Below are 288,358 nucleotides of genomic sequence, written 5' to 3'. Positions count from 1 at the left end.
TTAGGAGAAATGCAAACCAGGCACCAAACTTGAAAGATTATAACAAAGTTTATTAACAGACCTAAAAGAGGAAAAAAAAAAATTTTACCACCTTCAGAGCTCTCCTCCTCCCCCCACCTTCCTCCCTTCTCCCACTGACAATGTAAAAAGACAACCCTTAAGATGTTCAGTCTGTTCACCACTTCCATAATAACCTTGTTCAGTCCATTTAGAAAGAGAAGTCTCTTCTTGCTCATGCTATGAAAACATTATCACAACGAGACAGCCGCCCACTTCCAAATATTGTTCAGTCCATTTAGGAAGAGGAGTCTCTCTGCCTGCGTGTGAGTCCCTTCCCCCGACTTGCAGCTTTTCCCGCAACTGCTTTCGAGGGTGCACTCTTGAAGTTTTTGGGGTACAATTTTAAGCTTGAGCCATTCAGAAACAAAAAACAGAGGCCCTTCTCCTTCCCTGGGAGCTAAGGGTCTTCCTCATCTTCATCGTTAGGACTATCTCTGGGAGCCTCTCTAGGAACTGAGGTTTTCTCCTTTCCCATTTGGAGCAAAAGTCCTCATCTGGTCCATCTCTCCCTGTCCAAACTTCTCATGAAATTACAGCTGCGGCAGCATCTGCCGATCTCAGCGCAGGTGCTTTTGCTCACGAGTTGAACACTCCACCCCCCAGATCTTCATGGAATTACAACGGGATACTCTGATAGATCATAGCTTCACAACAGAATTTCAGCTTTAAGCATCTCCTCTTTCTCTTCCCTCAGGTTTTCAGCTCTTCACAGCAATAAAAGGGTTAATCTCACCCCAGCCTTGCAGCTGGAATGTGGCTTATCGAAGTGGAGAGGGGGGAGAGCCGAGCCGCTCCGGCTGCCCACGGCAAGGCAGTGGGGGGGGGTTCCACGGCTGGAACAGGCCCATGGCTCCAGGATGGCCGTGGCCCGGCCTGACCTGGCCCAAGCAGGGCCTGGCCGGGCCCGCTGGCCCCCACACGGGGCCTGCAGCCACCTGTGCCAGCGCCGGAAACGAGAGAGAGCTTGGGGGGGAGTTTGCCTATTCTTAAGTGTGGATCACAGAGGCGGTCACAACTTTAAGTGGCTCAGAGAATTGTCCATATTCAAACTGGCTGCTGATAGATTCTGTCAGGTCCCAGAGGAAGCTGTAAGCACCCCTTAGCAAGGACGTCCCTTCCAGGACTATGCTTGCTAACCTATGACAGTTTGCTGCCAAACTCTTGCCTTCTGGAAGGCATAAAAAGAAAACAAAAAGAATAACACTGTTAAATGCCATTAAAGCACTCAGGATTATGGATTATTGGGCTATTCGGGATGAATCAATGAATCTTTTGCATTTTTAATGATTATCCATCATAGTCAACGTAAGTCTTCTGTTGAATTCAAATAACGTTGGTATCCTGCCAAAATCTATGTGAAATTAAAATTAAAGGCTTGAGCTAAGAGCATATCCATCTTGAATAAATAATGTTAACATATATATGTATAAAAGTATAACATATATATATGCATATCTCATCTGCCACTGAACAACACTTAATTTTAGTCACTCAATATGGTAAGAACTTGAAGGGCTGTTACAGTTCTTGTAAACATTTCCTAATGCAAATCAATGTGACACAGCAATCCATGACAATGAAATGTTTTGAACTTCAGTGGGGCAAGTTCAGTCAGAGACCTTTGAAAGGTTGGGTTATATGAGGAGATGGAAGTTGAATGGCAGTCCAGGAAGTGAAACACTGGTTCTGAAAAAGAATAAACAAGGTACAGATTAGCCTTAACTCTGTAAGAATCAGCAAATCAGAGAAACGCGGAGTGATTTGGGTGGGAAGAGACCTTAAGTATTAGCTTGTTCCACCCCTGCCATGGGCAAGGAATTTTCCATGAGAGACCATGTAGCTGTGGAAAATTACGCTCACCTACGGCTTTCTGCAGTCTTAATGATTCCCTATATTTAAATTAAAACCCCATGACATTTGGTAGCTGCCAAATTGAAATACTAACTCCAAAAGTACTATTTAGGGGTGTAAGCTGTGGTGGGGAGTTGCAGTAATTGGATTGGGATTGGCTTTATATCAGAAGGGAACAGCATAAAGGACTTCCCAGAAAAGTGCAAGCTGAAAGAATCTCAAAGAACCTTTGGTTTGCTTGTTTGGGGTTTATTTTAATATCTGAGCTTACTTTCATACATTTCATATGCTGTTTTATAGAGAAAATTTCATAGACAATTGGAGGTCTTTTAAACTGTGAGTTTACTTAATGCTGAAAAACATCATCTATGTTCCAGAACCTTAGAAGAGCTGAGTTCGACGGTACCTCTGGATACCATCTGGACCAACCCTCCCACTGATTCCACAACCTTTCTGGATAGCCTGTTTGTATATTCTAATGCTCTCACAAATTCAAAGGAAAAAACAAACCAACCTGAAATTTTCCATACGTTTAAGTGGAATTTTCTGTGTTTTGGCTTGTGCTGATTTGCCTCTTGTCATGACACTGGGAACCACTGAGAAGAAAGAGTTTGGCTACTTCTATGCCACTGCCCTCCCATCCTAAACCCAGGGATAGGATCCCCCTGAGCATTCTCTTCTCCAGGCTGCTTGGCCCAGCTTTCTCAGCCTCTCCTTGCATGGCACATCCTCCAAATCCTAAACATTTTGTGGACCTTTACCAGACTCTCTCCAGTGTGTTGATGGCCACCCATACTGGGAACCCAAGGGCTGGATACACTATTGCACTGCCCATTTCAGGCTTGGACAGTCTCTTGGCAAGGATGGTTTTGCTCCACCTAGAAAGGTGGATTGTGTCTCATCCTTGGTTTCCCTGTGGGCGTCATCCATCAATACAATACTTACATTTCTAAAAAATAAGCTGAAATATCGTAGACCCCCGTAGTAGGAGCCAGGAGTAACTCATAAATCAAAAGGCCTTATCTGTTATCTTAGAAGGATTTTAAACCCCAGCAAATTTCTAAAAGAAGAACACGGCTTGGAACCTACACTAGTGTTTTCTAGTAAAAACAATGAGAACGAATGCAAGGAAACAGTGTGTGAAATTGCTTATGGTGTTTCATCGTTCACATATATCATGTGAAATGATGAGCTCCAAGCAGGAGGGAGAGTTCAATGCTAAAGGAGGCAGGGAGGAGAGAAGTTGTGGGAATGATCACTAACTAAAGTTGTGGATATTTTACTTCTATTTTTCAGTATTGAAGCAGCAGTTAGACTTGCCCTACTGAAGAGACCATGGATTACAGTACCATGAAAGATGTTAATCTAAATCTAGGAATAGGTGGTAGGTGTGGACACAGACAGCTGTCTTAAGTGTAGTGAGAAAATGTCTGAGTTTGAATAAAATGTGGCCCTGGTGCTTGAAAACAGAGCAAAGCTCTAAAGCTTGAAGGTTATTAGTTGCTGTATGGTCATAGGTTATTAACTGCTATATAGACAAATTCCATTGAGTTATGACCTTTCCTAGAGAAGTGCTGACAATGAGCACCTCCCACTGAGGGAAATGAGAAAGCAAAGTTGTTTTCTCTCCCTACAATCAAAAGAATTACTCATACAATAATTCCCAGGTACTGATTTTTGCTACGAGATAATAAAACATAGACCATTCTCCCTTTAATTATTTTACCTATAACATTTCATGGACAAAAGCACCTTGTAGAAACAGTTGGTACCTTGAGCAGATTTTTCTTTTTCTTTGTTTATCATTGTAACTATTAATCGGTGAGACCATTCTCTCTCCCAGATCTTCTCTGACACATAATTTTATTTCTTCTTCTGATGGAGCAAGGTGCTGAAAATAGACAGAAGAAGAAAGGGAAAAGTATATTTTTGTATAGTAGTAAATAGAAAACTGCATAGAGTTGTACTTAGTCATCAAAGGGGGAAGTTGTCAAATCTTTCAGAATTAAAGTGAAAGAAAAAAAAGCAGCAGAAATATATCACTAAGTCAAAAGGAAAAAATCAGTAACAAAATCCTGGAGGTTATCTGTGATCAGCTTCTTCTTTTAATGCTTTATTCCATCCAGATCTGTTCCAAAAACTTTGGGTAAAAAATATTGGAGCCATTCCAAATGTACTCTGCAGGATAGAAAATAAACCCGTAATTTTTATGCTGGAAAATGACCAAATCCTATTTCTTTTTCCTGTTTCTTTCCTTAAACATATTATCGGAAAAAAAGGTAATACAAATTACTTATCATTATATCAAGCAGTTTATCTTTTAAACATAGAGGTTTTGTCATTAATAACCCTTGTGAAACACTGAGAAAAGCACTTTTTCAAGTGTATACAGTTTTCCTCTTTCTACTGTGTGTATTATTTTGGTTCTGGACATTTCAATCCCTGTCGTAAAAGCTACAGACAACCAAACCTGACATCCACACTGTGTTACAAAATGGAATCATTCAGATAATCAGATAAAACCTACAGAAAGTATTTTCCCAATGTTGCACTTAGTTTAAAAGAGTAAAATTAGAAAGAGAAAAACAATAAACAATAAATAAGTTACTTAAAAGTTGTTTAATCAGATAAATGCTATGCAGTCAGTACTGATGGCTATTGTGTAAATCATTTATCTTTTGATAAACACAGCAATTGTTTCCTAAAATGTCCAGTGATGGAATTGTCATTTTACTAGACAAATGGACCTGGGTAGAAGACTATCAGTTTTAGCAAGCCATAATATGGACTGGCAGAACACAAAATTCATCACTATATTCCCATGATTGTCTGATAAAATTTGTATTATGCCTCATTATAAATATCCATAATTGCATTCTCATTTCCATTTAGGCAAATAAAAGACTTTTACCATCAAGGAAAGGTATTGTGAACTGATAACGGAAACAATCTGATGTTTATTGAGAGATGGCAATCAGGAGGTGGGCAAAAACAAACCCCTTTTTGAATATGCATGAATGTGGCTTGAGTATCAGAAATTATCACTTCAACTGCAAAAGTTTAATTATCAAAACAGTTGTTCTGTCAGCCACGGACATGCTGGGATGGTAAAAAATGCTATGAGAGCTGATTTTTTAGTGAGACAATTTGTTCTGCTTTGTCCAGGTTCACAAAGAAGTGTGGAAGTGCAAGACATCCCCAAAGCCCCCTCTGGCTGTGTAAAGTCCTTGTGGCAACGAGTGGATCTGGAAAGAGCTTGACCCACCTGCTGTAAGTGCAGCTCTTCCAAAAACCACTCAGTGAAAATTCCACTCACTATTCCAATGGCTTCAATCATTCCCGAGTGAAAAAACTTCAGAAAGACAACCTAATTAAGTTTAATTAAGGAAGAAGAAGCCTCGGGCTTATCTGGTTCTTGGTAAATGTTGTCTTGAGACATGATGTGTCAATGCCATGCATTGATGCTGGTTTCTGATAGGATTTTATTGTATCTCCAACTGTTTCGAGATAACTCGCTGACATCAAAGTCTCTTTTCCTTTGGGGGAAGCAATCTTTATAATTGGAAGCACTTTGAGAGTAATCATCCCAATACAACATCTCCAGAGTATCCAAAGGCTATGTTCTTCCACTTGACTGCATGACCCACTTTGCAAACTCAGGAACCTGTTGGAGGCCTTTCCACACGTGGTACCAACCACGTAACAGGAGGCAGTGTCCTTAAAGGGGTTAGAGCACATTAGAGTCAGAGGTTGGGGCAGTTTCCCAGTCAGGAATAAAATCTGTAGGGCAACACGGTTCATTTTTTAAAGTTGCTTTGAGTAGGGAAATTCAGACTAAGAAATTTTTGTGCATACGTAGACACAAACATATTTCTTTATATATCTGTATTTATTTATATATCAGAAACTCCTCTTGGGACCAAAATGTCTACAGTGTAGAAAGGACTGTCCTCAGGAAAGCTTTAGTTTTTTATGGAAAACTGATTGAGGCAACCTGGGAGACTGCAGAATGACAACAACTGGAAAGGAAAGAGCTAAAAAAGGCATTGATAAACCCATGTGGAGCAAACATCAAGTCTGACAGATCTGAGCCTAAAAGGTTGTGCTTTGAGAGAAGCACATGGCATTGAGAAAGGCAACAGAATACAGAACACTGCTAAAATGGCACTAAACAAGCTTTAAAAAAATGTTATGTGTAGTTTTGGTCTTGTACTGAACAACTATTTGTATTTAATTAACTGTTACTGAAGTAACTCTGACTTCTTACCTCCTAAAGTTTGCCCGTTGGTGAGTTTAACACCATATAATTTATCTCCATTGTCATTATGGGATCAACAAAGACACTGAGGACCACTATCCATCTTCATCTCTCCTGAGTTTCAAGGCCACATATCAGCTGATCATTCTTCAACTCCATTGCTTATTTCCTAAAATCATGGGGGCTTTACTAAACTAAAGGAGGCTCAGGTCAAACACTGAGATCAAAGTCAGATAAAATAAATTCTTTCCCAAGTAACAGTTCAAGTGGTTTAGCAATTCCTATCAGCACAAGTGAAAGACCTTGGAAGGAATTAAATAAGCTATTAAGTAAGCAGCTCCTCAAAGTGAGTAAAATCATATCCTAGAAAAGAATAGGGAGTTCTGGAGAATTCACAGGGAAAATGGAAAATTTATAAAAATTCATTTACCAAAAAAATAATCCAAGGACCTGTAAAGAATCTGCTTTAGATATTTAGATGTCATCAACTACCTCTGCTTTCTAAACCAGCTGATTTCTAAGTGGAATAATTCCTGAACATGGACCAGCACCTTGGAATCCTTCTGACAGCCAGCCATATACACCTCAGAAATCCTCTTGCAGGTGATTTCTAGCAAGTGCTGGAGGTGCTGGATGCTGTACAGCTCAAGTGTGTACAACAAACAGCTCGGGGAAGCCTGCAAACAATGAATTATGGCATTCCAGCCTCGCTGTGGTGGGCCATAAATCAAGAGCCGTGGATCCTGCTGAACCAGCAATGTCCTTAACCTTGCTAAATTCCTGATGTGTAAATATGAGGACTTAACAATGTGGCCTCAGAACAAATTTCAGGGTCAAATATAACACCAAAATTATTCAGTGAGGAGGCAATTTTCTATTTCCAACCAGTGGTAGCGTAAATGAGGTGCTGCTATTTAGCAGGCAGCAGGCCAAATAAAATCAATTCTGGTTTAAGCACCAAATGTTAGCAGACACTCCACACTTAGCATCTCGTAAGTATCTTTCCAGACTAGAGACAGATTTATCTAAGTCATCAGGAGCTGTTTGATGCACCTATTATATTTGGGTGTCATCAGCATAAAGACAGTAATTAAGATCGTGCTTGTAGAACCAACGACCCTGCTGGGAGTGCACGCCCTGCATGTTAAACAGGAAAGCCTGGACTGGGATTTCCAAGCCTTGTCACTACCCCAACACTTGTAACCCAGAATTTTAAGAAGCAAAGAAAAATGACTGAATGAAATTAACCAAAAATTCATTTTTCTTGTTTCCTATAAAAATAAGTAATGTGGAACAGATGATTATTATTCAGTCTTATTGTGGCTCTGTGATAACCTGGGGTTTATGATGTCAGGTGTTCAATTTTTTGGTGATTTTTTTTACATTTATTTTACTATCTGCCAAATAGTTATGGGCACAAGAAATACTGAAATCCTGCTCCTTATTCATGTTGAATTAATCAAAACTTCTAATAACTGCATGAAGTGAGGGAAAATTCAGAAAAGGAATACACAGTATTAGGATTTATAAACTGCTTGTTTTGCAGCTCTGCTAAATTTTTACCGTCTAATTAGTTAACCACTGTATAAAAGGGGAGATTAAAGAGATATTTCTCCTCTCAGGAATAAAGTTGGTTTAGAACTTTGAATTTAACTTTCATTGACTTGTTGAAATTTGTTTCAGGCTTTCCTACAAATGATTGCTTTATATTTCACAGGTATGAACTATTCAGCACTTGTCCACATATCTCCAACCCTTAAAATTTGAAGAAAAAAGTTTAAAAGAAATTCAGAAGAATATATTAATTTATTCTACTCCCTTTTTAGGTTACTGATGGGTTTTTGGTTTGCTGGAATTTGCATTCCTTTAATTAATTGCACTGGGAGCTGTGCAGAGGAGAGAAGATTTGGGGAAAAGCTCATAAACATGCAAGTAAAGCAAAAGCCTCAACTTGAAATACAGCATTAAACTTCTGAGTTCTGTTTCCTTTTCTGTGAGCAATACAGTGTATTTAATGTATTCATCACTCACTCTAACCTTTATATATTCCCATGAATAAAAATGTATTTAGTCTGACAGCTTTTTTTAGTTTTATATAAAAAAAAGAGTATTTTTAAATTTTCTCTGCAGCTGAGCAGAAATGTTCTTTCTGAATGCTCTTTCCTTCTTAGTGGTGTCTAGATATCAATCTGATGAAAAACAGGGTAAAATTGGAGCTTGTTTTGCACAGAATACAAAATTCATCATATTTTTCACAGGTTTTGTATTATTTTTCACTACTGCTGTGCCTGTTTATATGAGAAACTTGACAGTTCTGTAAAATTGTGTTATAAATACACCACAAGATAGCTCAGGAAGAAAGAAAAGCCAAAAAAAAGAAAGAAAAACAAAAGAGGGGATGTAAATGGTGTTGAGTCAAAATTTAATAACTGAGATGGAAGCAGGATGGGACCTTCAACTGTCCTAACTCCGTGGGAAAATCATTATTTAATATGCTGGAGCCTCTTCTTTTTTCCCAGAGAATAGTTAGAGAAATATTCTTTTCTTTTCTTTTCTTTTTTCTTTTCTTTTCTTTTCTTTTCTTTTCTTTTCTTTTCTTTTCTTTTCTTTTCTTTTCTTTTCTTTTCTTTTCTTTTCTTTTCTTTTCTTTTCTTTTCTTTTCTTTTCTTTTCTTTTCTTTTCTTTTTTCTTTTCTTTTCTTTTCTTTTCTTTTTTCTTTTCTTTTCTTTTTTCTTTTCTTTTCTCTTTTTTCTTTTCTCTTTTTTCTTTTCTTTTTTCTTTTCTTTTCTTTTCTTTTCTTTTTTCTTTTCTTTTCTTTTCTTTTCTTTTCTTTTTTCTTTGTTCTTTTTTCTTCTTTTCTCTTTTCTCTTTTCTTTTTTCTTTTTTCTTTTTTCTTTTTTCTTTTTTCTTTTTTCCCTTCCCTTCCCTTCCCTTCCCTTCCCTTCCCTTCCCTTCCCTTCCCTTCCCTTTCTCCTTCTCCTTCTCCTTCTCCTTCTCCTTCTCCTTCTCCTTCTCCTTCTCCTTCCCTTCCCTTCCCTTCCCTTCCCTTCTCCTTGAGTTCCCTTGAGTTTCCCTTGAGTTTCTCTGGATATTTTCTTCCCTTGAGCCTATTGTAATTGGAGAGCCCACCAGAATCACTGCCTTGGCACATCTCAGGAGGGAAATTAACACAATTCAAAGCTTTTGATATCACACGGCAAAGGGCCCAGTCCTTACTGTGGTTTTGTGGACTCATAGCACCCAAACAGAACTGCAGAAAGATTTTGCAAGTTCTTTCTTTTTTTTTTTTTTTTTTTTTTTTTTTTTTTTTTTTTTTTTAATGTCTCAAAAAATAATCCTGGTGAGAATCTGAGATTCTATTCCAAGGAGAATTTTAACTGAGGTTATTAATCTTAGTCTATGAAAATATTGTCATTCTCAACCTTCAAAAATACAAGGCAGAGAATGGAGTTTCTGTCCCCTTTATACAGGGAAATAAAAGGAAAATGAATATGTCAACAGTACCCATAACTGCTAAGAAAGTCCAGTTTGGGCAGCAGTTTTTACACAAACTGACTTTACAAAATACTTCCTTCAGAAGGGAACACGATCTCTGTTCAGAGAAAAAACATTCCCTACATCCAATAAAATAAGCAGATTGCTGTTAAAGTGCTACCAAATTTCTAATAATTATGAAGTATTTTCATGTTCCGTTTGAGAAACAGCGACATAAACTTTCCATGCCTGGAATAAATTTAGTTAAATTCAACATAATGTGGATATCAGAGAATTATTCATAACCCTTACAGAGAACTGTCTGAACGCTCCGAGGACAAAATACATTTTCACTTCATCTTTATTCTCCTACGGTACACAAGGGCAAATGAGGATTTATGAGAGAAATACATCGGGAAATAGCTTAAGTGAGCCTGACTCAACAAATATTTATATAAATACATACAAGGTTAGTAACGCTGGGCTTTATAGTGAAGATTAATTTCTAGAAAACAGCAAGAAATGAGTTTTCTCAGCCTTCAACATTGGCAGGAGTTGCTATGGTTTTTAAATGAAATCCAGCCCAGTACCTGTTTTTCAGAGAAAGGATTGTGAGGATCTGAACTGTGACTTTGTAATTCTGTGAAAAAAACTTGATGAATATTTGGTGTAAACACCTTCCAACACCTTGTCTGTGAGCTAAGAAGTCTGAACCATTGGTTCTACCATAAATTCTGTTGATGTTCCAGCTCAGAAACTGAACTCCAAGGCTCGTGGATTATTCAATATTTGTGTGCCACCAAAAAAATGCACATTATTGCTGATACCAATCACTGAACTAACAAATTTGCAAGATCTTTCTCGGGTCTAACGACAGAATTAAAGTTATACATAGCTATAAATTGCAGTCACAGGGGAATAACATATAAATGTTATGATAGGCTCTTTTTTCAGAGCACAAATATTTATGAGCCAACCTCCTTCATGAAGTTCTTTCAAGATGTTCTGAATTTCCTCTGTGATAGCTTCCTTCATTCCCTCATGAATTTGCCAAGGAATATTTACAAATTTTGTCAATGGTTCAGAGATTAAAATATTCTTAATATATTTATTGCTATTTTGGCTTGGGCTACAAATGAGATGGGTTCTGGAAATTTCTTACTAAATTAAGAGTTAGTTTTACTGTCCCGTGATAATCATTCAAGGCTTGATTTTTTCAAATCTATTTTTGGCTTTCAATACATGATCATAGAAGAAAGATGCTACATGAATACATGCATCAGTCTCTTTTCATTTGATTTTATGAACATTTAAATGGGAATAAATCAAGAGACAAGGAGATAATTATCTGACCAACATTGTCTTAGTGGCCTAATTGTCCAGAGTATAAGGAATTCTCTTGTCTTATGTATGAACACATCTCTTTGATTGGCGTATTCCAACAAAAATACTCTTAGGATTAGCTCAAAATGGGCAGTAACTAATTCATATTTATATAGGAAAGAGAGAAGCCAATATTCACCTTGATATTTCTGTTTTCATTATTGTGAATGTTTCATCAGTTTTATGACACTTTTAAGATAAGGTAATCTATATTTGGTTCTGTGCTATCTTGGTTTCGTATCAGTTTTTCCCTGGCCACCTACTCCATTACTGGGAATAGTAATATCTGCAGTATTCCAGATTTCAGAAGGCTTAATAATAAACTTTTTTTAAGTGCTTAGACTTCTGCTGAATTCTGATAAAGAATTCTCCCATGTCCTATTCTTACAAAAGGTTTTATAAAGATTATTTGGGTATTTTCTATAACAGCCTCTTTTTTTTCTTTTCAAATTTACATTTTTCACTAATCAGATTCATCAGTTTCAAGTGACATTTTCTGCAAAGCTTAAAATAGCTGTTCTTTTAAGAACTTTAACTCTCTGCCTAATTAAATAATTTTAATGGCTTTTCTTGTCAAGTTATAAATGGTAAATCCTGCCCTCTGTGTAAACAATATTATTAGATGTTTTCCTTCAAACTGGTTCAGGTTTATTGAAGTCATCCCAATTTTTTTGCTAGATTTACTCTGTATTTCACAGTTTCAATATTTACCAAAACTCTTGCAATATAAAGTGTATTTTTGTCTTGGTTTTCCAAAGTGTTAAACTATATCCTTTTATTTTAATGAGGAAAATCACCAATTTGCAGACATCAAAAGCAGTTCCCAGAGACAGCCCTTTGAACACCAATTCACTTTTTATTTGGCAAATGCAAATATTTAAGTCATTCTTGTACTGAGAACAGAAGAGTCATCATACAAACTCAGGTGAAGTATTTGATGGCTTTAGGTGGAGAAAAGCCAAAGAAGGACTCAAAGGGAGATGCAGAGCTGAGAAATAACTTAATTTTCCATTCTTTTATAGCAAACACTAAGCAAAAAGAGTAAAAATAACTAAGAATACTGGGGGTTTGAACTTGTTAACTAATGATTTACTTCAAATACTTTAAAAAAAAAAAAAGAGGTCAGGCTTTAGCAAAGACCTCAAGAAGATATTATTAAATTCAGTTTGAAGAAAATTTATGCTCCACACAGTATTTAATTTGTGGTAAATTAGGTGAAATATATTCCAATAAGACAATACCTTAAATTTATGAAAAATCTTATTTTAGGAATTAGGCCTTTTTGATGTTTTCAGTGTTCTTTGAACCTGTCATGGGAGCTGACAGTCATGTACCAGGGAAGCACATCGCAGGCTTGATTTACTGGGATTTTCAAAGTACTTTTTGAAAGTATTCAAATAAATGTCAAAAAGCTCTGGCGTTGTAAGCACCTAAAAGGCTCTGCAGCCCACTCACGAGTTTCCTCAGCCAAAGGCTCTTCTCATGCCTGATTGTCTTCAATGGATAGGAATAGATGTTTGTTTATTAACAAGCTTTTGCCTGTAACAAAACACTGTATTCAATTAGCTGTGTATTATTGCTTTATTTTTATTCTCAGCTACCACATGCAAAGCAAACACATCTTTATTAGGAACTCTGAGATGAAAGTGTTTGGGGTTTTTTTTAGCATAGTGTTTCTTACTCATAATTTTGCTTTCCCATGATATTCTGACATCGAGTATCACAAAAGAAAGTGTATTTCTCATCCCAGTTGTTGCTGCAGTGCTTGGAAACTCCAAGGACCGAGCAGAAATGTTTAACAGGTAACATTTTGATGGGTAGCATGGTCTTGCTGGAGGATCTAGGTAGACTGGAGCATTGGGCAGCCATCAGTGGCATGAAATTTGATAGGGACAGATGTGGAATCAGAGAGGGGAGAGCTGATCTCCCTGATATCCCTTGACAGGATGTGTGGGAATGGCTCAAAGCCCTGTTGGGTGCTCACAGTGTTCCACCTCCCATTTCACTGGTGAATTCTCCATTCAGAACCGTGACTCCAGAGATATTCCAGACAGTGACCTCGCCTGCACATACTGACAGGGTCACACGTGCAACATCTGAACCATGAGACAGCACATTTCCTGGTGCTAATGCCTCAAAGTTTCCATGAAGTCCCAGAAAGAGTGTGCAGACATTGTCTGGATTTTATGATTTTGGGTTTTTGTGAAAGCCAGGATGTTCATCTGGCACGAGAACAGAGTTTAGGCAAAGAATCAGAGATTCACAGAGTCATTAATGCTGGAAAAGACCACAAGATCATCAAGTTCAAACATCAACCCAGTGCCACCAAAATTTTCACAGCTAAACCAGTGCCACAGCCACAGGTTTTTCGAACACGTGCAAAGACAGGGACTCCACCACTGCCCTGGGCAGAGAGTGTTCCAATTCCTGAACATCCCTTCTGTGAAGAAATACTCCCAATATCCAACCTGAGCCTCCCCTGGCCCAGCCTGAGGCCGTTCCCTCTCCTCCTGTCCCTGTTCCCTGCGAGCAGAGCCCGACCCCCCCCCAGCTGCCCCCTCCTGTCAGGGAGTTGTGCAGAGCCACAAGGTCCCCCCTGAGCCTCCTTTGCTCCAGGCTGAGCCCCTTTCCCAGCTCCTTCAGCCACTTTTCATCAGACTTGTGCTCCGAAACATCAATTTGAAATAGTTCAACCCTGAGCAAATACTGCTCAGCTCCATGGTAAATAGTTAAAGGAAATTTCTCTTACTATATTGATATCTACCCAGACAGTGTGGACTATACAACTGTGCAGATCCTTGCAAGCAGTTCTTACTAGATGCATTTAATTTAGGTCTAGATCTAAATCTTGATCTTCCCTAGATCAAGATTTCAATTCTACGCATTTAGATATTGAGTCTGCAAAAACAAATCTTTCCTGGCTTGAAAGTGAAGTTTCAGAAGACTTTGGTACCAGGATGGTTTCACCTTTCAGAATATATGGATTAATAACATTCCGTATCTTTAGTTTCTGCATCTTAACCAGCAAATCCATAAAGGTTTTTATAAATTCATGACTCTGACAGAAAACTCTCTGAGTATTCCCTGATTCTCTGGCATCGTGTCTGTCACAGAGGTAAGACTGTCTGGCCTCCTAATGAGGATCCTTGCAGTACAAATCAAAAGTCTCTGAAAACTCTGAGAGAATCAGCTCCTGTAATGCTTTCTTCTCCTGAACTCCAAATGATGCTTTAATCTTGGATAGACAAATTTTTGAAGCTTTTTCTTGGTTTTGGAAGTCACATATGACTATCTTGAAGGAACATTGACAGTCTCTGTGAATAAACTCATAATGGCTGTCATTTGTTACGAAAACAAACAAGCACTTATTTCTTTACAGAATCCTAAAGAAAGTGAGTTGTCAAATAAACTAATTGGGCTCATATATCTGAGTATAAAAATATCACAGAGAACACCTCATGTCTAAAACATCATGTGAACTGCACCATCAGACCACTGGGGAAGTCAGATATTGGTAATGCATTATGCAATATTTTCATTTTCTTGTTAGGTAGCATCACAAATATGCTAATTTTCAGCTCTAAATGACACATTCCTAATCATGCCAGTGTGATCTATATCAGTTTTTCTTAATTTCTCTATGTTTATCTTATTTCTCATTTGTGTAGGGACAAAAATCTAAATCCTGATGATCACTGTAGCAGCTGCTTAATTTCACTTGCAGTGTTTGGTATCCTGATAGCACTTTACTGTGCAGCTGATTGCTGTGTTTTAATGGTGCAGTCAATTCAGGAATACTGTGGAGTAGATGCCTGTCTTAGAATAATAAGTGCCTTTCTATAAAACAAAAAAAATCAAAAGAAAAACTCAGTCTCTCTGTTCTTATTAAATCCTTCTCTTACCAATTAAAACAAACTCTCACATGTACACAAGAAAATATTTTCTGTCAAATTCTTTGAAAAAAAGGCATCATCTGCTGCTTAAATTTACGTTTTGTTCTAAAGAAGCAGGATTTTTGTTTCAAGGGATTGCAGCATCTCGTTGTTTTTATTCCCAGAATTACTTCTACGGTGGGACACCACACTACAGAAAATAACGCTGTCACATCAGCCCACGAGTTTTCTCATGAACACTTGGGAAATTTAAACTCTCCGAAAATGGGAACCACTTTTGCAGTTTCTGAAGGCCTGTAATGCTCCTTTTCTGCACGGATTTTCATCGTAGAATCACAGGGTGGTTTAGGTTGGAAGAGACCTTAAAGATCATTTCATTGTGCCCCTGCCATGGGCAGGGACACCTCCCACTGTCCCAGGTTGCTCCAAGCCCCATCCAGCCTGGCCTTGGACACTGCCAGGGATCCAGGGGCAGCCACAGCTTCTCTGGGCACCCTGTGCCAGGGCCTGCCCACCCTCCCAGGGAAGGATTCCTTGTGTAATATCTAACCTAAATGTGAGAACTGGGGTGTGTGCATCACATTTAGTTGCAGTTGGAGGGGGAAGACTTGGATCTCAGTTTTAGAGACAGGTTCTGTCATTCTGTCTAAGCCCATTTTAAATTCGCAGCAATTCCAGCCCATGACCTCATTCCTGCTTCTACTTTTTTACTGACTATCTAGTTTCATCTGGTGTGAACAACATAGTGCCCAAAGTGACACGTCAAATAAAGGAGGAAGTGATACTTGTTTTGGTCTTAATTATTCAAGTTTTTGCCAAGAGAATACTAAAGCAAAGTCAGCAGATAACTAACTGATGGATATTAAAGATGTTTATTTTAATTAATCTATCCAAACTTTTTTCTGAGGTTACCATTTGCCTTGCAGCCTGTGGAATCAGAAACTTATTTCTCTTACTTACTCACTGGGGTTTATTTGATTTCAGATTGGCTTTCCTCACTTCCACAAGGGAGTGTTATTTCTGCATGAATTTCAGAGAGCATATTATTTAACAATTGGCATGTTCTTATTGATAAACCATTAGGGAACACTTTTCCTCCTTTGAAGATATAATATGTTGGGGAAAAGTAAATCTGTTACCACTCTCTCCCTTTGCACTTTCTGCAACGAGTTGAAGATTGGGGTTCTTGATGTTGATAAGGTTGGACTTGATGATCTTGGAGGTCTTTTCCAATTTTAATGATTCTATGGTTCTGTGTTGTACTGGAGGACTGGGGTTTCTTTAAATGAAGACTGCCTTTGAATATTTGACCTGTTTCCATGAGAATTTTCCGTAGGAAATCTTTCTATTTCATATTTCCAATTATTATTCTTTCTAAAAGATTCTGCAGTTGCGTAACTTGCTGAAGCTCTTATGTCACACTGAAATAAATTATTTTGTGGTGTGAAATATGTAACCTCTGGAACACGTGATCCTTTGTAGTGTAAATGTTCTGCAGAGACAGAGTTGCTGCTGGGTCTAATGAAATATCACCTGATGAACATATTCCTCCCTGTCTTAGCATAGTAAATATTCCAGGGTCAAATCCTGACCCCACCTGCACAAATCTTGCTCACAAATGTACCCCCTGGCCTAATGTTCAACAGGGATGCAAAAATCAGTCACCAGCTTAACTGCTGCCAGAGAACTATAATTCAATCTTCATCTTCTGGTACATTTAATGGGTTCAGTGTCTACTATTTAAAAAATAAATATTTATCAACAAGACAAAGTGTCAGTGGCTTGACGTCCATTTTTAGTAATGTGAATGACAATAATTTTCAAATGGGTTCCTAATTATGAATTCTGCCCAAAACACATCCCTTTTAATAAGGTAAATGGACAACTCGCTGTCCTTGTACATGCTTTTAGAGCAATGGGACAGAAGCTGGCTAACATGGTTATGGAAACAGAGAAGTTTTCAGTGCACCCTTCTGTTTTGAGTTATTTTTAAAATGCAACCCTGCTTTTTATAGCTGCCTTCCTAGAGAAAAATCTCATCTAGGACAAGTGCAAACCCTTCAGCAATGAACATGTTTGAGACATCAGCTGAGATAAAGCATCAGCTTAGGAGCAGAAAGATGAACTGGCTGGTTTGTACTCAAGGAGGACGAGATGGAGAAATTGAAGTACTTTCCATACATTGATGTTATTTTTCAGGGCCATCTAAAACACTGAACAGTCTCATATGTTCTTCCAAGCATTAATCATCCTAAGAGCACTTTAAAATTCAACTTTGCCATTAAGTTTTATCAAGTGGCTTTTATTTGTGACCTGAATTAACATCGAACATTTGTTTCATTATAGAGTTTGCTGTATATCAAGGTTTCTACATAGCTTGTTAAAAATTCAGCCTGGCATCTGCTTTACCTGGTGTTCCAGTGATTTGCATTGGAAGTTTTTCAATAGCAAATATTTCTCAGGCAAGAAGCTGGTATTAAGTCTAGCAGCTCCTAGAGACTTTGGTTTGCTAATAATATTAACAGTACAGGTTGCCACATTCTATATTTAACTCTGTTTCAGTGGTTGATTTGGAAAAATTACATGAGTAAGAGTATTTTGAAAGTAATTTTGAAACCATAAAATTAATAAAAAGTAGAACGCAGAACCAACAATTGACATTTTACTACAGTTGTACATGTTCTCTGAGTGAGCATAGACACCTCTTTTTTTTGAACAAGCTTCTCCAAATTTGCAGCAGGTTTGGAGCTGGAGCAGGGAAACACCCTGGTTTCCTTTTAGGTTGTCTGTGGTTAATGAAGTAAGTATGCTTTTATGAAATTCATTTGTGTGTGTTCTTCCTTCAAATCTATAAATAACGTTTGTACTGTGGATATTAATTAAGGGAAGTAATAGAAGTGTCAGGGCAAGTCCAGAGGAGAGCCACACAAAGGTCAGAGGACAAGAACACCTTTTTCATTTTTAGGAAGTCTGAGGGAATTGAGGTTCCTTAGCTTGGAGAACAAAAGGCTCCAGTGGGATTTTATTGCAGCCTTTCGATGTGCAAAACAGCTTTAAGAAAGAGGATGAAAGACTTTTTATCAGAGCCTGAGGTGGCAGGACAAGGGACAATGGTTTTAAACCAAACAACAAGGGATAGATTTACACTGGATTCAAGTCAGAATTTTTTTATGGTGAGAACACTGAAACAGACGTAGAGGTTGCCCAGAGCAGCTGTGGCTGCCCCATCCCTGGAAGTGTCCAAGGCCAGGTTGGACAGGGCTTGGAGCAGCCTGAGATAGTGGAAGGTGTCCCTGCCCGTGGCAGGAGGGGAGGATTAGATGATCTTTAAGGTCCTTTCCAACCCAAGCCATTCTATGAGTTCCATTTTTCATGGTAACATCCACTGACTCCCCCTTGTAATGTAATCTTTACAGATAAAGGGCATCCCAAATTATGTAAAACCTAGTCCAATATGAAAAACTAACACTAAGAAGGAAGGTTTCTACTTTTACAGATAGGATAACCAAGGATTTTCCCTCTCTTGAGGTCTGACTTTGCATCCACGTGGAGCAGAACCTTGCTGGTTACAATTCCAGTGCACACAGTCCCTGAACTTCACTTCTCTTCTGTAATACAGGCAGTAAATGTGTCATTTGAGTATGGTTGCCTATGTATTATACATGTGTCATTCAGAGACTTAAATGGCCATAGTCAATAAAGGTGAATTGATGATTGATATGCAGTAACAGCAACCCAGGCCACAGAAGTTAACATCCAGAGAAATGCACTTGGAATAATGTGATACAAATCAGTCCGTAATGCCATGTCTTATTTTTCCTGTTGTACCTGTTTTGCTAAAGTAAAAATAAAAAAAATTACATTCCTCTCTGTGCTCTTGATAGATCTTGCAATATTTTTTTTTATACAAACATGGGGTTAGAGTCATAATAACTGTAACTGGAAATCTGTACAATAATCTGTAAATGGAAAGCTCCAAACTGTGACCCGAGGTGCATTAATTGGTAGTTATCATCCTGCTCTTGGTGTAACAAGAATCAAGAATCACTAAGAAAATATATTTTTTGAGGGAGATGATTAAGGTTATTTCCCCCATTTTTCACCCAAACAAGCACATTCAAGACTAACTCACATATTGCCTTGATTCTCCAGGGATCTCATCACCTTTCAGTTTCTCCAGCATTCTGAATGCTGAAGAACTGCAAGGCCTACACACAAAAAAATGCAACTACATGTTTTCCTCATAGTTTCTTCCTAAGCTGTATTACCTGCTATAAATAGCACAGTGCTTTACAGAGGAGTTAAATGTTATCCCAATTTACCAGGGAATGGAAAGTAACAGAAAGAAAGCAAGTATTCAACATTTTGAAAGCCACTAAGAGACAGAAATGAAGATTTTAAACTTCTCCTCTGTCTCCTACGCAGGAATCTCCTTCTCATTAAGGATAAAACTTGTACAATTTACATGTGATGTGTATATAAACATGTAAATGTAAACATTAATCCTTACACAATTAAATCAAGCATATTATATATATATACATACACACATATATATATATTACAATAACTGAAAAATAATTAATCAAAATGTAAATTTTACAAGATCACAGACTGGTTTGGGGTGGAAGGGACCTTAAAACTCCTCCAAATCCTCTGCCCAACCTGGATTGGTGCCTGGGATTGCCCCACCCAGGTGCAGCACCAGCACTTGGCCTTGCTGAACTTCATTTGGCCACTCAAAAGCAAAGTAAGGAACTATGAACAGGTTTAGTCTGTTAACCCCTGCCAACAACGGAAAGGAATGTGAAAAACTGGAGAAAGACTTTGGGAGCTCCCTTGTTTCCCTGAGAAACATTCTCAGACTGAGATCTATATACAGAGAGATTTATGTCTGGATTTTCAAAGATTTTTACGAAATCGTTGTTTGGAGTTTTGCTTCTTGAGCAGCTGTGGGAAGGCAAAGCTAAGGCACTGTGGGTTTGATGCTGAGCAGCTCCTCTGTTCCTCTAATCCCAGCCTGGAAACACGAGAGCACATAACAAGTCCTAGGAAAACTTTGCACTGGGTGTTTTCAAGCAGGAGAGATGGAACTCCCTGTCTGAGAAGGGCTCTTGCAATGCAGCACCTCAGAGCACTGAGCAAACACGAGGTGAGTGTGAGCAGCTCTTGTCACTGATTCCCCTAATCAGAGCAGATGGCCATTGCCATTACCTCATTACTGCTAATTAAGGGATGGAGAGAGCTTGTCTTGCCATAAATTGAAAGTAATGACCGTGAGTAAGATGGTGGATATGTATCATGTTCATATAGTGATATAGAATACAGTCAAGATATGTAGGATATATAAAAGAAACCCTGAAGCTTTTTAATTTATAAGTTTTCCTTTCTTGTGCAAGAAAAAAAGAAGGGTTAGCCAAACTGTGTTAGAGTTCCCTTACTTGTTTTCAGAGTTAAGGGACCTAACCCAGATCTCTCATGCCTTTGGGTTCTATTTATCCTCTTCCTTGTGTATAAAAGAGAATTGCTGGTGCTTTGCTTCCCTGTTCTTATTGATGTTTAATGTTAATGTAGTACATCATTGAGCTTTCCTAATGTTTTTTTCCATACATTCTACTTGTTCAACCAATTGATTCTTTAGCAGCTTTTATCTCCTCAATCCCAAATGCTAGCTGATCTATAAAAGCCAAGAATTGGAAAGTGGCTGGGTTTTCATGGCTGCAATAAATTAGCTGCGAGCAACTAATTTACCTCAGAAAATGTAAATGCATCAGCAACGCTCTGAACTGCTGAAGCGTTGTCCACTGAAAACCAGGGGAAAGACTTTTATTGCCTGGGACAGGCTTTGGAGTAGACCTTTGGCACAGAAGGAAAAAGAGCAGGACTGAACTAGAGAAGAAAAAGGAACCAGCCAACAGATTTACTTATAATTCCCTTTCTCTGCTAGCCCAAGTGCATGTCCAACCTCTGTGTTTCTGTTCGTATTTTTAAGTAATGTGATAATTCCTACAAAAGGCCTAAGGAGGATTGTGCATATCTGAAACTTAGAAGACTTACTGAGAAAAGTGTTGCAGAAGCTACAGAAGACATTCAAGAGTACTATAATTTGTAAAAAAAAAAACCAAACCAACACACCATCCTTCTCAGATGTACTTCGTAGTTGCTGCAAACTGATATTTGAAATCTTTATCAGAGTAAATTTAGTTTGCCAATGGATCCTTTTTCTCCTAAAAAGTAGAGCTGTACAGCTCAGCTCCAGGCATTTCTCAATAAATACACAGGAGAAAAAGCCCAGGTGAATATCTGACCGAGAAACATTTTCAAACTATCTGAAGAACTACACTATCAGTGTAGGGAGGAAAAAAGAAAAATCCCAAGGAAAAAAATAAGAGTTTGGTTTTCTGGTTAAAATGCTTTCTGAGTAGACAGAACAAAAAGAGTCAAGGGGAAAAATAGCTGGTTTTACTGGTAAATGTGTTCTAGCAGTCTCTCCCAGTCTACGTCTATTAAGTGTTTGCCAAAGGGGGGATATGTTTTTCTCTCCCTTTCTATTTATCAGCAATTAAATTTAATCATAAAAGGACAGTTTTATGCTTACGGACTGCCAAAGCTAACTTTTGTTTTTAAAAAAACCTGTCCTCTTCAAGAGTGGCAAAAGGCTAATTTATTTTTCAAAGTACTTATCACATATGCATGAGAAGTTAACTGTCAAGACCTTCCTAGGGATTCTTTCAAATTTTAGCATTTTATGCTAAAAAGTTCAAAGAGACTTTACAGAAGGAACCTTGAGAGATGGGATTTTAGAACCCTCAGGTGAAAACACTAATGAAGTACCAGAGGTTTCATACCCAAAACTATTTGAGAAGATAGCTTGTCATTATTCTCTGGCATTGCAGCTCAAAGGCTGTGTTCTGCAAGACCAGGATCTGAGGGTTTAACAGGAAGGGTGCAAATATCTCTGATTTTTAAATTGCACTGAAATGCCATATTTAGGGGTTGATGCAGGCAACTGGAAAGAACCCCCCCCAAAAAAAAAAAAACTCACAAGGAAAACCAAACAGTTCTACCAAAATCATTGTTCTTTTTGTATCATGACTTTGCCTGGCTTTTCCCTTGGTAAATCCAACCTGCAAAGGATGCCCTCGTCTGACAAACTCGTGGTACTGAGGACGGGTGGAACCATGCTTCATCCTGAAGAAAGCACATTTTTTTTACTTTATCCACTGCCTAACAAACAGTGTGATTAGTAAAAGAGTTCTAATCTGTTCAGGAAGGAATCATGGCACTAGATAAGATTATCTTCACATCTATTAACTGAAAATCCTTTACTCATGCAGGCTGGAATTAGCCATTTTACAAAAGGCATTTTAACCTTATTTTTGTCCAAGTTTAAAGCTGTGTGTTTCTAAACACTGACAGCACAATAAATGTTCACCTTTGTAAAATTGAAATCTCTCTTACAACAGAGCATTTTGTGTCACTTTGCCTGGCAAACTTTGACTTTCTGTCCAAATGATCACATTAATCACTTAATAGTCTTGAGATTACCATTGTAAAAGCATCTGAGAGTCATTTCAAAGACTCCCTTCATAAAACTGAGCAAGTGCAATGGAAGTTGTGAACTGGCCTGGCACACGTGCCTGAAAGATGCCTGATTAGTTTTTTAATGTTCAGTTCTGCTGTGACAAGGGAGGGCATCCAGTGGGGCTACAACAGTGATGCCTTTTCCTGGTCTTAAAATCAAGAGTGAAACACGGTTAGAAGGGAAAAAGGGATTTTACTTTGGTATTTATTTTAAGGATCCTTAGGTGCACATGTCCAAGTCGAATGCACCTCCATGCACACCACAATGCACACCCACAAAAGATCTGGTCTAACATTATAGGTGTTACTAATTAGCAGATCTATCAAACATTCCCCAATGAGAGGCTCAAGTGAGCCCCCCTCCCCAAGGAACCTTCCCCTGGATGGTTCTATCTTGGTTTACAGAATGTGTTCTGGAGAGGACCTTGGGCTCTGGGGCACACTGATCCGTAACTACGAAGCTTCTAAAATGTTGCGACTCCCAGCTGAACAAACAAGTCCAAGAAAGTAGGCAAAAAGCACTAAGAATACAGAAGTTGTAAAAAGGTGTAACAGGGGTATAAAAGAAAAGGCATAAAATCATCATGGCATCAACACCCCAAACTGGTTTAACGTAGCTCATAGGAGAACTTCCACAGCAGTCTCTGGGACCCGTGGCAATCCTTGATGAGGCAGGAATTGTAGGGATTTGGAGAGTCTGGTTTGAGGAGTGGGCTGGTGGCCACAGGAATTCAACTTTCTGAGGCTTTTTCACAGTTCTGTGGGGGTTCTTTCAGTTAAGCCAAAATGAGGTTTTACATCTGCACCAAAGAGCTTCTGGGTGCCAGTGGGACAGTTTGATGTTGAACCAGGCACCAGCAGATCCCTGCTGTGTGCTGAGTTACTGCTGCTTTTCGCTTCCTGGCAAAGGTGGAAGAACACACCAGAGCTGGAAACACATCCCGTTGGAAACAGCATGGATGGCTCGCTCCTGTTCTTCACCTGGAGCTCACTAGCACTGGAGTGCACCTGTAGGACGGATGTGTGGGGGGGCAACAGAGCTTGGATAATTCCCTGTTTGCCAAGTGATCAGAGCAAGGGAGATGGGGATCGCTTTGGGGGTTGAAGGATGCTGAGACCAGCCTGACTCATCCATCCCAAAGTTAAACATCCCAAAGAACAATGTTTCCAGAGTTCCTGACAAAGGAGCCAACAAGTTCTAGCGCTGACACCTGATCTAAAGCTGCTGAGCTGGCACAGCCTGGGGGCATCTGACTGACAGCACAACACTTTATACTGTAAAAACCCAGTCCCAATTTTTAGGGGAGGGATCTTCAGCTCTTTCTTGGCATGTGTGTGGAGGTTCTTCCCTGGAGTGAGGACACCCCTCAAGGTCACTCCTCAGGGCTGAGCTAAAGAGATTTGCCCACAGTCACTGGGACGGGTGAGTAACATCAATCTCTACTGAGTAATGATTCTGCCAGCTTTAATATCATTGCTTCAACAAATAGTGCACTGTAGTAGTAGTTAGAGCTGCCTATACTGTGCAGTAAATAATTCTGATTAAGATCTGTAGTCTAATCATTATAATTATCATCATTAATCTAAACAAACCATTTATTTCATTTATATAAACATATTTGATTTGCCATCCTTAATCCTGGGGGACAAAGTCACATAAAGGCTCGATTGCACCTGTACAGCCCTGGGAGTTTCTTTGCCTGGCTCATGCTGGTGTGTTTCCCAGCAGTGCCAAGAGCAGTCCCTGTCCTCAGGCAGCCCCTGAGGGGTGGAGAAAAGGAGTCATCTATTTCCACTCATTCTGTTTTTAGGGTTCCCCTGCCTGCCATTGCACCTCTGATCATTCCTGGATTTATGTTTATGGTGATTAGCCTTCAATCACAAGCCCTAACAATTACATTTTGTTTCCAAAACACGCAGCCTTCCCATTTTTACAATCAGTCTTTCACTGAAAGTCTTGTGGAATGTCACTAATGGAGCATTGTGTCGTATAAATTAAATGGGGGAACAACACAGTGGGGGTAGAATGCAAAGAAGGATCCAGGATTAGAGCCAAGCAGATAGTTTTCATTAGAACTCTACCTTTTTAAAGGTTATTTTGAAAAATTACAGAACTAAAAATGAAATTGCTGATTTGTTTGCTTCTTTCTTGCTAATTTGAACACGTAGATGTAGACGGATATGAGAAACATTTGTTATGTGCAGTGCTCAGTAAATTGTGGATAAATTTTCAGCATTCCTGAAAATTCTTGGGAGGGAGAGGTGAAGAAGGAAGTCTTTTTTTCACCCCTCCCAACCACAGATAAAATGTGAAAGATGGCCATGGATGAAAAAACAAAAAAAAAGGATTTTTTTTTAAAGAGCTCTTACAGAAATAATTTCCCCAGTGCAGGACACCCGAGGTTCTGAATCAGTAATGCCCTGTTTTAACGTTAGGCTTCTAAAAGCAAGCAGTCACATAGGACTTATTTAAAGCTTTTGTGCATCTCTCCTTCCTTCTGGTGACCTGCTGTCATGGCAGAAGAATTCCTGAGGCCAAAAACATCACTGTGGCATTGTGAGAGTGAGGTGGGGCTACGTCTGCCCTGCCAGGTCAGCACTTGTGACAGCGGGGTACAGTTTTGTGTTTCAGCAATTCCACCTTTCTGATACTGTGCTAGTCCAAAGCCCTTTCATCAGTTTGGCATCCCTGGCTTGCTGGAATGATGTCAGGGGACATCTCTCTCATTATCAGCACCTCTGCAGCTCCATTTCACTGAAATGTGCCAAAGCAGATGCTCTTAAGGCATCGATGGCTTGGGAAGAAAAATGATGGAGGAAGCTAGTAGTGGCAAAACCCCAAGCAAGTTTATTTGTCAGCTTTGAAGAAACACGAAATCATGGAATAACAATATCTGCAGGTGCCCAGATCAAGAGACATTGGTGCCAAGTGAAAAAACCTTTGCTATCCTTTTGAAGAAAACTTCAAGCTGGCTTACAAGTAATAGTGGGGACATTTGGGACAGGGTAGTTCAAGAGGAATGCATTTTGGGGGGGAAAAGAATTTACTCAGTTACTGCTTTTTGTCAGAATTCATGGAATCATTTAATGGCTTGGGCTGTAAAGATCATCCAGTCTTAAAGATCATCCAGTTCCAATCTCCTGCCATGAGCAGGGACACCTTCCTCCAGAGCAGGTTGCATTGAGTTGCAGAAGAAGCATCCTTTCATGTTCAAACTTTGTGATCACAAGAACAAATCCCAGGACTGCTCGTGGATCATGGCCACCACCTGTGGAATTCAGTCAGTTTGTAGAATTCATTCATTCTGGACAGCTCCCAAGTATTCAGCAGGCTGCAAACAGCAGCTCTCCCTTATGACTTCAGCATATTGATTTTTGTATTTATGCCATAGATCCTTCTCAGTTCAAAGAGAATTTTCCCCCATTAGACTGTAAATAATTGATTGATCTATTGACTTTGTTTAATGTTTTTTTTCTGAATTTGTTTTCTTTATCATTAACTTAATGTAACAGTGGGAGCAACATATTGTGACTGTCATAAAAGGTTACTCGGGGGAAAATACAATTCTTCCAAGTCTTTTCAGCAGTCTCATTACATGTGTGCTTTGATAAGCAAGTACTGCTCTCAAATGCTGCTTAAATCTCCTTCCTGCCCTCCAACAGGACTTGTAGGTATGAAGACATTTGCACTGAAATCCAAGAAACTTCCATCATGATCAGCGGCCCAAAATCAATCCAGAGCCCAGGAGCAGCACTGCACTCCAGGGGTTAACACTGGGTTTGAGCTGGTTTAACACCTTCATGAAGGATCTGGAGGATGGGCAGATGCTGCAACCTCAGCAAAAGATCAGAACCTCGTGCTGCCATCCAGAGGAACCTCAGCCGTCTGGAGAAACGGGCTGGCAGGAACATCACGGAGTTCAACAAGGAGAAATGCAAAGTCCTGCAGCTGGGCAAGGACAACCCCAGGCCCCAGGACATGCTGGGGGCCACCCAGTCAGAAAGGACTGGACCATGAGCCAGTAACGTGCCCGTGCAGGAAAGGCTGATGGCAACTCGGGCTGCCTTAGGAAGAGTGCTGGGAACAGCCTGAGAGATCGGATACGTCCCTTCAGCAGTGGTGGGGCCGTGCCTGGAGTGCAGAACCCAGCTCTGGGCTCCCCAGCACTACAGATGAAGGGCCACAAGGGTGACTGAGGGTTAGGAGCACCTCTCCTATGAGGAAAGGCTGAGAGGGCTGGGAATGTTCAGCCAGGAGAAGAGAAGGCTCAGGGAGATCTTATCAATGTCAGTACCTGAAGGGAGGTGCAAAGGGAACAGAGCCAGGCTCAGTTCAGAGGTGCCCAGTGACAATGGGCACAAACTGGAACACATCCACTGCTAAATGACATAATTATCAATCCTCTACTGCAGAAGCTGGATGGCAACACAAGTACATATTTTATTCTTTATGTGTTAAAAAAACAAAACAAACAAAAACAAACAGAAACAAACAGAAACAAACAGAAACAAACAAACAGAAACAAACAGAAACAAACAAAAAAGCCAAACAAAAAGCCCCACAAAAATTGCAAACAAACAAACAAACAAAAAGCCAAAAACCAAACCAAAACAAAGAAAGAAAAAGCTGCTGCTCTGCATGGTAATCTCATCCAAGCAGAATCCACATGATCCTCTTTGACTTCAGAATGCTTAAAAACACCCCAACACAGAAACAAACAAGCCAAACACCTGCTGTGCTTTCATTGCATTTTAAACTACCCATTTCTTCATTTTCAACTCACCTGTAACAGCAACAAACCTAATTCTGTATCAACAAAAGACAGGGTGGTTCATGTAACGTGCTCAAAAATGCTCTTCTCCAAACTAAATGTTCCAGGGAAAATGGCCAATGACACAGGGTCAGATTCATGATTCCAAAGAGATCCAGGTTCTCTCACCTTTTCTGCTTTTCCTTCTACTCCAAGAAGACTGGTGAGCTCTTGCTATGGACTTACTCTAAGTAGTCTTCATGCAATGGGTACATTTGTCTTTCCAGCCTAAACAATAACAAATTCCATGTCCAAGCCCAGTGCATTGTTATCCAGCACCATTGGCTGGACCCTGGACAATTACATGACACTGGATGTATCCCAGCATCTTTCTGTGATCAAATTTATTCTGTTTGCAAAGCTTTTACATTTCTAGGCAACCTTCCTGCATTTGAGTCCACATCAGGAAAATCAGGTTTTCTCAGTTGGTGCTAAAATTAGGAGTCAGGACTTGTGGAAGTTACTTTTCCCTTGACATTTTAGAACAGGCTTCTGCACAGCTGAGATGACAATGGATTGTGCAGATATTTTGAACAAGTTGCTGTTATCAGGTTTGTAAGTCAGGCTAACAAGGAAGAAGCAGCAACGACAGAGCAAGAATCCACCATATCAATTTGGCTTCCTTCTCCAAAGAATCCAAGAGCCAAACAACTCAGAGACCTTGAAACCATGACCTCAAAACACTTAAGCTGAAAATCTTGGCAGTATTAAAAATTTAAAATGTGGCTTTATTTTGTATGTATTCCTCATAGAAAGTACTGAACTTCGAAAAAATGATTAAAAGAAACATCTCTATAATCACCAGATACATTTCACTTTCAGATTTGCTATGGCTTTCTGCCTTTTTATTTTCTGTTTGAGACTGAAGCAAAGGAATGCTTTCTCTCCGTTTCGTTTTGAGCTCCCTTTTCCTTTCTACATTGTCCTGACACGGTGCTTTGCCATAGAGTGACTTTTCTTGCTTATTCACTGTTCTTCTCCAAACTCCCACTGCTCTTGTCTCTGTTACAAATGTAAGAATATGAGCCTGAAAACTCCTGCTGCTCTGTACTGGGTCATGATTTTGCTCCATATCTCACAGGTAACCCACAGTTCTTGGATTTGGCAGCGTGGAAGTGCGTATATTCCAGGTATTGATCAGCTTCTGGGAAAGTAGTTGTAGAACAAAAAACGGGGGGAATAAAAGGAAAAGGGAAGTGATTATTGGCAGAAATGTGCCTTTTTTAACAAGGATCTATGGTGAGGCAATGGCCAGTTTAATTTAAAAACAATAATAGAGACAAAGGTTTTAAAATATGGTATAATAATGCAAAGTTATAGAATATTACTTCACAGGTGTTTCTTGGGATTAAAAAAGGTCACTTTGTTATATAGATTTAGTATCAGTTTATATAACTACACATGGAATTATGCACCAGAAAAATAGTCCTGTAGCAAATGAGTTTATCTTTATAGAAAACAGGTATAAACATACTTACATTCAAGCCTACTTTTTCTACTTAAAAAAAAAAAAAAATCCATTCTAGGGCTACATTCTAAGAAAAATATGTTCCTAGCTCTCTAATTCGTGTTACAGTTTTGCAGTTCATTTCTGCAGTTCATTTCTACAGTTCAAATAAAATAGACCATCTAAGTGACTCATGATATTTTTTATAACATGGTCACAGTGTACTCTAAAATAATGAGAGCTGGTTTACAGCCAAGGAAGAGGAAAGTGGAGAATCATTTTAAACACAATTCAGAATCACTACCCTGATTGCAGGACAGGGGGAAAAAAATGCACTCTTTGGGTTGTGTCAGCACCAATTTAAATTGACACTGCAGAGCTGAGGAGCCATCTGGAAGATGGAAAAATGAGTGTCAGCAGTCCCTTTTGACTGGACAGGAGCAGGAAGTGCCTGGAGAGGAATGGCTCATCATGACACACCCATTGCGAGCCTGTTTTAGGAAAGGATGAAAAATTCTACTTTTCTGATTAACTTTTTCATATCTCCTCTGGGGGGAGGGACAGTTACTCGATTATATCCTTGTGATAAGATGGGAAAGCAAAGTAAAAATGTGTTTCCCCTGGCAACAGGCAGAGCTGGCCATGGCTGATTTATACAGAAAACATTAAATAAGCCCAGCCTCCACCCCCAGCACGTTTTGCTGGATGTATGGTGGCTGTACAAACAAGCTCTATTTATAATCAGCAGGTCACTGATGAATAGAGGCACATCGTTTTGCTTACAACTTATAATTAACATTTTATCATTTTCTATCAGCTTCTTATGCTCAAAGGTACTAGCATGGGCATTTAAATGATGAAGTTAGTTTGTCATAGTCCCTGCAGCCATGAACCATTTTAATTGTTGATGCATGTGGAGAGATGATTGATGTGAAAAGGAATTCAGAGCAGTAAACTATTGCACCTCAAACAGCTCCACCCCATATATCACTCTACACACAAAAGCTCACCAGATTAGCTTTGTTTAAATATTATTTGCATTTAAATTACAGGATAGGTTATAGACTGTGTGTTTTATGAACGAGGCTAAATGCTAAAGCCAGCAGTTACACATTCTTTTAAACACTGAGATTCACGGGTGCGCTTTGAAGGCCGAGTTCCAAGCAGAGTCAAGGACATGAGAGGAAAACCTCGTTTGATTTTTGTGGGAGATGGGGCAGGAATGCACCGACTCTGCGCTCTGAACTGTGAATAAAGGGAAATATTCCTTGTTCTGAGGAGTGCCTTTGTAAACACATCTTCATTCAAGTATTGTACAGCCTTAATAGATTTTTTATGCACTGAATTGTTCTGGTTTTTTGCAGTTAACTTCAAAATGTTGTGTAGAAGGGGACTATGCTGATAGAGTGCTACCAAGTCACTTCCACCCAGAGCTTCAGTAATGAAGCTTCTAACTGTATATTGATGCTAAATACCATTGTTAGGAAGCCCAATTATATTTTTCTCCATGCTCACTGTGAAGAAGTGCAGTAGGTCATCCATTCTGAATAACAAATCAGCTTCCTAGCCTTCCCCAGAAATAATTCGTTATTCAAAAAATCCATTTTTTATGTTCATTTTTTTTTTTCTAAAGGTTGTTGTAAGTTTTATAAAAGCATGCTTTTCTTTTCCAGGGCCTTTCTAAATTCAGTGTCAAGTGCCTAAAATGGGCATTACCCTTGCAAAAGAAAATAATTTCCATGCAAAAGGTTATAAAATGAAAAATAGAATTTAAATTTCTCTATATGGGTTAAAATCTGCAGGGTTTCACTTTGTTGTGCTAACAAAGGACAATATATCATAAAATGACTCTTGAAATTTGTTAGGGAGGGGCAAGGAAATGCTCTTGGAGGAATGATAGTATCAAACACCTCATTTGGAATCATGTCTGCTAATTCAGAGTTTTATAGATGAGATCCTGGAAAACCCTGGCTGACAGAAAATTTGGTCCTAATCCAGAAAATAATGAAAGAATGGAATATCTGTGGGGGGAAAAAGAAAGTGCCTACTGGCAAAGGTGATTATTGAAAGACTTCATCAAAAGAATGAAGCTGTGTCACTGGTGTGCTGGCTGTGACTTGCAGGGCATCGGGAACAGAGCTTGGGAAATCGTTCATGATGAAGGAAGAGCTCATTTAAGAAAGATGAGATCTTTTTTCCATGAAGTTAGAGAATCACTTATTGGAAATGTTCGGCCACGAAATTGTAATAACTCACAAGCAGCTCACGGGAAGATCTTCTGCTCCATCGGACACTGAAGGTGGAGGGTTTGTGGTGTGGAAGGCAGAGGGTTTGTGGTGAGCTTGCTTAGGCCACGGGGATGCTGCATCTGCTCACAGCCTCCAAGACAAGGTGCTAAACAAATAAATGAAGAACAGCAGCAGTGACACCTCTCTCTGCAACCTGCACAGTGGCTCCAGTGGACTGCGGCATAATTAATAGGGAAATATTTCCATGTTCTCGTAGTTTTCCCCTGTCATTCCTCTATCTGTTACCTTCCAACTTATTTAGGGTCTGAGCCTCTCACTATTCCCACAGCTGATGCTGGTGAGTTTGTAGTCACTGCTGGAATGAATTCTAACCATTCTGAGCACTTTGAGAACGTGAGGGAGAGCCCAGAGCTAGATTGAAGACACGCTGAGAGACTGAGGGAAGCAGGACTCCCACACCTAAAGTTGTTCTTGTGAGAAATGAGACAACTCTTAAAAAGATTAATTTATTGAAAACAGAAAAATTGAAAAACTACAGAAATCAGAAAAATATAAAAATTTGGGATCCTATGGCTCAGTAGATGGTATGCCCCAGGAGCGCAGGGATATGAGATCTTCTGGCTGAGACAGCACTAGACCTCAGGTAGAGAAAAAGAACTTGCAGTGCTGGGCTGACTTTTTAAAAAAAATTACTAAAAGCCCCTTAAAAGGGGTAAGGCTTTGAATGCCCAGCACCGATGTCTCCCAGAGCTAGTCTGGAGAGAGCAAGAGGGGAAAAAAGAAGAGGGAACCTGCCGCTCAGCTTCCTCCTTTTTATAGTTTTTGCTCCGCCCCCAGTCTGCCCACAGCCCGCCCACAGCCTGCCCCCAGCCCGCCCCTTCGGTCCAAGGCGATTGGTGCTTTCCCTTTGATGGATCATCTCCATCCACCAATGGCTCATCGTTGTCGGGGGGGGGGGGGGGGGGGGGGGGGTGGTATCAGTTTGAGATAAGGGGAATACAATACCTTCATTAAAATTCAGGTATTCAGGTTGCCATGGGACTTGCCTGCAGAGTAATGGCTCTGTAGCTAAAAATAGCTGCTGGCTATTAAGACTGGGTGGGGTTTTGGCCTTGGAATCAAAATGCAAGTGAAACACCTACAAAAAGTATTAAAATACATCCAACACACCTCAAAACACTTATAAAAGTATACAGTAAACACAGGAAAGGTAACTCTTATGGTGTATAGGTGGTTTGAAGTTTGAGAAGGGGCAAGTTTGTGATTTTTAACTGGGAAAATTTTAACTGGGAAGGGTGCAACTCTATTAATAAACTACTTTAAACAAATGAAAACATTGATAATGGAACTGGATTTTTGTACCTGGGCTGATGGGTTAATTGTAACATTCAATTTAAAAATAATTAACTCAAAATTAATTAATTAAAGCACTTAATATGCAAAGACCAAGCACAAATAGGGATTTCATGTATGACAGTTCTCTATAGGAGAAAGTTTCACGAAGGATGTCTGGACTTCAGGCGGCTCTCTTGAAAGCTGTTTATTGCATAGGCGAAGTTACAGCATTTCAGGGAGTGGGTATCCAGAGCCAGCCCTACAGCTGCCAGCTCCGGCTGTAGGCATACCTGAAGCCGCTTTCTGTTCAAGTTACAAAGCATTAGATACTTTTCTTTGCAGAGTATCTTAATACATAACAACCAATAAGCACCATACACAATACCTTTACATTTGCCTATAGCCTATCATAGCTACTACCATCACCATGTTATAGTCATTATTATCCAATCACAAGAGTAAGTAAATTGCAATTTAAGCTTACAGTGGAAAATTCTCAGACCTCTCTTCTTCTTGCTACATCAACATTTCTTGTTTGCCTGCCATATCTCTCTTTTTGGTAAAGACATGTTTTCTATTTACTTATGCTCTTCTTGAGACTTATTTACTTGGTGAAAAACATGTCTTTGTTTGTAGTCACATACCTTTGTCCTAATCATAAAAATGTCCTTCCAACCCATCTCCCACTTTTGCCTTCTCAGTTATTCAGTGGTCAGTGTTTCAGCAAAACATCTTTTATTCTATATCAAAACTTGCTTTCATTTCTACCTCATCCTCAGTTTCTACATTCACAGATCTTTCTGCCAAGCCTACATACCTGTGGAACTTTCTTACCAAACTTTCATCCTCCCCAACAGTTCTCCCCAGCTTCTTCCTGCAGGATCTGCCTTCACTCCATGCCCATCCCACTCCCTCTGGCTCCTTAGAAGCCCAGGCAGAGTATCTGGAAGAAGCTCTGCTCCCCCAAGCGAACTGCACACACCAAAGTTGGTGTGACCCAGCAAATACAATTTGTGATTCCATGTCTGTGTCTACAGAAGGTGGGGGGGAATACTTTGAGCAATACATGTGAAATGTTTGGATAGCTGTTGAGACTCAGTTAATGATTATTAATCCTGGTAGTAGCTCTAAAAACATGTCTGCTATTTATTTGTATCTCAGGACTGCTTCCCAAAATAATGGGCAGCACATAAAGTCAAGGGCACTGGGTTCGCTGATGCACCAGCTGCTCTCCCAGGTGGAATTCTTTACAAACAGCCAATAATCTGCTCTGCACTAAGAGGTTTAAAGCATTTTTTTATTAAACTAGGAGTGCTAGAATTGTATATATCTTCTGGTATTTCATTAAGGTTACTGGCCTTGTGTCCAGGGGGATAATAAGATGCCAGAAGGCTGCAAGAAATGCAAATAAAAATGATACGTGGTCCTGGGACTGTTATTTGTAATACTGCAGTATTTTAATTCTCTAGCAATAGCCTTGCCTTGGGAATAGTAGGCTAAAGCTGGAACTTACTGATGCGTATCCTCAACCACAGGGACAAGATTTTTTAGTGTGCTCTTTAAACCATTTATTTAGTGCTCTATACCAGGATGGTTTGGAGCAGACTTTCATGTTGCCAAGTTTTAGAGTGCTTTAGAAAGCTCAGTTAAGAAAGCCAGCGTGTTGAAATACACAAGTTAAACCTGCTCTGGTTTACTCTGTGGGGAAGCCTGTCTTTCTCCTGTTCCTACAACAAGAACACAGCTCCTGCATATTTAAATTGGGAATTAAGTCTTTGGAACCTCAGACTTTGCCTTTTGTGTGATGTATTTAAATGGTAGCTTCTGTTTGCCACAAGGGCAAGACTACAGTGATTGTTGTAAGTTAATTCCAGCACAGCATTTATTCAAGAACTGGCCCATTTTACAGTACTGGTAATGGAAAACTGATTATTTTAACCCACAGTAATTGCCAAGTGCTTTTGTGGGCTGTGGCAGTGGGTAAGAACTAGTGAGATTCTAAATGTGCCAAGCATGGTGCCTTCTCCTGACGAATAAACCTGTCAGGTTCAATCTAACCTGTCAGATCAGGCAGCTCTCTGCTGCACAGAGCACTGCCTATCCCTATGTCAGACTGCAGAAATCACCTGCAAATTCAACTTAATCTTTACACTCAGTATTGTTTAAAATAATAAGAATCCTATACGCCTGATTTGGATATAATAAGATGCAGAAGCAAATAAAAGTCTTTTAAATTTCTTCTATGGAAACCATGTAGGCTGCAGTCTGCAAGGCACATCTTCCCTCCTTTGGCTATATTGTTATCTTAAGGAAGATGTCGTGATGCTCAAGTGCTCCTAAGAGCTGTGTTTGTTAGAGAAGAGAATATGAAAATTGTGCCTGGAATCAGTTACAAGGAAGCACACTCATTGTCAGAGAATCCCTTTGGAGGTTTGTCAGGTAGAATATATTTGCCATCAAAATTACTTTCATTTTCAAACAGAAATATTATTTTTGACTGGATAAATAGTCTAGAAAGGCAGCACAGAGGAAACTTTAAAGGAAAATCCTAGAAGTCAGTATATTCAGTGACATCCCCATCCCCTGGAGGTGTCCAAAGAAGGCCTGGACGTGGCACTCAGTGCTCTGGTCTGGGTGACAAGATGGAATCGGTCACAGCTTGGACCTGACAGTCTGGGAAGCCTTTCCCAACCTTAATAATTCTGTGATTCTATGAAATCCTGCTCTGTATTTCCACAGCATCCACCACAAATGATTCCCACCTTAGTGTGAGGCCTTTGGATCTCACCAGGGTTGAAATATTTATTAAGCCTTTTAGCAGTTGCTGTAGGCAATATATTGCTACATCTGAGAGGACCCATCGGACAGGAAATGGTTAGCATTATCAGGGAAAAGAGGAAGTTAATTTAATAAGCTACTCAGACGTAGTAAAATTAGCAGAAATTAAGGGAAAGTTCAAATTTACTTGTAAGGCCTTGAGAATGACAAGGCCCCTGCTGACCAAAAAGGCCACTAGGCTGAGAATGAAGGGCTGCCCCTGCCAGGGGAGGATGTTTTGTTGTGAAGCCTGCCCTGTTCACAGGGCTTTTTATTTTTCCCCCAGATTACTGGAAGAAATAGACTGCTGCACTCAAAGGCCACTTTCAAGGGCCTGAGACTCTCAGAAGCCCTGATCAGTTGGATCACTGAGCTGGACCCTGGTCCTCACCCACAGGCAACATCCCAGCCTGCCTTCAGCTCATTCCCTCTCATAAGCACCAGTGGGATCTGTACATAAATCCCAGAATCCCAGACTGGTTTGGGTTGGAAGGGACCCTAAAGCCCATCCAGTGCCACCCCCTGCCATGGGCAGGGACACCTTCCACTAGCCCAGGGTGCTCCAAGCCCTGTCCAAGCTGGCCTTGGACACTGCCAGGGTTCCAGAGGCAGCCACAGCTTCTCTGGGCACCCTGTGCCAGGGCCTCCTCCCCCCCCTCACAGGGAAGGATTTCTTCCTAAGATCCCATTTAACCCTGCCCTCTGGCAGTGGGAAGCCGTTCCCTTGTCCTGTCACTCCAGGCCCTTGCAAAGAGTCTCTCTATCTTTCTTGTTGGCTCCTTCAGGCACTGGATGTCCCACTTGGTTTGAATCATCCCAGTTCAGAAGCACCAGTGGGACTGGGGCATAAAGCCCCATTTATTCAGAAAGCTGACAGCCATATTCCATACTTGGGCCTGGTCACCAAAGGCTTCATTGGCAGCTGTTCCCCATGGACACCAGTCTGGGTGTTCACGTGTGCTCCCCACGAGCAGCTGTGAACGTGTCACACACCAACCCTTCCAAGGGCACAGATTTCAATCTCAGCACCTAATTAAAGTCTGTTTAGAGGGTTTGGTATCAAAGACCAGCAGTATTTGATGCAGGCAGCTGTTCCCCTTTCCAACTGCTTTAGTTGTTTGCTGTATAATTTTTAAATAGAGCTACAGCATGGCAAGTGCTTGTGTGAGCTCTAATGACACGACCAGAATCAACTTCCTCTGGTTATTCTGCGGGCACACCAGCCCAGATAGGCAGCTCTGTTGTGCTTAATTCAGGAGTATCTCAGCATATCTCCTGCTATGAGTCAGTGGAGGCCTCTCAAATGTGCCCACCTCAAACTGGCCACTGGGACAAGTGGTTTGCACACCCACACTCAGGGAACATCTGCTTATGGCATGAAAATGGATTATTCTAGGTTTACAGATCAGTGCGGGAATGAAAGGTCACATCAGCTGTTCTGTAAAATCCTATCTGTGGTATGCACCACCTAGTTAAAAAAATAAGGGGTTGATTGAGAACTCCATTAAATATTTATAGTAACTATAAGCCTTAGCATAATCATTTGCATTTCTAATTTACATTGAATTAAATGAAGGAAACCTATGTAGATGTTTCTAAATTACATTTGCAGGAATAGGTAAAAAATTAATATGTCTATGTAATATAATGCATTCCATGCTTATTACATATTATATATTATTAAATGTTAGAAAATGAAAAAAAAAAAACCCTAAAAGAAAAAAATGTACTTAATCATCCCGTCCCATAATGCAAAAATTTCTGAAGGGCTCCCTATAGAACCCCCTCTAGGTTTCAGTCTTCCACACATTCCCATGAAACTGATGAAGTAAAGGATTATGAAATGTAATGAAGTAATGAAAATGAAGTAAAAAGGATTAAACTTCCTTTTATGTGCCTAAAGAGATAATCAGCTGAAAACTTTGTGTTCTGGATTTAGAATCCACAGAGAGACATGTGAGTGTGAAAGTTTCAATAATCTGAATGTGTTATTTTTTTACATTTCCATGTTCAATCACCACACAGAATTTGTTTCCCTGGAAGAAGACCCATCCCTTCCAAATTTCATCTGTTTGTTGCTTTTCCAAGTGTAGCCTGTTTGCCCTTTTTTTATATAAAACAAGTCACACCAAACCCAAGTGCCCCATTACACACCACATTCAGGAGTGATAGCAGCAGCCCATTAAAACAAGTGACTTATGCAGACATAAGTGGTTTTAATTTATAATGTGCTTAAAAGTGGTGCCAAGTCACTCAAAAAATAATTCCCATTTCTATGCAATTTGTGCCTTCTGCTTCATCCTCCCTCTTGAAATAGAGAAGTCCTAGGAATTTTGGGGTTCTAACCTTGATCAGACAACTCATTTCCAGGATAGATCTTGCCAAAATGCATTTGTAGAGCAAGCATGGTTGAAAATATTTTCTAATTACTGCAGTTTCTGCTCAATTTTTATTTCGTGTGACTTTCTTATATAAGTTTTTCTCTACTTGTAAATTTTCTTTCAGTGCTTCACTGGTGCGTTCTTTGCTTTCTGCTGCTGCTGAGGACCAATATTTTCTCCAGCACAGTTACTGATCCTTCTTTTGGTTTTAATATTCTTTCTTGAGAAGAAATAAGCTTAGCAGGATTTCAGAGCCCTCAGCAAATCCAACTCTCCAGCTACCAGGATGATGACTTTTCTGCCTACATTTCTGAACAACAATATTTCTGCATTTTCCTTGCTCATACAAATCACCAGAAAGGTTTAAGCAGTGCATGTTTTTTCACTGCTTTTGAGAGAGGGATAGAATTGAATCTGCCAAGATTTTAAAAAGTTTTTAAAGGGCCCTACCAGTTCACAGTGGGAAATGAGTTGTTTTATTACTGTGTCCATTTCTGTAACATTTTTGATCTTATTATTTTGGGCGTTTTTCATGCATAGAAGAAAAACCACCGTCTATGTACATGCTATTCTTTGTAGTGTCTAACATTTTGAAAATTTCCAGTATTTAAGGAGGTGGGAAAATCAGAGTTAGTCCTTCTCTAACCCCCTAGGAAAAAGGCATGGGTTTTATTCCACAATTTCATTCTAAGATGAGCAATTTTGTTTACATTTATAATTTCCTCATTAAGAAATGGAAATAATTTTCCTATTCCTTTTCTAATCTCAGAAGCTATGGAAGAGGGAATGGATCATCAGAAATTTGTCAAATGGCTCCTCAGACAATGTAAGATGTCAAGTTAAGCAGGAGAGGCCTTTCACAGCAAAGAACTGGCACTGATAAGGTTAAAAAATTGTCCTCATCTGGCATGGTCAAGATTGCTGAACCTTTCTCAATATGGATCTAAATATTTTCCTTTATGTCATTACTTCCATCCTGGGTAACAGGTTCTGTGTGAATACCTACCACAGAAAACAGCTCCACAAAATGCCTTGCTTAAATGTGCTCGTCTGATTTGTTAAAATTAGTCTTCAGTGCTGCTTTTAATCTAAAAACACAAAAAGAGAAGGTCATGACCAGGTTTGTCTTACACAAAAGCTATTGAGTACCTTGCAAATTCTTCTGAGCTTCCTTTGTCTCATGTGTGATATTAGAGGAGGCAGATGGGATAAGGGAGTTCCCTGTGTCACTGCAAAGGAAGAGAAGTGGAGGGTTCGTGAAGACACCCACAATCCAAATCCATCCTTCCTTCCTTCTTTCCTTCCTTCTTTCCTTCCTTCCTTCCTTCCTTCCTTCCTTCCTTCCTTCCTTCCTTCCTTCCTTCCTTCCTTCCTCAGTAGGGACAGAGGAAATTGCATTGTTTCTGTTTTATCCACAGAGAAATTAAACATGAAGGGGATAAGGGATTTGGTTTACATGGATTATGAATATGAATATGGAAGAGACAAGAAATGAAATCTAGGAGTATTCCTGGTTTTATTTGTGGGGTGGTTTTTTTCCCTTTCCCTGTCAAAGGAAAATCCTATCTTATTTTCATATTCATATTCCCTGCCTGCTTCTTATTGTGTAGAAATCCTAGAATAGTGGTGATTTAAAACCTCCATATTGTATTGAATGACACAGCTCTGGTTCAGCAGCCTCTTCTAGAGGTTTTCTAGATGTATAGAATAAATCATAAATAACTAAACCCCACTGAAAACACAATAGAGAGCCTAAATAAAGCAATAAATTGCTGTCCAACAAGCTTGTGTAAAACTCCAAACCTTCCCACTGGGACAAATCTTCAGTATCTAAAAAAACCCAGGGGTTATTGCTTACAGGGCTCTGGAATCCTTCTGCTGACGATGTGTTCAGCATTCATTTGAAAAGCAAGCCAAACTACACCATAAATTTTTCAAGGAAACAATGGAAACATGGGATTTATGATCATTGACTCTTGCCGAAGGCTGATCCTGTAGATCTGTATTTGTCATTTCGATTGCACAAAGTCATTTTTCAGTTTTTCATGGCTGGCTGAAGGGTTAGAGTGCCAATGGAAACATCACGTTGAAATAACAGATGTCAGAAATATTGCACCAGGAACCAGGAGCTACTTTAACAGACCTTGTAAAATATTGTTCCTTCTTATACTGAAAACAGGGGTAAGAGCATTTTTTATTTGCTTTTTAAGTCAATTGGCACTTTGTCTGAACTGGAACCGTAGGCTGAGCTTGTGAGGGAATTTCAGTTTGTGCCAGTGCATGTGAAGTTTTGCTTTCAATGCAGTGAGCCACACTCAGCTTTTACTGAACAATAAATAAATTGGCCCTTTAAAAGTCCTTGAATAGTATAGAAGTATTGAATCATTCCTTTATAGCTGTTCCACCGAAAAATATTTAATTCTTGTCCTTGCTTGCATTCATCTAAAGAAGGGTTATTAATTTTCCTTCCAGTTGTGCTTTGCTCAGGGAACATTCTCCACTGCCTTTCTGGCTTGAGCTACGCTTGAAGGTTTTACCAGCACAAGTATGTCAAACAAGAGTGTGAAAAATCATTTCCCTGTCAAGTGCATCTGTGCTACAAAATTAGAGTGGGAGTAAAGAATGTGGCTGAAAAAGGGTGAATTGTTAATGGTTAACCAATTTAATGCAGTATCTTAGTTTCTAAGTGTTCTGTTCCATGAAAATAAACATTGAGTTTGATTTAGGGTGAGAGATCAATATTTTCCTGGTCCTGCATTAGAAAATGCAATTGTTCATACATATCAAGGAAAGTGCTATCACTGTTAAACAGGGCCCCAGGCAAGACTTTTTTTTTTGCTATTATTTTTCTTTCCTATAAGGAAATATTAATCAGAGTTTGTTTGGTATGGATTTCGTAAAGATCCTGATTATGAAGGAAAAGAATGCAGACTGGTACTGCAACGAGAGAAACTGAGAAACTGAAGTCAAAGTTCTGTCAAACTGAGAGCTTCAAGTTCCTCTTTAGCAGAAGAAGTATGAAATCAGGAATGGAACTCAAATGCTTAACCTCAAAAACTTCCTGGCATTTTAAACATTTCTTTGTTGATCATTTTGAATAAGGTCTGTACGACCTTGTTATATAAATATTAAACATTGTAAGAAGCCAAAGGCACTGCTCCTACAGAAATAAGCAATATTCCACATGGTGGTTTAACCTGCAGGCAGCTGAACCCCACAGAGCTGTTCATTCATTCGTTTGTTCATTCCCCCCAGATGGGGTCAGGGAGAGAATCAGGAAAAAAGGTAAAACTCCTGGGTTGAGATAAGGAAAGTTTAAAAGGAGGAAAAGGGAAAGGGAAAGGGAAAGGGAAAGGAAAAGGAAAAGGAAAAGGAAAAGGAAAAGGAAAAGGAAAAGGAAAAGGAAAAGGAAAAGGAAAAGGAACCCTTATTAAGATCAGAGATATCAGCCCTTCTACTCTCTCTGGGGAACCACCCTCTGGAAGCTGGAGCAGCAGTTTTCCTGGAAGAAACACCTTTGTGATGGCTTTTCTTTGCAACCCTCCCAGCCATGACTCATCCCAGTTCCTCATGTCCTCTCCATGGTCCCACAGGTGAATCCAGAGCGTGGCTCTCAGTACGGATCCACAGCAGCTCCTCGAGCAGAGGAACGCTCACTCCTGACAGCCAAAATGCCGCTCCATACAGGTGGGGAACAGGACATATCCTGTGGGAAATGCTGGAACTCCCATGCCAGTGTCTCCACAGCCAAGACAGGGTGTAGGGAGGAAAAGAGCCTTTCTCCATGTTGCTGGGGCTGGTCAGCCCATTGTCCCTCTGTTTGGCCCTGCCCATGTCATGACTCCAGTGAGGCACACTCAGTGACAGTGTCCTCCATACGGACTTTGCCTCATGGATCACGTGCACTTGACTCTGTCTGTGTCTTTGGATAACTGCTCGTTGTCCAGGTCATCGTGAACACCTTCAGCACAGCCAATTCCCTCTCTGCTGCTCTGTCCATGGTGGTCCCCTTGCCTGGGTGGCACACAGCATCTTCTTTAAAGGGCTACATTGCTTCACCCCCGGCAGCAGTCACCTCCAGTGCTCCTTTTCCAATCAGTTTGTCATTGCCCCACTTCCCAGAAAGTGATCCCAGCTGCTTGGTTCCCTGCCTTGCAATTGCAGGCTACTGGACCTGTTGTCCCACAGGGATTATAGGTGAAATCTTTTTGCCTATCTCACGGTTCTCTGAAGGATGAGGATCAGGTGTACGGAATGAGAAAGCACAGCAACAGGAATATGCTGGTTCAACATCCCAAGTATATCCAAAATTCTCAAGAGCCATTGCAACCAGCTTGGAGGAGAAGGGAAAGGTGAGGGAGTGGAAGGAAGTGTCCTCCCTTGACTCCCCCCATGGATTGGCTCTCTGAGGAGAAAAAGTGCAGAGAGAAACTGTTACTAGTTCCCAAGAGATGGTTCCTGAAATGCAGAGGCGATGGTAATGCTGAGTACAAATACCAGATTAGTGTCACAACCAGTAATTTTATCATATCATGAGCCAGTGTTACGCAGTACAGAAAAATAATAACCTTAATCCAGCCCCCAGAGACGCCAAACAGCACATAAACAGGGAACACTCACAGGAGGTGAGGTGCTACCTACCACAACTCTGGGAATAAGCACAGCAAGTCTGAGATCAAATAAATAAAGATTGTGACCAGCAACTATTAAATAATAAAATGAATTATTATAAGAATGGTTGTTTTTTTCCTAACATGCTGTGGTCAGATTTATCTCAACTTTTCATGCCCCATATTGGGTGTTGTGGTTTACCTGGCAGGCAGCTAAACATTACAGCCATTCACTCATTCCCACTTCAGTGGGATCAGGAACAGAAGCAGAAAAAAATCAAAACTCATGGCTTGAGAAAGAGATGGTTTGAAAGAAAAGGAAAGGGTAATAATGATAATGAAAAAAGAATACACAAAGTAAGTGCTGCAAAATGCAATCCCTCACTACCCGCTGGCTGATCCCCAGCTGAGTAATGGCTGCAACTCCCCTCACCTTTTATTGTTCCTCATGATCTTATCCAGTAGGGAATATCCCTCCAGCCAGCTTGGATCAGCTATCCTGGCTCTGTCCCCTCCCAGCCTCTTGTGCACCTGCAGCCAACTCGCTGGCAGGGCAGCAGGAGAAGCCCAAATATCCCTGAGTCAGTGTAAACCAAACCATCAGTGTGGGATCAACACTGTTCTCATCCTAGAGCCAAAACACAGCACTGAACCAGGACTCTGGGCTAAAACAGGTTTCCATCAGACAGCAGTGCTGTGTTAAATGGAAAACAGGCAGGAGAGTCTGAATGCAGCAAAGAGATCAGTTCCCCAGCAGAAACACAGCTCTGGGCTGAACCTGGGAGCATTCCTCAAGGGGAATGCAGAACCTCTAAAGCCTTTCTAGTATTTGCACAGTGTTAGGACAAGCCACTTCCACTGATTTAGAAGGCACCCAATGTGGTTTAGGTGGTAGCACAGGAATAGCTCATTTCTGAGTCCTAATTGGTCTTTATTGTTTCCTCCTCGCTGTACCCCCATGACACAGTGACCCACCTGGTGGGACCATGCTCCTGCAACACAAACTTCTCCCAGGATGCATAACTGATGAGGAAAACATGGGAATTTGCACTGTTGTAATTTATCAACACTGCATCTATTGTTCCTCTCATTACCGAAGACCAACTAGAGAATATATGGATTTAAAAGGCAATACACGTGTGTTATGTTTTTAATCTCTGGATTAAAAGCCAAGAAGGCTGTGTGTTCATCCATATTTTTGCAAGGGTCTTGTAGATTCCTAAATGTCACTGGAATGCTATGGTAGAAGCATTAAAGTTGGAGTTTCATTTTGTTTCTTTTCCATTTAGAATTTTATTTAAACACATAAATGGTGATTCTGTCAAATAAGGCAGGAGAAAACAAAACAAAATAATAAAATTAACCTCATTTCTACTACTTATTAGAAGTGAAAATTTTAGGTTACGTTTTGGGACTTTTTTAATGAGAGGCAACTTAAAGAAAGCTTCATGGATTTTTCTGTTTTGTTGGGATTTTTTCTTAATCATTTAAATCCTCATTGTGCTTTTACAGTCAGGATCACAAGGCGAAGGTGAAGCAACATTCTCAGATCTTTGGTAATGTACCTATTTCACTGCCTTTTCCCTTTCTGTACAGGTGTTTATGACTTCCCTTGTCCGTAAAATATTGTAATCTGTTGGACAAACTTCAGAAGTTTTTTGAAAGAGGATTAAGTTCTTGCTAAAGCAGGTGGCAAGAAAGAAGGCAAAAAATGAAGTGATGTCCTATTGAAGAAGACTACTGTATTAGGCACCAAAGAATCCATATAAAATAATTATAACAGCAATTTTCACCCTAATCTATGAGCTGAACTCAAATGTTACACCTACTGTGGATACCCAATTAGAGAAATCTAAGTACATAAAACACATACCCAGGGGAAACTATAACATTTTGTATTGTAACAATGAAAGAACCACTTTTCTTACAGATGAAATGAGAAAATTTGTCTTACTTTTAAAAAACTCTTTTTAATGAACATCCGAAATGAGAACACTCTTCAACTGTGTCAGAACTAAATCATACTAAACAAATATATGCTAAAACAAAGCCTTTACCATTATAAATTGATACAAACCTAACCAAATTACACAATTTTCCTAATTTTCCTTTTCCAGGCTATTTTATTTGTTTAGTTTGAATTATTTTTATTTTTATCAACCTATCTTGTATGTTCTCTGGATTGATTGCTGAAAGAAATCATGTGCAGAGGAATATACATAGCCAGAATAAAACTACTAAAAAATACCTCTAGAAAGATTAGCGTCAGTGATCCTAAAAATAGAGACTAGGACTCTTCCAGAGAGTCTTTCCATACTGCTTGGAATGAATCCTAAACATCTCAGAAACTACAGCTTTGATCCTGGGTTTTGATCCTGAGTTGTGCTCCTGGAATTTAATACACACATTGAACTCCATAAATAATTGCTTTTCACAGTTTATTCCTGTTTCTTTATTTCTCATTCCTCTGGTTTTACAGGAATTTATATACCAAACTAAAATATGATCATCTGATATGTTTTAAAAAAACATTGAGGTGTTCCTGACCTTAAGCTGCATCTACACTTAGTGTATCTCACCCTGTAAATTTGGTACTTGGGGAAAAATCCAAATTCATGGTATGTGCCTGACCATTTGTGCCTTTAAATTCTGAGCCTTTCCAGAGATTATTACCTTTACAGTGGTTCTTTCACATGCATTTCATATTACTTTGGAAAAGTACCTCAGTACCCCAAGCAAGCCCATTTACAGCAGTGAATGGAATTCTAATTTCTTTGTCTTTCTGAAAAGAGCATTTTGCTTTCTTTAGAAAGAGAAAAATGGGACAAAACACTTGAGGCAGAAAAGTTAAGCGGGAGACAGGAGAGAGTCTCATGTTGAAGCAGCATATTTTCAATCTTTTAAAAAATTTTTACTTATTTCTGATGAGAGATTTTTTAAGTGACAGCAGAGGAAAACATTCCACCTTCTTTTCTTTACTTTTCATGTCTCCATTTCTGAATGTAATGAGAGGCTCTGCATTTGCTGCTGGGAATATTTATTTTAGCCCTTGAGGTGAATTAAGCACACACTTGCATTTAAATGTAAATTTTTTTTAAAAAAATCAGAAAAGAAACAACCCTAAAACAAACAATCAAACAGAACACCAAACAAATAAAAAACCCCAATACATTGAACAGAGATCTATTGCCACAACAAGGAGACTGTAAAGAAGCACCATGAGCCAACACCAATATTGGGAGTGTAGGAAATCCCAGCCCAGCCTTGGGTCCATCTCCCAGCCCATCCCAGATCAATTCCGCAGTCACAAATTCCTGCTGCTGCTGCTGCTGAGCAGCTACAGTTGAATGTCCCCTTCAACATAAAGGCCCAAAGAAAAGAAAAAGAATGTAAAAATTTTAAAAATCCACATATTTCTTACTAAAACGATTTTAGACTTTATTCTGCAATTAAATATTTTGCTGTTGGTTTCCTTTCTTAACAAGATAACTTTACATTGAGTCAGTTAATAAATAACTAAAATAAATAAAAAACAAAATTTAATAATTAAAATATTTATTAAATATTTATTATCTATTATTATAGATAGCCTAATTAATGACATTCCCAGGTTGGAAAGGACAATGCTATCAGGCACAGGGTGGGATTGTTGGGGTGTCTATGCAGGGACTTGAGCTGGACTTGATGATCCCGGTGGGTCCCTTCCAACTCAGGATATTCTGTGTTTCTGTGATATTAATTCTGCAAACATCTGCACATTTTTCAGTTCACAGCAAGTTTCTCTTACCTATTATGCAGCCTCCATTATTCTTTCTTTACCCTTATCAGGCTTCTAAACCAGGAAAGCAGGAGTGTGAAGTTTTCTCTCCTTGAGTTACTCATAAATCATAGGACATTAATTATAAAGGGAAGGAAAAAAGGGGAAAAAAATATACCAGTCATGCATGAGCAAAAATCCCAATGAAACCCGTGAGGAATGGAGGGCAAACAGAAGAGTCAGGATGCAAGGATGGGACACAGGGAAATGAACAGACAAATACAGTGAGTGGAAGTTATCTAATGATTAAAGAAAAGAAACAATGAGCATCTTCAATTCAAGGCGCATTACTTTTGCCTAGTGGGTGTTACAACCCCACTCAGGGCCAATGAAATGGCTCCTATTGACTTGGAAGTATTTTCAGTCAGGCCTAAAGCATAATGCCTGTAACTCTTGTTAATCCAGATGTGCATGATTTAACAAAGTTGAAAGGTTCTCTTTTTACCAAGAAACCTAAAAGTTCTGAATGCATTTTCGTATATTTTGGGATATGTCTAAGCCAAAACGTGGAGCAGCAGCTCTGCAAAACAATGCCCTGAGGCAGATGGAATTCTAGCACACAAAGCTCACCAGCTCCTGTAGATCGGTTGTGCATAGGAATTACAGACACTGCTCAGAATGTAATTTCCTTCAAATTCTCACTGGAAAATAAATTACTTCAGATCAGATGAAAGATCTCGCTAAAATAGCCTTTTGCAAAATGAAACTCCCATGGCTAGGCAGCTCTGAAGAAGTTCTGGTTGAAAATAGGGTATTTTTTCTATTACCCTGTAATTTAATGATTTTTTTTTTTTACATTATGTGATAATGTAGTATCTGTGCATACTGTGACTTAATGGCTAAGTATGACATAATGAGTCAATACATATATTTTTCAAATAACAAAAAATTTCTCCTGCACTGACAAGAGCATCTTTTTGTATCTATGTTCATCTGAAATACACAAAATATTCAATATATCACAGTCGGAGCCATTCATTCCCACACTGTTACTATATTATTCCAATATATCATTTTTACTATCTTGCTACTTGCTGAACAATCATGATGGAATATAAAATGTATATGCAAGTTCACAATACTTTTCTAAACATTCTTCTAAAGCCATTGCCTAAATCAGTTGAAAATGAAATGACACTTGTTAAAATAATATTTACCTCCGCTGACAGCTTTTGGCAATTTGATGGTGCACGAAAAACTACATCTTTCAGTTCTGCAGGAATATCTTCTCAATGCACTCATATATCTTTTCATCAGACTCTTTTTAGAAGAGGAGAGAGGTTTCTACCAAATATACATTTGCTTTCAAAGGCAGGGGGATTTTCAACATGAATTTCTTATTTCTGTGGTAAACAGAGAATTTCTGTTCACATGGAAACGTGAAAGCTCCTGATTAGAACTGGTAACCATCAACTTTTAGGGAAGTCACACCCTGTGTTAATTCAATATTTAGTTTAACCAGATCTGACAGTGTGTTTAAGACAGAAAAAATTCAGGAAGAATTTGAACAATCAAGTAGAGATGTACACATTTGTAGTAGTGTTACTAAGCCTACTCCAATTACTCAAAGGTTTTTAGTAGGGTAGTATTGGAGACTGAGAACTTGTGCTTTATTTTTTCATCTGAACTGCTAATGAACACATTTAATATGCACATTTATACAGAGAATTGGCAGGAAAAAAATACCTTATGGTTACTGATGCTATTTTTTTAGAAGATCAAATAATTTGCGTGAGGGAAAACCACCACCATTTTCTTTACAGAGAGGAATGGGGCAGCAGTAAGAGCTTACCTTTGTGCTGGTAATGTTCCTGCAAACTGGTGCTGATTCACAAAGGTCTGCTCCAGTTGAGCTAGGCAATAAACTTAAATTGGGGTTTATTCAGCCAGAATAATGCTCGTGACTAATCTAAATTGTAGCTGTGCCTCACATCTTCAGAAGACTTGGCAAACAGGTCCACAAGCTGCAGCTTCTCCCCAAGGGGGACTGAGGGGTTTATAATATAAAACATGGGATTTCTGGTGTGCATATTTCTTGAAGATACGGATTCTAAACCAACAGAATGATTTGTGCATCTCACTGAAGCCACTGCTGCCTGAGGTCTCCATTCACAGAAGCTGGGATATTGCTGGGAAACGATGGTGGCTGAGCTGGTGCAAGCTGTGCTCCTCGGGAACAGCATCACTGCAGACTTTTAGAGCCCTCCTGCAGGAGAAACTCCATATGATGGCAGTATCAGAGAAATTCAGGTTAGAAAGCAGACACCAATATTCTGGTGCTTCAAGTGCACACAGCATGTTGTGCTATGGTGTGGCATGGTGGTATTAGATCTAAGGTTGGACTTGGTCTTCGAGGTCTTTCCCAGTCATAATGATTCTGTCATTCTATGAGTCTACTCTTTTTTTTTTCCCCCCCCAGTATTTTTGGCTCCTTTCTTTCCTTTTCACACCCAATGACAGATAATCTATCACCACTCTTAGCCTAAAAGTAGTCTGTTTTAAACACCTAGAAGAAAATGTAACTCTCCTGAAACTGAAGAAGAAATGTAATTCTTTAACTTCATGGCTTGGTCTCTCTTTGGATATCTTTTTTCATGTTTTCGAGGAAAGGTCGTGTAGCTAAAGCAACAAAATAAGCTTTTGTCAATTATACACCACTTACACCAAGTACTTAAATTAACAGTGAATGTAGGATAATTAAAAGTGTTATTCATGTAAATTTTTCCTAAATTTTTTTTTCATGTCAGAAGTATGAACATTTACATAAAAAGGCAATGTGCCCTCTCAACCTGAATAAATGCATCTGTTCTGGCTACTACAAGGAAACTGCCAGCCTGCATTGTTTCCATCTTTATCTGTATATTTAATCTTTTCTCCAAGTTAGAACAGTCAAATATAGACATCGTTCCTCTCTTAACAAGAATTGAAAAGCACTCTCCTGCTCTTTAAATACAGAGGTGGTGTCATTCTTTGCAACATTTCCAAGCACTGCCTTGATGTTTACAGCCGTGGCCCTTCAGCTGGAGCCACCTGCTCTTGATTTCCCAGTGGTGGAGGCTGGACCAGGCTGGACTCGATCTTGGAGGTCTTTTCCAGCATTGATGATTCTGTGATTCTACAGATAGTAAAAGAATTCAAACTGAATTCAAAATGTCTAAATCTCACCCTTCCTGTGAGCCCCTCTGTCTGAGGATAGGAGCCATACATTACACCGTTCCCTGTGTTGCTTAATAGTAAAATGAGTTCCGAAAAAATGGCAACTCCGAAAGGTCTCGCTTCTCTAAATCCATGGAACCAATATGGTTCTGGCTGTATTTGTACCAGTGATGCCTTTTCCTGGTCTTAAAATCAAGAGTCATACACAGTTAGAAGGGGAAAAGGGATTTTACCGCTATTTATTTTAAGGATCCTTAGGTGCACACATCCAGGTCCTATGCATCGAGATGCACCCCACAAAATGCCCACCCATAAAAGATCTGGTCTAACATTATAGGTGTTACTAATTAGCAGATCTATCAAGGATTCCCCAATGAGAGGCTCAAGTGAGCCCCCCTCCCCAAGGAACCTTCCCCTGGATGGTTCTATCTCAGTTTACAGAATGTGTTCTGGAGAGGACCTTGGGGTCTGAGGCACACTGATCCCTGGCTACAAAGCTTCTAAAATGTTGAGTCTCTTAGCTTGACAAACAAGTCCAAGAATGTAGGGAAAAAGCACTAAGAATACAGAAGTTGTAAAAAGGTATAAAAGGGGTATAAAAGAAAAGGCAAAAAATCTTCATGGAATCACCAGCAATGGCAAAAGAATAAAATTTTACTGCTTGTAGCAGGGTACTGCCTGAGGAAAGCTTTGGACCCATGCTGCTCCAGCCTTGAACAATAACATTAAGACCGGATTCCCAAATTTTGGTGGGAGCAGAGCATTCATTCTGCCCATAATTTGAGTAGCTACAAGTCCAGAGAGTTGCACCACAGCACTTCTTGCACAACTTGAGCTAAAGAAAAAATTTTGGAATCATAGGATGGAATCACAGAATATCCCGAGCTGGAAGGGACCCATGAGGGTGATGGAGCCCAACCCCTGGCCCTGCACAGACACCCCAACAATCCCAGCCTGCACATCCCTGAGAGCTCCTGGAGCTCTGGTAGCCTTGGGAATGTGACCACTTTATCCTCCCCTTTCCCACTCTGCCCTCGTCCCTTCCCTGCTAAGGGACTCAGCTAATGCTGACCACACACAAAACCAAGAATTCCTAAAGAAATCATGCTAGGAACACTGAAACAGGCAATAGGACTGAGACAAAAAAGGAGTGGTAGCCTGCACTAGGTGCAAATCATTTCCAGATCTTGCAGTGAGAGAAAAAGGCACATTTTTAGTCACAAGTTAAGGAAATCTGTCTCGAATAACTGCAATAAAAAAATTTATTACACCTGCAGAGCAGCTTTGTTTTGGCTTTCGTGAGGCCTTTTAAATGTTCCTCTGACTATACTTTGGTGATCAAGCACTGCAGGTGCAGGCACAGTTTTTCTCCAGGCATGTCGAGGTTCCCTTCTGTTGTTGGGAGCCATTTCTTGTGAACAATTTTTAATTAGAGAAAATTCAATAATTAATTTAGTGAGAGCTACCTGGATTATTTCAAAGTCCTTAGAGGGACTACGAGATCATTAATTCTCTGTAACTTTCTCCTGCATATTTACTCTGGAAGGAAAACAATGGCCTCTGTAACAAACTTCGAAGGGAAAGGACATGATCCACTTTCCTGTCCATGGTGAAGAAAGTAGAAACATGGGGCTTAAACAGTAATCTTTTTGTGATACAGCTCGATATTAAAACCATGTTTGGTTGGTTCATGTAAGAGTTGGGGAGCACTGGAATAAATTATACAGGAGAGTTGTGGAGGTTCAGGCACTGAAGTTCTGTGAGAACAAAGCAGCCTGACCACCCTCTGCCAGCAACTGCACTTGGATATTAGCGCTGCCTTGCTGGAAGAAAATGGGATAAATGGTGTTCCAGCAGCCCCATTTTCTGCTACTCCGGGTGTCCTGGGCTTTATGGCCTTGTAAAGTGCACAGAAATGGACAAGCACGGAGATAAACCTTTAGAGACAGCACACAACAAGCCAAAAAAGAATTGTTTATCCCCCTATGTGCTTCATCTGAATGGTGCCATGGCCTGTTGGCAATGGAGGCTCAGTGGGACAGTAAATCCATGTTTGTTGGCAGATTTCGGATAAGCCTTATCTCTCCCAAGAGGTCTCAGTAATTCATTTTTTGGCAGTGGGGGTACATTGCACTGGGTTTGGTTTAATGTAGCATGAGGTACTATGTATATTTAGAGATTTTGAATCACCAAATTACTCTTAAGCTTTCAAATCACCAAATCTGTCCTTTTTTACATATGATTTAGCATCCTTGGTATTTAACTGTCAATATTTTTGTTCAACACTGCATTTGCATGTGTATGATGGGATCTGAGGGGTTTCTATTCTCGTAAAATAGAGACAACTTGGAAGCTTACTGGTTCTTGGAGGATTAAAGTAACCCAAATTTTTAAGTCCTGGTTTTATGCTTCTTGATGTTTTCTTGCTTTTCATCCAGCTCTGTTGAAACAGTTCATTCACTTGGGTTTTAGGGCATCACTTTTGCTTTGGTTATTGTTAAAATTTATTAGCCTTTCCTCATCCAGCAGTGATAATATTCTTATTCGTGAGAGTTAGAATTTATAAGGTGTTCTGGAGGAAACATTTATTGCCTTTCAGGCTGCAAACTACAGTGGAGCTGCCTCATAACTGAGTTTCCTACGAGTGCTTGTGGCCACATTCTGGTGTCGATGGCAGCATCAGAAATGTGAAGAAACGCTGCTGGCCTGATGGGGATTCTGAGTGTGAAGCTGTTGTGGGACTGAGCTGAATTCCAACCTAGGTTGTACAAACACTGGCACTGGGTGAGGAACACACAGATCATTCTCTCTCCCATCACTGGATTCTGAAACTTAGTAACATGAATTGCAGATATCAGTTAATTGATTTCATTTCAAGTCTTCCATGTCCTGCAGGTGCTTTCAGCTAATCATTCGTGAGATACTCTCATCAGTTGGACACACAAAAAGAGATAGAAAATCTGTGTCCTGTGAAGACAGAGAGGGATAAGTGCTGAGTGACTATTTAACACCCTAGGAAGCTCTAGACATATTTTTAAGACACTGTAATAAAACTGATGTCTTCCTTTGATTGTTTTGGGGTTTACTACTGATCATTTGTAGGCTTAGGGTTGTGTCTCACCCTGATTGATGGGATGAACAAAAGTAAAATGTCTTCTAGATGTAGCAATGGTGCCAGTCCCAAATTATTTTTTCTTAATGACTTGCCAAATTTTGCTAAGGCTAAATTAGAAAAACATATAAGACTATTTTAGAAATGCACAAAATGCTCAAGCTGGGTCACAAGTAATGATAGATTTTTTTCTATATTTCAGATACTATTCTTTATTGCTAATTAAACATCTGAGGTTGCTCCTAACCCCACTCATATTCCTGTTAGGATGAGTCTGAGCTCGAGCACTTCATGTACAGAACTCATAAATGAATTCAGAATGTTCATAAATGTCAGTGCCTTGAGCAGAAGTTGGCAGCAGCTGCACAGAGCTTTAGAAAAACATCCACAATAGTTCAACAGGTCTTTAAAAAATAGGCAAAATCAATCCCTCATCCCAAACCAGCTTTCATGAACTTTTGTGCAAGTGTCTCTCTGCTCACAAGCACGTCACCACTTCAAAAACACATTTGATTGCTTACTTACCTCTGACAGAGACCCTGAGACTGCAGACTGGAAAATGCGATGGCCCAGAGCTGCTGTAGAAGTCCATGGTGTTGAAAGGAAGCCTTGGTATGAGTTTGGTTCTTAATAAAATTTCCTGTGCCCATGGAAATGCATCATGCAAAATAATCCTCTCAACAAATGTCTGTGTGTCTTCTGCGAGCTCCCCCCATCAACCATTCACGTGCCAGGCTTTGGCATCTACTCCAAACAGCTTTAGATGGGAAATGAATCTCAAGCAAGAATATTCTGCCTATGTGCTACTCTTGCATTGGTGGATTCTGGTACCTTCTGAAAGTTTTTCTTTTTTTCTCAGATTATATCAAATAATTTCCTTGTTTTGTTTTTTTTCTTTCTTTTTTAAATATAAATATTTGAGAAAACAACCATTTTGTCTGTCATGGTTTTAGACCCAAAGCAATGGAAGGCTGAGACACTCTAAGGGATGCTGTAGCCCCGAAACCATTTGTGACTTCTTCAGAAATACACAGGATCTCGAAAAATGAACTCTAAACACTTTAAGAAACGCACAGTTTTCTACTCTTGATGAACAGCCTTCATTATGGATCAACATGAAATTGCAGAGAAGTTCTTCCACCCCGGATGCATTTGCCTGCTTTGTGTGGCCTTACAATGGGTTGCACTGAATTGCTGAGCCCCGACAGCCCCCAGGGCTGAACTGCACAGTGGCAGCCCCAGCGCGCTGCTCGCAGGCAGCACCTCGAGTGTTTTGCTGTGACAAGAGGGCTGTGCTGGAGCAACGGGGCCTCTTGTGCCACTCATCCACTCGTTTGAACCCCTACAGGGCTTTGTTGCTAAACAATGAATGAAGTAACAAGGAGCCCTCCTGCTATTTCACTTAACAGCAGAGCAGAGAGACTCAAGTATGTTTAATAGTACAGAAAAAAAGAGTTAATGAGATACTTTCTTAGTTGTTGGCAAGTGAGAGCTCTGTATTGACAAAACCACAATTGAGCATCAGGCAAACAATCATTGCACTCCTTTGTTCACAATGGAAGAAATCACCAAGTAATAGCGGTGCTTTCAACAATGCCAGGAGAAAGCTCCCTCTCCATCCTCTACCGACACTTTCTAATCTCCTGACTCCCATAAAAACAACTGCAGGACAGGGAGGCCGGAGCTGGAAGGAGCTTGGAGCAGCCTGGTCTGGTGGAAGGTGTCCCTGCCCGTGGCACTGGATGGGGTTTAAGGTCCCTTCCAACCCAAACCATTCCAGAACTCCATGAGTTGATTATATCTTCGATTATAGAGCTCACAGGGCCCAGGTTTTTGCAGACACCATCATGGACTTGGACATGCCCAACAGTTTTCAACAATTGTCCCTCTCTCCAAGAGATTTGGATGCTAGATGCCACTCCAAATATTCCCGAGCTTGACAGCAGATCAGCTTGAGAGTTCCAACAAATCCACCAGTCACCAGGGGCAGTGATTACTTTCAGGCTGAATTTGCAGCAAATTTCTGTGCTGCTGGTGGTACCACAGTGAAGGCACAATATTTTCCTTTGCTTTTCTGCCTGGCTGCAAAAGAGACTAAAAAGGGACTGCTCTTTTCACTGCTCTTTCCCATCGTCAGCCTGGCTGAGGGTGGTGTTTCTCCCACCCAAATCCTCCTGCAGTTGTGTAATCCAAATTACAGAAGCGACATTTTTCTCATCCTATTCAACCAGCACAAAATGGGTCCATTACGTACCCCTCTGGACTTCCTGGAAATGAAGCAGACATTAATCCTGAAAGATTAATTGAAACATTACCTCTGGCACCACTACAGGTACTTGAGCTCTTTATTGATTCGAGCTTGGCATTGACACCCAGCTTCCATTTCAGGTGATGATGTAGAGTCTGGTGAGAGAATCAGAAAGATCTTGTTACTACAAGAACAAGGAGTTACTAAGGTGAATATACATGTGGCACGCACACTCTCTTAAATCTTCCCACGGAAGACATCCATGGCAGTTGTTCTCATTCACCAGGGCGAGTCAGAAAATGTGGTTTGCAGCAGAAAAATCCATTTCATTGAAAGCTAAATACCTCGTGGAGTTCTCTCTGTTTTGACACAGCCTTTCTCACTGAAAGTTTTATGAGGTCCTTGTAGTAGTACTGGTAAAAATAACTGGTGGTGAAGATGAAATGAAAACCAAAACTCTCCCAGCAAAGTCTAGGTTTTGCAAAATGATGTTGGGGTTTAGGACGTTGAAGGTTTAAAATCTTCTCCAACGTGGAATGAAAAAGAATGGAAGGCATCCCTGAAATTTATTTCTGTTCTCTGTTAACCATCTCTGTTGCTCACATAGTTGTCGACTGACCTCTTCCTTCAGCCCTCTGCTAACTGTGCAAATGAGAATTAGTACAGATGATTTAACCTCAGACATTTGAGAAACAAACAAAAAAAATTTAAAAAGAAAAAAAAGAAGAGAGGAGGAAAAGTAGGACATTCATCTAAAGGAAGAGAAGTAGAACAGCTGCATGAGACTGAGGTACACGCTGCACCTGAACTCAAGGCTAAGGCAGTCTATTTCCAGGTTTAAGAATAGAATCAGGGAAAAGCTCTAGAGGTGTTTGGAAGTTAATGATGCAGCATTGTAATAAAGCCCAAATTAAATTCTCAGTTTTCTCAGTAGAAGCACGTTAAAACAAAAGTACTTCAGGATAAGGGTGTCTTATGCTGCTTCCTTGTTACTCCCTCTGAGTGGGTTCTCTCTTCTGGATTTGCTGCCAAGCGATGACATATGGGAGATTCCTGCTCATACTTCTAAGTCAAGTATTTTTAGGACAAAGACAAAGGATAGAGTGGCTGAAAATAGGAAGCAAGTGCAGAAAGTGATAGAAACTTAAATAAAGAAGAATATGTCAAATTATGTACTCTGACTGCTGGACATTATTGCCAGCAAAAGGAAAAAGAAGGGTAATTGGTCTCATATAAGTATCCTTCCTTGTCCCAATTGCTCTTGCCAGTGGGATTGATCTATAACTCTGATCTCTGCATCATTATTTACGAACTTAAAAGGAGCAATCAGGGCAGTTTGAGTCACTGGACGTACTACTGGGTTTTCCTTACTTGCACAGGATGTTTAGGACAGAGGCTAAAGGTTTCAAAATGTAAAAAATGATCCTGCTGTTTTCACACATCTGTGACTGTACCCATGCAAATGAGCAGAGGAAGAGAGAATTAATATGCCCCTGTTTTGTTTTAAAAGAAATTTCTCTGATTCCTTCCTTCCTTCCTTCCTTCCTTCCTTCCTTTCCTTCCTTCCTTCCTTCCTTCCTTCCTTCCTTCCTTCCTTCCTTCCTTCCTTCCTTCCTTCCTTCCTTCCTTTCCTTCCTTCCTTCCTTCCTTTTCCTTCCTTCCTTCCTTCCTTTTCCTTCCTTCCTTCCTTCCTTCCTTCCTTCCTTCCTTCCTTCCTTCCTTCCTTCCTTCCTTCCTTCCTTCCTTCCTTCCTTTTCCTTCCTTCCTTCCTTCCTTTCCTTCCTTCCTTCCTTCCGAATTCCTTCCGAATTCCTTCCTCCCTCCCTCCCTCCCTTCCTTCCTCCCTCCCTCCCTCCCTCCCTCCCTCCCTTCCATACTCTTTATTCTCTAAATCTTCTCTCACTTCTCTCACTTAGAGACTCAGGTTTTATTGTGTAAATGAAGCCATTTACACTAAATTGTGTTTATGGTTGTGGGTTCTACTGTTTAGGCTCTGAAACCTTTTAATTCTCTATGAGTCTTTGTTTCTTCTCTTTCAGAGGTGTCTTATTCAGGCACTGGGGTTTTTTCCTCAGGCAATAATTACTCTTCTTCAGCTATATTGATAGGTTTTTGGGTGCTGTTATTTGAAAATTGGGAGGGGTTAATTTTTTTTTTTAATGAAAAAGGGATGGTAGAAGATGTTTTGTTTTATAGCTTGCCAAGCTCTTTTTTTATAGACTTTGATTACTCAAGAAACAATAAAAAAAAATGTTAAATAACATCTCCATCAGAAAGGATTTTCACAGGGGGTTGGCTGGTAGAGAGAATTCCAAACAAACCTCTGCAACAAGAAACATTTCTGTAGAGAGGGAAACCACAGACAGTCATGGGAAATTACGAACATTTTGACAGATGGATCACAATATCTACCAAGAGGAAAATCAGAGAAGCAGTCTATACCTTCTGTCCTCTGAGCAGCCTAAAATTTGATGTCTGTTAACACCAGCCTGAGCCCTATTTATAAGGACAGAATTTCACTGGCAAGGAAATAAGGATGGCGTGTTCAGGACTGGGGAGGGGAGGGAGAGGAGGTTTGTTCTCAGCAGCTGGTCACAGAGAAAGGTTGTTTTCTTGGGGACGAGAAAAAAATCTCCATCTGACAGCAGAGCTGAAAAGGTGGTCACAAAATAGACAGTGCTGCCAACAGGAGCTGTCACCATATTTAAGGCTGATGAGTAGTAATTAATGCAGATTCTTTCAAGCAAGACTTGCAGGCTCAAATGGTGCTTAGTGATTCATAGAGGAAGAGGAAAGTGAGAGACTCTTCCTTGGAATTTGAATTCAGTGCCCGTGAAAGCCAGGAAGTGCTGGTGTGCAGGTCTCCCAGCCTCCAGCAGCAGCAGCAGCAGAGGAGTTCCTGCGTGTTTGCTCCAGTTGCAGCAGCTTTAAATACAACAACATTCACAAGCAGAGGTGTCTCTAATAGGTTCTGACTCTCCCACACCCCTTCAGGTTCTCATTTGGAACCTGATGGAAGCTCTTCGTGCTCTCTGCTTCACCCCTCGGTGTTTGCAGTCCTACGGTTAAGATCCCAACTGTTTTGGGAGTTGGAAATCTTAATCCAAAAATGTCTGAGAAAAAGTCAACAAGGACGAAAAGGTAACAGGTTAATGCCTTCTGCTTAGCTCAAGTGTCAGCCACCTGGAGATATCTTAATAATTGTGGGATGCAAGGTGTAGGATGTAAGGTGCGGGATAGGAAAGATATACATATTTTATGTATATAAACCATATGTCTTCTACCCTATGTGACTTGCAAATTATGTCATTCTTGAATTTTCGGGTGGAGGTGCACTGTGTAAACTGCTTTTTGTGTTTTCAAACAATGTCATGCTGCAGAAATGTTTGTAAGTCCTGAAGCACAATGCAAAAGACTCCAAAGTCTGTACTCCTGACTGTAGTGTTGATCAACTGCAGGTTTTAATGTCTAGAAGCCAAAAAGAGATATGTTTTACATGACAAATGGGCTCTGCAGTCTTGATACCTAAACGTATGTGTCACATAAGTAGTTAAACTTAGTCTCTCCGAGGTCAGGGGAGGAGGTAAGAGCTGAGCTCTGCCCAAATTCTGATTTATCTTTTGCCAAGCTACCCCTACTCCCAGTATAACTTCTTACCCAGAATGGCTTCACCACACAGTTCAACAAAATGCCAAGTGCTCCTGCAAGTTCTGCCCTGAGGTTCTGTGAGTTTTTTTCAGTCTGGACCGTGAGAGCAGGTCTTGTGAGGAGGTTCTGAACAGGCCAAAGAGTTACTTCACATGGTTCACCCTTCCCTTCTCTCCCCCTGGAAAAGCTGTCCCACTGAGCCGTGTCAGTGCTGTCCACAGGCTTGTTTGACACTAGGATCTAAGGAATGGGGATTTCGAACCTAAATGATTCCATGATTCTCGGATTCTATGACTAGAGTTAAGCTTTCTGGCAAAGTGACCTACTGATTAATCATGGTTTTCACAGAATCACAGAATATCCTGAGCTGGGAGGGACCCCCAAGGATCATCCAGTCCAGCCCCTGGCCCTGCACAGGCACCCCAACAATCCCACCCTGTGCATCCCTGGCAGCGGTGTCCAAACGCTCCTGGAGCTCTGGCAGCCTCGGGGCCGTGCCCATTCCCTGGGGAGCCTGGGCAGTGCCCAGCAGCCTCTGGGGGAAGAACCTTTCCCTCATATCCAGCCTGACCCTCCCTGACCCACCTTGAGGCTTTCAGTGTCTGCACTGTGGGTGTCTGCCCCGCCACGGTCTCCCCAAACTCTGCAGGGCAATCTGGAGCACCCTCTCCCCTCCTTCTCTCCCTTGGATATTGCAGGGCTGCTTTTCCCAATTCCTTCCCCACTCTTTGTTTCTTTTCAAAGCAGGGGTATGGTAGAGTTTCACTAACAAATTAAATAGTTCTTCTGTTTGGTGTAGATCTGGTGCCCAACTGATACAATAATTAATTCAATTTAAGGTTCTGTTCCAATTAGCACAAAGCACATAGGAACAAAGACAAAAATGGTGGATACGCTGAGTTTACTCTTTTCCAAAACAAGTATCTTCTCAAGGAGCCAAGATGTTGTGGCACATACAACTCTGTGAGTACAAAAATTAAAGTTCAGCCAAGGATAGCAACAGTTCTTTGATTAGTTGTAAGCTTCCAAGTAAAAAAAAACCAAAACATCAGTAATCAGGGCTATATATTAGCATAAATTACACATACTAAGAATGATGAGAAAAACAACAAGGATCTGATCCTTGGAATCTGGCTTAAAAAGCATGAAACTGCCTTGTGATTTAGCATTTGTTTAATTTAGTGTATTGTTTTTAATTTTTCCAGTCAGGGAGGTTCACCCACAGATGTCAGTTGTAACCAGGGCAAAGACAGTGAGATGGTTTTTGTCAGCCACGTAAATTTGAGGGTTTATTTCTCAGAAACTTTTATATATCAGAAGGCTTTGGCTGCTTAAAAATCTTTGGATTTTTCTTTTAGCTCAAGCCTGGTATGGGACATGCCACCTGGAAGGCTATTCCCCACAATATTCCCATTATATCACCAATTATTTCTAGCCTTGAGGATATGGAGGTTTTTGTGTGCACGTAATGAAGACTCACTCAATGACAGCTTTCCAAGACCTGGACTTTAAAACAAATCTGGTCTCATCAGCCTTACAGTAAAATCCCTGAGCTGGCAAAACATCAGTGCTTCCTAAAGGAGTCAGTCCAGCCTGTCTCTAACAGGTAGAACAGACATTTGCTACAAGGAAATCAAAAAATAATAAAAGAAAGAAAGAGAAAAAGTGGCTAATCAAAACAGTGATTTATTTTTACTTGTATGGTTAATTCCCTTAAATAAGCAGCAAGTAAAAAGCAGCCTCCCTCTAGCTACAAATTGGCCTAAGCCTTCACAGATCAATCTTGATCACTCTTGATAATGGGCTTTTTCCACCGAGTCCATTTCACCCAGTGTGCAAAGTGCAGCTCCTTACTCTCAGCTTAATGCATTTAATAAAACTTAATTAAACATTTGTGAGCTTAATGAAGCACTCTGGAAATGAAAACAAAGGCAAGCCAACATCCTTCTAAATGGAAACTTGGCCATCAGAGTCCCACTGAAAAACCTGAAACTGTGCTGGGCTTTTAATGTGTCCTCTGGGGTTAATAGGGTAGACCAGGGGAGCATTGAAAGTCCTGCTGCAGTATATCATTTATTTATTTTATTAGCATGTCAGCCAGACATAGGTGTTTATATTGTGCTGTGTATTCCAGCTGGAGCTGGACAAAATCAATTTAGAGGTAACAAAGAGAACAAATCCCCAATATTTAACTTATGCAAAATGCACCACGTGCAGTGAATTCACTTATGGCAGGAACCTTCACACCGACGAAGGAAGAGAAAAGTGGACAAAATTGTTGGACAACAAGTGAAAATACCAAGCCTGTCCCTGGGGGCTGGTGGGGAATGTGTCACATCCTATTTCTCCAGCAAAGCAAATAGGATACTGACAACTTGATGTTCCTCCCACCACAAACTATTGCCTGAAGCCACTAGTTTAGCTATTAGATGAGTTAGCTATTCATCTCATAAATGAGTTTAACTATTATCATTATTGTTGCTATTACTATTATTATTATTATTATTATTATTTGTGTAATAGTATTCTACTCTTTATTTTTATTCCAACAATTTGTTCTGAACTAATATTAATTCTCTGATTACTCTGGTAAGATTTCCAACATGCTGATAACTAATTCTTTGCTTTAATGTGTGTTTTATTGTTGTCTCTAACAAGATTTTGAATGATAACTGAAGCAACTAATAATTGCCATGGGCTGGTTTTTTCATCTCCCACAGTCTCTCCTCACCAGAGAGATGCTCCAAACCCTTCCCCATCTTTGTGTTAATCACACTACACTCCTGTTTAGTTCCCTCCTGCCTGCTAGCACAGACATTGGAGAAGGAGATATCCAAGACCTGATATTCATTTGAACACTTTCAGGTTCAAATGTTGGAGCAACCTCCAAAATTCTCTGAGCAGAAAACTTTTCATTGCCGTGAATAAGATCCAATGGGGCTGTAGCTGCACATGTGGACATTTCATCCAGCATTTTACAAAAACAAGCCTCATTTGTAGTTGTCTAGGAAAGGTACAAAAAGTGCCTGTTGACAGTTTTATCCAGGCCTAACAGGCTCATTTCATGTCATCAAATTTATTGTCACGCTTCCTGACTTGGACGTGCATCACTTGAAGCATGCCTGGTTCAGACAGGTGATTTATGAGGCCAGCTGAGCTCCCTGTGTTTAATTTGATTTAGGGAAATTTCCCAGAACTTACCAGCGGGAACTCAGTTATAAATCCAAACATCATATTTCATAAGGAGGTTTTACATTTTCTCCTAATGTGTTAAAAATGTTTCCTTGAGGTGTGACTGTGCTGCGGTCTCCAGGCGCAGCTGCATCACACCTTGCTGAATTTCAGAGCAAGTCCAGAGGAGGCCATGGAGTTCCTTATGGAACTGGGATGAGAGAGCTGGGAGTGTTCAGCCTGGAGAATGGAAGCTTGTGTGGAGACCTCACAGCAACTTCCAGGGTCTGGAGAGGCTACAGGGAAGTTGGAGAGGGACAATTCATCAGGAACTGGAGTGACAGGACAAGGGGGAACAGCTTCAAACTGACAGACGTTAGGTTTAGATGACATATTAGGAAGAAATTGTTCCCTGGGAGGGTGGGGAGGCCCTGGCACAGGGTGCCCAGAGAAGCTGTGGCTGCCCCTGGATCCCTGGAAGTGTCCAAGGCCAGCTTAGATGGAGCTTGGAGCTACCTGGGCTAGTGGAAGGTGTCCCTGCCCATGGCAGGGGTGGGACTGGATGGACTTTAAGGTCCTTCCAACTCAAACCATTCTGGGATTCCAAACCGTTTTGGGATTCCATGATTCCATGCTGTGGCTAAATGTGGGCCTTAATCACTTCTGAACTTTTTTTTTCTTCTTCTTCCTTTTTTCTTTTTTTTTCTTTCATTTTTTGTTCTTTTTTTGCTCTTTGTCTCTCACTTGCAGTGCAGATTTTTTTTCCTAGAAAACAGCCCTAGGCTCAATGGAATTGTCAATAATGGCCTTAGCAGTTTTGGGCTGATTATTCACATTGCCCTACATTACACATCTAACCTAGGCTGGGAACCTTGGACCTTTGGACTGCTGATGGACAGGTGCAGGCTACTGAGATGTCCAAATTGCCCTTCAGAGCTTTATTGCAAATAGAAAGGCTTTTTTCTGTCTTAAAGCCTTCATTACAGATGCCATAAGTTTTACCAGCTGGATGCCTCCATGTGAGCAGGGATGGCTTCAGCCACCTGAAACGTGTGTTACCTGTAGCAGTGTGACAAAGGACTTGCTTACAAAGCAGCTTCACCTGCTCAAGAATTGCCTGTTCCCCCAGTGCTTAGGTGGAAATGACATCTATTAACCTGAAAGTCAAATATCTACACTTGCCAGGGGGATTACTGCTCAGTGTGCCAAAGTTCTTTATAGAATAGCTTTTCTCAACTCTATCAAAGACATTAAAAGTTGTCTCTTAAAGAAAAAACTGGGCAGTTCAATGACTATGTGTGTGTACGTGTGTGTGTAGAATCCAGCTACTTTAGTAAATATTCACACCAAAAAATTCAGATATATCTGGGTTGAAGTGAAGGAATGTAGTTACTCCAATTTATTCTAAGAGAATATGACAGAATAGTGCCTTTCCAATGAAGGAAAAAAAAAATTGTCATCAATATATTCCATTCTACCAAAGGCTTATTAGAAATAGCACCAATGTTTTCAATCTCAGTCAGTTCATGTGTTCATTTTGCTCTCTGAGTCTGTTAAAGCTGAGAAATAATGTATGAAAATAAATGCTTGGTACTTCTACATGTTTTTAACTAAATTCTGATTGACCAGAGGCTTTAATGTTTGGAGCCTGGATAAAATCCATAGCTAAGAATTTCCATTTTCTACTTTGTGCTGACAAGTCAGCATTTTAAAATGCTTAGCAGCACAGTCTTCACCTTAACTGTACACATCTAAATATTAAAAAGGTAGCTGTGATGCTCTCTGATGTCCTGCTGTTAAACCAGAACTTTCACATCTCAAGCTGTCAGACCAGTCCCTTCAGATTCTGGGACGGAAGCATTAAGCACTGGACAGCAAGAGAGGAATTAAATTAATAGAAAGACAGTGGTACAAAACCAGTTAAAAAAAAAAATTAAAAATTCAGAGAGCTGATACATGGTAGAATTACTGTCTAATCCTGTAGAAATTGTCTATATTGTATTGGGGGGGGGTCTTTTTATGTTTGGTTGTTTGGGGTTTGTTTGGTTTGGTTTGGTTTGGTTTGGTTGATGCTGAGGAAGGACTTACTTGGAAAATTTATAATGATAAGCAGGACATATGGCTATTTAAAACTATTTGGACATCTTACACAACCATAAAGTTCTCCCACGTTGTGATGCCTTCATTTTGTAGCAAAGGAGTTACGGCCCAACACACACCAGGTAAAGGGAATAACTGAGGGGGACATGAGGGGCCCCAATGGCAAGGGCACGTGAAAGAAGCTCCACGTGTTTACACCATGAATTATCTCTTGCCATTCTCTTGTTCCTGTTTAATCCTTAAAGTTGCTGAGAGCGAGTGGAAGATGTAAGACAAAAATTTGTGTGTTCAGAACTAGTTATGGTGGGTTTTCTTCTGTCACGCTCATGCTCAGCGATTGTACCTGATCTTTGCATTTTTTTGGTCTTCTGTTATCCCTGTGGTACCTAAATGTTCTTGGAGCAAATTACACAGCTGTGATGGGATCCCAAAGCGCTTCAAAGACGCTTTGTTCTCCCCTCTCTCCCCGCCGCAGAATCGCGGTTTGATGTGTACATACCTCGCTTTGTGTTACTCCTCCTCTTCTGTCTTCCCTGTCAGCTGAGAATTGGCAAAAAGCCCTTTTCCAAAAAGAGAAAGCTCTTGGAATGTGTTCAAAGGTGGTCACGCTCTGGATTAGTCCTTCTTAGGGGAGCATTGTTTTCAGAGCAAAGCTATCTCTGCCTCCCAGGTGGTTTTAAGCTCTTTTCTGTCTGCTGTGTGCTGAGAGCAGATCATAGGCACACAAACAAAGCCTCGTGCAGGTGTGCCCAGAGAGTGGGCAATCCTGCAGCACCTATTGTCACCAACATTGGCATTTCTTGTATTTCCCCTTCATATCTGCACGTTGCACTAAATGTGCCCTAAAATAGGGGAACATATAAGTGTGTTGACAAGATATGCTGATGCTTTTAGATGCACATTACCATCCAAGGAGTAACCCTGCAGGGAAGGAAAAGTTTCACCATTTCTGGGAGGTAAAACTGTTTCTTTAGCCACAATTCACACCTTGCTGTTGTTGGCTTGGGAGGGAAAGAAATAATTTATGACCCTGTTCTCCCACGTGCACTTGCTCCCAAAGCAGTGTCATCTCTGGTGTGGCCACGCTGCCAAATTGGTGAACCTAAAATGTCAGAAATCCATGCACTCCTCTGCCATGTGGATAAGCTGACATTTTATCCACTGTGACCCAGGGCTGCAGGTGGCTCCACCTGCGGTCTGTGCATGCAGAAAGTGTTAGGTATGTGTGGCTTCTGGAGTAGATTTCATGCTTAGAGAATGAAGCTGAGTGAGTAGACCCCAAAGTCAGTCATGCAGCCCCATAAATTGCCCTGCTGGGTCCCAGTGAATCCTGCACTTCAGCAGTAACACCGCACTTGCTCTGGTGGCGACATCTCCCAGCACTGACTCTCATTAAAAAGGAGCCATGGCATTCCTTGTTCCCAAACCTCACCCACACCCAGGCAGATCTTGCCTCTGCTTTTATCTGTAATGGGGCATACAGGCTCTCTAGCTTGTTTAAAAGCCTACTCAAATGAGATCTTGGTTCCTTTCCTCTCTCTACTTTTCCCTGGCTTCCCCCCTTTCCCTGGCACTCCACCCAGCCTGGCAGGAGCCCTGGCTGCACCATCCAGAGGGTGATCCCACTCACAGGGGTGCCTGTGCTGGCACAGTAGCTCAGATTCTGTCCTCTCCCTGCCAAAGAAACACTGGCTGCTGGACTGTAAAACACCGATCCTTCACCATATCCCATTTGCCTGCCTGCTGCCAGCACAGCAGTGAGGAGGGCGTGGATCACTTTTCCTCCCTGTGACATTTTGTTTTGTCCCTGAAATACGTGCTGCGTTTTCAGAGGAAAGACCTTCCGACAGTTTCAGCCCCCTCCTGCCTTCTCTGTCCTCCTTCCTGCACAAGCTGCTTACTCAGCCTGGGAAAACTGACTTTTTTTGGCTTTTGCCTCTTTGCTGACTTGAGGTACCTGCCGAATAAGCACTTTCCCAAGAAATGCAGTCAGCATATGCATACCTTTGCAAACAAAGGCTCTCCCTCAAATTTTGGGAAGGAAGACCCTGAAACGTGGCTACACCTCTCTCCACCTCCAGCCACTAGAATATGGACACATTTTCTTCCTGCCTATATTTTTTTCAGCAAGCAATGAGAGAAATGAAAGTTCATTCATGTTCACTGTGCTTTTAATATGATTCAATTCAGCCTCTGCATTCTGAATTGTCACCCAGAGACTTAGATCAGTCTGGGAAACCTAATTCTGGTTCCCAGGTAGTGATCAGGTACCCCATCCTTACTGCAGTCTCTTCCCACGATAGAATTTCTAGATATTAACTTGGCTCCCACACTACAGACATGATCTGAACTGGATTTGCTTGGAAAAGAGTGTTAGAAGGGTTTTGTGCCAGAGAAGCCTTCACTTAAGCAAGATGATGACTGTTCTCTAATTAATAACTATCTGGATATCAACCCTGTAGTCACTAGAATTTGTTCTGAATATTGTCCTGGGTTGTCATGATGCCATTCCATGGGTACAGGTACACAGGCAGTGACAGGACAAGGGCGAGTGCCTTTAAACAGAAGAAGTGTAGGTTTAGATTAGATATTGGGAAGAAATCCTTCCCTGTGAGGGTGGGCAGGCCCTGGCACAGGGTGCCCAGAGAAGCTGTGGCTGCCCCTGGATCCCTGGCAGTGTCCAAGGCCAGGTTGGATGGGGCTTGGAGCTACCTGGGCCAGTGGAAGGTGTCCCTGCCCATGGCAGGGGGTGGAATGGGGTGAGCTCTAAGGTCCCTCCCAGCCCAAACCAGTCTGCATTTCCATGATTCTGTGATTCTCCATTACCGTAATTTCCTTGGTTTGGTTTTTTTTTCAGTTTATGATGGCAGGTAATAACAGCATTGGTGAATGCCAGCAGGAAGCACCAGGATCTGATCACTCCAAATATTATCTGCAGTGCCCAGATGGAAATGAGCACACGTGGATGTAGCCACAGTTCTTCCTCCTCCACCATTGGGTTCATATCTTATTACAAAACTTTCTTATGGATCAAGTCATTTCCTGATTTGACTTACCCAGACTTGCCTTTTTTTTTAAAAAGCATCCCGAAGTTCTTTTTTGAGAACACATAAAGATTCCAATTGGAAAAGATGCCAAAAGGGAAATACCATGGTCTCCTCTTTGAGAACCAGATAAACCTGTGCCTTTTTTTTTCTCACTATATACTTGCAGGGTTTTTCCTATCATATTTATCTTTCTAGAATCCAGTTCTGGTAAAATAGAAACTCTCCCTACTCCATGAGCCTACAGGTTCCAAAATCCAAAACTAGTCCGTGACTAGTGACCTAGGAAATCTGGCACAAAGCTAGTGGCTTCCACTAGTCCAGTCCAACACAATGAACATGCTGTGTAATTATTTAATGATGTCTCACTTTTGGGGCTTCTTCTGATCTGGACCTTCTATTAGGGACATATTTGTGCACAGTGAAGAACTTTAAATCTTGGCAGAGAAAGATATGCAGAAAAAAAACCCAAACCCAACTCAGCCAAAAAAGCAAAAACAGTCATAGGGGAAAATTTTAAGCAGGAGGGTGAAAGGTGTGGGGGGAGACGCCTCAGATCATTTACTGTGACAATTGGTGTTTTTCCTTAGTGAAGAGAAGCAAATGCTTCATCATGGCCCACACTTCCATCGTAACTTTTACTTTCTATAAGCAGGAGAGGAATTTTATTTTTGCTTTTTGTTCATTTTATAACATCAGAGTCTTTCATTTGTTTGAACAGACTACACAACGTACTGAGCAGCAAAATCCAACTATCTAATTTTGCAAGTTATAGTTGCCAAAGACATAAAAAAAGAGCAAAAGAAAGACTTGAAGATGAAAACAGGAACACTGACAATTTTAACTGGGAAGATCTTATTAATGCAAGAGCAAGCCAAAATCTGGACATGTAGAAGAGGGGCTGAGATACATTATTTATCAGCAGAAGAAAGCTGTCAGAGGAAAACAAACAGGAATTCATCTAGAGGTTAATTCCTCCAGAAAAAAAAAAAACCACGCTAATTTTAGTTCTGAGTGACTTCTTAGTATACAAAAGGTCTGAGGAATTATCCAAATGGGTGGCAGTGAAATAGTAAAGCAGATAAATATTTATTGAAGTCAGGAGAGACAGGAATCACTAAGGAAAATACTTCCCCTAGCTTTCTAAAGAGTTTCTGCCCTTGCATTTCACCTTGTCTACATTCACTGATAAGGCGTGGCCTCCCCTGTGCTGCTGGGGTCTTGCTGGAAGTGAGGAGTGCACCTTAAGCTCAGATTAGGCTAAACTCAAAAGGCATTGTAATATAACAAATCGAAATGAATGAAGTGAATTTCACTGAAGTGAATTGAAGTCTGGCTGAACTAAAATTGTGCACGAATGTTTTTTGCTTTCTGTGCTTGCCCATAAAATGATGGGGTTTTATGTAATTCTTACCCATTTAAAAAACATAAACTGACTTTTAAATCTGTGATCCAGATTCAGACTGGATGTAAGGAGGTGCTACCGAACCACTTTGTATCAATTTCCTTCATTTTACCCTGTATTTACTAACAAGGACTTCTGGCAGTCCAGCCATTTGTTCTGCTCTCTTGCAAGAGGCAGCAAAAGCTCCTGCTGTCTCAGATGTGCTTTTTTTCTGCTGGGATGTGTCAAGTAGCAAAGAACCTAATTCTGATCCACAGCCATTCACATTTAATTAGTTTCGGTAACTGATCTTGTTTCATTAATAATTTGCACTGTCAGCTTTATAAACTGGATTTCAATGGCTGTCCTGTATCTGTAAAAGGGGATATGTTTTAAAAACTGAAAAACCTTGCACTGAAAATAATGGGAAAAAGTACCCACCTACTAAACAGCAGCATTGGCAGGGAAATTTTTAACATTAATTTGAATCTAAGCAGCATGGTTGCACTTAGGTGAGCAGTTCAGAACAGAGAATTCTGAATATTATAGTGCATGTATTTGGGAGGAGTCAATGTGTGCTCATGCTCGATTCTCTTGGTAAATATGCAAAGCAAAGGATCAGGGGGAGACTTCTGAAAAGCATTTTGGCTGGAAAAGATTGTTGCTTTTGTGACAGGGGTAATATCATTTGCAAAGACAGCCTCTCACCTGTCTCCTGTAGAGCTAATGCAGCCTTCCACCGCTGTGCATCCCACAGTTCCAACCTCCTGCCCATCCTAAAACACTCCATGGGATCACTCTGATGCCTGGGTGTCACATCAAGCACCTTGGGAAGGACAAGCCTCAGGTGGAGCATGTAAAGCATCGCTACAGTTGTCACTTCAGGCCAGCATGAACACTTAGATCCACATCCTAAAAATAAAAAATCCTATGGCTTTGACTTTTTGACAGTTTCTCCCAAAATCTGGAGTCAATCTCTTCTCTTTACCTACCCCTCCTGAGTTCAACACACACAAAAGTGTATCAAAGTTACTACTTTTGTGTAAGAAAAGAGAATCCCACAGCGTTTCTTTGTAATAACTGTTCAGCTACAAAATTTTATTGGTCTCCTTCTATGTTCCCTCTAGAGGATGTAATGCACAAAAGCATTGCCACGGAACATATAAAATTACAAATGAAATTTATTGTAAAAAGTAGAATGTCTTCTAGACTGGTGTCAGTATTTATTTCATTCATAAACCAAAACTGCAGGTATAATATATTCATTTTCAGCAAGTTCATGTGTGTAAATTGCCATCCAACAGTATTGACTGATATAAGACAGATATTGAAAAGACAATTTAAATTTACTCTTCCAAACATAAACTGTTCCACAAAAGCACTGTAAAAACTCCTTCAAGGTTTTGTGTTGTGCTTCACATTTATGGTTAACTACATAATTTGGTTGTGTCATAATCCACTGTGTTTGGCAATTTGGCATTAAAGGCCTGCAAAGCAGATTGGATCCTCACCACTTCACTGGTAGACAGCTTGAGTCTATGACGGAGCAAGCAAGAGAAGAGGTCCAGACGACGTTGGCCGGGTGGAGAAAGTTTATTTACACGATCCCGAATCTCTAACAGCTGCAAAAGTGCTGAGTCCTGTGAGCCCTGAGTGTAGGGGTAGTCCAGCTGCAAAATCAAGTCTCGAATCGCTTCTGGGTCGAAGTGCATGCTGTAGCCAAACACTTGGATGTTGTTGATTTTCATGTAGCCCAGATTTCTTGAGGGATCAATAAATTCCAGGGGTTCATAGTAGATGCTCTCGTTGCCATTTGGACCATTTGACTTTATTCGACTCCTCAAATAGATGTGCACGGTTTCAAAAAATGTCTTCCACTTGTTCCCCAGAGTCAGCGTCCAGTTATAACACTGAAGGGGTAAGTCCAGTTTAGTCCGCTCCCAGTCTGGGAAATTATTTTCATTCACAGGCATAAACCAGCTCTCAGAGTGGCTGCCCCCAAAAGGGTTGATATAAACAGCAAGGACGGGCTCTAAGGTGCTGTTCTTAGTCAGGCAAATTTGAAGAGAGAGGCCCAGTATCATATGGACCAGGCTGGACTTGTACTTGTTGCTCTTAAGAGTCAGGAGCATCCGCTTGCGCCACGAGGGGTCGAACCAGCTGTTGAGGCGCATGTCGTTGCTGATGAAAATGGCGTGGACCTCGATCCTCCGGTCCGTCTTCTGCAACAAGTACTTCATTTCCAGGTCCTGCAGGTCCGTCTCGAAGCCGATGTAGTGCTCGGTGGAGTCGGCCACCTCGGGCTTGCAGAGCCCCTGGCTCAGCATGTAGCCGGCGTTGCAGCTCCCGCAGCGCGTGCGGTTGTCGGGGGCACAGCTCAGGCACGCGGGGCCGTCCCCGACCGTGCAGGGCAGGAACCCCTGGCAGGCCACCTGGTCATTGGGGCAGGTGCACGTGTGAGTCTCTTCAGAAAAGCTTCCCAGGAGCCCGTTCTCGTTGCAGTAGAGAAACGACTGGATGCGGTTGAGCCAATAGTTGGAAGACCTGCAACGTGAAAATAACTTATTTTAACAAAGAGAGACCTGTACACAACAAACACATACCTTGTTATGTTTCATCAGAAAGAGAAAAATAAGGCTGGTTTTAGTGTCAGATTAAGGTATGATAGCATCTGCTGTCAGATAGATACAGGTATAAATTGCCCCCTTAACAATGCAAAATCACCAAAGAAAAGTTTCCTTATAAACCCACGGGCATGACAGGAACATTTGGTTTATGTGTTTGCTTTCTCTGGGTCTCTGTCAAGGAAGCCTGACAAAGAGCCATTTTCTGTAATCGTCTTCAGATTAACATCTTGAAATCCTATGCAGCTGAGATTATTTTTGTGTATTCTATTTGACCAAAGAAGTGCTTTGGGTGTATCTAAGTGTCCACAACTCTACTGTCCCTCTATTCTATTATGAAGCTGGTTTTTTTTCACTGGCTTGAACTGCACTGATTTATAGACAGTGAGCCAAAATTCTTTCCTAGAACAGCAATACTTCCCTGCTCCCCACCTACAGAGATTCTTCAGATAACTTCCAGCACTACAGAATCTCTACAGGATCTCTACATGCACGAGCATGCTGTGTTTACTTTTCATCTTTGGGGACAAAATGAAATGATCACTTTAATGTTCTTCTTGTCATCTCAGTTTCACTAGGAGCAACAGTTAATACCCTACATGACACTGGGAAAACATACTGAAACCAACAATTTAGGCTGATGAGGCACAGTCACTAGAAGAAAGACAATGGGAGCAGAAGAACTACATGGAAAAATGATCTTCTTTCTTTGCATTTTTCAGCTCCTATTGTTCCCAGCAATGCACGGTTTAAAGAACTTGTTTTGCCTGCTGCAGTCAGATCTATTGTTGCCACATGAATTATTATAGTTGTACAGCTTCTTCCCCTTTCATTACATTGTTTTGGAGAAAAAATGTAAGAGCCTCATTTACTCCTGACTTACTTCTAAGTCACATCTGAATTTGTCTCAAGGAGAAATCCATGGCATCTCAAAGCCTGATTTTTTAGAAACATGAAAATAAAGTTCAGTAAAAAAACTACATCATTTTACACTCTGGTGGCATCTTAAATCTTCCTAATTTTTCCCTTTTTTAGGGCAGGAATTTTGGTTGTTCAGGGTTGGGGGCTTATATGCCTATAGCTCTAGGTATGTTCCAGAAGCACAAGTAAATACAATAACATGCACAACATAAGCATTCCTTATCATTATTCTTCTTTGTGCTTATTTGAAAGTCAGAGTCAAGCAAAAGCATTCTGGCCAGTTTATTCCTCTGTTTCCTGGTTAAAAATTACAATGTCCGTTCTGCGAAGAAGGTCAAATCTCACAAAATAAAAGTCACCCCAAAACTAAGACCTTGAAGCTGTCCCGGGTGGAATGGGAAGTCCCTGTGTGTTTTGTATGGGTTGTTTTGACAGCAGCCTGGGGCTGTCCCAGCCAGACCAGGTGTGTGGGACCCCGGTGCCCATTCTGGGCTGAACTCTCCTGCCAGCCTGGGTCTCTCAGCTCTGTTTGCTGCCATAACCCCATGGGCACCACAGCAACCAAAACAGAGCAGGTCCTTTCCAAAGGAGGGAAACCAACCTCTCAAAGGCCTCTCATTGCAGCTTCTCCCTAATCCTTTGTGCTTCTCTGTGCTTATTTAAGAATTGATGCTGAGTCCCGAAAGCTACTGGAGGTAAGGTACAAAAGTGTGGTATATTTACTTTAAGCCTTTGGCTAATGCCATTTGCTTCACAATGGCCTTCATAAAGGCTTATGATTTAGCACACTGGACAGAAAACTGGGCAGATTCCAAGGCTGTACCGTTTGCATTTTAATCTCCAAGTTTTCTGCTGGTGTTGTTACTACCAGGGGGTACCACATGACCACTGATGTCGACTGGGTTTGTAACTGTGACTTTTAGCAGCTTCTTCCGCTTCTGTTGGGAACAGAAGTGTCCATGCCTTTGAAAAGTTTTGTTACATATCAGGAATGCATTTCCAGAGCACATTTCGGGAAACCTCTTTTTACATAGAGCAGCTCTGAGCTTCCAGCTGTGGTTTTGAACTCACCTCAGTAGAGGATAAACAGCTGAAGAGATTTTCTGAGTGAAGTTTTGCATGTTGCTTTATTGAGGTGGATTGGGTGTCACTGGAATGGTTTTGTCAGCAAGGCACAGTGGTGTTCTCTGGGGGAAGAAGCCACAGCTGGGTCCACAGAGTTTCAGCTGGTTCCAGCCAGATGTTCTTATCTTGACTCAAAAGCTCTTTTACCTTATCTCCTTCTCCCCTCCTACCGAATGCAGTGAATGAGAGAGTGGCTGGGTGTGTGGGAGCAGTGATAAACCCACCACACAAGAAAATAATTTCCAGCTTTAAGTTGATCCCTTTTGTGTTTCATGTACCCTCTCTTCCTCTTAGATCTAGTCAACAGCATTACAATTTTTCATATTTATATATGACAATACTACTTATAATTATTTGGCACTGAAACAAGTCAAAAAGTGCTCTGCACATCAGTTTTTTTCATATAGGAGAGGTTTTGTGAGGGAACTCCTGCATGGTTGGCTGGGAAAAGTATCTGGAATGCAGGCTGCACTAAGCAGAGAAAAAAGTGAAAACTATGGCATTACTTCAGAGTGGAGTAGAGAATGGAACTGGGAACACAGGGAAGGAATTCTCCCAGTCAGCAGGGGTGGCTGGAAGAGGGACAGCTGGTGAGGAATTTGGCACTCTCGGAAGAGCATTTTCTACTGTTGGAATAAGCCTACTTAAACCAGCAGCATTAATTTACTGGCAAGGGTTGATTTGATTTGGGTTACTCACTTTTCCAGCCACATGGTGTTTAAAACATTTTTTTTTCTTTAGTAATGATGCAATCTACTGTTTCCATGATTGTGAGGAGCAAAATCTTTAAGGTCACTTCTTTTCTGTTCTTTTTCATTTTTAATCAGCCCACCTTCCTCCTTTTATTCTGTTAGGGATTAGAAGCAGCAGTTTAAAAATCTGCATGAAATTACAAGCTGCACAATTAAGTAAGTTTCTTTCTATAAATTAGTTATATTGTTTGTAAGTTAGCATCTATCTTATTAAAACAGCTATGTCTTTGATGATTAGCAGTTGCAAAGAGGTCAACAACTTTAGAGGGAAGGAGGTTATCTCCTTATTCCAAGGAAGTTCAAAACAATAACATTCTAATATTATTGCCTTGTTTTGATTTCCTTTTACCTGATTTTAACCAGAGAGGTTTCAAGAAGAATCTGCTTATACTTCTCTTTGATTAGTTAACAAATATAGTCTATTTAAAAAAATAAAATCTACTTCCTTATTTAACTGCTTGTTTTAAAATTATTCATTAAGGAATACTGTTACTCTTTGTAAATTCATTGCTTCCAGTAGAGCAAATTAAATGAATTATGTGAAAGTACATAAAATGCCAGCGATACCTACTTTATTTAAGCCACTCATCCTTAATTGGATAAATTCACACTGGCATGTCATTATGAAATCATCCTTTTTCTCCTAGAAATTAAAGATCAGATAAATTCTGGACCCTGCAGACACGGGAAAGGTTTGATTGGAAGCAGATGCATCCTGCAGGTCAACACCTGGCTGAGCAGCTGATGCAGTTGAGGCTCCCACAGCCACTCTGAGGACGGTGGCAGCTGGGGACAGAGGGGGTTTCAGAGAAGATGAGGGGTGACATCTCAAGTGCCAGACTTGCTGACCCCGTGACAAGGGCTTCAAGTATGGTTAGCTTGGGGCTGGAGGTCTAATGGGGGCTGGGGAATAAAGCATCCAGGGAGAGAGGCTTTTCAGTGTGGTTTGCAACTGCATCGTCCACTTGGAACGAGATGATCTTTCGGTCCTTTCCAACCCAAAGCGTTCCGTGGTCCTGTGACTCGTTCTGTGCAGAAAGTGGTACACCTAGGGCCCCTTCTCTGTGCCTGGACATGGATTTGGGTGGGAAACAGGCAGATTTGGGCACACTTCCAGTACTGTGACTTCCTTGATATCACAGAGTTGTGGTGGGTGGACAGAGACTCTTTGGTGCAATCATCTGGAAGGGGAACAACTGCACTCCCCACAAAAAGAAGACTACAGACCTAAAACTTCACTGCTGAATGAGCAATGGACTGGTCAGGATCTCAAGGGCAGGGATGAGAACAGAGGCCAGTGAGAGGGACACTGTCAGAACCTGTTACACACCATAAGAGCAAAGAAAATGGATGAAGCCTTCTGTAACCAACTGGAGAAAGCAACATGACCACAGGTGCTGAACTTCAGGGGGACTTCAACCATTCCAGCACCAGTGCCAGTGTCAGGCAGGGTAACATGACAGGACACAGCTCCAGGAAATGCAGTCAGAATAAATATTTACGCGGCAGAACAGGGCAGTTGCTCTGCTGGGGCTGCTGCTCCTCAGTAGGGACAAAGGGGTTGAGGACGCGAGAGCTGGTGGCAGCCTTGGCTGCTCTGACTGCACAGTGGGCAATTACCAAGCCTGAAGGAAGTGAGGGAGGCAGGAAACAGAACAGTTATCCTGTTGTTCAGGAGAGCAGCCCTTATCTGGGAATTAGTGCAGGGAATGAGCAGGTCAATCTCATGGTGAAGAAGACCAAGGGCAGTAGTGATGTCAACAGGGGGAGGGCAGAAAGTATTCCCTGAAGTTTGGTCCTTGTGGGATGGCTTGGTACCTCATCCCCACCACAAATGCTCTCTACATATCCCAGTGCTCCTTTGCCTTTATTCAGTTTTTCACATATTTTATGTTCTCACGGTGTTAACGGGGGACTGGTGACAAAGGCTGCTTATCTCGAGCAGTTCCTTCTTGTTTATAGAAGTCAATGAAAAAATTAAGGCAATTAGCCCTGAGCGAGGCTTGGAAGAGCTCTTCAGTTATTCTTTTAACAAAAAAATTTATTATTATTTGATTTGGAAAATTACATATGCTGGCCTGATTAGTTAGTTTTCCAAAGACTGGGATGTAGAACCAGCTTCCAAACCTAGTGAAAGCAGCAAGAACATTCCCAGTCACTCTACTGAGGTTCAAATAAAAACTGAATGCTTGAAATACCCGTGCCTTCCTCATCATGCAAAATTACGTGATAATTTACAATTAAGAGCTATTTCTAGTGATTCATACACTTGAAATCACAACCTTACTGCAGAAGTAAAGTGATTTTTAGTTTGATTAAACATGATACTTGGTAAGTATAGGATACTTGTCAAATTATATAATGAATTACACCTTCCTGGAAACTGTTTGGAATTTTTTAAAACTTCTTTTGTTTATTGATATCAAGTCATTGAAATCAACCTTTCAAAACCAGCACAAAAGTACCGAAGAAGTGCTAAGACTGAACAGAATTTCTATGAAAACACGAATATTGATTGATTATCCTGTTAGTAGAAAACCTGTTGTCTTGGTAGGAAATAGATCATCGAGCTGCTGCTCTGAGTTATGAACACTGAGCCAGGTGACCCATCCAAAGCCCAAACTCCTGCCTTTTAGCTAGGACCCCCAAACTCAGTCTCTGTTATTCTGGGGTTTGAATCTCACCAGTGACTGCAAAGAGCTCCTGCTCACACAGATCACGTCTCTCACAGAAGAACAACTCCTCCCTCCTTATTGAACTCGTCTGATCAAATATGTGAATATGAAAGCACCTAGTGGTGCACGACAATATTCCACTAATTTTCTCAGTCCTTAAAATTTACCTGGAAACAGATTGCTAACTAATTCTGGTTCAATAACAACTCCAGCTCCAACTCCTCGTTTCCTGCTCTGCTACTAGCTCAGGCTACTGTTGCAGGATGAAGAGACTCCCGCTGGTAAATCTGCTGCCATATAAACTGCACCAGCTTTCAGCTGGAATGCTTGCAGGGTAAGGAAAGCCTGCCAGATAATCTCACTTTTACACAAGCACGGTAAAAAATATGGTAATCCCAGGGAAGTTAATGCAGCAATTAACATCAGCCAAGCTTCTGAGGAGAATCTCAATGAGAAACACAAATCATAATTCTAAAGTGCATTTAAAATATTTTGCAATTCTTTTTCTTGCTATGAAAAAAACTTTACTTAAAAACAGAATTATTTTTACTGGAGCAGTTGCAAGCTTAATCAAGACCATGTGCCTACTCCTGTTCAGCACACTGTAACATTAAATGTAAGAACAAAGCACTGTGGTCACCCTATAGAATAGCTGGAGCCAGTATTTAATCATGATATGACACTTTTACCTCCTTCTCTGCCTCACTAAGTGCTTAACATCTGTTGTACATCAGATGGCTCAGTAGCAGATGATGAGTACTCAGTGAGGCAGATGCTAAGTAAAAAAATGAAGACAATTTAACAAGAAGAGGAGAGGCAGTAAAATACCCATTACCTATTTTCCCTTCCTTTGGAGGCCAAGTCCAGTATAAATCTGTGAGACAACAACATCAACACCAAATGCACTTACAGACATCTCTGCAATGTCCTACTCTCCATCGGGTGGATTTACATCTTGGGAAGGACAAATCAGACCCCAAGTACCTTCCTTCTGTGATGTGATTCAAAACAACAGCAGTAATTGCCACTTAATTTGATAATGGTGTTTATGTGAATGAGGTTTGCTTCTAGGAATCAGGGTAAAACTACCAACTGCACATTGCCAGAAGAGCAGTGAGTGATCAGAGAATCATAGAACCACAGGATGGTTTGGGCTGGAAGGGACCCTAAAGCCCACCCAGTGCCACCCCCTGCCATGGGCAGGGACACTTTCCACTAGCCCAGGTTGCTCCAAGCCCAGTCCAGCCTGGCCTGGAACACTTCCAGGGATCATGGGGAAGCCACAGCTTCTCTGGGCAACCCCACCCTCACAGGCAACAATTCCTTCCCAATATCCCATCTATCCCTGCCCTCTGGCAGTGGGAAGCCATTGCCCCTTATCCTGTCCCTCCATCCCTTGGAAATTGTCTCTCTCCATCTTTCCTGCAGCTCCTTCAGGCACTGCAAGGCCACAGTGAGGTCACCCCAAAGCTTCCCTTGTCCAGGCTGAACAATCCCAGCTCTCCCAGCCTTTCCTCCCAGCAGAGCTGCTCCATCCCTCTGATCATCCTGGTGCCTCCTCTGGCCTCTCCAGCAGCTCCAGGTCCTTCCTGTGCTGGGCCCCAGGGCTGGGGCAGCTCTGCAGCTGGGCTCTCACCTGAGCACAGGGGCAGAGGGGCAGCATCCCCATCCCTTCCCTGCTGCCCACGCTGGGGGCTCAGCCCAGGCCATGGGGGGTTCTGGGCTGGGGCAGGTCCAGCTCTCACCCACAGCAGCCCCAAATCCTTCTGCCAGGGCTGCTCCAGCTGCTCATCCCCAGCCTGGATTGATCCCAGGGGTTGCCCTGACCAGGTGCAGCCCTTGTTAAACCTCCTGAGATTCCCATGGGCCACTCCTGGAGCGTGTCCAGGTGCCTCTGGATGTCATCCTGTCCTTCAGGGGTGTCACTGCACCCTCAGCTTGGTGTCACCTGCAATCCTGCTGAGGGTGCCCTCGGTCCCTCTGTCATTAGAAGATTGAATGCTTTTAGTTTATTCAGCCTCACAAAATTACCCACCACTCAAATAAACCCATCTGAAATAATTTTACTGTGCTCACAATTCAGGTATGGCAGTGAGGCTCTTGGTGACGCTGCAAATCCCACTCCAAAAGATGGCAAAGAGGAGCAGTGCAGCTGTTCTGAGTTCACATCTCACAATTTCACAATTTCAGGTACCTGCTCTACCTGAGCCAGGTGCTTTAAGGCTGATCAAAAGGTCTGGGTTATGTGGACCACAGTGAACACAAAGAGTAGGGTAAAGTAGGGAAGGACTACAGCGCTTTTCTAAACGTGTATAAAGGAAAGAGAAAGCCCTACCTAAGGGATGCCTGTTAGCATACACAGAAAAGATATTAATTAGCTAAGGAAGTTTAATGGAAATGTTATTTCTACATGCTAAAATTGCTTCCAGCACTGAAGTGGATGCAGTAACTAAAGAAACTTGTCTCAGTGTGAGGTCGCCCTGTGGTGACTGGATGAACCTGGAGCATGATTCTGGATTATGTTGCTGGGGCTATTCACAATCTAAACTGAATCTGCTTTGAATTATGGAGGTAAAATATCTTGTTTTCCCTGTTAATCACATTTAAGGAGAGTCTTTCCAGATCCTCTAGCCCTCGTGCCACCATTCTGCAGCTGTTGCCTGGGCCCCTCAGGGCTGGTGCCGTATTTTAAAATCAATAATACATGTTCTTCCTTTTAAATTCCAGATAGTCTTTATATTATGAGAAGCAGAGGAATTAACCCCCTACATTAAGTGGTAGAAACCTGTTGTATCTCATAGAAAAAACTGCCATGGGTTTCCTGATATTTCAAGCTAAACAATATTTTGGCACTAAAACATGCAATATTTCAGAGGGTATTTCTAGTTGGTCTGTTATGAATTGATTTACAAAGCTTTGGTAGCTTTAACTACATTGATGCTACACCCTTATAATTCCCACAGTAAAATTTTTCTAACCTGAAACATTTCTGCCACACACACCCCCAAAAGAATAATTATTAAAAAAATATATATTAAGAAAACATACCCATAATTTTTTTTTTGACACAGCTCTAATCATAATGACCACTGTGATATATTTAATTGGGAATCAAACTGCTTTGCAGCACCAAATATTTACATAAAAGGAGTCAAATCAGAGACAAGCTTTGGAAGCTTTTACTAAATAATGATCCAAAGGGCAGCAGGGACAAAGGAAACACATAGAAAATTAATTAATGCAGTCAATTGTAGAATGAAAGGAATCAGAGCTGTTAGGCAAAATAAGAGTTTCCATGTAAAGGAGGAAGAAACTTGCTGCACACATGCACAAAACCCCACCAAAATACTCCAACCAAAGCCCACCAAACAAGCCAAGCAGCGTGTGCTTCTTGGAGCCTCTCAGCTGTCGTGCATCAATGTGTGAGTGTGCTTGTGTTCCTAGTGTTAGACCTGGGAAAAACTGACCTTGGCTCACAGATCAGCCACAAATGTTTTGCAATTTTAGGTGGCATTTTCCAGACGTATCTTGAAGCATAAATATAAAAAAAAATTATGAAGTTATTATAAGGCTTAACTAGATGCCTCTGTGACAGTCGGGTTAATAAACCCCTTTAAGGCTTTAAGGCATTTAAGGCGTTAGAAAAGTAACAGCTACGTTTACTGCAATGTAATCATCTCCTTTTGTGTGAAGGAAAACTGTGGAAACATCACAATATTGGACAAACTGAAAGCAAACACTGCCCTGTCTTGGGTATGATAATGCTGTGTACACTTCTGTAGACAATCCTGCAACAGTTTAGGTTGGAAAGGACCTTTAAGATCATCCAATCCAATCCTCTCCCATGGGCAGGGACACCTGCCACTAGCCCAGGCTGCTCCAAGCGCCATCCAGCCTGGTCTTGGACACTTCCAGGGATCCAGGGGCAGCCACAGCTTCTCTGGACACCCTGTGCCAGGGCCTCCCCACCCTCACCCTAAAAGGAATTTTTCCTTATGTCCAGTCTAAATCTACCTTCTCTCATTTTGGAACCACTGCCCTTTGTCCCCTCACTACAGGCCTTCTTTAAAAGTCTCTCTGCATATTTCATAGAAGTCCATTCATGTCTCAGTCTGCATTGATGTTGCCCAGTGTACTCCCCTGCACTTCTGCCAGCCTTTCCCTCCCAGGTGGATTTATTAGCTCTAAAAGATGCTCACATTAACGCAGAGCAAGGACCACTGGCAGCTCTTTGCTCTGTGATCAGCAGCCCATAAGGCAGGGGTAACAAAGAAAGAAGTGAAGGAACACCCTGACTTAGAAAAAGGAGAAAACTTAAATAGGATTTTGAAATGAAAATTCCTTTCACCGAATAATTTAAGATGGAATTGTAAATGTAGATAATTCAGGGGGTTCTTTGAATTTTAATATACATATAGCTGGCATAAGCCTAGTTCCAATATTTAATCTCTAGGAGGAAGAGAGCCAGTAGCAGCTACTAAGACCAACTGGACTCCCTTTTCAAGATCTTGAAGCCAAAGGCACAATGATATTCTAAATTGTTTGTGTGAACTCTATTGGCAACAATAACAAGATGTACCAGCAGCTCTAGCTGGCAGTAGAAATTCTAGAATTAATCAAAAAGTAGCCTTGACTGAAAGGTCTTTGTATATAATGTAGCAGATCACAAAATCTATTGAAGATGAGTACAGAACCCTGTGTGTTTTAAGGCTGCACTTCAGGTAGGAGGAAGCAGCATCCATGTTCTTGAAGAATTTTCTTGAAAACAGGAGTAAACCAGAAAGTTCAGAGACTGGAGATCGTTTCTGAGCTAAAGCCTTCCAGTATTTTGCAGGATAACTAAAAATCAAGCAAAGGGGTAACTGGTAGGGTTACTAAACCATAATAAACCCACAAAAACCCCGCTGCTGACAAAAGCATCCAAAGTTTTAACCACGGTGAGAGGCAAATCTGGATGTGAAAAGAGGTTTAGCACCAGAAGAAGAATTAAAAGAATTAAACCTCATTATTCCAGGTAAAATAAGAGCCTCATTAGCAGCCAGTAGCAGAGAGGCAAGTCCATGATTATATCTGTGAAGCTGATACAAGACCATTACATCTTCCCATTGTCCTATTGATTTTGAGGCAGGACCTTTAGTTCTATTTTAGGCATCCTTTTTCCCAGATACAAATTACTGCAATAAAATAAACAAACAAACAAACAAAAAATGAAAATCTGTTTCTGCAAACTTTGTGGCAGCTATAAATGTGGAGCTAGGGACAATGTGCATTTATTCCTGGCTTATTTCTGTGTGATGATGACTATGGGCCAGTCGCTTGCTCTTTCCTTTGATAATGATCCTTATTTTTTCCCTGCTGTTTCCTATTTGGATTATAAATGTAGTTATCCCTAAAAGCTACTGTAATATAAACAGCAACAATCTGTCATTTTCTTCCATTGTGTAGAACCAGAAGCATTACAGCAAAGCAAGGATCTCCCAGACAAGAGTAATGGTTTTAATTAAAGAATACAAAACTCAAGTTCTGTATTCATACCTCACTTATCTTGTTATTAAACAAAATAAACCAAAATAAGATTCTGAGATCAGTGTGCTGTTTTCTCTAATTTTATAATAACTGAAAATAGCTATAATTTTGAGCAAACCCTTAAAATTTTAATATAGGCACAAAACAGAAGAGAGGTTTGGTTTTCTGCCATGGTATGTTTGAATAAATTGCAAGGACACCCTTAAATTCCTGAAGGAAAATTAGAGGCTGTCTAGAAAAGTTGGATCCTGCTGTTCTAAAAACAACATGTATTTCACTTCACTTAATAATGTATAATACTTGCAATAAGATGTCACTTGTGTCACAGTTATAAACGGGGAAAGCATTAAAATAAATGGCCAAACATTGCATGTCTATAATATAAATTAGGAGACAGACTTGCAGTAATGCTTATAACAAATATCAAGTGATTGCATCTCCTAGGACATTTCTGTCTTCCTTAAGCAATCAAACCCACAGCCTGAAATGCAACGTAGAAGGTGATAGAAAGGGTGAAAAAAAGAGCAGCTTTCTACATGTTAATCTACATCACAGAAAAATTAGTAGAGATAACAGAGGGAGGGGCCAAAGTCCCACCTTGGAAGATATGGAATTGTGATCTGCACAACTACAGGAACTCTGAACCACACCCTGAAGCAGTGACAACTCTTATTGAAGAGAAAAAGACCATGTTACTCCTGAAATGCTATTTATCTACGTAGGTAATCTCATTCTGATGAGTTCATCCCCTGTTGGCACTGTATGCCTTTATATGCCGTAACAGTCAAGGGAGGAAAGAAAATCTCCCCATGCAGAACAGCTTCCTTAATACCTTGCAATTTTTATTTAAGGGAACATAATTAAAAAGACACACACAAGCCCATCCAAAACAACAACAAAAAGCCAACAAAATACCCAACACGCCAGTCCCCTTCAAATTCCTCCTTAGTAAAACTAACAGGCTGCTACAGAAGGAATTAATTTAAGGACCTTGTCTTTCCCAAAGAATTCCTAAGTGTTCACATCCATAACCAAAAGTGGATTGGAGCAGACAAGATTTCCTTGCAGGAGAAGAGAAAAAGATCTGTCAGAGAATCTGTTCTTCTGACAAGTGGCATGTAACATGTCAGAGCCTGCAATGGCACGTGCTTTAAGAGATATTTAGCATTCTCCACAGAGTCATTCCAAGAATCTTGGATTATAACCACAGTGGGGCACTGAAGGCTCTGGAGGAATTCTATCATTAACAAGGTCTCTAGATTAGTTTATATAAATATATATATGTATGTAAACACACACACACATATATATATATACACATATACATACAACACACATTCCTCCTTAATACTCTAGGCACTCTTTGAAAGGTTTATCTGTCCCTTCCAGAAAGACCAGATACTTCCACCTGGGGAACATAAAAAAAAAAAAAAACCAAAGCTATCAAAATTCCCTGGGAAAAAAAAAAAGTCCTCCCAAACACACGCTCAGGGGTTGTAAATGAACCAAGGCAACAAGGGTCATGATGGCATTAGGGGAATGATGATGATACTAATTAATGGAAATGAATGACAAAGAGATAAAGTTGAATTTTTTGCTGAGGACAGAGAAATGGCAAAGAGCTCATTTTCTTTACCACCTTGCACAGATTCTACACCACCTGTAGTTCAATATCTTTGCAATTTAAGCTCTTGAAGCTCATGAAGGTTGGTTAAACTTGAAGATTGTGAAAGAGGTCATGAAACACGAAGGATGTCATAGTGATAGTTTCTAAATGTTTCATTACTGGGGTAAGAGCACTACCAAAATGGCCCCAAAAGGGTGCCATCCATTCTTCTCAACACTCTACAAATGATACTGCACCTTCTATTGTATTTATAGTAGAAGTGACAAAAGCCTGAAGACACGATCCACATCGAAAAAGCCGATCTGCCTCAAGAGTCTTTGCCTCGAGGAGATCCCAATCTGAGTGCAAACCAGACAAAATAAATAGAAACAGGCTGTAGGGTGAGCTCACAGGGGTTTTAGAGCTGCGGTGAGGGGGATAACTGCAGAGCCACGAGCTGAAATACAAGTCTGGATCTTTAACAGTCCCTCTGTCATGCAGACGATTGCCTGCTGTGCCCAGCGAATACCACTGAATAGCCACAAAAATAGCACTGATGTCCTCAGGCAAACATATCATCCATGATTTGTCCAACACATGGGGTTTGGAAGTATCTTTTACATGGATCCCAGTGGACAAGGCCGCTTAGCATTTATACTAAAGGGGAGTTTGCAGGGGCAGGCAGATTTTGGTGGGATCTCTTTAAACGTGCCTTTCATCCAATCATTGATGACTTTTCCCTCTTCCCAAGCTGCTGCGATTCGTGGTGCTTCTGATGGACAGCAAAGGTAAGAGGGTCTGTCATGGGAAGGTAAACAGGGCTGCAGCACAAACACTCTCACCTCGATGAGTAATTACCCCGCCTTGGCCACACCATCCATCTCCCACAGCAAAGGGGCTGAGGAGCCCAGAACCACACACAATCCAGTGATTTTCACAGGGCTGTTTACAGCCAGGACTGACATCCCCAGAAGGTTAGAGAAAAATTGACCAAATGTTTCTCCCTTCTTGGATTTTGAAGTTTACTCTTTAGAGCCAAATACTCATTCTCCAAACCCCAAACTGTCTGTGGTAAAAGGACAGCAAATTAGCATTGGCTTTACATCTGGCAGGAGTTTTACAATCAGTGCTGCTTATTGCAATGTAGTTCTGTCAAGCATTACTACTATCTGAATGCCTGTTACTCCCTTAATCTATCTAATTCACCTTGCTATGAGCTTGCTCCAAAAAAAATTAAGGCAGTGGCAAAAAGGACCCCTTTAACTTGAGAGCGTTCATGATCAATCACTTACATGGTCCTAATATTTTTAATGCCAGCCTGTAGCTCTGTGAGAAACCACAGAAGCTCCTGCTCACTGATGTAATTTTAAAAGTAATTTTAAGACTACCACCTGTCCTTGTAGCCGGCAGTATATTGCAAGTGGTCCTTATTTACTCAAATAAAACTTGGCTGAATTCTTTTAATACTCCACAGCAGTTTCCACTGGCTGTCTTTAGTTTCTATGGAAACATATGCAATTATTATTTTGTCACACAGGACTGAATTGCTGCATAGACTCCCTGTCCACAAATGGGTACTTGAACCCTTGAATGAAATATCTCTACCCTCAGCTCCAGAAATAAAGGTTTGTTGGGTATTCAAAGGCCATCTTGTTTCCCAGCATTAAATGATTGTAATGGGGGAGAAAATTTGAATTGTCATGGCATAATCTTTAATGCATCCTACTAAATCCCAGAGCTTGAGGATCTCAACAATCTCCCATCTTCTAGTTGAGGACGATATTAGGGTAAAAATAACCATTATAAAGAGAAAGATAGGGTTTCTGTGGGAGAAAGCCTCATTGTGTTGCCAAGGGGGTCATTGCTTTCCTACTGATCTGCAATTTGATTGATTCTTCTACTTAAAATATTCTGCTGAGCTGATCATGGTTGTTGAGGCTGTTTCACAGACCTTTTAAATTCTGACCTCTTTAATCTAGTTTATATTTTCATCTTTTATGGTTTGCACCATGAAAAACCTGAGCATGTTTTTAGGCAGCTTGTATTCAGGTAATGCTGTTTGACGTGCAAAACACATAAACATAAATCCATTAGATGGAGTGCAAAACAACCTCTGTAGTGCCAAGGCATAATCCCCCACCCCCAAATCTCGGTGTTTATCCTTCAGGTAATCCTGAAGCCAAGTCCAGTCCTCACGGACAGGAGCAGAAGGCAGGCAGCTGTAAGATGGGCTGAATTCTGCCAGCAGACCTCAGGGAGATAATTCCTGTGGCCTTTCCTAAAGCATGAATCATGACTTGGAGTCAGGGCACTTCAGTTTAGGGACAGAACCACTGGACTTCAGACGAAATGGACACAAAGTGACGAAGAGATGATCTAAAGTGCAAAAGCCCGCTGCAGAAACCTGGCTTTAGCATTGTGGCAGCCAAAAGAAAAATAACCTTTCTCAACTCTCACACCATTCTGCAGGAAAATGACCATCTTTTTAATGTTGGAAAGCATTTTCTTTTATTTTCTTCTTGACTAATTTCAATTTCTGGTTGGAGGGGGGGTTGTTTGCTTTGTTTTTTGAAAATATTTATTTATTTATCTATTTATTTTTCCTTATATAAGATCTCTTTGGAGCACAGAGGGGCAATATCTTCTATAAACAAAGTGCTAATTATGAACACCTTGTACATAACAGTGACCAGGTCGTCCACTAAGTATCACAGCGAGATTTATTACTAAGACATGAAAAACGGTCCAGAAACTTTTTGCTAGGGAAACTCAGCGAATATTGAGGAAAATATACCACTTACATGGTGCTGGGAATTGCCTTATTCTAGTTCTAGACCCAGAGCAGTTATGGAGCAGCTCTCTTATTTGGGAGGAGGGTGGAAGCAGCATGTTGTCCCCACATCAGATAGATGGGAATGGATAAAAGATGACTTTTCCTTCTTTTGCCAGTGACTGGTTCAGACATTGGACATGGCTGCAATCCTTCTCCTCCTTGAGGAGAGATCTTTCTCAGAAGTGATTGATGGATGAGACTTTCTGCCCCCAAAGGACACCATGCCAATGACAAAGAGACCCAAAGCTCCTTCTGAGGGTCGCACGAGGTCACATCACAGTGAACTCAGAATTAGCACTCCATTACATCTTTCCTTTCCTTTCCTTTCCTCATCAAATACCAACCTCAAAACAGCAACAACAAAAAAAAAAAAAAAAAAAAAAAAAAAAAGCAACAAAAAAACCAAAGAGAAGAGAAATCATGCAAAGTTTAGAAGTGTAAATTTTTGGGTTGACCCCTAAAACCAGGCTGTCCCTGCATTCTATCCAGATACTGGGAGTCTTTTATTTATTTGTCTTTTCATTCTCTCACACTGAAAATGGCTCATGAATTTCCCATGTCTCAGTTCATCTGAGGGAGACTTTCAGCCCATTTCCAGCGTGTGCTGAGCCACATTGAAGGCACCAGTCACCTGTGCAGTACATTTTCAGAACCTTTGAACAGCAGTGATTGAGCTGAGCTGTAGAAATAATCAGCTTCTCTCCTCAGGCTCCACTACAAGGTAAGTGATTGGTGGAGATGCTGTTTCAGACACCACTCATGATTCTCCTGGTTTGCTACTACAGGAGTGGAGTCACTGAGCAGTGAATCTAATTTAGTGCATGAGCAGCACTCATGTTCTGCATGACAATAACTTGCAAATACTTTCTCAGACACTACATTTTCAGGCTCAGGAGCCCACTCCAATTAAAAACAGATTGTCCTTAATAGAATCTATAAATGTGAACTAGAGTATCTGTTCTATTTTCTTTCGCTAGATTTTCTTTCCTTTGTAACAAGTTTACCCCAACTGTTTTCAGCTTTATTGTCCTGATAAGACAGCAAATTCCATTTCCTGCCATCTGTTGCTAAATTTGCAATTTTCCACAAGATCACTAGGTATATAGAGGGGGGAATTTGTTTGTTACTTTGGAGAACTTACTATAGATAGACAAAATGATTCTTACATTTTTGGCTTGCCAAACCCTAGCCTGATGGCTCAATTTGCAAATATTAAAGAAAAAGATGATTAAGATTCTGCTCCTACATTCTCTTCTTTGCGAGGGACTTTGTCAGTTTCCCAATTCCACCTGTTCCTTCAAACTTAACAGTTTATTTTCTTGGATGTGATGGTTTCTTAAGCTTGTTTTTCATTCAAGTGGTCTTTTGCATTCCGTGTTAACCACTTATGTGTCAGATTTTGATGGACCATTCCTTTCAATTCCCAAGAATTTGTAGAGGTGAGTAGTTTTGCTGTAGCACAGTTCAAGTTACTCTGTACTCCTGTGGAGATACACTTGCTCTTTCTGTTTACTCCTAAATCTACACATAATTGCTTGTGAAACTCACACCTCCTTGATGTTCTTCAAAGGCCGGGAGAGATCGTGTGAAAATCCATCCATGAGGATGGTGCTGGTAATTAACTGAGACCTTACAGCAAACAGATGTTCATAAATTCTCTGAAACTGGGGGGATTTTCAGAAAAAATGCAGTCATATATGAACACAGAGAAGTTCTCAAATGTGTAGGCACAAAGGGGATACTCACTAAGGATAAATCCTCATAACTTGGTTCCTGGTTCTGAGACTTAGGATAACCTCCCTGCCACTGAAGTGTTCTCGTTTGGGACCCCAAAGGAACCACTGGTGCTTGTGTTGGTTTAAGGCTGCATGGGTTCCCACCCGGATTCCGAGGGGAAAAGGCTTATTTAGCAGTATTGCCTAGCAGTGCTGTCTACCATTCCTACGAAGTTCTGGAAGCGCTCAGCTAATATCTACAAAATTTGGAAAGGGTCGGAATTATCAAGAACATGGAGTTTTATGAAAATAAGATAGTCCATAGAATGGAGAAACTGTTAATTTGCAGTGTGAGCCCAAATAATCCAGAGATTCACATGGGAATTCAGCAATGAGAGGCTAATTTATAGGGGAACAGGACTTGCTAGTTTCAGCATTTACAGGGCTATTTTCTCTTTGAATAATTTTTTTGCTTTTTTTTTCTTAAATATATTTTTTTTTAAAACCAAAGTTTCCAAAAAAACCATCCAACTATTACTTCAACATATTTTTTAAAAGCATAAAGAATCAGCATACATTTTAACCATAGAACACAACATGTTAATATGCATTTACATTATTTATCCTTCAAAGGCTTTTGCTAAGGTTGGTATATTTACATTACTCCTACTTGTTTTGAGGTAAAGCAATGTCACCTGTTATTATTCATTTCTTGTTGACCTGCTAAGTATTTGTTATTAAATTTATGTTTCTCCTAGTGGGATCTACCCTTTTAAGAACTTTAGGAGCCCAGAAATGGCACTGCAGTAATGTGTGGAAAATAGTTCCATGTTTAGCTTTAGTTAAGTACACCATCATCGCCTCGTAAATGTTTGCAATACCAGATGCTTACAAATAAACAGCTAAAAAAAAAGGAGAGACTCTCCACAGAAAATTAGGGAGGGGGTTAAAATGCATTTAATATTTTCTCTTATTCATTCACCAGAAGTGTAACAGATCAGTGAGAAAATAAAAATTATTCCAGGAAAGTTGGTACCTGAGGCCATGTCAGCAGCAGGTCTGGTGCTTAACATACATCCAGAAGAACACAGAGTACAGAAAAGTGGATTTAATGAGTATTAGTCTTCTATTAAAAGTAATTTTTTTTTTTAATTGCTAAAATCCTACTCGGTAAATTTTTTTTGTGTAAAGAAACTTTAGAAATTTTTGAATTACTTATTGTTAATATTCTTTGTACCCTATCTCTGTGATATCTGCCAGACTGAGAGCAAGATTTTCTGCAGATCAATAAAACTCCTTCTTTGGAATTAACCTGAATCCTTTTAGATATGGATACAGTTAAAATTAATGAAATTGAAGTATTAATATTTAATTACTGGTAAACTTACATTTTCTCACAAATAACAACAAAAAGGAATGGGGAAAAACTTAAGCAATAAGAAATTTCTTTTCTTGTGACTCAGCTGGTCATAAGTAAAACAATCAAAGACTATGAATCAAGGAAAATTTGATTTTTTATAAAAAGGCATTTTAATTTAGAGTCACTCTAAAGGAGAACCCTGATTCTTATGCCATGAGATCAGTGGGCATCTTCCAGCTGATGCCAACAGCCATTAAAAAACTTCCTTTGTGATAGAGTTTTCACATGACACATGGCAGCAATTCTAACTCCAGCTGGGTTTCAGCACAGTTTAGATGGCTGCAAATTTTTATCTTGTAATTAGTGGGCAATGAGAACCATAAGTCAAACACCCTTTTATGCAGAGCTGTTCACAGCTCCATTAATGTATATCTCCTCTGTATCTATGTAACTTCTATCCCTCTAACCACTCTCTCGCTGCTCCATCCATCCAGGTGCTGGTGTAGAGCTCCCCACATAGATGCCACTACCAGGACACTCTGGGGCACATCCTCAGGCTCAGACGTGCTCCTTAAAACCTCCTTCCCCCTCTCGCCATGGCTCTGGGGCTCAGGGAACAGCGACAGCTGTAACTCTGGTGCTCAGGTCACCAGTGCCCAGCCAGTGCCCCTCACCCCTGCACAGCCCACCTGGGCCACGGGAGCTCAGCAAAGATTCTCTTCATGCACTCCCATGCTCAGCCGAGTATTTACACTTCCTCCAATATTTTTATGATGACCCCAATGTCCCCTAAACAGCCTTCCAGCTTTTTATATTCCTCATCCTCCTTGAAGGGTGAATTCCACAGAGGAGGACTGAGTTTCCAGGCAGTACATTCCCTTTTGTAAGAACACGGGAGCTGTTAAGACTCCAGTCATCATGTAACTATTCACAAGTGCTATGCTACAATCATCTACTTTTATGGGAGTTTGGAAGATGAATATAAAATAACATAATCCCCAGCTGTGCTGTTATGTGCAAAGCCATCCCATTAATCACACTCAGTTTTACTTTACAGCTTAAAGGCATGCAAAGTGTTGCTGCCATTCAGGTGCCTTAGTGCTGGCAGTTGCACACCTTAACTGCATTTTAAAAGCTATCTTCTCAAGAAATTAAGCACTCAATCTTTTCCTTTCCTCCAGTGGAAATGGTAATTCAGCACCTTCTGATGTCAACAACATATGCAGAGCCGCCTAAAACTCTAGGTGAGCAAATGAAACCTCAGCACGGTGACAGCTTCCAGACCTGACAACTTGTTAACCACGAAAGAAAAACCCAAAAGTAGTTCAATAAATCTATTTCTTTACAGGTTATCTGAACTGATTTAGGTTCTGTTCTATTCCATGAGGCTACTAAGCACGAATAAAAGTACGTGGTAAACCTACATTGTTACGGCGACAAGAGATTAGATTATATGGGGTTCACAAGCATGAATTCATGCTAGACTGATATTGCCAATAAAGACATGAAATTCATCTTAAGGTCTGTGGGAGCTTGCAGACCTAAGAGTGCCAACAAGGGGCACTTAGAACTGCTCACTTCTTTCCTGGAGCTGAAAGCATTGACAGGATGGTTGGGTTTGAACTGTGAGCAAGCAACTGAGTTTAGATCTAAAAGAAAAGGATATGAATTAGATTAGGCATTAGGAAAAACTCTTCCCTGTGAGGGTGGGGACACCCTGGCACAGGGTGCCCAGAGAAGCTGTGGCTGCCCCTGGATCCCTGGAAGTGTTCAAGGCCAGCTTGGATGGGGCTTGGAGCAACCTGGGCTAGTGGAAGCTGTCCCTGTCCACAGCAGGGGGTGGCACTGGATGGGCTTTAAGATTCCTTCCAACCCAAACCATTCCATGATTCCATGATTCTATACCACAAGGTCAGGAAGAGAGAAAACGACTGCAAATGGTTATTACTTTTTACCAATTTTCTTCTAAATCATCAAGGCAATACCTCCCATCAGACCCTTGGAAATGATGTGAAACAGCCTTTTCTTCCGAAGTGTGGAAAGTTCCGTGACTTGGAGGGATTAATCTGTGACGTACCCCCCTAAAATAAAGCTTCTCAAAGACTAAAAGCAGAAACCACAAGTCAGGGCAGTTTTATAACATTCCTGAGGGTGGATTTGAGAAACCATTTATGATTTTTTTTTTTTTTTAAGAGGCAAACTTCGGTGCATCTTAACTTGTATGCTCAAGAAATTTTTACTTGACAAATTTGAAGGAAAATTGTATACTTTTGTTAAAGAAAGAGTTCTGCAAATGTTCTTTTATCATAGGTAAACATGAATATGATTTTGTGTGCACAGGGTTGTATATTTTATATCAAGTATTAGGGATTATGATCTGCAAAGGAATTCCTGGTTGTGTTTACTGTTAGGATTAGATATTTAAACCAGGAATTGCATAAAAATTTCATGGACACAGGATAGCAGTTCCATTTCACTATCACTGTTGTACACAGGGTAACAAGAATATACTGAATGCTCTTGCAAACTTCAAAGGTGAAAGAGATTAAATAGGTTTCTTGTAAAATAAATTTGAAAGTTCGGGTGAGATGTGTGATCCCATAGACTGTGAGCCTTGCAATGTCATGGAATTCACAAATGCATGGCACCATTCATCTGAATTTGTCTATAGAGCTCTATAACCAGATGACTGTCTGCTATTCAGCAAAAAAAAAAGAAGAAACAGGCCCTGGAGTCATTATTTGCCAAGATTCACAGGTGCCTCCTGTAGAAACCCTCTTTATAAAGCTTCACTGCTCTGTGGCAGGACACTAATCTCTATTCAGTGCAGAGAAATTCCGCCTTTCACGGACAGAGGGTCTATTTTTGTCTTTGAAGTTAATCCAACCCTAAGTTGCAGCAACACTTGGAAACCCAGATGTAGACATTCTGTATAGACTTCCTTTTAAATATTCATGGCTGGAAACCTGTTTCTCTACTTCTATCATTCGAAGCTGAGGATTCTGGCTTTTATGGACTTTTGCTCATCTCTTCATCCACAAGTAAAATGTTTTCTCTTCCACACAGTTGATGTTATATCCAAATGTGGATATCCAGAGAGGAGTAGTCGGAATATGCAGCAGATGGCCAGCAGAAGAAAGAAAAAATCACTTAATGTTGAACAACCTCATACCAGTGGCAAGACTCATTAAACCGTGGGCTGGACTCAGCAAGACAGAAACTGCTGCTCAAGGGTTTTGCGAGGTATCGAGGGCTAAATTGATGAAACAGAAAGTCTGCATGCTGGCCTGGGATTTGCTACATTGGTCTCTGCTCAGAGCTTATTTAACTGAAGTTTTGTCAAGGAAGGCTGGGCCAGCCCCGTCAGCAGCTCAGCTTTCCATTTCCCAGTGCCTTGCTCCCATCTTGGACACATTTGCCAACTGTCTCATTTATATTTATACTCTATCTTAGCCATCACTCCAGGAATGATCCAACCCAGTAGTGCTTGCTGCAGATAATGCACTGATGAAGCAATCTACACAGATGGTAAGCTATCAACTTACATTAAAAAAATCATCAGTTATTGTTCCTATTTTTTTCCAAAATTAAGGCAGCTTTGTTCAAAAATCTGTAGAACAGTACATGCACAGTTCCAAGGACACAATGCCTTTGGGCTCTTCTAAGGCCAATTAAAGAATTTTTTAGGATTTCATCTTAACTATCAACACGCAGCTTCTTAAATTTGGAAGATTTAAAAAAAAAACAAACAACACAACAACATAATAAAAGTTTAAGATACTGATCCTGATTTTGGATCCTGTTGGAAATATCTTGTTCAAAATAGGGAATGGAAATATAATGAACAAAGTCTAAGCCATGTTGACAGAGACTTCTAATTGCTTTGTAAAAGGAAATGCCTTTCAAAAAGTTAATTGCATTCCAAATTTCTTTTTTAACACAAAGACATACATTAATTTCAATTAACACAACAAACGCTGATGTTTGCTGTACTTTTACGTAACAGCAGAAGTTTGAAGGCATACTGAAGTTTTTTCCTGACGTATGGGTAGGGCAGGAACTAATTATCTAAGAATCTGAATGACTAAAAAGCCATATAGGAAAATAATTTAAAAAAAATTAAAGTTTGGGGTTTTTTTTAATAACAAAAACCTGGAGAAAAATTTTGTGGTAAATATGGTGGCAGCTTCACAATGGAAAAAAAAAACCTTGCCTTTCTGTAGAGGTTGTAATTACATTTATAGTTTCTTGAGTTTAAAGCAAATCGACTCATTCCAAATTAAGCAAAGAGAAAGTGATTCTTAGCAGAATTCAGAGAAGACTTCAGTTTGGTTTGGGCTATCTTCTTACTTTAATATCTCAACAATTGAGAGGAGTCAGTTATTAAAGATAATAAAATATAACTATGTTAGAAAATTAGCAAGTGTCACCTTTTGTCTGGAGTGCCATTAGTTCTGCTCCTTGCAATAGATAAGTATTTTATACTCACCATCACCTATAGCTTCAAAGACGGGTTTCTAGAAGTCTGATAATATTCTGACCGGGATAAATTCCTTACAAATTAATTGGAACTAATGCCTTCTGCAGCTTTGCTGTGTTATCTGCTGCTTGAGGGGGATTTTGTAATGATCTGTGCTCATCCATTTTAAACTACTGCACTGATTGTATCCTGTTAATACGTCCCAGGATCCAAAACAAAGGGTAAACAGACTATATGTCCTGAATCAGCATTGTCTTCCTGGGATAGATCACATGGGATCCCAGAGTGTGATTTCTGTGAGTTCCTCGGATGAATTCTGATGCCCTTCTGTGGAAAAAGGCCCCTCCTGCCATTTCCTGCAGAGGTGTGGGTTGAAGCCATGGGACTGGCTTGGAGATTTGATTTTTCTCTTTGTCATTGGTCATTATGCAGTTGTAGAATAAGGAGACAACTGTTTAATTCCAAAACACTGGTTGGGATGCAATGTGGAGGAAGGAAACTTGACAGAAAGGCAATCTTGTTTTCATTTCAAAGGTTGCTTTAAGGCCCTGATCTCCTTCACTTTTTGGTGCAATAAAATTCATTTGCATCCTCTCAGCCTGAAGCTTTTCTGTTTCCTGCCTAAAAATGACTCTCAAATTGATTTTTTTTTTTTTTTTTTTTAAGAATATTACTGATAACACAGTGCTTTATATTCATTTTCTGGGGTATATTTGTGGCACTTCTCCAAAAGAATAAAAACATGGGGAATTTGCATCAGTGCAAGTCTATGCCTTTTGTACAATAACAAAGGATAGGGAGGACAGAGCTGGAAGGTGCTTGGAGCAACCTGGTCTGGTGGAAGGCATCCCCTTAGCCATGGCAGGGCATGGAACTGGATGAGCTTTAAGGTCCTTTCCCACCCAAACCACCCAGGACTGAAGGATCCCGGTTTGTTTTTGTCAGAGTCTCTGGGTGCAGTCCTGGAGCTACGTCGAGTTTGTAAGAAATCTGTCAGGGATGTAAATGTTCTGGCAATACAGAAGATGAGGTGAGTCCCTCAACAGCAAAGCTTGTCCCTGGATGACACCTGTGCACACCACAGCCAGCAGAGAATAAAACAACACTGGGCTCATTGTTTATCACGGGCTTGCCTTCACCCCTCCAGCCGCGATCCCTCCCACGGAAAGGTGACGTATGTTGGCAAGACAGAGCAAGCCTGGACCTGCTGCTCATTCCTGTCCCTCCAGGAGCACAGAGGACTGGATGCTCCTGGGCTGTCTGCCTGGCACCTCTTGGGAGACATAAATTCATTCCAAAACTGGGGAAGGCAGGAAGGGAGAAGGACAAGGGGAGGGGGCAAAGGCAGTGGTGTCATATCCCTGCTGACAGCAGAGATGTTGATATTGCTCCTCGGGGTGATCAATGTATGTTGTGTTTACCAATCTGGATATAGCTACACACACGTGATACCTGTAATGAATTCTTAATTTGAAAATTTTAATTTTGCAGAGGCTTCTTTATGTTTCTAAAAAAATTAAATACTCTTGTATATAGTTTTTTCTATTGCTTTTGTTCAAAATTACACTTGAAAGTATCCATGGTAATTATGCACAAACTGAATTCTTATCTAACAGTTCAATTTCAGAAAAATCAAATGTTTCTCTACCCTTTACCCTTCAACTTCTTTCTATCAATTTATTTTGCTCTTATCAAGAGCATATAAGAGAATAAAGAGAATATATTACACCAAAAATTAACTAAATTCTGGTTTCTAAAAGACATAACAGATTGTAAATAAGAAAGAATTATAAACTTTTGATAATTATGAAGCTGAGTTATGTATATATGAGTTATTTCTCTCTTTGTGTTGCAAATTGAAAAACACCCTGGTAGGAATCAGTCATATGAAACTTTGCATAAATCTTTTCATGAACTCATGGAATGGTTTGGGATGGAAGGGACTTTAAACCTTATCCAGTGCCACCCCCTGCCATGGGCAGGGACACCTTCCACTGTCCCAGGGTGCTCCAAGCCCCGTCCAAGCTGGCCTTGGACACTTGCAGGGATCCAGGGGCAGCCACAGCTGCTCTGGGCACCCTGTGCCAGGGCCAACTCACCACCCTCACAGGCAACAATTCCTTCCCAACAGCCCATCTAACCCTGCCCTCTTTCACTGGAATATTCACCATTATTTCCTCTTGTAATTTCCCAATTGAAATTGGAGCTATGTCAACATTTCAGCCATTCTTTAAACTGCATTCCAACAGCTCATCTCTGGAGTTTTTTCCTTTTCCTCCTGAACCGTCTGAGTTCTCCTGTGGTTTACTCTGCATTATAAAGGGGCAAATAATGGAATTCTTAACTGTGGTGGAAGGAAACCCCTTTTCCCAATGAGCCCAGGATTTTCACATCCCAGGTCTTGATCCTAAACTTGGTGCTTCCCATGTTCCTTGTGAAAGAGCCTCTGCATTTTTCAGTGGGCCCTCTGTGCTGATTTTAGAAGGGAATTCTCGGCTGAGTGTGCAATTATCACACATAATAAACACCAATACAATGACGTTCTTGGACTGTTTTGAACATTTTCCACAATTCTTTTTCATTTGTAATTATTTATAAATAAATTTCAGCCTGCGGTGATGCCTTCTACAACTCTACAGCTGTGCATGATGTGAAAACACGCTTTTCTAAAGCTGTGGCACATCCACGGCTTCCATTGGCAGTGGCTGATTTGTCACTGCGAGGAGCTGTGTGACAGCTCTGTCACCGCACTCTTTACACACTCCTGTCCCCGCCGGTTCCAGCTGGTTCCAGCCGGTTTGCAGCTGGTTCTGAGCCCCCTGCCCCGCTGTCCGAGTGCCGGGTGCTCAGCCTCGGCCTCCTCCGTGCAGGGGCGCAGCTGCGAGGCACGGGCAGCCCCGCAGGAAGCTGAGGAGCACCGTGACTCCTGTGCTGGCCCTGGCGCGCAGGCGGCAGCAGCAGAGAGCCGGGCAGCGGCCCCGCACAGCCCCAGGGGCTGCGGGCAGGCTCTGCTGCACTCGCTGCGGCGCGGCTCCCGGGCCATGCTGAGCAGGGTGGCGGCTGTGATCCGGCGACGCGGCCAGCAGCCGGGGACACAGCGGCACCTGGACCAGGGCACGGGCTCAGGGACGGCGGCAGCGGCCCCCGCAGCAGGGGCACAGAGCCGGGCAGCTGCCCCGCACAGCCCCTGCTGCGCCCCCAGCCCCTGGCCCGGCCAGCTGGAAGCTGTCGCTTGGCAGGGGGCAGGGGCAGCAGTGGCGGCTGTCCTGCCAATAGCAGAGATTGAAGAGAGGGCCTGTGCCATCCTAGAGGAGACTGGGAAGTGGATAGGAGACTTGGAGAAGAGAGGCCCCCTGTGAGGCCACGCGAGGCATGGGCAGAGCACGGGAACCTTCACCCGTGCACAGCCACAGGCCCAGCCCCAGCTCTGCCCAGCAGAGCCCCTCACAGCCGGAGAAGGGCCTCGACCCCATACCCGGCTATGGACCGCAGCTCCCCCAGCCCCTCGCCCAGCCAGCTGGAAGATCTCGATGGGCAGGGGGCAGGGGCAGAAGCAGAGCTGTGCCTGTCAGAGGCACCAAGCAAGGACGGGTCCTGCTCTGAGGAGCTCAGGAGTGTCTGCAGTTCATCAGGGCTGTCCACAGAGTGGGCAGAAGACACACAGCAGAGCAGGAGCATTGGGGAAGAGAGTGGCTCAGGCTCCTTCCCATGCGGGTCATGGGCCGAAGACATGCACCTGAGCTGGAGCAGTGAGGAGGAGAGCAGCTCAGGGTCCCTCCCATGTGAGGCCTGGGCCGAAGACGGAGACCTGAGCGGGAGCATTGCTGAAGACAGCGGCTCAGTGTCCCTCCCCAGCGAGTTATGGTCGCAAAGCAGCGACCAAACTGCAGCTGTCCCCATGCCGAGGCCGTCCCCCTTCAGGAGGGCGCTCAGGGCTCTGCGCAGGGCGTTCGAGAGCCTCAGACACCTCATTCCAGTGCTCCAGGCATAGAGGCCATCCCACCATGGCTCCGTGCTGCCAATGGTGGAACACCCACGGAGGGATGAGCCCTGCAATGAGCACTGGAAGGATCTGTCCTTCCTCTGCTGTGCTCCCCACACCACGTGTGTTTGTGCACAGGCACCTGAGCCAGGCCCTGCACAAAGCAGATGCCATGGCTGGAGTATCTGGAATGCCTTTGCATTGTCCCAGGCATCCATCACAGCTGTTGGCATCCGACTGGCAGGCTTGGCATGGATAGGAGCCCTTCCCCAACCAACCGGGTTTAAAGGCACCTTCACCGATCTGGCAGGTCCTCAAAGACAGACCCTGGTTCTCTTCTTTGGGACACAAACATGACTAGAAAACAAGACACGGCAAAGCAAGTGCCAAAGCAAGTCAGGATTCTGGTCTGAGTAACCAAAACCCTGACTATGGCATCGACATCATCTTCACTGATCTGGACAAGACGATCGAGGGCACCCTCAGTCATTTGGCAGACGACACCAAGCTCAGTGGCAGTGTCGATCTGCTGGAGGGCCAGGAGGCTCCTGACTGAGGGGCCATTGTAGCTGCTGCCCCAAGGATTGGAGGAGCAAAACTAGGAGAATGAATAAAGTCTGTAGGGTAAAGTCGGGGTAGATGTTAGTAGAGCTCCCTGCTGGTATTTTAGATAACAGAATAAAGGCCAATCTCATGCCTTCTATTCCTATTTAATTGATAAATTACAAATGGGCTCAGCCTAGGTAGTGGCATAAGAAAGCCAAGAGCTCTGAAGGTTTAAACTAGACATTGGTTTGTAAAGAAAAGGGGTAGGAAGCTCTTTTTGTTCCTGATAGATAATCTTATTCAGCACTTGTTCTGGAATCTGTTCCTCTGGAATATGTTCCTTAGGCAGTGGAGCTGTAGCTGTTGCTCAGTTAGAACAGGTTAGATATAGACAAGATGATTTCATTGAAATAAAATGAGTGAGTAAAGTGATTGAATTGATAAATCAGAAGTGCTTGTTGTTTTCATTGCGCTGCGGTCGTTGATCTGGGGGGGAAATGCTGGAGCCCGAAGCCTTTTGGTTCTGGGGCGTTGCAGGGTGTGCTGGGTGGGGCAGAGGAGAAAGGCGCTGCCTGGGCCGGGAGGGATGCGGGGACAGCAAGTCCTTGTGACTCCTGGGGCACAGGGCGGTTGTTTGATGCAAAAGCCCCTTTTTTGAGTGCAGTTCTCCTCGCCGAGAGCTGCCCTGGTGCAGGGATGATTGTGTAGGATCTCTACAGGAAGGAGTGCTCTCAGCCATGGCAAGGAGATGTGGCACAAGTCCCTGTTGTGCAGGGGAGCAGCTCCCAGGCCGTTTTGTGGAACTCCTTGTGAGGCACACAGGCATTTTGCTGCCAGGACATTGGATCCCACTCGCTGGGGCAGGTGCCCCCAGAGGTGCTGCAGCACTAAAATGCAGTTGCCAGTGCAGCTCTTGCTGCCTCGGTGAAAATCTCCTGAGACAAGGAGCCTGGCAGGACACGTGCTTGGCAACAGCCAGTGTGCAGCTGAAACCTCCAGGATGGCCCAGAGTGCCACGCTGGACACTGCCTGTCCTTGGGGTTCAGAGCAAAGCAGATGCTTGGTGTGTCTGTGCAGTGTGCGGCTCCTGCTTGCTCCCAAATGAGCAATTGCCAGGAGATGTGTGCAGAGCTGCCTGGGCTCCCTGAGCAGGCCTGGCAGGGGCTGCAGCACGTGGGGTGGCAACGCAGCCTTGCGAGGCTCTGAATGTCTTGGTGCTCGCCCAGAGGGGGAATGGTGTGGGCTGAAAGGCTCCGTGTTTGCCAGGCTGTTGCAAAGGGAAAGGGAGAATCCTCCTGAACTCGGGCAAAGGGGACCTGCAGCCCACTGAGGCAGCTGCTGAGCACCTCCTGCACCAATCCAGTGCTAAGGAGTGGAGTCCTGGAATCATGGAATGGTTTGGGTTGGAAGAGACCTTAAAGCTCATCCAGTGCCAACCCCCTGCCATGGGCAGGGACATCTTCCATTAGCCCAGGGTGCTCCAAGCCCCATCCAACCCGGCCTTGGACACTTCCAGGGATCCAGGGGCAGCCACAGCTTCTCTGGGCACCCTGTGCCAGGGCCTCCCCACCCTCGCAGATAATTCCTCCCTAATATTTAATCTAACCTGTCTATGCAATCTTCAAATTTATCTGTTCAAAGCAAATATATGTCCTTAGGTAAGATGACCTGTGGCACAACCCTGAAGGGTAAAGAATGGTGTTTGATGTCCCTTTGAGGAGCTAGTACCTCACTTTCTGAGCAATCTCACAAAGTAAATTGCATATGACTTAACCCAGGTGAGGAATATCAGACACTCACTAGTCTCTGTTCATTTCTATGTCAATGCATGTCTCACAGTTCCTCTGCTTGTTTAATTGAGATTTTTTTTCTGATTCTGATCGTGAAAAGCTCATTTTCAGAGTGTCGACAAACCTGGCCTGACAAGCAGAGACCTCATTGTCAAAGCAAGGCATGGGAGCAACAAAATCCTGAAATATGGATATGCCTGGCAATATCCACACAAGTCCAGCCTTCATCTCCCCTTTTCCTCTGCACTTGTGTCAAAGCTTTCTAGTGCTTTGCATTAGTACCATCTCCCCACAGAGGAGACATTCTCCCCTCAAACAGCACAGACAAGTGTTTATGTTACAGAGTTCGTGGCAGCCTGGGCTGGGACCCCGCTGTGACAAACACCCTGGCTGTCACTGTGAAGGGACACAATGGAAAAAGAGAACGAGGGAGATGGGATCTAGCCAGGCTGTGGGACTGTGCTGGCTACAGACTGAGGGGCTTTGGTGGCTCCACAGAGGAATCCTGACCACAGAATCACAGAAAAAGTTGAGTTGGAAGGGACCCACCAGTCATCCAGTCCAAGCCCAGGCCCTGCACAGACACCCCAACAATCCCACCCTCTCCTGGAGCTCTGGCATCCTCAGGGCCATGCCCATTCCCTGTTCAGTGCCCCAGCACCCTCTGGGGGAAGAACTTTTTCCTGATCTCCAGCCTGAGCCTGCCCTGGCACAGCTCCAGCCATTCCCTGGGGTCCTGTCCCTGGTCACCAGGGAGCAGAGATCCGTGTCTGTCCCTCCTCTCTCATTCCGAAGGAAGTTGTAACTGCAGGGAGGTCTCCCCTCAGTCTCCTCTTCCCCAGGCTGAACAGACCAAGTGCCCTCAGCTGCTCATCATATGGCTTCACCTCAAGGCCCTTCACCATCCTCGTGGCTTCTTTTGAATGCTCTACAACAGCTTTAGATCTTTCTCATATTGGAGTGATGAAGAAGACAAAGCTCATTTTTACTTAGTTTGTACATGCCTCACTTAATAACTCGTAAATGATAAAAGATACACCCTTATGATACATTTTATGATCTCCCTGTTCAAATATGCTGTTATTATGCAGGAAATCTGGAAGATACTACGACTGTCTGGACTTGAGATGGCCTGAAGCCCAGGATGCTCCAAGATCCAATACCCCTCTGGTATCCTTGCCTGACCTCCAGCTGCATTGGTGGAGTACATTATGCTGAAGGTGGTGGGGTGCTGTCCAGAGAGGCTCATGGCCACCATGTCACATGTCATGACCGCAGAGACAGATGGTCACCGGGCCAGGGGCAAACGGGAGCTGCCAAGTCCAGAAATGTGTGCCAGGATCTATCCACCTGTCAAGTAATTATTTTAAAGTGTAGACTTCCAAGCCTTCTGAGTCACCGCAGTGCTGGCTCTGATGTTGTCTCTGCAAGTGATTCATGTGGATAGGTGATTAAGATGTCTCTAAATCTGGCCTGAGGAAAAGTCCTTTACAGCAGTTTGGTCACAGTAAAAGCCAAAAGGCCAAAAGCAAGATCTTCAGTACTTTGCTTTTACACTGGGGATTAAATGTGCTGAATACTTTATAGCTGAAATTCTTTAGCAGCTTTTTCTTAACCCATGTTTTTCTTTTTTTCTTTTTTTTTTTTTTTAACACGACACATCTATAAAATAAAATGTTATTTTAAGCACCTTGTGTTTAATTTTTTCCAAATTTTCAGGTTGGTTGGATCAATTGAATTACAAAATTTACCTGGGGGAAAAAAAGAAAGTTTGGACATTTGGGTTGGAAACAAAGAGATGTTTTGTTAGATGGAAGGGACAGAGGCAATTTCCAGTGGTAGCAAATTAGTGTCAGCAGATCTGAAATAAATGGACACTCTAGAAACTCTTTCATGATGGAGAAGTGGAAGCTGAGCCCAACTTTCCACTTTCTCAGAACTGGACTGTGTAGGGGAAATTCGTGTTCCAACAGAATATGTGATTTCCATTCTTATCACCCTGTCACTCTCAGAAGTGATCCCACAAGAACATCACTCTTCTTGAGCAGATGATTTCCTTGAGTCATGTTCTGCTGTTGCAGTTCTGAATGGTGACTCCTTTGAAATGTTGTCTGAATATCCAGCAGTCGTAGGTAATGTGTGGGCAATACAAGTCACATCTGCTATGTCCTGTTAAAGTGTAGGCTGTTTGCCATGTGGTCAGTGATTCAGCAGTCATATTTTAGTGTTGCAAGCCTCAGAACAAGGTGTAACTCAACACCCTACAATGTTAAATCAGCATTATATCATATATCTTCAATATCATTAAATCATGTGTCATACTGTATTGGTATAACAGCTTTCATGCCAGATGAATCTTACTGAGATGATGTTCTTTTTTTAACATTCCGTGACAAAATGTAAACTATGCTGGCCAAAACACTGTTTTCATGGGACAGTTGCACTGGTAAGTTGTTTACAGTTGAAAAGGACAGAACATTGGTGTGGAAATGTGATTTCATTGCACATATTGCACATAATGCACAGAATACTCCTGCCCTGTGACATTAATATAAACTCTCTCTACTCATTTCACTGTCTGACATGCTGAAATTACTTCATTCTAATGTTGCTATTCATCAAAAACATCAAAAGTGGAGTTGAGGAGCAGCTGGAAAAATTTTCATGGGTAGCAGGTGGTCAAGAACAGCCTCTAGGAATGTGCAATAAAGTCCTGCACCATCAGAACCCCGAATCTCCTTGAGAGGAAAGGTATTCCAGGGGCAGGTGCCAAGAGCAGGCTGCCCTGTGTCTATACAGCTCTTAAACCACAAGTGAAAACACATGTGTACACAAGAGTTTATCTCTGCTCCTCCTTGTTATCAGACCTGTTATTTGCAGGGCTCCAGATCGCATTTTTATGTATGTCACGTTGGTTTTAAATAACTCTAATCCCCGATCCAATTAAAGGTATCACCTCAAAGCGGTTCATTTCATTTCCTTTGAGAGCAGATGCACGCTTAGTATTCGGGTTAGTAAAGCAACCACTACCAAACTGACCTTCCTTTTATCTCACACACTTTCGTCTTATCACCTTCCTTGTCTGTGCCATGCAACTTTCAGATGGGCACCTGGCATGTCAGATCCAATCTAAATTTCCACTGGACAGGCATTCCTTTACGTTAAAATTTGTAAATCCATTTTTAACTCCCAGATGCAATATCTTATTTGGAGCAGATAAAGTAAAAATCTTTTTTTTTTTTTTAAACATACTAGTAATGACACATTTTTCTTTGTTCTTTCTTGGAACCACTTTTGTTTAGAAACATCTCCATGATCCTTGTCCTCTATTAAAGAAGATGTTCTGAAATCAGACAAAATACTGTTTATTTAGCACCTCATGTTCAGAAGAATCATTGTAAACCCAGCCCATCCAGAGGAGCTTTTGCTGTCTTACACTGCCTTTCTAAAACATCATTTTCCTCTGGACTCACTGGTCACCTTCATTCCAGCAGCCTGCTAAGTGATGGATAATTAGATTTTTTCCCCTTGCATCCAATGCCACAAATGTTCTTTAAGGAAAAAAGTCTCTGTGTGAAGCATGGTGAAACTTTCATATCTTGAACTCTGTGGCTTCCTTGGTGGAAGATTTTACTCCTTAGTAATGTTGTGCCCATGAATCAATTACACTTACGGCAAAGCAATCTGAAGTAGCTGATAAACAACTGTGGGATGTAAGGAACTATCCTGCCTTACATCCTGAGGGAATGGGATTAACCTGCACTACCCTCTTTATTTCTTATGTATTTCATTCTGGAGCGTTCTGAAGGAACCAGGTTTCCAGGCCTCAGTGTTTTGATGGACTGTGTTACAGATGCTGTAAAAAAGTCATCTTGTTTAAATCTGTTTTTCTCTCTATGGACTGAAGAGAAGACTAAGACACAAATCCCTTCTCCGAAGTGTTTTTAGAATATTCAGGCCTTGCAGTGCTTCTAGGGCATGTGAATGTTTTGCTACGTGAAATTCAAAAATAAGAGAAAAACAAGAAAATGCAAATTCTTGGCTCTTCCTTCTTTCATAGCTGCCTGTGGTGCATTCTGGGGGAAATTCTAGAAAAAAGTCTGGGTTTAAACAGCAGAATTCTTTCTGAAGCTCTTCTGTTTGATGTAGCTATTCACTGCCTCTAGTGATGAACTCCTTCTAAGTCTATGTTAGCTTCAGAGTATACTTCTTAAAAAAAATAACCTTCATGGAGATAAGGACATGCTTCAAACATAGAACTGCCAAGAATGGCTTTCCTTCCAGAAATAGGGGTTTTATATGTTAAAATACTTTTATAAAGTTATTAAGAAGTTTCGTCTGTATTTGTCTTCAGTTTCTGTTACCAGAATGAGATCCTTTTTAAAAGTATCTCAACTATTGGTGTAATTATCACCTTCCCTGTAAATTATATGGCAACATTAAGCATCCAGTCTTTTCAAAGATTCCAACACTAACATTCTCTTCAAAACTCCATACTTTTCTGTTCACATGCCATACCTTGGTGTTCTAAGTTTGAAATTCTTATTTACTTGAGATGCTGATAATCTTCATTTGCAGATTGTTGCACCCGGTTTCCATTTAGTTATTATGCAAGGAAGATACAATTTTTTCCCACTGACTTATTGCTGTATTTACATTACATTTCTTCTTTTAATATTTTTGTTTATGTCTTTATTAAATCACAGATGGTCCTGATTAAATTAGGCCTTAAGTGATGCGTTTTCGTTATGAAATGATTTAAAGTGCATACAGATAAGGTTCATACCTACAGCAATGTCCTGTACTGAGTGTATTCACTCAAAAAGATGATTAGTGAAGGAACCCATTTGAATGACACAAAAAGAATGAAACCAAGTTCTAAACTGGCACTTCTGAAGGAAGAAATGAAAGCTTCCCCTCTCTTCAATGTCTTTCACTAATGGCTGGATATTAAATCAGGGAAATCATTGCTGTCCTTCTTGAAAAGTATTTGGAAAAGGGAAGATTCTTCTTCTCCACCAAGACAGTTTATATTTCTTTCATGCTCTCAAGCATGGGGATTCCAGTCCTCTCACTTTGGTTCCATGATTTGGGTGGATGTGAGTGCCAGCACACCCCTAGCTCTGGTTCACATCAGGGGTTTCACTGACAGCAATTCAAGTGTAGCATCAGGTCTTCTGTTTCTGGGATTTTCAGCTTCTCAGCACAGTCATTGCATTTGAAATTAAACCTTACTGCTGTGTTCACCAAAACAGAAAGAAAACCCCTTTTCCCTCCCCATAACACAGTGACAGCTGTATAACCACAACTTTGCTTGCTGCTTCACTACTTCCCTTCCCTTGCTATATGTGAGTTACAGTGGCCCTGTGCAGTACAATTGATATTTACTAATTCCCTCCACTTATTTTGTCTTTGACAAATGAAAAGGTTCAAATGAAAAGGTTCAACCTGAGGGTGATGTTAAAGGGAGAGATGGCTCACAGATGTCACCCTCCAGTGCAGGTGTGAGTCAGTAGGCTTAGCCTAAGCCAGTGAGGAAACTTGCACTCACTTTCTGACCTCATTTGAGGAAGATGCTGCTGGAATCCAGAGCTTGGACTAAATGACCAGTTTAGTCCTTTTCTCAGGGTAGATGCACTCCACAACAAATCCCTTCCAAAGATTAACCATTGCTCCCCACAGCTCATGGTCCTAACCCAGAAATGCAGAAGATGAGCTCAGGGCACACACGTGTTTTGCACCTCAGCTTGATTCCTGCAAACCAAATGTGCTGTACTCATTGCACTGCTCAACAACCCTCCCATCCATGTTTTACAGGTCCTGCTGATCCCTGCAAAGCACAATGTATTGTGCCATCTCTCAACCACATTGCTGCACAAAAACTGCAGCAGGAGCTGGCCCTCGAGTGGGATAACCATTGCTGCATGCAGTGGACTCTGCCCAAGAAAACACAAGGATACTCCATGTTTTTAAGCCTGATGTGTCAATGTGGTGAGAACACACTAGAAATAATCACCTCAGCCTCTTGAAGCAGCAGAGCCTCAAGTTCATGGAGGCAGAAGCTCACCTGGTAGTACTATTCTGCAGAACACATTTCTTTTTCAGAGTGCATTGTTTTTTCGTGTTGTTTTTGTCACTTGGAATGGACTGTTTTGTTAGTCCATCCTTAGACACAACATGGGAGCAGATTACCTACATAGCAATTTCTCTGCACTTCGTTGGCTTTGAATTTTAGTTGGTATTTTTGGTTGAACTCAAGACAACCACTAACTATTCCACTGATTACAGACTGATCAATTGATTCAGGTGAATTATAAAAGTTACAAGCAGCAGTGCCACAATGGAAATATGAGGGGTTTTGATGTGTCTTGGCATGATCTAACTTTCAGGAAAAGGACCAATCGTCTGTTTCATGGTAATGAAAGCAAGCTTAAAAGTGGGGCAGAACATCTGGAACTTGAAAAGATTTGCAGTAAACAGAATAAAATAAAAATAGTAATCCTGTGCCCACCCACACTGTACACAAAAGTGCTGCAGTAAATTGTTCTGACCACAAGTGCAAGCTGAAAGAAAACTATTTGTACTTTATTCTAGCTGAAAACTATAAACTGTGTTCAAAAAGAAGACATGGAAATGTAGTTCCTTTAACCTGCAGGTTAATGGAGTCTTTTTGTGCTGTGAACAATGGTGTAAGGAGAGGATTCAATGGTATTTTGGTTTCAGGATTAGAAAATTTAAATATAAATGTAATTTAGTATTATGATTACTAAGTGTCTTGGTCTTCAGGAGACATGAAAGAAGTTGCAAGGAATTCTGTGTAACTCATTAATTAAGTCCCATTTAAAACAATCAGGCAACAATTTGTTTCATGTTCAAGAAAGAAATGTTGTGGCCAGAGAAAAGAGATGAGTATTTTCAGTAATTAATGATAACCTTGACCATATGCAGGAGCTCCTTCAGGCGTGACCAAATGATTTCTGGCAGACCACATAGATAAATCCCTGTAAAACTCCAGTCTGAGAGAGTGTTTTGATGAATTATATTAAACTTTGAGGACATACCTCCCAGTTTCATGAAAGAGAAAAACCAACCCTCACTCTCCAGATACTCCTTTAAAAATCCTTTCTACAAATATTCTGTCGATTAGTGAAACTCAGTGTAGAATTAAACATTAGCAGAGTTGGTTTTACTCACTGCCAGCACCATGACCTTTACTAAAAGTGAAGCATTGCCTCTTTAATCTGTATCTGAAAAGACACGTGCCCAAAAAGTACTATCAAAAATAGTATTTATATCTTCATTAACTCAATCTAATTTCTCTTTCCATAATAAAATTCACCCAGTAGCAGAGCCCAAACACTAACCTGAAGGAGATGTTTAGAAAACCTTGGAAAAGAATGACATTTTGTTCCAATTCCCCCTTCTTGTTTGTTTGAAACCTAGACTGGCAATGGCACACAGAATCATAGATTGGCTTAGGCTGGAAGGGACCCTGAAGGTCACGAAGATGTTTTTTCTGCTTTTATTTCTGTCTTCTCTTGAACATAAGAAAATTTAGTCCTGGGGTTTGGTTCTCTGATTCCACTCGCTGTCTGCTGAAATGCTTGATGTTACAGCCTGAGCAATGGTTCCTGTTTCTCCCTGGCATTACTCGGGTATTCATTCTACACTGCCATTCACTTACCCGTTGGCAGGTATTAAAAATTCAGTATTTTATCTGGATTCGGTATACTCTTATCATGAGGAATATCTGAAAACTATTCTGTCAAAGTTCTGCTTTCTTTCTCCCTTTGGTATTTTCACCACTGATATTCTTTTATCCAATACTTTATCTTGATCTATCAGATTTTTTTTAAAACAGGTTTGGACATTAAACCAGTTTCTTTTGGCCTTTTCCCCTCACTTCTCATTTTAAAGCTCTTCTTATCAGCCATAAAAGCCTGCATGTCAGAAGGCAGTTTTCCCAGATAGTCAGATGGAATCCAACCTTTGAAAACTGTCTCTTTTAGCAAACGTATCCCACTGGCAAAGTATTCCCAAGCCTGCCTTTAACACTGATATTTGAGTCATCTGTTGCTCATCACTACATCATACGCCCTATCTCCCTCTGTACTGACAAGAAAAAAAATTTAGGGTAGTCACTAAAATGAGACATAATTAACTCAAAAGTGAGTGATGGTGTTTCTAAGTTTGAGATGCACTGCAAAATCAAACTGTCATGAAAGCCTGGTGCAACTCCCTGTGAAACAGGCAGGCTCATTGCTAGCAACATTTACTGTCGTAGAATCATGGAATCGCCTCCAGGTTGGAAGGGATCTCAAGGATCATTTGGTCCAACCTTTGTCGGCAAAAGCATGGTCTAGAAAAGATGGCCCAGCCCCCTGTCCATCTTCATCTTAAAAGTGCCCAACATTAGGGAATTCACTGCTTCCCTGGGGAAGTTATTCCAGTGACTGATCGTTCTCATTGTGAAACATTTTCCTCTTGTGTCCACTCGGAATCTCCCCAGCAGTAACTTGTTCCCATTTCCCCTCGTCTTTTCCATGTGACTCCTTATAAAAAGGGAGTCTCTATCTTCTTTGTGTCCCCCTGTAAATACTGGAACATGGAAATAAGGTCTCTCCTCAGACTTCTTTTCTCACAGCCAGACAAACCTAAGTCTCTCAGCTTCTCTTGATGGAGCAGCTTCCTGTTCTGGGATCATCTTTGTGGCCCTTGTCTGGACCTTTCCCAGCCTGTCCACATCTTTTTGGCACAGTGCCACATCTTTATATTAAAACATAAATCATTAAGTTGCAAGTTCTGCATTTAAAAAAAAATCCTTGGCATAACGAGAAAGCTGTATTTGATCAATCCTTGCAACTTTGAATATCTCGTTCATCTTTATCACTGCCATTATCTGTGGCAACCAAACGTTGCCCCAAAGCCCTGTGGAGGTCATTTTAGAAGACCTGATTATGTTAAATTATTTGAAATATATTCAGTTTTGATGGGGAAGAAAGGGAGCCTGGATTGTCTCTTGTGTTTTAAGAAGCTCTGGTCTCCTGCAAAGGTTGTTCATGGTGAATCATCTCTTTGCAGGATGCTCATTCAGGTCACGCCCAAGACACACCCGAGGGGATACAAGGCTCTAGAAGGGTTATGTAACCTCCCTTAGCAGAATGTTTTCTGATCGTGAAATGCCCCCACAAGTGAAAAATGCATTCAACTACCAGATGAGAGCACAAAGCACAATATGCAGAAGAAGGGGGGCATGAAAGCCACAAGCACTGCCTCCTGAAAGAAGGGGGAGGGCCACCGAAAGGCAAAGAGGAATTGATGGTGCTTCTGCTTGCAGCAGCAGAGTCGAAAGCAGGGGAGTGTAAAGTATCCCTGGCAGTTCTGGAACACTGAACCTAAGCTAGATTTCTTTAAAATCAATGGAGAAACGTGCTAAATGCAGGAGTCACTGGATGATCCCACAGTGCTTGTGCTCAGAAGAACAATGTCCTTAAAAGCTCATTCATTTCAGATTTACTGTAGTGTCACTGCGCTAATTTCAACAAAGCAATTTTCGACCAGCAATCGAGTATACCCATTTTATGCTAATATAGATTTGATTAGCTGGCTTTCAGGATCTCTCTCTATTTCTAAGAAGGACTGAAACTCTGCTATTTTCTTTCCTCAGGCATCCTTTCCAATGTAATTCATATTTGACAAACGAGACGAGAAATCAATTGTGTGCAGTATACACTGTATAATGACCCACAAAGTTCCTAAAATAGTTATGCTTGCTCCAGAGCAGTTATTCAGGATTCTGCACACAATTCTTTGGCATTGTCACGCCTGGCCAAGTGCCACGGAAAACACGGCTCTGTAAAACAGAGGCGAACCAAATGGGATGGATCTGTGCTCGTGTCTCTTCTAAGTTGCCTCCTACATCAGGATTCATTCTGACCTTTCCCATTGCGTTTAGGAAAACAGGAATGGAGTGATATGGAAAGCTGGGATTGTTCAACTCCTAAAAACACAAGGACTGTACCCTGTGCCCGTACCATTCCCATTTCCGTGGCCTTGAAGAGATTTTAGTGCCAAGACAGCAGTTTGGATTTCCCGGGATTTCACAGACTTCCTTAGAGCAGTTTGGATTTCCCCAGATTCGAGGGTTCCTTACCTCTGCCTTGGCATGCGGATGAGTGGCTGTTTGTGGCACCTCTTGCTCAAGCCGAAGAGCTTGTGCACAGTTCTCTGGGCCTTGAGGAAGAGCTGCTTCATGCTGTTCTCCAGCTGCTCGTAGCGGCGTTGGAAATTAGAGTCCATTGTCCACAAATGCATCACAGCAGATGTGTTCAGGAAATAATTCATAGGCAGCCTCTTCATAAATAATTTGAATTCATCTGAAAAAAACCAAATAATTAATAGTCTTTAATTATGCAGCTATGGTTATTCTCGCAGCGGAAATTAACTTCTAATTTGTTTTTTGCTTGAACCAATTTTCATAAACTCGGTCTTCTGAAATTTTAAAATTGAACTAGACTAGTGTTCAGACTAGAAAGTTGACTACATTTTTATTGATAATACTAGAATGAAGCCAGCAAAATCCAATATTCATATCATTTTTAAATTAATATTAAAACAAATACAAGCGTTGTCCTTGTTTCTCAACCTGGATAATATGAAGATTAAATAAGGATCAGAGTTTCTTACCTTCAGATCTGGGATGTGAAAGCAAATATGCATTTAATGATCAATGTTTATTGACTCATTTGAAGAACATCAGAAACTGTCTAAAAAGAAGTGTATTCCAGTACTTAGGACATGCAAGTAAATGTGATTTTACAGGCCATTTCTCTTATATAGATGTTATTTCACCTGACACAAGCCATTAAATTAGACTTTCATAAGTGTTTACAATTAAAATGGAGACTTTCAAAGCATTTTATGGTACTTCAAAATTTTATGACACTTCAAAAATGTTCCCATAACTTCTTTTTGACTCTAAAGTGGTGGAAAGGAGTTCTTCAGTCACAAGGTCACTGTTACTGTGAACATGCCATGCTTTGTGACTTCTTCTGGTAGCTCAGTCCACACAAAATGTGTAGACAGAGTTTTATTAACAGAATTTTATTCATCAGAGAGTCAGTTTCCATAAGTGGAATGATTCATAACTTCTGAACCTAAATAAACTTCCATTGAAAGGGCTCGAGATGCTGGGGAAATATGTGAAAATGAGTGGCACCCCGGAAGTCACATGGTTATCTTTTTTCTTTCTTGTTCCCATATATCAGTAGATTTCCTTGCCTGCCCTCCTGCCTGCTGCTATCCTCCCACCCTTCACAATCCATTTTTTTCTTTCAGCTTGTTCCTCCAGCAAAGTCACTTATCCCACAGTTTGGCTTTCACCCTGCCAGATGCTCCTTTTGGATAGTCTACACTTCAGCAAGCTATGTGAAAGCAAAGATCCCACTGCCTGAAGTAGCCTCCCTCTTCAAATGAAAATAATCATAATATTTAACATTGGTGTAATTTTAGGTTGCTCGTGGGAGAGGGTTGATTGGGGAAAACGTCTGCTCACATCAAAGAATACTTCATTACTGTCCTTGTTCATAAGTCTTTTGGTTTAGCTTTAGTTCAGGCTTTTTAAAAACATTTTTACACAAAGCAGGCAAAAATATTTTCTTTTTTTATGGGTGGAGAAAAAAAGAATCTTTTGTAAATAAGCTGTAGTGGCCCTTGACCTCATCCTGAGGGACACAGGGCGGTGATGGAATACAACAGTCCTACCTCAGGAGAATATTTTCTGTGATGGGTGGAGACTCATGAGAAAACAAAAGGCGTTGAAAGGTCCTCTGGAAGGTAAAAAATGAAAGGCCAAGGGGCAAAGATGATGATTTGATGTTTAACAAAGTGTTTTTAATAATTCCTCTGGGAATTTGGTGTTCACTTCGCCCTCATGCCTTCCTCTTTGGGTAGGAGTTGTTCTCCCCTGAAGGACAGCCCCTGTGCTGTCCTTAGGGTGTGAGGGAAAGGAACTGTTTCTTTATCTTATCTGCTATTTGGAGCCTTTTATCTTTTGCTTTTTCCCTTCCTTTATTTTGTCTGAGTTGGTTTTTATCCGCTGACAATCAGGAATGTCCATTTCTGGGTGTACAGCTAACGATTTGAATTAATGGGAATATTTAATAAATTCTACATTGCCAGATGAGCATCTCTGTGAATCTTAGTGTAGTTTGGGGAAAAACAGTTTTGTTTTCTCCTTCCCAAGTGATAATTATTCCTTCCTTAGAACTACAGAGTAGTTTGGGTTGGAAGGGACATTTATAGTCCAACCCCCGCTGCGACGAGCAGAGACACCCTCCACTAGATTAGGTTGCTCGGAGCCCCGTCCAACTTTACCATTTCCTTATTGGAAATGACATAATTTTCTTTTTAGCTTTAAGTAGCTTTAGTTTTGGGTTTGTTGACCATTGCCAAGGGGGAGCAGAGCTGGGCTCTGCTGTTGGTTTAATCTTTAAACCACCGAGGCTTTGGGTCTAGCTGGGCAGGGCCTGGTAAGCTTCAACAAACAAAAAGGGAGTCTCGGAGGTCTGGGATTTTAAAATTTAGGTGTTGGGAATCTAGAAGATATGGAGGAGATAAACAGACATTACTGCCTGGCAAAGCTGGAGACGCCCTGTGTGAGAGAAGAATGCTAAAGCAACCACAGAACTGGGCCAAATGAGCATTAAAGGCAAAGGGATCAATACCCAATAGAAGTTCACACACTAACTAATGGAAAGAATTGTGTAATGTAGAACCAAGGAATTCTTTGTTTCCATAAATATATGGATATGTGAGAAGTCTTGTGATGGATATGTGTAGTTGGAATGATTTCCAGTGCACATCCTGGCCAGAATAAAGGAATGCCTGACTCACTGACAGCTCAGTGTCAGAGAGTTTCGTTCCTTCCCAAGTTCAGTGACATCCTCACACTGCCCTTCCCAGTCTCCAGTGCCTCCCAGCTCTGCACAGAAGGTGTGACAGGGGGTTATGTCTGGCTTGTCTGAAGGAAACACAGTTCCACTGGCTTGGTGAAGATTTAAAAATACCAAAAAATGGTCTTTAAAAAAAAATAATAATTACTAGGAAATAAGGTTAACTGAGCTGATTTGTCCTTTACAAAGCACAGATCTGCAGCTTGTAAAAATCAGACAAGTTCTACCAGATTTACAGGATTAAGGGTGTATATGTGTATATAAATATATACTCGGACACCTTGGGAGGATTGGATCCCAATGCCACATTCCTGACTACCTGCTTAATTCCTAAGGTCTCTTTTCCCTTCTGTTCCTCTGAGACACTGGAATATCTGCTAAAAACGAGCTTCGTGAAGCCAAAACAAAGGCAACTCCCTCAGGAGACAATAGGCTCAGACGATGCCTTTTCAGCCCTCACACCGCTCCAGTCACTTATTTAAGAAACGTTGTCACTTTGCTGTCCTCTGCACCATGGCACTAATCTGCTCAGCTAACAACTGCTCCATGCAGTGTTTGGAAGTGATAAGGGCGGTTTTACGCTCCCTAACTTGCGATGCAACAGCATTTCCAATAAGAAAATGCTTCTTTTTCTCCCCGTAATAAACATGGTCTTTGACTGCCCCTGTGCCCTGTCTGATCCTGCTAATGAGCTCCCTAACGCAGGTAAAGGAGAGACAGAGATGAAATGAGCACGGTTACACAGTGCCTGCTGCATTAAAAAAAAAAAAAAAAAGGAAGAAGGTAATGTGCCCATATCTTAAACAGACACATTTCATGATCTGTGAAACTACAACATGAACTCCTAACACTGAGAGATGATTAGACTATTACACTCTAATCAACACACGGTGCCAGCCATTCCTGAGGATTAACAGCCAGTATTACAGGCCTGGGGGCCATAGAAATTGATACTTTAATACACAAAATCAGGGAATATCCTGAGCTGGGAAGGACTCACAAGGACCATTGAGTCCAACCCCTGGCCCTGCACAGGACAACCCCAAAAAACAGACCATGATTCTTGATACCACATAAAATCTGATTTCAGCACTTCCTCTTTTATTTTCACATGGGTAATACGTGCAGTACGATTTTAGATATCCTTAACTAATTGCAAATAAGGTAAAAAAGGTAAAACATTATATGTATATGGTGGGTCAGGCAAGTTCATTTTCTGGCTGGTTGTGTCTCTTTTCACCTCCCCTTTTCTGTCAGGTAAATCTTCCTCGTGTCAACAGTGCCTGGAGATGGAAATGGCATCCCATATTTCAGCGGGAAAGAATAAATGAGAAATATCATAATGGGAGCAAACATTACTGCTGAAATCCAATGAATATCAGACATATTTAGGCTGTGAGAATTACCCAGAGCCGCAGAGATGTAACTGGGATGTTATCTGGTGTCAGAGCAGGGCTGAGTGCTGAGTGCTGAGTGCAGTAATTACCACTCTGCAGACGGAGCTGGCAAAGGCCAGAAAAATCCAGGAAGCCTCATCCAAGGGTTTGACAGTGCTCTGCTACAAGGGAAAAGTGTGCCTGGTCACTGTTGGAAGAGAACAGGATTTCTCTGCTGTGAATATTTTTATTTTCCCTGGTATTTTGCTACAAGGTCTGTACAAGACTGCCTCACCTACTCAGCACACTTCTGGTTTTGTTCCAGCTGAGGCCGAGTGGTTTGTGCAATTTCTCCAGGCTGCCAAAATGTCGTGGGTTAGCTTGTTTCCTAAGATCCCTTGTGGAGGATCTTGGGAAGCACCTTGGAAGTCGATGGATTTATTCCTGCTCGGGGATTCAGAACAGCAGGTTATTAAAGGTGCTGCAGGCTGACATCTGACAGCAATGTAATGCTGGAAATGTGGAAACACCAAATTATGTCACTGCACTTTGGTCTCCTGTTTCCTTTTAGAGTAAACAGAGCAAGTCCACGACTGAGCTTTCAAACTGCCATTCCTAAAATTTTGTTTTAAATCCTACAGGCACTGTTTCCCCAATCAGTATGACAGAGATTATCTCAGGACTAAGGGTGTTGGAGCAATTTCCTCCTTCAAAAAGGCAGGGAAGAGCCTGAGCCTCTGAAGTCAGGGTAGAAGGAGCAGGGGGATAAAACAGCAGCCGTAGCTTGTGTCTAGGGAGGTCTCAGTAATGTGCTTATGGAAGACCAGAACTCCTAAGGAAATAGGAAAATTCAAATTTGACATGGATTTCTATCAAAGGAAAGAGAATACTGTATTATTTTGTTTCCCCTGCTGGTTCTTATTACGGCTGAAATTGATGACAACATACACGTGACAGTAATTAGGTGAGGTGAAAATCTACGTGCAGTCTAGGAGAACATAAAACACAGTTTGAAAAGAGTCTGCATTTGGTGATATGTTAAGAAAAAAATAGTTTCATAGCAAAGCAACCTATAAGAAATTTCAGCCACCTTCTCTCAGTCTCCAGAAATTACAGTTTCTGGGGAGATGACATTCCATCAAGCTTTATTCTGTTGTTTGGTTTAATGTCATATTTTCTGATGAGCCATTTTACCTGACATGAAATAATATAATCATATGGAAACAAAACCTTTACATTGGAAATTAGAGCATAGTGTTTCAGTAAATGTATAACCCTGTCTAATTGTGGATTACATCATCTACCCAAAATCAATTTTAATTTTTTTAAACAATATTCAAACCTTGAAAAAGCAATTATATTCTCTGAGCAGAAGCAGCCTGACAATAGCTGAAAAAATTTAAGAATCTTTTGGTGACTGAAACATACTATTCACAATTCTATATAGTCTATGTATTCTCTAATGTTAATAAGGTTTTGGACTTTAGAGGTTTTTTTTTCATTTAACGAAGTTCAGTAAAAATACATATATAGGAGAAAACCCCTTTTTACATCACACTGGCATGTCAAAATCTACCATTAGAGAGCAACCTTAATGGGCTGTTTTGTCATTTCTCTAAATGAGACTCTAAGGAAACATTTTTCTGCCTTAAAAATCTACACATCTGTCATTCATACACGCATCCTCTTTTTTAATCAAGTTCCTTAGCCTGCTCTAGAGGTATTAAAACTCTGCCATCACAGTCTAGAAGTGAGTAATACCTCGTGCAAAAACTGCTCTGCTTTGGCTCTAACAAAATGTTACAGTGGGATTAAGGTGAGCTGACACAAATGGCCTGGCCTTTAGTTAAAGTGAGGGTGTGACACTGTCTGAACAAGCAGTGATATCTGATGGGCTGGTCCAAGTGAGAGTGCTTCAGACAACTTCGAAATTAGCTCGAGTGCCTTCTTGTTCTCCACTGTGCTCCCTCTTTTCTCACTCCCATAATGAGACTTGCAGATGATCACTCCTCTGTACAAAGCACTGCTACCTTAGGAAGCCAGCTCGCTTCTCAAACCATAGTGTCAGGATCAGATGTTAAGTCAGGCTTGATATTTCCTTGGGCAGTCTGTAGTCTAAGGAGAGACGATCTTGTGCTTCAGCCAGGTCAACTCTGACATCAGATCAGCTTTCTCAGAGCTTGGTCCAGTCAGAATTTGGAAACTGCGGCAATCAAGGCTCAGCTGCCCTCGTGGAGAATAAATTTCCCCATATCCCCAGTGTGAATCTGTTTCATTTCACTTTATGCCTGTTGTCTCTCACCACGCAGAGCCTGGCTCTCTCTTTCCCCTCCCTGCAGACAAGGTGGCTGCTCTGAGTTCCCCAAAGTCTCCATGCTCAAGGCTGACCAACCCCTCCTGGGGCCTCTCCTCTCAGGGCAGCTTCTCCAGTCCCAACCTCTCTGAGGACATCCCTGACCACCCTCCAGGTTGCTGATGTCTTTCCTGTACTGTGGAGCCCCAAACTGGATGCAGCATCTGAATGTGGGCTAAAAAGCACTGAGGCTAATCCCCTCCTTGACCTCCTGATCCCTCACCTCCTTCGTAGCACCCACGATGTGGCCTTGGTACTGTCAGGGCACTCCATCCTCTGCCCCAGGAACCTTCCTGCAGAGCTGCTCCTGGCCAGGCAGATCCAGCTCCAAATGATGCTGGGGCTCTGCCTGTCCAGAGCAGGATTTTCCTTTTTTCCTTGCTGAACTTCACCAGGTTCCTGTTGTCCTGATCCACCAGCCTGTCCAGGTCCCCCTGTACGCCAGCCCTGACCTTGAAGATTTCTGTCTCACTCCCTCAAACTGGAAACATCTACAAACTTGATGAGAGTGCAGTTTCTCCAAGTCACTGTTAAAGAAAGTAGATAGAACAAGCCCTGGGATAGACCCTGGCTGTATCTGGGACAAACCCTGGCTATATTGCACTTGCCACCAGTTTTTCAGACAGGATGTGTGACCCTCTAACCCTGCACTCTGTCTCCCACAACGTTCTGGTGTCCAGGGTAAGATACAGTGCTGTGGATGGAAGGACAAATATGGGTAAAAATCCAGTTGTATGGCCAGATTCCACGTGTAAGAGCCTTGCTAAAACTGAAGTAAATGGCACCCATTGCTCTCCTCTCATCCATAAAGCAGCATTTTATCATGGAGAGAATGAGATGGGTCAGAGATGATCTACCATCTTTTTCCTCATGTCCTTTGCTCTCCCTTCGCCTCAGCTGGCTGCCAGATGCCCCCCACTCTCTCACTCCCCAGGGTGTCAACATAAGATGGAAAAGTTCCTAGACTGAGATAAGGATGGGGGGATCCCACTTATGAATTACAGACGTGGGCAAAAGTGACTCAGCTTTGGGAGGATTAACATATTGCCAGTTAAAAATAGAGTAGGATAGTGAGGAGAAAAAAAGATTAAATTAAAGCCACCTTCGCCCAGCCCTTCCTTCTTCCAGTGCTCAATTTCACTCCTTAAATTCCCAGTTCTCCTCCTTCCATGATTTTCCCAATGACCAAAGTGAATCTGACCAGTCAGTAATTCCCTGGACCACCCGTTCAGGCTTTTTTTGATGATCAGTGTAGTATTTGCCTTTCTCCAGTCATCAGGGATATTCCCCAGTCTCCATGATCTTTCAAAGCAAGGAGAACTGTCTCTCAAAACCCCAGGTGCAGTCTGTTAACTCCCATGGCCTGTCAGGGGTCAAGCCCTCTCCAATAACCCTTGACTGCTCCCTTGCTCACTGCTGGTGCCTCCTCTTCCTGAGCTCAAGGACCTGCAGGATTTGCTGGTGGAGACTGAGGGCAAAGAAGGCATTGAGTACTTCTGAAGCAAATCCCTAAATCCCTCAACCTGTTCAGCAGCAGGCCCACAATTCCTTGTTCAATCTTTTACCTCCAGCTAGAAAAGCTTTTCTTGTTGCTCTTGGTGTCCCTTGCAAGCCCTGGATGTAGCTTTTCCCATCACTGTCTCCGAATGCCTGGGCAGTGTTCCTGAGTTTTTCCTTGGTAGCCTGTCCCTGTTTGCACCTCCTGTGCTGCTGCCTTTTTGCTTTGTAACTCTGCCATGAGCTGCCCATTTTAGCAAATCCCAGTGTGTGACCTGAGCATCAGAATGGACAGTTCTGCTTGAGGATGCTGTCTTAAAGCCCGGCCAGCTTTCCAGAGCTCCTTTGTCTTCAGAGCTTTCTCAGAGGGAACACCTCCTCCCAGTTCCCAGAATTGGGAATTCTTTCATGAAGCCCAGGTCTAAATTCTGCTTCTCTCCTACCCTGTCCTTTCCAAATCCTGACCACCACTATCTCACATGTCCTCTACAGACAAGGCTGCCATTGATTATTTCACCCCCAAGTAGCACTTCTTTGTTAGGGAGTAGTCAGTCCAGCTCTGTGTCACCCCTTTTTGATTGATCAAGATGTTATTGCTGACAACCTCCAAAAGCCTCTGTCTAGGGGTGACTTTATGATGTGTATCCCCTATTGCTGCCCTATGCCCAGGAATTAATTTTGTGCCTTTCTGTGCCTTTAAACTGAGCCTGAGAGGGGGAAGGAAAACCTGAGCAAAACTTTTTCAAAGCAGTTTGCAGCTTGTTCAAGGTCACACAGAGACAGCGACTTTTTTTCCAGCTGCAGCAGGGGAGGGAGGAGGCACCCGGCTTGCTGCTTTCCAGTCAGCTTTTGGCCAGTGTTTCAGCTTCTTTTTCTCCAGAGAGAGACTGAGAGTTGGACTTTCTTCTGGAATTTCGAATATTTTTTTCCCTTTTCTGCTGGACTGCTTCAATATCAGAGCACATCAGGAGGACTTTCCACTGAGCACAGAGGGCCTGGCCCTGGGCCAAGCCCCAGCTCCCAGGAGACCAAAGGGAGGACTCGAACACTTTCCCAGGTTTTTCTCCACAGTGAGAGATTTTATTATTCATCATTAGTATCCTTTTCCCTTGTGTTTGATAAATAAATAGTTTTTATCTCTTTCGCTTTCCTTCGAGGAAAAAGTTTCTTTTTTCCTGAACCTGGTGGGGGAGGGCTGGTTTGTGGCCTGCCTTCTCTCAGAGGATGTATTTCTAAATTTGGCCAAACTGGCACAGCCTCCTTGACTGCTTGTGTCCCACTGTTGGTCTTTCAGCACATGTCAGGGAGACCAAAGTTCCCCATGAGAAGCAGGGTCTGTGATCCCGACACATCCTTGAATTGAAAGAGGCCTTGTTGGCCTCTCCTCTGACCCTGACCCACAAATTCTCATCCCTGCTGTCCATCCCAGAGCAGAGCTCCATACATCCAGGCGACTCCATAGCACAGAAGGCAACTGCCTTCCTCCTCATCCTTCATTCTACTAATTTCACACATGGAGTGCATCTGAGCAGCACACCCAAGGTGGATTTCCATGTCCCATCTTTTACCATTGCTCCTGTTGCTGTCACCCTGCACTGTGTATTCCTAGGAAAGATTCCCCCTTCTCCTCACAGGCCTGAGCCCTGTGTGGCTCCTGGTGCATTCCAGCTATGCTCTTCCCTCTCTGAGCCCCATCCCATCCACAAGACGATATTCCAGAGCCATGCCTGTAATAAAGCCTTTCCAGACTACTGCCCGACAGATGAAAAACTTCATAGTAAAGTTTAGTTAAACTAAAGTTTAACTTAAGGAACCCAAAACTTTAGATTAAAAAAAAAAAAATCAGCTGCAGTTTTAGTTCATTTGTAATGTGTTTTTCCTTCAAAATAACCTGTCTCCTTGTCTCTGCTAATCATTTGCCTACACCTGGTTTTAATATGACTCCAGCCTTCCTTTGGCGTGATTCCTTCTAAGAGCAAGCCAAAGTAAACAGATAATACTGCATAAGGGAAAGCAGCAACAATCAGGACCAACAAGAATATTCAGACCAGAAGCTCTCCTTGGAAAACACTTAGGCAATATCTCCAGTAGCTCCAGAAGTTTTATTTCCCTCCAGAAAAGGTGACACAGAGCAGCAAAGTCAGCCAGCCCTGCTGTGTGCCCGTTTCAGGGCTGATTATCTGCTGGTGCTGTAAACAAGACTATTATTTAATATAAATACTGGCTGGTTTTTCTTACAGGTTAGGAGCTGGAAAGAAGGCTGCCAGTTAATCACACACAACAGCCAAGGAAAGCTGCTAAAGCTATTCATGCCACCACCCAGAGGGCTCTCAAGTGGAACTGTGCAAAGAAAAGAAAAACCATTTTGTGAGAGGATTTTTAGCATTCCAAGGTTAGCTAAAATCTTTAGAAATGTTCTAAAATTTTCCAAATTCTTCTAATTCCTCTGAAATCCTCTAAAAGGAACGTTGGCAAGTTTTCCTCTCTTGCTTTGCTTTGAGTCAGTCAAAATACTCCACCTTGACAGAATAGGAATTTTTTTATTGCTATGTCAACCTTTAGTTTCCTATTATAACATCAAAGCTATGAAGTAAAAAATTTTAAAAAATGAATAAACATTTCAAAATGAAGGTTAAATGCTTTACTGCATTCCTAAAATAAATAGAAAAAAACAAAACAAAAACCCAACAAACCATAATTTTGCAGTTACTGAAAGATTATTCCTGGTTGGTTTATTCAAAGCAACTGTCTCTATATTTTGTAATATTCTGTATATAAATCTTCATCTCTGTTGCAGTTCAACAGACTTTGCTGTTTAGACCGCAAGCTCTTCAGAGGAGAGCCTGGCTCTTATTATATCTTTATAGGGCAATTAGCACAACAGACCCCAAATTTAATTGTTGCCATTTATTACAAATACTAAAAATAAATTTGCCTATGGCTCTAGGCAACAGCATCCTCCTTGGTGCCCTCAGTGGGAGCTGCAATTAGTGTAAGGAGCAAGAGTTCTGGTAGGAAAGATCTCCTAATCCCCATTTTATCCCACATTTTCCTGTACTGTTTGTGAAAACCTGTTGCTGCTCCAGCAGTGTGACCACCATGTGATCACTCCCATTCCATAACAATGCTTTGTTGATTTTCATCAGGGCAATAAATGCGACGGCAAGTCAAATAGCAGTGTCAGCTGTAAATCAAGACCTGAAAGCACAAAGCTGGAAGCCTGAGAAGATATAAACCATGGGACCCACATTTCAAATGGTTGGATGTGATTGCCCTTCATTAAAGTGCTGCCTCAATATTGTGTAGATGTTATTAAAGAGATTTATAAAAGATAGATGTTTTTTAAAATATCCCACCATGATTCAGAAGCCTGCAGAAAACAAAGTGGTAAAATGAACATATATTTGTTTTTATGTTGCCATGAATTTTAGTTCTTCATGATGCATTACTCAATTTGTCAAAGAAGTAGCAGCTGTGTTCCAAGAAATATATGTTTGAAAATAATCCAATTCAAAGAAGCGAAGACTGCAGCTGGAAGCAACCTTATTTCTTCAGAGAAGAGATAGTAAATCCGAATTTTCCTTCCCCTTCTCACTCCAATTTAGGCCAAATCAGCCAGCTCTCCTGAAAATTAAAATATTTCCCTCTCCAAAGTAAAGGATTTCTCCTTTAAACTTTCTGAAGGACAAAGGGAAGGAAGGAAATGTGTGTTTTCTGCAAGAGATACGGTCTCTGTTTTTCAAGGAGGAAAGGAGATCCACACCTCCTTTTGGACAGACTATTTGAAGTGAACAATCCAACTGCTACAGAAGCCTCAGGGAAGCAAATTTGGGCGATTCTGACAGGAGGGTAGATCTGTGGGGTTTGGTTTTTTTGGCTGATTTCTTTTTGAAGTGAGGAATGCTGCAGGAATAGCTCCTCTCAACCCTGTGCTATGCAAGAAAGAAAGAACAGGGCTAAGTGTCAGCATGGAGGTAGAATTGGTGGGGAACAGAGATCCTCTGGTCAGTCATTTATAGCTATAGTTCTGAGGAGCCTCATGAGGAAATTGCCTCAGGCTGCACCAGGGAAGCTTTAGATTAGGGATATTAGGGAAAATTTCTTTGTGGAAAGGGTTGCCAAGCATTGAACAGACTGCCCAGGGCAGTGGCGGACTCATCAAACCTGGTAGTGTTTAAAAAATGTTTGAACGTGGTTTGGTGGTGAAGAGGGTGGTGGTGCTGGTTGATGGTTGGGCTTGATCATCTTAAAGGTCTTTTCCAACCTGAATGGTTCTGTGATTCTTTGATAGATGCTACTGTATAAATCTACAAACACATGTGTGTGTACGTGTGTTACAGGGTTAATGCTGGTAATATCAGCCTCTTATAGGAATAGGAGACCAAAAATCCTTCTCTCATGAGCCTTGAAAGTCTCCTGGCAGCACATAAAGGTGAAAAAACTGCAGTCAAAATGGGTAGTGAAACCAGAATATCGTCCTATAATTGTGGATTAATTCAGAAGTTCTGCTGGGAGGGAGATAACAACCTTGCCTGGACTCCGCTACGAGCTGGAAGGACTCACATTTCCTACAACGAAACAACTTGTTTCTTATTGTCAATCTAAATATGACCCTGACAGCAAGTTCCCTTTCCAGAATCCAAAAAGGCAGACTCCACAGCTGTCTCTGCAAGTCCCAGAGTTTGAAGGACATTCCCTTCATCCTGTCAGGTTTGCTTTCAGGTGTGATTTTGGTTCATTACTCCTTTAAAAATGTTTCTATCACTACCTTTCAAAGGGATGTTCCTTGGAATTCACAGTGAGTTTTCAAGAAAAATGTCTCAAAAATTTGTCTATGGGTTAATTTGGATTTTTTTTTTTAAACATTTTTATGACTTCAACGTGGTTTAGAAGTGGTCCTGCAACATGGATGTCCCAATGTCCTTTATTATCTTTCAACAGAACTATAAATTCACTTAATGAATAAGACATGTTCCTTATGGGTAGATATAGATATAACCTGTGTCAGTCCAAAATTTACCTTAATTGATCATTCTGGGAACTCCTGCAGTTTGAAAACTGGATAGGGTAAATAAACTTGTAATGATTCACAGGAGGATAAAGGAGGGAAGAGAATGAGTGAAACTGAAAAATGTTCTTGGAAAACACACTGAAGTAAATAACCAGTGTTAAGCTGTTCCAGGAGAAGATTTAAGAAGCTATGAATCAGAACAGACAACACTGCCCTAGAAGGAAAGAGAGGCCACAGAGTGACATCACTCTTAATAAAGAAAGCCCAAAGCTGCCAAGGCAGATTGGAATTCCACCAAGAACGAGGGGATTTTGTCACTAGTTTTGAAGGGAATTACATTATGTCCTGTACAGGGTGGACATAAGTAGAATTATATTAGATCAAGCCTTCTGCTCCTCCTCTTATTACAATGTCACCACGACGTTTGAAGTGCAATGCCATGTAAAACCTTTATAAGTTGATTTGCCAGGTGCAGCTTTAGCAGGAGCCGTATAATGCTTTTAGTTTGGGAACAGGGGCAATTATATTGGCTGCACCATCATTTTTGGAGTAGGAGAGGAACAATTGAGACACTTGACTCTCCAAAGGAATTATGCACATCCCACCTGTTCGTTTTGTTAAAACAATGACACCTCCACAGGGGTGGAAGAGGTGGGGTAGGGGAGTATTGGTCACAGAAGGAATGGCAGCTTGGTGTATCTGCTCCTGTTATTGATTAAACTCCCTGACAACCACAGAGGGAAGTTAATTACTGGGAGGCAAATTAACACCCCTGCCAGATAATAGAGAAAACAATAATTATATTAAGAACTCAGGGGGCTAAGTTTTCTTGGCCCTGAGCCTGAAGCTGAAAGCGGTGTTTGAAAGGAAACCACCGCGCTACTGCTCAGGGCAAATAGTTTGAACCATATTGATTGAAGTCTTTATTCTCAGTGATTAAAAAGCACCTTCAACTGCCAGGGAGTCAGTTCAGGCTGTTCACAAGGAGTCTTTCAATTGAGATTTCAAATGGGACTCGCTTTGCATGGCAATGGGTCTGTCCTGGTCAGCAGAGAGAGCCAGGCTGTGCTGAGTGGCCTGGGCACACCTGGCATGGGCTCTGTGCAAGGAGCTTGCCAGGACCCTTGCAGGGGCATCCTGCATAGAAACAAAGCTAGTTAGACAGCAAGGCTGGATTGGTTGCGTCTATAAATTGAAGAAACCCTCCAGTATTCAGTTTGAATTCCAGATCTCATTTTTAATCTTCCTTTTACATGCGTTTTACTTGAATCACAGCAGCTGGAAAAGCAGGAATATGTCCCTGGACTAAGTAAGAGAGGACTTCTAGTGCAAACTGCCTTCACTGCAAATGATGGAGTGGGCCTGTGAATTTATAATCTGTCTGTGATGCCAAATCAAACCTTGTCATCTTGTGGCATTATTTAAGGTTTGGAATCTCGACATCAAGTCTGAAAATCAGTCTGGGCCCCTTTTTTCCATCATAAGTGCAATAAGTTCCTTCTGATCAGAGTGTACAACACAACATCTCTGCTTAAACTGACATTTCCAAATTATGCCTGCTGCCCTTTTACTTCCTTTTAGTAATTTAAGAAGCCTTAAAACAGGTATAAATGAGACATTTGGTACATTAACTGTGTTTTAAAGTGTCTGTCGTAGAATGTAGTTTCTCTTTGAGGGATTTTTGTTGATCTTTTTTGGGGGGAATTTTTCTGGGGGGGTTTTTTTGGGGGAGGAGGGGGGTGGTTATTTTCCCTTTCTCCTGTCCTAGAAGAACCACGGGGAACACTATAAATGCCAAGACAATTTTTAGCTAAAGATTAAATGGCGATCTGAATTTTTTTAAGACAACATCACTATATTTTTACACAGGAGTTATTGAGGGCATTTTTTGGCTCTTAGGGTTGTCATTTTTACTGCTGGTAAGAAGGAAGAAGGCTGGAACCTGGCTCAGTGTCTCCATGATGTCAATCTACAAGCTTGGCTGCTGGGAAGAATTACCTTTTTACATGTCAGCCAGCTGACCTTGATTTGAATGCAGTGAGGGGCAGTGGAAAGGAATCCCATGGCGTCCTCTTCTGCTAAAGCTGTTTTAAAAAAGGGTTTGTTGCCACAGGAATAGCAAAAATCTGGCCCTTATTGGGATGGCAAACAAAGTTACACTTGGTTTTTCTGACTAGATATAGAGGGATTTTTAAGATTAAACTTCACGGACTGAATGCAGATTGGCTGGAGCTGTGCATCAGAGAGAACATGACGCACTCTAATCACAGCAATAGTTTAAAATGCTTGTCTGATGAAGAGGAGGAGAACGACTGTTCCACTGGTTGCATTCCTTAATGCACTGCTGGAGATATTAATATAATCCATAGTTAAGATGATTCCAGAACTGCAGCTGACAATAGTGTATGAAATGATGAAAAAGCTAGTACTTATCTGATGGAGCAGACTTCTTGCCCCCAGGTTTCCTGTGTCTTTGTGTTGTGATTCACATTTGATCTTGAAGATTTGAATTTGTCTTTGGCTCTCCTCATAATGCATCCTGTGCATCACATGTCTAAGGTTTCTATCTTCAGCACTGGAGAATCTATTTAAATTTATTTACATTACTTTTTTTTTCTAACTTCAAATTTAGTCTATTTAAATCTAAGCTAAATATGTAACTTTATATTTTGTTAATGGCCTGGATTTGCACCTGCTTTCCTTAAGCATCAGTATATTTTTAGCAAATTAAATAAGTCCAGCTGTATCTGATATTTTTTGATTGCTACAAAAGAAATGAATGAAAAAGTAACTCAACAGATGTATTGCTCTGTGTTGCTATGTGCTCAGCATCTAGGAGTATCTACATGCAAGAATGATGACTAAAATCCTCTTTTCTGAGAAGTACTAAGACATTTGTGTGGATTTTGAGATCAAATATGATCACTTGCCATGGGTGGGTGTACTGATTGACTATGTGACTGTGTCTCTGACATTGGAACAATCTTAGAATTCCTATTTCTCAGCTTCTTTACGGCCTCAGCAATCACAAAAGGAATGCTTTCCATCTGTAACAAATACATAAGGCTGGCAGAGAGTGTAGGGAATTCTCCCCTGAGCACCTGCACATCCAGGTGTGAGCCAATGCTCATTTCCAGTCTTGTTCTTGCTGTATTTTACAACAGTTTGCAGCCTGCCTGTTGGAAGTATCACAAAGTGATTTGTTTTCAAGTGAAGTGGTTTGTTTTCACTGAAAAAAAAACCAGGGATCAGTGTCCTCCACAAGAAACAGCAGAACATTTCTGAAGCCAGGAGTGAGGTCACGGTCCTGTTTTATAAAGACTGTGTGACCACAAAGGCAAGCACAATCTTCTGTTGTGCTTGGCTTTCCTAAACCAGTTTCACAGATCTGAGAAGCAGATGTGCTTAGTGGAAAGAGCCTTTCTTGTTCCAAAGTTGGTGTTTTACAGCATGGCCTTACTTCATTTGGGAAAATATGAGCTGAAGGAGAAGCGAGAGCTAGGAAAGTGGATCAGCAAAATATGGTGGTTTTCCACATTTTGCGGTTTGGAAGATGGAGATATAAATTCATGACACTATTAAATGGATTATTCTCTAAATCTCTCTGCAGATTTTGGAATGCTGGAGATGATCTTTCCCATTACTGTCAGTAGGTTTTGCATAAAAGTAATTATGTAGGATGCAAATGCTACCCCCAAAAATAATGGAATGGTTGAACTTCCTCATCTTCAGTATTACTGACATTTAATTCAGTAATAAGCTTATCATCTCCTCTATTAGAACCCACTTTCTTCAACGCTTTAAATCAAATTCTTTTATACAAGGGATTTTGGGAACATCATTAATTCAATCATTGTAAAGAAAGGGAAAAATATAATTGAACTGAGGAACAGGACTCCAAAGTCTCCAAAGCAATCTCTGCTGAGCAAACAAAAAACTTTGTTCACATCTGTGCAGTGCTGTGTATTAACTGAGGAACAGACTTCATTTTTAGGTGAACCTTTCAAAACCGTGCATTTTTTCAGATGATTTTAAGTCAGTACATGTAAAGGGTAACCAGAGCTCAATAGCAAGGCACCCCAGAGTTATTAGGGAATTATGGAATGCATTAGACATGAAATCCAAATCCAATGAAACCATGGATTTAAGAATAGCTTGCACCAGCAATTCGCTTCTGTTACTACTCTGCAATCAAAGCAGTGATGGTGGATGGATGGACAATGAAAAATAGTTTCAGCAAATATTAATGTGAGAGTTAATATCAATTTACTTTGGCTGTACTTTCATCGCTTGCACTTTCCGTGATACTGAAATTTACCTTTTGAATTATCTCTGTAAAGCAGATACAGAAGTGACTGAAAAAATCAAACTTGACATTTTGAGAAGTTGTTCATCATTTAAAGCTGTAGAAGGATGCATTTCAAAATCTTTACAGGGTGACTTTTGATGTTTAATTCCGTCCGTGCAGCCACGTGTCTGTTGGAGTGAATAGTGTTTGTGTCCCATGGTCAAACCCTTCAAGGGCCTCCATGGCTCTGGCTCTGCTCTACTTAAGCTGGTGCTGGACATTCCAGTCAAATCCCTGAAGTTAATGGGCTACAAATGATTCACACAGGCACATATTTCATTGCTCCACTGAATCCGCTTTGAATTTCTGTCCAGTTTGTGGTGGGCATGCTCTTCCCTTCCACCTTAGCTGGCATTTAAACCAAATGTTTAAAAGTATGATTTTGTCATTTCAAAGCTACTTTGAAATTATGTCTCATAATACTTATTGCACATCTCCTCATCCCAGGCTTTCCAAGGAAATATTCCAAAAGAGATTTTGTTGCCTTCAAGGGGGTGGGGAAAAAAAATCCACCGCTCAGCATGTTGTGAAATATGCAGGAAGAAGGCAACAAGCTGTCATTGCATGTCAGATATGTGAAAATAAATGCTTGATGGAAGATTTTACTTTCATGTTTCCAGGAGGTCTGGTAAATGCTAGTGATAAAAAAAAAAAGAAACTATGAAAATGCAGTTTGCCATTTTCTATTGTTTGAGCAACACTATCATCCATGTCCTTATTTATTTTGATAGCCTTTTTAACTCTGAAAAATGAAATTAGGTCACTACAGGGACTGCTACAAATTCTCTTTCAATGTCAACAACCAGATCACCTTAAAAGAAAATTGCTGTCATTTCAAGTATTTATACAAAGTGTTCAGATTTCCAAAGATACCCAGCAGCCAACCACACCGAGATAATGGCACAGGCAATGTGTGATCATGGTCTTATCCTTCCCAGAATCCAGAGCCTGTGGATGGTTTGGGGGCTCTTCTTGTTTTCCCTGTGTTTTAGAGCAGTGGGTCATGAACTCTGGAAAATGTTAAATCACCAGTCAGTGTTGTGTGTCAGAATTGGTTTCTTTGTATATTAACTCCTGACAAGACACTCTCAAAATCTTCCCAAACCAGCGATGGGTAACATGGCAACATTTTTATCCCCACTTATCTTCAACACTGCTGCAACCATCAGCTGTGTAAGTCCCACCTACTTCCAAAATGTGAGAATTTCTTCAAGGAATATTTTGACACTCTTTATTTGGGGGGAAAAAATTGCATTCAAATGCTTAGGTCAAACCTTTTTCCTGAAATGGAAAGGCTGAGTTCACTGGGAGGATGAAGCACCTGGACAAGTAGGTGCTCCTATATTGGGGCAGAAGAGGAACAAGAAAATTGGCAATATCGAAGAATAGTTGAACACCAAGAAGGTGAGGAGGGCTGCAGGGATGCTCGTGAAGACTGCACAGCCTTAATCTAACATGGGTGGACTCCACAGTCTGGAATCTCAGGGAAACTTAGTGACCTCTGACCTTTGACAGCAGGTCGAACTGGATCATCTAGCTGTGCTTTCAGGCTACAAATTCCAGTGAAAGGCTACTTTCATGCACGTGAGGAAAGGTAGATGAAATGCTGCTTGATTCCATTAGAGGTGATATTTTAGGCCACATGTTAGCGGTAAGAACATGGCTTGTTGGAACGATGGTCTCAGGGAGGACTTTTCTTACACAGTAGTTCAGCCAAATGCCTCAAGAAACTAATGAAATATGTACATAAAAGTTGAGCAGCTTTCGTATGGATTTTTGATAAGGAAACAGCTGCTCATTTTCTTGGGGAGTGGTAGAGTCTGGAGGCCACAAGATCTGATAAAGGATAAGCAGATGGTTCAGAGTAAACAATTTGAAGTAGCTCATGTAATTTCTTTAAGATCTTAGTACATAACCTGACACTAAGGGGTTATACGAAGCTCGTTGAGCTAATAGTGATCAAGTATTTATTGCTGGAGGGCAGCTAGGGAGATGAAAAAGGCAGCCAAATTTACTGAGGGATAAATAATATACTGCTGCACATCCTCCAAAATGGGATTTGAGTAGTTAAAAAGTGCCAGAGGAGCCTGAGTGAAGTGCAATCTGCACATGAGGATAAACGGCACATTGTGGACTGGAATGTGTTCGGTCATGTAACCTGTAGCAGTCAGGGTGGCTCAAGAGAGAATTGTCTCTACCAGCAAGGCCAGATTGCAGAGCAGAGTCCTTCTATGTGGAAACCACAACAATTCTTTGATCACAGAGCAACAGAATGGCTGAGATGAGAAAGAACCCCTGGTCCAAAGCCCTGTTGAAGCAGGGCCACCTAGACCCAGTTGTCCAGGACCACGGCCAGTCAACCTTGGGGTAAGCCCAAGGATGGAGGCTCCACAACCTCCCTGGGCAAACTAGGCAAGTACTAGGTCACCCTCAGTGAAAAAGTGTCTCCTGGTGTTCAGAGGGAACCTCCTGAGTTCCAGTTTATGCCCATTTCCCCTTGTCCTGTTGCTGGGCACCACTGAAAAGAGCCTGGCTCTGTCCCCTTTGCATCCTCCCTTCAGGTGTTTATAGATGTTGTCCCTGAGCCTTCTCTTCTCCAGGCTGAACAGCCCCAACCCTCTCATCCTTTCTTCAAAAAAAAAAAACACTCCTCAGTTGTTTTATCTTGAACAGACAGGAGGAGAGATAACACAAAGAGTAAACAAACCTTCTTAAATCGAATATTTACTCCTTCCTCTTTAAACTAAACCCTGCCCACCACAGGCACTGTGAATGGCCTCGAGTGAACCCAGTAAGTCTTAAAGGTCTGTTTTAGGGGACAAGATTAATTTCTGGAGTCTGAGGACTATTTTGTAACATGTGAGCTAAGAATGGGCTTGGAGGGCAGAAAAGGTAAAAGATTAATTATCTTGTATTTACCTTTGGTTGGCTCTGGAGTTTACAGTGTCATAGAAGGAAATTCATTAATTCATTAATTCCTCTGCCATTAATAGTAGATTGTATGGGCCAGCAGTGAGTGCTCTGGATTATTTTGCCCCTTGCTGCTCAGACTGAAATTACTGCATAATCTAGCCTTCTTTCTAGTGAATTTATTTTTTATTATAAATAGATTAGAATAAAGCAATATACTGTTATCTCAAAAGCTGACTCCCACTGATTTAGACAAACGTTTAGCGGTTTCTGAGTTTTCCTTAATAAAGGTCACTTTTGTTCCCAGATCGTGCTGTTAACATGGATCAGGTCACTCTGACATTTGTTAATGGCTTTTCATCACGTAAATATCACTCAAGCTCCAAATGTTGCAGAATATGTCCCAATAGTTATATTAAAAAAAAAATATATATATATATACAAATCAGTGTGGCTGGAAATGCTTACAGACCATGTGTGACAGCACTGAAAGAGCTGCTCAGAGGTAATATCTGATTTATATGAGGTTGAATGCTCAATGACAAAGTCATCAATCAAAAATTCGCGTGCCACCTTTTGTCCAAGTGTAGACCCACACAAGGTTACCTATCTCATCTTCCCATGAACATCTTTATGCAAAACACTTTGTGAGATAAAAGCAGAAATATTCTAAGCTACCTCTGAGTTGTGGAAGTCATGCTTGGTATATTTATTAGATTAAAAATGATTTAAATATTTCAAGGTCTAAAGAGGGGAGTGTGGCATGTGTCTTAACAATGTTAATAACCTAAATTTCACACTTCTTAGTAACCACACCTACTAGCAATTACCAAATTGACAGATATATGTGAAGTTGGCATTTTAGTGATTCACCCAGCAGAACTGAAAAATCTTTTAAAAGCCCAGAATTTGACTCTTACCAAATTTCCCCTGGCAGTCATGTCACAGACCTGAGCATAGGACTAGAAATGTAGCTGACAACAATTCAAACTGGTAATTAACTTGCTGTCCATATACAGCTTGCTGTAAGAATCCTCCACAGACTCAGATGTGTGTGTTCTTCCAGCCTAACTAAAATTGCTGTTAAGTAGGTGCCTACAAAGGATATTCTTCAGGCACTGAATGGTGTCACAGCCCATGCAGATAGGACAAAATAGGGCAAAATATGTGCCCCTCTGCAGAGTCAATATATTTGCCCTGGCTTGGAAAGGAGTAAATGATAGCATGGCTCCACAAATCATTAAAGGTGTCCAAATTGTCATTGGGAAAATGCACCCAAATGTAGACAAAACCAAAACACAAATCCATGATTTTATAGTCAGAGAAGTCTGTGATGCTCCAAGGAGAAATATTGTTAAGTTCTGGTCTCCTCCTGCTAAAAGTGAGCATGGGGATGGCAAAAGGGCCTCAGATCTTCTAAACAGACTCAGATAAAAAGCTCAGGTTAAAAGTAGAAATGAAATTTTAACTGATACAAGGTCTCTTGAAATTATCAGTTCTCTTGAACTGAGGAATCAGTAACAATAAAACAAGAAATAGGAAAATGAATGTCTATAAAGTACTGTTCATTCAGTTTTGTTTGATATTTATTCTGCTCTTCCCTTGACCGCTGTGTAGTCTTCCTCCTTTTCTCTTCTACTGATTGGTTCTCTTTCTCCAACACAACTCATTAAAACCTGTGATTTTTGTATTTTTTCTGACTTTTCCTTATCTCCCTCAATTTTTTTTTCTTTTTACAATGATTTTTCCCAGGTCTGCTGAGCTCTCCTTACTTTCCCCGCCATCTGGCTAGACAGCTGTTCCTGGTAGCACTGAACAAGCGAGTTGTGAAAACAGCTGTTCAGAAGCTGATTTTACCTGTAGTTCCCATTCTCTATGGGACTGGAAGTTCTGATGATCAGGACAGGTGAAAATGATGTAGGAAACAAACCTGGATGCATTAAGGAAAACCCAGCGTGGCACATGCAAGTTGTAAAGACAACATGGATCGGGCCAGTTGAAACCCAAACCATTCCATGAGACTCAGCCAAAGAGGGAAAAAACCCCATAAAAATCTCACCAGATTCTTCAAATTCACTGTTGTATGCGTTCCAAGTCTCACTTATGCGGACCAGGTTTTCTTCCATGGCTTGAATGTCCATGTAGGGACAGTTGCACTCCGGGAATTTGGGGCCACACTGACACCAGCAGTCATTGTCCTTGCAGATGAACTCACCCTCTGAATTGCAGGCAATGTAGCTCAGAGCTGCCTGCACAAAATGCTCTTGCAGGTACTCAGGAAGGATGACCTGAAGACCTGAAGGACATGGAGGAAATATTATGGTATTAAACACAAAGGGAGTTCTGGAGCCAAGCAGCTTCCCCAACCTACGTAGCAAACAAACAAACAATTATGAAAAACAAAAAATAAATTAAGTTTTTAAGACAATTTGCACGTCTGTCCAGCATTTGTACTACGTAATGTATTTTCCTTTCTTAATAGTTATTTTCAGACATATTCCTCACATCTCCCTCTTAGCATGGGACATCCATCCACTCATGAGTAGCCTATATTCCTCAGATATTTCCTGTTGTGATCTTCCTAGGGGGATTGGGCAACGTCAACTTCTCCTTGGGAAGAGCTGCTGAGTGAACAGCAGTCAGAGCCTTGCAGCAGGAAATCACACAGCTGAATTATAATCTTGGTGCCAGCAATAATGCAGATTCTGAAAATGCTGATGAGGGGGAAGCAGCCCTGAGAGACAGAGTAAAGATACGGCATAATCAGGAAAAGAGATGTAAAGAATTCCATCCGAAATTGGGCTGGTTTTCCATGTTTCCTTTGGCACAAGAAGATGTAGCTTGTCTAAACAACTCATTATCTCTCATGATTCTGTAAGGTAAACTAAGAAGGAAGGGGGAAATTGGGCTGGAGGAAATTTTTGAAATATAAATTTGGCTGATTTTTTTTATTTTTCTAGCATTGGTAGCAAATTGCTCTGGGACAGTCAGTTGGATGTGAAGGGTAGGGCTACGAAACCTCGAGGAAGAAAACTCAGTCTTAAATCTACTAAAGTTTTAGCATGCAAAGGGTGCAAAATCCAGCTCCTGTGTCAGAACCAGGGAGCAGGTGAATGAAAAATTCCTCATGTTTGTGACCAGAAAGCCTTGACCATCGTTTATGAGATCCCAGTGATGGGAATGAGTATTTTACTGATACCTTGAGAGGCCTCCTAAAAACAGAGACTAGACAGGAATAAGGGAATAAGGTAGGTATTTATCTGAAAGGCCTTCAGAGGTACCCCTGGGAGCCAGAGGCCACTGCCAAGATGGACCCCAAGATGGACCCCAGGTCACGAGCTCTTCACACTTTTATAGGTTTGGTTCATTTGCATAGCAGGGTTAATTCTCCAATTAAAGCTTCAGTTTAATGAGGTAATTCCCCTCAGCTTGCCTCCCCTTAGAGGCTCTTTGGTTTACAGTTTTTGGGCCTAGGACGGTCTGAGTGTCCCTGGAGAGCAGGCCTGGAGAGGCTTTGTTATGTCTGCCTGGCACGAGAGAGCAGAAGTGAACAGGCTGCAAGAAACTTCAGAGTTACACACCAGGCAGTGCAGGATTTGAAAAATATAAAAGTTAAAACCTAAGGCATCATTTCAGAGAAGTGTTTTAACCCTGTAGCCCTCAGTCATTCCAGCTGCATTAGAGATAACCAATCAAAGAGCCACAGCAAGGGACATTATGAATTTTTATTTAATATTTGTTGTTGTTTTCTGTGGCAAACATAATCCCTCCAGAACCAGCGGAGCTTATTTGTGTTCCAAGTAATTTCTCAGCATATGAATTGGGTATTTGGTGATACAAGTTTCTTCTCCATAGGCACTTGGACGATTTCACAGAGATTTATCTCTTATTTTAGATATATCCCAAACTATAGCTGTAACAGTCATTTCAGAACCCTTCCAAGTCGAAACTCATACCACAATTGCTGAAACCTGGTCTGACTGTGCTTTCTTCTGTCTGATGTCAAAATTTGTGAAACTCTGCTGCTGCCTGAGTAAATATTGCAGTAGAGTTGTGTGCTTGTGAAAAACCATGAGGTAGTGAAAGGAAAAGAAAACCCAGCTTGATTCTTCCATTAAAGAGTTTACACAGTTCTGGTAACACATTTCTCCACATGACAATCCAGTGGCAACAAACCACAGCCTGAGAGATGCAAAGATTATTTTCCAAATTTTAACTGACAAACACAGCGAATACGCTGGAAGCCATCAAAAATTACATCTTTCTGGAAATATTCATTGCATCCCAGTGGAAATGACAAGTTTTTAGTACAAAATAAAAATATTCTCTGTGGGAAATAATTTTATGTTTTTATGGATTTAATCTATTCTGGGGAGAAAGGAAAGGGAGAAAACACACATGGATATTTTATGGAAGAGTCATAGAAACGTAGAATATCCCGAGACGGAAGGATAGGAAGGACTGAAGGTCATCATCCCTGAGAGCTGTTCTTAATGTCACCAACCACCTCACACTGTTTGTCTGAGTGATTTACAAAACTCATATAGAAAATTTTAAATATTGGAAATAATTGTGTGTCTACCTCCAACTGCAAATTAAGAATTAATTTTTAATTAATTTTTAAATTAATAATTAATTGCCGTAGAGTCAGAGGTATACACGAATACATCCATTAAAGAGAATTTAGTGGGTGTTTTCATAGCCATAATTTGCTCATGCTTTATTTTTGTAACTGAAAATAGAAATTATTAATGGCCTAATATCATAAAGGGGGACTTATCAAAAATTTTTGTGACCTAATATGCAGGTTGGAAAATGCTTCTGCTGGAATTTTGAAAAAAAAGTATTATTTAGAAATGATTACTCTCTTCTTCCTTTTGCTTTCTCTTTCTGCTTCTTTCTATTTTTAATTTTTATTTTTACACAATTACTACTATTTTCCTGATGAGTGAGATTTTAACCTTCCAAGTTTGGTTTTTTTTTTTTAATTCCCAAGAGGAGCCCTTTGACTCCTCCTGATTTAGAGTATTTGAAAATGGATATCCTGCTCCTCTGGCAACCCCATTAATTTTGGTGGAACAACCGCACGGGGTGTGAGCTACTGCTCAGGATGTGCGAAGCAGGCTGAGAGCGCACTACATGCCACTCCCAGCTTGGTGGAATCTCTGGGAATTCAGGCTGTTCAGGAGCTGTGCCAGTGGATGCTAAAGAGGGATGCAGAATGTTAGCAGGGCTATTCCAATTATTTTCTGATGGGTGCAGAAATTGCTTCTGTTCGAAAGGCAGCACGAGGTACTGACATTTCCTTCACTTTGTCTGGAACGCACTCGTTGCACACACACACACACACACACAAAAATTAGGAAAATGACCTTTTATGAGGTGGAAGAAAGAAAAAAACAAATAGCGTGATAAATGTCACCCCGTCCCAAAACAAATTAATGAAATTGCACCTACATACCTTGCAACTGAATCTTATTTTCAGGACTCTGAACCAGAACAGAGCTGACAGAATCTAGGTTGTCATAGTTACTGCAGCCGAGAGGACCGGTCCGTGTCTCTGTCACCTGGTGGAAGGGAAGGGAGAAGCACTTGCTGGATTATCCAAAGCAGACTGGGGAGTTCATAAGATTGTGTCATCAAGTTTCCCTCTATTTCAGCCAGAAATACGTTTCAGACTTGATTATGGTGACATAACTCAATTTAACTGCCAAAAGGATGAGGGCAAATGTTTCACCAGTCCCACAAACTGCAGGAAGTACTATCACAGAGAATCCTTACAAACACGACACCACTACAATACTACACAAATACTACAGTAGTACAATGCTAGAATGCTGTAATGCCACACCAATTTACAAAACTAAAGACAATTTATTTTTCATAGCTGTGGGAATTACAATGAGTTTGCCAAATGTGGTTTATAAAAACTAGGACTGTGATTTCCCCCTCTTGAAACTTGTGCACATGACAAGTCTTTCTCAAAATCATGTAAAAAGCTTAGATTTTTCCAGTGAAGAAGATCAGTATTTGGAATTAAAAACCCTTTATGAGCAGTATTTATAGTGGTGGGAGTGTGGGATATTTTTTCATAAGGGAAGGGGGCCTGAGATAAGTTTAGGCACAAAATTCTGGATATTCTCTCTGTTGCAATCACCAAATCCATGGCCACAGAACCAAAACACAGCTACATTTATCAAAACAGAACCTCCACAAAGCAGAGCTCTGGCTTAACAGTGGAGGTTTATATTTGGCAGAGAGCAGTTATTTAAATCATGGAATCACTGGGGTTGGAAAAGCCCTTTCAGATCTTCAAGTCCAAACATTAACTCAGGACTGACAGATACACACACCACTAAGCCATGTCCTAAGCACCATATCATGGTGTTTGAACACTTCCAGGAACGGTCCTGGGCAACCTGTGCCAGTGGCTGGACATCCTTTCAGTGAATAAATTTTTCCTAATATCCAATCTGAATGTCCCCTGGTGCAAGGTGGTGAGTAAGCACATTTAAATAAAAGGTAAAAAAGAAGTTAGCAATCTATTTGCTTCCTGGAATGCTGTATATCATTCTTGAGCATCAACAAAGTAATTAAAAGGGCTGATTTCTGTTTAAAATGAGAAGGGCCTGATACAGTTTCTGAGCAATGAGGCACTGCTGTGATGCCCAGGGCAGATGGTCAGCAGAGCAGGCAGCCGCAGAAACCCCAACCCCTAGCATGGGTGGATATACCACGATCTCACATTTTTTAAACTGCATTGGGTGCTGTAGAAGATTCATGAGTTTGTAGTTCCTTCTCCTTTGTATCAAGACAAGGCAGAGAAAAGAAGGTGAAAGTGGAGAAAAAGCAGTGCAAGCAGGCACAGCAGGGAGTTGTGGCCATCCTAGACCCACTGGCTGTCAAAGTACAACCAATCCCTCTGCCATGCACTTCCCAAACTGTTCTCAGCCACTCTCCTGGAGCTTCCTACTTCTCTTCCTTTGACTGTTTCAGAAACTGTGGCCAGATTTACCCTTATTTGGTATCTGCCTCTGTTTTGAATACAACCCCTTCTATCTTCTATTGCTGCAGGTATCATACTCGCCTGTGGATCTCCTGGAGAATAAGCCTAAATTATAGGGTCAGGGAGCAGATTTCCAAAATACAGCCATGCAACCAGACAACCAATGTGAATTGTAAAGAACAGAAGGGAGAGGGCTATTTGAACAGTCTGATTTGGGGGGTATATGAAGGTTTGCTGATATAAACCCTGATTGTTCATGTGGCTGAGGGTCACCTGGCTCGCCCATAGCTTGTGGGTGGGTCATGATGCTCTTGAAACCACTGAGATTTCACATTCTTCTTGCACTTTTGCAAAGAATATATGAGACTTCCTGTCATTCCAAGCTCCTGGCACCTTTCCATTACTTTGAAGAAGTGTTCCTGAGGGTGGAGCAGGAGGCCCTTTGCAGAGCCACAGCCCACGGAGAGGACACAGAACTGGCCTCCATCAAACCTGCTAGCACAGCTCGAGCTGCACAAGGAAATGGGACCAAGTCAGGTTGGGTCCTCTCTGCACACGTTTGGCAATCCTTAATATTCACGACAGCACCAGATTTACTACAGCTTTTGCTTAATCATCCTCAATCAGTAGAAAGACTCTTGCAAGGGGATCGGAGTTGGGTTGGACACGGCTGGAATGACAATTGTGATTTACATGTGATCCTTCAGCCCTCTGCCAACAAGCAGTCTAAAATTCCATTCTAAAATATTCTTTATTGGAAGTACCCCCAGTCCATATATAGAATCCTGTTCTCTTTATACAATAACAAAGAGTGTTCCCTAGATCAAATAAGAGAAATAGCCAGGAGACAAAAAAAGACAGGTAAATGTGGCAATGAATTTTAGCCTTACGCTGACATACTATGCTCAGCATTCATCTGTGCAATTCTTTATTTAAAGAACCATTTATTTTAGTGTTGTTTTGGTTTGTGTATTATTATTATGCTTTTCAAGCGTTTGTCTATAAGGCGATGCAGCTTCATAAAGTTATATGGAATGTATAAACTATAAAGCAAACTTTAGAGTTCCTATCCATTCCTGTCACTCTTTTATGCCCCCTGAAATCACATAATAAGGCAGGGTGGTAAGGAGCTTTGTACTTATTGTGCCCCTTTTTGCTCATGCTTCTTCACTCTTATCTGAATTATGGCAGACATAGGTAGAGACTACCACTGTTTTGAGGGATAGCATTTATAAATACATTGATTCAGGAGAAAACTATGTAGGGCAGTTTTGATATGACTTATAGACAATCATTGTTGCAGTGAAGTAATAAAAAATTGCTATAATAATAATGATTATGATAATAATAGACAATGCTGGACAAATACTACAATAAATAAGGACTTTTTCTAAATATTATTGTTTAGTTCCCAATGTTATATTTATATTATTCGTTCTTTTACTTTTCTGGGTACCTTCACAGCCTCTGTCAGTTGCCTTGCTCTGGTACTCTTAGCTTCTGCATAGAAAATAGATTGCAAGAAGAAATTCAAAATGAATAGTCTCCGTATATAAAAAAAGAAATGCTAAAGAATATAAAAATCACCCAACCTTCAAATTTTGATGGATGACAATTCTAGTCAGAGGTCAAAGTCATGCAGTTACATATGCTATTGCACACTCTACACAAATCCTACTCCACAAAGATTGTAAATCAGAAAAAAATGTGAGTGACTGATAAATGAAAGCCTCAAATTTCTATCAAATTCTTGGTTCAAATGAAAGGATCAGATTTTCCTAAATCGTACAGTTACAGACTGGTTTGGGTTGGAAGGGATCTTAAGGAATATCTAGTTCCAAGCCCTGCCATGGGGGCACTTCCACTAGACCAAGTTGATCCAAGCTTCATCCAACCTGGTCTTGGACATTTTGGGGTAACTTTGGTGATAGCAAAGCAGACTAGAGAAGAAAAAAAAAACAAATTTAAAAGGATACAAATACTTTAATTCTGGTTTGATCCAAGTGTTACTGATGTCACTGATGATTTTACATTTTTTGTTTCGGAAACAATAGGAATGAAATTGGAAAAGCAATGGCACGTCTTTAATTATCTTCCAAGCAGAGAAGTGTGACTATGTTCAGTCCCAAGATCACAGCTGAAAACTGTTTCGTCAGAAAGTGTATAAAAAAAAAAAAAAGATGAAGCAAAAAGAGGAGAGGGAAAGGTAATAAAACAGAAATGCAGATTATGCTGAGATGTAGCATGGTCCAGAAGTGACTGACTGTGTGCCGAGAGCACCAGAACCACGTTTGCTTTGCACGACCTGTGGCCCACAAAGAACATTAACTCACAAAGCAAACCACGACAGAACAAAGTCATTAAATAACCAAAACCCCCTAAGAACCAGTAACAAAACTCCTGTGAAATCATCTGACACGAAGCAGGCAGGATGTTCCCCAGCACCTTGTTTTCAGAGATTATCACAGAACAGGTTTCCCTGGGCAGCAGAGTTTTCAGCTCCCAGAAATAAACTCTAACATTTGGCATTAATGAGACAAATGCCTACAGTTTTCAGTCAGTTAAATCTCATAACCATGGTGATAATGACCCGATTATAAGTGCACTGAGAACATACCTCCTAGCACTTAAGCAGGGCTGAATTCTTGTGATATCAGTGGGTAGTATTTCCCTGGGAAACAGTCTGCTTTTTTTGTCCATGGTAATTAAGCCTATAGAAGACTTTCCCAATAAAAGGGGAACACGTTTCTGTGGAGATTTTGCTCCTGGCACGTCCTTATAAGCGCACGTAGCTGATATTCCTAACGAAGTGCCCATGCAGAGGTGGTGTGTGCCTTGCATAAAGGACTGTCCTCTTCAGCAGCACTCTTTAAAAATGGATTTGGCTTCTGAGGATGAGAACTGAAGCAATAAAAAGGAGGATGAGGCAGTGCTGGTCACTGCAGAACAGGCAGCTGCGCTCGCATTCACAAACCTCTTTAACACTTTGAACATTCAAATAAGGATTTAGAGCAAACTCCTCGAACCTGCGTGAGGGAGGAAGGTTTGTTCTGAGTGCTTGTGCCCACAGAGCACGGGGCAAAATTGTGGAACGGGGAGAAACCTGAAGGCTTCAGGATTCTCCTGAGGAACACGGTGGTGGTGCTGGGCTGATGGCTGGGTCTGGTGATCTGCGAGGTCTTTTCCAACCCCAGTGGTTTGGATTCCATGACTCTCCTACCAACCCCACCCTCAGGTTGTCCTGCAGCCCGTGCTCCCACACCCTGTAATCCCAGCCCGATGCTCATTTCACCTTAGAAAGGAGTTGATCAAATAAATAGGCACTAAATGTACTTTCTATTTAGATGTGGATCTCCTGCTAACTCTCTTCTTTCTTTTCCCCCAGGCTTGACAGTTTTTCACAAAAGCACCTTTATTCCAGCACTTCCCTTTGCCACACAATAGTTGCTGCTCCGCTGCCCTATTTCTGTCATTGAACATATTAAAAAACTCCCGCTAATGAGTGTGTAATTAAAATAAATCAGATTTTCTGAGTGTTCCAAGCACTGGTACTTCTCGCCCTGTGGGCTAGATGAACATTTCTGGAGGAGGTACAGACAAACCAGAAGCATTCACAATGTCAGGGGTTGGATTCATGTTTCCAATATCATTTTTTTAATTGCCAGGAATCTAAAACAATACCTCAAAGGCATGCGAAATTTCAACACATTTTCTAACAGCATAGGGCTGGTGCTGTAATTTGAAGAGCCCACTAACTCGGGAGACCTGGAAACACTCCCATCATATTTTTCTGTCATCTGTAACATGGAATAGGAACAGTAAACTTGATCTTTCTGCAAAAGAGATAATTGCAAAATTTCCATCAACTTCATTCGAAGGGAAATAGGGACTTCTTTCAAGTTTCTGGGCAAGGAGACGACTTTGAATTTTACTGAATGCAGCACTAAAGCTTCCCAAGAGATCAGTCTAATCTTTCCATTCGGGCTCCTTTGTTTCTACACTCCCAGGAATTTACTGTGGACCAGATTGTTACATTAAAATAACAAGGAAATTGAAATGTATTCTCCTCACATAAAGCATTAAATACCTCAGAAATCAGAATACTTCAGGACCTAGAAATCAACTCACACTACTTTAATTCTACGCTGTTACATCTGTTAAAAATACTATGATTTTTTAAGGCTGTTCAGGTTCCTCTGATAGGGAACAATCACCTCTCCACTCAAGTCTGTTCCCCACTATCTCAGGGAGCAATATGTTGTCTGTAAATTCCAGGAGAATCCACAAGAATATTGGAACAATATTGGCACCGGCAGCTCTGGCATCGCAGCCACAATTTCCCCTTTTCAAGGACATTTTAAATCCACTGCCTGTCAGATGCCACATTCCCATGCCACCTTCTGGATTGCAACAGGGAAGTTTGCAAGGAAATGAGCCTGCTGGAAAACCAGGCAGGGCAGCAGAGCCAGAGCCTTTATTTCCTGCACTTTCAGAAATCAAAGGTGCATCAGCCTCATACAGAGAATGAGGACAGGCATTATCTCCAGAAGAACAGGTTATCTCTTTTAATTAATCTTGAAGCAAGAGATGACAGCGAAGTTCTCTTACAGAGAGGTAATAGAGTTAGCAAAAATGTAATAAAAAAGGAGGATTTTGTTTCAGTCTCCATTTAGCTACTTCTGCTCGCCCATATCTTACTTAAATTAACACTAATACTATTTTTTCTCAGCTTTTATTGCCTAAAAGAGACAGCTGAGCAACAAACAGTAAATGAAATCTATATATTTGGTGTAAAAGATAAAATTAGAAACAGAGACAACAGCACAGATACAAATTAAAATAATATTTCATGTTCATAAAAATCTCAAGGTATCTGCAGAAAGCAAAAGCAAAGAAGCCTACTTAAGAAAAACCCAATTCCCAACTTTCCATCCTTTTCCAAACATAATCCCATTACTATATAAAGGACAAAAGGCTCTGAAGAAATTTGGGGGCTCATACTGTAAATGTTAAATGTCTTCTTACATTTAACCCAACTGCAGAATCCCATGCAAGGACTTCCCAAGAGTGAGGGAGAGAAGAGGAGAGGGAACAGGGTTTGTATCTCCATGGACCAGTTCCAACAGGCAGTGCTGAGGCCACTGGGACTTTTCACTGTGTCCCCATTAGTTTCAGGAAGACAGGATGATTTGCCTGTTTATAAGACTCACAGATATTATTAGTCATAATAATACTGCAGTTGAATGGAAAATATATCTATATATATTTTTTTTTTCTTATGTTGTCAAAGTATGAATAAAAATATAGTCCTTCCTGAATCAGGATGGAAAGTTAAAATGTTCCTCTTCTTTTTGAAGTGTCAGGAAAAAGATCCTCTTTGTAAATATAAAAAATATCTTTGGATAATTTGGGAACGTTTTACCTTTAATGTGGTCAGTTTTTAAAATTATGCATATATTATTTTTAAGAGAAATAAGAAAAAATTTTAAAACCCTCAAACTTGTGCCAAAGAAAAAATGTGACAGGTTAACATTAGGTCCTAAAAATAACATGAAAGGCATTTAAAGTCTTGAAGCTTAAATATCAAAATGACAAGGTCAGGTTAATTAAGAACTCAATTTTCCATAGAGATTTCACCTTTGATTATCCATTTCTGTGCAATTCTAAAACTTAGATGCAATGTTCTTTTCAGCAATATCTCTAACAATTGACTGCTTTAAGCTGCTTCCAGGTCTTACATTTCCTGCCTAGAAACTCCTGAGTTATTTGTGCTGTCTGTGGCACTCCAGCTGGGATCACCCTGCTCCTCACTCGTGGTCACATCTGCAGCAGGACATTTTTCATGTCCATTTGATTTGGCCATCAAACTCCCCCTCCTGGGGTTGCCATCCCAAGCTCTCACAAGGAATCACATAAGTGTCCATAACGTGGGTGTCTGCCTGGCTCACAGAGGTGTGTGCAGGGATTTATTTTTAGGTTATATCCTCATTACTTCCCACCCATTTATTCCCTCTGGTAAGTGATTGTAACACAAGTTGCCCTTTCTGTCCCTTTGTCACAGCCAACTCTCAATTTACGGTTTTACTAAACTCTTAATTTAATCCAACTGGTTTTCAGTGTGTTTTCCTGCATCTTTGCAGACCTACCTACAGACCAGGCAGTTGCAACTGATCTATAATTTCATCATTAAATCCCAATCAGTTGTTCAAGCCAAAGGGAATTAAGCTTCGCTGAATTTGTGTTAGAGAAGAAAACCAACTTAATACTGAAGCTTTAAACTTCATTTCATACGGCTGCTTCATTCATATGGAAACTTCTGGCTGAGAACCCAGTGATTCTCAACACTGTTATTTCATGAACTAAACAGGAAGAGATACTTTAATGTACAGAAGACTGCCCTTAGAATTAGGCTATAAGAGCAACGTTACCCAGACAGACTGCTGAGCCCAGCTGGAAAATCCTTCACGTCATCCTGATTCGTGGGAATAGAAAGACCTATGAAATATCAAGACCTGTTCATTAAAACATACGTGAATGTGTCCTACTTTGGGTAGGAAAAAATATTTAGAATGTAGAGTATAGGATCTTGTCCAAGGGGTTTTATTCATTTCTTTCTGGACCGGACATAGATGAGACTATGGTGAGGGCAAAGAATGATGTATGATAAGGGCAAGTGCATTTTTTCCATCAAAAAACAGAAAAAGAGAGAGCCAGAATTCCTACGAGCATAAGAATCTAGGGAAGGAGGGAAGTTCAGAAGGAAGAAGAGGAAACCTTTGAAAAGAAAGCAGCGCTTATCATCAGGACTGTGGAGTCCTGTGGAACTGAAAGGACTTTGTTCCGCTCAGAATTGAATGAAACCCTGGACCACCAGCAGGTTTTGCTTTGTTTCTGAGCAGGTGGCCGTGTGAGGTAGGACATTCCCAGATATCTGCGTGTCCATCTCCTTTCATGGTATGGTAGGTACGAAAAACCTTTTGACAAGAGTTGTTTTCTCAACTAAAAATCTTACACATGTAAATATCTGGATTAAATGATATCTGGATTATATGCCACTGTATGTTTTCCTTATGCCCCATTAATTATCAGAATGTTTGTCTCATATGTATGCACAAGTATTTCTAAGCCTGGGTAGAACTCTCAGGTCACACACTGCAGACTTGCCAGTTTGGGATATTTTCATCAAGGAGGGACAGATCCTCCCCAGTGTAAACCAATAGCAAAGTAAGAAAAGTGGACCAACACATTTTATTTTATGCCTGAAGGAACATGGGCTATTTATTTCCGAGAACAGCTCAGTATTCTTGTGAATGTTGTATTTCGAACAGAGAAATGGAATAAGAATAAACTCTACTTAAGTGGACTAAATCATGAGAGGAAAAATGTTTTAATGGTCCTCTTCAAACCATTTTCTCTATTATCATCAAGGTTTTATCATCACCTAATATTACACATTAAGGATTTCATGAAAAGCTGAAGAAAAGACATGGAATGATTTTTCGTTTGCCAGAGTCTAGATACACTTGGAGAAGATAAAATTAAATTTCCTGGTAAATTTACATATTATTTGGGAGACTTTCATATCCTCCATTTGGTGGAATTATTATAAATGTTGGAAAATTATGAACTATTATAACCATGACACAAAAAGGCCTTTTTATTATTTCTTTTCGTATTACTTTTAATAAAATTCAAAGGAAGAACACCCAAAGCCCATGAAATGTATTAACTGTTCCCTGGAAAATAGAGGGCTAAATTGGGTCATCCAGAGAGAGATAATGAGCGATAGTTCCATGGATTGGGAAGATGGTTGGTGAGGCTGACTTGTGGAAGCCCTGCTCTCAGTGGCACCCATGTGAATGAGAAGAAGCTTCCTTGATGTCAGCGGTGTTTTTTCGTTGCGTAAGGTCAGAACCTCGCCGTGCAAAACCAGAGCCACCCTTTATTTCACTCACTGGGTTCTGCTCTCAACTCTGTAGAACAGTGATGAAACTTCCAACCTGTCAGGCATTAAAGATCTGGGAATAATGCTCACTCTACAGCGCAGAAAGTCTCCTGGATGAATGATGAAACCTTTCGTAAACCCAGCTCTGCTTCAGCATGTAGAGGCATTATATGCATTATCTTGTAAGAGATTAAATTATAGTTTTGCTGTCAGACATGCAAATTCTGCTGAAGCACCATGAGAGGGTCTGCAAGGTAAAAATAACAGTGAAGTGCAGAAGACAGCAATGATATAACTCTCAGTGTCAGTTAGATGTGAAGGATTCCCACGCAAGGGATAATTTTTCACACTAAATGAACAGATTTATTCATTTATTCGAAGGGGCTGATTGCAGATTGAATCATAAACGATAACAACAAAACATGCAAAAATGTATTATCGGTAAAAATTCTCTAGGAAAAATAAGATGAACACAGAAAACTTTCCACAGCCTTTTCTTATTCGTTAAGATGCCTTCTTCTGATGCAGAGTCTCCGTTCGTCTGAGATATTCTTCCTAATCTGACCTCTGTGCTCATACAAGCTGTTGATACGTGCTATCTCCTGTTTCTGAGAGCTCAGAGGCAGGGAAATGTTCTGTGAATTTTATAGTCCTTGCCTGACATTCTCTGACCTGCCGACAAGCAGTAGCTGCCAATTAGAGGGTGGAGGACAGGCAGAGTGCTGAAGTTCCCCAACCCATACACAAGCCAGCCAGAATAAAGATCAAACTGAAACCTGTACAAATCTGAGTGCCTCCAAATTCCTGCTGGAATGCTCTGCCTAACTGCACTGTTCAATATGTTCACTGTGGAGCTCTCAATACTAAAACCCTTCTCCATCTTCTGGGTTTGTTTAGTTTCACTTTTTTAGAGAGAGGGAAAAAAAAAAAAAGAGTATGGAACATTTGAGGAACTGTAGTGTGAATTGTTTATAGGTTTTTGACAACTGTGATGGCAAGTGTTGTGTGAGTGCTGTTAAGGTTTCTCGTTTACATATGTATATTTATAGCCTGCTCAGGGTTTGGCAGTCTTCATCTCCCTGTCTGCTTTTTTACTCTTCTCTCTTGACTAAACTCATAACTAATAGAAGAGCCCTTCAATTTATTTTGCTCTATCATGTCATGTGTTCTCTCCTTTTCTGTTGTTGTTTTCTTGTGCTTTTGTTTTTTTTTTTTTCATTAAGTGAAGAATAGTTATCCAAAATATTTCCAAAATGCTTATCCAAGCATCTCTATTACGTGCCATTTTATTATGTTTAAAAGCATCTCACGCTGTGTTGCCAACGAGTTGTAACTCCTTGCAGTCATTACTCCTCTGTACTCCCTGCTGCAAAGATAACGAGAGTGTGGCTGGTATCAGGGGCTGCTAAGACACATCCTCTTGGGAGTGCCTGGTGCGGCAGCTGCTGTGATGGATCGTGGCAGTGATGCTGCTGAGTGGGCATTGAGAGTGATTAGTGAAATGTTACTGCTTCAACTTCCTGCTCTGGGTTTGGAATCACAGCATCACAGCCTGGTTTGGGTTGGAAGGGACCTTAAAGCCCATCCAGTGCCACCCCCTGCCATGGGCAGGGACACCTTCCACTAGCCCAGGCTGCTCCAAGCCCTGTCCAACCTGGCCTTGGACACTGCCAGGGATCCAGGGGCAGCCACAGCTTCTTTGGGCACCCTGTGCCAGGGCCTCCTCACCCTCACAGGGAGGAATTTTTTCCCAATATCCCATCTAACCCTGCCCTCCTTCAGCTTAAAGCCATTTCCACTTCTCCCATCACTACTTCTCCTTCTCAAAAGTTCCTCTCCAGCCTTCTTGAAAGCCCCCTTTAGATACTTTAGGATTTCCCTCCTGCTCTTTTCTCTCTCTCTGAAATACTGAGGGCCAGATTCTCACATGAATTTTGCTGTTTTACACCTGCTCAAGAACTGACCTGTACGTTACCTTTGGAGATTCAGCCCTGGAGATTCAGTTTAATTAAAGCTCAACTGTCCGATGAATTAAAGAGCTTTTTAATATCATCCCCTTAAATTCCTCAAAAAGATACGGAAATAGATCCCTAATATTTCACTTGGTATATTCTTAAAATTAGTGAACAGTCCACACACAGAAGTCATGAGATACCTTGCTGTACCTATGGTGAATTTAATCCAAAGATCTCCAACAATTTCCACAAAGAAGAAGCATGAAACCTCAGGTACTTCATTTTTATAGTGACACAAACACCAATCCCGTGCTGTGCAGTAGAAGATGGTACAGAGACTTCCTAGCTACCTTTGGGTGATGCCCAAAGTCTAACAGCAGGTCCCAGTCCTTCTGGCAAGATAAAATAATGACCCAGATTTAAATTTGAAGTTCCCACCTTGCCATATTAATAGCAAGCTGGGTTTGCGAAGCTCTTAATATTGAGTGAGATTTCTGAAGACACCTGCAGAAGTATTCAATTCTCACAGAAAATTCGGGGGAGAAAAACATTCCAGATCACAATTCCTACGTATTTCCTAACTTTTAACTCCCCCTTGGAGAAATGTCAAGCTTTGGTCTTGTATGAAGGCAGTCTGATCTCCCAAGGTAGGGGAGAACTTGGCATTTCATAATGGTCCTGAGCAATACCTGTCCTTGAGAATCTGTTCTGTGGCTTTTCCTTGACATGCTTAAGTCATGTCACCAAACCTACACCACAGGGAAACCCCAAATTTTTCATAAAGATCAATAATTTCTGGCTCTTAATTCTGTAGATTGTTCCAGTTAAATTTACATTTGTATTTCATTTCTTCAATGAAATAAATACAAACCTGCTATCACAGGACTTTCCAAAACAGTGCTTCTAGCTGTGATTTTACACTTTAAAGCTGTTGCTGGGCAAATTTTTTTCCCAGTCTTTGGTCCTTTACAAGGTTTCTCAGCTGTGCAGTCTTAAATTCTACCCACAAACTGAATGGATAAAGTGAGGGCAAGAAGGGTTCGAGATCTGGATTTCGAAAGCTTCCCAAAAGTTGGCTGTTTATACAAAACTGTGCAAACTGCTGAGATTTAGAATTTGTCAGAAATCTGACAAAAGCTCAGGGCTTTATGGTATTTCAGCATTTCTGCTTTTGATTACGGCAATTATTTGAATTCACAGAAAAACACATTCAAAAAGGAGGTATGAAAGGAAAAAAAAAAATTGAACCAAGCAAGCTTTTTCAGACAAAACAAGGAAAACCAAAAAAAAAAAAAAAGGTCTGTATTTCAGTCTGAGTCTTGAGTGAGAAACTAATTTCATTACACTTAAGTTTCCTCTCTAACAGCCCACCATGAGTCATTCACGGGTTAATTATAGATAATCAGATATAGTTACCATCACAATAGAGCCCTGTTCTTTGTAATCTAAACTTCTCAGATAAAACAAAATGCTTAAATCTCTCATAGCGAAGGAAAAAAAAAAGTGGTTTGGGGAAAGTAAAAGGCAAATTGCACAATAAAATTTAATTGGAATTACAGGGCACATTCTCAGGGATGTTTATTCTTTCTCACTCAGATGGAATAAATGGGCTGTAAATAGCTGTAAATAGCTGGTGGAAAATTCAATTTATGCATCTGTTCTTCTGTTGCCTCCTGTTCCTTTATTGCACTGTGGCTGTCCCAGAACTGTTTGGACTCTACAATAACACCTCTGCTGTATTCACCTGGCCCAGCTCCCACAAAAGGAGGTGTATTCTGGGATGGAAGGCAGTTTCCTCCAAGAGACAGCTACGGAGCAGCCTCACTTCATTAATGGCAATGCTGTAACTGACATAACTGCATTTATAATTTTGCAGAATGCAGTGAGACTGTTCGGTAATATTTAATTTACCATGCAGCCAAGGTGGTTTTTATGTGTTCTGCACCATTGTTTGGAGTTACTGCAGAAGTTTGTTAGGGACGGTGCTGGAATTACAGCTTGTGGCAAACTGGAGTCGTCTGAGAGGAGCACGGCACCGCCTTGGTGGGGGCTCAGAGCATCACTCATTAACGGGGCAAGGGGAAATCTGCTGCCTTTATCTGTATTCTGCTCCCACTGACGCCTTGAAGTGGGCTGTGGGCATCACCACGGCCAGGCAGGGTTTTGTTAGACCAGAGCAGAGCACACCCCATCTTCCTAATAGGTTGTTAACAAGGAGAACCAAGAGCCATCCGTGCAGCTGAAGAGAGATTTTCCTAGGATAACACCTCCAAAATGAGCATGTCGAGGAAGCAACGTTGGACCTGTAATATTTCAAACACAACAGGCTGGCTGTTCATGTAAATGTGATGCAAATGAGACACAGCCCTCAGGCACCTGGTGAGGTTCCAGTGAGGCCCTGGAGGCTCCAAACTGTTGATTTAGCACATGAGCCTTAGCACTCGCTCTGAATGCGCCTGTTAAATTCATATTGGAAGAATGTTCGTATCAGGGACTTTGAAATAAATTAAATATTGATACAAGCTACGGGCACTTCCCATGGACGTTTTGATTTCCAGTCAGAAAATGTTACCACGGAGTGATGTTACCTCTTTTAATGTGGAATAAACAGTGTATTGTCTGCATGATTAATGCAGAGCCCCCATCAGCAGCAGCCTCAATGCAACTTTTAAGGATAATTATGTCTCAGGTAGTAGGAGGAACAAAAAATGACAAGAAAGGACACAGAATTAATGTAGGCATTTGTTTAGAAGATATATCGTGTGTTTATAAAAATTATCCTTTTTTTTTTTTAGGAGAAAATCTGCAATTTTTTTTTCATAGAGAAAAAAGAGGTGTGAGAGTGATGTAGTCTAACCTGTAAAAGAGATGCTTATCCCAATTTGGGGGAAAAAAGAATGAGCACATATTGGCTTTGTAGGGGGTTGTGTGATTTTGAAGGAAAGAAATGGTATTTGGAATTTCTCTTCACAAATAATATTTTAGAGGTGTCCCAGCCATCGAGATAACCATCCCTGAACACTTCAATCAGAAGACATGTGGTGTGCAAGCAGTTGTGCTATTCTTCTCTAACTCCTGCTGCAGCTTCAGATTGCCCATCATCACAGGAAATGTGACGAACAAGAAGTCAAATAGCAAAGCAAATTATTCCTGTTCATTTCGAAGTCCAGGAACTGGAGTGGCAGATTTCATTCATGCACTGGAGTGCTCTGATGTAACAGCAAGGGTCAGGGCTTTTGATTTGTGTTTTTTAAGTCTTTTCTGTTCCATACAATATTTCGGTTTGGTTGGTTTATTCAGATGTGCATTACCAACAGGGTAGTTGTGTTGATCCTAGTACGAGCATGAGCTATATGAAACATTTTTGATACTCTCAGCTCTCTCTTCCTAAAATATAAACAACTCTGTTAAAATGGTAGAGTCTAGAATACTGCATATGGAAATGCCATCCAAAATTAATAAAAAGCGATAGTATCAAACACTAACTAGGTCCTGAACATGATTTTTTTGATGCTGTTGCTAACCAGTCAACAATCAAAAAATGATTACATGTCACTGGGAAAACTTCTAATATTACTTCAGAATTTTAGGGATTTCTCAACCGGTGCCAATACCTTTATCTTGGATTTCTTTGATGCTGGTCAAAAGGGAGTTCTGCCAAGCTGCGAGACCTTTTCTTGGGCTCCTTTGGCAAATCTCTCGTGCAGAGGAAAGCTTTGAGCAAAGCTGCAGTGAGCAAGTCAGACACAGGAGGTGCTGGTGTGGGAAATGATACAACTTTTAAAATTTTTAACTGACTTTGGTCAGGGGGTTGTTCATCTTTGTCCAGGGGAAAGGAATTAAAGTTTCTTTTCAAAAGACTCTGTTCCCTGGACGAGGCCTGCTGAGCTTAGCACTTTCAGACCAGGAGTAGCACAGAAGATGTAAGATGTAAGAATTGTATAATCCGGGACCAATTCGAGCCAGTGGATTTCTATGAGTTTTTTCTGTATAAATACGTGAAAAATCTAGTAAAGAACCATGTGTGATGGAATGATTTTCTCTGCACAACCCCGAGCAATGCATGGATGAAATTATTTCTGTTGCACATCCTGGCCAGAACATCCTGTCCAGAATAAAACAATGCCTTAATTCTCTAACATTAAAAGTTATGCTGGAGAGTTTTTGTGTTTTTTCCCACAGTTTTGGTGACACTGGGACTTAAAAAGCTGCTCAGGAGTCTGTGGTGTAAAAAGCACTGGGGTCACTCCTCCCTACAGCCCCACAGGAGGGGAGGGTCTGACGGTCACCCTGGTCCCCAGGTCCTTCAGGGTGTCACTTCTCCCAAATCAACCCTCACGCTGGGACACGGAGACCTGATTCAGCAGCTGTATGGAAAGGAGTCTATCTCGGATGTCAGTGTATATGTTTTAATGAATAATCTTCAAATGTGCTACTTACACCCTGGATCTAAAACTTTACCCGATGGCTTTCCAATTTAAAAACAGCAGTCTTTCAAAAACCTGTGCTTATAGAACAAAAAAAAAAAAAAAAGCCTTCCTTGGCTCTTTTTGTGCTCCTGCTTTTCAACAGAAACAGGTTTTTTGTTCAATTAAGTGTTCTGACAGTAGAAATTTGTCATGCAAATGTTCCAGGCCTCTCAATGGAAACGGTGGAAGAAGCCAGGGTTTCATTTATCAGCACTGGTGCATCTGATGTGAGAACCATTTCCTGGAGGCTCCTGCCGCCAATTAACCAAATCAAATTTGCTGGTGGACTAACACTTGGTTTGCATCCACCTCAGCAGCGGGCTGGAGAGAAATCTTTCATTTGTAGTGTTTGTAGAAATCTTTGGACATGCAGAAGGTTCATTCTGTAAACTCTGGGTGAGCGGGGTTGAATTTTGCACTGTAACACAAATTTTCTTAAAAATATTTCAGCAACTAGAAGGGGCAGATTTCTTTCAGGCAGTGTTTTGTCTCTGCATTGCTATGTTCTGTCACTTGAGTTACCACTGGTTGCAGTCATCAATTATCTTCCCACAGAAGGAATTTTTGCATGTGGAAGGAGCCTGGTTTTAAAGGTTGTTGTACATCTGTGTGATAAACAGTCAGGTTGTGAAGGTAAGTCAGATCAGAGGGGTGGGTGACTCCATGGTCTGCAGCAAGAATCATGGAATTGATTGAGCCATCAAGGTTGAAAGGATCTCCAAGAACACCAGCCTTCAAACCATTCTGTCAACTAGCCCACATCTCATCCACTCACTTCTCGAACACCTCCAAGGATGAGGACTCCACCACTGCCCTGGAGAGCCCCTTCCAGTGCCTCACCACTCTTTAGGTGAAGAAATTTTTCCTAAAATCCCTTGTGAAAATACCCTGGAACAACCTGAGCTGTCTATCACCAGCTGCCTGGGAGAAGAATCCAATCCCACCTTGCCAGAACCTCCCAATCCAGTCCTTCCTCCAAGACCGGGTGATGAGATGGGCAGCATCAACCAAACCCTGGTGCTGCCTGAAGAGCCAAACACCATCTGGCACCAGCAGGTGACCAGCCCTGAGCTGGGCTGAGCTGCCACGCCACCATTCCAGGATGGATGGGACTGTGGGAATGTCCTCCACAGACCAGCAGCCAAACTCGTGCTGTGGAGCCACAAATTCTGGTTGGATCCTTCTCCCAGTAAAGGCACTTTCAAGGACGTAAATTTATATTTATTTGAGTAACAGCTAAGGCAGGTGGGAATTGCATCTGGTTTCAGGAGTCTTTAGTGAAGATCTTGGTTACCAGTGGAAAGATCCAATCAGCAGAAAGGATCCTAAATCACATCTTGCATTAAGAACTTCATAATTACTGCACATTCAACTGCAAGTTACGATTTTATTTGCCCTTCAGTGCTGGAAATGAACTGGGAGAGGATATTTCAAATGAGTAACATAAGACTAGAGATCTCCTCAGGAGGACAGCAGTTGCTTTATGTCCTACGTGGGGCACTGATCTTGGCCAAGCATCCATCAGTGCTAGGAGTGACCTGCAGCAGTCAGCACAGAGGGTGCTTTGACTGACAAACCGTGCTAAAGCTAGTTCTTAACAGAAAATAATGCATCTCCATAAAACTGCAGAGGCAAGAGTTCCAAACTGTTCCAAAATCCATTAAAAAAAAAAAAAGAAGAAGAAAAAGAAGAAGAAAAAGAAAGAAGTGTGAGAAATACAAATCCGTCTATAAATGGAGTTACTGATCACGCATGTACATGAGGTTGTCTCAATGACCAAACACTTCTATAAACACTTCTGTATCAGTCAAATTATGTATCATTCTTCACTAATACCTCTAGTACATCTATAGGCCCTCTCCCACTCTAGCATCTTCGTTATAAATTGAATGCTTTGACTTGGGTGAAAAAAGAGAATAAAACCGATTATTTTGCCAACAATTACTGATCAAACCACATTTCCCCTGAGGAGCAGCTGGTGAGGCTGGCACCTCCCCTGGAGGTGTGTCCCGGAGCTCTGCCTACCTTGATGGCGGTAGAGGCGATCTGGATGTGGTGCAGCCGCCGCAGGGTGCTGTCCCTGTCGATGAAGTAGGAGGCTGCCAGCTGGTGCAGGGTCTCCAGCGTCACCGCGGAGCTGTTGGTGCTGGGGTCGCTTCCTTCCGACCTCTTGCTCAGCTTCCGTTTGTCCACAAAAATTGTGAGTGACTCCTCTCCTGAGCAGGGAGACAGAAGCCCAGCAGGAGTCAGCAATGTCCAGCAGCACAGAGAGATTTTGTAGACATTCAACTTGAAGCACATACAAAATAATATGTTTATTTCCAAGGTCACTTAGTACATTCCCTCTGTAGTGTTTAAGGTTAGCATGAAAGGAAATGAAACCAATGTAATACCTGAGATGTTCGTTTGTTTCCTTCTCTTACAACACCTATCACAGCTGATTTCAGAAGAAAGGTACCTAGTTCCACCTTGTTATGAACAACCATGTGCTTTCCAATCGATTCAGCAGTGCCTGGAATCTGATAGAGCCGTTGCCATAAACCAAATTCCTGCAACTGAAAAGTGTGGGGGTTTCAGAAAGTTGGTGTTTTTCCAAAAGAAAATAGAAGCTCTGGCATCTTACATTGTGGATTTCTCACTTCCTTATAGAGACGTGGATAAATACTGTTGGATCCAGAAATTTTCGTTTCCATAAGATTATTGAAAACCAAGAACCTGACTTGCTTAACTGAGTGAGTTCTTAAGACCATTTCCAGAACAGACTTACAGATACTGTAAATTTTCCATGTTTATTCTCTAGTTCATGGATATATTTTTCTGTGTTTCAGGCTAAGCAAGAATTCATTCATTTGATGAAGTGTATAGGAAAAACCCTTTACATCACAAAACAAATTGGAAAAGTAATTTCTGGACCCAGTACTTTCTTTTGTGAAATTTATGTCCAAAATAACTACAAAAGCACTTACTCTCTGAGCCGGTGTTTGGTAACCTGCACTCTTCAGCATTTAGCTCATCAATGGATTACTAATGTCACTATACCTGGATTTTAGGTGCTGAACAACTCCACTGAGTGCCTTTTCCTAGACGCTGGAGAAGAAGTTACCCTGCTAAAGGTCTGACTTGCCACTTGTGCTACTTTCACTGCTCACCCATCTGCTGCAGTGGCACAGTGCCCATGCAGAGGATGGGATGCCAACTTCAGAAGGGTTTACGTGCCAAAAAGTAATAGCTGTAGAAGGATAAAACCAAGGATGGAAACATGACATCATCTTTAAAGGGAGCTAATTTTGGTGGTGAGCAATGCTAGGCGAGGAACGTGTGCCTCCATGCAGGGGATCACATCTGTGGGCAAATTTTGACTCGCAAAATTTGTCTTTGGTTAACATGAGTACTCTTTTTTCCCCAATGTACGTTATGTGTTTCCCAGTCTCTCAGAAATTCAGAGGGCAGTCAAGCCCCTCAGACCTTACAGAGGCAAAACTGGCATTACACAGGAGCTTTATTATCTAATTAGACCTGCAGGGCTTGTCCAGTACGTTCCTTTTGTCCTGGAAGGGACAGGTGGCTGCTCCAGCTGGAGCTTAACTCAATTTCCACCACTACATTCACACTTCTCCTCCTACAGTTTCCTAACGGGTCATTATTTTGTGCATGAAGTCATCAGTGCAGCTATTAATTGCCTGAAGCGCCAAAGAACCGGGAATTAACGCAGCCTCTGTAAGTACCAGGATTTCCCCACCCATTTATTTCATCTTGCTGCTGTAATAAGCAGACAGAGGTTCACAACTGCCATGAGGAGGGAACTGGGAAAGCACAGCAAGCTCTAGTGGCCTGTCCTCTGAGAGAAATCTGCCATCAGAAGCCGCTCTAGGTTCCAGCTTTGCTGGAATTCAACCGTGCCCGTGCAATAAAACCTGACTTGTCACAACCTGCCATGTGACTCCAGCCAGGATGAAAGAGGTTTCCGGGATGAAAAGCAATGGAGTGGGCTGAGGTTTGTGCCAGGGGCTGTGGGCTTTGTGCAGCTGTTTGCAGAGCTGTAAAGACATGGTTTAGAACAGATATTAGGAAGAAATTCCTCCCTGTGAGGAGCCACAGGGTGCCCAGAGAAGCTGTGGCTGCCCCTGGGCCCCTGGAAGTGTCCAAGGCCAGGTTGGATGGGGCTTGGAGCAACCCAGCCCAAGGATTGGCCTTCCATCCCAGATCATTCCACAGTTCTGTGGTATCAGAGAAGACAACATCAGAAGTCAGAGGGTGAATATTGTGCCAGTGACCAGTCCAGGCTGCACAAACTAGGTGCAAAATTTCTCTAGGAGCTTTCTCTCCATGCTTTCCCCTTTTCCAGACATCTCAGCTAGTTTATTTAGATTAAAGTGGCTTTTGCAAGGTCAACCACCTTTTCACTGAAAAGATAATGAATTGTAAGGGCAAAGAAAACAAGGACTTAAAGCTGCAGAAAATCTCTGGAAAAGATTTTTTAAAAAAATTTTTTGAAGTTGTTTGTGTTCCATTATCACGGAATCATAAATTCATAGAGTGGTTTGGGTAGGAAGGGACCTTAAAGATCATCCAGTTCTATCCATGCCATGGGCAGGGACACCTTCCACTCTCCCAGGGTGCTCCAAGCCCCATCCAGCCTGGCCTTGGACACTTGCAGGGATCCAGGGGCAGCCACAGCTTCTCTGGGCACCCTGTGCCAGGGCCTGCCCACCCTCACAGGGAGCTGAGGGTGATGTTGAGATCCTCCTGACCTCTGATCTATGTTTCTTCTCTTTTAATTCAAAACTCTTCTTCCTCATCCTATCACTATCTGCCCATGTAAAAAGTCACTCTTCCTCTTTTTAATAAGTCCCCTTAAGTTTTGGAATTTCCAGGTCTCCCTGGAGCCTTCTCTTCTCCAGGCTGAACAACCCCAGCTCTCCCAGCCTGTCTCCGTAGGAAACCTTCTCCAGCCCGTGGAGCACCCACGGCACCTTGTTCTCATGTAAACACTTTTGATTGATCTGTATCAGTCATTAGTAGAGATGGTGGGGCTCCTTCTACTTCCACAGAATTCTGCTAAGTTTTATTATTAAAACAGAGTTTGTTGAATTTTGTTCACATAAAAAAAAAAAAAAAATCTCAGGCATTTTCCCATTCCCTGCTCTCCGGGAGCAGACAGCAGAACTGCAATAAAACCTCCCATTTCAAAAACAAACAAACAAAGAAACCAACCTTGAAAAAGGACAGGGTTGCTCGTTGTGCTGTTTTACTTTGATGAGAACATCTCAGGAAAAGAACCTTGCACTGAGATTTTCATCTGTCAGAGCTGACTGAGCTCTTGCTGGACAAAGTGGATTCCCACATACTGGGGCTTAGGCACCCGTCTCCCTGCTGGACTTTGGCACCCAGAACTCCAGGGTTTGGGAAGTAACACCGCCGACCCTGATTTGGGGAAGACAACCTGAGTTTTAAGTTCATCTGGAGGAAATAAAACCCATGCCAGAAGAGACTCTTTTGTCACACTGAAAATACGGGCGAATCTTGTTTTTCACTGGTTGCTGTCTACCACCATAAAACAGGCTAAGAAGACATCCAGGCATCAGCAGAAAGCAAGTGTGATTTAGAAAACTATTCAAGGTTATGAATTTTAAGAACTGAAAAGAAGTAATGACAGAGAACACTTGGGAAACATGATTATTCAGCACTGAGTCCTCCCAGCTGTGCTTTTCACAAGCTCTGAAAGCAGCATTTGCTCTCTTTCCCCAAAACTCAAGAGACAGTCAGCTTCACCTACTCAGGTTTAAAGGAAATAGCATGAAAACGCTCAGTTCTGCTCACAAAACAATGCCTCGTAGCCCAATGGGTGCCTCAAGAAACCAGCAGAGTCACTCCAGGGATGTTTTATTGCCATGTGGAGGCTGTCACTGACAGAATCACTGCAGGGCCAGGGGACTGACCTTCACACCATTCACACCCTTCATTGACCTTGGCACAATGTCCCCACCAGCCCTGGAATATGCAAGTTTATAACTTAACCTCAATTTTTAAGTCTTCCTAGGTTTATAGGAACATATTGCTCATGATTTATAAGTTAAACTAGCTCCCGAGTTAAGAAACACATGCTGTTTTTTTAAAAAAAATATGAAATAAAATAGGTATATAGAAATTTACCCAGACATACAACCCTGTCTGTGGCCATTTAGATGTAACTAGACTCCTAAGTAACAGTTTGTAAGTGGCATTTAGAAATTAGAAATTAATTTTCTAATTTCTAATTAGAATTTAATTTTTGTGTTCATCTTAACATATTCAGGAATTATTTAAATTAAAAATTAACATCTCCATCAACATGGTGGGATTGGAATAATGCTGTGACAACTGTAACTGAATATAACCATCTATTGAAGGAGCAAATATATTTTGTTATACATAACAATACATATTCATATGATTTAAATAGTTGGTGCTATTTTCTGCCTCAGTTATTGGGGGATTGTTTGCCTGTACCCACATCTTTGGAATAACGAAGGGATTATAGGCCTTGGTGTTACATATTTTCATCTGTAGACTGGGAAGTGCTAGGAAAAGGCAGTGGTCCAAGCAGTTCCCATCACTTCACGTCAGAAAGAGAGGAAACAGGAATAAAAGGACAGCACTCAAAGGCAGCTATAGCTGAGCATAACCCACAGACACCTACTCAGAGCTCTCTCTTCATACACATAAATGTATCTTTTACAGGCCTGAAGGTCTTTGGCCTGTGAACTCCTCAAAGGTTATTGATTAAATAGAATACCTCAGCCACCACCTAAATAACTGCACCTAAATAAATCCACCAGCTACTACTGGCTAGTGGAAAATCTATTCCTATCTGGATCACCAAAGGTACCATTAGGGTTTTATCAGGTCATTTTTCCCAAACTTAAGCAGATGCTGATGGAAATGCACAGGCTCAAAAACAATATAAATTAATGTCAGGCCAGATGTGGTATCATTTCCATGGTTCAAGTGAATAACAGTGTGTGTTAATTCTATACACACCATCTGTTTAAGGATTTAATTTTTTTCTTCATTAAGTAGACAGGAGAGGAAAGAAAGTTAATACATTTAGTGGTTTTTTTCCCTCCCCTTAGCTTCCATAATCGTAAATGCTGGGGAATTTACATACCCGGAGGGGGGTTGGGGGGGTGGGTGTGACTGATGAAAACTTTTCAAGTTTCTTTCTCTCATCAGTCATTTGAGACTGTCCTCTCCTCCTCCTTATTTGCCAGTAGTTTGTATCTTACCTTGAGAGAGTGTTACAGAAAGGAAAGGTCGTACCAGCAGTTAGTGTAAGCCCTAATAAATCCTCCGGAATTCATCGAGATTCGCTGTTTTACACCACCCGACAATTTCCCCCCATCCCTGCAGGCAGAATGATGCGCAGCTCCAGGGGAATGTTAATGAGGGACAGCAAAGCTGGCACTCGTGGAACAGTCGAGGTGTAACCATCACACTCGAAGGGCTGTAACCAGCGGAGAGAGGCTGGGGTCAAGCTGGTCTGCTCACACCTGCTAAGACTGCCTGTTTTAAAGACAAAACTACTGTGGATACTAAAAAGTTAGAAGCAGAGGAATTTTCCAGCTTCTGCAGCATCCTGTGAAGTTTCCCTTTCTCATGCAAGCTAGCTGAGAAACAGTTGGAGGTTTTCGTAAGCCAAGACTTTATCTCACAGCTGCAAACTTATTCTCAAGTATTGTCATGGTACATTGAAGAAACTATTTTGAATGGGTGTTGTAGAGCCTCCACCAATCACTCAAGGAGGTGGTTGATCAAGGAACCCATAATATCATGCTACTCTTGCGAACCAAGTTATATAAACGGATTTATAATTAATTAAATGGGGCCATTTTATTCCTGAACTTGGACTTGTGTCGTTTTCTCGCCGTTCTCGGTACAACAGCAACATCCTACCTCTTTTCCGTCCGATTCACAGAGCCTTCAACAACATCAAGGGCAACTTCCTGACCCAGAGAGCTGAATGGATTGGTGGTTTGTTAATGAACACCTTGAGCAGTAAAAATAAATCTACCTGGATCATCTCGGATGACGACGTAGCCAGTTGCCTAACGGGGTTCTCCTCCCATGAGAAGCTTTAGCATTGTCCTGCAAATTGGTTTATTCAGAGCAGTTACCCTGTTTCCAGCTGCAAGGAGGACTTGCTTGGAAAGGCCGCTATCTCCGTCTCGAAAAGCACCCAAATCAGCCTCACTTCACCCAAATGCCTGGAACAAGAGCCTATCATCTCATTGCGGTGTGCTAATTACCCTCCTCACCAACTCCGTTGCTTTGCTAAATGGCCTTTTCTGTAGGACCAGCATTAAAGTGAGCGTCTTTAAGGCGGGAGTGATTGGGGTTTGTGCCCTTGCACTTATCCCACAGTGGTACCCCAGGCTTCCCAGCACCCTCCGGCCCTGAAGCTCACTGCTGCGCGCTGTTTTTTGCAAGCCACTGAAGTGGAGTTCCAGCAAACCGGACTATCGCTGCATGACACTGCATGCAGGCAAAAGAGAAAAGCATAAATGAGAAACAAAAGGAGGCAAAGTAACACTGGCTGCTCGATCTGCTGGGTCACACGGGCTCCTTCAATCATGCAGCTTGGAGCTGCTCATTATGGACTTTGGGCTTGTGTCACAAGGAGATAAAATTTCCATAAGAAATAAAAGCAGTGAGAAATGTCACTTTCCACATTATCTTGTGGCAGCAAGAAATATAGAACTTTTTTTCCCCAGGTTCTCATTTCTGAATGCCCTTGAGGAGTGTATTTCTGTGTTTGTGAATAAAGACTGGGGAATGTATCACAAACAACCATGTGCAAGAGTTCCCTTTATGCTCAAAAAGGGATCTTTATGGAAACCAAATGGTCACAGAGGCACACAAATCTTATCACAGCATCGTTCATTTGCCAAGTTTTCCTTTCTGTCCATGAATACAGATGATTGGGGATTCATTAAATAAAAGTACTGTGCACACTCCGTTTGGTCTTGTGCTTTTAACGAGCTGCATAAGTGACAAGCTTTCACAATAAAACAACTTGTAATTAAAGGGAAAGTACTCATAGATTATTAAAATAATTTTTAAAAAATCTAATTACATGTTAATAAAGTGTGGACAAGCATCTGTGGGAATCCCCATTCAATCCAGCCCGAAAATGAGAACTAACACATCCAGGAAAGTATGGGTTTATTAGCTACCTCATCAAAGCTTTCTTAGAAATTACTAATTCCCTGTAATTATTGTAATTGAAGCAATTTTCCAAAGTAGTCAGCACCCATCCAGTGATAATGGAAGGCAGCAGGTGTGCCTTAAATCACGCCTAAAAATTGAGATTAGGGACCTAAATCAAACCCCAAGTTAATATAAAAACTCCCTTTGACTTTGTTAAGCAGTGACAGAGCCCAGAAGTCAACACTGTCTCCGAGTGGAAATTTGGGCAAGGCTGTGGCAGCTACTTCATTTTAGAGCCTTTGAGAGGCGAGAAAACTACACCTTGCCTCAGCTTCCCTGCAGCAAATCCTGAGGCTTTGGGGAGAATATTGAATGTCTAAGCTAGGATTTTCAAATGTCTTCATGGGAAATGCCATCAAGTTCTAGTTTTCCTCAGGTCCAGACTTGCTGAAAGGTGTCAGCTCCGTGGCTCTTTTGTGATCAGTGTGATAGTGCTGCTTGGAATGTGAAGATCAGCTGTGGCCATGTTCTCCTAGAGCTGTTAGATCCAATTTCACCTCGACAATGGGTTTCATCACATGGCTGTGGAGGTGCTGCTACTTACATTAGTTTAAAAAAAGAATTATAATATATAATATAATAATTATATTAGTTAATAATTAGGTAGCAATGCTGCAAAATAATTTTTACCATTGGATAATCCTTGCAGTAGGATACATGCTGCAGCCAGAGCTTTAATTATTATGCTTTATATTTTAAGAAACATTTTCTTTCTCTTCAGCATTTGGTTTTTCTATTCAAATGTGCCAAGTGTTCTGCACTCAAGAAATCAGACATGTATAAATAGTGTATATTTGCATGCAAAAATGTTCAAAGTGATTAAAAGAAATTCAGGGGGTTTTGTGACAAATTGCTGGTCCACACACGTAAATCGTTCTTAAAATTCTAATAGTAATGCCGTAGAAGTACTAGTTCCCAAAATAATGATAGAAATTAGCTCTTTATTTCTTAAAATAACTTCAGCAAGATAGAAATTCCTCTTGTTTCTAGGATGGTCTCCTTCAAAAGGAAGCCTCTGTGAGCCATTTGGGTTGTTACAGGCCTCAGCTATCAGCCAAGAGAGACTAGGAAGGCTCTCATTTCCTTTACAAATGGTTAGGATTCAGTTATGAAATGTTTTAAAGAGAACCATTCCTCAGGTGAATAAAGGATTTCGACAAGCCTGTCCTGCTGGAAGGACACTCAATCACCAGAATTATCTTTAATATTATCACCCACGATGGGATAGAGCTGCATTTCTAAAATGTCAGTTCATTTTGTAATGCCTGGATGGGTAATCACAGGTACTAATTATCTTTCATTCAGAACAATTTATGCTCTCCTTTGAACATTAGGCCTCTTCACTGGATTTCTTCAATCCATCTGGTGACTGGATCCCAATTATCCATGGGGCTACCCTTTCCAGATTAGTCTGTGGGGACTGAAAGATGCAGATTCCATTAAGTTAATGGGAATTACATGGCAAAGCCCCATCATCCCATTTTGAAAATGCAGTCCCACTGGTTAAGTGAAGACTAATTCTAAAAAGGGCAGAGTGACAATATGGGGGTTTTCCAACGGACAAAGCAGTTTAAAAGTCTCATGAATTAAGAGATTTGTTGGAAATACTTGCTACTGGTTTTCTGGCTCCGTTTCTGCGGGACTGCAACGGACCCAGGTACTTCTGCAACCTGGTATTATGTAAATCGTTACAGAAAATAAATGTCACTATCCTTAATGACCTCAGTGCAGAGAAAGATCCTTGGGGATCTCTTTGTGGGCATAAAAAATGTATACAGAGCACCAACAAAGAGAAGAAGGAGTCACAAGACTTGTGGACAAAACCTGATCCACAGAAAAAGTTGCCCATCCCAGCAGTTTGGAGGAGGATCAGCTCTACAAAGAAACAGTTGTGACCAGCACTTTTAGCTCGTCCCCAATATTTCCAAGAATCCACCCTACCTCCCAGGGTAGCTGAGAGCAGGAAATGTGTCCCATATTTCTTGATCAGGTTTTCTGTGATCTGTTGAAGGGTCGGGCGCCGTCCCAGCAGTCTTATGTTACGGAAGAATTCCGGGGCGAGCGGCAGTGGGGAGCCGAGGAAATTTCTTCTTTCCACAGCGAGATTGTTTACTTTCCAGCGGCCAAACTCTCTGCAAAAACAAAGCAGTTCTCATTCAGAAATGTGTCATTCAGACAAATGTCCTTCATTTGCAAACGACTCTGCTCTGCTGAGTAGCTGGGGGCGACTGGCTGGGAATTACAAGAGGCCTTGACAGTGATACTTTGTCATGTGTTATAGACAGGGCAAGCAACGAGGGTTATTTATTAGGAGTGCAGACAGTGCTCCATAATAAAATAATTGTTGGGGAAGAAATAAATAAAAACTAAGCCGCTTAGCTTGCTGCTGCTTCTGTTGGTTTCTTGTGGCCTCTGACGTGAATATTGCACGAAAACATCCAGATTTGGTAGAAACCAAAACGAAGGCAACGATTTCCCCAAATCTGGACCAGGGGCAACAAGTATTTTTGTTAGAACGAGGTGAATTTTAAAATTGTAACAAGAAAGAGTCCATGTTCTTTGCCTTTTGATGTTAAGTCACTTAGGTACAGAACTGGATAAATTGAATAACTTGGAGAAACACTGTCACACCACATTTGACCTTACAGTGATAATTCCAGTTTTCTATACTTTTGGCCTCCGTTTTGAGGAAATACACAGCCAGAAAGACTGATTCCTAAAAAGTGATGACTTTTCAATTGTAGGAGGGATATAAGTTGAATTCAAAGGCTTGTCCCCTTCCCCTCCCCAAAATAAATCGATGACAGAAGGGAAAACAAACAAGCTCATTGCACAGCAATAAACACATCTTTTATTCATTTGCTTGCCAATTAAGATACCAGATAGAGCTATTAGAAGGACTCATTGTCCTCAAAATCTAGACAAGCCAGACAGCCTTGGCAGTAGAGTGGCTTTTCCCAGATACAGCAATAGCTGTTTTGGTTACAGACTCCGGGAATTAAGTGCAAGCAACCTGAGGACTCTGCTTCAGCACCACTTAGTTGAGTCTTTTGTGCAGCCACATCAGTCAGGATTCCTCTTAGACAAGGCTGTAGGAAAGCAAAGAGCTCAGCGAGCTTGCAGGATCCTGCTGAAGGTCCCAGTTAAACAGAGAGCGATGTTCACGCACAAAATTAACACAGAAGCAGAAATCAAAGATGCAGCACAAAAAGAATATTTGGGGGATGTCCGAAACAAAGTGTTGCCAGAGGCTGAATGACCAGGGCTGTGGAACACGTACTCAGCATAAGGATTTTTGTAATACTTTGAAGTCCATGGTTATTGGTAGAACCCAGATAAACACATTTTTGTACAGCCCTTCTGCTTTCCAGCACCCTCCTCCTTCTCTCCCGGATCCAAACTGCCTTTCCTCTCAGACAGGTGCCATTTCTTTACCAAAAACAAATGTGAAGAATGATGGTAGGAAGAGATTTCTGTAACTTAACTGAAATTTAATGCAATTTACCAGTCAAAGGCATGAAGTTAAACAGATCCCCATAATTCTTAAAGACTCTACACATCACCAGTGTGCCTAAATTACTATTTGGGAATTGCTTTCTTATCATTTTTCCAACTTAGTTGTCAGGTTTTAAAGTTTTCTCTCACAGCTTTCCTTTCAGGAAACTATAAAACCAATAACTTCTATTTGCAGCTTTTATGGAACTACTGTATATGAGTAGAGAGAAATGAAAAAAATTACACATTAATATTTTTTGCCTGTAAAGTGAAAAAATCCTCATTGTGTATCTTGATCGCACCAATGCAGACACTAAAAACAGTGAATTACCCTGCACTGTAAATGTAATTTTCAAGTGAAAAACAAACAAACCACCAAAAAAAAAATCTATTACAAAAAAGCTTCCCATTTTTGGTGTTTAAATTCTCTGCTTTCTGGTCATATTTTTCATTTGAATACATCAGAAAATATTGGCTAGCTGTAGTTCCTGAACAGACCAGCAAGACAGACTTGCTTTGACACCAAGAAAATATTACAAGTTTTATGATGTAAAATATTCATTTTATACCTTGAGGAAACCTTTTGTTCTAAGCTCGCCAGCTGAGCTGAGGTTCAAACACAATATTAACAGAAAAGATACAATTCTTATAAAAGACAGTTTGCTGCTACCCTTGATCTGATTTTCATTGTCAGTATTTAAGGACAGAGAAGACCACATTAATCCCCTCAACCTGCCCCCTTTTTGGCACAGTCAGAGGAATCTCACCAAATGCCTCTTGCTGCCCATGTAACACTTTTGGGACTGAGAAGAAACTGACCCCTGAGAAAAACATCTCATCTTGACTTAAATTCTGAGGATTTCTCAGCAATCTCCAACAATCTGTTGTGGTGTTTAACCACAGAGAGTGCATTTTATTTTCTGTTTGAACATTGCCAATTCCAGTTCCCAATTTTTTGAGCTCTTAATGCATGCTGGGCAACTGAAAAAAATTCTGAATATTAGACACATTCTGTGCAAGTAATTACAGCTCTTGTTTGAATCCCCTTGGGTTGAGCCCATTGCCTTCCTTGGTGCCTCTCTGTGCACAGTGGGCTCAGATATTATGTCTTACAGCCCTGCTCCACAAGCAGCAAATCCTTTCTTGGAAGAGTTGAATTGGAAACAATGGCCTCATCCATAACAAATTCAGAAGAATTTCCAAGTTGAGGTTCCCTCTGACCTACTACAAATCCTTTATTTACTGAATCCAGGGACTGGGTTATTCTGGCACTAAGAGAAACTTGCTTGGCTTAAACAAATTTGAGATCCTCGCACAGTTTTTGCTACAGAAGGAATTTTTTTTGCTGTATGTTGAGAGAGGAAGTAAGCAAATGCTTTTGTAAAAGTTTTGTCATTCTTTTTCAGTTCAGAACATATCAATGGAAACATTTATTAGTGCAGCAAGTAATCAGCCTTTGAAATTCACTGCTGAGGAGTCTGGGAGGGTAGAATATGGAAGATGGAACCCTTTTAAAAAGATGACAGTTTTGTAATTCTGCCACAGACTGAGCTGAAGCTTTTAAGAGATTTTAGAAAACAGCTTTTCTCTTTTGCTGAGGTCTTTCTTAAATGAAGTATTTTGGCTTATGGAGAGATGAAGACGTAAACCCACTGGGATGGACAAGAAGAAGGTTCATCTCTGAAGATAAAATAGGGATGAAGGACACTAAAAGTGTCTGCCTGTCTGCAGGAGCAGGGATACCTGGCTTTGGACAAGCGAGAAGTGATGAGCAGCTTCCAGAGCTGAGGAAATATTTCAGACTTCAGAAGGAACTGGATTTACAAGAGTAAAGTGTAGGAGCAGGGTAAAAGCTGGGATGGAGTTCAGGGTGAGAGGTTGTGGTGCATTATTTCTAGCATGTTGAGAGAGGAGGTTTTCACAAATGCTTTCTGGATCATTAGTAGCTCCTAAAATAGAGGTGATTTCCCTTTTAACCAAGTCACTCTAAGGAAAATCATATCCTTATCTTCCTTTTATATGACACATAAAAATGTCTACATACCTATCCATATAATTTTCCTTTTTAATCTTAATTTTACTTTGCAAGCAATGCAAGTCCTATTTGCTTTTCCCCCCTCTCGTCACCCCTTTCTTTACCTGTTTGTCTTGCAGTGTCTCTAACAGAAATTTTCCAGCCCCAAACATTTTGGTTTGTGCCCAGTGTGCATTATTCCCCTTTGGATATCATGCTCCTGCGCAGGGCCAAAGGCAGACCAGCAGGCCTGATGGAGTAACCAATCTTACTCTGAGCAGAGAAAACACTGCTCTCCAAAGTCACCGAGTCCCATTCATCAGGAGAACACCTCCCGTGGAATAGCACGGCATCAATGCTGGCTGCTGGTCAAGAAAACCAATTTTCCACTGAGAACAAACACTGGAGTTATGAGAAGCTTTTTCTTTCCTGCTCCTCCTCTTCTTCTGCTGTGTGAGAGCCAAGGCCAGCAGCTCCCATGGTGTTCTCAGGGAGGGAATAGCAGGTGGCACCCCCTGTGCTGCCCATCTAATTCCAGCCCAAACAATATGCTGCTCACTGGATGGAGTTCTTTAGTGCTCCAGGCAAAGCCTGTTGTGGAGAAGGATGATGGCTCAGAGTTCCCAGGCTTGTGCAAGAGAGAGGAAATCAGTCAGTCTGGCTCCTAGGATGAAGCCTATAATGGAATCATGTTATTATCATAAGTAGTGCCGGAGGCCATGGGCAACGTTCTCTCCATCTTCCCATCTATCAGAGCCGTGGATTTGCATGTGCTGCCACAAATCTGACCCTTGGGTGCTTGGCTGCCGTGGCCATGGGAGCCCTGGAGCCCAGCAGTGCTGATCCTGGCCAGGTGGACCACAGCCTGTCTCCTGCCAGTAGTTCTGCTGGGAATGCTAGGTTGAAGAATGATCAGCCAGAGAGTCAGTGTGGGATGGAAAGAAGCACAGTTTAAAATACAGTTGTCATGTCAATGCTATTTCTTCTATTAATGACATTGAGAGGGATGTTTAATCTCAGGAAACCATTAGTGCTCTGACAGGAAAGACCTGTTAGTAAAGTTATCATACAAATTTTGGACAAATTTTTCTCTTCAAAGAAGCTTAAATTGCAAGTAGATCTGAAAGGAATCCTAGGGCAGAGGCCAACAAGGGCTGTCAATGTCTCTGTTGAGATTCAAGCCGTAGCTTTTTTTCCAAATGTGTACATTAATTATGCACTTGCTTCTATCCCTGTATTCATTTCAATACATTTTAAGTGCTATGGCATGGGGAGCTATAGGGAAAGCTCTCTATAAAACATCTAGATGAAGGAAATTTTAAAAACGCCATTGTACTCTAAAATGGCAGTGTGAGGAGATTTGAACTGGGAATATAATCTCTTCCACTGCAGTCACTGAATCAGCCATAAACAGATTTACTGTGAGTTTGATGGATTCTTCCTAACTACAAAAGCCTCTCCTAAGGTCACCCACACGCAAAACAGAACCCAGGCAAAATTAACAATGTTAGGCCTCATTTTAAGTAATTTATTGTGTTTTATAAATCAACATTATTGCTGGTAAGCATAACTGTTACTGAATATTATTGTGGTATAATGTGGAGAACACTCTTGGAAATACAACTCTTCATATAATTTCTAACACAAAAGAACTCTTCTGTGTTCCTTTCTCTTAATGTCTTCTAAATGAGACACCTTCACTCTTGGAGGGTGAGGGTGTGACTGCTTTGAATGGGCTGGAATGCCAGTGTGGGCTGGAATGGGCTGGAATGCCAGCCTGAATCCAATGTATTCCCAGCCTGAATCCAATGTATTCCCATGAAGCTGCAAGTTCTGCTGTTGGCAGGACAGCTCATTGAGAGAATAGATGGTGTTTTTCTCCTCCTCCCTTCTTCAAAAGCCTGAGTATTTCTAATGCCTGAGGCCATGGCTTAAATAAGGCCAAGATGAGATGATAGTAGTTTCATTTTATATTAAAATTCTACCTACAAGCAGTTCCAAAACAGGAAGTACAGAAAATATTTGCTAGAGAAAAAAATAAAAATTACTTTTAAAGAGAGGATTCACCCAGATGTGGACAGATCCAGAATCAGGTAATGTCCAAGACTGTGTTATTCACAGATTGTCAAGGGAAAAAATTCTCCTTACCAGCACAGGTCATAGAAATTTCAAAGCTTATTAAGATCAGTTAAACAATGGACAATCTGCCACAACCTTTACTAAATGCTTGTTATGGTTGATTTTTCTATCCAAGGTGAAAAAGAAGGGAATTATATAAGTTATATATAAGTTATACTGTGGCTGAGCGGCCTCCTGAAAACATCCACCTTTGTATAGAAACAGGATAATAGGGAAAAACATTGCAATGTGAGCAAAGTATACAGAACCACCTCCCTTGAGGAAAAGCAGCAGGGCCTGATAGTACAGAACACATCTCATCTATGCCCCTTAACATTTTCAATTGTCTACATGTGGTGATCAGAAAGAAAGACATTCAAGATATAACAAGCTCCTTTTAAACATATTTCCCCTCGATGAAATGGAAAGTATTTCTTCATTAACTTCGTGCTTGTAATTGTCTGACATTTTCCCAAGGTCAAACCAGAAAAGTTTATGGAACATATGCATTTTTTTCCATATTATTGCTTTTTACCTTACAGTGAATAAGCAGTATCAGTAGGACTTCTTTTTATCCTAATATGCTATTCCTTTGAAACATCCTAGTCTTTTTTTTTTTTTTCCTTTCTATGCCTTTTTTGCCTTATCAGCTTCCTGGCATTTGAAATTCTACTTCCAGAACTAGAATTCATCAGTATCAGCTTCACTATTTTCTTGCACTGTGCATATGAAATACGTGGCAATGTATTAATGAATTTGAATAAAAAGTACATACACTATGCCTAGAATGTACTGGATATATTTCTTTTTTATGACTACTCGTAATCTGATTACTGTGTCAGCTGCTGTGACATCAGTGATTTCAAACTTCTCACCTGTCATGAACACTAAAGGGACACAAGAGGAAGGAATGTGGCTTTCCTTTTGTGCATGTCTGATTGATACTTAGCCTCTGTAACATATGCACTGAACAATTCCTCCTCTGATGAAATCCAAGAGGGAATTTTTTCGGTGTCTTGTCCTGTGGCGTTGTTTGCCTTTTACCCATAGTTTGTGATTAACTCCCCAACACTTCTGTGGGCATTCATTCAGGAACTCACCATCCACATATTCAGCTGGACCAATACTCATCAAAGGTATTTGCACAAAACCAGCAGCTCCTAATGACTAAACCTGATTTCCCTCCTGCCTCAGAGGCAGCTCAATCTCCAAGCAGCACAGAATAAAGTAGAAACGCTCTTACCAGGAGCATGTTGCAAATGACACAAGGGTTAAACAGCAACTGCAGGCTGAGCACAAACACTGCAGAGCTGAAATGTGTTTGTATGAACCATCTAAGAGTGAGGAACTGGTGAATTACCTTGTAAGATCTCACCAGTTTGCAGAGGCTGGTAAGAAAAGGATTACATCCCAAGCAAATGATTCATTAGCTCTGCATATGAAGGTAGTGCCAGGGAGCAGAGAGGAATGGGAGAATTCCCAATAAAACCTACCCTTGCCTCCACTACTTCTCAAATGGAAAACGAGTGGGGTGCTTGGGACGTGTTTCATACAGGCTGAGTAAGGAGGAAATGGATTTTACATCCCTTTCATATTTCTGGGGTTGGATTTCTTAGATGCTCTCTGGCCTGTAGGCGCATGTGAACATCTCAGAGGTGAATGTCAAGAGGATGGGGCCAGACCCTCCAGCGGTGCCCAGAGACAGGACACGGAGCAACAAACTGAAACACAGAATTTCCACCCAAATATGAGGAAAAACTTCTCTTCTTGGAGGGTGGCAGAGCACTGGACAGGCTGCCCAGAGGGGCTGTGGGTTCTCCTGCTCTGGAGACATTCCAAACCTGCCTGGGTGTGATCCAGTGCAACCGCTCTGGTGACCCTGCTTCAGCAGGGCTTGGACTGGATGTTCTCCAGAGGCCCCTTCCAACCCCAGCCAGTCTGGGATCCTGTGAAAATGATAATAACAACTTGGGCTTACAGCCTGCAGGTGAGATGGTGACATATTTGGAGTCACAAGTAGTCGTCCATCCAAATAATTACAATAATCCATTCTCACTGGTTTATATTATTATTATTATTTATTCTTCCCTGCAAAAAGTATTGATTTCGTGGTTTGTCATATGCCCTAGAGGGACTGGAAAGTTGTTCCTTCTCCCCTTGACAGTATCAAGAGAGTTTTTAACACCTTGTATATGCACTGCTCACAGTAATCCAGTCCTTCTGCAGTCTAGTAGAGAGTTTGGCAAGCCCAAAGCATCCTTTTCTCCCAGTTCACATCTGCCCATAGGAATCATTTATTAACTAAACAGGTAACAGGTTTGATAAAATGGTGCATTTGTTTAGACTGGCAGAAGACAAATGAAATCCAAAAAATTTCTCTGACTGGAAGATTCTTGCTGCTTTTTTTTTTCATTTTATTTTTATTTATTTTATAATACTTATTTTATTTTTTATTTTCATTTTCATTTTCTCTGTGACTGTTAGGAAAGCCAATGTTGCCTGAAATTCAATGTGAGGAAAAATTCATACTTTGTAAATGGGGTAAAAGACTGTTTCACTTTCAGGGAACAAGGTATCTTGCCTACAGCTAAAACAGTAGTTAACCTTTAAAATGAAGAAGATTGCCCTGGAAAAGAGTTAATTTTGGCACAATAAGGAGAACAGTTATGAGAAAGAGAACCAAAAAGGTCTGTTTATAGTCTTTTTGCCTTAGCTTAAGAGCCAGTTGATATTATGGTCCTGTCCCTGTAGTTAATTGTACAGGAAAAATCTTAATGATTCTGGATCCTAAGAAAATGAAACTCAAAAGTCTCTGGAGCTCTCACTGGGGCTGGGCTTTAGGGATTTGGCTATACCTTATCCTGCTTCAAAATCAACATGAAAATCATGTTATTCTTCCTTCTCTTTTTGTCCTGACTAAAAAGGAAAAGAATTGAACCATGTTTCTTGTAGAGATAAGGAAGAAATTTGAATCTGTGGAAGTGTTTTAGTGCATAAATCAACACATGAAAATACAGTTTATGAAGGATGAATCAGCATAAAGATCTGTTGGAGAAAATAAAACAGAGCAGAGGATTCATAGATTCAGTGTTGATGGATACACCCAGATGAATCACAGGGGAAACACAAACTGCTAAAATTCCTCCTCATTATGTGCGACAGCTCATAGTCTCAAAGTCTTTGAAATGCCTTTTATTACCATTTTTACAATTTCTGTTTCAGAGCTACAAATTGATCTGTAGTACTGGGCAATGGAGAGGCATACAGACAAACCCACACCGTGGCAGATGATTTAAAATTCAAAGGGAGTGCTCTTACTCACCTTAGTTCTCATTTGAAAAATGAGGCACAGTCAGGCTAAGAATTCTGGCAGTGCTGTGAGCAGCCATGACCTCCTTCTACCCGGTACCCAGAGCCACACAAAAAACTTTATGACCTGGATAGTGTGGCAGGGAATATGAGTTCTTAAAGCCTCTGGAAGCTGTGTGCTTGCTTGTTTCTGGGATGTTACTGATGCTCAGGATTGGCTCCTGCTTGGTGCCACAGAGACCAAATTGCCATCTATTCAAAACAAAAGCTGATGTAACACCTGACTGCCTGAAAGAGGGAAAAAGTACCCAAATTGCTGGCTTCAGACAAAAGAAATAGTCTCAAACAGATTCTCAAAGAAATACTGATCCAAAGCCTTATTTACGAAGCTGCAGATAAAGCCCAGAGTTGTTCCTTTTCCAGGAAGAATGTTGTATACACTTAACCTTCTACAGTGCAGATTATTTGGCTCATTTTCTATTCAATTTAGAAGTTTATCCTTCCAAAGTGGAGGCTTTTTGTCTCCAGCTTGATGCCAGCAGTGCTATTTACAGCACTGATGGATGACAGTTACTTAACCTGCACTTGAATTTATAAAGGCAGTTGTTTCTACCAACACTCTGGGATGAGACTGGCTTCACACAGGTGTAAATCTCACAAACACATGCATAAATGCTGCCTTGATATTGTGAAATATATCAACTGCACTATTGTTGTCTGTACCAATTCAAATTGTTGAGAGCGGTAGGATGCAAACGAAAATATTTCCTGAAAATACTTTGGTGTTTTATTTGTTTGTTTATGGCTTATCTCTTGGGGGAATGTGCAGCTGATCTTTGCATCTAAATGTTCTCCTCCTGTGTAAGTGTTGTTGCACTGGTGGCAGGAAATGCTCAGATCTCTATGTGCATGCAAAAAAAAATAAAGCCAAGAACTCTTATTCAGCGTATAAAAATGTTTCTACCACAGCAAAGGATGCTTCTCTGTTAGGAAAACTATTTGTATTAATTCCAAATTAAATTTCGAGTGGTGGTTTATTAAAAATGGTCCTGGTTTTCTTCCTTTTTTCCAGTGGACTAAATTGCAAATATCTCTAAAGAAGCAGAGGAATTGCACCGGTGAGCTAAACAGAGAATCAGGGCAAGAAAATTGTCAATATAATTCCAGATTATAAACACAGAGCTTCCTAATGCTCTTAACTAAATCAAAGCATTGGATGGGACTTCACTTATTAACTTCTGCAACAGAAACAGTCAAGTGTTAAATGTGTTCTGTGAAAGAACAAAGCCTATATTTATCTTACTTTATAGAATCCTATAATCCCAGACTGGTTTGGGTTGGAAGAGACCTTAAAGCTCATCCAGTTCCACCCCCTGCCATGGGCAGGGACACCTTCCACCAGCCCAGGTTGCTCCAAGCTCCATCCAGCCTGGCCTTGGACACTTGCAGGGATCCAGGGGCAGCCACAGCTTCTCTGGACACCCTGTGCCAGGGTGTCCCCACCCTCCCAGGGAACAATTTCTTCCTAATATCGAACCTAAACTTACACTCTGGCAGTGGGAAGCCATTACCCCTTGTCCTGTCACTCCTCATGAATTGTCCCTCTCCACCTTCCCTGCAGCCCCTTCAGACCGTGGAAGTTGCTGTGAAGTCTCCACACAAGCTTCTCTTCTCCAGGATGAACATTCCCAGCTCTCCCAGCCTGGCTCCAGAGGGGAGGTGCTCCAGCCCCCTCAGGAACTTGGTGGCCTCCTCTGGACTCATTCCAACATTTCCATGTCCTTCTTATGTTGAGGACTTCAGGACTGGACACAGAGCTCCAGGTGGGGTCTCACAAGAGCGGAGTAGAGGGGGAGAATCCCCTTCCTTGCCTTGGTGGTCACAGTGCTTTGGATAAGCCCTGGACTCCGTAGGTTTCTAGGCTGGGAGCACTCAGGGACAGTTTACGGGGAGTTTGTCCTCACCCAGCACCTCCAAGTCCTTCTCCCAGGGCTGCCCCTCAGTCCCTTCTCTGCCCAGCCTGTTGGTGTATCTGGGATACAGGTGCAGGACCTTGCACTTCACTTTGTTGAATCCATGGGGTTCCCCCCGGCCCAGCTCTCCAACCTGTCCAGGCCCTCTGGTCCCTCTTTCAGTCCTTTCTGAGTGATAGGGATGTAGAAATTACACAAGGTGGGGAAGCAGACATGGAAACAAAACCTTCAGCTCTCTGGGAATCGTATAAAACTGGGTAGGCCAGCTGGTAATGTACCTTGTAATACATCCATTGGAGAGTTACACACTTTGTATGCAACTAGACCGATTCTGAAGCTCTGACTACACTAAAAATCCTGAAAAAGATACTTAACCCCTCTACAGAGTCCAAATATGAGCTTTTTTCATAAGCTGTACATAGAATGAAGCTCTGTGTAAAATATAAAAACTAAAAATGCATTACTGTAAAATTTCTGTGCCTCTGAGTTCATCTCATTGTCACTCCCAGCACCTTTGTAGAAGAGGTCTTAGAGAGAAAAATAAAAGTGATTTTGGAAAATTTCAAATGGGATATTAACACCAGAGGGGGATAAAATTGGTATTAATAATGCCACATAATTATCATCTACACTTTTAGTAGATTTTAGTTATAATACCACGAGTCCTGACAGGGACTGGGGGGGAACTGAGACTTTATGCACCCAGCAGAGGCTGGGACAAGAACTGCAGACCAGGGACATATTTTACAGCCAGGAGAAGTGATACATGATATATCCTCCCAAGCATTTAGCTGTGGGCAGGGTCACTCTGCCTTTCTCTTCCATTTTTTTCCTGGAACATGAGTGTTAACATATTTGGGAGCAGTGTAAGCTACACAGGCCAGCTGAAAAAAAGGAGAAGCACAATAATTTAATTAAAATTAGCGTAAAGATTATTACTTGTCTTCTAGGTATATTTCAGTTTGAGGTTGATTAGCCAATAATTTCAGATTATTAGCCACGGTATAGCAACCACATTGTCCTGACTGCTGTTCTGCCCTGGTTTAGGATGATGAAGGCCTAGGTTTTTCCTAGAAAGCTTGCTTAGGAAGAAACAGAATGAAACACAGCTACATAGATCTAGAAATAAAGCCAAGATTAACTGGCTTCCCAATCCATATGCCCAACAGACGTGATGGTGTTTTTCTCCAGCTTCTTTGTGTGAGGAACAATGCTGAGCAATTACCAGGGATTCAGTTTTGGCCAGAAAAAAGTTAACATTTGCTCTTAGTGTCTTGGCCAAGATGGATTTTGTTTGGTTGTAGTGCACACTAGCTCTGCGATGCTGCCAGGAAAAAAACCACCAGTGCACCTCTGCAGCTTTTCCTAAATCGAGATTAAGGGTTAAATATAGTCCAGTATTTTGTAGATAATAAGAATATGTTCCATTAGATGAAAGGTGTGAGAAGAAGTGAGGTTGTTTATATCGTACTCATGGACAATGGCAGTGCACAAGGCAAATCTGTTGACACAGGGTCCTGTGAGCAGTTACAAAATCTTGCCCTTTGAGTTTGAGTACCATTCATGGTGCAACAAAACAGGCATTTTTGCCATCTGATATTTGACAGTGACCAGTGTGAAGGGACCCCCAGCTTCAGTTCCTGGGGGAAATGTATACATCAACAAATTGCAGGAGCAAGCTGATCAGCATATTCATAAATAATCCCACTGAAAATGAGGTAGAAACTACATAACACCAGGGTTTGCTCTTCCTGTCTCACAGCATGCAAGCAGTGGGAACAAGAGACAGCATGGCTAATAGTTTTCTTTCACCAAGATAAATGCTCACTTTGTGCTGCTGGTGCATTGAGTTGTATAAGGCTGTCCTGTACGAGAGAGAAACCCACAGCCACCAAACTGTGCAGATAATTCATGTTCTCTGAGCTGGACCAAGGCTGGCACAGCCTGTGCTGATTCCTGATGTGCTTCACACAAGGTCAGAGAGCTGCTGTGCCACATGTGTTGAAGAACTTCCCTCCCCCTTGAACCCAGGGCCAGGTGAAATCGGGTCAAAGAGAGCAGAAGATGAGTGAATACCCGAACAGCACAGAAACAGAAATCTCCCTGACATGAGACTCCTTGCCAGAGGTTCCTTGTAAGAAGAAGTTCACAAACAAACAAAGCCATAAACCCACAACCTCCCTATCCCCCCACACCACCTCTGTCAGGCAGGAAGATGCAGAGGTAGATATTCCTCTGCTTTGAGGAATATCTCAATTTTGATATCTCAAATGTGAGGAATATCTCTCCTTTTGATTTTCTGGCAGGGGCTCAAACACCGTGCCATAAGCTCCAAACAACTGCTCAGACACACGGAGTAGAACCACCCTCTTCATGCCTCTGCTTTCTGCTCATCCTAAACCTGACACTTGTGTGTGGTTGAGGTTTATCTCCCCCTGCCACAGGGTCACCTCGGAGTGGTGATAATTCTTCCTCTCCCGCAGGGCCCACAGGCATCCATGCCCAGGGGACGTCCACAGCAATAGTGGTCCACAGAGGAAAAGGTAGAAAAGCAGGTTTCCAGAAGAAATTAACTCCCACAAGAGCACTGGCCCTCATCTGATCTACTCCTGGAAGTGAGATGTGTTACGTGGAGCCCACGTTCTGTTGCCTCTCTGGGGAAAATCCTGAGCCTTTTAAAATAAATAAATAAATTAATTAATTAATTAAAGCACAAGGAAAATTCATGGACATCCTGCTCTGAATCTGGATGAGACGAAAAACGCTCTGATATGAAGAATTAGGAAGTGGTCTTGGATCCAACAATTCTGACATAGCCATGAATCCCTGCACCCTTGCAAGAGAAACTTGACCCAGCAGCAGCTGCACAGATGAGAACAAAGGCTTTCTTCACCTCTTTAACCTAAATAAGCACACGAAATTCGCTGCCAAAGAGGGACTATTTAAATGCTAATTGGGACAGCAGGTGATTTCATCTCCTCTCTGATTTTTCCTTGAAACAGAAATAAAAAGAGTTGCAGCAATCCAAGCCTTTTTTGTTATTAAAACAGTTGATTTTGTTGTAAGTCTTGTTCTATGTGGTATTGCTGCATCTTGCGATAACTAATGAAATTTCTGAAATTGAAGGAAATTACAGGAAAAAATACCCTCCACATCTTACATCCATGTCTCATCAAAATTAATATACTGAACCAAAGAAAAGTTAAAAGGTGAAAGTATTTAAAGTTATTATAAATCAAATACTTTTCACTTACACTGTAATTTTTAATCTATTCTCTGCTTCATAGCTCAGTACAACTTGGCTTATGCGAAAATAACAAAAAAATATAAAATATTAACCGTGCAAATTTCAGTTTTCTAGTGGAATTTTTGTAGCATTCTGCATACACAAACTGCACTTCTACAACTCACGTAAGGAGAGAAAATTGTGGCATGGAATAATCGCAGACCTCACTGCAGCCTTCTGCCATCTTCTCCTTGGCCACAGGAACTCTGTAGCCCCAGAAATCCCCAGGCAGTGGAAAACCTCTGTGCTACGGGCCAGCTGAGAGTCCCTCAGGCTGGAACTCGATCTGTTAGTGTCCATGTGCAGCCTCAAGAAATAGTGAGGGTTTGTGTATCTCAGCATGGAAAGAGCGATTCCAGTCATTCGGCGGAACCCAGATTTGCAAAGGGTTTGTTGCACCTGGTGCATTATCAATTTAGAAAGGATCCTAGAGAGATTATCCTGAACATGATCTTTTAAAAAGTTCTTATTATTGAGCAGAAGGATAGAAAGCATGTTCATGAAATACCCAGACAAAATTAAGCTGAGGGCCCTGGCAAGTACTTTGGAAGGTTTAGAGAAACCAGAGAAGAGGTTGAAAATTGAGAAAGGTAAGGTACAATGCTAAAAAAAAAAAGAGAAAATACCACAAAATGTGGGGGGCAGCCTTTTTTCCCCAGGCAATTAGCAATAGCACAAGGGGAAACGTCCTCAGGTTGTGTCGGGGAGGTCCAGGTTATGAGGAAAAATATTTTCACTAAAAGAATGGCATTGGAACAGGCTGCCCAGGGCAGTGGTGGAGTCACCATCCCTACAAAAATGCCTGGATATGGTGCTAAGAGATGTGGTTTACTGGTTATGATGGGATTCGGTCAAAGGTCAGATTCACTGATCTTGGAGGTCTTTTCCATGATATGAAAATAAATAACTTTTTATGAAAGTTATTTTTATGAAAATATTTATTTTCATATGAAAATAAATAACTAAGCAAGTAGAAATATGGTAAAATATGACACATTTCCAAAAAGTCCACCTAATTATTTTTGGAAAATCCACTGCAATCTCTAAAAATTCTAACATCAAACAAGAAGGTTTTATGTGTGACAGCCAAATAGCTACGTCCGTTGCCAGAGGGCTGCTAAGATCCCAATCACAGCCCCCAAAGAGAGAGAAATGAATTTAAAATAAAATAAAATAAAATGAAGTAAAAGAAAATAATATAAAAAATAAAATAAAATAAAATAAAATAAAATAAAGTAAAATAGAAATAAAATTTAAAAAATAAAATAAAGTAAAATAAAATAAAATAAAATAAAAATAAAATAAAGTAAAACAAAATAAAATAAAGTAGAATAAAGTAAAATTTTAAAAAATAAAATAAAGTAAAATAAAATAAAATAAAATAAAATAAAGTAAAATAAAGTAAAATTTAAAAAATAAAATAAAATAAAATAAAATAAAAAATAAAATAAAATTAAATTAAATTAAAATAAAATAAAATAAAATAAAATAAAATATCTGTCTCAATCCTTTTCAAAATAACAAGCAGATAAAAAAGGGGTAAGAAAGTCCTTAGTGGGAAAGGTTGCAGAGTTGGATTTTATCGAGGAACACGAAAATCCAATAACATATGAAATGTTATTCAGAAACAGGAGGCTAACAATTGCTCGCTTAGGGAAAACAAGCTTTATTTGGGGCAAAGAAGGCTGAACGAGAGCTGCGTGCCAGTGCCACGTTTCTGCCAGTGCAGAACTGCAAATCTGGGTGGAGCACTGGTGCTGAGTGACCTGCCACAGCTCCCTCTCTGCTGACCTCCACCCACCCTCTCCATCTCCTACTTCCACTGCAAGCATCTGCCAGCACTGACAGCTTTTTCATAAAATCACGACTTTGCTAAGGTTGGAAAAGGCTTTTAGGGTCAAGTTCAACCATCAACCCAGCGCCACAGCCGTGGTCACCAGCAAAACATATCCTGAAGTACCACATCACTTCCAGGGATGGGGACTGCCCCCCATCCCTGGGCAGCCCATTTCGATGCTTGACAACCCTTCCTGTGAAGAAATTTTACCTCATATTCAACCTAAACCCTCCCTGGCACAGCTTGATGTTGCGTCCTCTCCTCCTGTCCCTGTTCCCTGCGAGCAGAGCCCGACCCCCCCCGGCTGCCCCCTCCTGTCAGGGAGTTGTGCAGAGCCACAAGGTCCCCCCTGAGCCTCCTTTGCACCTTCACTGCCTGTACATGCTTTAGTCTTGGTCTGTTGGTGAGTCCCAGTACACAAACTAAGAGTATTCGCAGTTATTGTGCTATCCCAATTCAGTAGTTCCTGAAAAGGTAGAGAAACATTCTCACCAAGGAAAATAAGGAACTGTCAGCAAAAGAATCAGATTTAATTATATTTTATGCAAGGCAGGTGTAGATAAAAAAATGCTGCTAGCGAGGATTTTCTTGCTATTTTCTAAGCCCATGAGGGACTTTTCTCTCTCACAGAAGAGGCAGCAGAGTTATGGAAATAACCAAACACCTGCAAATTTGAAAAGTCTTGTTTATAGTACAGTAGAAAAATATTTTGACAATGGATGTTTTAGGATTTTAGCCAATCGCCCTCAAGGGGTGGCTGATCCTTGTCCAATTAGACTATGAAGAAAAAAGTCTATAAAAGAGTTTGTAAAATAATTAAATAAATCAATCTTGCTGCACAATTCCTGCCTGCTGGATCTTCTCTCCTCCTCCTCCCTAAGGCTGCGGGACACGGTGATATACCCTAGGGTTGCAGGAATAGACAGGTTTGCTACAAGTTGATACAAGGATATGCAATAAAAGAAATGATGAAGTGCTAATTATAATTGCTATGTTTCGTGAAGGATCAGTCATGGAGTGGATGGAACAGTATGCAAGGAGAACTATTCCAAAATGCCAGAGTGGAGCCGTAGTCTAGAGCTGTACTCAAGAATGGTATTTTCACTGAAAATGTCAAATATGCAGTAGAAGCCGCCTGTTTCAGCATTTCAGTAGACTTACCATGCTTAGATGAAATGTTTTGTTTCAGTGATATTGAAAGTATTTCAAGATTACTTTTTAATCAACTATAATTTTATTTGGACTGATATTTTTCTTAAGTGCGTTTAGAAATGTGTATTTTTGACACATTTTGACTCAGAGACACCGAGAGATGACATTTTAATTACAGAGAAGTTGGGCAATTGAAAGTAATATAATGTATACTTTTATCCTCATGGGATTAAAAATAAGAAAAAGCACAGATAAGTGTAACTTCTTATTACTATTCAGATTCTAGGCTGATGTGAATCGGTGCAGTTATTATCAAGACTCTGAATTATCATTTCAACTCACTCCCAAGAAGAGGAGGGGAAGGAATGATGAATACTCATACAAATAGCAGTGCTCATAAAGAAATTGCCACTTGTCCCCAAAACCATGGGATTCTTTGTGTTTGAAGCTACAGGAAGAGGAACAGTCAGTCCTGTCCAGGACAACAGGGCGTCCTTTCTGCCTGGCCCTGCCCTTGCAAGGCAAACATCACTGTGGGATTTGAGGGAAACTCCCCAGTACAAAACTGGAAGTGTTTTTTCTCCTTCAACTCTTGCTTGGGTTATGTTGCTGCACCTTCTACTGCATTGTTCTGTAATTGCTTGAAGCATGACTATGCAAAGTGCTAATTTTGTTTACATCACTGCTGCGGACCAAAGTGCTCCCTGGCAGCTCACAGCAATCAGGCAACTCCTGAAAATAGAGCCTTATTATAAACTCTGTAAGGATTAATCCTTATAAAGGATTATTTCAGGTGAACACGCTGAGAACAGGTGACTCTTTAGAAGCTGATGTCCTCAGTGAGAAGGAGAACAGAAGGGAAAATGCCTCTTGCAAACTGGAGGATTGTTTATCAGGAAACAGCACTTCCAGGCTTTCCGTGGGTCCTTTATAAACGGCATTTGTAGCGATTTGCTGTCAGGAATTCAGCAAAATTCAGTAACTCAGGGGTGGCCACTGCCCTGGCAGCTGGAGGTGGGGGGACAAACAGCCCTTCCAGGGGAGACATTGATGTAACGGGAATGTGCTGCCAGGAGAGAACAAAAGTCGAGCATGGATAAGCAGCAGCAATGCCCAGGTGAGGGGGAGAGCCTTCCCAGAGCTCTGCTCTCAGCAGCAGAGCTGTTTGGGAGTGCTGGAGTGGCTGTGATGATCCCTAACAGGATTCCTGTCACGCTGGAAGCAGAGGGGATTGATCTTCCATTAAACATTTACAAGGCTTACAAGTGAGCTGTACAAGAGGAAGTGTGAAAGCACCAGAGATGTGCTGAAGATTCCAGGAACGCCCTGCCTTAGATCTTCGACGATAATATCTTGGGAAAGTGGAACTGAAATGCTGTTTTAAGATTCTATTTGCCTTAAATACTCTTCAGGCTTTTTTAATCAAAATATTTTTCTGCGGTATTTGTTCAGCCAAAACTGGAAAGGTTTTGCGTAGTGGACAAGACCTGGCATCTCCATTTGAGCACTGATCTCATTTTCATGGGGAACTAAGCCTACTCTGAAGGTTTTTTATGTCCTTACACATTTACACTGTATCAGAATAAATACTTTCTTTTTTCTAGCGAGTATTCCAGGATACAAACTACGTGTGTAATCAGTGTGTACCTGACCTTATGTTGTTTGGGAAGCAGCTTTAGGGATTTTAAGAACAAAATGTGTTTTAAAAGTCTCATATGGCCACGCCAATTGCGCTTGTTTAAACATAGAGAACGGCCCCTTCCAGCCTCAGTTTTCCCAGCTGGAAAAGATAAGTATTGAGACATTTATGGAAGTCACAATACCCGTTGTAAAATATTACTGAAAGCACAATTCTGTGCCACTCTGCAATCAGAAATGTCTGCACTGGGAGTTTAATTAATGCCTTTCTTCAGTACAAGAAGAGTAGGATTTTATAAGCTGCTGCTCAGAAAGAATAGAATGTAGTAAAAGAAAACCAGGAAAACTTGGAGAGGAACCTATTCACCCACTCTTTTTTCCCTCATTTTGCTCTCTAGATTCTAAGATTTTACACCTCACTGCCTTGAAGGGGTTGCCAGTATTTTCCTTCTTTCTTCAGCCAGTCACGGTCACTGTTCATGGACAGACAGTGTCGAGGTGGAGATCCCACACAGCAAAGTGCACTTCCTTGTTGTGGGGCAACAAAGTACAGTGACCCAGAGCCTCTGTCTGGGGAACAAGAACAGAGCTGATAACTTTGCTCTCATCACAAGACAGCACAGCTGCCTGTAGAGTGAATCTCCTGAGGGAAGCATGGCTGGAATCAGGTGGGAGGAATAAGGAGTTTCCCCAGGGCACTTATAGAGAGCTATGCTTGGCCAGGGGGTTGTTTTAAAAGACTGTGTGTTTGGGGGCAAGAATGCCATTCAGGGTGATGGCAGAAAAAGGACGTTTGGGATGGGATTTTAAATGGCTTTTCCAGCATTATATTCTTTCTGCAAAAATAATTTCAAATGGGGATGCCCTTTGGTCTGTGTAGCATAGAGGTTCCATTTCCCTTGTGATTTTAAAGGACCTTATTTCACTTCCATGCAGCAGTGGAGCCTCCGTAGCTCCAAGCAATCCCTGCTGCCCCTAAAAAGTCATTGTTTCTGTTCTCCTTGAGATGCTCCAGTGGTAATTACCTGTATCTCTGTGCAGATGTACTTGGGCCTCTGAGCTTCACTCCGATAATGAGACAGGAATATGGCCCTGCCAGCACAATTTCTTAGCAAGGTAATAACCATGGCATCATAGGATGATCTAAGCCATGTATTAATAACCACAAAAAATAGCCAGTAATCAAAGTTGACAAAATTGTAAGTTGTATCACTTACACGTGCCTTGAACATTTTTGGGAAGACGCAGATGGCTATGGATGGATGGATGAGTTGGTTTAAGCGTCTCACATCGAGCTGCCAGTCAGACTGCTGACAGCAGCAAAGGTGTGTTATCCCCAGCACCAGAGCTGAGGTTAGGGGGCATGCCTGACATTGTTATATTTTCATAATTGTGTACAATTATTTGAAATTCATTCTAAACTGCAGCTGTAGCTGTTGTAGCCAGATTGTCCAGAACAAAAGTGAATCCTTCAAATAGAAGGTGCAAGACAGGCAGAATAAGAAGGCAGCAGTAAATCCCTTTGCCTGCTGGAGCCCTTTTGGTTTCTACCTGCCCTTGATTGCAGCAGGTCTTTGACCTCAGGCCACATCAAAGCCAACGCAAGTGGTTGGCACTTTGTTGGTCAAACACTCACACCCATACGTGGGACACTTCTGTGACAAGTTTATTGACATGATAAGGAAAAAAATGTTGGATATTTTAGGGCTTTTAACTTCCCTTTCTGCATAACACAAGCAGAAGTAATGGCAAAAGTCAGGAGCACGGCAGACCTGTGCAAAGGATCATAAAACAGCAAACTTGCTATTGCCTGAGGGGGATTAGTTTGCCCATGTCTTACCTTAATCAAGATAAATCAAAGAGTAGAAACATTCTATGGAAATTCATCCCTCTGGAAATCCTAAGCACTTAAAATATGCCAAAGAGAATGATTAAAATTGGAGTTATTTTAATTTAAGGTAGAATCTGGTCTTCTAAATTCAGCATCTGCTTCAGTAAGGAGTAAATATGCAAACTGTCTGTAATTCTCTTTCTCCTTTCCATCTCCCACCTGGCTTTTGACTTAATTGATTAAAGACAATCAAAAATAGGTATAAAAAATTGTAAATTCTCACCTTTTTTTTAATCTACACCCAGACATTTGAATATCTAACTTCTCCCCAAGGCATCTTTACAAGGATGAACCATCAAAATCCTTTCAATAGCTCCAATAAAGCAGCATTCTTCTAAATACAAGTTTGGAAGCACAACTAATGAAGTAAACAATGATTAGTTCAGAAATGGCAGGGGAATGGGGAGTGAAGAACGTTTGTTCTGCACCTGCTGGAGTTATGCAAATTTGCCATGAGCCACTGGAGACCTCGCCCTGGGAGGTGTCCTCAATAATGAGGCAGAAGTTGGTGTTTATACCAACATCAAAGAAAGGCAACTTTCTGGGCTTATTGAGCATCTGATAAATATACTCAGGACACTGATGTTGTGCAAGAATATTTTGAGCCTTAGGATTCCAGCCCCTCTGATACTGTTGGCAAGCAGTTGTGACACTGAATAATGATATGCAAAAGGAAAGTTACCCAGCATTGATGAAAAACCAGCAGCTGAAATGTTCTCATCCTGAATGGACACAGTCACTAAAAAAAAGAAAAAAATTAATCTAAAAGGGCCTATTTATTAATTTGTAGTAGGTATAAAGAAGTGTGTATCTATATTTGGGGTTTATGTAGCATGTGTAGGAGATGTAATTTAATGATACACTAAAATACCTACACTCAGGACAAATAATGCCATTGGTGAGCTCTGCTGACAATCCCACAGCTCTGAAAGTAAATTAAAACCAAGGTCTGTCATAAAATCTAACAGTCCCAAGAGGTTAGAACATCTTATTTACTATATTTAGAGAATTTAACAGAGAAAAGAAGTTAGTAGATGCAAATTATTCTTCATATCAAGTGCTAGCATTATAACTACCATTATTAAAAACAGGATCATGGACCCTAAGTTCCATGATGTCTGATGTAAGTCTGCTCTGTGAGAGCTCAATACAAAGCCCACTGAAGTAAATGAAGAGACAGAAAAAAAATCCACAAGCCACAAAAATTTTAGCTGGTATTTTTAGCCCTCTGGTCTTAAAACTGATTTAAAACGATGTACTTGAGTAAATTATTCACAATCAATGTCTGATCGATTCGAGTTCCTTTTGTTCACAGCATGTCCAGTAGCAGATTACTTTTGTAGCTGATTCAATGTTTGAATGCGGTGAGAATATTTCCTATGTATTTTGTACTGGGGATAATTCATTGTATCTGCTTGACACCACAGCCAGAGTGCCAGTTAACTGGGATCACTGCATGAATCTCCTTTTATTGGATCAACATAAGTGGGATAAGCAAGCAGATGTATAGATGAGCTGAACCGCATGGGGAACGCGCTCATCTGTCCACTTCAAACTGCTTCCGTGGCTTCAGAGAGAAGATAATTTAAATTGATACTCTTCTTTTCTGGAACTGTGCAAAGAAATGGATATTAACGTTTACCTGCAACAAACACAAGGTTGTTCAACCAAAACCAAAGGAGAGTTACAGCATCTGAAACCCCCAAAGGACATGAATCCAGAACGTTCCCGTTGCACACTCTGAACCTGGAAAGCTTCCTTATGCGTTTGGCAGCAAATCATTCTGGAAGAATTGGATCAATAGAAAGTTACCAAGGCCAGATATACAGATGGTGTTGGTTTCAGCCATCTAAAATTAGCTTCATTGGGTTTGGCTCACTTGTCTATTCCTGTTGATCTATGAGAATTTATGGAGAACTGGACCAGAGCCAAAGCCATACCCCATGCATTACTGCACGTGACTCCAGTTTTTCCTGTTAGAGGAGAACATAATAGACGATCTTTTTTTTATGTGAAGTACATAAGAAATTCGATTTTAACCAACAGTTTGATCTTCTGTGATGAAAATTGTGTATCTGTTTGTTAATCAATTTTCAGAGCACAAATGTTAATTTTTTACTTTATCAACCAAAACCTCAGATGACTCTAAAAAAGCAACTAATGACTTTTTAATTACCCTCTGGTTATGTCAGCCTTACTGGTTTCAGATACGATTTGTTCTTCTTTCTTATTTATATTTCAGCAGTGCCCCAGTACCTTAAGCTACATTATTAGCAAGGTTTATTATATAAAATTAGACACCACAGCATGCTGAAACTGAAATTTATTCTATTAATAAGTAAAATAAGCACTGATAAGTAAAAGCAAAATATTTTTCTGTCTAACTTTACAAATATAGTGCCACTACCGCAAAGTGATAAAAAAATATGCATCTACAAGATACGTGAATGATAGGAAATTGTCTCTCAAAAAAAAAGGTTGATGGCGTTAAATACAACACATTCCCAAATGAAAGTGTCCTTATCCTAAATTAATCCGAGGAGAGGCGATTATTGCCCACTGACTACTGGTGCACGACACAATTTGTAAGGCCTCTAGCAAGCAAGTTGAAAGGCACATTTGAAGCACTGTGATCATGGGTTTTACCTTACACATCTATATTTAGTTCCAGCTGTACCAGGTCAGAATCAAAGGCAAAAAAGGCAGAACTAGAAACGCTCTAATTTCAAAGTGCAGGAATGTTGACTCAGAAAGGTCACTGCCAGTTAATGTGGACGTTTCTTCACTGCAATCTGAACTGCGGGTTGTTAGAAGGATTTCTCAGTGCTACTCACACCTCTTCTTAGGCAGTACCATAAGTAGATAAAAGTGAGAAGATTTTGGTCAAAATGTCCTCCGGAAGCTCCCTGACAATGAGCAAACCTGCCAGCCAGGAAAAGTAAGACTCTGTCGCCTTTGCCTAGTTCCATTTTGTCTGGAGCAACCAATTTTTATGTACACAGAGCATCACAAGAGTTTTGTTTCAAGGGAAGGGCTTACAAAGTTGTTGACTTGTTAATTTCTGAGTTAAAGATGTCCAGCAACTTCTGAACGGTAAAGGAGAGGCGCACCCAATTTGATGCAAAATGGATAAAATTATACTGGACATATTTTAACATTGAGAAGGAGAAAAAGAAAACCCTTCAAATCGCCATTAATCTAAATGCATCAGTCACATTAGGCTCAAATTGCAAAGCTGAGGCAAAACTTGTAGACCACAGTGAAGCTCACTCGATTGTGTCCACCTTGCATCACAATTATATTGCCTGCATGTTCCGTGTGTACATCTATTTCATTACCCCGTAAATTCAGCTTAGGGGGTGAATATAAAATTCATGACGACTTTAATGTAGCAAAAATCCATTGGTGTAGGCAATTCTTTCAGCAGGTATCTGATATGACCAATCACCTTCACATCTGTTATTAAAGTTAGAAATTCAAACCTTCTCTTATGTAGTAGATCTGTCCACAAAAATATGTTAAATTTACTCAGTATTCCAGACCTTGTGCAGACACCACAGAGAGAAGTGAAGAAGAAGATACACATAGCTAGGGTTGTTTGAAGCTGAAATGAGAGAGACATCATTCTTTGCCTTCAACATTTTCTTATTTATTATTATTTTGCTCGGCAGTAGAAAGTGGCGACAGATAAATTTCTAAAAGTGGTGCCTCTTGCAGTTCATCCCTCTGCATTCCCTGGGTGCAGTGCTGACACATGGTGGTGAACGTTACCCTCTGTTACACTTCAGTGGAATTTCTGTCCTTTTCCCCCAGTGCCCAATTTACAACGGAAAGCGGCGAAGAGCTCTGAGTGTCATTTCCCTGTTTCTGTGCTTGATAGCTTCCCTGTGAGGAGGAACAAGATATTTCCATCTTCTTTCATGTACATTTTCCTGCTCTTTCATTATCATCTGCTAAATAGCATTGCAGCAAATACTTAAATGCATTGTCTGGGATAACAACGGCGACACAGCTGAGAATGTGCTGAGATTGCTGCATATGCAGCAACCGTGTCATTGCTTCAATGTGAGCTCGTCCTCCCCCAGGTTTGTTTTGCTCTCTTTGTCCATCTTGTCACAATACTTCTAGTTTGGCAGAGAACTTGTGCTTTATTTATTACGTTTCTGAAACACTTGTGCCTTCATGGAGACATTGAAGAGTTCCTTGCTCTCTCTCGCCATTAGGACTCGTCTGTTATTGCCTCAGATCCCACTCGCCTCAGCACTGAGGCAATTACACACATGCCTCTGACAAAAATTAACTGTTCTCCCCAGGTGAAAGGCTTGGATTTATCAGGCGAGGAAATTTACTTTAAATCCTCGTGCCTTTTATCACCCCACAAGCACTGGCACAAAGATTACTCACAACAGCCAATTCTCAGCCCTTCCCAGGAGCTGATCTCAGGAGGCAGGAGGATGGTCTCATCTCCAAAGCAATTCCACCTTTTTCATGTAGGGTGATAATCCTACTCAGGTTTTCTTTACTTGAAAGTCTTACTTTTCTCCATTTGCTCTCAGTCAGCTTTCATGGCGAGGAATTACTTTTCTCATTATAATCATGAGCTTTTCTTCATAAGATATTGCAGAGCTCAGAGATGACTTTGAGCGTGTCCTTCCCCTGTTCCCCCATCAGTTGGCATGGAGACACAACAGCTGCTACAAATCACAGGAAAGACGCTTAACGGGTACGTTTCAGAGAAAAGTTCCTGCTAAAGAAACCACTAAATTTGCAATCATAGCCCTTGTTCTGGGATGGCTGTAGCTAAGGGAAAATACACTTCTGAAGGGCATACCTAAGGTATGAGCAAGCTTGTGTTGAGACACAAGCTGGGATGGCTCTGAAGCATTTCATTCTGTGCACGAGGTGATTCTTGGCCTCGTGGTCGGAGACGGAGCCCACACAGGTCGGGATCACGCGGATCCAGTGACACCAAGGTGCAGCTGGAGATGCTGCCTCAGCTTTGAACTCCTCTGGCTTGCCATGCCACCATGACTCTCCAGCACTCAAATACGTGAGAGTTCTGAGCTAAGCCCGTCACGTACAACTGTAATATCCACACTCTCTAGGGCAGCCACACGCTGGAAATCACGAGGTGACAGTGCAATGAATTAATCTGTAGTGTCTATACAGTCCTGTATGCCAGAATCAGAACCAAGCCCCCTCTCCTCCTCCCATCCTGCTTAGGAGTGCATGGAGACGGGCCAAAGTACACTGCCAAAGCTGCCTGCAAGTGCCTTTCTGGATTGCTTTGGATTTAAGGATGGTATTTTCCCAGATAATTGCTTTATCAGACCGTGTAACTTCCTTATCAGACCTTACATAATTTGTAACAGCCCTATGTGCACTTCCTTTGAAGATCAGTGCTCCTACATCCCCTGGGGCCCATTTGGAAATTCCCAGTGGCATCTTAGGATCAGAGACAATTATCTTCATTCCTTTTACTAGGTTGTATTTTGGAGATATTTCTGCCCTCCCTCCCCCCCCCCCCCCCAGAATTCTGCATTTTCAGAGTGTCACTACTTCCTGATTTGTGTTAATGACATCGAGCAGGTCTAATAAATCTTTTCCCCAAGCCCATTCCATTCCCTGGTAGCAGATATTTCTCTGAAAAGAGGTTTATGGACCGTTTGGAATTCCAGCCAAGATTTAACAAATCTTTAAAAATTAAAATGAAATTTCCAATGGTTATGTTTTTTTCAAAAAATAAGGCAAGTGACTCTCTTTAAAATTATTGAAACTCATTTAAATGGCAGTGTGCTTGTATTTGATCCTGGATGCTCCCGTTTTCTGCTTAGAACACACTTTTTGCAGATGAACAGCATTCCCATTAAAATGAGGGTTTCAATGGAAATGCTGACATACTGAAGCAGAAAAGCTGGTGCTTTTGAAATTATGCAGGGTATATCAGGTGGGATATATTCTTCCATAAAAATTATGTTCTTATAATTATGTCACTCTCCTTCTGCAGGGTTGAGGTGCTGACAAGTTTAACACGTTTTTTTGGAGATGTTACACCAGACACCAGGAAGAGTGCTTCCAAGCTCAGTTACTAGGAAATCAGTGAGTATTGAATGAGACAACCCCTCAGCACAAATGTGAGTATCAATCCTGACCTTCCTCCCACATCCTCAACTGCTTTTATTCTTATTTGGCCAATCAATTTAGTATTCGTGACACCAGCACCTCACACTTTAAAAAAGGTGAGATACTAATAAAGGGAAGTGACCATGACTGTTCAGGAATCCACTGGCAGACACAAGCATGGAGCCAGGTGTCCTGTACCTGTCTGAAATTCCCTCCTAGCGGGGGCTTATTTTTCCCTTTAGGTGGCAAAAGTTAGGATGGTGAAAGTGCCACTCTCACAATTTGACCTTCGCTCCTAGTGTTAGGCACATGGACTGTATATACACTTATTCCTGTCACATTGTAATCATAGACAGTGTTGGAGGACAGAGTTAACTCAAAAACTCTTTCCAATAAGGGTTTTTTCTCTCATTCTCCTTTCCTTCCTTCTTCTTAACACCACTATGGCTGGGAAGAGCATCTGATAATTCCACCACCGCTAATGCCGATTCAAAAACTAAAAATGGAAATGGCAAAAGTGCATTACAAGGTTAGAGAACACAAATATGCCCTGTACTCTTGGAGAGCATGTTTGGTGAGCTGTCGGGATGTGGGTATTTCACTTGTAACACTGAGGTTTCCACAATGTCTGAGGGGAAAAGCAGGACTGGTGTTCTCGTGACATTGAACGCAAATAGCTCGGCTTCAGTGTGGAAACCCTGATCAAACCAGACAGCTGAATCCATCAGATCCTCATCCCCCACGTATCCAAGAGAAGGGAGGTGGTTTCTGGCCTCACTAAACTCAATACCAGTGCTAACAAGGTTTGCAGTAAGCTAAAAAAAGACTCAAAGCAGCAAAAGTGTTCAGGAAGGCACTTTAAAGTGTTGAGAGATGAAGGCTGTTGCACAGTGGGGTGGGGGCTCTGTAACACAGGTGCCTCTGTGTGCACATGTGTGCACAGCTCGTGTTCAGGCACTCGTGTGCCACAGGGCTGTGGCACAGCTACAACAAAGGGAAAAATCATCCCAGCATCATTTCTGCACAAGTTTTTATTTTCTAGAAGAATGGCTGCTTTCAGAGTCCCTCAAATGTTTAAAACGTTTGGAACAAGAGCTCAAGTCTCTGTAACTCTTCAGAGAAACAGAAATCTTTCAGATATCTGCTATGATCCCAAAAAGTTTTATTTTTAGTAGCATTACTGTGCTTATGTGAAGCGCATGTTTCAGAGACGCTCAAGGTTCTGACCTGTTTTTATGTTTGTTGCAGATCAATCAGAGCTTGAAGAACTTCTGCAACTCTGAAAAAGCTTGAACTGAACTTGTGGGAGTAGCAGGGAGAGGAAGTGAGCTGAGGAGCTCGTTAACGAAGGCTAAGAAACGACAGGGGCTCAGTGTTCGGATGGCAACGCATTTTTCCCCCCATCTAATTGGTCTTTTCATTTTCTGTTCTGTCAGTTTGCATTTCCAGATAAGGTTATGAGAGAAAGAGAAATAATCCTATTAAATAATACTACTTATTGATATTTATACACAACTTCCTGGAAGATTTATTAATATAATTATAATAATTAATAAGCATGTCTTTTCCTCTTCAACATCTTCTGCACCTTGCATACTAACCCTCGCAGTTTCAATGACTTCCTTTAGAAAGCAGCACACAATTGATACTTCTCAGAAGTTACAGGCATTTCCTCACTGCCCCTGCTTACTGCTCCATCTGTGGAAGGAGTGAAAAATTCGTCAAAAAATGGAGTTTATGAGGTAACTCATCCCACAGAGTTCGTTTGCTGGGAGTAGCATCAGCAGAGCCTGCTTGCTCCCACCTTGCTCTCCTAAGGGCCAGTTAGGTAAGAGAAATCCTAATGAACGCTTACTTTGTGCTTAGAAGCATATTTTGATTCTGATTTCATTGAAGCAAAGGAGGTTCTTCACGCCCAGATGTAAAACTAACCCCACTAGCAAGGGCACCCATGGCTGTGAAATGATGGAACACCTCTCCTGTGAGAAAAGGCTGGCAGAGGTGGGATTGGGCAGCCCAAAGGAGAGAAGACCCTGGGGTAAAGCTATTGAGGCCTTCTAGCACCTAACAGGGCTCCAAGAGAGCTGGAGAGCTTTGGACAAGGGCTTGGAGTGGCAGGACAAGGGGGAATGGCTTTGAGCTGGAAGACACAGGTTTAGATGGGATATTAGGAAAAAATTCTTCCCTGTGAGGGTTGGGGACGCCCTGGCACAGGGTGCCCAGAGCAGCTGTGGCTGCCCCTGGATCCCTGCAAGTGTCCAAGACCAGGCTGGACAGGGCTTGGAGCAACCTGGGCTAGTGGAAGGTGTCCCTGCCCATGGCAGGCGGTGGCACTGGGTGGGCTTTAAGGTCCCTTCCAACCCAAATTATTCCATGATTCCATGATATTGCAAATTACATAGTTACAGTTCTGAGATCAGTATTCCAGGAATGGCCACAAATATCTACAAGATTTATTCAAATGCCCAAATCTGTCACTCTTCCATCTGTACTCCTTTAGCTTTGGCACAGACTTTGCGGTCATCTTCAGACTTCCAGGCTCCAGAGGACGCACAGGCAGCGATACCTTGATATTTCCTTACAGACTCTCCCCTTCCTGCTGCTGGGCCTGCTTGGTGAGAGCTGAGTGGCTTGTGCTGGGACTTCCCAGCAAACCCCGAGGGGGAGGAAGTGGGTAATTTCTGCTGGGTGGCAGCATTAAACCACTCCCATTGTGATCACCCCAATCAGTTATTTTGTTCAGCTTCTTCAGCACTCTCTTCCCCAGCTGTGCTGTGGCTGAATGGCACTGTGAAGCTTTGGAGAATTATGAATTCTGTTCAGTTTTGTGAACACTATTTGTAATTGCAATAACCACTGCGGATTAAATCACCTTTTTTTTTTTTTTCTGTACAAAATTGCTACACATTGTGGAGATAGAGTCTGAAAGACTGTGACAAAGAAATCCAATTTTATCAGCATGGAATGACTCTTCCCAGCTTGAATAATGGTGCTACTGTCAGCAAGGCTTTTAATTGAAATGGATTTTATACAGAAAACTAAACCAAGCCTGGCCTGGCCTGAGAGATCCAGAGTCCTCCAAGGGCCAGCTCACCCAGTGACTCAGAGAACTGATTTATACCACTTGGCCAAGAAATCTGGGGAGCTTTGCCTGTTAGCCTGCAATATATGTGATAATACTTTTGAACCAGGATATGTGCACACAAGCATTAAAAATAAAATAATATAAGTTATTAAAAAAAAAATTATGGGAGAGGTTGGAGCACTTCTACTACAGAGACAGACTGAGTTGGGGCTGTTCAGCTTGGAGAAGAGAAGGCTCCAAGGAAGAAATTCCACCCTGAGAGGGTGGGGACACCCTGGCACAGGGTGCCCAGAGAAGCTGTGGCTGCCCCTGGATCCCTGGAAGTGTCCAAGACCAGGCTGGACAGGGCTTGGAGCAACCTGGGCTAGTGGAAGGTGTCCCTGCCCATGGCAGGTGGTGGCACTGGGTGGGCTTTAAGGTCCCTTCCAACCCAAACCAGTCTGGGATTATAGGATTCTATGACTCTGTATTTCAACGTGATAATACAAAAAATGCTGTCAATGACTGTGAGCAGCCTTTATTGGCTCCTGGGGCTGTGAAAAGAGAGATTTTGCAGTATTGGGCACCTTTTGAAAGCACCATCCTGGTTATGAGGAGCAGTATAGCTGCACTGCATGAATTACTCCACATCAAGGAAGCCAAAGTGCTGCCTGTCAGCTGAGGCCCCAGAGAACAAAAAGACTGGAAATGTGGTTGTTTTCCATTTACAAAGGTGTTTATTTGCACAGTATATTGATGTTAAACCTCCTGCTGTGATGAGCTGTCTGAAGCAGGCTATCCTACCAGAATCCCTTCCACCTCACGTTCAATCATGTTTAGTCCCAATAAGCCAAGACAAGAAATGGAGAAGAATCACACACGTGGCAGTGCAGTTCTGTCCATGTCTCTCCTTCCAGCACTCTACTGCATTTATTAAAGAGTGTGGTGCCAGCTATAGAATACTTTCAGTCACTAATTACTAGTTCCAAGATGCAGTCAGGCTGTGGGTTTTTTTTTTTTTTTCTGCTGAGTTCAGTGCGTTTTGGATTCCATCCCACATCATCAATTTGGGTCTCTTAGTATGAAAATTAAATGCATTCTAAAACCAATGTTAAAGCTAAGAGAACTTAATAGCTGTCAGAGCTGTATACACAGATACAAATTGGCTAAAGCACAGGTAGAAGGATGGTCACCATCCGGGCAGCATTCACATGGTAACTACCTGTTTCTCACATTAGGGATTTGGCATTTCATTACCTTCTGAGCTTACTGCCAGGCACAAGGTGCCTGAGCAGAACCCAGATTTGGAGCTTTTCAAAAGCCCAGACCTCCTTTCTGTGGCGTTGAGTTCAACAGCTTTTACTTGTTGAAATATTGTTAAAACCAGCTCTTGTGAGACATGGCTTGCTGTCTGTGCATCCAGGTACAGGGCCCCACAGGGACATCAGCCAAAGCTCAAGGTTTGTCACTGCAGTTCATGCCTGTTGGTCTGATAGCCTAAGAAGAGACCAATATTCCATTTTCCCTAGCTTGTTGGGGAAAATTCAAGGCAAAATCTGCTGTGGTGGTTGAACATTTCCAATGTTCACCCACGTAGCACGCATTTTTGAAGTCACTGGTTACAAGCTCGCTGCGAAACCTCCCGTGATTGCTGTGTAGGGCATGTTGGGGACATTGTAACACCAAGGAAGACTGATGTGTATCCCTGGCAGGGTGCACCAGGGTGAAGGTCCCTGGGATGCCTCTGCGTGCGGGATGGAGGTGACAGCATTAAACCCCTGGCTCAGCACTGGTCCTTGATGGGATGATCAACGCACACAGGTTTCTGTGGGGTCAAGGGAACAGCATCTATAGATTGCTGGGTTGACAGGGAACGTTTTGCAAGCTAATGGCTCAAGCACTGCTGCTGAGAGGTGACAAGCCGCGAGGCACAGTGTGCTCATTAATCCAACCCTGTCCTTGTGGGAATCCAGTGCCAAGAAGCTCAAAGGCGTTGTCTTTCTGGGTTCATCTTGAAGGTCACACATGTGGTTTTCAAATTATTGATCGTGCAGCGTCTGTGAAGTTGCAAATTGTACATTTGAGCCCTTTTGATCAGGTGTTTGGTCACGCTGGGGTCATTGACTCTTCGGCATTGATGTGACAGAACAGAGTTTGAGGAGCCATGGGTCCAGTTTTTTCTGCTGTGCCAAAGTGTGTGGCCTTTGTAGAACCACTGGAATATCACATTTAGCTGCACTAAAAGTGTACTTGGTTATTATTGCCAGGTCAGCCGGGATATACAGCACACGTGGAGGGCTTTGTCCATTTTTAAATCAGTTTGTCATGTATATGATGGCAATTGCATGTAATAAAATCAATATTTTACCAGATTCATGAATTTTTGGTTACTTTTGGGTTATATCCTTAGGAGACATGCAGCCTCCTGCTGCAGCACTTTGTTCTGAGGTTTCATACAGCATGAGGATGTAACAAGGAAGAAAATCAAACTGGACTCATGAAAAAATTTTCTGGTAACTTTATTACCAAATTAGACCCACTAAATATTTTTTTGTAAGTGTAATACTATGCAATAAAGGAAAAAAAGATACTAAAATTTAATAATAATTGTAATTTTCAAATTTTCTTCTGATTTTAATGCTCTTTTAACTTGAGATTTTCAAAGAATCTGTAGAATTGGGCACACAGGTAAAGGACTAAGCCCTGACCTGAGAAGTGAACAGACCCTGGGAAACTACAAGGAATGACATGAGAAATTGCTGGGTGTAACAAAGAGCACAGTGATAAGAAAAAAAAAATTACAGACAATGCTGTTAGGAATGACCAGATTTTCAGGAGTTTAATGGGATTTATGGGAGAGAAAGGCCCTTTTTAGAAATATTTGGAAGGGAGCACTGGGGACATTTTGTCAGACAGTCTGAAAGGCCAGCAGCACCCAGGGCAATGTGCCAGCAACACCAGGATTACCCTGGAAATGCTGTCAAACATTCTAAATTTGTGTGCTGGTATAGGAAAAACGACTTCTGTGGGGAAAAAGAAACCAGGGACAAGTGATCAATTTAAGGGGAGCTCAAGACAGAGAAGGAGAGAATACGTAACTGGGGGTAGAACCAACGTGGGGAACTGGTGGGCAGGGGCTAAAAGAGGAGTCTGGGAGGTTTTGTGCCCAGTTATGCAAGTGCTACTGCACCCCTGGAATGGGTGCTGAGCCATCAGGGTGGCCACTGAGGGGGAAGGGGATCTCCCCCGCTCCCTGAAGCCCAGTATTCCTACAGAATTTCAACAGACTGAGATTTCATTGAAAAAGTCTCAATATTTTCCTTAAGAAATCACTTGCCTCATTCACAGTGTTAATGACAACATAGGAAAATGGCACCTCCTGATATTTTTCCGGGGATTTTTCACGAAGAAACCAGGAACATATGTTTTATCATATTTAGAAAAGATCATCACTTATCTCTGCTTTTTAGGGTGAAACACGGAAATCCCTTTATAACCCATGCAGACTGCATATGAAGTCACTTTTTCTCTGATTACCGCTCTGCTTCGCGGGGTGCATAAATTATTCTTCAGTCCTTTTACAAGCTTTATAGGAGCTTGGTCATACAAATAATTGCTCAGTCACCTGTGTGCATGGTTTTATAAACCAGAAAAAATAAATCTAAAGAGACTAAAAGCAAGGATCAAACAGATACAGCTTAAAAAGAGCTTTTTATTTTGGGGTTTTTTTGCAGTTTGAGTAGTAGGGATTTTTTCTTCTATATGTCTAATGAATAGGACAAGTAAGCTTTGATTGATCTGTGTTTACCATAGCAGCAATACCAAATTTTTCTACAAATGCATTATTTTACCCTTGTTTTTAAAGAGGAACAACTCCCCAGGCCCTTGTAAGTCTGGTATTAAGGGATGATTTAAATAGTGTTATTTCTCTGCCTCTTCATACACAAAACCCCACAGGGTTCCCCCTTCATTTCCTCAGCTCTTTCCTTGAAGTTGTAGATATTTTCTATTATAAGATTATTTTTATTTTATATAAAAATTCAGGATAAACTCCTAAAATCTGTTTTCTGGTTTGCTCTCTTGAGTATGTTTTTTAATACAGGGGCTTATTTTTATTCTCCAGATCCCACAATCACAATGTTACTATTTATCACTTTGGCTGCATTTTCCTCCCAAGCACTCATTCCTTTCTGTAGGTGCTGTTTCACTTTTTGCTGAGGTACAGGAACATATTTCTGTCTGTTTGTGTCAGATTAAAGCTCCTTCGATCAGCTGTAGAAGAGTTCCAGGGAATTAGGGGTGTACATTTATTACTTGTTTATTTACTACTGTTGTTTACCCCTTGTATTACCAGTACTGATCCTGAATGTACCCAGACAGCCAACTGTTTAGCATTAACGAACTTTTTCAATTCCAAATTGATTTAAATCTCATTAAACCACCTTTGATTTACAAGAGGTGTCTGTGTCACTGGTGCACCAGGTTCTCTGAAGCTCGTGGTGCTGGTTACATGGGGTAAAAATAAAGATCAGTATGGCAGCTACTGGAGAATCTTTCTCCCAGGATTTTTTCTTCCTTTCCTCATCCCAGTAATTTTTTAATTCTTAATGTTGTAGATTTTCTTTTTTTCCTGTTGGAAGGCTAGTACTTCTTATGGTGGACTAGACATGGATTTTTGTCAAAGATTTTCTTTAAGGTTTACTACAAGAGAGTTGAAGCAAGTCCTCCTCAACTTCTGCCTTTTTTCAGTGTCCTTTAATACTGTTTTGGATGTGCCTCCCCCTTCTCCTAACATTGGAGGAAGTGTACTATGCTATCAAATTTAGCTCAGAAGATAGAACCAATCCTACTTTAGGAATTTATTTATGATGTTGGTGTTATTCAGTGTTTTTCCACCTCCACAAGCCTTTTCTCTGCTTTACTTCATAACCTCACAACGCAGAAAAGGGATTCATTAACCCCTGTTCAAGCAGTACATAAACCAGCAGCTACAACTCCACTCACCACATTCATTTTTACTACTGTCATTTGAAAATGTCAGGAGCCAGAGAGCTAAACAGTCCCAGGACTAAATGAACAATTTGTCTGAGGTACAAAGAAATGTTTCCAGGCTTCTGGACACCTCCCAGCACCTGCATTTCGTACTTCCCGGTGCGTGACCTCGACAGATCAGATCAGCTGCTTCTCAAAAAGGAAAAAACAAGGGCAGGACAAAAGGGGTGGAGGGTGAAATTGCATCTTTGTTTATCTGAAAGCATTATTTCCATTCTTTTTAGCCAGTTGAATGGAGGATGGCACAATGAAGTGTCCATGACAGCAAGAAAATGAAAAGCAATCTGCAGGTCACACTGGATGCGTTTTAAGACAACTTTCTAGGAACAGTTATGCATAATTAAAGGCAGTGGAAATAACTTGCTCAGTCTGTTGGCGGGGGTTTTTTAGGTGGCAGTTTAAAATACTGCACTTCCACAATGCTCAAAATGCAGCATGGAAGGTGGTTTCTGTCCATCAGCTGCAGAGCAGCCCCACGAGACAGGAGCATGCCCGGCTCCAGGGCACCCTTTGCCTCTGGATCTCTGACTGCAGGGAGAGCAAACTGTTCTTGTGTTAACACTGCTGATTTAAGAGACTCCAGTGTCATAACTCCTGTCCCTGGGATTACATTGGGAAGGAGAATAAGCACAACAATAAAGACAGGAGTGTTAAGCAGCTGCATAATTCCACGGCCATGGAAACTGCTGTGGCTACAGTTTTTGAGCACATGAGGAGGAGGAAAGAATCTTACAGCAGGATCAAATGAAAGCCTGCATGAATAAGAATGCACAGGGAGAAAATTTATCCCACGAGCAAGAAATACGATCAGAAATTTATAACTCCATGTACAAATAAATATGAAGGAGAAGCTCATAACTCTTGGAGGAGTAGAATGTATTGTGAGCTGCAAGAGTATCACCGAGCCAGGCACCTGGACTAAAAGTTGCTCACAACACCTTTACAGGAGCTCAGATATTTTATCTCCTCACCTAAATTGCCTGACTTGCCCATCTAAGATGCTAACTGAGGGCCCAAGTTGACCATTTGGGCCACCTACTCTTGGGAATCCAGGCCAAAATACAGGTACCGAGGGCAGTTCAGCTGTTTTCTAGACTTCCAGATTGTCTTGCTTGAAGCTGAAGGATGATAACTCCTCTGTTTCCCCAAAGGGGAATGCCAACAACTGTGGTTGCTCAAGAATTTTCAAGAGCTGGAAGGAAAGGAACTGTTGGAGGGGTTTTTATTTTTTTGGATGGTGGAGTTGCTAGACAGAGAGAAAAGAAAGAAGGAGTGGAACAGACCACACACAAGAATTAATCACAGTTTCTTTGAACAAAACAGTAATATATTCTCAGAAAACTGTCTCAGAGTTCTTGTCTCTGGTGTTCTCTTTCCTACTCTATTTTAATTGGCAAAAAACGAAATTAATTTTCCTAATTTAGCCTGGTAGTTGGTACATGGTCTCCCTGTGTGTCTCTCACCCCACGAGCTTTTTCATCTCATTCTCGTGTCCTGTTGAGGAGGGGGCCTCTGGGAATGGCCAACAAAGATCCAACAACCACAACGCTAAAAAATCCCCAAATTCATAATGAGAATTTAACATGGAGTGTTTAAGAGAGCCACAAATTTCCTGGCTTCCCTAACCCTTCCTGCTTTTTTTAGATACCACTTTCTTACCTAGAAAAAGTTTTAGTTCCCTTAATTCCTGTTTTCTTGTGTTGCATTTTAGCAGCCTGTGTCACGCTGCTGGGTTCTCAGGTACTGTAACCACACAACATCCCTGCTGTGCTCAGCTTTTTACTGTCACTTTCTGTTGTCATTTATCCTTTGTGTCTTTTTCCTTGTGCAGACTGCTACAGTTTTAAATTCACATTTTGCTCGTCTTTGGTACTTGCCGTGATATCGTGGATTAAAATACGTAATAATAATAATAATAGCAATGCATAATAAGCAATAATAATTTGAGTTTGTAGAGAAAATTATTTCTATATTCAAATTTTACAAAGAATGCATTAGTTAAGTGCATTATAATTTCTAAAAGTGTGAAATACACATAACACAGCAGGCATTATAAGATATTACTACAGCACACACCACTCACAGAAAAAACCCAAACTATGTAAGCTTCTAATAAAACCTTACTATTTAAAAGAATAAGAAGTTTGTATTCTACTACATGATTTCTTCTGCTCAGTACAAGGAACTGCTCTGCTCCCATGAACTGCTACTTGAAATAATAATATTTTACAGGCTGCTTTTGTGAGGAGGTTTGTAAAAACAACAATACCTACTGGTGATTTAGTAAACATGAGGAGCTCTTAGGAAATAAGGGCAGTATTTTCAGCTGGAAGTTATTAGAAAGGTGAATTAGAGGGTAAAAAAGAAAAGTATTATAGCCACAGAAGTGTTGCTAAATAGCCACTTTTTATGGTGTTCTGTGAGCTATTAGCCTTCAGAAAGTTCAGCACAATAACATCTAGAGAGAATACAATAAAGAAAATACAGCAGTAAAGAAATCCTTTTGTGTATACATCACCTCTGCAAATACCAGCCAAGAAGCCACAAGGTCTAAAGACAAGCTTTGTAATTTCTCACTGCTTAAGCTGTAAATAATTGCTTTCTGTATGCTGAAATGTTTACTACAGGCATTAAATGTCAGCATCTCCACTGACCTTGTATTCTCGCTGTCAGGGCTGCACAGAGTTTTGCTGCAGAGGAAAATAAGGCAACAAACAGAAAATGTGATCTGGAGCATTTTTTTAAAAGCTATTTGTTTTCTACGAGGTCCAATTTATCAATTTTTTAGTCAATCACAAATGTGGACACGCAATTAAAGTATAAAGATACAGTTTAGTGACCCTGGTGCTGTACTTGATCATGGCACACACACAAAAAAATGAGCAAAGAACTGTAGTAAGTGCAACTGCTCATTAAATTGATAGTTCCTATCATTTTCAAGGCACAAGCTGCACAAAATTTATCTCAATCACTAAAACAGCCCAGAGAGCATCAAACTCGACTGCCCCAGGAAAAGGCAAATTCACACTCAGCCTAAATTTTAAGTTCCAAGTTCAGAATTCTCCAGCTTGTACATGGGCTATAGGGAATTTTGGGAAGAGGAAATTCTTAGAAAACAGAAGCTCCTGAAAATGATCAGCCTTATGGCTATGAATGCCTTTCTCTCCATCACTACAGACAAAAGCCAGAAAACCCAAAAGCTAGCAACTAGGTATAAATAAATAATTCTCAGTGGTCAAAACCTTTTTACTTCAGGGTTGGAGCAAATCTAGTATCTAAGTCTATTCTTGCTTCTTTCTGCTCCACAAAAATGACCCATCTAACACTTCCATGGCATTTGTGTTTCACCCAGGCACTTATCAGTGCCCATCAGAATGGCATCTGCTGGTCTCTCTTCCTCTAAGTGATAATGAAGGATCAAAGCCTTATAAAAAGGTGTGGGTGGCATTTGCTCTTCACTAGTGGCACCACAGCAGCTTTAATTTCAGTTGGGCTTTGAGTAAGTGCTGCCAGTTGTTGGCAGAGTATTGTTAATGGTTTATACAATATTCTTTTAATTGGTGAAATGCACCCAGAGGCCTCTTAGGGAAAATAAGCCAGGGTGTATTTATATGCAAGAAAGCCTAAAATGGATAATATTGAAAAGCAGAATGTCAGCCAAAATATCCCAGTCACTCATAGCAAAGCACTTTTCAAACACTTTACTGACTCTAAACTTCCTCCCTCGAGTAGGATAAGGGACTCCACGAATGACACTGCTTTTATTTTTGTTCTGGGGGCTGAGGTTGACATGATTGCTCCCTAGGTCAGCTACATCCTCATAGACAATCACCTTTAAGCATTTTTAAGTACTAGTTCCTCCAAAGGGTCATAGTCAAGCCAAGACAGATTATTTTCAAGAATAATTCTTGTGAACTATGATATCAAATGCTTTGCTAAGTTCAGATATTAATCTCATGCATTCTACTGTTCTCCCCAGCATATGGAAATGAGAGTCAGTGGTTCCAAAAATTCCTCAGCAAGGCTGGAGGTCCTTGTGGCTGAGGCTGTGAAATATAATATCTTTTGCTTCAAGAATGGATGGATCAATGAATAAAAATGGGATAAGTATCCCTCATCTTTTCAAAGCTCCTGGAGGGATGTGGAGCCTTATTACAGTGCATGGGAATGACATTGCTCGCACGCACTCTGCTTAGACAGATCTGCATCAAGGCAGAGCGTGAATGAGAGACATGTTGGATTTGAACATCCCATAAATCATTTGGGATGATTGCTGAGGCCGTTTCCTTTGCACAGTATCTTCCAAAATGTAACTGTAGGGATCTACTCAGTGGAAAGTCCCTGGGTTTAGAAGAAAATCAGCTGTGAAACAGCCCCATTCTTATACCAAGCAAGGCCAGGTTATGGCTGAGATTTACATCTAAGTGTGCAGGAGTGGAAGGGCTTTTTTTTTAAGCTCTGTGTTGTCTGAGGAGTAAAGTTGGGTTCTCCCTGTGCAAACTTGTAAGTGTTAGTTTCCCAAAACTACAGGACAGCTTGTTGCTCATGTGCTGTGTGAGTGTCATGCATGGCTTGCTGGAATGCACATGAATTCACATAAAATGCTGAGGTAAAATTATGTAACTTATAACCAACCCACTCAAACATGTCCAAAGAACTACTCCTTATGAACACCCCTGCTGCTAATTTTGCAATGAAATATCTTGTTCAGAATGTTAAAGTTCTGGGGGAAACAAATAAGAGTTGTTTTGGTTTTTGCTTTGTTTTTTTTTTTCTAATATGGTAGACTTTATTTAAAATTGCATCACTGAAAGTTGTTTCACATATGGAACTCTCTTGCTTTAGTTGCAGGAACTTTTTGTACCTTTTGAATTTCAGTTTAGATATAATTCTGCAAAATCAACAGGGGCTCATTTCCCTCTTTTCCAATACCATATCAAACAGGTATCTATCCATGTATTAAAAAAATAGGTTCCAGTTTCTCTTCCTAATGAAGATCAGCTTGTGCCCCCCACTGCCAGGAACATTTGCATGAATATGACCCCAAATCTTCTGTTATGAGAAACAAAGGCAGAAGCAAAGTTCAAAGAAAGCCACAATCTAAGATGAAGCACTGGAGAGGAAGGCTCTGATGATAAGAACCAAAGCAGATGAAAATTAGAAAGAAGGACAACAGAAGAAGAGGTAGCAAATTTTTGTACTGAGAAATAAAATAAGCTGAGATGTGGGCAGTGAGGAAGGAAGGCAGTGGAAGTAGAAATGGATAAGACTGGTGTCATCGAATCCCAGAAGGGTTTGGGGTGGGAGGGGCCTTAAAGCCCATCCAGTTCCACCCCTGCCATGGGCAGGGACACCTTCCACTAGCCCAGGGTGCTCCAAACCCCATCCAACCCAGCCTTGGACACTTCCAGGGATCCAGGGGCTGCCACAGCTTCTCTGGGCACCCTGTGCCAGGGCCTCCCCACCCTCCCAGGGAACAATTCCTTCCCAATATCTAAACTAAATCTGCTCTCTCTCAGTTAACAGAGGAACGAAAATAAAAAGGACAAAATCCATAGCAGAAATTTGGCATCATAAAAACCTGTCTTTTCACTCCTCTCTTATCAGATTAAATTAGAAGGACTGTTGGGGAATTTTCATGGTACCCCTTGAGGTAAATAAAGCACATGTTTGTGCTCAAATATTAACAAAAAGAAAACCAAAACCAAACACATGATTTAACATGTCCTACTGCCTTAGGCAGTTCTGCAAGGAGTCCACAAAGCCCTTTCACCAGCCAGTTCCCTACAGACTATGCTGAACAGTTACAATTTCAAATTTCCATTGTATAAAATAGCAACAACTTATATATTCTGCAATATAGTTTAGCCCTGTCTCATTTGTGAGCACCTGGGAATTTCCTAGGAAGCAAGCAGAACTTCCCCTTGCTCAAAAAACCCGAAAAGCTCACGTGGGATTCTTCAGCAGCTGAAAATTAAAGTGCTAATACTCCCTTGCATGCATATTTCTGATGGTATTTCCACAGTGCTTGCCTTCCATAAGCACTTTTAGCGCTGATGTAACACCTTCTGTTTCACAGATGAACAGAACCAGCTCTGCCCAGTTATTCAAGATCAAGCTGAAAGTAAATTATCTCAGACAACAAGGGAATACTGTGAAAGTTCTGTGCAAGTGTGACTGGAATAAAACATGGCAATGCAGCAATGAGGAAAAGAAAGCTGCTCTTGGTTCAGCTGGATGGACAAAGCTTTGAACTTATGGAATTCTCCCTTTGGAGGAACGCTGTCTGCTTGTATCCTAAACTGTGGATCTGTATCTCTGTACCCTTAGGCACATGGTAATCAATTTTAAATGGGGTGAAACACTTTTATCCTGTCCAAAGCATCAGCTCAGTCCGTGTTCATGACGTTTGCATTTTGCAGCATAATGCTGCACTTTGCAGGAGGGAAGAAATAATTTATGGTGGCAGTAAAATTATGGTGGCTTTTAATTTTTGACTCCCAGAAACAACTGCTTCATTACCACACTTCATAGAAGCATTAAGGCCAGAAAAGACCTCCAAGATGATGAAGTCCAGTCTTCATCTGAACCCCACCACGCCCGTTAAACCATACCATGAAGATTCCTTTCAATGTGGTTATAGTCCTGTATGGAAAAGTAATCACACAGATTTACAACAACTATGTTGAAAGAATTAAGGGCCTGTTTTATCTTTTGGAAGCCTACAGTTTTGATCTGGGTGTTTCTTGTAGAAAAATGTTTACAGTGAGAACATTCCTATACACCAGATTTTTCCATAAACATTCCAGGGCAGTTCTGCTTGTCTGTGTAAGTGGAAACAGCTTTTCAACTCAACTAGGTCACATCTCTAACAAATAAAGGGATAATTATGATGTGCATTCCGTCACTTGTAAATAATGAAAAAGTGTTTTGGGCTGGAGGGGGCAGGTGTGTGCATTGACAGAAATCCGTACTAGGGAGAATGAAACCAAACTGAAGCTTTCTGTCTCTTTCAATGAATCACAATAATAAAATAAACCACAATATTCAGGATCAGCTTCTTTTCTATTCTGCTTCAATTCCCTTCTACCGTTTCTGGCAGGAGAAGAAAGTCAGCTGTGAAAGAATTTAGTTAAGCAGAATAAACTGGCAAGAAGCCACTGCTTGAAGCCCTTCAGTTGAGTGCAGCCCTGGGCTTACATGTGTTGGAGAAGGAGCTGTGGAAGACACTGCGGTCTGACCCTGCTCCAAACCCACCCCTAAGGCTCAGCTGCACCTTTCACCTTCGTGCCATATTTCTGTGTTGTGCCCACAGGTGTAGGAATGCCCAGCCTTACAGATTTTTTCTTTGGACTGCAAGGGAATGCTCAATAATATAATTTCTCAGGAATATGGAGCTTACTTTAGCCAGCTTTAATCCTCAATTGAATTTTTCCTATTCTTGTGACCAACCTTTATTATGGACACAAGATCTCAACATATAAATTGATTTTTTACAAAAGTAACCTTCAGCTGCAAGACGTGAGTTGTGTGTTTTTGGAGACAGACCAAATACTGGAATAGAGGTGCCCAGGTCAAGAAAACCATGTGATAAATGCTAATGACTCACTGTAGGAATTCAAGGATGACAAAATACAGAGAAAAAGAGGTTGTTGCTGCATGTGTCATCTCCTGTGCCTATCACAGAGCACGAAAACCCGTAATCCTTCCTTTCTGATTCAAAGTTCTGCAAACATTTGCCTTAGCTGGAGCAGTCAATATTGGGATCACTTTGTTAGACATCTGTTTGAAAAAGGGCCAAAACTGTAAGATATCTATTCACCAGGGGATGTGATAGCACTTCTGACACCTTTTGATAGTCTTTTAATTTTGTACAGCTAATATTCAATCATAACGTAGCAGCAATGGCAAACTTGGGCACTGAAATGCCCTTTCAAAGAAAACTTGTTCTAAATGTGTGCTTTCACTACCTTTCAGTCTTTGTGAATAATGGGACTTAAGTAATTAATTTTGTGTCCCCTTTTCATGGAGGCAGAAATTTTCTTTTTAGCTGGCAGTTTACAGAAAAGTATTACACACATTTTTCTTTATTTCAATAGCCTTGCATCAGCATTCAAAATCTATGATGTTTCAGGAAAAACTATGAAGGAAATATTAATATAAGGGGCAAAGTTTTCAAATTATTTGCCTTTGTACAGCCTTCCATACAGTTGGTTTCTGTCAGGGATCTTATGTCTTCTGCTGGAGTTCCTCTCCTGTTTTCCCTCTCTTCTGAGCAAGTGAATGGTAATATTTAGTGCCGTACTTGAAAAAAAACAAAGCTTTAGAATAACTTTTGTTCAGCCCCGTTTTTGGGATTTAGTGACCCAACATGGCAATCACATTAGTGGCACTTCGTGTTGAAGTTCCTGTTACAGGGTGGAAGGGAAATAGGAATGAAAAAGTGATAGAAATCAAAGTGATGAGATTCCAAAGTTGTCAATTCCGTCAAAGAGTTCCTGCCAATCCAAACTTCAAATATAAACAAAAAGCAAAAAAAGTGACTTATCTGTGTTTCCTCAACCGTCTCGAGAACCAAGCCTTCTACATTCCTTGTTGCCTTACGAGATGTAGTCCTTTTCTCTTTTTATTTTTGGTGGTTTTAGCTAATTTTAGCAATAAACAATTTCATGTATCTCAAGTATAATAGTGCCACTCAGCCACTGCCTGTGCCTTTGTAAGTCATTCCCAGTAGTAGCCAATCTGCCAGAGTAATACACAGCTGCCTGCATTAAAGACTGAGAGATGCTGCAGTAATGGGCACACTTTTAATTTCTATCACAGACAGAACACTTAGCTTCAAATTATTGAAAGGTTTAGCCAGTCATTCCTTTAGACTGCTTAAGCTGGGGTAGTAGCAGTAGCTGCAGAGAGAATGAGAGAGGGCACAAAGAGAACTTTGGGGACTAATTCTTCATTTTTTTGTACCCCCTTCACAAGGCAAAGATTTAAAAACAAGACTAGTAGTTGTTAAGGCAACTCCAAATGTCTGTGAGCATGGACTCAGTCTGAAGCAGGACACTTCTGCTAATGTGAGAACAACCCATTTTCCAGGACAGCTGATCGTTTGGTTTCTGCATGGAGCAGCGACAGGATTCACCACTAGGAAGCTCAGTATTTTTACAATGTACTTTTCCCTTTCTTTAAAAGAAAAAAAGGAAGACAGGTCCATTCAGACAAGCAATTCTCTGAAGATATATGACATCTTTAGTGTTTTACCTTCAAGGTCTTAACAACTTTTTGATTCTGAGATCATACTGTGTATAGAAGGTTAATTCAGTGACACTAGAACAAGAATGGAAAGTGGCAAACTCAGAAATACACTTGAGATAGGACTTGACATGCTTTAATGGAGAAAGATATGCTATTCTTGAAAACCCTGTTGCTTGTAGAGGATTTTCTTTTTCTTTTCAGAAGAACTTGTTAAAGCCTCACCTTCAGAACTTGAACAAAAGTACAAAACAGCTGCGTCTATATACAGACCTGAGCTAATATTTCTCCCTCTTGATAAGGTACTTGTACGTGAGATGCTGAATAACAACAACCAAATATAAAATTATTTGTTAAATGTGACACTCTAAAATCATCAAAACTGTAAAGAAATCAGAAAAAGCTGAAAGAGACTACAAAATTAATGAGGTGGTAAGCTGGAAAAATCATGGTGGGTACTTTTTTAGAAGCAGAGCAAGATGAATTTTTTGGATTTCAAGGAACATCTATCTCCCAAACGGTGAGCTCATGAAGCACAGACTTTGTATCATGGATGTTCAGCTGTTGATACAGGAGCACGAGGTAAAGACGTGGAAAAGTCCTAAACAAAACCTTCCATAGTTCTCACAATCAAAACCAGCAGTTTCAACTGATAGATGCCAACCCTGAGGCACACAAAATGGGCTGAATTACCTGTAAAAATGCGTGTAATCATATCGCTGTCTTTGGAACTAACTCTGACTCAGTGGAGCAGCCTCACCAGTAATCGAGAATAAAATGATCACAATAATTGGGTTCTTTAGTAATTGGTTCAATAATAATTGCAGCAGTGTAAATCTTTACTGGATTGTCACTAGGTGACTCTGTGTCTGAGCAGAGTCTCAAAACCTACTAAAAAGTTATTCAATAAAAAGCAAAATCAAAAACTGAGGAGAGCCTTTAACTTTTAGTTAATCTGTTTCTCAAGCTTTCAGGCAAGTTTTCTCTAGCAAAGAAGCCAAGAAAGGACTATTTCATCAAAATAATCCTTGTCCATCCCATCAGTTACTTCTTTTTTTCTTATCGGAATGAATGAAATCTGCTGCCTCCAGTTCATTACCATTTGGACATTTTTCAATCTGGAAACATCCTTCTGGCACAAACAATATAAATCCTGATGGCACCCAACATATTGATGTACCCAGCCTTGTGACATCAGCAGCAGCTTTCAAGATATGTCCAATTTTACGTGTTTCCTAAGTTACAGATGGGTCAGTCACTAATCAGGAACTCATTGCTAATGACTTTCCAAGGCATGATTAGGTACTTCGGACATAGCAGCAACACCTGTCAGCCCCGAGGCGAGAGAACAGACTTGGTTGTACCAAAAAGTGTAACATGATCAAGTGTTCACGATCCCAGTCTCAATTTGAAGCCTAGTCCTGCTGGAATCAGGTGCATGGCTAAAAGCAAATTTGGAGAATAGGACAAAACTATCTAGGAGGCCACTTATCAGCATCGTCTCACTGAAGAGCTTCTCTCAGCTACTTTTCTCCCACAAGTAAAATTTGTGAAGAGATTATAAAAACCTCAGTGTTAATCACTTCTGAGAACAAGCAGACTCTGGATAATTCAGCAGAGCATTCCAGCACTGTTTCTTTCCTCACCAAGGGGATGACAGTGGCAATCAAAATGAAACACACTTCATTAGTTTACCCCAGCAATTTAGGCAGTGTGAGACCATAACTACAGCTGAGCAGCCCCAAGGACCCACTGCACTACACTACAGCCATGCCATCAGGGGCTAAGTTAAACCCTGCGAGGGGAAAGTGGTCTACTACTCTCAAAAGCCAATCCTAAAATGCTGAGGAAAACACCTAAAAGCAAATGTTTCCTTTCCAGATGGAAAACAGCTCCAAATGAATGTAATTTGAGCAAGTCTGGAATTCATATAGCTTCTAGTAAGCTGGCTCTGGGAAAACAAATGGTGTCCAGTCTATATCCTATTTACTTTTTATATGTTGTCAATAACTTCAGCTTGCTTTTAATCCAAACAAGAATAGTTTTCCCACACAAATCCATGTATTGATCTACCTCACTTCTGCAGCCTTATGCAACCATGAGCCCACTCAATATGTGTCTGTTTAACGCAGAAACAGATGCTGCTCTATACTATATATATTTTGAATTAGATGGTCTACAGAAGGCGTCCAACTGGGTGTGTCAAAGAGAAAGGACAAGTTTTCCATAGCTCTTTCACCATTGTAAAAGATGTGTGCCTCTCTGTACTGAGTTTGGCTGGGATGGGGTTAATTGCCTCGTTATAGCTGGTATGGGGTTGTGTTTAGATATGTGATAAAAACAGTGCTGATATCACAGGCTTAAGTTTCTGCAGAAAGCTGGTAGACACTTCCTGATGCTTTTTTTCACTGTCAATCAAATATATAACACTTATACTACTTGTCTCAGTAGTGTTTTGATTTAAGTAACATATGTATTTGTAGGTGGGAGAAACACCTATGAAATATAGAATTGTTATGAACTTGGGTATCAGAATCTAGCTCTTAGCAGAAATTTCTGGGATGGTACACAGAAAAAAGAAGAATTATGGCTGTGTGCTGCTGATGGGAAATAGAGAATAAAATCTTGTTGTTTCGTTGCATACAGCCTTTGGCTTTTCCTTGAGTAAATGGACTTGTCTTGACCTATGTGGGTTTTCCTTAACTTTCCCAGGGAATGAGGTAAGACTGATGGACAGGCAATTTCCTCAACCCTCCTTTAAGCCCTCCCTGTAGACATTAACTTTCTTCCAGTCTTCTGGGACATCCCCTGACCTCCACAACTCCCCAAAGATTATGGGGAGCAGCCTCACAATTACATCAGCCAACCCTTTTAACATCCTCAGGATTTATGAGGGTCAAGCTCCTCTAATAGTTCACATGCCAACTCTTCGCTGGTGGCGGGTCTGTGTTTGCATGAGCCTGGATTGGTGTTCCAAGGACTGGGGTCCAACAGTGCTGTGGAAAGCAGGTGAAGGAGGTGTTGAGAACCTTCATCTTTTCAGCTTTTTTTGGTGTTTGGTGAACCTGATTAACCTTTTCTTGTAGCTTTTTGACATCTCTGGCCAATGTCAGTTTGAGTTGAGATTTTTGCTTTTCTAACTGCAGGTCTGCACACCCTGGCAATGCCCTTGAAGTTCTCAGTGGGTATGTGACTGCTTTTCAATCTCTGGTACTTTCTTTTAGATTTGAGCAGACCCAGAAGCTCACAGAAAGCCAAGAGCATTCTCTTCTTCTGCCTGCTCCCCTTCCTTTTAAAAGACATAAATGTTTTTGTGCTTCCAGGAGAATGTTCCAGAATAACCCCAGCATGCACTAGTTCCTTTATCCTCCAGGGAATCTTCCCACAGAATCCCTCCCAACTGAGCTCTGAGCAAGCTGCACTTTGTTCTTCTAAAATCTAAATCCTCTGTCTTAGTACAAACCATCAGGATCCCAAACTCCACAATGCTGTGATCACTGCAGCCAAGGTCATCACTGACTGAGGAACTACAAAGCAAGTTTTCTTGGTTTGGGAGTAGCAATTCCAGCAGCAGTTCATTCTGGCTGGCAAAAATAAAAAATGTAGGAGGAAGCAGTGCTCTAGGCATTCCAGGAACTGCATGTCACACGAGCTGACATGCGAGCTGCTGCATTTTACTTCCAATAAATGTCTGCATAGTTGAAGTCACCCATAAGAACCAGGTCCTGTTGACCCAAACTTGTTTAAGTGGCTGTCTTAGGTTACAATGTAAGATGTAACCAAAAGTATGTATTTTATCACCATCTATGTAAGATGTTAAGTGGGGCAGTGTTCTTTATCTCTTCCATGATACATCTCTGATAACTCCCTCCAGGAGATGTCTTCTGCTAATGGGCCATCCAGCCTCACTGCCTGACTCATAAAATTACATCATCCCCTCGTGAGATGCTCTGCCCAGGGGGAGGAACCAAACATTCCTACCTGGATATAATCTGAGGTTTGGAACACCACAGGCAGCCCTGACCTACTGGATTCCCTGAGGACAAGAGCTACGTAACCACCACTGGACCTTCAGAGGAAGACCAGACCCTTCTACAGGATCACTGCTTCAACAGAACCACATCTATCACTTCAACAGGACTGCAGCCACCATTTAATGGGACTGCTACCACCACCCTCACTGACAGGGTGTCAGGTTGTATCCTGACTGTCTGTTTAAGCCAGTGTTTTCTGCCTTTATCTTAATTTTCCTATTAAATTGTAGTTCTGACTTGGAATCTCCAGCTGGTTTGTGACCCCAATATTGTTTTGGCCTTCTCATCTTGGTTTAGAGGTCAGTGGCAGATGCTTACTGCAAGATTCCTCCTTGGAGGTCATCTCACTGATCTTGACCCAGAGTCATGCAATAAGGTGATACCAGCACTGTGAGGTAGTCAACAATTGCCACAGCTGACTTCTACACATTCAAGCTTCTGCCTAACGTGGAGCACGATCCCTCCTCCTCTCTTCCCTCCCTGTGTTCACGGAGCACCCAACAGCCATCCACAGCCATCCTTTGCTCACGGGAGTGGTCCCACAGTGTTAATGACACCATCAGTTCCCAACAGGGCATGGAGCTCCTGTTCCTCCTCTTGGTTCCCCGGGCTTCATGCACTGCACACATTCACTCGAGGTGTTGCTCTCCTGGTTCTCATCTTGGAAGGAAGTGAAGGAACATTTGTTCCTGCTCTTGATGGCCTGGCTAATTTCCCACTTGGATGCAACGACGGGAGTGTTGACACTTTGAACCCTGCCCCTCAAGACCTTTAGCTTAAAGTCCACCTCACCAGGTTGGCCAATCTACTGCCACATATTCACAAATATTTTTATTTACATATTAATGCTATAGCACAGAACACTTCCAAGTCATCATACCCTCTGCAAGCTCATGATTTATTTCTGAATTACATCCCTGATCACAATCTCTGATGGAAAGCTAAACCAAACAGTAGCTTGTCTAAAAGTGGCTTATTTTTCAATTTTTTTAATGGGCCAATACTAAATAGAAATGATGCTGAAATGAAAATAATTATTCCTTTTAAGAAACTTTCTGTGAAAATTACAGCTTTCCCCTGTTGTTCTTGAGGGTATCATTAGTGGTTTAGAAATTTGGATACACCAATTATTTTGTTTTTAAGGTAACTTGCATCCCAAAAGGTTGTGTATGAATATTTTATCCCAGATTATTTTATGACCGAGTGAATTCACCATTTAAGCTCCAGTTATTTGGCAAAGCATCATGACTCATTTTCTGTTTGCCTTTTCAGGTGTTTAATTCAGAACTGTTAGGAGAGCATATCCATCCCTCATTATCCTTGGAAAATGGCAAATCTGATGGAACAGAAATGACACCAAAAATAATGATTTCTCTCTTTCATCTTTAATTACAAATTTGCGTGAACTCATGCAACTCTAAGTTACCTAAAGCCTCAAATTCCTGATTTTGTTGCTATTTTAGCTCAGAGTTTTTGAATTCTTATTGTGGAAGAAAAAAACCCAATTTTTAATCTCTGTGTTGATAGTGAACCATTTGTGCTCAACTTGCACTATCTGAATTTTATGTAGATATTCTTACTGAGCTAAAGCTTGGTCAGCATTTCTTCCTATACAAGTTTACTTCCATTTCTGTTATCCTACTGCTCTAAACTAACCATTTTCCTCAAGCATCTAATGATGTAGAAGTGCCCAGATATTCAGGTAGGAATTACTTCTGGCAAACGATGCAAAACTGTCCTTAAATAAAACTGCTTTTATGGCCTGCAAAACTGTAGAGCATTTTGGAAATTTAAATAGACTGCTTGCATACTCTTCAAATGAACATATTTAAATCAGGTGGACGCATGCAAGGCACAGCACTCCATTTAAAACATTGCATTGTACTCCGAGAGGTTCTTGGGATTCCCTGTCCGGTGTGTGTTGCTGTCACTGGTTTAAAGGCTTTAAATATCTTTATTGAATTGAAGAAAAGGTATCATGTTAGTAAAGCATTTGATTCAACATATGGCCTATGGGAGCTCAGTATTTTAATCCCCAGAGAGCTTTTATATGACCTTTGTGCTTCATTGCATCCGTCCAAGGAACAGGGATGATAAATGTGTCTTTTTCCAACTCCCTTTTAACTTCCCATTTTATTACTTAAATATACATATTTATATATATATAAGTAAGTATCCATAGGTTCTCTCTACGTGGTTGTCTCAGTGTTCCTTCTCAACATATGTGAAGTTTTTTGGCAGCTCTCACAGCTGTGCCATCTGTACAAAACCTTCACTTCATCAGATGAGAAATGCTGAGGATCAATCCAGATGCTTTCCCCATATTTATTCTACTATTGTCAACCCACACGACTTTCTTCCCCTTTTCTTCTTGGCTGGCTATGTGAGCTATTCCTCCTTACCCCACTCTGAAGAATTTTTCTTCCCTGAACACAAAGAGAGTCTTTGGTGTAGAGCAAAAGACTTTTTAGAAGGTTAAACTATAGGAAACATCTAAAAGGAAATAAGAAGGAAAGAAAAGAGTATATTGATTCAAGGGAAATGATCAGATGGATTCAAATTCTCCTCTTCTGCTCTGTTAAAATGACAGCTTTAAGGAAACCACCCCGATCTCTCATGAGCTGTAAAGGAGATGACACCACAGGAACACACATTCCCGGGAAATACAGGAGATTGTTCAAGTGCCTTCCTTTAGGTATGAGCTAACACTGCCTTTTGATCACTCGTTAGGATCTTATTTCATCTGTTCAGCTCACTGATCTTGCCTGGATTTGTCAAGCTTTTCATGGTTTTCTTCCTCTGCAGGCTGTCCATCGGTTGCATTTCCCCATGGAACTCTGCCAATGCAGCCTGGCTAACTATCTGCTGGTACTAGAAGCTAATAAATCTTTCCAGGAGTACAGGTAGCCCTAAGAATGCTCTGAATTTAAACTCTGGTTTGTGTCCTTGGCTCAGCAGAAAAATTCGCTCTCTGAGAACAAAAGCTCCAACTCTTAAGTAGAACTGGAAACTCTTGAAGTGGCAAAACATTCCCTAAGTCTGAGCTGAAGTTTAACTCTGGATAACCAATCAGAGCTGGGCACTGTCTGAGAAGCTGAACCTTAACTGGCCTGGCTTTTACTTCAGACTTTGAAACCTGGTCTAACTGCCTATTTTACTTCCCTTCCCTGAGCAAAACGAATTGCTGTTTTGAGTGAGATTCTATACTGGTTCTTTGCAAAACCCATTCAAATTACTTGAAGGTTAGAAATCAATAAAATAAAGTGTCAGGGAATAAAGTCTCATCAAGGAAGGAGAAACTCATTTCTAAACTCATTTTTTTCCCCCACGATCTCTTCGGATAGTCTGATAGAAAAGTGATTGTAGTGGATTTGGAAAGATTTTGTTGCAAGTGTCTTTCCTCCTCTAGATCTGGATCATGTTGGAGCATCAAATAAAGGATATCTTGTTCCCTCCCAGTGAACACTGTTGGTTTTTCTTGCTTTTTGGGAGAATTTAGAACACAGTAAAGAAAGAGGTTCTGAAATTTATTGTGAGGCAATTTCTCCAATGTACGGAAGAGCCATGGCTCAAGCAGGTAATAAAATCCTCATGCCAATTTTATATGTATTATTTTAACATCCAAATGGATTGAATGCATTTTGTCTGTATGAGGATTTCAGATAGTTATGAAAAATGATTTCTTTCTATGCTAGGCTTTCTAAAGCTCAGAGTTCTTTCACTCTCTGACACATATTATCCTTTCTGTTGATGAAATATGAGATTTACAATAAGCTCTATGTCTAACATCGTTCTTTACACTTTTGATGAATGTTACACTTATTCCTAAATTTATGAGCAAATGAAAAACTTTTACAGCTGTGGAATGGAAAACAGAAAATAGTTTTCTCATTTTAATAACTTTAATTAAATTTTTCTATGTACTGTAGTTTTAACACTCACAAACAGGAATAGATACACCAGCAAGTAATAAATCAGCCTTGCCGTTCCTCTGTTATTTCCCAACATGAGTGAATGTTACAGATTTATGTTCCGGTAATTCATCACTTTCCATCCATTATCCTGTGAATAATTTGTTGTGTTTATAATAACAGATTCTAAAACTCATTACATTTAAATCCTCAGAAACTAGAAAGTCCATAAATTTGAAGGTTAAAAAAAAAAAATCCTGAATATGAAATCAGCTGCTTTGATAAAACACAGATCCAAAGTTATAATTTTTTAATTTCAGGGGTAATAAAACAGTATTTACCTGCTGCAGCTGAGCCAGGGATGGTGGGTAAAGCCTCTGTCATGACAACTAGAAGTATATTAAGAAGCAAAGATCAGCTCCAAGCTACAAGCCCAGTCTTCTAATGGTTGTAGCCCCACTTTCATTAAATTAAATACATTACTTCATCTGGTGCATTTTTGTTATGTGAAAACCTAATCAACTTTGCTATCTAAGATCTTCACAATCTTTTATCTGTCTCTTATTGGCTTTTATTTAATCTATCTCATAGCATGACTCTGGTGATCAGTCAAAGGTTGGAGTAGATGATCTTAGAGCTCTTTTCCAACCTTAATGATTACTGTGATTCTTGTTACGTATTACATCAAATATTTGGATCTTTTATAATCTAATTTTTATAACATCAGAACTCTGAAACCATTGAAATGGGAAATGTATGCTGGAATAAATACCTGAATGGAAAACTTTAAAACTGCACAAGGGCTTGCAGCTGTGTCAGGGGAGGTTAAGGTGGATATTAGGAAGAGGTTCTTCCCCCAGAGGGTGGTCAGGCACTGGAACAATGACTTTTCCCAAGTTCAGACCTTTCACACCTTAAATCTGAGTTCCACTTTTCTTTCAGCTAGGTATAAATAAATTGCAGTTTTCCTCCTTATTCCAGTTGTGAAAAGTATCAATCAAACACAAAACTAAAGCAGTCTAATTAAACCATGTGCTGGGAAGCAAATCACCACCTGGTGGAACTTGCTTTCTGACCCAAAATTCCACACTGGGCTTGCTTGGAGCACTGAAGATAGTAGAGACACTTGAGAAACAGCAATTTTCCCCAGAGACATGTTTCCTCTCGATGAAAACCTTGAAATGGCAGTGCCAGAGTTGCAAATGTGTTTTGCTAAAGACAGATTCCTTTAAATTTCATGCAGGTAAATATCGTGTAATGACACCATTCCAAAGCAGGGATTCTGAGAGTAGGGCACCACATGGCTGCCATGTGCTCAGACCCTTCACACCCACTCATGAGATGGGAATTGAGACAGCCTGAAAATACAGACACTCAGAATCTCAGATGAAAAAGGATGTGGCCAAAATGATAAACATAAAATAGAAGAAATAAATCTGAAAAATAAATTCTATTAAAGGAAAAAAGAATTGATTACCACAGTATAAAACTCGTGAATCTTGTAAAGCAAGAGGTGTTTTACACATTAATTCTGAATCCTGCTTCCAGGTGGTCAGTGGTGGGTGGACAAGTTACAGAAGAAGAGATCCTGAAGCTTACCCAGGCTACCTGAGAGTTCCCTGTCTGAGACACCTGCTGATGACACAACCTCTAAACAAACACAGGTCAACCCTGGCTTTACAGTGATTTTTTGCAATCAATTTTTTATTTTTGTCACAAGGTCGATTTACATTTCTCTGTGTAACTTAAAATTTTTCAAAGGGGAGGATTTTGCAAGACTTAGGAGCAATTTTGAGCATGAAAACCTAAGGGGAGGTCATCAACACACTACACACTTGCTACCACATTTGTAATGAAAGCTTAATGCTAAATTCATCACACCTTCTTATACAGGTGTGACTGGCACTGTGGATAATCCATGAATGAAAGACTGAAGAAAAGACCCAAGTAAAATAAAGCCCCTGATATGCAGTCTATAAAAACTGGGGGGGAAAAAATATTCTTACCCAAAAAAATTAGTTACAGAGATAGATGTGAAAATATGAAAATAACTCAAGGGTTAAACTCCTGCAGAGCATTTGTGGTTTCATTTTTTTTTCTAAAAAAAAAACCAGAAAAAACCCAAATCCACAACTTATTTTTATGAGCAGGTGCTGATTGTGTCAGCAGGATCACAGCAAGCTCAGGACGTCTCCAGTCCACCTCCTGCCCACACCAGGAGCAGCTCTGAGGTCAGACCAGATAGCTCAGGGCTTTATTCAGCTGAGGGGTGAAAACCACCAAGGATGGGGATAACAGATTTATCTGCTTTGATTCTTGAGTTCTTGTGGGGCTATGAAGGAAAGCAATTTTCCCAGAAAGATTTCCAGTCATGGGATGTATCAAAATAATTCAGTGGGCCATGGCTAAGCAAGGTCCTACTCACTGTGTTTCAGGGTATCAAATCTGGTTCTCAAGGAGACCCAGGGACATTATCACAATAATTTCAAAGGTATCAAGTGAAAAGTGTATATAAAGCAAGAAATCCTTTCTAAATGAGTCCATAAAAAAGAATAATTGTTTGCAGTGTAGAGTGGTCAACAAAACCCCTGCAGTGTTTGAAACTAGACACCCATGAGCTGAATTTATAAAAATAGTGATGTTGTAAGAGCAGATCAGCTGCTCTGGAAAAAGTACATATTTAGGGGGAGAAAAAAGGGATTGAGAGCAGCTCTGCTAGGGATATTTACTGTTCATGCAGGCTGAAAGCAAAACAATAGGAATATCCTCTAAAAACTATTTAACAGCAATAAATGTCCAGAGAATATATGTTGCTAGAAATAATTAAAACTTTTCAGGATAAGTACTTGAAATAGTACAGAAAAGAGAGACATGGTGAACCTGCAAGCAACACTTCCTTCAAACAGATGAAAGTTGCCTACTGGGGAGTTTAGTGTTTATTCATTTATCAAAACAGAGATTATCATAAAAAGTGGTAAGGAAATAGCATAGGGCCTGTTCTTGAAATAAAACCCTGCCATCAATGCTGCCTGTGGAAAACTCACGTGTTTTCTGGAGCACAGGCAAAGTACATGCAGAAACAGAAAATGAATATAAATTACATGAGACTAATGTCTCATTGCTGAAAATGCCCCTTTTTATCTCTTTATGACACAAGTAGATTGGGTGCTGCTTTAAGCCTTGAAAGTAGCTAAATTCTTCTTCTCTTTCTTATGTTTACATTTCATAGAACCAGAGAATTGTTAAGATTGGAAAATCTACCCAGCACCACCACCATGTTCACCACTAAGCCATGTCCTCGAGTGCCACACACGTTTTGAACCCTTCAAGGGGTGACTCCACCGCTGCCCTGGGCAGCCTGTGACAGTGCCTGACCACCTGTGAGGAAATTTTACCTAATATCTGATCTAAACCTTCCTTGACACCACTTTAGGCCATTTCCTCTTGTCCTGACAGTTTGCTGCAGGATGACTTTTCATTCTTTGTTATTTCACCATTAAGAATACCCTGCCAGTCCAGCCTGTGCAAGCACACACTGTGATATTGTTCGGATTTAGAAAGGGATGTTAGTTGCACTTGCCAAAAAACCAGAATCCCTGCAATGTTCCAATTCATCCTGAAAATTAATGATGTCTTTCAGCAGGAGCCTAAGCAGTTGCTTGAGCCCAAGCCTGCCTTCAGAGCAAGCCATCCCACAATAGTGGGATTAGCCAAGTGTCACGGGACCCCGAGCTGCACAGAGCTCTGTGACTGAGCTGTGTTGGCCTCTTCTTCCTCTGAACAACCCCAAGGGACCAAATTCCTGCTCCTAATGATGAGCTCAAGATCTAAGAAATGAATAAATAATATTAGACTCTCCAACTTTTCAAATACAAAAAACTCTAAGCAGCTGGAAAAGGTAAGATAGAAATTAAAAATTACGCGTTGCTGTCTATCGATTCCTGACTTTAATTCTACCAGTTCAACAGGTATACATGGATACACTGAGTCCTAGCCCTCCAGAAATGCCCTAGGATCTTCAAGGGATTTCCCTCACCTCCATAGTCTGGCTGTCTCCTTCATGTTTCTAGTTTCCCACTATGGGATCACAGAATCCCAGACTGGTTTGTGTTGGAAGAGACTTTAAAGGTCATCTCAATCCAGCCTCTGCCACGGGCAGGGATGCCTTTCACCTGGAGTCATAAAAGTCTGAAACTCACTTGTTGTTTCCCTCTGAAAGTAACTCTTTCCTGGCTTTCTCAGTCTCTTCCTCACTCCAAAGATTCAGTTTATATATTTCTCCTACAAAAGCACAGCACAAAGAGGGAGCTGAGGAATAAAACAAAGGAAAATTCATCATCGTCGTCATGGGATGGGAATCTCAGCAGCCTTCACAAAGCAGAGATTTGTCTTGGCTATCTTTTAGAGAGAAGCCAAATGTCTTTCTACTTACAGGTGCAGTAGGATGAAACACAGTGTTGGTATAGAAAAAAGGTTCCTAATTAAAAAGAAATATTGAAAAAAAAAAAAGTAGGAAACTTATTTAATAATAGTCTTTCAAAAGATAAAATCTGTTTAAATTTGTCTTGACTAGAATCATGATATGGCTTTAAGGACTCTGGACCTTCAAAATAAAGCATGGCAGACTCCAGTAAGAGCAAACTTTGGAATCTATCTCAAAAGCAATGAGAAAGATCTTCAGAATTAACTCATAATTAATATTTAGAATTTTGAATCTTTAGAACCTTCAAATAAAATATCCAAAATGTGCTTGACATATCACTGGAAATCTCAAGGGAGACTAAAAAAATTTGTGACCAACCATTACACAGAGAAGTTTATAACAAAGTTCTCTGTTTCCAAATATAAAAATATTAGTCAAGAAATGTTGGAGTTTAATAGAGCCAGGCACAAAGTATAGGAAAAAACCCTTGTCACTGTATATGGGATGGTAAGTGCTATGTTTCTCTCATGGAAAATTTAATGTGCATTCAAGAAGGATTTGTGTATTAATGAGCACCCCAGTAAAGTTTGTGTTGTCACCTCAGTGCACAGAAATGAGCTACGCAGGCAGAAATCTCAGTGCCAGCACTGAGCACCATTCCAGAGAGTTCAGACAGTAGTCCAAACACAGGAGGGAAGAAAACCTTTCAAAATTGATCAGTTGGCTCTCCCTGACCAAGGCACAGCATCTTAGAAGGAAAGAATAAGCATTTTAGAAGGAAAGAATATTTGTTACTGAAGGTTTTACTGATAAAAGCATTTCTGACTTTATTCTGTTCCCTGCAAAACCCTGTAAAATTCACTCAAGCAAAAAAAACTCCAGACTTGGAGGCATTCAAGTTCCAGAAGCTGAAATGCAATGCAGGGTCCAGAAGCTGAACCCAGTCCTAATGAGTCCATCACATCTCACTTGAATGCAGAGTGCTACAGGATGACATCCCAGCTTGTGACAGCAGAGTTTCTGCTACAGAGCTCTACATGTGCTTTTCACACCTTTCTACCAGACAACCAAGCGTGGCTCTAGGATGTAGCAGCAAAGGCAAGGGACATTCAGATTTCTGGCACCGGAGGACTTGGTGTGTCACCACTTCCTGCCCTTCTTCCCCTGAAACCACAAGGCATTTCCAAATATATTTCCATTTTTGATGCATTCTACTGTACCTGAAGGCCCATGAACAGAAATACAGAACCACAGACTCACAAAATGCTTTGGTTTGGAAGGGACCTTAAAGCCCATCCAGTGCCACCCCCTGCCATGGGCAGGGACACCTTCCACTATCCCAGGCTGCTCCAAGCCCCTTCCAGCCTGGCCTTGGACACTGTCAGGGATCCAGGGGCAGCCACAGCTTCTCTGGGCACCCTGTGCCAGGGCCTCCCCACCCCCACAGGGAAAGATTTCAAAGATAATCTAATCTAAATATAAATATGTTACTGTAATTAGTCCAAAAAATACCAGCACAGGCTCTTCACTTCCAAAGGTGGAACCCAGCTAATTTTCAAAGCCTTTCAGTACCAAAGCAAGAAGGTATCTTTCATCCTGGACAAATGACAGGCTACATTTTGTTCTCTATAGGAAGGTATCTGCCACAGTTTCAGAATGTCTTTAAATTTCAGGCATTTATTATTAAGGTCATACAGACTGTGGGAAGACATTTGTATCCAAAGATGTATCCCCAAAAATTATCACATATCCAAAATTTGCTTTGCAATATTGCCAATATTGGATAGCAAAGATTATTTTTCAAAGAACATAATTTCTTTTCTGGAAATGAAAATTGCTTCATTAAGGAGAATACAATTAAAATAGAATTCTTTTCAATAACATTGACTTTCGCTGATTTTTTTTCATGTTTTTTTCTAAATGGCAATTCTCTTTGCAAGAGTATCTGTATAACAACAAACACCAAAACCAGAATCCTTTGAATTTCTGTTGTCACTAAACAAATTGTTTCCTCTTATCTGCACATTTAAAATAATAATAATTCATTTTTTTCTTGTTAAACACTCCAGTTTTATAATATCACCCACTAGTTACTGCAGTGAGACTAAACCATAAAAATAACCAAAGTCTAACAGAGAATGAGGAAATTAAAGACATAGTGCAATTAAATGAAAAAAACATGCAACAGTCCTTCCAGGCCTTGCTTTTTACATCCCTGTTCATCCACTCTCCAGTAATTTCTTCTCTTTGTTTTATACTACCTGGAACACATTTTGGATGGTATATTATAGCTGTATAGTGTACCTTTTCTGTAACCTCCTCATACCTAAAGAAATTTCCATTATAAAGAGCTGCCCCTGCAATCCTATGGTTTTGTCCCAGCTGAAACTTGTCCTACAGCAGAAAACAATGTCATTTACAATGTGCAATATAATGTCTGGTGATTCTACTGGAACTGTGGAGAGGAAAAAGATGTTTCCTGCTTTTTTTTTTTTTAATACAAGTAAATAAGAATCAGTTTTAAAATAAAATCCACATGCACAGATATAGACATTGTGTTCTTAAAATGAAACAACATTGCAAGACAGAACTTATAAAACCTGTACGCAGCTTTTTAAAATAAAGGACGTTGCTACGCACATTTCTTCAATGTTTCAATTCATTCAGTCTCATCAAAATAATTTTAGCCTTGAAGCCAAAGTTACTCATTGGCCTAGAGATAAATCCCAAGTTAACAGAAATATTCCAGGATCCCAAAAATTAATTCTGAGAATCCCCTCAGGAAGGTGACTGAAACCCAGCCGGTCCAAGACACTCTCGCAGACACAGCCCACGTTTCAGGGCAGGTTCCAGGCTGCTGTGCCTGCATTTCTTGCTTTCTGTGATCCTGTTTAACCTGAATTGTGAGATATGCTGCACATGCTGCAAGAAACGCTGGAAATACTCTAGTAACACCCAAGATACTTCCTGCATCTGTGTACTTCTTGTAGCTACGCACTTTAATATCTGTGTTGATCTTAAAAGGAAAAGGAAAACCAAGTCTTTTTCTGCTCTGTTAATATGAAATATCAAGAGACTTCTTTTCCCCTTCTGTACTAGGTACAATTTAACCTTATAACCTTCTTATGTATTATTTTTTCAATTAATTTATACTATAAAGTAAAATAATTTTCATTATTTCTTAACAAAAGCAGCATTTTTTTTCTAATTTTCTAGTTACTAGAGGCAGAGGGAAGCATCCCTTACCTATTGCCTGGTCTTGGCTCAAGCTAATTTAATAATACAGACAGTGATGATGTTATTATGGGAGAGTACCTTGAAATGTGAAGAAAAGAGACAACAAGAAAAATAGAACATCTTGATATAGACACCATGTTTTTGGTTCAGGAAGAGCACTATTTAAAGTTTTCACTGTTTGTGTTTTCTCAACTGAGAATAAAGCAACTAAAGTAAGTAACTATTCTGACTTTGATTAATATGGAAAAACAATTTTCATTTGTGTGGTGGCTTTTAAAATACAAAATAGCTTTAAGGTCTTGGAAAAATTTTAAGGTGCATGTAGGCCCCATGGCTGAATCACTTCATCCACCACTAAAGTGAAACTGCTGCCAACATGAAATAGAAATGTTTCAGTTCACGGCAGGAAAAGAACGGAAGAGCAGCTTCTCAGTGTAGAGCTGAAGGGAAAACAAGCTTCATGGATGGAGAGGGAGCCAGGCTTTGGGGCTCCCATCCCTTTCCTTTAACATTTCTGTGCCTTTTGGGTCAAGCAGTGTCAAGGAACCCTTTGGCCAAGACACTCAGATTACAGGTCATCTATCTTCCAGTCATGTGTGATTATTTCTATGGATGATTTTTCCAACGATACAAACACTTTTTTCTCTCTCTATAATAAGAAATAACTGCAGTGTTGACAACTATTACAGCAATAGTTCAATGCTACTGAGCATTGATTTTTGCCCCATCTTCTGCAATTTGGCTAATTGGTAGCTTTATTCATAAACCCACATTGAGTGACTTGCTGAATCGTTCTCAATTCCTGGTGTCTCAGATATCAGTTCTCTTCAGAGCCTCTAGCCCACTGGAGAACGGCACTTTCTCACCAAGAAAAACAGTAAGTCCTTCCTCTGCAATCCTGGGAGATGTTCCTCCCTGCTGGCATGTGGAAGAAGTGGGTTGTCCACGCTGCTCGCTCTTCCCAGGAGTGGCAGCTGGGACTGCCCAGGTGGTCAAGTGTTTCCTTCATCTCTTATATTCCAGATTCTTCCATCCCAGCAGGTACACTGGAGTCTTTTGCACTCAAGTCCGGTGTGTCAGCTTATTTTTTTTAGTCTGAACACAGAGGGAACCTAATAAAACACATTTTGTTTAAAGTCTTAAACATGCCGGAGTTGTGGTAGTTTAAAGAAATGGCAGCTGCATGGCCCCAGGACTTTTTTCATATGTCCTGCCACTGTGATGCAAATAGCATAAGTGCCTAAAAAGACATGGTCCAGCTGGGCACGTTAAGAGGCATGAGCACTCAGTGGTTTAATAAAGACCCGGTTCTATTACTGGCACCAAAGGCGAGGTCAATTTAGGAAACGCTGTCACTGATTCACAACCTACTTCTTGCTCCTTGTTTTGATGAGAAAACACAGTATGGCTAAAACTGAAGCTGAGACCTTGCAGTGCAGCTCACACTGCGTTTGTAACAGTATTTATATGGTTCTTGGCTATACTTGCTGAAAACAGGCTTTGGCTTCTTATTATGTCCACTGTTCATTACCTATTTCCTAAACAAATGTCTACTTTGACACCTGAAAGCTAAAGAAATGCTTTTAAAAGTCTGACGTGGCATATTTCTATCCTGCAATCTAATCCCACAAAGGCACAGAGAAATGCATAAATGCTTCTGAGAGACACAAAATCTGAGTGGCTTGGAGGACATTTCCAAAGTAGAGAGCATTGAATGAAGAATGCTCTGCTTTGAACTGTCAGGAAGCCCTGAAGTATATGAGGTTTTATAAAGAAAAGCAGCAACTAAAGCTCTACCTGCCTAGAAAGTAAAATCATTATATAATTGTCGAGACTTTTCAGCAGTGTATGTAGGTAAAGGCTGGTTAAATCTTCTTCCAGGGAACGGGAGGCTGATTTAGAGGCAGCTGAGTTACAGTCAGCTGAATTCTACATCTCATACAAATTATTACTGCGGTTACACGTCTCTCTATTTATATATTTCCTGGATTTCATTTCCTTGCTTGACTTGTTGGTGATGTACAAGCCTTCAAACCAGAGGCACTGAAGTCATGAGGAACTGTTAGTAGGGAAGGTGTTAGGCCTCCCTGCCAGGACCTGCCACTGTCAGGTCCAAGGATATGACTGAAAAGGAGGGTCACAACACCAGCCTTTGCATTAAGTACCCCAGCTAAAGCAGACAGAGTAAAAAAGAGCAAAAAAGCCCCAATTTATCTGCAGTGTGATAGCTTTCAGATGAGAAGAAGGGTTGTGCTTCAATGGACAAAGCCCTTGAATGTTGCAGACTGTCATCATCTCTCAAGGAGCTGCAAAACAAGGGCCTTTACATGAATATATGGGGTTCTTAATGTTGGCTGTGCCTGGCTGACCTCAGACGTACTCATGGGACCTTGGAAAAGGCACTATGGTGCAGAAGATTCAGAGAATTAGATGTTCATGGAATCATAGAGGCAAGGAATCACCCAGGTTGGAAAAAACGTTTAAAATAGAGTCCAACCACCAGCCCAGCACCAACCACCATATTTACCACTAACTGCTCCTCAGGGAACATATCCACGTGCTTTTTGAACACTTCCAGCAATGGTGACTCCACTATCTCCGATTAGCCGATTCCAATGCCTTACAACACCTTCTGTGAATTTTTTTTCCTAACAGCTTATCTAAACCTCTCCTGGTGCAACTTTAGGCCATTCAAAGAACTGCTGGTGCCTGCAAGCAAATCAAAAGGCTCTGCCGTGGTAGCAAGCTTCATTATTCCTTGCACAATAGAGGGGACTCGAAAACAGAATGAAAATAAAAAACAAGCTAATGAAAACTTGCTGTAGCAAGAGTCATTAACTGCTTAAATAAATGCAGTTTCTAGGCTTATTACATTAGAACAAGTGTCACTTTTACCGACTTGAAAATGTGCGGAGCTGCTGCAAACGACTGCTGCATCCTCATAAAAGATAAAGGGAAAGGGATTTTATAGGCTCACAATTGTGTTTACCAGAGGCAGGAAAAAGGAAAAAGGGCTGGTCAGATTAAAAAAAAAAAGTATAGATGTTTAGGGCAAAGAAAAGAAATCGTCTGCCATGAAGATAAGAAATTGAAAGCCTGTTCAAATTCCTCTAGAGCAAATGTCCTTATTCATCAGTTTGTTTATTTCTATTTTTCATGGACAGATACTGATAATTTCCCAAAGGCTCTCCAGCCTATCCAGGAGCTTGTTTTCATTAACAAGACCAATTTTTTATGGAATAAGGGGATACACCACTTTTCCTCCCTTCCCACCGTGGGGTCAGTTCTGCAAGATGAGAGACCTTTCCTTTAGTCCATCATTATTTGGAAGGAAGCCAAAGGAGTGAGAGTGTTGAGCTATGGCTCTGCTCAGTCCTAAGGCTCCTCTTTCTCTTCCCCGTGTCCCACATGTAAACATTACAGGAATGTTTTCCTCCTACAGTCTTCCAAACAGCCTGGATCAGAGCTCTCAGCCAGAAAGGGTAGAGCAGCAACTTTACCCAATATCTGATAAGCATTCAACAAACTCCTGGAGGCACTTGTGTGTTGTACAGTTCTCAGAAGGGGCAATAAATGGAATGGAAAAATAATGGAAAAACAATGAAGTTATTTACAGCGGTGATGAGCTGCAAGACTTACAGACATTAAAGTATATAACCTATTACACCATTTCCCAATTTCTACTGAAATAAAAAGGAAAACATCATATGAATTTCCTTGCTTGACTGGGGAGGATTATTAGTGAGCTGTGACAGTACTCTGTAAAAGGCAATTTGAATATGCTTTTAATCATGACCTCACTGACAGGTGCAAAACTACTTTAAATGGAGGTGAGATGTCCAAGGCAAATGGTGTTTAATATTTTGAGCAAGCTTCATTGCTTTTTGCAGCACAGATTGGAAACCAAGGGAAATCTAAAAACTTGTAAACAGCTTTTCTTCTTATTTAAAATCTGCATATTTTCATCACAACACCCAGAAAAAAATATTAAGTTTAGCTAGAGGAGGACAGATATCAAATTCTAAAGCTTCAGAGGAAGAGAGTGAAAGGAAAGATGAAAAATATCTTAAAAGCTGGTTTCTGCAGAAAGGATAAATATTACCAGTTGAACAGTGGAAGTCATATGCTTTAGTGATATATTAATTCCTCCTAGGTCAAGGGCTCCTTTAACACACCTGCTGACATGTCATAAGGTAGTCTGAATGAAGCTTAATATTTGTGAAAGGTTGGAAGTTGATGATAATTCAAAATCCAAATATTTTATCTGTGAAATATTCTACTGAAAACTGGCGGCTGATAGACCCTTGATCTGCTTTCCTCCTGCTGGAGCTAAAGCTGTGAGGTGAAACTCACCCCACCCAAGGCTGCAACTTGAAACCAAGCACAGGTTGGCTAAAAAAATCAAATAATTTTTTATTTCTGACTCTTCAGTTTCAGTTTTTCAGTAAGAGCCCTGGATTACCTCTGGCTGGGATTCTTACTGGGACAGAGAGCTTTTTGGGAATTGAGGATGACTTTGTACTCTTCCCTTGTACTCTCCTCTCTCATTCCCCAAAGCACCTCTCTTGGCAGTGCCCTTGAAACACAGCAACTGGATCCAGAGGAGGGAGTTTGTATGTGCTGCCAAGCTTGCTCTTTTGATGATTTAGAATGATTTTTTAAGTAGTCTGTCACTTTCAAAAGTTCTGCGTGAGCTAAATAAAATCAATGAATAGACAGTAAATTTATAATGTTAATATTAGGAGAAAAACCAGAAATAAATTACACGTGTTACTCTGTTAAATATATTTCCTTGCTCTGTCCTGCCACACATTTCAGTGCAAGTCTAGGAAATGACCGTGGTTTAACAGGCTATTTTCCCTGTGTTTTCTGCATCCCACCTCCAGCTGGGGCAGAGTGGATGGTTCACAGATGGGTGGATTAACATCTACAAAGCATCTGGCAGGGAATGCAAGCCTGTGAGGTATTCAGCTTCCCTGGAAGCTGAAGGCATTCAGCACTCAACCGAGAAGGCTTAATTGTGCAATGCTTGGAAGCAAATTTCTTCAGTGCCCAGTTGGTTACCAGTTTAAAAATCGAAACATGAACCCTCATAGCCTTGTCAAGCCTATGTTAGGAAACGTACAGCTGTCATGGTTACTCAGAAATATTCACAGAGGTATTTCTCCTTCTACTACCTTGTGACAGCATATTCCACAGATCTAGTTGTGTGTTATCTCTTGTGCTTTTAAATATCCTGCCTTCTTTTTCCAGTGAAGGACTTGGAATCCTGGAAGTGTCCAAGGATGGGGCTTAGAGCACCCTGGGCTAGTGGAAGATGTCCCTGCCCATGGCAGGGGGGTGGAACAGGATGGGCTTTAGGTCCCTTCCACCCCAAAGCATTCGATGATTCTACAGTATGATTCTGTGACTTACACCAGAAGCACGTGGAACGATCCAATGAATTTGGCAACGCTTCCCCATCGAAGCAAGACGGGCAGAAGGCTGATAGACAGATGGAGCATTTATGCAGCATTTTCTATGCTCAGCAAAGCAGCCAGGACCCTTCCTTCCTTCCTTATGATTTTTGTCATTGATTCTGTGCCCCAGAGCTATGCAAACATCTTATTGTACAGAATCATAATGCAGAATCTCAGCATCAATGGTTTGGGGTGGAAGAGACCTCAAAGACCATCCAGTTCCACCCCCTACCATGGGGAGGGACACCTCCCACCAGACCAGCTTGCTTGGGGTCCGGTCCAATATGACCTTGGATACTTCAAGAATAATTTGATCAGTTTTGGCAAGCTAACAGACAATAGACAATATCAAAGGGCCACTCCCAGTGGAGACATCAGATTCTTGAACTTGGGAGAGCACTGCTGCTTTTCAGATGAAATATTAATTTCCCAAGAAATCCCTGGATCTCATTTTTTTAACCTTTCTTTACTCTTGCCTTCTCTCCTGCCTCTATGATATCTTAAATACATTGTCTCTGTTGTACCAAGAAATGGCAAGAATCACGACAGGGGTCCAAGGAGAAATGGAATTATTTTATTAATTACAAGCTGGGTTATATAACTTGGTCCGCAAGAGAGCATGATACGATTGGTCCCTTGATCAACCACCCTCTAGAATGACAGGTGGAGGCTCCGCAACGCCCATTCAAAATATTTTCTCCAACATACCAAAACAAGAGTTGGACAACAAGTTTGCAGCTGTGAGATAAAGCCTTGGTTTACAAAAAGCTAAAACTGTTTCTCAGCAAGCTTGCATGAGAAAGAAAAACTTCACAGGATGCTGCAGCAGCTGGAAAATTCCTCTGATCTTTGCTTTTTAGTATCCACAATACATGACTAACTTAATGCCTCAATTACCCCCTTGGAGGCAGCAAAAGGCACAAGACAGCAACAACAAGAATTTTGGCACAGCTCATGCCAAACTACAGCTTTCATTTACAAATCCAGGAGATGGAATACATTTCTATCCAGTGAGATCATTGTGTACCGTATAAATAATATTCTGACAGAGGATAACATGCAAAATAAAAATGAGCTGACATTTTGATACAACACAAACAAATGGTTTGCTTTGGAAAAAATGCATGATCTCCCAAGGATGAATTTGGCATCAAAATTGGGGTTTAGTTGACTCATTTTTAAAAGAGATTTCAAAATCAATTGCATAAAAACATGAGAATAATTCAGCCATTATAAACAGTCTGTATAAACTGTCATAAGGCAATCTTTTCCCAGTGTTGTGGAAAACCCACATACCAGCTTTAAACCGGGATCAAAGGTTATATAAGAAAATATTTAGATGTTTTCCACTATAGCTTCTTGCAGTTGTTCAGTGTAGTTTCTTTGTACTATCCAAGACTACTACCAGGAAATTTCCTGGAGTAGAAAGACACCCCACCTTCCATGAAAGCTTTTCTGATTTCTTTCTCTGTTCACAGCTGGTACCACTGTTGGTGTTCTGAGGGTCATGTGGATTCCTGTGCACCACAAATGGCACTGGAAAGGTGCTGAGGCCTGTTTGACTTTACATCTGCTACCAAGCCCACAGGCAACCTGGCCTGCCTACTGAGTAACACTAGAAATTCAATTTTCACTTCTCATTTACAGCTTAAATCTTATAAAGCTACAAATTAAATGAGACAGATGTGATCAGAGTGGGCTGTGGGGACATGTGCTCACCTAGCTCTGACTCCTTGGTTTGGTTCAGGATTTAAACCCAGGAACCTGGATTGTGTGGGTGCAGCTGATAAAGGTTTATGACTGCTTAGGATGCAAGCTGTGATGAAAGGCACTGGCAAAGTAGGAACAGGGTCTGAGCAACAGCAGCAGGGAGTGTTAGGCAGAATGTCTCTGGTGAGGCACAAATCGTTGCTCTGCCTGTGGCAGGATTTGTCCCAGGATACCACTGCAGTATGGAGAGAAAAATGGGCAGGCTTTGATGATTTTGCTGTAGTAATGACACTGGCTGTGCTTGGTCCCGTTACAGCTCTTCTGGAAGGGATTACCAGAGGAAGGGTGTTCTTTCCTCTCTCCAAACAGAAACAGCTTCACTTTCATCTTGGAGCACTCAGCTTTCCAAAGGCATTAGAGAAGTTTCCTAGCCAAAATCTCCTAAAGAAGCCATGGTGCAATGGGACAAGAGAGAAGATCCTCTAGTGGATTAGTGGATTGCTAAAAGAGAAGAAACAAATATAGAGGAAAAAATGATGGGTTGTGCACAAGGGAGAAGATTATTGCATCCCACATGGATCTCTCTTGCTCAGCATATTCCTAAATCATCCGGAAAACGGTGCAAGTAATGAGGTGAAAAAGTCAAAATTCAACATTTTAAAAAAGCGATAAAGACCTTCAGCTGAACTGAATAATTCCTCAATGGATTGTTTGTTCACAAACACTTTTATATTTAAACTGTTCACTCCAGTATTTGAAATCTCTTTTTAACATGGGAGAATATTTTCTTTGTTTCTGCACATCTACTAGGCTTGCTGAAGAAATAGCCAAATTTTGATGGTGATTACAAAAGTCACGTGCCAATCTTCTCCACCTTCCTGAAGAACTACATTTGTATCTTACCTATTATTCACATTTTTTCCCTTCCACTGACTGCCTCCAAAGTTAAGAGCTTGTGCTGCAAAATCTTGGTCCTTGTTGTCCAAGTAGATCAATGAGAGAAACTTTCCTGGAGTGACTTTATTACAGTTGTCATCACCTTTGCTGGGTCGAACAAGCAGATATTCAAAAGGTGAACACACTGAAAGAACTGGATGTGAATTGTCCAAATTTGTCCTGCCTCTAGTGCTTTATGCATATTTGTTGACTCCCCTATTTTAACACATCGAAATAAAAACACATGGTGGCAGCCCCCAGGTGTCTTGAAGAGTCTCAAATGATGCATGGGGAAAAAGTGAGAATCAGAGAACACCTGTGTGGTGCTTCCAGTGAGGAATGCAGAGTCAATAGTGGAGGGAAGGTAAGTTCAACATGCTTTATAATAAGATATGGAATGCGCAGCAGCTGCTCTCATTGCACAGACTGTCCCCCTCATTTCTAGAGACAGGGGGATGATCTATAGGCAAGAAGAACCACTATTTCAGAGATTCTCATATCCATATGTTTTAAGGTGAAGAGGGACTGTGGAATTCCTCTGATCTGACCTAGTACAGAGCAGGGCAGTGAGTGGTGCCTCGCAATTTGAACATTAAAGATTCCTCCTTCCCCTATGAGTGAACGATGTTATCCCAGGAACCATGGCTGAACAGCAGGCTCTCTCTTAAGTACGTCCAATCATAAAATAAGCACTCTGAATCCAGTTCTTCCTTTCAGCTAAAAGACATTGAATATAGTGATGGAGTCCAGTAAATGCCTACAAATTCTTCTGTGGCCAGGTACACTGGAAACTAATATTTGTCGGGTAATCCACAGTAATCCTTTGTTCCTTTAAGCTTCCAATTTTTGGGATAAACCTTTCTTCTTCTCCCTTTTAGTCCAGGGAAAACTTTAACCAGACTTTTCTGATATTTGTGTTTGCCTTCTGACGCTGTACTTCATCATCATCTGCTGCAAGATCTTGATCTGTGTGGGGCTGTTTTAGAAACACATCTGCAGCTCGCATCTCAAAAGGACATCACGTGGAAACCAGATCCTACCTCTTGGTGGGTGAAAGGATTGGATGATTTGTCCTTAAATCTTTCATCCATCACTTTGCTTTTCCTTCTAACAAAGAGCAAAGAACACCTTGAGCAGAAATCACACCTACAACACACATAAGACACTGCAGTACACTGAAAATCCCAACAGTGCTGTAAAACCAAGGACTAAACCACGAAAGGTTGGTATGGTTTTGAAAAAGTGGAATTCCTCCCTCTGTGCTAGCAGAAGTGAAACTTGTTCATCATAAACTGAATTTATAAACACTGTTACAGCCTCCTACTATGTTTTTCATTTCTAGAGGATTCAGATGAGAAGATACACATGCACACATGCTGGAAACAATCCCCTTACACCTATATAACAGTTAAATTTAAAGTGAGAAAGGCCAAACAAGTTCAGATTGAGCAAAAGTGGTGCTCAGTTAATTTCCACACCCCCTACCCTTGTCATAGTACCTGGGCACATTTACATGTATTCCTTGTGACAGATTCCTGTGAGGCAAGAAATTGGTTTTATGTGTGGAAAAGCAGGCTAAAGGATTTGTGCATGGTCACACAATGAATCTATAAGGAAACAGGGATTTGGGCATAAGTTTTCTCAGTTGCAGAAAGCACTCTAAGCCCTGGACTCTCAATCTATTTCAAACAAAGGTATATAAGCTTAGTCACCCATATTTTCTCAGTTAGCAGTTAGTTCTGAGTCCCTTAATGAGCTGTATAAATCAGCATTTTTCTAGAACTGAATGCAGAAAGATCTGAGCCTACTCTTTTAAACCCACAGGGCTAAATCTCCCAGAATACATACATATACCACTGCCTATTTTTCATCCCAGAAGGCAGATATATTTGAGCCATACATAAAGAAAACACAATGGAATATCCTGAAGATAATACAGTGGAATATCCTTTCTCTGCAAGAAATGAACAATGGAGCTGGACAAGGGTTTTTGTGCTTTTAAACTCTTTTCTATAGGAAAATGCTTTTCCTCAGTTAGAAGTATAGACAGAATGTACATCTTCCTCACAGTTTCATTTTCCCTTCTTTTGTGAAAAGTTCTGTTTTTGTAAAGACAGAAGTGGTGCTTGTTGTGTTTTGGGAGGGGTTAGGGGAGAAGTTCCTCTGTTGTTTTCCCAAAACTGAAAGTGCTTGCTGTTGAAAACAGTGTCATGGATCTTGCTGAAGGATTCCCTGTGCTCACCTCACACTCAATGTCCTCTGGTGATGAATACCTCACCTCTCCCCATCATGGCACTGTACTGACCTAATCATCAAACATTTTAAGAAAGATCTTGAGCTCTTAGAGAGCACCCAATGGAGGGACATGGAGATGGTGAAAGGTCTGGAGGGGAAGCCATACAAGGAACAGCTGAGGTTTTCCGTCTTACTGAAAAGCTGACATTTGACAGAAAAATATCCTCTGAACATTTGCAGTGGCAGTCAGTGCCATGTCACTAGCTCAGCAATGTTATAAGAGTCATAGAATCACAGGCTTAAGGGCTGCAAGGGACCTCAGAAGGTTACTGGTCCACTCTCCTGCTGAAATCAGACAAAGATGCACAGTGTGTTTGGGCAACCTCTTCAGTTCTTAACTGTCCTCATGGAGAAAAAGCTTGTCCCCACATATAATCTGAACCACTCTTGTTTCAATTTATAGCTGTTGGCTCTTGTACTCTTATCTGTCTCACCCTCTGTGTCATTGATAAGATGTTAAACAGGGCAGGTTCCACAGCAGAGCCCTGTTACTGCCTGGTTATTAATGGGCTCACAGTGGAGTAATACCGTGAGCCCATTAATAAGCAGACTGTAACAGGATGAGGCCCCTCATCCTTGACCTTCTGAAAGCAGTCAAGCTGTGTTTGTTGTCCATGTGATTGTCCTCCCATCTGGGCTGCAGTATCAAAAGCTGGCTGACCAAAGGCTCACTACAGCAGAGGTAAAGGGCAGTCAGTGCCCTCATTCACTCATCCGGTCACTTCCCTACAGGGTAATCAGATAGGTCAGACATGATTTAACCTTGGTCAATCCATGTTATTCCCAGCCACCTTATGTGGCCATCATGTCCCCAGAAATGTGCTCATAGAGGTCTCACTCCATGATTTTCCCATTGATCACAACCAAGGTCATCAGTTTCTTAGATAATTCTTTTGGCCATTTCGGAAGATGAGTTCAACTTTTACTTCTCCAGTCATCATGGAACTTCCTCAGTTCTCACGATCTTTCAAGAGCAGAAGAAAGGGGCCTTACAAGGACACCATCCAGCCCACTCAGGACCAGGCTAGATCCTATGGGCTTGCATGATCCAGGTTTTCTCATGTAATTCCTGACAACCCTCATTCTCTCTTGGTAGCTCTTCTCCCCCCTTGCACCTCTTCACTCAGTTTAGGGGCAGAGAAAAGCTTGTTGATAACAACAGATGCAGACTGGGTATCTCTGCCTTACTGTGCCTCTGTCTCTAAATCACTTGTCCCATACAGCAGTGAGTCCAAATTTGCCTTGTGCAGCATTTTCTTGCTCCTGTAATGAGCTCTTTTTTTTTTGCCCTTGTTGTTCCTTCCTTGCAAGTCTATATTCCACCTAATCTTTCATTTTCCTAACACTATTGTTGCATGTTCAAGGAAGTTTTTAAGTTTCTCACTGGCAGCTTGTTCTTGTTCCCACCTCCTGTGCAGTGCCTGCTTGCTTTAAAGCTCTGTCACGGTTCTGCTTGCCCAAGCTGGTCCCCTGATACCTCCACTCATCTTCCTGACTGTGCCTACAGGATGGTCTTCTCTCTGCCTTGCCAACTTTCCAGAGCCCCTCTGTCTTCCAACAAGCTTTCCAGTTCCCTGAATAACCCAAAGTCTCTTCTCCTAAAGCACAAGGTCTGTACTCAGCTATTCTCTTTTCTCATTCCCCTCCAGAACCTGAATATTTGTGGCCTTTAAAGCCACAAATTCTCACACTGCCACACAGCATATCCTGATTAACCAACAACAGCTTTGTCTGCAGCCACATCTGTTGATCCACACAGTACCTCTAACAGAAAGTTATTCCCGACAGCCTCCAAAAGTCTCCTCGACTGCCTGTGTCCCACCATGCTGGCAGATGTCAGAAAGGTTAAAGCATGCCTTGAGAACCAGGGTGTGTGATCCAGAGACATCCACAGATGTCCTTGAGTCACTTAAGGAAGACTTCATTCACTCCTCGCCCTGACCAGGAGGTCTGTAAGTCAGTGTCACTGCAGTGTCATCCCCTGCCCATCTTTCCTGTGATCCTGACTCAAAAGCTGTTGCCCAGGTGCTGTCCATCCCAAGCCAGAGCTCTGGCATCAGAGCTACCATAACACAGAGGTAAGTGAGGAGTGAATGGGAGACTGGGAAGAGGAGGGAAAGGAAGGGGGTGGAGGATCCCATCTCTTGATGTGTTCTAGTGCTCCTTGTTCTACCAAAAAGAAGGCCCCATAGTCAACAACAAACCCCTGTTGTCAGTACAGGTGTTGACTTTCAGGGTCCCACAATCATTCCCCAGCCTTTTTCCTTCTAAGGAAAAGCCCATTCTTCATGTCCTTGAGCCCCCAGCAGTAACATGTGGAGAGAGAGGGAAGGGAAGGCAAGGCAAGGCAAGGCAAGTCTGTCTAGCAAATTCATTAGACCAGATTGGAGTAGAGCAGTTCAGTCAGAAATGACCTACAAAAATCACCTTTTTTATTCCCAAGTATCACCATAATTACCTCATTCCCAGGAACAACAGGGGTGAATATAGCACTGAGTAGTGCCGATTACTGACTCGTGCAATAACAGTTGGAAGAAGTGTGTTAATATTTCAACAACATGAAGAATTAATAGCAAAATGCTTCCCTAAAATGAAGGAAATTTTCAGCATGTAAGACTTCATTTCGCTTTCATATTTCATTAATATATAACTTTAGAAAAAAGAGGGAAGAACTTGAATGTTATTTTTTTGTTTTCTCTCTAGATATTAATATAAGAGATTATTTGGTTGGTGTGATTTTTTTAAATTCTTAAATAAATCAAACTACAGGAGTTTTACAGAATGAAAATCTGAACTAACACAAGCAGGCAGAATACTGGTCTCTCTGGAGGGTAGCTGAAATTAGGATTTTAATTACTTTTTGATCAGAATTGTGGCTACTTCTCACAATCTAAACCTCTACAGAATCTCAGAACATCTTTCATATATGTTTGCTTTTGCTAGTCATTACACCATATCAAGTTCACACTTTTTGATGTTTTTATAGTGAATTAGGTAATTCTCAAAACTACCAGGAAGAGAAATGGAAAAAAATATTTAGGAGAGAGTTATGAGTAGTTCATACAGAAATATTTCTCTCTCAACAAGTCAATGTTTCAAATGATTGCCTAAATGAAATAATTTTGAGAAAATTTTCATGTGGTTTCAGAATTAAATCTTGTGAAGAGAATGGTTTGGATTGGAAGGCATCTCAAAGCTCATCCAGTTCCACCCCTTGCCCCTTCCACTAGCCCAGGTTTCTCCAAGCCCCATCCAGCCTGGCCTTGGACACTTCCAGGGATGGGACAGCCACAGTATTTCTGGGCACCCTGTTCCATCCAGTCTGCACAAGAGATAAGCTGTAGGGATGCTGTAATGATTTAGTAAAGCCTGGCAATGCTGTTTCCCTTACAAGAGCTGCATCCCTTCTGCTGGATTTGCTCTCTCCGCTAAAAGCCAGGTTTTTTAAGAAAACCAAAGTGCTAAGAAGCAGATAAGGAAAAAGACTGCCTTAGAAGAGAAGGTAGATTTAAAACCAAAGGACATCTTGGGTGAAATCTGGCCTTTCACCTGTTGTTGCTAAGACATTTGTGAAATCTGGAGGCTAGATAGGCAAGCATACCTATGAGCCTTGCTCAGAGGGATCCCTCTACTCAAAACCCTCTCCTCTATCCAAGTTTGCAGTTTAAAAGAGTTGCTCACTAGTTGCAGTAATAGCCTTAACCACTTTTTAATTACCTATGCCAGCACACCAGAACTTGTGAGTAATTTTTTCTTTCCCCTCCAAGGACACCTTGCGACCACTCCAAAAGTGCCAGATATAGATATAGATATCAGAAAGGAGCCCTGAAGCTCTGCAGAAACTCTGCAGTTTATCTTGGAGACATGCAGCAGCTTCCTGACAGCTTGGCTTCAACTTCAATTTTCTTTCTCCCTGCGCCAGGCACCATATGCTGACTGTTACACTGAAATGACACTTAAACCCGCAAGCCTGCAACAGAGAGGCTATATTTAAATTCAACTGTTAGGTGAAAGTATGTTTTAGAAAAACCTCCAGGAAGCTGCATCCAAATGGTTACAGAGAAGAATCTATTTCTAGGGATTTGGGGGAGAATAACAGGTTACAGCAGCATCACTTCTGAAGTTGTGGCTATATAGTGATATTCCCTTTTCATTTCAGGTAGAACTAAAACCATTGCATAATGCAGTGTTTGGCATCCACCAGCTTGACTATTTGGAAGGAAGAAAATTTTAATAAACTTGGTTTCTTTGGGATTTTCTGTAACTATTTCTGTCTGTGTGTTATCTGTCTCAACTTCTTACTTGAAGTTAACCTAACAAAGAAAATAGAAACGTTAATACATTTATTTCAGCATTTTGTCAGTATAACTTTACTTTTAGATGGCAGAAGGACACTGGAGGAAAGCGCTATAACTGTTGGAATTATCAGCATTGAATATTTGACATTCTGAATTAGATCATTCCCAGCATTTTAGCCTATTCCATAAAGGGAGAGATGGCAGTCAGGGAGCTGATTATGTTTTCCAGATTTCCAAAGGAAATGTCAGTCTTGACAGTACCTAAAGCAGTTCAACAAAGCTGTGACATTGGCACAGTTTTTGACTTCAGGTTTTTTGGAGGAAATGCTTTACAGTACCTGAGGGCATTTATGAATTAATGTTGAAGAGTTCTTTACTTTGGCTAATGACCCACTATGATTTTTTGGACTTTTGGAGACTGAGAACAGATGAACACGCAAAAATCCACAGGTTGACCATTCACTCTTCACGTAGGGGGAACATCTCAGCTTCAGCCTCTGATATGACACCATATATTTCCATTCTACATGTCTTTTTTAAAGCAAACAGATGAAACAGATGTGAATCAATACTGTTTCCTGAGATGTTTCCAGAGCAGGAACTTCCCAAAGTAAGTTTGCATTTCATCTGGTTGTGTTTAGCGTGCTGCTGATGTTATCACATGAAGCCATTAGTCTAAGTTCATGTAAAGCATCCCTCAAAATTGCTTCCCTCTGCCACACAAACATGATGTCAATACATGCAAACATGCTTACTACAAAGGGTAGTTCAGGAATATTTCAGGTATTCATCTAATTTCAGAGAAGTCCAGAACTTTCTTACGTTTACCCAAGGACACTGTAACAGTAAATATGAAGGCAGGATGCTCTCAAAGCTCACCTAAAGCATCCTACGAGGGGAGGATGTTGGAAAAATGTATGTATGTGTATGCAGATACACAAACATACATTCAAACCAGCAAATGAATTCCAGAACAAGTACATGTGACTAGGAAGCTGTCGGTATGCTTCTCACAGGGAAAACCATGACAGGTTGTCAATAAACAGTGAAAAAACCACTATCCTGAAAAAGTAAAGTTGCACCTCTAAAGCTTGATTGAATTGACCAACATTTCTGTTTGACCTGGTTAGTCCCCAGCACAGCACCAATCTCACACAAATCAAACAAACCTACTGTTTGTCCTCACATCTTCTTAACAAAAGTCTGGGACACCTCAGGTCTGCTCTTCCTAAAAGATCTGACCTGCAAAACTCATTTTAAGAAAGCTCAAGATAAATCTTTTAAGATTGGTCTCAGTTAATGAGGCGTTGCATGTTGGCAGAGCTCTTTCTTTAGAGCCCACGTTGGCCTTACGAGACACATCCTGTGCAGAGGAGGACAGGTTTGTTGTATCTGCTTGTGCTCCAGTGTCAGGCAACCCACAAATCTGCCTTTAATGCACCCAGTTATTTAGCTGTGCTACGAATTCATCTCTAATCTAACTTACAAATGAATGTCTATGTTAGGAATAGCCCAGTTCACTTTCACTCAGTATAAGAACAGAGATCGACTTTTCAGTGACAATTACACCCAATCAGAGGAAGAAAAATACACCATATGAGGAAACTTTACTGTGAGATCTCCAATCAGGCTATCCACAGTCCCCTCTACAACTAAAACAGCTGAATCCAGCTCTAGAACCCATTTGCCAAAAACTCAAAGCCTACACAATCCCTAGCTGAACACATATTCACTGATGTATATAGAAAAGATTGTTACGCTGTCTTTTAGCTGTCATTATTCTTGGGGGTTTTTAATCCCTCTTTCCCATGGGCCAATTTCTTCTAAGGAGTAGAGCAAGAGGTGCAGGACTTCCTCCTGCCTTTGTTCTCCTGCACAGTCAGTGCAGAATGCTCCCTACCCCCTTGGTACGGGATGCATTACAGAGCACAGCCCCTAAAATACAGAATCATAGAATCCTGGAACAATTAAGGTTGGAAAAGCCCTCTAAAATCAAGTGCAACCATTAAGATAACACTGACAGGCCGGCCACTAAACCATATCTCTAAGTGCCACATCTAATGTTTTTTGAACACTTCCAGGGATGGTGACTCTGCCACTTCCCTGAGCAGCCTGTTCCAATGCTTTACAACCCTTTCAGCGATGACATTTTTCCTAAGATCCATCTATAACATGGAATTAAAGGAAGCACAGGTTTGGTAAGTAGATAACAGGAAAATTTTCAGCCAAAATGTTTTTCTCCTCTCCAAAATATTTCTTGACCTGTCCAGAATGTTTGAGAAATAAAAAAACAGCCCCCAAAAGAAAGTAAGGAAACAAACACATCACCACACAACTGGAGTGCTTTTGGTTTTGGATTGGGGTTTTTAAAATAAAATAAGTACAAACCATAATACCTATAACAGGTAATATGTAATATAATAACAAAACCCACAGTAACTATGAGTTCATATCTTTAAAGAACAGTTAATTTCAGCAATTCCAGCTGCTGAAATGTAGGGTATGCCATTAGAAACCAGAATGAATAGGAATTCTGCTTTCTTCCACACCTGACATTGGGTCAAGAAATCTCTTCGCAAGCAAGGCAGGTGCATCACTGTCTGTGCCACTGTCAGAAGCCAACACCAAGGGTTCATAGGCCTAGGAAAGGTGGAGGGGAATGTTATCTCCCAGTTCTATAGCAGAAGTTGGTTATTGACAACACAGAAAGTAACATTTTAGCAACTTATAAAAGAAAATTGTTTGGGTTTAGGTGAGAGATATAATGTCATCCAGCACCACAACCCGGTGGCAAAATTTACTTAAGGCAGGATGACGTAAACTATATAAAATTAAGTTGAACCAATACACTTCATATTATGCAAAAAAATATACAGCAAGAAACCTTCTGAATTCAATTATAGATCTATCATCTGAACTTATCACCTGTAAATTTTCCCTCACTTCTGTTTAAGAACCTTGGAATTTCACCACCCTGTATCAATGCTGTTGTTCTGCAAACTCCTTTCCTGCTACCCCATCATGAAAGCCACAGTACTTTACCACCTCCTGGAAGTAATTCAGTCCCATGTATTAAACTCCTCTAATTCACAAAACCCTTGAGCTTTCCTCCTGTCAGACTGAGCTTTTTGCTTATATTTTTACAGCCTCGCATCATTATTTATTTTGTCCCTCTTTCGTTCTCTCTCCCAAAGTTTTTGCAGTCAGGATCTGAACCTACTAAACCAAACCAGGAGGGATAATCCTGTTAAACACATCAACTCTTCACACAACTTTCCACTGATGACAGTGGAACCATCCTAGTTAATATGAGACTGGTAAGCCATCTTCTTCAGCACAGCAATTACCCTCCTTAGGTACCTAAATAAACAAATGTCACACCAAGGACTGAAGTCTTTTGAAAAGATGAGGTTCTTTTGAAAATCTGTTTCTGAATGCTAATGCTCAGCTGTAGAGAAAATGTCAGTGATTGACTAGTGAAAAAAAATAGTACTTAAACAGCATATTTAATTGATATGGCATTAGCCTCAATGACACTTAGAGAACATCAAAGACACAACATATCTGTGTCATGAGGAATATGAAGCAAAAATGGAACTTCAGCAGAATGATCAAATTTAATTCAATGAGCAACAATAGTTAGGATAACAAAATATTCTGTGCAGTAAGTTTACTCATCCTCTTAACTTTATTTGTGCAGCCTGAAATTGGATTCCATAGAAATGCAAAGTTTTACAGATTGCTGAGATCTGAACCTTTATCTTTCCTTGCAGGCTATTTGTATTAATCTACTTTTCTTTGAAGCACAGAGCTATTAAACTGTTAAAGCTCATTTAAAATGTGACTGTACTTCTACCAATGGACCCAGATCGTTGAATTATAGATTTTAATTGTGCTTTTTATACTTTGGACATGCTTACTTAGAAATATTTGCAGCAAAAATACGCAATTAATTTCATTGCTGCTGATTGGTGAATTGTGTCTATATTGACAGCAAGAGGTGGCTTAGCATATAGGAAAGATTACATGGGCCACTTTCTATTGGCAATTAATACAAAAACCACAGCCAGCTTTTTTACCTTACCTTTATTAGTACTTTATCACGAAATCAAAGCATGTGAAAACGTAAAATGCCATGTGCTTTAGCAGTGAGATACAAGAATATTTCCACTTGAGTAGCACCCATCCTACAAAACCAGTTAAATATATAACTGGAAAATCAGAATTTGTTCTATTCATCTGACGCATCTGACTAACTTCTCCAAAAGCAGAACTGGACGGTTCCCATCCTGTAGTATTTAATCACTTTTCCCATTGCAAACTGCAACTGTGGGATGGCCATAGCACAGGGGAAAATTAAAATAAAACATAATTTTAAAAAAAGTGGGAACAAGCACTGCAGTAAAACGACAAAGGTGAACTTGCTTTTCACTTGCTTTTCAGGGTATCATTGGATAGCAAGGAATGTGTTACTCTGTGCTTTGCCCGATTTGAAATTTTAAAAAATCATTTTGTACCATCAAATACACCTGGCACCAGAGTGGGAAGAGATACAGAATAAACCTAATCCTTTCACAAATACCACCACTCTGGAGAAAACTTACACAGCATGACATGAGCACGTTAGAAAAAATTACAAAAAGGAGGTGAAACTGCTCATTTAAGCTTATCAGTATTTAAAAAATGGCTGAAAACAGAAATGACTATGAACTACTTCAGAGAGAACACAGTGTGTGTGTGTTTAACATCCTCTCTGCCTCAAGATTGGTTCCCAAAGCTGCACACATGTATTCACACCTATTCTCAAAGTTTTATTTCCTTTTAGTAAAGAGTTAATTATATAACCGACTTCAGTGAAAATGATGCTTTAAAATTTTGTTTGGTATGAAAAAGGTGTTCAACCAACCTGGAAATACCTTAGGGAAATCATATAATCATAAAATTGCTAACGGTGGAAAAGACTTCTCAGGCCATCAAGTCCAATCATCAACTCATGTTCACCTCTAACCCATGTCCTCAAGCACCACACCTACACACCTTGTGAATGCCTCCAGGGATGGGGACTCCACCACTGCCTTGGGCAGCCTGTTTCAGGGCTGGACTACCCTTTCAGTAAAGAAACTTTCCCTAAAATCCAACCTGAGCCTCCCCTGGCCCAGCCTGAGGCCGTTCCCTCTCCTCCTGTCCCTGTTCCCTGCGAGCAGAGCCCGACCCCCCCCCCCGGCTGCCCCCTCCTGTCAGGGACTTGTGCAGAGCCACAAGGTCCCCCCTGAGCCTCCTTTGCTCCAGCCTGAGCCCCTTTCCCAGCTCCCTCAGCCGCTCCTGGGGCTCCAGCCCCTTCTCCAGCTCCGTTCCCTTCCCTGAACACACTCCAGCCCCTCCAGGTCTCTCTGGCCATGAGGGCCCAGAACTGGACACAGCACTCGAGGTCCCTCAGCAGTGCCAGCACAGGGGACAGGCACTACCCTGGGGCTGTGCCCACACCGTGGCTGGCACAGTCCAGGGGCCACTGGCCTCTTGCCCACCTGGGCACACCTGGGCTCCTGTCCAGCCTCTGTCACCAGCACCCCCAGGGCCTTTCCTGACGGGCACTGTCCAGTCACTCTGCCCCAGCCTGGAGCTACAGGGGGTTACTGTGGACAAAGCGTAGGGATCTGGCACTTGGCCTTGCTGACCCTCACACCATTGGTGTTGGCCCATCCATCCAGCCTGTCTGGGTCCCTCTGCATGGCCTTCCTACCCTCCAGCACCTCCACAATTTTCTACTGCACTCAGTAGTAGTTAATCTCATTAAAAGTAAATGTACAGTCCTTGAACACACTGGTTGTGAAGGCTTCTGCCTTCACCTTCTGCTTCTGCCTGTGAGGAGCATGACTGTTCCTCATTTCACAGCATGGGAATTAAATCTCCATACTACTTTTCCAAATTCCACCATTTGCTATCAGTGACAAAAACATCATCACTCTTTATGTTAGAAAGGAGTTAAATAAATCCCAAATCCTAATCCTTTTGCTGGATTAGTCTCAGCATGAAGTCCACAGTGGACACATTTATATATTTCCCTCTGTGTATGCCTGTCAATTTACAATGGAGATCAACACACCACTTCATGCTAGTCTAGACCCAGAAATTTCTGTAGGTTGTCAGTTCAGCCCCCCTGCTTTAACAAGAAGTGGATTGCTTCATCTGAGATAGTTTAATAGCCCACAAGACTAATTCACAGGTCATGTCATTTTTGCATAATGTTGTTACAGAGATAGAATGATTCCTGATTTTCAAGACCTGGTAATAGCCAAAGGGTAAATAACATGAGTGTCTTTGCCTGAGGCATTTGTAATGTGAAGTCATTCATTTCGCTCCTTTCTTACTTTTTCAGCATTGACTAAAAGGTATTACCAAACCTTGTGGCAGGAGAATAATTTAACTCAGCAAGCAGAAAACATAGGGACTGTTTTGGTTCTGAGTTACATGTTGTAGGCCAATTTCCATAGAGCATTTTGCAAGGACCAAACAGGTGAGATATTCAGTGATATATCTCATGGAATGATAAACTGTGGAGAACTCTATTGATTAGTATTAAATGTGCAGAGGAAAACTGGTGATATAGTCTGATTGCTTGAAGAATTAAAGCCACCCCAGCTTCTTGCATTTGTTCTGAGAATCATAAAAATCACAGAATGGTTTGGGTTGGAAAACCTTTAGAGCTCATCCAGTTCCAACCCCTGCCAGGGGCAGGGACACCTTTCACTGTCCCAGGGTTCTTCAAGCCCCATCCAGCCTGGCCTTGGACACTTCCAGGAATCCAGGGGCAGCCACAGCTTCTCTAGGCAACCTGTGCCAGAGCCTTACAGGAAACAATTTCTTCCCTATATCCCATCTAACCCTGCCCTCTGGAAGTGGGAAACCATTCCTCCTTGTCCTGTCATTCCAAAGACCCTCTCCAGCTCTTCTGGAGCCCCTTTGGGCACTGAAGGGGCTGTAAGGTCTTCCTGGAGCCTTCTTTTCTGCAGGTGAACAGGCCCAGCTCTCCCAGACTGGCTCCAGAGCAGCAGGGCTCTAGCCCCTAGAGCATCTCCGTGGCCTCCTCTGGACCAGCTCTAGCAGGTCCATGTCTCTCTCATGCTGAGGACCCCAGAGTGTAGTGCCAGCTGCGGTCTCATGAGAAAAGACTAGAGGGAGAATGGACCTTGTTGCTTTGATCTGGCAAGAACAAATGATTCCATGAATGTAGTACATCCCAGCAGCAACAGAGGGTGTAACAGTGATGTTCTTCCATGAGAAAATAGTAAAATGTAATATGAATTCTGGATACAATATCCAGTGTCCCAAACTTTAATATAAAGGCTTTTACCAAATGAAAAGCCCTGTGTACTTTGTAGTCTATTTCTGTGAGCTGTTCATAGTGCTGTTAGAAGTGCCCATGCAAAAATGATGAAATATCACTAAATTTCTGTTTCATTTCTCTAAACAGAAATAAGTCTGTCTTTTTTTGAGAGGGGCAGGAGGGAAGATTTAGAGCTGTATACATAAAAAAAAAAGTTCAATCTATGCAGCTGTGACATTACTTGTCAAGAATACAAATGTCCCACAAATGTCCCAGCTCCTGAAAGAGAGTAGGTTTAGATTAGACGTTAAAAGGAAATTCTTCTTTCCTATGAGGGTGGTGAAGCCCTGGCACAGAGTGCCCAGAGAAGCTGTGGCTGCCCCTGGATCCCTGGAAGTGTCCAAGGGCAGGTTGGACAGGGCTTGGAGCCACCTGGGCTAGTGGAAGGTGTCCCTGCCTATGGCAGGGGGTTGGAATGGGATAGACTTTAAGATTCTTCCAACCCAAACCATTCTGTGATTTTTATGATTCCATGGTGCTTTTTCAAGTCAATGGCAATTAGTGGTCCTCAACAGTCAAGAATACCATCTTTCCCAGGTAGTCTGATTCTCGATTTGATTTAACCTGGTTCCTTAAAAAGTGGTAGTCATGAATCAGCATTTTGGTAGCAGGTGTTACAGATACAGGGAGGTGTTACAGGCAGATGAGTGTATCTATTTCTGAACTTACTGTACATCCTCAAATGAGTTTCACCCATTTCTAGACATATTAAGCCACAAATCACTTTAAAACTATTTTCACATTTGATGACCATACGTCATAGTGGGCAAAATAATGTTATCACAAAAGGCACACCCAGAAATGTCCCTGCAGAGTTTAATGTGAGTGCCAAAACAAATCTTACAAATGCCTTGACTGCAAGGTAAGCTGCAGCCAGACCCAGCCATCAAGCAGGGGACAGGAAGTCATGGAAAAGCCACTTGTATTCATTCTGGCACTCAAAGAACAGCTGGCTCCCCAGATTTTCCCTGTGGGTGTTAAGCTGGAGCCCCTTTCCTCTCCCTGCACTCAGCAGTAGTGTTAGCAGGCATTTGCTCCAGCGGCCTTTCCACTCGTGGGATGGCCACCACCATCTTCCTTTGTTTTCTGGCTTTAAGGGATGTTTCTTGACAGGCTAGCTCCTTCTGAAATTACTGATTGGTTACCACGTTTCAGGATGGTCTCACATCACAACAGGGAAGCAAAGCACAAGCTTTTTTTCACAACTGGGAAGTGCATAATTCGCAAGGATAAAACCCCCTCATCTCAGGCACAAGGCTGTTCCCACAGAGCTATCAGCCACAGATTCATTTGGTAATGTGTAGGTGCACCTTTCTCTCTTCCACCCTACCCACTCTCAAAAGTTCTGCTCCCTGACTAAATTCTGAGGTATTACCAAGTTTACTTAACTAAAATTGACCTTTCCCTACTGGTTTTTCCCAGTTACTATGACAGAACTAATGCTTCTGAGGGAGAGAGGAATGTTAACTCATGCATATCAGCCTTACACAGGAATTTCCAAAGATTTAAGCTGATTTAGAGACAGGAGTTCTGTGACCTCAGTTTTTTTGGTGTAGAAACCTGCCAAGTTCCACTTTGTTTTAACATAAATACTACATGAAGACTGTTTTATTGCTGTCAACAACCATATAACATCTTGCAAACCCACTCATGGTTTGGAATTCTCATGGTTTAACTGTGAAGACAAGAGAAATAGAGTGAAATAAGTGTCACTTATAAATTGTATATCTTTGTCCCCCCATAAATGCAGAATTGGTACATGAAGACGTTTTTTAAAAGTAGAAGTACAATTCTTTTTCTTTCATTTTAATGTCCTACTTCACAACATTTTAAGTGTAAATGTTCTTGTTAATAATCTCTAAATTCCAATGAATGACTATGGTTAAAATTCCTTTTTAAGTTATTAATATTCTACCAATCTCATAGAATGGGAAAATGACCATTACTGTAAAAAAAAACCGACCAGTTTGATTGTTTATTTTGGTTTTTTGATTGGTTTTGTCTCTCTGAAAGAATAAGTGTCAGGGAGTTTGATGTACTATACTGATTTCTAACACTCCTTCATGGTTTGGGTGCCAAGGAAACACATACCCGAGTCACACAGAACTGCTACATCAGAACCAGTAAACAAGAACACACTTGTGCTCATCCAGGCCAAGGAGTCAACAGTAAAAATGGACATAACCATTAATACATCAAGCAAAATCCTAAATAAATAGATGCACCTTTGAAGTCAACCACATGAGAAATAGTTCTACTAGAAGGAAAATCAAATTTCAAGGCAACTAAAAAAAAAAAAAAACAAAGAGAGAGAAATGGGAAAAGTGTCTAAGGAACAAAGTAGGCCTTGAGGGAATTTTGTGGGAATTGCTAATGAAACAGAGGCTAGGGAGCCTCTGGAGAAGCATGTGAAAGGATGGGTCTAGGTTTTGAGTTGTACTCACATGCTCTTAGTCACAGCTTGGCCACCCAGCCTAGGCACTGAACTCGACACCAACTCCTTTCAGATTCTTTGAAAGTTTGGAGTTGTGCACCACTTGTAGTATTTATCAAACATATATTGACTGCTAACACATGAGCACACAGTGGATCCAGAAATGAAGATACAGGTGGAAAATCTATAGCATATGAATTTTCCATGACATTATCACACAAGGAATCTATGGAAAACTGAGATTTAAATGAAGAGCTTCTGTAGCCACGTGCATACCTATTTTCTTTCTGTATTGTCAAGGTTAATTTCATTATATCCAGAATCATATGGAAAGGCAGAGAAAAAAATGGAGCAAAGTCATAGTAGCCCCTGTAAGAAAAAGAAGTTTCATGCTAATATCTTTCAGTTACATATTCTCAGAAGTCTTCTATTGCAGCCACAGCTAAAATTTAATGGATAAGTTTAAGACATAATCTAGAGTTGACCAAAAGCATGAGAAAATGCAGCAAGATCTGACAGGATGTTTCTGCCAGAGGCATCTTAATACAAGGATCTAATCAGGAAAGATCTTTTGGCAGTACAAGGGTTACAAAGATTTTCTGGATGTCTGATTCATGAGCAAGTGTCCATAGCAAACTTCATTAATGTCTTGGCCAAAGGCTCCTACTCAGACACCAGACTGCAGAGGATACAAGCTTTTCTTTCTAATGAACTGTGTTCTTCTCACTGTGAAAAGGTGAATCATTAAGCTGATTTATTTAACTCATCCATATCTATTTCTATTTATGTATGTACATATACACATACCTCTACACACATACACATGCACACACATGAAATATATACTCATGAATATATATAAACACATGCATTCATATTCACACTGATTCATTCTCACATTAATCACCAATATTTGGGTTCTAGACATCTGGAAAATAGCAAGCACCACAGTCTACATGTTTTCCACTTATTCTAATCTATCAAGCCTTGTGATTTGCTACCAAAAAGCATCATTACAGAATCACAGAATCTAGAAGTTTGGAAGGGACCCACCAGGATCATTGAGTCCAACTCCAGGCCCTGCACAGGCACCCCAACAATCCCAGCCTGTGCATCCCTGAGAGCATTGTGCAAATGCTCCTGGAGCTCTGGCAGCCTCGGGGCCATGCCCATTCCCTGGAGAGCTTTGTCAGTGCCCCAGCACCCTCTGGGGGAAGAACTATTTCCTAATATCCAACCTAAACCTCCCCTGACACAACTTCAGGCCATTCCTGTGAGTCCTGTCCCTGGTCATGAGAGACAAGAGATCAGTGTCTGTCTCTCCTCTTCCCCTCACAAGGAAGTTGTAACCATGATGAATCTCCCCTCAGTCTCCTCCAGGTGAATAGACCAAGTGCCCTCAGTGACTCCTCACAAGGATGGATGCTCTCTAATAGTTCAATATCTTTTTTACCTTGTGGCACCCAAAACTGCCCCCAGCACTGGAGGTGAGGCCGCCCCAGTGCAGAGCAGAGCGGGGCAATCCCCCCCTGACTTGACCAGCGCTGCTGGGCCTGGTGCCCCCCAGGACAGGGATGTCCCTCCTGGCTGCCAGGGCACTGCTGACTCGGATCCAACTGGCCATGGACCAGGACCCCCAGGACTCTTCCCACAGCTGCTCTCCAGCCTCTTGCTCCCCAGTCCATACACATAGCCAAGGTTGCCCTGTCCCAGGGGCAGCACCTTCCTTGTTAAAGTCCACATGGTTGGTGATTGTCCATCTCTCTAATTTGTGGAGGACTTTCTGCAGTGCCATTCTGCCTTTGAGGGAGTCAAATCGCTCCCAAGGGCTTCTGGAGTGTGAGGAGGCTCAGGATGGGTTCCTGAACTCAGGAACGACTTGTACAGCCTCATCTCACCCCCAGTTTTTCCTTCAGTCACAGCCACTTGAGCATCACCATCTGAGTGTTTGTTTTACAAAAGGAAAATGGAAATGAACAATTCTTCATAACAAGAGACCTCACTAAAAGTCCTTCATTTTTAACCACTTGAACTTATTAATTATTTTTAAAATTTATTTTGCATGGTTAAATACATGAAATGTAGACAGAAGGCTACATTCTGTTTGTTAATGCGGGTTATCAGATTTTTTATGCCGTGTGAGGCTTAGCCTTCAGTATTATTACTATAATCTGTAGCCAATATTTTATGTAAATGGCTAAAGATGTAGTTTAAATAAAATACAACAAGATGTGACTTGATAATAAAGCGATGTCTTTGTTTACTTTCTATTATTAGAGCATATTTATCAAGAAGCAAAGATGATGTTGTATTTGAGTTCCTAGTAAAGCATCCAATCCTACTGCTAGCAGTCAGGATATAGGGAAGAAATCTATATTAGTTACCGTTCAAGAACTGTAAGAATATAGTTCAGAATTAGGTGAAACACATTTAATTTAGGTTAATCAATTACATTTCCTCAGGTCTTGGATTCTGCTATCTTTCTGAATATTTGGTAGAGTGTCTCTTCTGTTTTGATTTTAAATTATGTTACTGGTATAAAGCAAAACCTCTATATGTGCTTTTCCCTTGAGAAATTAGCATTCACTCCCCAAAGCCAGACTTTATCTCTTGGATGCTCTCGAGACCAGCATACACAACTTCTAAGCTGCTGGTGGGCTCTGCGTGTGCATTTTGCAGAGCTCTGTATATATCAAATTGTCTGGTCAGTAACAGTATCTTCTCTTCTCAAGCTGCATAAATAAGGTAGAAATTGAGAGCATCAGAAGATTAATTGAGCTACAGAGCCATTAATGACCTTAAGAACACTGTTATCCATAACAATCATATTGGGATTCTAGGCAGAATCGAGCAACAAGACATTATTTTGAAGTATTGCTTTTCTTCACAAGGGTCTCTGCTGAAATGAATCTGCAGCTACAAAAAATAACTTCACAACCAGCATAATGACTGTGAAAACCTGTAGAATCAATCAATCCAAGCTGGAGCACAACTAAGATTTGGATTCAGAGATATTGACCACGACCTTAACTTAACGGTAGTAGAAGAAAATGACAAGAATCCTTGAGTGAGCACACTCGGTGTCAGTTGTTCTTTTTCTGCGTGGAAAAGGCACAAATGCCCTTCTGTACAAAGAGTCACACATTCCAATCAATACCACTGGCTTTTTATTCAGAGGAGGTTTCTGTGCTACTCAGTCATTTCTCTCTGTGTGAGGTACAACATGCCACCCGTATAGACTCAACATATGGTCAAAAAGAGAAACCTGAAAGCCATTCTGTTTGGAGACAGCTACTGCCCTAGCAGCAGTAAGAGAAAACAACAACATGGGGGTTAAAACAAAAGCACAGAGAATTTGATTCAAGAAATAAAAATTAAAATCTTTCTCTTTTTTTTCAGTAACTAAAAGCAGTCTTGGTAATTGTTTTCTCCTTTATGAAAGTCATCAGCGTCTGATATCCTCTACATCTTGAGCATCACTGATAGTACCAGCAGGGATACTGAAACAAAAATGAAAAGGAAGGGCAAATGAAAGAAGAAAGACCAAATTAACAAAAAATCTTCAAAGAATTAATGAAAATGACCTGATTTCATGTGCAAAATCCTGACAGACTACCCTGCTGACTGAAGAATGTATCTGTTATTAGTGTTAAACAGCTTTTACACTACTTCAATGATTGCATGAAACCATTAAGTTACAGCCTCTATTATACTAATTTTTTTAGGGCAACTTAAATGATTCATGAACTCACTAACTGAAATGATGACACACCATATTCTCTAAATAAATGTTCTTTGTTCTTGGGAAACATATCAGTAGGAGGTTTGATCTAATAATTATCCTTAAAATATTGGATTTTGAAAGAGGGTATATTCTAGAAATAGATTATAATAGTGTTTACAAAAAAATAAGATTTGTTCTTCTCCTTGCCATTTGAGTTTCTTCAGGATCTTTGATTAAATACACTGAACAAATACAAAGAGAGATTGTCAAAACACAGACTCCTGCAGTGTATTATGAAAAAAAATATTATACAGAAGGCAATCTTGGCATCAATATTTCCCTCTGTTGCCAAGCTGAAACACGCCTGTGTTCTTGTCAAACTGACTCCTGAGAACGCCCCTAATCCTGCTGGCACAGCCAGCACTCTTCTCCAGCACCTAGCCCAGTGCTGCTGTATCTCACCAAGAGAAGCTCCACCCTTGCTTCGAAGCCCAGGAGGCTGATACTGAGCCAACCAAGTGGAGTGAGGGGATGCAGGGTAGGTCTGAGTCTGGTCCCTGGCAAAACACCCTAGAGGCCTTTGAGTCCTGTAGAATTGGGCTCTCTGCTAAATCACTCGTGGTATTCTGAATGTTCTGCAAGATTCTGTAGGAAGCCAGAGTCACTTAAATATACACTGTTTCTTCAGGGGCCGTCATGATTTTCACAGACTCACTCAAAGCCCATCTTGTTCCACCCCCTGCCATGGGCAGGGACATCTTCCACTAGCCCAGGCTGCTCCAAGCCCTGTGGAACCTGGCCTTGGACACTTCCAGGGATGCGGCCTTTTTTCCAAGATCTTCAAAGATGGACTGAGGGCTGGTATTGTGGATCATTCTCAAAAATGAACTTGATTTCTCCTTTGTTCTTGAGTAAAAAGTGCTGTCCTTTACCCAGACCAGATGACTTCTCTGCCACGCTGGCTCACAGATGTAAGAGAGCTGGAAAGACGGGGTCATTTTGGGAATCAGAGCTGCCTACCTATCTTCCTGTCCATCTCTGAGCCTTCATTTCTGTCTGGCCTTTTCCTGAGCCACAAGTACCCACAAGAGCTCAGACTCTTTCATTATTGCCCATGGAGATTTAATTTATCCATGCATATGGAGATATTCCCAGCTGGGAATATTTTACACAACTGGGAGTGTGAGCACAGACCTAAACAAGTGCCCAGTCTTTATCTTCTGCACCTCTCATGTCTCTGGTATCCATCTGAGTAGTCCCCTGATTCTCCCAGTGCTACTGGAGATGGCCAAACCCTCCTTCACCTTTGTGAACCTCCAGTCCAGGGACTTGTCAATCCCTTAATATTCTGGCTAAACTAAACTAGGCTCTGGTTATAATTCACTTGAAAACATGTTCTTAAGGTTTTTGTTTGTATGCATGGCTTCTCAGTTTGAAATTTCTCTTCCTTTATTTCCACCTTTTCACAAGAACATACCCTCCAGAGAATCCCCTGGGTAAAGACCAAGAAACTAATATAATATTGATAGCAGGAATTGCTAACGTTAAAGCATCATGACCTGATATGTGCTTAGGCTCTAAAATTAAAACAAAAATGCTTTCCTATGAAAGGGATTTGCATTTGGAACAAAGGGATGGAAACTCAATGATTTTGGAGGACATTATCCAGGTGTTGCTAGACCTGGAAACGTGGTCATCTAAAGCTTTAATTTTGCTCAGGTATGTCCTTATTCAAGCAGTTTCACCAAACCTAGTTATTTAACTGGTGTCATGTTTTTTATGCCCAGCTAACTAGAATAAGAGAGGCTGTTAAAGAGTATCACAATACAAAATTAAACTCATTGATGTTTTTCAGATCCAGACATTCTTAAAAATGTACTGGGCTACAAATATTATTTTTCTAGTGGAAATTTATCAACTTACCATCCCAAAACCTCTCTTTGAGCTGCTCTTCCCTGTTACCAGCCTGTGAGCCCCTGGATTTAAAAAGAAGCCTTCGTGCATTCCCCAGTCTAGCCTTCTGCAAACATTCTGGGAATGATGACTCACCTGACTTCTGTGCATTTTATCCACCAAGTTGAATGGAATATTCCCTGGAGGAAGCTGACCAATTACAACACAGACCGGAAGCAATGTACTGATGGAGTGAATTTCTGGGAAAGGCAGAGAGAACCCCTCCTGCTATTTACTCCTCATTGGTATGGCAGCTGTGGAACATACACGTGCTGCTCTTCGGTGTGACCCCAGTTCTCCACAGCCTGGCAGTAACTCTGTGCACACGAAGGGTCTGGGGAGCTGGAGGCAATGGTTGACCAGCTGGCTGAGCCACCTGTTGGAGGCCACCCCACTGTCACCCATTACAGCTTGATGACTACAGCCCATTCCTTCCCTCAGCTTCTGCAGTACTAATCTGCCTCACTCCTTTCCCTGATGCAGCCTGCTCCATCTCCCTCACCTTTTATGGGTTTTGTGAGTGATGCTTTTTGTTAAGGAAACTGCACTCCTGAGAAATGTCTGAGCAATGAGACATTGCTATTTTAATTTCCAAAGAAATGGTTTTACTGGATAAAAGCAAAAGCTCCAATACTTGATCAGTACTAAATGGGCCCTTCCAGAAAAATATCAGTGATGCTGATTTCTAAAGTGTGGTCAAAATGTATGGGAAATAGCAGCACCAAGAAATCATCCCCTTAGACATTCAAAAGGTGTGATGACAGACATCTCCATTTCACAAAGCACTTGTATTGAAAACCATTATCAGAAGACCTTTATTAGTTCTTCTCCATGCTTTCAAATTCCAAATTAACCTGTTCAAATCAACCTCAGGAAGAGCACAAGGAAATGTTATTCCAGACCATACACTGGAGTGAAAATTATAATTCAGGGCATATTGTGTACCTGCACAACTGAACCCCCTAGGGTTTTATTAACACTGTCTGTCACATGTGTCAAGAAGTCTAGTGAGAATCATGGGCTAAAATATTTTGATAGGGAATAAAAAAATGACAAAAACAACTAATGTTTGCCCTACTTAAGTTCACACGTGGGAGGTGAAACATATTTATGAGTGTTCTGTTACAGTCTTGAGTCTTGCTCACTTTGCCCAATGGGTTCAGTCACCAGAGGATTCAGAACATAGGAGAGGAACCCAACATGTTCTTGTCTTTATCCTGATAGCATTATTTTCCAATGCTTCTATTTTTGTAGCTGTTCATGGACACAATCCCTCTTAAAACCACCTCTAAAGGGATCTTCTTAAGCCACATGAATACCATGCTGCCAAGAGCTACTCACTTCTTCAGGAGATTCCTTTTTTATCCTTTTGCAGAGTAGTATTGGACACTTGTTAGGTGCAGTTGCCCCAAAGGGACGTCAGTGGTACTAAAACTTCAACCACTTTCATGTGCATCATAGCTTATAACCCTTTCCTCCTAGTCATAGGATTGGGAAGGTTCTGTAACTTTGTATGTCCCAGAATTTCTTTAATGATTAGGAACCCTTTCTAAAGAAGCAACCCAAAATTTATTCATAGCCTATTTATACCAATTTGATTTTAAGACAGTGATGGCTTTTGGTTTAGATAGCTCATCTCACTCTGTAATATGTGTTCTGTTGACAGGAATCGTGTCCTCTTTCAGCTCTCTTTATTTTCCCCCTAAGTATTACCAAGTATTTCCACCTTAAAAGAAAGAACAAGGCTCTTTCTTCCCCAATTTTTCACATCTGTTTCAGGTTTTTAAATCATTTTGCTTCAACAAAACTCCACAGTATCCCTGAGGAGATTTCCTCAAGACCTTATTTGATAGCATGAATACTTCCCTATCTCTGCAGAAATTACCTCTTCTGATACAATGTAGGTACTTTGCATAATTTCACAATCACTCTTTCCATCCTGGTAACCTCTCATCTCATTCTGTTTGGATTTAAAATTCCTTTGTCTGGGTAGCTGATTTACATAAGAGGCACAGCACTTCCTTTGTGTATTAAATGACAAATTGTAAAGTTGGTTTTCCTTGCCAAAACACTTTTTGATGCTAACCACAGGAGCCACCTTCCATGAAATATTGACATAGAACTCCCATGAATGTAGAGGTTTTCAGCAGCCATCCGGGTGTTTTCTTGGTGTTTTTCTTCATAGATCAGTGACAATGAATACCACCAAAAACTTCAGCAATTATCAAATTTTCTGCAGGAGCATTACAGGGAATAGAACACTGCCACATAATCCACACAACCAGCCCACCATTTCCAACTTATAACAGTGTTGAGAACACCACTTGTAATTATTTACTGTTCTGCAATACCAGATTAAAACATTATTTCATATATATTTGCATCTTTCAGCTCTGTCCTGTAACACTGAAAACTCCTGGCCTTAGGGAGAGGCAGCTTGTTTGCCCATGAACATAACTGAACTTTAATAGATAGAATAAAATATGGGTAGCAGATGATTCTCCTACTGGTACATCCCCACAATTGATGCACCAGTTGGTTTTATCACGATGGTTTTATGCTACGAAAGCCAGATATGGTGATTAAAAGAAAGCATAAACTTTTATGCTTCAAAAAAATGTGCTGAAGTTAAGACCTCTTACTAGAAATTTGGCTCAGTTAATCACTGTGTTCCTTGGTGCAAATCTTTGGCTTCATCCCTACAATTTATAACAGATTCATGGTCAAATGAACACTGGTTTACAGTGACCAGAGGGTGTGGATACAGAGCAGCTGCTTTTTGCCTCATTGACATACGAACAGAGAGGTTGGCTTTGAGCTGAAAAAGGGTAAATTTAGATTGGATATTTTTCCCTGTGAGGGTTGGGAGGCCCTGGCACAGGGTGCCCAGAGAAGCTGTGGCTGTCCCTGGATCCCTGGCAGTGTCCAAGGCCAGCTTGGACAGGGCTTGGAGCAGCCTGGGCTAGTGGAAGGTGTCCCTGCCCATGGGAACTGGGTGATCTTTAAGGTCCTTTCCAAAACAAACCAGTCTGGGATTCCATGAAAATAGAAACACTAGCACACAGTCCATGGAGTGATCAATTTTCTTGTTTTAGGCTAAAAGTTTGACTACATCTATTTTAAATGGAAACAGGTTATGTAAAATAAGAACTGAAAAAAGTAAGCCTACTGAGTATTATTAAAAACAATTGCCATATGTGAAATTAAACTTCAAAATCAGTCTGTCTCCTGCCACGCAAGTGACAGAAATAGAAGAATTATCACAACATTGTTTTACTCAATAGCTGAGAAATAATGACCATGTTTCCTTCAAGCAAGTTCCATTTTAATACTCTTTGTTGTTCTCTCTACTGGCTGCTTCTCCAGTTCTCTGTCCTATTATCTGATTTTAATCATTCTATATCTTTCATGGGCCTGCAGTGTGTGACCTTGGTCCCATTCAAACCAGTGTCAAACAGTGGTACAAGACAAAGGCCTTTGTACCTCTGACTTTGGTATTTACAGAAAAATGCATTGCCTGATATAACCAAAAGCAGAATAACATGTATTCTCTGCTTTTTAATACATTTTTGATTAAAATAGAGAATGTTATTAATGAGGGAATGAAATAAAATCTTAGGGATATTACAGATTCCGTTGAGATCTTATTTTTTTTCCACATCATTACTGCCTCTCCTGAGACTGCAAATGGAGGGGAAATCAAAATATCATTCTAGTCACTGAATAATTGTTCCATTGTTGGAAAGCAAAAATCAGGCGGCAGTCTCGTGCTGAAATCTCCTGCTACACACCTTAAATTATAACGTGGAATATTTTATTTTTATTAAGGCCGCTTCACTTCTGTTAGTTGTAGACAAACAGTCCCAACGTGAGCTTGGTCATCCTAAGTTGGTTCCCATGGGCAACAGGACTTGATGGGGTTTTTTGTGATGGTCATCTCTTGTGTAAGGCTTGGATGCTGTCTGTCTGGAGACACAGGAGGTGAGCAGTGACTGCTCGCAGCCCCATCAGTCCTTCTGGAGCCAGCCCCTTCCCCAGAAGAGAGACCTACCTTCAGGTAGCCCACTTGCCACATTTGTGCCATTAAAAAAAAGGGTCTTCAGTAATTTTCTGTCTGACCTCACTGTGCTACCAGCATCCTGCCAGGAAGGGTTCAAATGGGACACAATCCCCTGGAGTCCCTCACCCTATGCATCCCACTCTTCCTCAGCCCCGTGGATTTCGACCTGGCATGGATCTAAAATGAAGGAAGAAGACTTCCCTTCATCCTTAATCTTTAAATATCAGGTGTCAGGTGTGAGGTTCAAGGGCTGAAGTGAAGAGCTCAGGGACTGGAGGGGCTCTGTCAGCACCTTTCTCCCTTGTTAATATGGCTGAGTCCATGCAGGCAGGTGCTTTCCTCTTCCTTACCTCTCCCTTCAAACAAGGACCTGTCCCGGAGGGATTGTTTCCATTAGGTAAAAGACAGGTGAGGGAATGAACAGACAATTAGGCTCCAAGTCCTATAGCCTGGGAAAGCTCATAGAAAAGCAACAGGGATTAAATTTCCAGTGTGTGGCTTGTAACAAGGTCACGGTGTTCTGCACTGCTCACTAATGGGACCATATTTTACGAGGAAACTTTACAATAAGATTTGTTTTTGGAGGGCAAAATCAAAAAAAAGTACAGCTTGTGCCTCTTTTGACTTCCTGGCTCATTACCTGAAGGGAACAGGCAGAGAATGGAACGAAACATGAGAAACATTTTCTGTGGGACTGTGTAAATTAAAGTCAATTGAAACCTATGCACAAACCCAAATAAATATTAGCAATGTGATTACAGATCTGTGAAACTTAACAATGTTGCTGTAATGATGGCTGAGAGGAGAAAAATTCTCAAGGACCTGATTGTAAGAGCTCAAATGAAATACAATTCCATCTTTCATGTTTTAGCAAGATAATTTCGGTTCAGTTTTGACTAATACAGAATAATGGGAATAAAATATGCTGCCTCAGTCTCTGCATTATTGGCTTTACATTATTGGTCCCGACAGCTGGCTTTTAAAATGCAGTAAATATTGGGCAATGCTGTTCTGTTAAGACAAGCCACTTCATCAAGCATATTTCCAAATCACACTTTATTTTCAAAATGTGTTTAATTTCTCTGTCTATGGCAAAGGAGCCCACTGCAAAATTGACCTGCAACAGAGTGCCCTCTACTGCATGTATTTGGGAAAGAAAAATAAAGCAAACCCCTTAAAAATAAATTCTTTACACGCTTAGGCCAGCAGTTTTGTCACAGGCCACTGGACAGTGAACTAAATATACATATAGGCATATATCCCTCTTACCTTCTTCTAAAGGACTGGGTATCACTAGGGAATAATAACCTGAAATAGGTATGACATTTGCACAAACTCTTCTGTGCTTTTCAGTGACATCAGTGTGTGTCTTCCCATACCAATATGGGCTGTGTTTGTAGGACGGGCAGCTGTCAGGTGAGCTGAAAATCTGCCCTGTATTGCCCTGCTGCCTCACTTTCTTTTGGCTATTGGGAGGGGTCAGTCACAACTTGAAGTGAAAAGTATCTCTGCTTATAGATTTATTTTCCCAGTCTTTAATCTCTCCTGGTCTCTCATTTGTCCCCTTCTCTATACTTGCCATTAGGTCACTCATATTAGACTGAACTCCCCTTTTCCTCCCTACGTCCTTGATAATATTGGATGCTACTGAGTTACACCCGTTGCAAATGATTGAGCAGATATTTCACCAGCACTGTCTCAAAAGAGACTCACAGGTTACAAATATATCATTGAGGCAATTCCACAGCAAGGCCCAAATTCTCAAGCAGACCTATACTTTTGAAGTCTTCCCCCATTTTTTTCTTTTCTTGGCCTGAACTGGGCCAGCCTAATGCTGAGATTTGTGATGGACCAAACACCTGAATTTTAACCTCTGTTAAAATTCACAGCGGCTCTTATCCCTCAATTCCTCAGGGAAGAGAACACCCCTTTTCAAAGCATTGGCATAAAACCACATTAAACATTTTTGAGTCACTTTTGAAACGCCCTCCTTTGTACCATGAAGTCTCTTCTGTCAGCAGCATATGCAGAGCCACAATTTCATTCTTAAATCCTCAGCTTAAGTCTTGATGAGCCACATGGAAAGCAATTGAACTTGATGCATGATCAAAGGTGATCCCTCTGCAGCCAAAGGTGGTGTTTGAACCCCTAGCACATTTTTGACTATATCACTAGGACAGAGTAAAGGTGGGTAGTAAACAACAACGTTTTTCAGAGCAACAAAATCAATTATCAAAAGTTCTTCAAACAAAACAGAAACAACACAAGCAGCATTTCCATAACACACAGTGGCCTTGCATATGGCCTTGCATATATTTCAGCAATGAGTTTGGTATCTATGGATTTGTTCCCACAACTGAAACTTTCCCTTAAGGAAACCCTTATGGATCATTTACAACTTCTAAAGATGGCACCTCTGTAATTGCTTTCCCTTTGCTTCATACCTGTAAATCTTGTATCTTGTGCTAAATCCCTGTCGACTTCTGTCCACAAAATCTGTGTATTCCTGTGAGCGATGGAAGGGTCCCTTATCAGAGAGGAGCCAGTCGAAGGGGCTTGTGGCATGCTGATCCGAGACAGCAGCAACCGCTAAAACCCAGCAATGAAGACTCAGTGCTATCCACTCCCATAGAGCCATCAGAGAGAACAATTCAGCACCAGCACTGCATCGCCATATCATGCTTCCACTGGGGACTTAGAGCCTTCATTCTCTTAGCTTTCCCTCAACACCTAGACAAAATACACAGTCAATTAGATAAGCACACACTAGGCATCCCTTGGAAGTAGAAACAAGTTTCCTTTCTTTCAGCTTAAAGAGATAGTGGCCTCTATTTTATTATATTTTACATTAGCATAAACCCCACTAGGCTAGTTAACAGTGGAGTGTTTCAGTACTTCAAATGCTGTGAAACTAATGTCTTCATTAACATCATCAGCGATAATATTTACTGTTGAAGGGAAATCTTCACAAATCATCAGGGGAGGGATTGTTGGGGGTTTTTTTTTCCCATTCATGCTAGTCATTAATGAAAAATATGCAACATCAGATTCTTGTCTGTTAGCAGCAGTACAAAATCATTCAGCAATGTCTGTACATAAGCTCACAGTTCACACACTGGACAGAAAACAGGTGAGATTCAGAAGAACCCAGGCTGCTTTCTCTTTTAATGTCCTTGGGAAAATTACGTTGTGGTTTGTCTTCACTGCAAAGTGTAGTTAACAGACCCACATTGTTCTGTCCAAACCAGCATGGCTGGACAGAGGAGACTGCCCTGATCAAGAGCCCACAGTGATCAGTTCAAGTGAGTTACTCCAACTCCAGACGCCGAAATTTTGAGTATCCCTGACATCAGCATTTTACTTTCAGTCCAAATCACTCCAACTCAATGGATCAGCCTAGAAACTCTTTTTAAATGGTGCCTAAACAATTTTTTCTGGGTGCCCAATCGTAAATCAAGTATTGATTGCAGCATGTACGAACTCAGTGAAGACAAGCCACAGTTTCCCTGTGTACCTCAGCCCCATACCTGTGGAATGGGCTAATGTTTCTAATATCCTGTAGAGATTTCATTAAAACATCTATGCAAGACCATGAGGTTCCCAGAGATAACAAAGTTCATGTAGATTCCTAAATATATACAAGCAATCAGTTCCAGTTTTCAGTCTAAGGTGAAACAGCACAGAATGAATTAAAACATATGAATGTGAGAGCTTTAATTTTTCTAGCTGATGAGTTTACAGGGAACAAAATGTTGGATCCACATTCACTCAAATCAGCACTCATCATGACATTTTTACCATGCCCTTTGCAATGATTCTTGGAACTTGGTGGGAGATTTTTCCTTCCCATGAGTAATTTGGTCTGTAAGTGTGCCCTACAAGAAGGATAATTCCAAGAGAACAGTCCTGCAACTGCACACTCAGCACCCCCGTCCTTTATAATGAAAATTGTGTCACTGAATGAATATGCTCTGTGCATGTATGTGAGACATTAATACTGTCAAGGGTCTGCAGGAAGCTGACTGCCTCCAGAAGAGCGCAGAGGTTCTTGTGAACCAACAGGAATTTGCAGTCTAAGAATATAATAATCTGTCTACACAACCAGATAAATACTCAGGCTTTATGTGGTGTAATTGTTTGTAACATGGTTTGGACGTGATTGTGCAAACAGTAAATGTATAAAGAACGACCCTGCTCATATTTAATGCTGAGCCTGTACCAAGACACTGAGTTGTAACCATAAACAGTTACAGCCATGCAGTAGTTTCTGACCATAAAACACAGATTGCATTAATTTTATAAATCCTTTCAAAATGAGATTCCAGGAGTCTACAACGGAGAACTCTCAAACTTTTATTTCTACTCCCAAGCCATCACTACCATGCAAAAAAAGTCTGCATATTTGTGTTTACTCTATGAAGTTTGAGCATCATCTTCCTAGACTGGTGGATTCTTTTTTTCCTTCACAGGTTGAAATTCATGTATTTGAGGTTACACTGCTGCATAACCTTCCTCCCACTGTGTGAGAAAGTCTGCACAGATCTGAAGCAAAACTGAAATGCCTTAGATTGCTCTACTGGCCCATAAAAGCCACAATGATCATTTGGTTGCCATTTCCTGCTAGAAACTACCTCAGTGTAAATGAAGAAAACATTCCAGTCACTTCCAGATGGGCCAGACCAGCCTCTGCATCACAGCAGAGCAAAAATCCACAAATGCTTTTGTCTCTTCTTATCATTAATAGGGGGAAAATATATTGCACAGCATATTCATTCCCTTCCATCATCCTTAGCATAGACAGGGAAGATCCTGGGCATAATTTTCTGACATTTTGTGGAAGCTACAGAAAGTGAGTGTAATGAGAATTTCAATTTTCATACCTACTGCTGTTATAAAATTTCTAACTTTTGAAAAATTTGCTTAATTGATTAAGAGAGAAGGGATAGGAGTTTGCTTTTTCAGGTACTTGTTAACACTTAAGTGTTTCAGGCTGTTATACTGCAATGGTGACTGATTGAGTCCCTTTTGAATTCAAAATGATAATATTAGGATTGCAAAGTGAATTACTGTGTATATGTAGCATCTTCCTAAAACTAGACTAAACGAGCAGTTGGAAAGGAATAGTGAAGAGCCAGGAATATATTTTTGGCTTAATGCTGCACCTCATAGAGTGTCATAAATTAACCACTGGCAAAACACCTGCAGAGAACCTGTGAGGGTACAGAAGAAAATAATCTTCTTTTAAAGATCTCCTTGTTTTAAAGATCTATGGAGATATTTTCCTGTAAATATACAGGAGAGAAATAAGGAGAGAAAAATCACATGTGTATTTGTAACTGGTACTTATCCACTTATCTCTGTTGTCCAGTCGTTGCAAAATCATTCTGCATTGCATTAATTCTCATAACACCCCTGAGAGGGAAACTTTAACAAACAAGGGACAGAAGCCTGAAAAAAAAACCAGTGCTAAGGGAGGGGTTAAGCTGTTTAGAGGCATCTAAATGTGTGTTTCCTATTAAAAGATAATTTAGAAAATTCTAGCCAAAGGATTTTTGCAAAGCTTACAGTATCAGAAATACCTTAAAATCTTGAATATTCAAATTCTCTAATGAATGCAAATGCCCTGCAAACATTTTCTAAAGACTGTTACAGACGTAGGGAACATACAAGGTTTGCAGTTGCAATTCTTCCAGAGAAGAACAATCTGTATTAAATTTGTGGTAGACAAAGGGTGGGGCTTGGCCACTAAAACACCTGTTAGGTAACAGAGCTGGTGGATTTTCAAGTAGAGGAGGCCTTATACAGAGAGCAAATAATGCAATATTTATTCTGTGATTAAAACTGTCGTGTCAACAACTGTCCCTTTGAGGTGCTGGCTTAAAGGACAATTCTCAGGTGCAGATGCTCTGTACAACTATTTTCTGTTATCCCCATGGTTTCACCCAGCTACCATTTGCAAATGCTGTGAAGCTTTTGGTCCTTCTTCTAAATTCTGAGGTTAAAGTGGGTTGGAGAAGCATAACAGGCTAAATTCTTCTTTGTTAGAAACCTATTGTCTCCTCATTGGCATTAGTGAATTTGACTCAGCATCTTCTGGGAATACCATAGCTAAGTCCTACCTCTCATGAACATGTAAAGCTTCTGGAGCCTGGCAAAATCCATATATTTATGTCACATGAGAACACAGAGCTGGCAAGAGCAGTGCAAACGTTGTGGCCACTGGGACAAATTTCATCAAGATTCAGCTGCAAACAAGAGGACAGGGCATCTGTGGTCTTTTTGTTGTCATACTATTTCAGGGCAGAACCCACCAAATTCAGTCTTTCTTTTGTAGGTAATTTTTTAAAAGATTAAAATTGTATATAATTACATTGGGTAGTTTATGACGTCACTAAGATACTAAGCTAAAAGAGTGCAGGTTGAAATGTCTGCTTGATTTGCAGGTTGAGCTCTCTTGCTTGCAGAACATTAATTAATAAACAATGTATACCAAGATACACAGAATAATGTAGAGCCAGCCCAGATGTGTGCACAGCAATGCTCAAGGAAAAAAAAAAAAAATCAGTAATTTTAAATCCTTTCTAAAATGGAAATTGTGGGAAAAAATTTCTCAGGGAAAAGAAACAAAAAGTAATCTATTGTTACCTCAGTGCATGTAATCTTTTATTTCCCAAGAGATGAGAGTCAAGTATAATACAGATGTGCTAATATACAGTAGAGATATAGCTTCGAAATTGGTCATTACTGGTTCAGTAGTGGAGCAACCTTTTACATAAGGGTCAATGAAGTTGATGTTAGGCATCACCAGGAATTTTTTTTGGGCCACATCTACCTGCAGTTCTCAAGAATCAAAATAAAATAACTGCACAAATTTACGGGCATTTTTAATAAGATTGGGTTTGGGTTTGGTTTTTTTTAATATTTATCTCTACCCTGCAATCTGAGAGATGTATCTGAGGCCTTGGTCTGAGATCCCACAGAGATCCCCTTCTGTCAGTGAAAATGAAGAAGACCAGGGTCTCTCTGAAGTCCTTTGGTTTTTATGTTCACTTGAATTCCAAGAAAACGCTGATACGTCCCAGCTCTCCGTGGAAATTGAGAATCCTCTATGCTGAAGTGGGGTTCTCCTGGCTGTAACTTCCCATAATGATGAAATAAAAATTTAAGACTGTTATTCTTAGATATTTCCTTTCAAAGGAAAGTAATAAATAATTTTTTTATAACCTTTAGAAAATTAACGTATCTAAGATGGTGCTTTTTTTCTGCAAAACACAAAGTTTGGCTTTCTTTGAACTAATCAAAATATTAACTATTACTTACATATCCTTTAAAAATAAACAAAAAAAAAAAAAAGACAAAATCTGGTGACAGATGGAGAGGAATATATCCAATTCTGTTTGTAGGCAGTTGGATTTCAGTCAGGTCATAATTTTACTGTTTATGAGGGTTTTGGTACTCCATGCCTCCATTCCTCACAAGCCTTAGGGATTTCAAAGTTACTACTTTTGATCAAGTACAATACATGGTGTAGCAGAGTATTCCTCATATTTCTTTTAGACTGCACATCATGGAAAAGAGGAATGGAGCAAACTCTTTGTTTCCTAGCTATTACACAAAATTCTCAGGAACGCTGCAACTTTGAATCAATGGCAAGGAGCAACATTTTATTCACTGCAGCTGGATGGGAAACGGTGAAGCTCAGAGAATGCAAGATAAGCCCAGACCATTTTTTTTCAAAGGTATTTTGACACTGAAAAATGGAAAGACATTTTGCATAAAGAATAAAGCACTAGTCTGTGTCTCAGAGATTGCTCTTATCTGCCACAAGACCCTGGGTTTATCACTTCATGTGTCTCTGCTTTCACTCCCCCATCTGAAGTGTGATGATCGTATTGCCCACCTTTGCAGAGCACCGCAGGACCTACTGCGTTATCATCAGTGGTTCTTATTCTTTTTTCAAGAAGCAATTTTTCTCATGCTAACAATTTTAAATGAGTGAGACCCGAGGAGGCTTCTGCCCATGGAATCCTCACACAGCCCAGTGTAAATGAAACAGCCGCGGAGCTGATGATGTGCTGTGGAAGAAAAGAGCAGAAAGTGCTGCAATCAGTATCAGCTACAGAGGAGGAGGGTAGAGCAGAGAGCCAAAAGGATCTCAGTCGTGCTCTGCTCTGGGCTTAGCCGCCACGTAGGTTCTGTTCTTCAAAGGAGGATACTCAAATCCATGAGAAAACATCTCCCAAGCTGAACTTCCTGAAGGACAGCAAAAGGACTTGTGAGCTGAGGTGGGCTGCTCTGTCCTGTGGTCATAGTCAGCTGCCAGTTTGAAGGCCCACCAGATGTCTGGGGCAGGAACAAGAGACCCAACAGGTGCCTTTGGTAGAACAAAGAAACAGAACAGGCATTTGGGGCACTGGAATCACCGAACCATAGAGCCACAAGTGTTTGGGCTGGAAGGGATCTTAAAGCTCAGCTCCTTCCAATGCCAGCTGGCCCAGGTTGCTGAGAAGGACCAGGGTGGAGGATGGCGAGCTCTCCCTGCCATCAGATCTGACACACGTGAGCTGCAGGGGACGGCGTGTGACACTGTGGAAAAATTAGAAGGCACCTGGATAGACAAGCCATGTTTGTCAACATGATTTTCTGGAGGGGGATTGGATCAGCTTGTTCTCTGGTATTCATTCTGAGCTACAATAATCCAAAAAGAAATCTGAAAGGAGAAATTAATTCTATGTCTAACAAGCTTAGGAGAGTTTTACATTCCAGGCTTAAGATTAAGTGTGGTCTTCATAGAAGGTCCTGGTAGCAGTTTTTACTACATGTACTCTAAATCAGCATCTTTCCTTTATTCGAACAGAGCTTCATCCACTGCCAGATTTCAGCTTTCTTCTCCCCTCTCGAAGACAAGCACAAGACCCCTGTAACTATGTCCTCAACAGCTGAAATAAACAACAAATAAGAGTCTGATTTTTAATTTTCTTTTTTTTAAATCCTGCTACTTTTTTCCTCATCCTGCTATTTTTTCCTCATCCCTGTCTTCAGAGAAAAGAACAGAAAATGCATGCACAGAAAGAGAGAATATATGTCAGCCTGACCTCTGCAGCCGTCTCGGGTCTGTCTGTGAGGGCTGGTTGATGAGTGCTACCGCTCTTGCCCACAGAGCGTGCCTCGGTATTTGCTCTGTCCCTGCAGAATTTCACTCCTGCAAGTGCCTGCGAGCCTTCAGCTGATGTCCCCATGTGCTTTCTGCTGCTTCCCAGTGCAGCAAGTGCCAGCCTCCTCAGCCTGAGAAGTATGTGCAGGCTGCCAGGCGTACCGAGGTAACTGTTTCAATGTCTGATATTTGTAAAAGACCTCATTTTTCCCTTTGCTGACCAAATCATGATGTATAAATTCCATCAGGCACTTTCTATATCTGTTAATCTAAGTTCATCCTCCTGTGCAAATGGATCCTTATGTGTTTTAGCTGATGATGTAAAGCAGCATCCCCAAATTGTCATTGCAGTCTTTCAGCCTTAATGAGTGAATCTGTTTCTGCAAGGAGCCCGCTGAGGAGAAGATATTACCTGTCAAGGCTCTGAGAGCACAAAAAAGGCCTCAATATCCTTGACCAGCCTTATCTGGGTCTCCTGCTCTCTCTGGGGGCTGACCAGGGGCTCCAGGACCTCCAGTCCCAGCTTGCGTGGTGCTGGTGGGGCTGTGTAGGTGAAAAACTGAAAGGGAGAAATTATTGAGCCACAGAAAGATTTGGGTTGGAAGGGACCTTAAAGCTCATCCAGTGCCACCCCTGCCATGGGCAGGGACACCTTCCACTAGCCCAGGCTGCTCCAAGCCCTGTCCAACCTGGCCTTGGACACTGCCAGGGACCCAGGGGCAGCCACAGCTTCTCTGGGCACCCTGTGCCAGGGCCTCACCACCTTCACAGGGTGGGATTTCTTCTCAATGTTCAATCTAAATCTCTAAATTGACTCTCTTTCAGTTTAAAGCCATTCCCCATTTTCCTTTCTCTCCATGATCTTGTAAAATCCACCCAAGTCCTCAAGTGTCTCAAGTTCCTCATCTTTAAATGTGGGCTAGCACCAAAATTCTTGGTAAATGACAGGTATCAGTCACAGGAGGAGCTAAAATGAAGCTGATTTCTGGAATGGATGAGCAGGATCCTGGCTGAGCCCTGGGGTTCAACTGACCAACAGCCAGGATGCCACGAAGGCACAGAAAACCTGCTGCTCTGAGAGCTGGAAGTCTGCTCCAGGCTGGATGACTGCACTTTTCCAATCACAGAAGTCCATAGAGGATGAAACCTTCACCTTTGCAAGTCCACAAGTGCACATGGACAAAATCTCTATGCATGAAAACTCAGCATGACATTTCAGTCTTAAGTCACCCTTCCACTACACAAGTTATGCTAAACATTCTCCCAAACTGTCCAAAAATTTTCAGCTAAAACATCTGATGGTGTGAAAAGTGTTAGAAGGGAAACAGAACAAGCTCTCTCAGAACAAGTTTGGGAGTGGCTCTATGGAAAAGTAACAGCTTTAGGAGAGGCTCTGGTCCAGCATTTCCTCAGGCACAGAATGACATGTATTGCTGTGACATACGATTTTTTCATACTGGAGCATTCAAGTTTGAAGAAAATCTCAACAGGAGACACACATTTAGAAACCTTCATTCCATCTTACTGGATTTCTTTTTTAAACTGAATGCTTAACTTCTAATCATCCAGTATTCTCTACTCTGATGTTCTCGTTGAGTGTGTTTTAATGGCAATCGAGTTGCTTCTCAGGATCTGTAAAGACTACACCCTAAAATTAAGTAATAAATGAGCACTGAACAGTCATGACACACTAACGCCAGCATATCTCCTTTTCACTCATAACTCTTAGTCCCCAGACAAGATTTCTGACCCAATTTGACAGCTAAGTATCAGCAGGATACGAAGAGACTAAGACACATGTAAATAAGCTGTACCCAGTAAATCATTCCAGAGTAACAAACAGCCCTTTCCTCTTTTAATTCATCCTTGTAGTGGTTTTGAAACCCAGGGCTCTTACAGCTGCTGCGATCCAGAGCAGGAGGAAGCAGCTATTTACACACTGTACACCAAAGCTTTGGTTCTAGAGGCTTTCGAGCCCGAGGACAAATCCAAATATAACTGATGAGTGCAGAAGGGCTAAAATGGGATGGAGTGGGAGGAAACTTTGCTCGCCAACAGATTGTTGAACTGAAGAAGATTCAGGTTACAGAGAGGAAGGAAAGTACTTGGAGCTGAGCTACCTTAAAGCACAACTTTGATTTTACTGTATAAGCCCTGCCAAGTCCCTTAACCTTCTGTAATGACAGTTTCTGTTGTGAAGCCTGAACAGCCAATGCTTATAGAAAGCTTTCAAATTATTGGATGGCAAAAAATGTTATAAAATAAAAAGGAAGTTGATTATTCCACAAACAGAGCGGCTGACTATTTTTGTTGCTGCTTAAAATTTCTGTTCCTGGAGATTTTGCAACAAATGCTCAGAAAAAGAATGGAGAGGAAAGGAATTGTCAGTCTCAGGCAAAAATAGAAGTTTCTTTGAAGCTGTTGGAGTGCTAATATTGTTCATACAATAATGAAGGGGGAAAGTGACGGCGTGTAGCAGTTCTCTGGACTTAAGAAGAGGGCCAAAATAGCAATGAACTGTACTGATTGCAACGGGGACACATTTACAAAATCCAGCCTAGTTTCACGTACTTCCATCCCCTCAGATATTACCTGACTTAATCCACAAATAATGTGGCTGGGGATTCTTTTATTTCTAAGAATGAATTTCTCAGTTTGGAGGCTCTGACTCAGGCATGGGATGTAGCCCTTTAATTTTAGCTAAGGCTGCAGCTGATCTAGGATTTACACTCTTCTTGGTTTTATTTTCCACGTGGAAATTAGTGGTTACAACTCAGACCAGTAGTTAAGAATAACATCCATAAAGATCTAACATCATGAAATTTTTCTTTCAATGCACTTTTCTGGATGCATTGCAAGAAGAATGGATTATTTTATATGTTTTATTTCTTAACAGTGATATGTAATAGAATGGTAATGTTTTTATTTTGCCCTTCTATTATGCCTTTCAGAGAAAAGTACTCCAGATCTCATAGCATATTTTACAGCTGATTTCACAGATGGTGTAGATGGTTTTCAGCTGATATAAATGGGTGGTTAAAACTCCCTTCAGGTTCCTCATCTTCAACCTATTTATTCCAGCAGGAAAAAAACAACAAATTTACACCACCTGTTGTGCCAGCTCCCAAGGCAGGACTCGTGGAAGCTTCAAGAGACCATGGTTCTACAGCTGATCCTGCTCAAAACTGTTACATGATTTCTCCACGGTCCCTTTCCCGCAGCATTCCAAGCCTGTAGCCACTGCATGGGCAGTAGCCAGATCCTCTTAAATGTTCATGTTACAGCTATTAATTTTTTATAGCAAGAGTAGGGACTTTATGGCTGACTGAGCAAAGATTCAAGCTCCAACAAGCCAGTGTAGGTCTAATTGCAGCTCAGGATGGATAAAGCTTGATTGTACAAGTAATAATTATGTTATGTGTACTGGGCAGCTTGCTATCTTACATAAATCTAACACCAGCGCTGCCTTGCAAGACTTGATTTTAGACAAGATTAGAAGAAATTGCAAAATTAGAGGGGGAAAAAAAAAAGTCTGTCTGCTAAAAGATGTATTTCTTACGAACACCATGCTACAAGAGGTGAAAGTCTGAGTTTGCATCAGGAATTGCTATCTCTCCACTGTTTTAATTTAGATATGAGCCAGTCTAAAACCACCTTAGTACAAAATGATCACTATTTCTTGCTGTAGCTCATAGCAAAACACGTTCTTATTCCGCAGAAATTTGTTCAGCTAATGTTGAGGAGCTTTAAACTTTCAGCAATACCTTTGCAGTGCTGAATGAGAGACACACAACAGTTTATGAGGAATTACAGACCACTGCAGTCTTTTTGAGTATGAGGATCATCAGTTTTCTTTATTATAACCTCTTTTTTTCCAGAAAGACTGAGAAAACGTTCTAGACTTGGCCCAGCCAAGACAAGCCAGTATGAAGAAGTTAAGCTGGTTTATAAATAAGAGTACTTTTCAAAAAAAAAAGCCACTACCATCTCTTCAACTAATGTGAATCAATCTAATAAACTCAAGCTAACAGAGAGCTTAAAGGGTGCTTAGGTAGTTACTAAAGCTTCTACTTTTTAAGCCAATGAGTCAGATTCGCATCCCACAGGAGCAGCGACTTAAGAAGAGAACATCACCAACTAATGGCTCTCTGTGAAATAAATCCACAGTCCCCAGAGGCTGGCAGCAGGATGAGTCTTGACCTGCATAAATGTTCCTGCTTTATCTAAACAAGCATCTTCCTTAGAAATGTTGGTACAGACCTAAAGGAATAAGGGGATCAATCCAAGAAATGCTGGGCAGCTACACATCCTGGAGAAGAAGAGGTCTGTATCATCTCTGCCCTAAAATACAGCAATTTTAACCTTTAGGGCAGCACATTAAGCACAAACCATAGAGAATTATTCAATATCAAAATTGTTGTAACCTATATGTGTTTCTCTCTGTCCAGCAAATTGTCAATGAATAGGGATCAATAATGTTTTAGGTGAAAAACAGTGAAATAAAAATATCCACTTGGGCTGCCACCTCCATCCATGATAGCATTTTTCAGCATTTAGCAGTGCTTTTCACCAGCGATGGTAAGCCTCCTTAGAAACAGATTTCAAATAAAGGAAAAAAAGAAAAAAAAAAGGTATTAAAAAGTAACATTTCTAATGGATTTTAATAATCCCGTTTGACTTCAGAGTGGTCATCCATGTTCACTTAACCAGGTGGTTTTATTACTTCCAGTGGATTTGTAAGTACTGAAAGAGCTAAATTAGCTCTACAGAATTCTCAGTAGTCATTAATAATATGGGATTAACGGTATAGAGCAGTGCTCTGATTCCCCAGATCTACATCCTTTACTTGCCAATGTACAATAACTGCCTTACAAACCACTTTCCTCGTTAATTGAGTGCTGCTGGATGTGGCAGTGAAGGTGTTACTGCAAGTGAGCAGAATTCTTCCCCATTAACGTAACTGTTAGAATAAAGGTGTCTGACACACGAGCCTTACGCTCTCACCTCATTATAAGAGAAACCACTACAGTCTAATAGTCTTAATTTAGCTAACAAAATATATTGCTTGGTCAATCTTCTCCTGAAGGTGGAACAAAATCCGTGGCCTTTGTGAGAGGCTCATTAGTTGAAGTTGAAAAGCTCTGGTGTGGCAGTGTCCTCCTTCCCTCTCGTCAGCGCGTTATTCTGTGGCACACAGAGCAGGGGCAGACTTTCAGTGGGAGATGGGAAATAGACTGGGCTAAATAATCGTTCCTGTGGTGTGAGCCAGGGCAAAAAAAGGGATTATACAGACCGTGGATGTGGAGGGATGTGCAGTGCATATCGTGCATATTTATGTCTGTGTATGCATATGTATATATAAACTGGATCTGTGTATGCACACAAACTGGGGTACATATACATTATTAACTTCAAAGCTAGAAGACCAAATTATTCACATTGCAGTTTTCAGCAGGGTGATGACCTGAGTCACCAGGTGCTGATTACCTGCAGCTCAGTGGGGATCTCTCAGTGTCCCTCAGCTTCATACAGAAAAATGTTGCTTTATCAATTATGAAAAAGCACTGAGGCCTAGACCAATGTAAGATCAGGTTACAAATTCTTCAGCTCTTTAGTATTTTAATACAATTTGACTCAAGGTGTGCAAAGACTCCCACTGCTCAGTGTGCAGCATGTAATTCCATGATGCTCACTTTTTTTCCTTCTAAATCTGAAGTTCACTTTGCGCTCCAAAACATTGTTTTGGAAACTGATCTTGCTTTTATTGAAGTTAATAGGGATGTCCTGATCTCCTTCAACTGTCCAAGATCAGGCCCTCACTGAACACACATATATTGAGCAAAAAGGAAATCAATGTTATGAAGAGAATGTGGTTGCAAATTTGTTTTTAAAAAATGTTCTCTTATGATGGTACGGGATGAGATCAAGAAGAAGTTAGACACCTTCCCCACGGCACGACTGGCTGTAATCTACTACCTGCAGCTCTAACAGGACAGTGGTTTCAGCACAACCTTTCTCAAAGAGCACCTGGGCTCTGTTTGTCAAAGTGTCTTTCTGGTGATCTTGCTCCCATACGAGATTACGAGTGCTTCAGGAGAGTAAAAACAAATGTCTGCCTCTGGTTCTGAGGAGAGGTGAAGCTTTGGGAGGATTAAGAACGGGCTGCACGAGGTATGCCTGAGAGCTAGAAAATAACGTTTCCAGAAACTATCACCTAATACTTCCCACCACTCTTTTTCTTCTGAGGAAAACTTAGGTGAGTAGTTTGATCATCCAATTTTCCATTTAGATTTTCAAGAACTGCTGAAGAAGCAAGCATGCTGGTAAAAAGACCTTCCTTTTGTTTTCAATGGTTGTTGCATCTCAAGCAAGAAATTACTTAGACTGATCACAAATCAGATATGATTGCTCAATTTTGAGTTAATACAAATGAAGTAAAAACACTTTACTCCCATAAATCATTGCCTGGGACTGAGAGGAATGAAAAGTCACAGCAATCTATGTGACTAAAAAGTTAATTTTTGGACATGTTGGTGTAAACAATGAATTGACTTCTGTAATTAATTCTTCACGGAGGCATTCGGAGAGTTGTAGGAAAAAATAGGAAAGGATAAGTGGGGATGATTACATCACTTGAATATTCTCAAGTTGTTTTGTTGGCTTGTTGTACAAATGCTGCCTTCTGCACTGAGCTCTGTAAAAACATTCAGCTGCTTGTTTTCATGTTTCTTAGTTAACGTTTTCACTCACAGGGTTTCAGCATTTCGTGAACAAGCACCCCAGACACGACTCCGGTGAACTCAGCGTCTGTTGGGGAGGTTTGCTCTCACTGGAGGTGGATCAGCTTACAGAAAATATCACAGATCTCTTTTTTTCATTCCTCCCCTGCTTAAATCATGTACATGCCTTAGAGAGAAAAATGGTTGGAGGCCAGAATTTGTGGGTAGTTTCTTGATGGAACTCTGCTGACTAGCACTGCAACAGCATCTGAGACCGAGGGTCTGTTGCTATGCTCGGGTACAGAAAGGAAGAGATCCAGTCAAATGTTTCTGCTCCCAAAGCTGGTCTTATGGCAAAGCTGATGGAGCACCTATTTAAAATGAGTAACTCCTCACAGGGATGGAGTTGAGCAATGACAGCAGTCTGTAAAGTCTGATATCTAAACGGATTGCTCCTCTGAAGTTATTTCTTATATCTTGTAAATGTAAGCAGGGCAACTCTAGCTTTATCTCTGTACACTTAATGTGTCAGAGTCACTCATCTCTGAACATACAGACTCTGTAAGGTTCTGACTTCACTTCTTTTTATAGCATTCTTTTGTGATGTTGTATTTAAATAAAGTTAGGCATGGGGTTTTTCCTAGGAAAGAAGTTATTTTTGCTTTTTTTCTGTCAGACTTGCTTGTCAGATACATGCCTCTGAATTACTCTCCACATTTTTTCAAAAGCAGGTCTATCTCACACTAGCCTTCATTTCATACGGATCCATAACTGATTTTGGTGCTACAACAGAACATCCTTCTCTTATCACATACATCTCATTTTTTCTGCCAGTCATGAATTCACTTTACTTCACATGCATTCACTTGCTTAATCTCTACATGAAATCGTTACAACTCGAAGCTGACGTAGTCTCCCAAAACGACTCCCGAACAGTAAATCATGCCACATTCCACTTTCTTCCCGCTCTGCGCTGCACAATTTAGCACTAAATGAAAGCTACACAGAAAACGCACTTGAATCCGGCAGTGAATCACAACACAGACTGTTGGTAACAAAGCCCTTACCTTTTTAAATGCATGATGGTCTCTAAGTAGCACAGAAACCGTAGCCCAAAAAGCAGGTCTGCCTGGCGATGGACGGTGACAGTTTAGACCCTATTTTCCTCACCTCCCTCCTTACAGCCTGCTACATCTAGTTCACTGCTGTCTCTAGGATTGGCTGGTGCATCTCAGAGGCGCACACAGGACTCCAGCCTGGAGCACCCTGCAGCCCTGCGTTAACTCTTTGCGGTGAAGCCTCTGCTCCCTCTGCGGGCGGCCCCGCACGGACTGGCGGCTGCGGGGCACGCACCGCTCCCTGGCGGGGAGGGGGGGAGGGGGGGGGGCGTGTTTTCTCCTTCCCCCACAAAACGAGCTGCCCTCGGCTGCCGAGGATGCGGAGAGGCTGGAGAGGGGCGGCGGGGGGAGAGCAGGGGGGTCCCGCAGCCGGGACCGGCGCTGCCGCCCGGCTGCCGGTGCTCGCTGCGCCCGGAGCCGGAGCAGCCCCTCCTGCTGCTGGGGAGGGCGGCGTGTTCCCCCCGACCTCCGCCTTGTCAGCGGCCCCTCCCGGCCCTGCCCCCGGGACCTGCCCCGGGGGGGACACGCGCGGCTCGGGGGAGCGGGGCAGATGAAGCCCGGGCGGCTGAGAAGGCAGGCTGGACGCTGACACGCATCCCTAAAGGTGTTCCCTGTGCCAGAGCCACCTCCCTGGATGTCCATCTGCCACCGCCAGTACGGGAGACTAGGAAATTAACTCCCGGCCAAAAAGGGAGTCCCAAAGCCACGCAGCTTCAGGGCAGATGGAGGTAATCCTTGGCGGTGAAGCCAGACACGGGCAAGCAGGCAGCCTGGACGTCTAAATACAGGGAAGAAAGATGTTTGGGAGCCTTCTCTCAGGAGACTCGGGCGGTATTTCCACACGGCCAATCTATGGTACCAAAAGAACCAACTACGGCAAAGCAAAACCCGCCCGGCTGCTACCCGCTATTCCTCTGTTTTTTCTGAGTCATCCAACCCCATGCGAGCAGAAGGCATCCCTGGGCTGGGAGTGCGGAATGCTGGAAATCAAGGATAACGGGAGTCTTCTCTATTTGCCATGCCCGACTCTCGCTTGTTGCAATCGCCCATTAAGCCCGCGTTACTTGCATTGATTTATTTGGTGTTGTATGCAAAGGGTTTGATGTGCGTCCCCTCGCCTTCCGCTGAGTGTAGGAATGCCGCCCGGCCCAACCTGTGTCACTTTTACTGCCCAGACACCGTTTTACTGCCATCCGTCACAGTGCCTGTGAGCTAAACAACTCCGCTGCCCTCATCCTGTGTCCTACCATCTCCCATCCCCGTCAGCAGAGGGAATATCGAGTGCTCTTAAACCCGGGAAATATTCTGCTGATGGGCACATAAATCTCTTCTGCAGAGCGGTAGCATTTGAGCAGCACGGCAAGGCGATGCTCACTGGCTGAGCTATTCCCACTACTACATAAATCCCTCAGGACTTGCTGGTTTGTTTTGGGGTTTTTTTTCTTTTTTAAAGGTTTAAGGGGGAAAAAAAGGGTTAAAAATCAGGTAGAGGTTTTGAAACCCACTCCCTACCCAGGGAGGGAAGGGGATATGACTGCAAGGAAACTTTCCTGAGCAGCCTGGTGCGGGAGGATCCCGGCAGCAGCAGCGCCAGAGGCGGGTAATTCAGGAGAAATGTCTGGGATTTGGTTAATCACCTCGGTCTCATGGAAAGGGCCGGGGCAGGAGGAGGTGGGGGCAGAGGGGCAAGTCAGCAGGAATGGGAAAACCTGGTGGAGTAGAAGCTCCGGGGGAAGGACGCTTTGCTGGAAGGAGATAAGTAGGCATGGGGGCTTCGAGCCGGTGGGAGGAGGAGAGGAGCTGGAGGAAGGGTGGATTTTGGATCCACGCTTGAAGGGCTTTTTCACTACTCCTGTCCAGACATCAGCCAGCAATTTGGCGGCTGGGGGGGCAATAGGGCGGGGAGGAGGAGGATGGAGGGAGGGAAGAACAGGGGGGGAGCACACTCTGGCACTGAATTGGTCTTTCCCCTCTTCTGCTTGCCACCAGGCAATAAATTCGGATCTTGTTTCTCACTGGCGTCTCTACCTGCTTGCAAGCCTCTAGCACCTTGCTCACATGTGATGTCTTCATGTACTGCTCTGGAGACATGACCGCGCACACACAGACACACACGCACACACTTATCCTGCACCCAAACGCCAGAGTTACACGGAGCCCCGTCAAAACCTCCCCACGAGAGATAACCTGTTTCCTCCCTACCTTCTGCTATTGACCGTGGGTGGATCTCTGCCTCTAATTAGAGACAGTGAAACCCTGGAAGTATCACCCACAACTAGCACTCTGAGGGCGCTTGTCCTTTTCTTAAACATAAGGTGCTTATTTCCCTTGGTTCTTCTCTCTTTTTCTTTCAAAGAAAAAGATTCAAGAGACCTACCTCTACCATCTACCTCTGCGTCAGGTAGATGTACAGGTGGGCGTACGTTCTGTGAGGAAGACGCCTCGCTCCTATCCTGCGCTCCTCAAGAGCCAATTTCTGGCCAGCCGAAAATACAGGCATGCCCGAAAATAGTAATAACTAAAACCAGGAGCGATGGGACTGAGAAATGAGGAAAGGGCGCGGGGCGAGCAGCGGCAGCGGCTGGATGGAAGCCCCGGCAGCAGCAGGACAGAAGCTCCGGCCGCAGCAGGACAGAAGCTCCGGCCGCCGACCCCGCTGCTCCCCCGCACCCCCGGCCGCCCCCACCGCTGCCGCCTGGCCACTGCCACCTCCCGGCACACGCGACGGGACATTAGGTCTGGAAATCCTTTCCTATCTCTTCTGGAGAATCCTCCCCAACCCCCAATCCTGTCCAAGTTCTTCAGGGGAGGGGAAAGAGCGATGAACTTTTCCACCTGATCTCCCCCCGCAGATTCCCAGACATTCCTCAGGCACGCTCACGGCTCCCTCTGCCAGCAGCAATCCTGCCCTTTCCCCGACACGGGGAGAAGCACTGAGCCCTTCCACCGCCCACGCCAGCGGCTTCGTCTGCAAGGGTTAAACCAGGGAATGGAGCAGATACCATGCCTGATGGAAACATGAATAAAATGTGATGAATAAGCAGTGCAACGATGAAGGCTCTGGAAGCGATGCTGCGGCGCGCGCTGCAATCAGCGCCGAGCGCGGTGACTGGGAATGAATGTGGGCAGAGAACTGGTGTTTCCTAATTCCTTCGAGTTTAGAAAGTGCAGCCAGCCCGTTCAGGAACAAGGGGGAGCAATGCTTTTTAAAATTTATTTTTTCTTTTTCTTTTCCTTTTTTTTTTTTTTTTTTTTAATTTTTCCCTATTGTTTTTGGTGTCCTTCCTGTTGGAAACACGCCACCTGAACGCGAGATCAAACCTACTCACCGGGTGAAATTGCAGGAGGCGAAGCGGCTGTGAATAAAACGCATCCCGGCTCCAAGCATATAGTCCATGATCGGCGGCTTCAAGCTAGAGGAAGGCTGAGCAGGGTGGGGGGACTTTGGGAACCAGCAGCGGTTCTGTGAGTGTGACAACCCATTTACACCGTGCGTGCCTGTCTGTGCGTGTGTGCAGGGCAGAGAGAGGCTCCAAACCCAAAAGGGGGGAAAGAGGGAGGGGAGAAGGAGGAGGAGGAGGAGAGAGGGAAGCAAACCCGAATAGCAAGAGGAGTTGCGAAGAGGGATGGGATTTGCTGGGGTAGATGTGGGTTTTTTTGGTGGTGATGGAAGCGATTCTCGAGGAAAGAATAACAAATTGTGGGATCTCAGCCGCAGGCAGGAGGACAGGGGCTTTGCCCAGGCAGGTGGAACACAGACAAGACCGCACCGAGGAGCGGGAGGCCGGAGCGAGCCGGGAGGGCCAGAGAGCGCCGGGGGCTCATCCCGGTATCCGCGGCCGGGGACCGGGGAGCCACGCTGGCCAGGGCTTTGCCGGGCTCCGCGACCTCCCTCGGAGCGGGGGCGAGCGGCGGAGGGGGTGCGGGGAGCCGAGACCGCGGGGGAGGCGGCGGCAGGGCCGGGGGCAGCTCCCGGGGCCGGGGCACGGCGGGGACAGGGCTCGGCGCGCCCGCGGGCTGCGGGTGGCGCGGCACCAGCCTCTCCTCCTCCGCCTCCTCCTCCGCCTCCTCCTCCTCCTCCTCCTGCACCCGCAATCCAGCGAGCCACGGCGGCGATACGGAGCGGGTAAGGACGTACCACCCTCGGCCAGCTCTTTGTTTCACATCTTTTTATTTTATATGTTCTGCAGCCCTGCTCCCCGCCGGCGCCCCGCATCCTCGCCGGCCGGCGCCTCTCTCCCTCCGAGCCCGGCACGGAAGGGCTGCAGAGATCCTTGAGCGGGGAACCGGCTGCTGGGAGCTGCGCGGGGACGCAGGAACCTCTGCGGGGGAGAGGGGAGAGACGATGGGCGGAAATGTCCCTGCTCATCACCCGTGTCCCTCTCCTGCCCCGGGTAAGCGGAGCATCTCCCCTCCATCCCCCCCCCCGCTTCTCGATGCTTCCAGGCTCTTGGTATGGAAATAACAACCTGGCTCGGTGGAAAAATCACCCTTTTCCTCGCACAGTGGCTCCGGAATGTGCGCGGAATTTGAAGGTGTGTGGGGGAGAGGGAGGCAGGGCCAGCATTTATGGAGCTTGATGTATATCTCCCTCCCCTCTGCTGGTCCCTCTTCTACACCCGTGCTGTAAGCAGACGCGCCCATGGCTAATAAAAATGCTTTTCCCTGGCTGTAGCTGGGCTAAGAGCTCAGCGCGAGTAAACTGAGAGCCAGCCCGTGTCAGGGAGCAGCGTGCAGATCAGCACGGAGCTTTGGCACCCCTGCGATGTAGCATGGCTGTGTTCTCCCCACGCTTAGCAGGATCAATAGGCACAGTAACCATACAGGGTACGTGATGTGTGCGTTGGGCAATGTGGAGTCATCACCAGCAGTTCTCTGCTGTGCTCCATGTGGTCTTTTAAAGAGATGGTAATTTCTGGGGTTTGGTTAAGAGGCTCTTTGTCTTCTTTCAGTTATTTCTGTAAGCAGTTTTATGTTTCCAGAATCTGTTGGGGAAAACTCGGAAACCGCAGAAACCCGAGATTCCTCTGGCATCACATTGGTTTCTTCCTGTCAGCATATTTAATCATTTTTATGCTAAAGAATTGTGGAGTGAGCTGATCTTAGCAATGATTTACCCTGCTTGGGGCTTTTTTGACTTTTTTCTTTAGCGAGGACGCAAGAAAAGGAGTGAAGGAAAGATGATACGGTTTGTAACGAAAAAAATGCAGTGTACATTGCAGGTGTAGTCGCTGCTAAATATGTAGAGATAAATACGATTCTTTATGCAGTTACAAAAACAAAAGGTCTCTTTCCTTCAGGATGTGATTTCTCTTACAGCAACAGGTAGCAAAGACTCCTCTGCCCCTTTCTCTTCCCTTATCTCCTCCCCTTCAGCTCCTCCTGACAAAATGCCGGTTAAAAAGGTCAGCCTGTTTATGTAAAGCTTGTGTTTCTTAACAGAGACTGCTGCACATCAAGCCTGCAATGACTGTCAAATAGACTTGGGATTCAAGACATTCAATAAGGGTACTGTCCATTTTCTATGACTGATAAAATCTCAGAGAAAACAAAGGACAGACGTAGCGTGTGGCTGGGATAGATCAACAGCGCCGGGGGGGTGCACATGGACAGCAGCACCTTCATGGCAGTGCTTGGTACTGCAGCATCCTCTGGACCTTTATATTGCACGTGTGTGAGAGAGACACACAAAAAAGGTATAAAAAGAGATTTGCTGGTATGTTAATGCCTTTCTGCTCTTCCCTTCAGGTTTCTTCTTCTCTCTAGTGGTGTCCTAGGCTGAACTTTCTTTGCAGCACCTTCACACCAAAGGTAGCTTAAATCAGCCAAGGAGGATTTTGAGTCTGACCAACCTCACCCTCCCAATAAAAGAGATTGACTTCATTAGTCTTTGGCTCGGACACTTCACAATAGGGCGGAATTCCTATTTCATAGCATCCAGAGGTGCAGTGGACATCATCTGGTCTTTATTTCACTGTGCTCCCTTTCCCTCCCTGCCACCTTCTTTCACCTACAGAGCAGGACAACTTGGTTTCCTCAGCTAGTATCAACTCTTATGGTTCTTTTCCACATTAAATTTAATAAGAATATTCTGATATTCTTCACTTCATAGACTCATAGAATTATGGAATAGTTCAGTTGGGAAGGGACCTTAAAAATTATCTAATTCCAGCCCCTTGCCACAGGTGGGGACAAATTCCACTAGAAGAGGCTGCTCAGAAGAGATAACACCCATTACCTAAAGGTTAAAAAAGTTACTTTGGAATTACAACACAAATCTTTCCCCGTGGTCAACTCCAAGACCTAATTGCCACCACAGGCTGACTTGAGCCCTTAAAATAATTCTGAAGCAGAGTTAAAGGGTTGTAGAGGACCAGGATGCCTTTTGTTCAGTGGTGTTAATAATCTATGGCTTTAAAATATGATATTATAAAATCTCATCTTAGGGCAGTACACCGAAGCCACAAACAGTGGAACTGTACTTGAACGAGGCAGAAACTTACATCACCACCAAAATTGCTAAATCCAGATTGGGACCCTGTCTGCAGCTGCATCGTGTGAGGGGGGAGTGGCACATCAAACTGTCCCTTCCCAAAAGCCTTGTGGCCCCAAATTATGGGTGGCTAGAGTCCTTTATACTGTAAATCTGCATTTAACAGCAGTGTGTGTCTGTGCTGATAAACACATTTTAAGAACTTATCCCTTAACATTTTTTTTCTACTTCATATGCTCAGCCTTTTGGTCCTCCTTCTTCCAGAACCTTCTAAGTGCTTCTCTTTAGCTACTGAGAAATGTATGTAATTTATTAAGGCAGCTCAGTAGTTACCCTTAGTTTGCAACAGGCAAACCTATTATGCAAACAATACCGACACCTTCTTGCAGTGACTTCCTTCTCCCTGCTATAATGAATTCCCTGCATGCTACTCTGCTGTAAATTCTCCATCTAAAAATTCCATCCACTATGTGATTTGTCAGGGGAAACTGTACTTGACTTTTGAAACAGTTGGGAGGAGCAAAATGATAACCTACTAAAGTGCCTTGCCCTTAACTGAAATTATGGTAAGTAATTAAAGTTAGAGCAAAAAGATTTAAGCTTTGGACCGCTTGTGTTCTTAGTGTTTTAACTTGGGTGAAATTTTTTTTAGAAGTCTGAGTTGAATGTCAAATTTGCATATTTATCCAGAAAACATAGGGAATGCTTAATTGCCTGGGTCCGGAGTTCTTATTTTGCTTGGGAACCAACATTTCACATATTCATGAGTTTCATTTCTAGCTACTGTTTGCACCCATAAATTGACCTGCATATCTAAACAAGCCCTGTATTTGCTCATTATAGAAACAAACCTGCCACATTTTGAATTTTGCTTTATAATCCTATCAGGGACACCCGGTCACAGAGGAGATGCTTCTACTCCACTGGTGTAGTGGGTCTGGCTGAGCTGGAGTTCGTGTTCCCAGAGCAGCCCTCAGTGCTGTGCTTTGCTTTGGGAGCTGGAAAGGTGCAGATAACACACCAGTTTTGGCTACTGCTGGGCTGGCACAGCCTAAGCACTGTCTCTCAAGATTCCCTGCCATCTGGGAATGGGAGAGGCCAAGATCCTGGGAGGGGACACAGCTAGGCCAGCTGACCCAAACTGACCGAAAGGATATTCCAGACCATATGACATCAGCTCAGAGATAAAAGCTAAGTGGGGGAGGAAGGCTGGGGAGGAGGATGTGTTGTTTACACCATGTACCTTCCAGAGCAACAGCTCCATGTGCTGGAGTCCTGCTTCCCAGGAGGAGGCCAGACCTTGCTAGCTGACGGGAAGTAGAGAATAAAATCTTTCGAATTTCTCTTTGCTTGAGAGCACATAACCTTCCACTTTTGCTTTGGTAAACTGCCTTATCTCAACCTATGAGTTGTTTCCCATCTCGTTTTCTCTCCGCTGTCCAGCTGGAAGTGATGCCATGAAGATTTTTTGCCTTTTCTTTTATACCCCTGTTATACCTTTTTACAACTTCTGTATTCTTAGTGCTTTTTGCCTACATTCTTGGACTTGTTTGTCGAGCTGAGAGACTCAACATTTTAGAGGCTTCATAGTTAGGGATCAGTGTGCCCCAGACCCCAAGGTCCTCTCCAGAACACATTCTGTAAACTAAGACAGAACCATCCAGGGGAAGGTTCCTTGGGGAGGGGGGGCTCACTTGAGCCTCTCATTGGGGAATTTTTGATAGATCTGCTAATTAGTAACACCTATAATGTTAGACCAGATCTTTGGGGACACTCTCAGAGGGGTGCATCTCGATGCATATGACCTGGACGTGTGCACCTAAGGATCCTTAAAATAAATACCAAGGTAAAATCCCTTTTCCCCTTCTAACCGTGTGTGACTCTTGATTTTAAGACCAGGAAAAGGTATCAAAAGGGGGAGTGGCTAGAGCAGCTTGTTGGGCACCTGGTGTCCAGCCAAGGTCAAATCACCACAGCCGGCCAGGAACTTAGCACCATTGCCCCAATCCCTCAAGTCACTGTATTCAGACAGGTCGGGAAGGGACCAGGAATCCCCCAAATCCTGTGTCCGGTTTGCATGTTGGGCCTGTGCCAGGGAAGGTGGGGAGTGATTCCAGCAGCTGTTCTCTCTCTTACTGCCTGATACTGCTCAGCCCACTCATCTCCTCGCAGAGCTCCGAGGTCCCCCCAGATCAGGACACTCCCCGTGCTATGTTCTGCACTTTGCTGTGGTGCCACTCGATCCACTCACTTCAGTGGCTGTGGTAAGGTCTTCCCAAGCCTTCTCTTCTTCAAGGAAAGAAGGCTTAAGTCCTTCATGCTTCCTCACAGGTTCTCCAGCCCTTTGATCGTCTTCATGGCCTTGCTTTGGTCCCTCTCCTGTCTTTCTGCTTCTTTCTCAAATTGTGAGGACCACAGCTGGACACAGCGCTCCACGTTTCTTCCACAGGCTCTAGTGGAAGGTGTCCCTGCCCATGGCAGGGGAGTTGGAAATAGATGGCCTTTAAGGTCCCTTCCAACCCAAACCATTCTGTGAACGTGGCTGCAGCATGATGAGCACAATGTGAGGGTCCATCCCTGTCCAGGCCCACTTTGCCGTTGCTGCCAGCGAGGTGCACCTGACTCATGGTCAGCTTGTTGTCCACCAACATATTTCCACCCATGTATTTTTGCTTTTACAGATATATGATTCACTTGAATAAAATTATACCCGCTGAGTTTTTCCTCACTTGCAGAGGAGATTATTTTTAGGATCTCCCAGCATTTCACTTACAGAAAACAAACTAGTTCTGTAGAATTTCTTTATTTTTTTCCTCAAATCTCAAAGAAATAAACCATTTCTGCTTATTCACTTGCCCTCTCCTTTGGCAGCAGGGGACAGACCTAAAGGCTGGGGCTTTTTCCAGGCTCTTACTGTCATTGAAGGACCAGTTTTGTGAGACAGAATAACCTCTTTGAAGAGGTGGTATTTCTCTACTGCTTTCAGTGTTAATTGCAAGGCCTGTAAGCTGATGTGAACTCAGCAGACACAGCCAGACACATACATCTAGGAGGGATACAATAGCACATGAGATGTGGAGGCATGAACATCTCCAGGGGCTGCCAACTTCCTGACCCCTATCCTTGAAGGATTTGAGGCCACTCTGTTGAATCTTCACAGCTGCTGTCATCTGTGCCAGGTAGGGTGCTGCGAGGTTCTCCCCTTGCACTGCAGATACACGCAGCAGCCTGAAGAAGTAACTACGTCTAAGAAGGAATGGAGGGATTTCATGGCTGTCCTGTGATGGCCTTTGTTTATAGCTGTTAATTCTTAGCACATAAGGCAAGTGATGACTGCCATCAAACAGTGTGAGAGGTAAAATCAGGTGACTTTGAAGTGTTCCCAGCACTTTAAGAAAAAGGTCAACAGAAAATGAATTTTCTTCAAATCCATGGGACAGTGACAATAGCAATGTGCTGCAAGATGCTGCTGACTCTATCATTGTTTTTTTCAGTTCAGGCATATCTTGGCCATGTTTCAATGATGAACGGCCATGCAGGCAAAAAATACGGGTTTGCCATTTTTAAAATATCCTCTGATGTGTTCAGGTATTTCTTCTTGCTAACTGGACTTTAGAAAAATCACAAAAGTCTCTGCTAATTTCAAGAAATACTTGTGGAGAAAAAGGCAAAGGAGGAGATGCATTTTAAACCATGTTGAAGTGTTGTGGTGGAGATTCCTGCTTATCAAATGCTTGTTTTTCTTAAGAAAAATCTATTCAGTTGCTGTAGTAGCCCAGTACGAGGAGGACTGCCCTCTGAAAGAAGTATAATCTGTACTTCCAGTAGCTGATATGATGGGCACAGAATGGAGGCCTCTCTCCCACAAGCATTGACTCTACAAGCAGTGTGAGAAGCACCGACCTCAGCAGATTCATAGAGGAATCGAGCTGTAATTTTAGTGCGCTTGTGTTTAAATAAAGAAGTCGTGCATCTTCTATTGGGTTTTAGCCCCACCTGACCTTGGTGTTGGCACACAGACTTAGCAAAAATTCCTACCAGCTGGTGCTGTGTTACTTCTGTGCAGTCAGAAAGGAGTCCCTTCCAGACTAGGCAAGCTATTAACACAAAAAGTTTCTTCCTAGAGAGTTCAGATCTGAAATTCACCATTTGAATTAATGGTGTAGGACAGAAGAAGAGTTGAAATGAGTAGAAGACCCCTCAATGAATTTTCTGTGGCACATGTAAAAGAACAAGACCCACGTTCAGAAAAAAATGAGTTTTTGGAAGGGTGATGGAGTCAAGTGAAGTTCAGTTGATGCTTTGCAGTGTCAAGGAATTGCACAATAGAAAGGTAGAGTTTTACAAAGTGGCTGTGCTGTGAAGAAAAACTTGTAGACAATACAATTTGCATTTGGAAAATAGATTATTTTACAGATATTGGTTCCATTTGATAGTCATTCCCTGAATAACATCTGCTGCCTTATCTCAATAAATCTGGTTATCTCCCACAGAAATGAGCTGAGCAAGAGATCTGTAGTAAGATTTGAAAATAACCTTTGTTATTATGTGTCATTAACTCATAAGAATCAAACTACATGGCCACTAATGACAGTGAACAAGAACAATAAAGTTCCTTGCACATTCTGTTCCATGTGTTTCCAGTCTCTAGCCTGCACTTAAAATACAGCAATTTTACAGGCATTTGTCATTTGCCCAGGCTATGGAGTTAATGAGATAGAAAAAGCACGAAGAATTTGTACGGATGAACTCCATTTACTTAATTTCCAACTCAAACATAACAGCATGAAAAATAAGCAATATTTGTATAAAACTGTGTGTTCCTTTTTTTTTGCTTTCCACAGTTCTTGTCTTGCAGCAGTCTGGGTTGAGTCATTATGGCACACAACAGGTATGTGTGCTGTCAGCAGAAGCCGTCACCCTTTTGACATTTCTACTGCCTCCCAGCTGCTGGGTGCTGAGAGTAGGCAGATGTCAGCTTCTCTTCTCAGTCACAAAGGAAAGGAGGCAGTAAAAAAAAGCCTCTTCCATCATTTATTTGATTACGGTCTCCATTCGTCAAAGCAGTAGAGCACAAAGCCCACGTGGATTTTGTGAAGCACTCTGGAATCGGCTGGCTTGTAAGCACGCATTTAAAACTTCAGCAGACAAGGATGGCTTCATGTCTTTAGCATGCCTTTTGCTGAATCACACACCAGCAGGAATTTGTACTTCTAAAGTGCTGCAAAGTGCCTTTACCAGAGAGCCATGTTCCAGTTGCTTTTCTTTAAATGAGATCGGAGAGAAAGTAAATGAAATCTCGGAACCTGGTTCAAAAAAGACATGTGTTCCATTTCGAGATAGCTGTCTTGATTGTGCTCAACCCTAGAAATAACATTCACTTTTTGGCATAACTCTGACACAGCAGAACACTCTCTTGTTCCTGTTTGGGCACTAAGAAACCAGACATCTGGTCTCTTGCTTGGTTTTTTTTCAGATAAAGACATGAAAAGTAACACTGACAAAATGTATTAAAATGGGATAATCTCAGTGTTCCCATTAGTTGTGCACTTTAAAGGGCTGAGTAAAAAAAAAACCCTACAGGATAACAACTAAACAACTTTGAGGAGACATTCTCACTGAGCACCATTTGGACTGTCTAGAGGAAATTGAAGGTCTTCTCAACCTGGAAGTTACCATGCAATTAATTGTCAGTGTATAATTGGCAGTATGTATCTATTTAATTGCAAGCATATATATTGGCAATTGCTTTTTTTAGAGAGTCTGAATTGACTTTGGAGCTAGAAGATGGTATGTGTATTAATCCAAATGTGGTTGGTGTGGTTTAACCAGTCTATACTCTACAACTGTACCTTACTGTTAGTGCTCCAATCCTTTTCTACTCTTAAGAAATAACCTTAGCATGATCCTTTTCCAAAGTCAATAGTCAGCACTATTGTGTTTTTAATGAAAAGACTTGCATAATAGCAAAAAAAAAAAAAAATTGCTGTCACAAGTAAAGGAAGAAAACATTTACAGTTTCTCTGATGTGTGAATTAGCAAAAAACCCATTTTTTTTCTGTACAATTAAAATAAGAAAGCCAAAGGCAAGGATATTCATCTTGTTCTACAGCAAAAAAATTAAAAGAATTCTCAGAAATGAATTTTCCTTTCACAAAAGGAGGAAAAAAAGAGCAGTGGAGTATTAAAAAACCCCTCTACTGCCACACCTTCAAAACAAGTCACTCCTAACAAAAGTAGACATCCCCAATTTCCCAAGCAGCCATTGCTCATAGCCTGGCTTGGCATCAGTCTGATAGTGGGAGGTGGTCAGGGATTGCCTTGGCATCAGCGGGGGGTTTTGGTTCAGTTTTGTTGTTGTTGTTTTGGGGTAGTTTTTTACAGTTGTTAAACTCTTTTTGTCTCAATCCATGAGGTTTTTTCACTTTTGCCTTTCCGGTTCTCCCATCCTGCTTTGGGGTGGGGAGGGAGGTGAGGAGGAGTGAAGGAGCAGCTGGGGGAGCTGTTAACCCAGTTAACTCTCCACAGGCCCCAGGATCAGGTTTGGGGATGGAGAAGCCGATCTGCCTTAGCAGTTGTGGAGTTTTTGGCACAGAATGGTCTTGTCTGCCAAATACTGCAGCTCCATGAAGCTTTCCTTTCTCACCAATCTCAACGTCTGTTAAATAAATGGTTTTCTATGTTCCTAATAAATGTAGTAAAACACAGAAAATGAGAACAAACCCTTAGGAAGGTGGGAGTACATTCTCATGCAAAAAGTTCTGATATTAAGCTGAGGTTTGCTGCAGTGTTTCAATCTCTGAGTAGCTGCCAATCACCACCATGTTCCTCTGCTTGGTGAGTTCTGTTTGTTTGTGTTTGCCCTTTCCTTTGGTCATTTATTTCCTTGATAACTGAGCACAGTTTGTACATCTCCTGCTACTCTGCCTGTGGCTGAACACACACAAAAAGAAGCCTTTCACAGAAACAGGGAGGCCCAGCTGTCCTCATTTGCTGCAGTTTTGCTAAGAAGTCTGTGTGGGGCTGGTGAACTGGGGAGGGGTTGGCAGAGCAGCTTCAGGAGATGGGTAACAGCATTTATCATAGACACCTTTTTATTCAGAACATTAGCTAGTAGTCTCAGTTGTCAGTGAATATTTGGGTTTCTCAATATTTCTTTTCTAGAACTACATTGGGTAGACAGAACCTTGTTGCTGAATCAGATCCTCTGAACCCAGCCCTGCAGATTGCTGGCTGCCTGAATGAAGCCTGATAACCAGAAGTTTAATTCTAGGTCAGAGGAAAACTCCTTATGTTCATGTTCATGTTCGTGTTCATGTTCATGTTCTATTGGCCAATCTCTGACAGATTTTACCAGGCATTTCACTGCCAACTTGAAATCATTCAACTGTAATCAGTTGACTTCAATTGTAAATGCAATTTACAACTTCAGCTGTAAATACATTCAAGGATTTCATTTTAACTGTACTTAACATAAACCTGCCATTAAACTGAAAAAAAAAAGAAATAAAACCACAACCCAAGACTACTCAAATCTTCCACTTCTTCCAAACTGCAGAATTCCTAAAATAAAAAGTCCCCTTCATTTTCAGAAGCCTGTGAAGAAATAAACTTAACAATATGGACTGATGGCCACCAGATATTAGGGTATTTTTTTTAATGTTAACAATTTCTATAGAAATACAAGATAAATGTCCTTCAGACATTCTTTTGCATTTCATTCTGTTCATGTTTGCATGTAGATGGTCTTATTCTGCAAGGTACCACATACAACAGTTAATAAAAAAGTGTTTAATTGTCCTGGTTTCAGCTGGGATAGAGTTAATTTTCTTCTTAATAGCTGGTACAGTGCTGTGTTTTGTCTTTGGAATGAGAACAATGTGAATCACTCACTGATGGTTTGGTTCTTGCTCAGTGACCCTTACCCTAAGTCAAGGACTTTTCCTTATATTATTATTTATTTCAGTTATTAAACTGT

General features: G+C 41.5%; 1 protein-coding gene across 5 annotated transcripts; it reads right to left on the bottom strand.

The window, feature by feature from the left end:
* Positions 1 to 68,899: 68,899 nt before the first annotated feature.
* Positions 68,900 to 277,397, bottom strand: BRINP3 (BMP/retinoic acid inducible neural specific 3). 5 transcript variants are annotated; one of them, XM_048312902.1, is made up of 9 exons: positions 277,217 to 277,300; positions 264,797 to 264,971; positions 259,341 to 259,626; positions 162,779 to 162,969; positions 153,617 to 153,807; positions 135,678 to 135,783; positions 132,276 to 132,512; positions 109,922 to 110,144; positions 68,900 to 70,377 (listed from the first exon to the last, which is right to left on the bottom strand). In XM_048312902.1, the coding sequence occupies exons 3-9, from the start codon at positions 259,574 to 259,576 to the stop codon at positions 69,261 to 69,263; spliced, it is 2,301 nt and encodes a 766-aa protein (XP_048168859.1). In that variant the 5' UTR covers positions 259,577 to 259,626; positions 264,797 to 264,971; positions 277,217 to 277,300; the 3' UTR covers positions 68,900 to 69,260. The 5 variants fall into 5 exon arrangements, with proteins under 5 accessions (XP_048168859.1, XP_048168860.1, XP_048168857.1 ...); XM_048312903.1 differs by lacking the exon at positions 277,217 to 277,300 and adding an exon at positions 273,837 to 274,211; XM_048312900.1 differs by lacking the exon at positions 264,797 to 264,971 and having other exon boundaries at positions 277,217 to 277,397.
* Positions 277,398 to 288,358: the final 10,961 nt, after the last annotated feature.

Source organism: Corvus hawaiiensis, chromosome 9 (genome assembly GCF_020740725.1).
Source record: "Corvus hawaiiensis isolate bCorHaw1 chromosome 9, bCorHaw1.pri.cur, whole genome shotgun sequence".
NCBI classification, from domain to species: domain Eukaryota; kingdom Metazoa; phylum Chordata; class Aves; order Passeriformes; family Corvidae; genus Corvus; species Corvus hawaiiensis.
Note: the sequence above shows the minus strand (reverse complement) of the source record. Positions and strands in the feature narration are given on the sequence as shown.

Excerpts from the sequence above, each read along its gene's own strand:
- BRINP3 (XM_048312900.1), bottom strand. The coding sequence starts at position 259,576 with ATGATATGGCGATGCAGTGCTGGTGCTGAATTGTTCTCTCTGATGGCT. Across the intron at positions 153,808-162,778 it reads GCTCTCAGCTACCCTGGGAG|GAGAGGAGTCACTCACAATT; the intron begins GTAGGGTGGATT and ends CTCCCTGCTCAG. Across the intron at positions 110,145-132,275 it reads CAGTGAATTTGAAGAATCTG|ATGAATTCAAATTATTTATG; the intron begins GTGAGATTTTTA and ends GGTTTTTTTCAG.